Source organism: Rhinopithecus roxellana, chromosome 19 (genome assembly GCF_007565055.1).
Source record: "Rhinopithecus roxellana isolate Shanxi Qingling chromosome 19, ASM756505v1, whole genome shotgun sequence".
Classification (NCBI taxonomy): domain Eukaryota; kingdom Metazoa; phylum Chordata; class Mammalia; order Primates; family Cercopithecidae; genus Rhinopithecus; species Rhinopithecus roxellana.
This window is the reverse complement of record NC_044567.1, coordinates 53,525,452-53,805,337: the sequence shown is the minus strand read 5'-3', so window position 1 is coordinate 53,805,337 and position 279,886 is coordinate 53,525,452. Positions and strand designations below refer to the sequence as shown.

General features: G+C 51.5%; 8 protein-coding genes and 2 long non-coding RNA genes across 23 annotated transcripts in view; 2 read left to right on the top strand and 8 right to left on the bottom strand.

The window, feature by feature from the left end:
- Positions 1–22,710, bottom strand: part of TRPV1 (transient receptor potential cation channel subfamily V member 1) — a 32,937-nt gene extending 10,227 nt beyond the window's left edge. Inside the window, exons 1-12 of one of the 2 annotated variants that reach the window (XM_010382203.2) lie at positions 22,002–22,710; positions 16,773–17,089; positions 15,893–16,059; positions 15,670–15,822; positions 14,911–15,051; positions 14,467–14,765; positions 12,906–13,085; positions 10,157–10,315; positions 7,856–7,948; positions 4,938–5,008; positions 2,012–2,177; positions 1,545–1,611 (exon numbers count right to left, since the gene is read on the bottom strand). In XM_010382203.2, the coding sequence (XP_010380505.1) occupies positions 1,545–1,611; positions 2,012–2,177; positions 4,938–5,008; positions 7,856–7,948; positions 10,157–10,315; positions 12,906–13,085; positions 14,467–14,765; positions 14,911–15,051; positions 15,670–15,822; positions 15,893–16,059; positions 16,773–17,056 (1,780 nt within the window). In that variant the 5' untranslated portion in view covers positions 17,057–17,089; positions 22,002–22,710. Of the gene's footprint in view, positions 1–1,544; positions 1,612–2,011; positions 2,178–4,937; positions 5,009–7,855; positions 7,949–10,123; positions 10,316–12,905; positions 13,086–14,466; positions 14,766–14,910; positions 15,052–15,669; positions 15,823–15,892; positions 16,060–16,772; positions 17,090–22,001 lie in introns of both variants that reach the window. The other variant, XM_030922615.1, reaches the window with a different exon arrangement.
- Positions 22,711–34,290: 11,580 nt separating this feature from the next.
- SHPK (sedoheptulokinase) lies at positions 34,291–65,560 on the bottom strand. 3 transcript variants are annotated; one of them, XM_010382208.2, is made up of 7 exons: positions 65,153–65,560; positions 57,511–57,652; positions 50,741–50,924; positions 50,037–50,189; positions 47,256–47,431; positions 40,311–40,511; positions 34,291–36,002 (listed from the first exon to the last, which is right to left on the bottom strand). In XM_010382208.2, exons 2-7 carry the CDS (start codon positions 57,542–57,544, stop codon positions 35,590–35,592), a joined length of 1,161 nt encoding a protein of 386 aa, XP_010380510.1. In that variant the 5' UTR covers positions 57,545–57,652; positions 65,153–65,560; the 3' UTR covers positions 34,291–35,589. The 3 variants fall into 3 exon arrangements, with proteins under 3 accessions (XP_010380510.1, XP_010380509.1, XP_030778477.1); XM_010382207.1 differs by lacking the exon at positions 65,153–65,560 and adding an exon at positions 62,594–62,837; XM_030922617.1 differs by lacking the exon at positions 65,153–65,560 and adding an exon at positions 62,594–62,830 and having other exon boundaries at positions 57,511–57,673.
- Positions 63,084–88,350, top strand: CTNS (cystinosin, lysosomal cystine transporter). Of its 2 annotated transcripts, XM_030922618.1 has the most exons (13): positions 63,084–63,393; positions 63,673–63,885; positions 66,782–66,861; positions 74,384–74,462; positions 76,097–76,181; positions 81,941–82,044; positions 82,164–82,295; positions 83,279–83,378; positions 83,468–83,587; positions 84,777–84,947; positions 86,665–86,782; positions 87,042–87,156; positions 87,423–88,350. In XM_030922618.1, exons 3-13 carry the CDS (start codon positions 66,801–66,803, stop codon positions 87,538–87,540), a joined length of 1,203 nt encoding a protein of 400 aa, XP_030778478.1. In that variant the 5' UTR covers positions 63,084–63,393; positions 63,673–63,885; positions 66,782–66,800; the 3' UTR covers positions 87,541–88,350. The 2 variants fall into 2 exon arrangements, with proteins under 2 accessions (XP_030778478.1, XP_010380512.2); XM_010382210.2 differs by having other exon boundaries at positions 87,042–88,350.
- Positions 72,194–78,241, bottom strand: LOC115894737. The gene is made up of 4 exons (XR_004054883.1): positions 78,187–78,241; positions 77,994–78,091; positions 74,403–74,558; positions 72,194–72,517 (listed from the first exon to the last, which is right to left on the bottom strand). It is a non-coding gene; the product is annotated as an uncharacterized LOC115894737 (long non-coding RNA).
- Positions 78,266–80,389, bottom strand: LOC115894738. Its single transcript, XR_004054884.1, has 3 exons — positions 80,348–80,389; positions 80,001–80,146; positions 78,266–78,310 (listed from the first exon to the last, which is right to left on the bottom strand). It is a non-coding gene; the product is annotated as an uncharacterized LOC115894738 (long non-coding RNA).
- A 1,357-nt stretch (positions 88,351–89,707) lies between the features above and the next one.
- On the bottom strand, positions 89,708–95,473 carry TAX1BP3 (Tax1 binding protein 3). Its single transcript, XM_010382201.2, has 4 exons — positions 95,283–95,473; positions 91,467–91,586; positions 90,997–91,074; positions 89,708–90,696 (listed from the first exon to the last, which is right to left on the bottom strand). The coding sequence occupies exons 1-4, from the start codon at positions 95,319–95,321 to the stop codon at positions 90,559–90,561; spliced, it is 375 nt and encodes a 124-aa protein (XP_010380503.1). The 5' UTR covers positions 95,322–95,473; the 3' UTR covers positions 89,708–90,558.
- Positions 95,474–95,522: 49 nt separating this feature from the next.
- EMC6 (ER membrane protein complex subunit 6) lies at positions 95,523–96,469 on the top strand. Of its 2 annotated transcripts, none has more exons than XM_010382200.2 (2): positions 95,523–95,694; positions 95,893–96,469. In XM_010382200.2, the coding sequence occupies exon 2, from the start codon at positions 95,942–95,944 to the stop codon at positions 96,272–96,274; it is 333 nt and encodes a 110-aa protein (XP_010380502.1). In that variant the 5' UTR covers positions 95,523–95,694; positions 95,893–95,941; the 3' UTR covers positions 96,275–96,469. The 2 variants fall into 2 exon arrangements, with proteins under 2 accessions (XP_010380502.1, XP_030778474.1); XM_030922614.1 differs by having other exon boundaries at positions 95,523–95,782.
- A 7,828-nt stretch (positions 96,470–104,297) lies between these two features.
- P2RX5 (purinergic receptor P2X 5) lies at positions 104,298–123,023 on the bottom strand. 4 transcript variants are annotated; one of them, XM_030923928.1, is made up of 12 exons: positions 122,520–123,023; positions 118,266–118,416; positions 117,553–117,624; positions 117,195–117,270; positions 117,017–117,113; positions 116,660–116,740; positions 116,155–116,293; positions 115,439–115,572; positions 114,836–114,929; positions 114,519–114,584; positions 110,493–110,575; positions 104,298–105,363 (listed from the first exon to the last, which is right to left on the bottom strand). In XM_030923928.1, the coding sequence occupies exons 1-12, from the start codon at positions 122,654–122,656 to the stop codon at positions 105,303–105,305; spliced, it is 1,191 nt and encodes a 396-aa protein (XP_030779788.1). In that variant the 5' UTR covers positions 122,657–123,023; the 3' UTR covers positions 104,298–105,302. The 4 variants fall into 4 exon arrangements, with proteins under 4 accessions (XP_030779788.1, XP_030779790.1, XP_030779787.1 ...); XM_030923930.1 differs by having other exon boundaries at positions 118,193–118,416; positions 122,520–122,931; XM_030923927.1 differs by having other exon boundaries at positions 117,195–117,291; positions 122,520–122,931.
- A 16,689-nt stretch (positions 123,024–139,712) lies between these two features.
- ITGAE (integrin subunit alpha E) lies at positions 139,713–220,055 on the bottom strand. Of its 4 annotated transcripts, XM_030923668.1 has the most exons (31): positions 219,929–220,055; positions 203,416–203,539; positions 189,977–190,068; positions 188,346–188,413; positions 187,832–187,949; positions 187,439–187,606; positions 186,624–186,739; positions 185,857–186,008; positions 183,860–184,013; positions 182,962–183,112; positions 181,835–181,902; positions 180,845–180,986; positions 179,241–179,383; positions 178,750–178,890; positions 177,243–177,467; positions 175,988–176,118; positions 173,862–173,992; positions 172,141–172,304; positions 169,446–169,574; positions 164,188–164,261; positions 159,453–159,585; positions 158,042–158,140; positions 157,145–157,224; positions 155,996–156,073; positions 154,332–154,395; positions 154,148–154,255; positions 149,898–149,954; positions 149,498–149,593; positions 146,085–146,180; positions 142,429–142,539; positions 139,717–140,027 (listed from the first exon to the last, which is right to left on the bottom strand). In XM_030923668.1, the coding sequence occupies exons 1-31, from the start codon at positions 220,011–220,013 to the stop codon at positions 139,932–139,934; spliced, it is 3,594 nt and encodes a 1,197-aa protein (XP_030779528.1). In that variant the 5' UTR covers positions 220,014–220,055; the 3' UTR covers positions 139,717–139,931. The 4 variants fall into 4 exon arrangements, with proteins under 4 accessions (XP_030779529.1, XP_030779528.1, XP_030779530.1 ...); XM_030923669.1 differs by lacking the exon at positions 142,429–142,539 and having other exon boundaries at positions 139,713–140,027; positions 219,929–220,033; XM_030923670.1 differs by lacking the exons at positions 139,717–140,027; positions 142,429–142,539; positions 146,085–146,180; positions 149,498–149,593; positions 149,898–149,954 and adding an exon at positions 151,175–151,422 and having other exon boundaries at positions 219,929–220,033.
- Positions 220,056–220,946: 891 nt separating this feature from the next.
- Positions 220,947–268,063, bottom strand: NCBP3 (nuclear cap binding subunit 3). Of its 3 annotated transcripts, XR_750020.2 has the most exons (15): positions 267,842–268,063; positions 264,843–264,908; positions 260,730–260,835; positions 249,112–249,237; positions 245,867–245,995; positions 245,530–245,606; positions 244,383–244,491; positions 240,447–240,546; positions 239,740–239,843; positions 237,059–237,365; positions 235,534–235,688; positions 233,104–233,265; positions 231,575–231,737; positions 230,950–231,110; positions 220,947–221,264 (listed from the first exon to the last, which is right to left on the bottom strand). XR_750020.2 is itself a non-coding variant. In XM_010382196.2 (14 exons), exons 1-14 carry the CDS (start codon positions 268,022–268,024, stop codon positions 231,002–231,004), a joined length of 1,896 nt encoding a protein of 631 aa, XP_010380498.2. In that variant the 5' UTR covers positions 268,025–268,063; the 3' UTR covers positions 229,976–231,001. The 3 variants fall into 3 exon arrangements, 2 of the variants coding, with proteins under 2 accessions (XP_010380498.2, XP_010380499.2); XM_010382196.2 differs by lacking the exon at positions 220,947–221,264 and having other exon boundaries at positions 229,976–231,110; XM_010382197.2 differs by lacking the exon at positions 220,947–221,264 and having other exon boundaries at positions 229,976–231,737.
- Positions 268,064–279,886: the final 11,823 nt, after the last annotated feature.

The following is a 279,886-nucleotide window of genomic DNA, read 5'->3' as shown; positions in this document are numbered from 1 at the left end:
GGCGGGCAGATCACTTGAGGTCAGGAGCTCAAGACCAACATGGCGAAATCCCGTCTCTACTAAAAATACAAAAAAAAAAAAAAAAAAAAAATAGCCAGGTGTGGTGGCAGGCACCTGTAATCCCAGCTACTCGGGAGGCTGAGGCACAAGAATCACTTGAACCCTGGAAGTGGAGGTTGTAGTGAGCCAAGATGGTGCCACTGTACTCCAGCCTGGGCAACAGCATGAGACTCTGTCTCAAAAAACAATTAATGGCCAGGCGCAGTGGCTCACGCCTGTAATTCCAGCACTTTGGGAGGCCGAGGTGGGTGGATCACCTGAGGTCAGGAGTTTGAGACCAGCCTGGCCAATATGGTAAAACTCCGTCTCTATTAAAAATACAAAAACTAGCCAGGCATGGTGGTGGGCGCCTGTAATCCCCACTACTTGGGAGGCTGAGGCAGGAGAATTGCTTGAACCCAGGAGACGGAGGTTGCAGTGAGCCAACACAGTGCCACTGCATTCCAGCCTCGGCAACAGAGACTCCGTCTTAAATAATAATAATAATAAATTAATTATTAAAGGAGACCAAAGAAGCATGACAATGGAAGGTAATACATGATCTCGGATTCTCATTTTCTGATAAAGACATTATTAGGACAATTGGTGAAATTCAAATAAGGGCTATGGGTTAGCTAATAGTGTGGGTCGATGTTACCTTCTTGATTGTGATCATTGAACTGTGTTTATGTAAAATAACTTTCTTTTAGAAATACACACTGAAGTATTTCATGGTAAAGGGCTGATCATATCTGCAACTTACTCTCAGTTTTTTTCACACATGGCATACGTGTTCATGTTTGTGCGTGAGCATGTGTATGGGGTAGAGAAAGTGGTAATATAAAATGTGGTAATTTGGAGGGAATCTGGGTCAAGAGTGTAGAGAAGTTATTGGTTCTATTCTTGCAACTTGTCTGAAGTCTGAAATAATGTCAAAATTAAAAGTCGAAGGGCCGGGCATGGTGGCTCACACCTGTAATCCCAGCACTTTGGGAGGCCGAGGCGGGTGGATCACAAGGTCAGGAGTTCGCAACCAGCCTCAGCAACATGGTGGAAACCCCGTCTCTACTAAAATACAAAAAATTAGCCAGGCATGGCATTGTGCACCTGTAGTCCCAGCTACTCGGGAGGCTGAAGTAGGAGAATTGCTTGAACCTGGGAGACAGAGGTTGCAGTGAGCCGAGTTTGCGCCACTGCACTCCAGCCTTGGTGACATAGTGAGACTCCGTCTCAAAAAAAAAAAAAAAAAAGTTGAAAAACCAACTGAGTCAAAATGCTATGCCACAGCCACAGCACTTCCAGCCTGGAAAATTCTTAAAGCATTTTATATATCATGTGGCCAAGTTCTGGGGCTCATTTCAGTGTGTCCTCTGTCCACCCTCTCTGTCACTTGCAGACATGCATCTGCCTACCAGGTGCCTTCTCATTCAGCTCCTGGCAGAGTCTTCAGGGGGTTCAGGCAAGCAGGACACCTGCCCTTCCCCATCCCTGACCAAGCTCATTACCTGTGGAAAACCCGAACAAGAAGACGACATAGACGAACATGAAACGACACAGGTCTCTCAGGATCATCTGTAGGAGACAGCAGGCTCATTAGAGCCGAGGCCAGGTCCGGGAGGAGCTGAGGGAAGGACCGGGCCGCACCGGCCTGGGGGTGCATCTTGAGAACAGCAGGAGGGTTTGCTTTGCTGGTTCTCAGCTCCGGGGTCATGAGGGAGTCACCCACCCTCCCCCCAAAGCCTTTGTTCTGGTCGGGACGCCTGGTGTGCAGAGGGGTCAGGTTTCAGGGGATCCCCCCTACACATACCTGGGTCAGGGCTAGATTGCTTGATTCTTGGAAAATGGTCTAGGAGCTAAACCAGCCCCTTCCCAGGCAAGACAGAGAGGATGGGCGGAGTTCCTGGGACAGCATCTCACCCGCCCACGAGGTGAGCGGGCTCTGAGGAGACCCACTGGGGCCCAGGGCACCCACCTTCTCTATCATGACAGCGTAGATGCCCATCTGCTGGAAGCCACGTGTGTAGTAGAGCATGTTGGTCCAGCCCAAGGCCAGGGAGAACACCATGGAGGCCACGTACTCCTTGAGGTGGCTGAAGTACAGCACCACGGTGGCCAGCATGAACAGTGACTGCAGAAAGCTGAGGGCGGAGGGGCAGAAAGCTCCGTCTACAGGAACCCGGGAAGCCTGGCGCCCCCCGAACAAAAGGCCGCAGGCTGCTCAGAGGACCAGACTGCAGGCCACGATAGGAACTAGGGCTGGGCTGTCCTGCTTCCTTCAGCCCAGGCGTTCTCCATGCAAGCAGCATCATCCCCAAGGAGCAGAAACTGGCTTGGTGAGGAGCTGTGCAAAGTCTCACTCTTTTTATGTATGAAGCACAGATATAAATATAGTACATAAAGGCCAGGCGCAGTAGCTCATGCCTGTAATCCCAGCACTTTGGGAGGCTGAGGCATGGGGAGCATGAGGTCAAGAGTTTGAGGCCAGCCTGACCAACATAGTGAAACCCCACCTCTACTAAAAATGCAAAAAAAAAAAAATTAGCCAGGCATGGTGGCGTGTGCCTGTAATCCCAGCTACTCAGGAGGCTGAGCCAAGATCGTGCCACTGCACTCCAGCCTGGGAGACAGAGTGAGACTCTGTCAAGAAAGAAAGAAGAGAGAAAGAGAGAGAGAGAGAGAAAGAGATAAAGGAGGGAAGGAGGGAAGGAGGGAGGGAGGGAAGGAGGGACGGAAGGAAGGAAGGAAGGAAGGAAGGAAGGAAGGAAGGAAGGAAGGAAGGAAGGAAGGAAGGAAGGAAGGAAGGAAGGAAGGAAGGAAGGACATAAAAGGATATATAGTGGCCAGGCGTGGTGGCTTACACCTGTAATCCCAGCACTTTGAGAGGTTGAGACGGGCAGATCACTTGAGGTCAGGAACTCGAGACCAGCCTGGCTAACACAGTGAAACCCCGTCTCTACTAAAAATACAAAAATTAGCTGGGCAAGGTGCACACCTCTAATCCCAGCTACTGGGGACGCTGAGATAGGAGAATCGCAATACTATGTAGAACACTGTTTCTATTAGGCAGGTAAATCAGTGTGTGCTAAACCTACAGACCTTGCCTCTTGAGTTTGCCTTTCAGGCTAAAGTATAGGTATCTCAAGATTAGGGGGAAAACAGAGGAAAATAACCCATTCTACCAAAAAGGTGCCTGCACTCCTATGTTTATCAAAGCACTATTCACACAATAGCAAAGCATGGAATCAATCCAGGTGCCCATCCATGGTAGACTGGATAATCAAAATGTGGTACGTATATACCGTGGAATACTATGCAGCCATAAAAAAGAATGAGATCATGTCCTTTGCAGCAACATGGATGCAGCTGGAGGCCATTATCCTAAGCAAATTAACACAGAAACAGAAAACCAAACCCCACGTGTCCTCACTTATATGTGGAGCAAAACACTGGGTGCCCACAGGCACAAAGACGGGAACAGTAAACACTGAGGATTCCAAAAGCGGGGCAGCCGGGAGGGGGACCAGGGTTGAAGAACTACCCATCAGGTACTATGTTCACTACTTGGGTGACCAGATCATTAAACCCCCAGACCTCAGCATCATACACTATACCTACCTAATAAACCTGCACATGTACCCCCAAATCTAAATTCTTTTAAAAAATTAAAATACAAAAGTGTACCTTTCATGATCATGTAAAATAAAGCTGATTCTAGTTTTACTTGCCCAAAAAAAAAAAAAAAAAAAGATGGGGTGAAAGGGTGGGGTTTGTGAGTCCTACGGACAAGCTAGCTGCAAGAGATTCAAAATCATTCCTTGCTCTTCCAGGAAGGAAGAGATCAGGACGGGGCTGTGAGCGGAGATCCCATTCCGGAAGGTCCTCGGCACATACTGGGGCTTGAGGCTCTGGCTTACTTTCTGAAGGAAGGAGGTTCCCTGCCACTTCCGCACTGTTCCATTAATTTATTTAGAGATGGTATCTTGCTCTGTTACCTAGGCCGGAGTGCAATGGCACGATCTTGGCTCACTGCAACCTCTGTCTCCCGAGTTCAAACAATTCTCCCACCTCAGCCTCCTGAGTAGCTGGGATTACAGGTGCGTACCACCACGCCCAGCTCATTTTTGTATTTTTAGTAGAGACGGGCTTTCACCATGTTGGCCAGGCTGGTCTTGAACTCCTGACCTCAAATGATCTGCCCTCCTCAGCCTCCCAAAGTGCAGGGATGACAGGCATGAGCCGCCGTGCCCGGCTATCCACACTGTTCTATAACTGTGCTTTCACTCATCTGCCTCCTCCTAAAGCAGTGGTTCTCAACCAGGAGTGATTCTGGCACCACCCCCGAAACAAGTGAGGGGCCTTTGGCTGTATCTGGAGATGTTCTTGATTGTCAAGACTGGGGGTTGGGGAAGAGCTCCAGGCATCTGCGAGTAGAGACCAGTGATGCTGCTAAATATTCTACAATGCACGGGGCAGTCCCACCCCCCACCACAACTAAACACTATCCAGTCCAAAGAAGCAACAGTGCCAAGGTTGCAGAACCCCCCGTTAAAGACAGGAAACTCCCTAAAGGCGGGCACCATGTCTGTTTCATCCAGTATTCCAGGGCCAACCCCGTGAACGGCCGATGGATGGACAATGAGTGGGAAGGTGAACCAGGGCACATGTCACTTGGACTGTAAGCCACGGCACGGTTGCTCCATCCCTGGCCCCTGGCACAGAGCAGGCCCTCAGTATTCATTCATGCCCCAAGTATGTATTGAGTGTCTTCCGTCCCTCCCTCAGCATGTTCACTGAGGTCCCACTATGTGGTCCCAGGCCCGGCGTGAGTGAGAGCTCAAGTGAGAACTGATTGCTGTCACCTGGGGCCTGGACTGGGAATGAGTCAAAGTGTCACTTACAAAAGCATCTCACTGTAGCTGTCCACAAACAGGGTCTTCATCGACGGCCGCCTCTGCAGGAAATACTGAATCTGCAGGTAAACAGAGAGAGTAAGATCCCAGGCAATGCTCGATGTGGCTAAATGGTGAGCGTTCAGATGCTTCCTAAACGGCACCACGATGAGGTGGCCGAATGTGTGAAAGCAGAGATTGTGAAAAGAGCAGAACAGCATGGGTCAGGCCAATGGGGTAACACTAGGTGGCCCAGTCAGTAGAGATTGTTAAAAATACATGGTGGAAGCTAGGTGCGATGGCTCATGCCTGTCATCCCAGCACTTTGGGATGCCAAGGCGGGTGGATCACCTAATGTCAGGAGTTCGAAACCAGCCTGGCCAACATGGTGAAACCCCGTCTCTACTAAAAATACAAAACAATCAGCTGGGTGCAGTGGCACATGCCTGTAATCCCAGCTACTCATGGGGCTGAGGCAGGAAAATTGCTTGAACCCGGGAGGCAGAGGTTGCAGTGAGCCAAGCTGGTGCCACTGCACTCCAGCCTGGGTGACAGCGAGACTCTGTCTCAAAAAAAAAAAAAATTACACAGTGGATTTACAACTATACTCAGAAGTACAGACAGGAAGGAAAATCATCAAAATGTTATCAGTTGCCGTATTGAATTTGACAAATTGTTTTCTTCCTTCTAATTGGCGCTTTTTCCTAATTTTTTTTTTAAGAGATCAGTCTCACTACATTGCCCAAGCTGGTCTCAAACTCCTGGCCTCAGCCTCCCAAGTAGCTGGGATTACAAGCATGAGCCACTTTTTTCTTAATTTTTCACATGCCGAGCATACTTTTTTCTTAAATTTAAGTAAGCGTTAAAATAAAAATTCTTGTAACAAGCCGCCACTGTCAGCCAGGAGTCCTGTGCAAGACACCCCCACACTTCTGCTCCCTCCCACAGGCCAATCTTGCTTTTGCCACTCCAGCCACACTTGCTACTGTGGCATTGTACTTTACTGTAATGTAAACCATGAGTGTGAAAAGAAAGACAGTTGTCTCTGTGAAGACAAAGTTCAATGACAGAACAATTCCATAAAGGTGAGTAACTTAAAAAAAAATTGGGTAGAGCTTACACCAAAAAAGCCTGGGTGATAAAACTCACAATCGATGGCCGGCCGCGGTGGCCCAAGCCTGTAATCCCAGCACTTTGGGAGGCCAAGGCAGGCAGATCACGAGGTCAGGAGATCAAGACCATCCTGGCTAACATGGTGAAACCCAGTCTCTACTAAAAATACAAAAATTAGCTGGGTGCCGTGGCACACACCTGTAGTTCCAGCTACTTGGGAGGCTGAGGCAGGAGAATCACTTGAACCCAGGAAGCAGAGGTTGCAGTGAGCCAAGATCGTGCCACTGCACTCCTGCCTGGGCAACAGATCAAGACTTCATCTCAGAAAAAAAAAAAAAAAAAAAAATCATAATGGGGCCGGGCACAGTGGCTCACGCCTGCAATCCCAGCACTTTGGGAGGCCGAGGCAAGCAGATCACGAGGTCAGGAGATCGAGACCATTCTGGCTAACATGGTGAAACTCCGTCTCTACTAAAAATACAAAAAATTAGCCGGGTGTGGTGGTGGGCGCCTGTAATCCCAGCTACTCGGGAGGCTGAGGCAGGAGAATGGCGTGAACCTGGGAGGCGGAGCTTGCAGTGAGCCAAGATTGCACCACTGCACTCCAGCCTGAGCGACAGAGCGAGACTCCGTCTCAAAAAAAAAAAAAAAATCACAGTGGAACCTGGGCATAGTGACGACTTCCTGTAGTTCCTGCTACTCCAGAGGCTGAGGCGGGAGGATCACTTGAGCCCAGGAGACAGAGGTTGCAGTTAGCCATGATCACACCACTGCACTCCAGCCTGGGTAACACAGCAAGACCCCATCTTATAAAATTAAATTTAAAATACTACAAGAGTTTTTGGGGTCAAAATAAAAAAACCCCCAACAATCATCTGAAATTCTACATTCAGACTTTTTTGTATGCATATAAGTTCTCACTCTTCTTTAAAGAAGCTGAAACTCAAAATCTTAGATGATAGAAATATGGTTTTTCCAAGAAAGGTGACATAAAATCTGAAACAGTGAGTCCCACATTCAAAGAAAAGATTACTCCTGCATTAAAAAAAAAAAAAAAAAAAAAAGGCCAAGGATTGCACATATTTGAGTTTCCAGTAAAAAATAAGACAATTCCTTGCTGGTGCAGTGGCTCACACCTGTAATCCCAGCACTTTGGGAAGCTGAGACAGGCAGATCACCTGAGGTCAGGAGTTCGAGACCAGCCTGGCCAACATGGTGAAATCCCGTCTCTACTAAAAATACAAAAAAATTAGCCAGGCATGGTGGCAGGTGCCTGTAATCCCAGCTACTTGGGAGACTGAGGCAGGAGAATTGCTTGAACTCAAGAGGCAGGGGTTGCAGTGAGCCAACATCGCACCACTGGCCTCCAGTCTGGACAACAAAGTGAAACTCCATCTCAAAAAACCAACCAACCAAACAAACAAAGATTCCAGTATGCATGGAGATTTCCTTCATTGCTCAGAGCTTTAACAGACTGGTTTCATTAATTAGACAACTACCAGTCATGATCCTATCACTTAAGAGGCCTCCACTCTACCCCTGTAATTAAATATTCCATCCCGTGGAGTGGCTGGAGTGTCTATTTTTAGGCTTGCCAGCCTTGGGCCCGTGGAGATGCCCTGAGCACCCTCCTGCCCCCTCAGGGACTGACTGAGAGGCTCTCAGCCTCACCTCTGCATCTCTCAGCTCCCCAAGCGGGGCCATTATGTGTCTGATGAATAAAAAAGTGAGTGAGTGAGTGAATGAGTGAGGGATTCGCTTGGCTTTTTGTTTTGGTGATAATGGAAACTCACAACGTGGGAAGGAATGCTTACCCCTCGGAAAAAGAAGTAGACTCCTCCTAACACAGACAGGATCTCTCCAGTAACTCGGAAATAGTCTTCAGTTTTTTCCATCTTAAAGGGAGGCTGTGAGATGCAGAGAAGTTGGTAACTCTGTTTACTCATTCATTCATTCAACCAACATTGACCAGGTACCAAGTCCTGTGATGAAGACATAGCCCCTGCCCAGGAGGCACAGCCTCCATCAGGGGAAGGACACACAAAGACAGTGTGTTATTAGGGGAGCGCCCGCAAGGAGGCCCCTCTGTAGGCCTGATTCCCCAAAGTGGCAGCCTGCAGGTGCCAAGCGGAGCATCTTACAATGCTGTGCTGCCTCCCAGGCAATGTCCTGGCAGGCCCGGAGCTCCTCCTGGCTGGGAGCCGAGTGACGGACAGCAGGGTGATGGACAGGTGGAGGCAGTCTCATGGACCCCAAGCCATACACATCCCACTGTCACCCCAGACCAAGGCCAGTCTCCCACGAGTGTCAGGGACTCCTACTGACCATGGAGTGAGAGACTGTGCCACACATACTTAAGGGTGCCACTCTTGTGTTTCAGTTGCCATTTCTTGGAGTGGTTCACCATCCATATTTCCTAAGCACTAGTTCATTAGCTTGCCTTACTAGCACATCTTTCTCTTAAAAGGAAGTCACTGGCTGGGTGCAGTGGCTCCCTCCTATAATCCCAGCACTTTGGGAGGCTGAGGCAGGCGGATCACCTGAGGTCAGGAGTTCGAGACCAGCCTGACCAACATGGAGAAACCCCATCTCTACTAAAAATATAAAATTAGCCAGGCGTGGCGGCGCATGGCTCTAATCCCAGCTACTTGGGAGACTGAGACAGGAGAATCATTTGAACCCCGGAGTCAGAGGTTGCTGTGAGCTGAGATGGTGCCACTGCACTCCAGCCTGGGCAACAGAGCGAGACTCCGTCTCAAAAAAAAAAAAAGGAAGTCCTTATGTGGCCTTACTAGGTGGACAGAAATAGGGTTTCATGCAATGATGAAGTTGAGTTTTTAAAGTAAATGTACAGCCAGCCAGACATTGTGGCTCATACCTGTAATCCCAGTACTTTGGGAGGCCAAGGCAGGCAGATCACTTGAGGTCAGGAGTTCAAAACTAGCCTGGCCAATATGGTGAAACTCCATCTCTACTAAAAATATAAACATTAGCTGGGCATGTTGGTGGGCACCTGTGGTCCCAGCCACTCAGGAGGCTGAGGCAGGAGAATTGCTTGAACCCAGGAGGTGGAGGTTGCAGTGAGCTGAGATTACGCCACTGCATTCCAGCCTGGGCGACAGAGCAAGACTCTGTTTCAAAAAAAAAAAAAACAACTTAAATAAATAAGTAAATTTGTAAGGTGCCCTGGAAACAAAGGCAGCAAATTCAGTGCCCTGGGTATCGGATGTGAAGGACTAAGTCCAGAAGTTCAATGAAGTCTTGGTCTCGGCAGAGGAAAAAGTCTGGTCTTAGGCTGATTTGATGGATGGCCCAGGGCCTGGCACAGAGGTGCTCAAAAGTCTAAATCCAGGGAACAAATAATGAGCAAGTGAGTGAAAAAAAGAGGGCAGGCAAGCAGGATGACGGTGGGCTCTGGGCTTACACTAGCCCACATCCCTAGGGACCCCCAGGCCAGGGGTGGGTCCTGTCCCAAGCCCAAATTCCTGCATAATTTCTTTCTTTTCTTTTTTTTTGAGACAGAGTTTCACTCTTGTTGACCAGGCTGGACTGCAGTGGTACCATCTCAGCTCACCACAACCTCCGCCTCCCGGGTTCAAGCAATTCTCCTGCCTCAGCCTCCTGAGTAGCTGGGATTACAGGCATGCTCCACCACGTCCGGCTAATTTTGTATTTTCAGTAGAGACGGGGTTTCACCATGTTGGTCAGGCTGGTCTCGAACTCCCAACCTCAGGTGATCCACCCACCTCAGCCTCCCAAAGTGCTGGGATTACAGGCATGAGCCACCGCGCCCGGCCCCTGCATGCTTTCTAACCAAGTACACCCAGTCTGTGATCAGGGACCTGAGTCACCACACACTCAGTCCCACAGGACCTCAAGGCTAAAGGAGAGGGACTAAGAAGCAGGAAGGGGGTGGGTCTCCCGTACAGCCTGAGGCAGGGAAGATGGGCGCAAGGATACAAGGTTCTCCAGATTCTCCATCCATCGCTCCAGCAAGCCAGGAAGGAGTCTGGGGCAGAGCTTGGGCCTGGGGTGGGGGAGGTCTCCCCGGAATGTCCACACCCCTTCCCCACCAGCCGCACCCCTGCCCACGAGGCCTGAGCCTCTGGCCGCACCAAGCCATCCACGGGCCTGTAGTAGGCAGCCATGGTGAAGATGATCATGTACAAGCAGTAGACCAAGAAGTTGAAGTAGAAGGTGCGCTTGACGAATCTGTCCCACTTGTCCTGCAGAAGTCGGTTCAGCGGCTCCACCAAGAGCATGTCGTGGCGATTCTAGGGGGAGCAGAGAGAAGTGAGGCTCCTTCCTGCAGCAAGAACTCCTTGCACACCCACACCAGCCCCTGGCGCTCCTCACAACCACATGGCCGCACAATCCTCAGCTCAGGGAGCAGGTGAGACTCACGCGAGGTCTGCCCCTAGCCGGCAGCCAGAGCCTGGGGCTGGTCCCAGCACTGCTACGGAGGGACCCGCCTTCTTGGCCTTGGTGTTCCCAAAGGTGCAGTGAATGGGGTGAGACTGGACAAGCTCTGAGAACTCACTTAATGGCCCACAGCACCGCCCAACAGTCTATGCCCATTGTGTCTAATAACTCACTCCCGAGAGCCCACAGGAATGGGAAGTAGTTGGCTTGGGCAGAGCCTGGGCACGAGGGGCTGAGGGCAGGCAGGAAAGAGCTTCTGGGTCCTGACTTCTCACGTTTCCAGCCCTGGGTCAGGCAGGGAACTGGGAGGCCCTTCCTGCAGCAGGAGGGCCCAGGGCCTCATGCCATCTTTACAAGTATGCTTCGGGGCAAATGTCTCCTATCCAAAGATTTTGATAAAGTTTAAATAGGCCGGGAGTGGTGGCTCACGCCTGTAATCCCAACCCTTTGGGAGGCCAAGGCAGGTAGATCACCTGAGGTCAGGAGTTCAAGACCAGCTTGGCCAACATGGTGAAACCCCCTCTCTACAAAAATACAAGAATTAGCCGGGCGTGGTGGCGGGTGCCTGTAATCCCAGCTACTTGGGAGGCTGAGGCGGGAGAACTGCTTGAACCCCAGGAGGCAGAGGTTGCAGTGAGCTGAGCTCACGCCACTGCACTCCAGCCTGGGTGACAGAGCAAGACTTTGTCTCAAAATATAAAATAAAATAAAATAAAAATAAGTTCAAGTATCCCTGAGACGGATGAGTCAAAATGAGATCATCCCAGCCTCCCTCAGGCCAACGAGTACAATCCCCAGCCCAAGCTTAAGCTCCCTCAAAGAGGTTCCCGATCAGTGTCTTCTTGAATACCTTTGGGGATGGGAAACTCCTTACTGCCTCAAGAGGCCTGTGGAAAGTCACTGACTGTAGGGAATACCTCTTCTTTGGTCTTCTCTACTTTCTACTGGTGGTCCTGGTTCTGCCTTAGGGTCCCCAGAACAAGTCCATACTCCTTGTCCCCGAAGCCTTCAGAGACATGAAGATGTCAGTGGTGGTCCCAGAGCCTCTCTCCCAGGTCAAATACTGCAGTCCTTTTTGAGGTCACCTCCTATCTGGACCACTCCTCTGGGAACACTTGTATCCAGCACTCTGAGTTGGAGGCTCAGGTTCAGCATGGCAGGCCAGGTGGGGCAGAGCAGACCAGGCCTCTTCCAGCCCCAGACTCTGCTCCTATAAATGCAACGTCTGGCCTGTGAGACATCATGGAAGCCCTTCACTGCTGATGGCACGGACTCCAGCCCCCGAGTCTGCCTTGGGAGCTCAGAGCATCACCTTAGAAAGAAGGGACCGGTAAGGTGGCCTTTCCAAACAGCATGGCAGGATGGATTACCCAAAAGTAACACTGAGACAGTCATCTGGAGCCAAAATATTTAAGTGAGATGCCTACTTCACACCTACACAAAAATCAATTCTTGGCCTGGCGCAGTGGTTCACACCAGTAATCCCAGCACTTTGGGAAGCCAGGGAGGTTGGATCACCTGAGATCAGGAGTTCGAGACCAGCCTGACCAACATGGAGAAACCCTGTCTCTACTAAATACAAAAAATTAGCCAGGCATGGTGGCACATGCCTGGAATCCCAGCTACTTGGGATTCAAGGAGAATCGCTTGAACCAGAGAGACGGAGGTTGCAGTGACTCGGGATGACACCATTGCACTCCAGCCTGGTCAACAACAGCGAAACTTCGTCTCAAAAAAAAAAAAAAAAAGAAAGAAAAGGAAAATCTACAAGCCCTGCCATCAAGTGAGAAAAAAAAAAATGGTTGTTGTACATTGCATATACTCTGATCCCGTTTATGTAAACAAAATGAAACTGTACATTTTAGGCTGGGTGCAGTGGCTCATGCCTGTAATCCCAGAACTTTGGGAGGCCGAGGCGGGCGGATCACCAGAGGTCGGGAGTTCGAGACCAGCTTGACCAACATGGAGAAACCCCATCTCTGCTAAAAATACAAAATTAGCCAGGTGTGGTGGCGCATGCCTATAGTTCTGGCTACTCGGGAGGCTGAGGCAGGAGAATCGCTTGAAAACCCAGGAGGCGGAGGTTGCGGTAAACTGAGATCGCGCCATTGCACTCCAGCCTGGGCAACAAGAGCGAAACTCTGTCTCAAAAAAAAAAAGAAAAAGAAAAAGAAACTGTATATTTTTACACAGTATAAAAGGAGGGACTTTTGTCTATGTACCTCTGAAATGTTTCTGTTTTTACAGGATGATAATCGTGTATGGTTGCTATGCTTAGGGAAAATTCAGTGGGCATGAATGGGGACATGAGGCTGCAGGGCCTGGGCCCCGGGCAGCAGGCTTTCCCTCATGAGAAGCCAGGTGGAGCTGGACCAGGGACTGGGATTGGGGCTGGGGTGCAGAGGCCCTGAGGCCCTCCCTGGCTGTGCCCCAGCCACTCACAGGGGTCTCGCTGCTGCTATAGGCGATCACCTCCAGCACCGAGTTCTTCTCGCAGGTGTCGATGCAGGACAGGTCGTACAGCGAGGAGTGCACCGGCCCATAGGCCCACTCAGTGAACTTCCTGGACAGGTGCCTGCACTCGGGCTCCTGGATCTCCCTCTGGAGAATATAGGCCAAGACCTGCCACCAGGGATCAAGAGCCCATCAGAGGCCAGCCCCAGGCTCAGCCTCAGACAGCACCCCAACAACCAGCTCTGCTTCCCCGTCCAGCTAATGGCCTCACCCAAGCCCCAGGCGAGTCCCCACCCACTCCTGACCACCATCAAGATTAACCAGTCAGCCAGGCGCAGGTGGCTCACGCCACCTGTAATCGTAGCACTTTGGGAGGCTGAGGCAGGTGGATCACCTGAGGTCAGGAGTTCGAGACCAGCCTGGCCAACATGGCAAAATCCTGTTTCTACTGAAAATACAAAAAAAATTAGCCAGGTATGGTGGCGTGTGCCTGTAATTCCAGCTACTTGGGAGGCTGAGGCAGGAGAATCACTTGAACCCGGGAGGCAGAGGTTGCAGTGAGCCAAGATTGTGCCACTGCACTCCAGCCTGGGCAACAAGAGCAAAACCCCATCTCTGAAACAACAAAAAAAAAAAGGTCAACCAGCCAGCTGCCTCAGATACTACCTGTACCATATCAGGTCCACCATCACCTCACAGCGAGGTCCCAACTCTATCATCTCACCATGAAAGACAGTGGTGGTCCATTCTCAATAACTTCAAGCCAGAAAGAAATAAAGAGAATGCAAGAAATGAGTGCCAGATGGGGTGACTCATGCCTGGAATCCCAGCTACTTGGGAGACTGAGGTGGGAGGATCATTTGAGGCCAGGAGCTGGAGGCCTGTCACCAGGAGCCACCAGCCTTGTCACCTAAAGCTCCTGCCTGCCATAGAAAAACACCAACAGCTGTTTTCTTCTTTGTCTTTTTTTTGAGACAGAGTCTTGCTCTGTCACACAGGCTAGAGTGCAGTGGCGAAATCTCGGTTCACAGCAGCCTCCGCCTCCCAGGTTCAAGCGATTCTCATGCCTCAGCCTCCTGAGTAGCTGGGATTATAGGCACCTGCCACTATGCCTGGCTAATTTTTGTGTATTTAGTAGAGATGACGTTTCACCAGCTTGGTCAGGCTGGTCTCGAACTCCTAGCCTCAGGTGATCCACCCACGTTGGCCTTCCAAAGTGCTGGGATTACAAGCATGAGTCACCGTGCCCGGCCCAACAGTTTTTCTTCTGTTGCACCCTAGGCGGTCCCACCTCATGGCCCAGCACCCCACCCCGTGTCTTGATGATACTCAGAGCTAGAAATCCAAAATGGCCACACTGGCCATGCAGCATTCTGCCCTGCGGCTCCCAATTTCTCAGACTTATTCTAACAGCCCTGCAAGCTGGTGTGGCAGAATCAGAGTCCCGCACACACAGATGGTGACGCCAGGCTCCCGCAGTGAGTCAGGCAGTCTTCCCCGACGCCCCTGTCCCCGCACGGCACCAGCTTGAGCCGAAGCCCCCTCCTACCCCGATCTTCCCGGTCCCAGCGGCCAGAGCCAGCGGCGTCATTCCCTTCTTGTTGGTGAGCTCCTCCAGCTTCAGCGTGGGGTGCAGTTTGGCCCCCAGGATCAGAATCTCATTGTACATGCTCGTCACAAACTTGGTGTTGTCGGCCGTGTTGTCGGCCACCTCCACCAGGGCATGCAACACCGTGTTGCCCACCGAGTCCCTGGCGCTGATGTCAGCCGGCTGCCAGGAGTTCTGCAGCAGGAACTTCACGATGCCCAGCTGGTTGGTGCACGCGGCCAGGGACAGGGGCAGTTCACCTGCACGAACACAGGTCCCAGGCGGGCCTCAGGAGTGAGATCCAGCTGGTCCCTGAACCACCAGCCTCCAACTCCCTCTGTCTCTGCCCAAACCTCCCCTTAGCCAAAGCCGAAAAGATCGGGGTCAGCCACATTGTCTCCCTACCGAAGTAGAATCCAGGCCGCCCTTTGGCTTTCTTAAAGAAGTCCCCATTGGCCGCCGCCTGGACGTCTGCTCCGTTCTCCACCAGGAGGGTCACCAGGGCCATGTTGCGCCTCTCAATGGCGATGTGCAGCGCTGTCTGGCCTACAGAGGACGTGCACTGTTAGCTTCGTGACCACAGTCCTATGGGGCTGCCGGGACAGGTGCTGGGGAAGGGCTCTGGGCAGGCAGCAGCTGCTGCAGGAGGAACTGGGCAGAAAGTGCCTGGAGGACCCCCTGACTGCAGGAGGCCAGGCCAGGGTCCCCCAAGGGGTCCCAGCAAGGTCCTGAGACAGGAGACCCCTGGAAACAGGAAATAACAGGTTGGAACCCAGAGGAGTCGAAATTGCCCCAGGGGCAAGGAACAGTAGCAGAGAGAAAGGCCGGAGGCTGTGACTTCCAGGGACAGGGACCATCCAGTCAGCAGCGGGAGGCAGGGACATCCCAGGGTCAAGAGAGGAAACATCAGATGGGGGAGGCAGAGACCCCCAGGACCAGGAAAAATCAAGCCAGCAGAAGGGGGAGGCAGAGACCCCCAGGACCAGGAGAAATCAAGCCAGCAGATGGGAAAGGCAGGGACTCCCTAGGATTAGGAGCCACCAAAGCAGTGGCTGGGACAGGGAGTAAGGATCCCAGAGGAGCAAGGAGGCCCAGGGACAACCATGCCCTCCTGGTTCCCAGTGCTGCGGGCTGAGCCATGCCTGGTCCCGCCGCCCTCCTCACCCTTGTAGTAGCTGTCCGTGTAGCTGGCGTTGACAAACTCCTTTAGGCTGCCCGTCTGCCGTGCGATCTCCAGGAGCAGGGGAATGGTGTCGTTCTGCCCGTCATGCAGGTTGAGCATGGCTTTCAGCAGACAGGTCTTCCCTGTCTCAGGGTCTGCAAGACAAAGGGAGGGTCAGGGCAGGCCAGGGCTGGGGCCCTCCCCGGAGCCCAGCGCTGGGGCCACCTTTGAACTCGTTGTCCGTGAGGTGTTTCTTGCTCTTCTGCAGGAAGACCAGCAGGCTCTCCAGATCCTGGCAGTTATTCTGAGCAACGGCTTCAAAGATACTCCTGCGATCATAGAGCCTGAGGGTCTTCTCGGTGCTGGCGGCAACAGAGTCCTGGGACAGCAGCCTGCAGGCCAGAAAACACCCTCGTCTCACACCCTGGCCTCCCCTCGGCCCTGAGGCCTTGGGAGCTTGTCAAGGGAACACGACTAAACTCCAAGGCAAACCAAAAGGGGGAAAAATGATGTAAAAGCTGCCCCTCGGTCTAGGTGACTGTCCAGAAAACCAATATAACAGGGACAGTGGGGAGCCTATGTCCCCATTCTGTCCCCACCCTGTCTATAGACACCATCTAGAAAGTCACCCGCCTACTCCCAGACCACTGGCTTCTCTGCCTGCTCAGGAGCTCGGGAGGCAGGAGGCTGGTGGGGACAGAGGAAGCTGGAGGCAGGGGTGTAGACGGCCCCTCTAAAGGAAAAGCTGGCCTCACACTCCCCAGAAGTCAGCCAGCCTGTGGCCCTCCCTGCCCTGCCTTGCAGCTCACTGGAGCCGTGCTGTGCTCTCTGAAAGCCTCCTGCCCTTGAGCTTCTAGACTTCAAGTCCACGTGTCTGTGGCTGGCAGGCACTGCAGGCGTGGACACCCAGACCCAGCACAGACACCAGCCCCCCTGACTGCGCATCCCACGAGGTCACATGAGGAAGGACGCTGGACCAGACCGCCCCTAAGGCTCTCCAGCCTCCCGGCTTTGTGACATTTAGTCCAGAAGCCAGACCATCCTGTGGCATCTCCATGGCCAGCTGGGCTCCTAGCAGGGAGGGGGTCTCCAGACGCGGACTTACCTGGCACCAGTGGGGCCGTCTCCTGGCCTCTGGATGGTGATAACAGGGCTGACTGTGATGGTCGGGTAGGAGGCCAGCTCACCTTCCTCGTGAGGACAATCTACCAGGAAAGCCTCCTCCGAGTCACCCTTCCCAAACAGCCGGGTGCGGCTCTTGGCCGCGGAGAGCTGGGGCTTGGCTGGAGGTGGCCTGGAGTTAGGGTCTCCATCTAGGGGGTCTGGGCAGGTGTCCTGTTGGATTGGGTCCGCAGCCGCCCCCGAGTCTGTGCTGCTCCATTTCTTCATCCTTGCTGGATCCTCTGCGGCCCGGTGTAAAGCCTGCAGCAGCCACCACGCCGGGGTTGACTCCCAACGTAAGGACTGCTTGTCCTTAGACCCCACCTGCCCTCCTCGCCAAGGGCCCTGTGAAGCAGGGTACCCCAAAACCCCAACTGGCTGCTGCCCCCAGCCCCTAGAACTGAAGTGTTTCCAGGACTGAACCTCTCACCCCAGAAGCCCCAGAGGTGAGCAGGCCTAGCAGCGCCCGGGCAGTCCTGCTGCCACTGACGTCGGCCTGGGAGGGTGGACAGGCCCCCGGCTCAGAGCCACCTGTGGTTCTGGGTTAGACCCATCCCTCCTCCTCTCTGGGCCTCAGGTGCCTCTTCTGCAGAGTGAGGTTGATAACCACCGTGCTGCCTCCCTCCCCACACAGAATAAGGGAAACGGCCGGGGTGGCTGTCATGGACTAAATTCAGGGAGGATCTGTGATGAGGATGGCTCAGCCCAGAAGAGCCAAGCAGACTGTCCCTGGAATAGGGTGAGCAGTAGAGACTGGCACACCCACACTGCACTGCGGGGCCCTGCTGTGCCACGGGTCCACACGCCATCAGCCAGGTGCCTGGCCTGCCTTTGCTCTTCAATTTTGCTGCCACAGCCACTGAGCTTATACGAGATTTTGGATTTTGTGCTTTTTGTCATTTTTATGAATCAGTATCTGTCAAGCATCCCGGCCTTGAACATTTTGGCTTTTTTTTTTTTTGACAGTATCTCACCCTGTCACCCAGGCTGGAGTGCAATGGGACAATCTCAGCTCAATGCAACCTCCACCTCCCAGGTTCAAGCGATTCTCCTGCCTCAGCCTCCCGAGTAGCTGGGATTACAGGCGTCCACCACCACGCCTGGCTAATGTTTGTATTTTTAGTAGAGACGGGGAATGTTTAGGCAGTAAGTGATTTGGAGCTGGTGGGTCTTCTAGGCCTAAACACCTAGAGATCCGCTGACCACTGGCAGCAGCACGTGTAGTTGGACACATGAGCTGATGCTATTTTCCACTCCCATCCTGCCCCATCCCCAGGCTTCCCTCCCTCTGGCTGAGCATCCCCACTCCCTGGCACCCAGGGCTGGCCCATACATCCCTCCCATGGCCTCTACTCCCATCGGTTCTCCACCTAAGGGCTTTTTCCTCCTTCTACCCTTGCACAAATCCTACCACCTCTCAGATGCTACTTCCCCTCAGGATCCAGCACTGATGCCGCCTCCTCCATGAAGCCCCCAGATCCCTGCCCTGGTCGTGCTCCCCGCCATCCTCCACACAGTGGCCCAGCCCATTGACTGTCCATTCCACACAGCCCGCCAGGTGGTCTAGCAATTGCGATCTGTCGCTGATTTCTCTCTCCCGCGCCCTATGACCTCCTCCTGTGCAGGGACCTTGCCTGATCCGTCTCCTTACGAAGAAGCTGTACTGGGCTGTGCACGGTGGCTCACGTCTGTAATCCCAGCACTTTGGGAGGCTGAGGCCAGTGGATCACCTGAGGTCAGGAGTTCGAGACCAGCCTGGCCAACATGGTGAAATCCTATGTCTACTAAAAAAATACAAAAATTAGGCCGGGCGCGGTGGCTCAAGCCTGTAATCCCAGCACTTTGGGAGGCCGAGACGGGCGGATCACGAGGTCAGGAGATCAAGACCATCCTGGCTAACACGGTGAAACCCCGTCTCTACTAAAAATACAAAAACTAGCCGGGCGAGGTGGCGGGCACCTGTAGTCCCAGCTACTCGGGAGGCTGAGGCAGGAGAATGGCGTAAACCTGGGAGGCAGAGCTTGCAGTGAGCTGAGATCCGGCCACTGCACTCCAGTCTGGGCGACAGAGTGAGACTCCGCCTCAAAAAAAAAAAAAAAAAAAAAAAATTAGCCAGGCGTGGTGGCACACACCTATAATTCCAGCTACTCAGGAGGCTTGAGGCATGAGAATCGCTTGAACCCAGGAGGTGGAGGTTGCAGCGAGCCGAGACCATGCCACTCCACTCCAGCCTGGGCAACAGAGTGAAACTCTGTCTCAAAAAAAAAAGAAGCAGCTGCACCGGTCACCTGGTCACGAGTGGGAAAGTAAGAGCAATCAGACCCTTCTAATTCCCATTTCCACAGGAAGTTAGGGAGATTCCTGTCCCAGCAGTGGCTCCATTCTGGAAAACAGCCACAGAAGGAATGAGAGGCTTCTCAAGTCCTGCATTTTCTTTTTCTAAAATATAGAATCAGGCAATCTCCCAAGCCAGAATAGCTCAGGGAGACTCCCAAGTACCTCAAGTGAAAATTCAGGCAGTGAAACTCCAGAGCACACGGCTGGGCTGTGGCCGTAAACCAACTATGTTCTGAAGCCCAGATCCGTGAAAACGTGGAGGAAACCTCACCATACCAGAGGCTGTGAACAGGACAGACGGCCAGCTGCTGGCCATCTCCCTGCCTGCCTGTTGATCCACTTTCAACAGACCAGAGCCCATCTCTGACTCACCCATCAGACAGATCCCCTGCAGCAGGAGTGTTCCCAGCCACAGAAAGCTGATTCCCTCATCTGATCACTCAATACCCATCTACTGAGTCCTCCTCCTCAGACTCCAGCCCTGCGCTGGGGGCGCAGAGAGGAGTCAGCCCCCCGCTGACACAGAAACCAGGTACTGGCTGGGCTGAGGGACTGCAGGAGGGGGCAGGGTGCTGAAGAGGGCTCCATGGAGTTGGTGATGGATGAGCTGAGCCTGGAAAGGGAACAGAGGTGGGCTGGGGCTGGGAGACAGACAGGGAAGCCTAGAGCCACTGAAGAAGAAGTCAGTGGGACGGGAAGACAGGCGGCCGGGTCAGAACCAGATGGCCGTCAGCTTTAACTCCAAGGCACTGAAAGCCGGTATGGTTGCATGGACGGTGGGAAAGCCACGCGTAGCATTGGAAGCCTGGGGCCAGGTGCTAGTCTGTGCTTTCTGAAGATAACACCCCATCAAGGACGGTTCACAGTACGGAGAGCCTGGCAGCGCTTAAAAGGCACCAGAAGCGAATGAGAATCAGAATCTAAGCATGTGCACAGAGCAAACACGGTTCTCAGGACTCGCCTTTCTTCACCCACTTAATTCCCACAACATCCCTAAGAGGGAAGTAGTTCACTGATGAGGAGACTGAGGCACAGAGCAGTTACGGCACGTCCCTGAAGTCACCCAGTCAGAGGCAGAACCTGGGCTTGACCCCAGGCAGGCTGGCTCCAGAGCATCTCCAGTACTCCACCACCACGCTGGAGGTCTGGGGCTGTTTCTCAGCTGTTCAGCTCAGACCCAGACTCCACCGCAGGGCCTGGGGGCCAATCAGAATGGGACCTCTCACCCTCGGGGCATAGGCATAAGAAAATGCAGGGGCTAGACATGAACCCGAAGCACCCTCCCACTCAATCAGGCAGCTCAGGAACCCCAAAGTGCAGTGTGAATAAGACCGAGGCCATACCCACGCCTGGCTGTCCCAGGGATAACTGTGGTCTCCAAGAATAAGCTAAGAATAAGAACAGGGGCTGCCTTTAGGAGATGTACCTAATGTAAATGACGAGTTAATGGGTGCAGCACACCAACGTGGCACATGTGTACATATGTAACAGGCCTGTACGTCGTGCACATGTACCCTAGAACTTAAAGTATAATAAAAAAAAAAAAAAGAATAGGGGGCTGCTTGTTAGGCAGCCTTGTAAGAGAGCACCTGTTAGCTGGAACCTTTCAGCAACGTTCTTTGTTAATGGCGTTGCCTCTTCCTCTGACCAGTCCCAGTCCAGTCAAACCCAGCCAACAGGAAGCAGCCTGGATTGTGCTATCATTCAGTCAGTCGACGAACGCTGAGTCTATACTGCACACTTTGCACCTGATTCCCTACTGAAAACCAAGCTTCTTTCAGGGAACGGGGTGGGACAGGAACCGAGGGGCCATGTGCACTGGGTTGGGCCAGGGAATAGGGTCAGGACAGTCCTCCACGGCCAGGTCTGGAGTATACTACTCTGCACCTGAGCCTGTGGTGATGCACCTGTCACCACAAAACATTCTACAGTGATCGGCGGAACTTCTACCGTGATTTAGGCCAACGAGTGTTGACTGTGTGATGGAGATGGTGATTCTGGTTTACACAAGATTCACAAACTCACCCCTCTGGACTAAAGGACAATCCTAAAACAACTGATTCTGCCCACAGAGACCTGGTTTGATCTCTGAGTCTTTCTCAACTCCAAAGCCAGAAAGGACACTGCCCACCATCTGGAGGAAGGATCCCTTCTCTCCCCAGTGCAGGTGAGACAACCTGGGGTGTGGCTTCCCTGCTCCCCTCTCTGCCCAAAGCATCCATCCATCCATCCATCCATCCAAGTTCTTGGGAGCACCTCTGCTCGCCACTGGGGACTTTCTGGAAGCTGGGAGAACGCTGGCCCAGGACCCAGCCAGATTATTCTCAATAGTCTCTTCTCTCAAAGAGAGGCAGTAGGCTGCGGGCTTCCCAACCCAGCGTGAAGAACAAAGAGATAGGACAGCAACACAAGCACCCAGCGCGCCTGCTTCCCAGCCCTGCGCTCGTCCAACTCCACAGAGAGGGCGACGTGCTGAAAACCTCTCGCCACACACCAGCAACCTCAGCAGCAGCTGCAGCCTCCTCCCCCGAGGACGGCTGGTGCAGGAGCAAAAATAACAAACCCCGGTAACAACAACCTCCACTCTCACCTCCCAGGTGCTTCCGAGGAGCCAGGCTGAGGGCACCACACGTTCACTTCAGCCTCACGACCACCTTTGAGGTAGCCACTGTCACTACCCCCCATTTTCAGACGAGGTAACTGGGGCACAGAGAGGCGAGGGGAACTGCCCACAGTGGCACAGCTGGAAAGTGGCAGGGCCCAGCTTCTGGCCACCCACTATGCCATCCTGAAAGCTAACGTCTGCGTTGGCCATCAGACAAAGAAAGGGACTCACCAGCTAGACGCAGGCACACCCCAGGCCCATGGGTGCTCGCGAGCTCGAAGGCGGTTGCTACTCGAAGGGAGAGCTGGGCTGGTGTGGGAGAAGAGTGGCCTCCCTGCCTCCGGGGGATCCCGGGCCCGGCCCTGGCAGCAGCTGCCCTGCACTGGCAGGAGTGGGCTGTGGGCACCCTTCAGCACTCAAGGAAAAAACGCTTCCAGCGATGCAAGCAGCTGCCTTTGCTGCGGCTCTGATTCCCAGAGGATCCCAAAGCTTTTCCCATCATTTTTGCCCTTTTTCAGAAACCACTTAGCCGCCGCCCCTCCTCCAGCCATGCCAGGGCTGCAGAGCACTTAACAGAGCCAGCCAGAGCTGCAGCCTCCACTCTCAGGGAAGGAGAAGGAGGGCGCTGCTCGGCCTCCCAAACCGGTGGCTCCTGAGCCCGGAGGTCTGGGACACGGCTCCACAAATGCACATTCACAGCCAGCGATGTCAAAACCAGCGTCCTGCAACTGTTCCGCTTTCAAAATAAAGAAGGAATGGACGGTCGTGCCACCCGCCACACAGTCCTGGCTTGTTTGAGAGTCCAAGCAACCTTGAACCAGTCCCCGACTCCCTTAGGACTCTCATTCCTGGATCCCCAAGCCTGGAGTAGGGGCTGGGGTCGAGGAGGGCTTCTAGGTCAGCCAGAGCCAGGTCCCAGCCTTTCTTCTCAACAGGGATTCTTTGGGGAACCACAAAGCACAAAAACACAAATAACTATGAGTGTCTAGTTCCTTTTTTTTTTTTTTTTTTTTTTTTTTTTTTTTGAGACAGAGTCTCGCTCTGTTGCCCAGGCTGGAGTGCAGTGGCCGGATCTCAGCTCACTGCAACCTCTGCCTCCCAGGTTCAAGCAATTCTCCTGCCTCAGCCTCCCAAATAGCTGGGATTACAGGCACCTGCCATTGCGCCCAACTAATTGTATTTTTAGTAGAGACGGGGTTTCGCCATGTTGGCCAGGCTGGTCTTGAACTCCTGACCTCATCCACCTGCCTCGGCCTCCCAAAGTGCTGGGATTCCAGGCGTGAGCCACCGCACCTGGCCACAAATGTCTATTTTCTCACTTCACTTCGTACCACCTAAATGCACAGGAAAGAAGAGGCACACGAGAGAAACGCACAGGAGAGACTCACATACAGCAGATAACTAGAACAACAGGTTTCATTCTCTCCCAGACCCTGGCTGAGAAAAGCAGCGAGGTCTAGGTATGCATCCAGGCTGAGGCCCAAATGCCCTGCAAAAACTGTCACAGCAGCTGCCCATGGGACGTCAACAAGCCATGGGGCAGGCCCAGCCTGGAATGAGCAGCCACTGCCAGAGACGCCCTTGCAGCCCTGCCTGGGGTCACTGGAAAGTTCTGAGCCCTGAGTCAAGGCACTGAAGTATGGCCACCCCATCAATTCTGCACAACGGATGACAAAGAGCTTTTCCCAAACCCGCTCTCGCAGGCCGCCCAGCAAGCCTGGGCAGTGGGAGGGCAGAGACCGTCATACCCACTTTACAGGTGAGAAATGTGTGACGCTGGGCAATCAGACAACTGATAATTAGATAATCGCCCAGGCCGCACTGTTGGTCAAGGCCTACAAACCAGGCCCGTCCCAACATGCCACACTCCACCATACCCCTTGCTTAGTCACCTTTTTTTATTTTTATTTTTTTGAGACGGAGTCTCACTCTGTCTCCCAGGCTGGAGTGCAGTGGCGCGATCTCAGATCACTGCAACCCCCGCCTCCCGGGTTCAAGCGACTCTCCTGCCTCGGCCTCCCAAGTAGCTGGGATTACAAGCATACGCCACCACACCTGGCTAATTTTGTAGTTTTAGTAGTGACAGGGTTTCTCCATGATGGTCAGGCTGGTCTCGAACTCCTGACCTCAAGTGATCCACCTGCCTCAGCCTCCCAAAGTGCTGGGATTATAGGCGTGAGCCACCATGCCCGGCCGCTTAGACACCTGTTTATGCTATGTGTGTCATGTTAGCTTCAATTAATATGAACCTTAGAATTAATTCGTTTATAAATTGTGGCAAAAAAAAAAAAAAAAAAAAAAGGCCGGGCGCGGTGGCTCAAGCCTGTAATCCCAGCACTTTGGGAGGCCGAGACGGGCGGATCACGAGGTCAGGAGATCGAGACCATCCTGGCTAACACCGTGAAACCCCGTCTCTACTAAAAAATACAAAAAACTAGCCGGGCGAGGTGGCAGCGCCTGTAGTCCCAGCTACTCGGAGGCTGAGGCAGAAGAATGGCGTGAACCCGGGAGGCGGAGCTTGCAGTGAGCTGAGATCCGGCCACTGCACTCCAGCCTGGGCGACAGAGCGAGACTCCGTCTCAAAAAAAAAAAATAAAAACCAAATTGTGGCAAAAGGCCAGGCGCGGTGGCTCATGCCTGTAATCCCAGGACTTTGGGAGGCCCAGGTGGGCGGATCAGCCAGGTGTGGTGGCGTATGCTTGTAATCCCAGCTACTCGGGAGGCCGAGGCAGGAGAGTCGCTTGAACCCGGGAGGCAGAAGTTGCAATGAGCCGAGATTGCACCATTGCACTCCAGCCTGGGCAACAAGAGCGAAACTCTGTCTCAAATATATATATATAAAATAAATTGTGGCAAAATCTATATATCACAAAATTTACCACATTAACCATTTTTAATGGTACAGTTCAGTGCCATTGAGTGCATTCCCATTGTTGTACACCCATCAGCATCATCCATGCACAGAACTTTTTCATCATCCCAAACTGAAACCCTGCACCCATTAAACACTAACTCCCCTGCCTGACCCCAACCCCCTAACGACCGCCATTCAACTTCCTGTCTTTATTATTTTCTTTTCTTTTATTTTTTTAGACAGAGTCTTGCTCTGTCGCCCAAGCTAGAGTGCAGTGGTACAATCTCGACTTACTGCAGCCTCTGCCTCTGGGATCAAGCGATCCTCCTGCCTCAGCCTCCTGAGTAGCTGGGATTACAGGTGCACGCCACCAGGCCCGGCTAATTTTTGTGTTTTTAGTAGAGAAGGGGTTTCACCATGTTGGTTAGGCTGGTCTTGAACTCCTGACCTCAGATGATCTGCCGGCCTTGACTTCCCAAACTCTGGGATTACAAGCGTGAGCCACCGCGCCCCACCTCATATTAACCTTTTTTTTTTTTTTTTGGAGACAGAGGCTCGCTCTGTTGCCCAGGCTGGAGTGCAGTGGCGTGATCTCAGCTCACTGCAGCCTCTGCCTCCCAGGTTCAAGCAATTCTCTGCCTCAGCCTCCCGAGTAGCTGGGACTACAGGTGCCCACCACCAATTCTGGCTAATTTTTTGTATTTTTAGTAGAGATGGGGTTTCACCATCTTGGCCAGGCTGGTCTTGAACTCCTAACCTCATGATCCACCCGCCTAGGCCTCCCAAAGTCCTGGGATTACAGGCATGAGCCACCCCGCCTGGCCTTCCTTCCCTTTTAAGGCTGAATAATATTCCACTGGGGTGTGGGGCGGATGGACCACATTCTGCTCAGCCCTTCACCAGCTGATGAATGCTTGGCTTGCTTCCACCTTTGGCCATTGTGACTAGTGCTGCTATAAACATGGGCGAGCAAGTATCTGGTCCTGTCCCTGCTTTCTATTCTTTTGGGCACATATAGACCCAGAAGTGGCATCTGTCATGCATCAAAGACTCAGCAGTGGTGACCTCTCAACTCTCTAGTCCTCTGGGATCATTTCCTTCTAACAATGTGGGACAGAGCAATGGCCGGGAAAGGGGAGGGTCGCACTTCTCCAGAACCATTGCCTTAGCTTCCGAAGTGATTTCTGCTCCAATAAAGACAGCACAGAGCCGGGCGCGGTGGCTCAAGCCTGTAATCCTAGCACTTTGGGAGGCAGATGTGGGCAGATTGCCTGAGCTCAGGAGTTCGAGACCAGCCTGGCCAACATAGTGGAACCCTGTCTCTACTAAAAATGCAAAAAAAAAAAAAAAAAAAAATAGCTGGGTGTGGTGGTGGGTGCCTGTAGTCCCAGCTACTTAGAAGACTGAGGCACAAGAATCACTTGAACTGGAGAGGCAGAGGTTGCAGTGAGCTGAGATCATACCATTGCACTCCAACCTAGGCTACAGAGTAAGACTCCATCTCAAAAAAACAAAAAAAAGACAGCACCATCTCCAGTGAACACAGCACACGTCACTAAATGTGTCCCTTGTTAACAGAGCCCTTGGTGCTAACAGTGTCACCGGAGTCTACAGGGCACCGTGCCTGCTCGGAGGCCTGCAGGGGAAGTCCCAGCCCGCCTCCTGCCCTGGCCACTCCTGCCGGGACTCCTTGGCTGCTCTCCTCCTCTTGCTGTTCCCCACACACGGGGGTCCCAGGACCCCGTCCGCAGCCTTATCTTCTCCCGCTCCACCACTGTCCTTGGAGACCTTCGCCCGACCCCTTCCAATCACCTGTCTCATGTGTCCAAGTCAGCGACTGCTTCATCCAGAGTCCACCCAGCCCTCTCCCCTGAGCTCCATCCCTGCCTCCCTGAGTCTGCAGGTGAAGCCCACGAGCCCCTCCCCCTGGCATATCCCACGATGGGCTCCTCTTCCTTCCACATCCACTCCCCACCCCCCGCAGCAGTCCCTGCCGGGAAAGCCACCAACTTCCTTCTGGCCACCAAACCCGGTGCCCTTTGTGACCTCCAACCTCCCCTTCTTGGCCCCCTCTGGGTTGTTTCTGTGGCTTCCATCCATCCCTCCTCTACCTGGAAACCCCTTCTCACCTGAACGGCCAGAAGTGCCTCATTTCCTGGTCCAGCCTCCCATAACCCCTCACCTCCAGATCAACAGTCCTGGAAGCTTATCCGGATCAGGCCCCCTGGCCTCTCAGACGTCCCCGCTGCAGAGTAAAGCCCCACCCCTGCACCCTAAGCCTGCAGACCCAGTCTCCTCTCCCACCGTGACCCACCTTCTATCACCTGGGCACACCCCTTCCCAGCCACACTAAATGTGCTGACTCTACCCTTTCCCCCACCCTCCTCCATCCCAGTACCCCATTTAACCCGTCTTCAGGTGCACGGTGAGCCCTAGGGATGCTCAAATCCCACCTCCTCCCAAAGTCCTCCCTCCTCACGGGCCCCAGCATAAAGAGCTCATTTTTCACTTTTTAAAAAAATTTTTTAAGAGGTGGGATCTTGCATTGTCACCCAGGCTGAAGTGCAGGGATGCACAATCATAGTTCACTGCAGCCCCAACCTCCTGGACTCAAGGGATCCTCCTGCCTCAGCCTCCCAAGTAGCTGGGACTACAGGTGTGCACCACCGCGCCTGGCTAATTTTTTTTTCTTTTTTTTTTTTTTTTTGTAGCAACAGAGTCTCGCCGTCTTGCCCAGGCTGGTCTCAAACTCCTGAGTTCACGTGATTCCCCCACCTCAGTCTCCCAACATGCTGGGATTATAGACGTGAGCTACCGCACCCGTCTCCAGAAGTGCTCACTTCTAAACGCCTACAGAAACTTCAACCAATGCACTTCCTATGGCAATGGGCACAGTAGGTACCTGTGACCACACTGACGACAACGGTGATGGCTGTGAATATGTGCTGAGTGCGTATCACATCCTGGGTGTTGGCATGAGCACTTGATCTGCACTCTCTCATCAGGCCCTCACTAAGAGTTCATGAGCTGAGTACAATTTTGTCCCCGTTTTACTGATACGGAAAGAAGCACAGACAGGCTACAAACTTGCCAAAGGACACTGACAGCTCTACTCGTCTCATCTGGAGCTTTCTAAATCTTGTATTGACATTCAACGTCATGATTTTCTTGTGTCTTGCTTTGCAGATTTAAGCGGCTCCAGGGTGAGATAAATAAGGTTCTCGTGCCTGCGCTCCCTTCTCTGAACCTAGCCTGCGCCTTGCTCAAAGCAGCACTCAGGAAATGTTTGTTGGTGTGGCTTTTGGCTTTATCTGAACAGCACATTCACTGAGTGGTTCTACTAAAACTGTCGACACGGTGGCGGGGACAAGACCTCAAGGCTGGCCATCACTGCCATCAGTGTGGTTTTCTGGGTCATCATTTGAAACAGGATGTTCTTGCATTTATGTAATGATGTACTCATTAAAACTCCTTGTGAGTAGAGAAGTTTTAATGACTTCTGGGAGGACGGGTGTTTTTCTTTTCTTTTTTTTTTTTTTGAGACGGAGTCTCGCTTTGTCGCCCAGGCTGGAGTGCAGTGGCCGGATCTCAGCTCACTGCAAGCTCAGGCGGGTGTTTTTCTAAGTTCAGGTTTGATGGGAGCGAAAGGCAGCTCAGGAAAGCTTCTGCGGACATACCAGCAGGTGCTGGGCCGAGTCTGGAATGACAGATGCTAAACACGGCCAACCTCGCTAATGGCAGCAGTTTTCTTAGTGTTACCACCAGGGGGCACATTGACTTAAGCTGAGCTCTTGACACTGGCCACATCAGAAACGCATTTCTTTTCTTCACCCACCTGGGTTCCTCTCAAGATTTGAGCCCCCGCCGGGCTCGGTGGCTCACACCTGTAATCCCAGCACTTTGGGAGGCCGAGGCAGGTGGATCACTTGAGGTCGGGAGTTCGTGACCAGCCTGGCCAACATGGAGAAACCCCATCTCTACTAAAAATACAAAATTAGCCATGTGGTGGCACATGCCTGGAATCCCAGCTACTCGGGAGGCTGAGGCAGGAGAATCACTGGAACCCAGGAGACAGAGGTTGCGGTGAGCCGAGATCATGCCATTGCACTCCAGCCTGGGCAACAACAGCAAAACTCCATCTCAAAAAATAAAAATTTAAATTTAAACAAAAAGAAAAATACCCTCCGTTCTGCATTTGTTCTCTGTGTTCGTGTCACCGGGCGCCCACATGAGTCTAAAAGACCAGCTCCTGTGGAGGGCAGGGGTCTGTGAGAGGGTCAGCACCCTCCAGAAATGGCTGGAGCTTGAAGTCTGAGCCGGGGAGGGGTCAGACACCCAGTCAGCACAGAATGCTGGAGCCACAGGGCTGTGTCCCAGGGCAGGGACTGGGAACAAGAGGGATGAGGGCCAATGGAGGGTCAGCAGCTGGGCAGAACCTGGACCTGGGATGGAAGAGGCCCGCGTGTGCTAGATGCCGGCTGTATGGACCCGCGTGTGCTACAGGCCGGCTGTATGGACTTGGGCTGGTAGCTGAACCTCTGGGTCTGCTTCTTCCTCCTCAAAATTACAGCCAAGAACACCTGCCCTACCTGCTTTACGGGGCTTTTGTGGGATTAGTCAGGATAGTGGGTGTAAATGGGCTCTGAGCCTGGTAAAGCTCCAGGCAGGCCTGAGAGATGATGGCTCTCATCTTCATTTTGGCCTGAGGACCACATCTGCAGACCGCTGAGCTGTATCCGGCCATTAGCTTGAAGTAATGACTAATTGTTTTTTAATGAAAAAAACAAGGTTTGCTTCATGTTTGATGAGTCACCCAAGTGAGCATCTCTGTATCAGGACTATCTCACTTTCAAAGACGTGGCCTGTCCATCTACCCGTGGCTGAGGGGACAGCCCAGGTGGGACCCTCTCTCCCGAGGGCCCACCATGTGCTATGCAAATCCCCTAGCAGAGCAGTAGGGTCACCAGAGTGGTCTCTGCGCTCAAGGAGCCCGGGATGGACAGGAAAGGAAGATCTGCACAGGCGCTCTCTGACACTAGGCAGGGCGGGGCACCCTGTAACAGGCACAGGCCAGGGGCTGTGGGGCCAACAGGCCGTGCTAACAACAGATGCCGAGCCGGGTCCGGCCTCCCTGCAGTTGTAATCCGATGGCGTGTGTGTCACCAGGGAGGCCCTGTGCAGCGGGCAGATGGCATTTGGGCTGGGACTTGGACAAGGAGAAGGATTCTGCCCCGCAAGGACATTCCAAACATGGGCCTTGGCATGAGCTAAGGTGCAGGAGGACGGGGCAGAGGACACCTAGACACCTGCTCTCAAGGAGCTTTCCGTCCACTTCAGAAGAAGAGAAAAATAGCCGGGCTTGGTGGCTCACGCCTGTAATCCCAGTGCTTTGGGAGGCTGAGGCGGGCAGATCACCTGAGGTCAGGAGTTTGAGACCAGCCTGACCAACATGGAGAAACCCTGTCTCTATTAAAAATACAAAAATTAGCTGGGTGTGGTGGCGCAAACCTGTAATCCCAGCTATTCAGGAGGCTGACGCAGGAGAATTGCTTGAACCCAGGAGGCAGAGGTTGCAGTAAGCCAAGGTCGCACCATTGCACTCCAGCCTGGGCAACAGAGAGACTCTCAAAAAGTCTCAAAAAAAAAAAAAAAGGAGAAGAAGAAGAAGAGAAAAACAGAGAACATGAAAGTCACATACACATGATGTGAACAGGATCAAGGGCCAGAGGCAGGGAGTGTATGGCGGGGGAAAAGCAGCGCCTGGCGGGCTGGAGTCCCCTCCCCTGCCCTGAGCCGGGTCTGGCCCACCATCTCTCCGGACTGTTTTACAGCCTCCTGCCTCCTGGAATGCCTCTCCTCCAATCCGGCATCCACACTGTCAGCTACACTCCAAAGACCCCAGTCCTCCGAATCCCACTGTCTACAGGAGACAGTCCAAAGCCTTCAGCCTGGCATGCAAGACCCCCCCCCCCCCCCCCAGTCTGCTCAGTTCCTATAAACATCCTTTCATTCACCCTATGACCAAGTTACGCCAATTTGTCACACCCTGGACATGACCATCATTTTAATGTAAATACATTTACCCAGCCTGACCCCTCTGCCTAGATGCTAAAGAGAGTGGGGCTCACTCTGGGGTTTGCATCTTAGCACTGTGATCTCCGGTAAGTTACTTAACTTTTTTGTGTATCTGTTTCTCCATCTGTGAAATGGGGATAATGCTATCCACCTTCTAGATTAACTGAGGCCGGGCGCGCTGCCTCACGCCTATAATCCCAGCACGTTGGGAGGCCGAGGTGGGTGGATCACTTGAGGCCAGAAGTTCAAGACCAGCCTAGGCAACACTGGCAAAACCCCTTCTCTACTAAAAATACAAAAAATTAGCTGGGTGAGGTGGTGTACACCTGTAATCCCAGCTACTCGGAAGGATGAGGCGCGAGAATCGCTGGAACCCAGGAGGCGGAGGTTGCAGTGAGCAGAGATCACACCGCTGCACTCCAGCCTGGGTGACAGAGTGAGACCTCCATCTCAAAAAAAAAAAAAGATTAAATGAATTCAAACAAGCAGAGCTTAGATCAGATCCCAGTACTGGAAGGTACTCAAAAAAATGTCAACTGTCGTTAGTAACAATGGATGGAAACCCTTGGAGGTTTAGCTCAATGTCACTGGTATCAAGAATGAATTTCTCCTCCCTCAGGGCACAGAGGTGCTGTCATTGCCTGTCTTTGTTTGTTCCTAGGGTCTGTTTATGTAACCAACCGCGGGTCTTTTTCCATGGCCTCACAATGGAAATTCAACAGGGGGCAGTCCCTGAGAGAACACCCGGCTACTACTGGGCGCTCAGAAAATGCAGCTGCCTGGGTCTGTGCTGGGTACATGGGAGACCTCCCAGGTGCAGGCTACTGAGGCTGCTCTGCTGTGGTGACAATCCCCAAATCTCAGTGGCTTCAAACATCAAAGGTTTATTTATTCATATTGATTGACTGATTTTAGAGACAAGAGTCTCACTCTGTTGCCCAGGCTGGAGGACAGTGGCGCGATCTCTGCTCACTGCAACCTCTGCCTTCCAGGCTCAAGCAATTCCCCCTGCCTCAGCCTCCCGAGTAACTGGGATTACAGGTGCCCATCACCACACCCGGCTAATTTTTTTGTATTTTTAGTAGAGACGGGGTTTCACCGTGTTGACCAGGCCGGTCTCGGAACTCCTGACCTCAAGTGATCCACCCGCTTCAGCCTCCCAAAGCGCTGGGTTTACAGGCGTGAGCTGCCGCGCCCAGCCCAAAGGTTTCTTTCTCTGTCCCACTGTGTGTCCCTTGCTGGTTGGCGAGGGCCCGACATCATGCTGTCCTCACTCAGGGACCCAGGCTGACAGAGCTGCCACTCTGGGGCACTGCCAGTCGCTTATGGCAAAGAGAAGAGAGTGTGGGAAATAGCTCACTGGCTCCTAAAGACTTCTGCCCAGGAGTGACAGGCATTCCCTGTGCACGTCCCACTGGCCGAAGCGGATCAGGAGGGAAGGCGCAGCCCTGCCGTGGGCTCATAGCATCGGGAGACTGACGGCCAGCACAGGAGGCCGGCTCACCACTTCAGAAGACTGCTGGCCTCAAACCACTTACTGGCACCTCCTGGGAAGGAGGGCGAGTTGTGCACGTGGTTGCGACTTTAGGCAGCTGCAGTCATCCCCCACTCAGAGGCTCCAGGCCTCAGGCAACGGAAGCAGCAGGAGCAGCCCTGTTCATTGACAAACTGGGACCCTCCAAGGCTCAGTCCTCAGAGGCAGAGTGGACGCGCAGTCTGGGAAGGGGACAGAGAGTTCCGGGGCCACGCCAAGCACAAGGCTGGACTGCCTGAGCCTGTCAGATGTCCATCCAGTTGCTAACCTTACATTCGCAGACTCCATCCACTGCATGGTGGGCAGGTGAAAAAGGCTGCCGCCCTGAGATCAGAGGGCCTGGCTCCTCCCAACAGACAGAGGACTCTGGTATACTCAGCCTACCCTTCTCTCTCATGCGGCCTTCCTCAGGGCTCCAGTGATGACGTCTTAAACTCATTCAGCTGAAAGAAAAATTACAGTAGCAGGCCAGGCGCGGTGGCTCATGCCTGTAATTCCAGCACTTTGGGAGGCCGAGGTGGATATATCACCTGAGGTCAGGAGTTCAAGACCAGCCTGGCCAACATGGTGAAACCCCGTCTCTACTAAAAATAGAAAAATTAGATGGGTGTGGTGGTGCATGCCTGTAATCCCAGCTACTTGGGAGGCTGAGGCACAAGAATTGCTTGAACCCGGGAGGCACAGATTGCAGTGAGCAGAGATCGCGCCACTGCACTCCAGCCTGGGCGACAGAGTGAGACTCTGTCTAAAAGAAAAAAAAAAATGACAGTAACCCCTTGTCATTCACATGGGGTATGTCCCAAGAACCCCCATGGATGCCTGAAACCAAAGCTAGTATTGGATCCTGTATATGCCATGTTTTTTCTACATATACATATCTGTAATGTAATCCAGTTTATAAATTAGGCACAGTAAGAGATTAACTACAACAATAAGGTACAACAATTTTTTTTTTTTTTTTGAGAGAGTCTCGCTCTGTCACCCAGGCTGGAGTGCAGTGGTGCGATCTCAGCTCACCGCAACCTCTGCCTCCCGAGCTCAAGCGATTCTCCTGCCTCAGGCTCATAAGTAGCTGGGATTACAGCACCCACCACCACGCCCAGCTAATTTTTGTATTTCCAGTAGAGACAGGGTTTCACCACTTTGGCCAGGTTGGTTTCAAACTCCTGACGTCAGGTGACCCACCTGCCTCAGCCTCCCAACGTGCTAGGATTACAGGCATGAGCCATCGCACCCAGCCAAAGTAGAACAGTTTTAACAATATACTGTAATAAAAGTTATCACACACTGTGATCGTAACTTTTGCAGTTCCAGATGTGACAGCAAAACTGGCATGAGGCCGGGGTCAGTGGCTCCCGCCTGAAATCCTAGTGCTTTGGGAGGCCGATATGGACGGATCACCTGAGGTCAGGAGTTCGAGACCAGCCTGGCCAACATGGTGAAACCCCATCTCTACTAAAACTACAAAAAAATTAGCCAGGTGTGGTGGCAGGAGCCTGTAGTCTCAGCTACTCAGAAGGGTGAGGCCAGGGAATCGCTTGAACACAGGAGGCAGTTCAGTGAGCCGAGATTGCGCCACTGCACTCCAGCCTGGGCAACAGAGTGTGAGACTGTGTCTCAAAAAAAAAAAAAGCAAAAAAAACTAGCATGAATTTTTCTTTACAATTTCACAGACAGAAGATTCAGCGTATGACTGTTTTGTTCCCATCTTTTCACTTAAAGAAAGCACCTTAGGGTTTCTCTTTGGCATATCCGAATAACCAACATCACTACTCTGGTGCTTTGGGGCCCTTACGAAGTAAGAGTGACCAGAACACAAGCACTGTGATACCGGGACGGGCCATTTGATGACCAAGTGACTGACTGGAGAGGGGAGCGTCTACAGCGTGGACATGGGGAAACAGGGACAGTTCGGATCCCGGACGGCACGGCAGAGACCATCACACTGCTCAGAACCACGCACAGTGGAAAACTTGGGAACTGTTTCAGGAATTTTCCATTTAATATGGGCTTTAGTATCTTGACATTTGGCCAGCATGATCAGGCATTTGCTCTCAGAGCTTCCAGATCATCGCATAATTTGTAAAATGACATTTATAAAGAGACAATATGTTTCATACCTGTCGTGGATACTGAGAGAGAGACGACGACTGCCTCCCAAACTCGTGGTTGCCTGGGTGCCTCTGGATCAGGCCTGCCTGAGCCTGGGCTCCTTTGGGGGTCTGGGAGTAGATGCAGCGATGGTGGCCCCCTTCTGGAAACCACCCCATAGCCATCCCTACCAATCACAGGAAGGCTTACGATGCTCTGGGGTCCCTGCAGGGATGCTGACTCATACAGATGTTTCTGCTGAGCCAGGAACAGACAGTGGGCCAGTGAAACCCACGCCAAGCGAAAGGAGAGCCTAGGCCTATGGGATACAGAGTTCCCTTTGAATGAACTACCTGTCCCATCTGGCAGGCATCGGCCTGGCTGCATCCCCTCCCATGAAGGCTTCTGGAATGTGCAGGGGCAAAAACACTGCTGCACAGACATGCCCCTGGCAAGGGGTCCTGCGGGTGGCTTGTCAGGTTCTGGAGTGGTGTGAGCCGCACAGCATCGGTCCCCCTTGCTGCTCATGCCATCTGCCTCTCCTTCTCTGCAACCTGCCTTCCAGGCAGTTGTGCCGTGAAGATCTGGGCAGCCCGGGTGCAGCAAGCCCTCCTGGGGCTGAGTACATGCAGCAAGAAGGCCGGCACGCAGCCCCGCATCGTCCTCTGAGCCAGCCTGCCGCATCGTGCTTGGGTTACTCCCTGGCCCAGCTAAGCACCTGCGGCCAGGGGAGGATGAGACTAGGAAAGGGGCCTCTGGTCACATGGTTCAGTCCAGGAGGGAAGAACTTTTCCAGAAGTCCATATGACCCAAGTCTGAGCTTCAGGTCTCCAAAAACAATAATCAAAAGCTGGGCATGGGGCAGATCTTCTTTTCTTACTTGGGGCCACAGTCACCAGACTTTCTGGTGTCTGAAGTACACACTGCTCTGCTCTCTGTCTACAAGTGAACCACAGATGAGTCTGCTGACCAGGAGCCTGGGTTACTGTGCTCTCACGCTCTCTCTCTCCCACACTGACATTTGGAAAGAGCTCCCAGGTGGGTCTCTTCCAGAAGGCACTCATTTGGGATCTGGCTGACGGCTCCTGGCTGCCTTATTAGAGTATGTTCTGAAGGGAAGTTCTTGGCTGAGATGGAACCTCACAACAAGCACGGCTTAAAAGCTGTCCACTGAACTGTCCAGGGAAAGGATGACCCACAGATGGTGTCAGGAATGTTAACCAGGTAAAATTCGCAGCAGTCCTTTGGCGAAAGAGTTTGCTGTCTTAAGATTCCTTCTGGTTGAGGTGTCTCCGGAGCATGACCAGAGCTGCCCCAACAGCTGCGTCTACATCCTGCCCAAAGGACACGGGCAAAGGGAAAGCCCTCTGCACCTCCTGCTTCAGCACCTCATTCCTGGACAGCGCACTCCCACTGCCCATCACCCGCTCCACGCCCCACTCCTGGAGCTGCTGAATCGGAAGCATGGAGTGCAAGTTCTGAACAATGCCTCGGCACAGAGCCCGGGTCACGTGCCCCAGGGAGAGGTCAGAGGAGGAGATTCTGGTCACAGAGGCCAGCTGGTCTGGCAGGTGCCTCTCCCCCAGCACTGTTGGGGTGATAGTCAGGTGGGTATCTCTCTGCTGCACAGCTGCCTGGATCATGCATGAATAGACAGTGGATTCTTCAACCTCCAGGCCTGCCAGAGACAGAGAAGATCTGTGTGAGCTCATGCAGCCTCCTCGATGCAGGCTGAGATGGTACAGAATTCCCACAGGGCGGGAACAGCACTACTTGCTGCTTCTCCTTCCGCTGCAGCTGGTGGTTCTGGGCTCAGGGACTTCGATAGCCAGGCTAGCTGTACTCTGCCCTGGATCCCCGCCCACTGTCTCAGTGCAGACCCCAGCCAGACATCAGGGTGAGGTCTCGTAAGTACTGCTGTGACCCCTAACCCTAACCCAGGCTTCTTAACCAAGGGGACCAAGCACATATACTGATTAATAACTATCATTGGCCGGGCACAGGGGCTCACTTCTGTCATCCCAGCACTTTGGGAGGACGAGGTGGGCGGATCACCTGACCTCAGGAGTTCGAGACCAGCCTGGCCAACATGGTGGAACTCCGACTCTACTAAAAGTACAAAAATTAGCTGGGCGTGGTGGCAGGCACCTGTCATCCCAGCTACTCAGGAGGCTGAGGCAGGAGAATCGCTTGAACCTGGGAGGCAGAGGTTGCAGTGAGTGGAGCTTGTGCCACTGCACTCCAGCCTAGGCAACAAGAGCAAGACTCCGTCTAAAAAAAAAAACAAAAAGCTATCATCATGGATGTTATTAGAGTCATTAGCAGCATCAGAAATCCCAGGATCCAGGACCAATCACTGTCTGGGCCACCCTTGTTATGTGCACAGGACACCTGAAAGCCAAGAAGGAAGGATGAGTTGACCATCCTACAACTTGCTTTTCTGTGTCAAGCCAGAATCCCGGTCGGACTTTTCTCCCTGACACCATGTTAGCTCTGCGTTCGTTTTTGTTTTGTTTTGTTTTGTTTTTTTCTGAGACTCACTCTGTCGCCCAGGCTGGAGTGCAGTGGCACGTATCCTATCGGCTCACTATAACCTCTGCCTCCCTGGTTCAAGCGATTCTCCAGCCTCAGTCTCCCAGGTAGCTGGGATTACAGGCCCACACCGCCACACCCAGCTAATTTTGGTATTTTTAGTACAGATGAAGTTTGTACTAAAGCTCTTGATCTCAAGTGATCTACTTGCCTCAGCCTCCCAAAGTACTGGGGTTACAGGCATGAGCCACCACGCCCGGCCAGCTCTGCATTCTTAAAACAAACAAATGAAAAAAAGAAAAGGGACCAAGCATGGTGGCTCACGCCTGTAATCCCAGCACTTTGGGAGGTCAAGACAGGCAGATCACTTGAAGTCAGGGATTCCAGACCAGCCTGGACAACATGGTAAAACCCCGTCTCTACTAAAAATACAAAAATTAGCCAGGTATGGCAGTGTGTGCCTGTAGTCCCAGCTACTTGGGATACTGAGGCATAAGAATCGCTTAAACCCAGATGGCAGAGCTTGCAGTGAGCTGAGATGGTGACACTGCACTCCAATCTGGGTGACAGTGCAAGACTTGGTCAAAAAAAAAAAGCCTTTGCTTTCAATACACTTTGACCTTAGAATTACTTTTGATCTCTAACCTAGCATTACCTGAGGGAAAGCAAACATTGCCTTGATAAGAAGAAAGTTACCAACATTGGGGTTTCCTGAGAGCACTGTGGGCCCATCTCCAGACTTTCTGATTCAACTGGTGTGGGTTGCAGGCTGAGGGCTGGAATTGGTAAACACTTGCGGGTGATTCTTATACACAGCCAGGCTGAGGAGCCCCCGACCTAGACATAGGGCTTCTCCAGCCTGAACGTACAGATGAGTCACTCAGGGATCTTATTTTTTTTTTTTTTTTTTTTTTTTTTTTGAGATGGAGTCTCGCTCTGTCACCCAGGCTGGAGTGCAGTGGCATGATCTCAGCTCATTGCAACCTCTGCCTTCCGGGTTCAAGGGATTCTTCTGCATCAGCCTCCCGAGTAGGTGAGACTACAGGCGCCATGCCACCATGCCAGGCTAATTTTTGTATTTTTAGTAGAGACAGGGTTTCACCATATTGGCCAGGCTGGTCTTGAACTCCTGACCTCATGATCCGCCCTCCTTGGCCTTCCAAAGTGTTGGGATTACAGGTGTGAGCCACTGCGCCCGGCCAGGGATCTTTTTAACACATAGCTTGGACTCAGATTGCCTAGGGCTGACCCTAAGGTTCTGCATATGTTAAAAGCTCCCAGGGGAAGCTGTACTGCAGGCCCTGTACTGTGGACCAGGCTTTCTGAGGAAAAATTTCTAGAGCAATGCTTATGAACACTCCAGGCCTCAGAATCACCTGAGGAACTTTTATAAAACATCACGCTCAAGGCCCACACCCAGTCCAATAAATCAGAATTTATGGGTGTGGGACCAGGACGCAATGCTATTTTTAAACTCTACAATACTTCCCTGGTGTGGTCACTGCTGAGACCCACCAATCTAGAGAGTCACCAAGGAGCCACCATGGGAACACTGAACCTCTGCAAATGCAGGGACACAGGGGCACAATCTCAGCCCCACTGCAACCTCCGCATCCCGGGTTCAAGCGACTCTCCTGCCTCAGCCTCCCAAGTAGCTGGAATTACAGATGTGTGCCACCACACCTGGCTAACTTTTGTATTTTTAGTAGAGACAGGGTTTCACTATGTTGGCCAGGCTGGTCTTGAACTCCTGACCTCAGGTGATCTGCCTGCCTCAGCCTCCCAAAGTGCTGGGATTACAGGCGTGAGCCACCGCGCCTGGCTGTTTTATTTTTTAAATCATGTTCTTGTCTTTCTTTAGTAAAAGTTCAGGAAAAAAGGTTGTTTTTTTTTTTTACAGACAGGGTCTTGCTGTGTTGCCCAGGCTAGACTTCAACAACTCCGAGCTCAAGCAATCCTTCCACCTTGGCCTCCTGAGTAGCTGGGATTACAGCCACGTGTCACCATGCACAGCACCAAAAACGGTTGTAAGGGAAGGTTAAAACATACTCAAGGTCTTCTTCCTTTCTGGGAAATACTTGGGCCATGACCCAAGCTCTGGGGTACCTGAAGGAAGGTGAATCCCAGCTGGAGGCCTGGAAGAGAGGCCTGGCCTCTAGCAGAGTGTCTGCCTCCTCAGCTCCCCCTAATCTGTTAGTGAGGACTAATGGAGGCCAAAGCTGCTATGAGCTGTTGAGTTAATTTTAACCCACGGACTTAAGACCACAAGACACTGGAGCTGGGGGAATGGACTTGCCAAGGCCGAGACTCAGGGACACAGCTGGGAACCAAGGCCCCTCTCCTGGGTTCCACCCCGCACTGTGCTTCTCTGAGAAATGTCTACATCGGACCGGGTGCGGTGGCTTACACCTGTAATCCCAGCACTTTGGGAGGCTGAGGTGGGCGGATCACGAGGTCAGGAGATCGAGACCATTCTGGCTAACACGGTGAAACCCCATCTCTACTAAAAATACAAAAAATTAGCTGGATGTGGCAGCAGGTGCCTGTAGTATCTGCTACTTGGGAGGCTAAGGCAGGAGAATGGCGTGAACTCGGGAGGTGGAGCTTGCAGTAAGCCAAGATCGCACTACTGCCCTCCAGCAAGACTCCATGTCAAAAAAAAAGAAAAAAAGAAAAGAAAAAGAAACGCCTACATCAGGCCGGGCACAGTGGCTCATGCCTGTAATCCCAGCACTTTGGGAGGCCGAGGCGGGTGGATCACTTGAGGTCAGGAGTTCGTGATCAGCCTGGCCAACGTGGTGAAACCTCATCTTACTAAAAATACAAAAACTTGCCAGGCATGGTGGTGGGCACCTACTTGGAAGGCTGAGGCAGGAGAATCCCTTGAACCCGGGCAGCAGAGCTTGCAGTGAGCCAAGATCGCACCATTGCACTCCAGCCTGGGTGACAGAGTGAGACTCCGTCTCAAAAAAAAAAAGAAAAAAAAGAAGAAAAGAAGAAGAAGAAACATTTGCATCGCACTTCCTATGGGCCAGTCTTCTCAGGATATAAGTGCATTGTAAGTGAAATACGCACCATTGTAAGTCGAGGAGCATCTGTCTATGGAGAGCAGAGAAAACCTCATAAATTCTACCCTAGGAATAAGAGAAGGGAGCAGGAGGGGAAAAAGGGGACCAGGGAGGGTGGGGGATAGCTGGGGAGACTGTTAGGAAGGTTCACAGTCAAGGTTGAGGGAAGGGTGCTTGACCCAAAGAAAAAAAGTAGGTGATGGCAGCTCAGAGGACAAGAAGAAAAGAGGCTGCAAGCTCAGATCCCGAAGGATGGGAGAAATATGCCAGGACCTGGTGGAGTCTGAGACCTGAATGTGGACACTGAAACTGCACATGAAGCTCCAAGACCCTGCCGGGTAGAAAGGACAGGCAGAGAACACAGCGCCGTGTGGACCACATCTTACCTAGATCTGCCATCCACTGAACCAGCATGTGGACGAACGTGGCCAGCACATTGCCCCCGTTGAGTGACGCGGCCACCCCCAGGTAGGTCCTGCCAAAGTATGGGAAGTAGGCGACTGGGGCCGTAGGGTCTGGAGTCTCTCCAGGCTGGAATCCCGAAGGCATGGAGGCTGCCAGCTGAACCGAGGTGCTGATGTTGAGAACTGGGGTCCAGAGAAAGCAGAACTTAGGCCTGTCGGGATAACTCAGAGGTCACGAGTCACAGTTCGGCAGTGAGAGAGGGTGGGGTTTTAAAAATTATGTCCAGGGTAGTTAGAAGGGTAAGGTGTTGAAGAGATGTTGATCAAAGGATTTTTTTTTTCTTTTTTTTTTTTTTTTTTGAGACAGGGTCTCGCTCTGTCACCCAGGCTAGAGTGCAATGGTGCGATCTTGGCTCACCGCCTCACAGGTTCAAGCAATTCTCTGCCTCAGCCTCCCGAGTAGCTGGGACTACAGGTGTGAGCCACCACACCTGGCTAATTTTTGTATTTTTAGTAGAGATGGGGTTTCACCATTTTGGCCAGATTGGTCTCGAACTCCTGGCCTCATGATCCATTTACCTTGGCCTCCCAAAGTGCTGGGATTACAGGTGAGCCACCGCACCCAGCCAATACTCCTCCTTTCTTTTTCTTTTTTTTTGAGACAGAGTCTTGCTCTGTCACCCAGGCTGGAGTGCAGTGGCCAGATCTCAGCTCACTGCAAGCTCCTCCTCTCGGGTTCACACCATTCTCCTGCATCAGCCTCCGGAGTAGCTGGGACTACAGGCGCCTGCCACCTCGCCCGGCTAGTTTTTTGTATTTTTTAGTAGAGACGGGGTTTCACCGTGTTAGCCAGGATGGTCTTGATCTCCTGACCTCGTGATCCGCCCGTCTTGGCCTCCCAAAGTGCTGGGATTACAGGCTTGAGCCACCGCGCCCGGCGATACTCCTTTCAAGAGGTAGAACCTGATTCCCCTCCTCGTGAAAAGGGGGCTGGACTTAGTGACTCACTTCTAGTGAACGAAATAAAGGCCAAGAGACAGTGTGTGACTTCAGAGGCTAAGTCATAAAAGGCACTGCGGCTCCTGTCTCGGTCACGCTGTCTTGTGGATCACTTGCTCTCGGGGAAGGCAGGTGCCACGTCGTGAGCAGCCCTGTGGAGAGCCTCACGTGCCAGGGAACTGAGGCCTTCTGCTGACAGCATCACACATGGGCTCGGGGGCAGATCCTCCAGGCTCAATCAAGCCTTTGGAAGACTGCAGCTCCAGTGTGAATGCAACTTCACAAGAGACTTTGAGCCAGTCCATCCCGCCCCACTCAGAATCCTGACCCTCAGAAACTGTCCAAAATAATAAACGCCTGTTGTTTGAGGCTACTATGTATCAGGGTAATTTGTTACACAGCAAAAGAAAACTATGACAGGGTAAGACCTCAGACAAAGGGCTTTATCCTCTGGAGAGGTTTCATTCATTGACAGGGAGTACCACTCTTGCTCATTTCCAAAGTATTCTCTCTTTTATGTTGTGGCTTTTGTTTTTGTTTTTGTTTTTGAGACAGAGTTTCATTCTGTCGCCCAGGCTGGAGTGCAATGGTGCAATCTCAGCTCACTGCAACCTCTGTCTCCAGGTTCAAGTGACTCTCCGGCCTCAGCCTCCCGAGTCGCTGGGATTACAGGCACATCCCACCATGCCCAGCTAATTTTTTGTATTTTTAGTAGAGACAGGGTTTCACCATGTTGGCCAGGCTGGTCTTGAACTCCTGACCTCAGGTGATATACCCGCCTTGGCCTCCCAAAGTGCTGGGATTACAGGCCTGAGCCACCGCGCCCAGCCCCAAAGTATTCTCTTAACACCTTCCCTGTCACCAGCAGGGGGAAATCCCCTGGACCCAGCACAGAGTGGATGTTTTCTCCTCTAATTCCAGGCCACAGCTTGGGGACTGTTCCAGCAGCGCCTTCTCCACTTCTCATGAGACCTAGCTAAAAAGCCTGCTTGTCCCAATCTGTTTACGGGCCAGAGTTCAGCATCCAATTTTCCCACCCACTCAGGGGGTCAAAAGCAAAGAGAGCAAAAAAAAAAAGCCTCAGGAAGCCAATACTGTTTGCTTTCTGCCACGTCAAGCTTCCCACCGTGACTACAAACTGGAAGCAACACGCCCTCTACCATCCTCTCGGGTGGAGGCAACAACACTTTTGTTTCTTTCACTCTCACTTACATTTTGTAGCATTTATCAGTGCTGTTTGAAAAATTCCAGCGGCTGGGCACAGCGGCTCACGCCTGTCATCCCAGCACTTTGGGAGGACGAGGTGGGTGGATCGCCTGAGGTCAGGAGTTCAAGACCAGCCTGACCAATATGGTGAAACCCCGTGTCTACTAAAAATACAAAAATTAGCTGGGCATGGTGGTGCGCACCTGGAATCCCAGCTACTTGGGAGGCTGAGGCAGGAGAATTGCCTGAACCCGGGAGGCAGAGGTTACAGTGAGCCGAGATCGCATCACTGCACTCCAGCCTGGGTGACGGAAAGGAAAGGAAAAAGGAAAGGAAGAGGAAAAGAAAGGAAAGGAAAAGGAAAAAGGAAAGGAAAAGGAAAAAGGAAAGGAAAAGGAAAGGAAAAAGGAAAAAGGAAAGGAAAGGAAAAAGGAAAAGGAAAAGGAAAGGAAAGGAGGGGAAAAAGAAAAGAAAAGAAGGGGAAAAAGAAAAAACTCTAATCAGGAGGCCATTAGACAAAGGTGGCTCTAGTACTGTGAATTCCTATGTGAACAAACGAAACCCCAATGTAAACAGTAAAATGAAACTGGAAACTACACCAATCAGAAACCACCAACGAACCTCTAACTCGGAATTGTCCACTCTCACCAGTCAGAACTATTTTCTGTGTCTGGCTTCTCCAAACACCTTATGAAAGTCTTCCCTCATGCCCCTCTCAGTGGTGTACTAGCCACCTGCTCTCTAGTGCTACCCTGATTCATGGATCACTGAATGCTCAAATAAACTTCTTAAAATTTAAAGGTACTTAAGTTTTTCTTTTCCTTTTTTTTTTTTGAGACAGAGTCTCACTCTGTCACCCAGGCTGGAATGCGGTGGTGTGATCTCAGCTCACTGCAACTTCTGCCTTCCAGGTTCAAGCAATTCTCCTGTCTCAGCCTCCTGAGTATCTGGGATTACAGGCGTGCGCCACTACACCCGGCTAATTTTTGTATTTTTGGTAGAGATGAGGTTTCATCATGTTGGCCAGTCTGGTCTCGAACTCCTTGCCTCAAGTGATCTGCCTGCCTCGGCCTACCAAAGTGCTGGGATTACAGGCGTGAGCCACCATGTCCAGACAAGTTTTGCTTTAATCAGATCTGGTGGCGTAAGTGGGATCTGAAGTCACCCACCTCGTGATGACCTCTGGGAGCAACAAGCAAACGGGCACAAGTACCCACTGAGCTTCTGCACTCACTGCTTCTTACTGCACATTTGCAGGCCGTCACCAGTAAGCCCTCTTGGACGTATGAACTCCACAAGTTGTGTTAAGTTCACCTAGTTACTTGGACTTTTTATTTTTATTTTTTTTTTTGAGACAGAGTCTCGCCCTGTCGCCCAGGCTGGAGTGCAGTGTCCGGATCTCAGCTCACTGCAAGTTCCGCCTCCCAGGTTTACGCCATTCTCCTGCCTCAGCCTCCCGAGTAGCTGGGACTACAGGCGCCCACCACCTCGCCCGGCTAGTTTTTTTGTATTTTTTAGTAGAGACAGGGTTTCACCAGGTTAGCCAGGATAGTCTCGATCTCCTGACTTCGTGATCCGCCCATCTTAGCCTCCCAAAGTGCTGGGATTACAGGCTTGAGCCACCGCGCCCGGCCGCAGCTCTGCTTTTTAAGCATTCTTATGCCTTGGTCAAAATCTTGAGCTCAGAGCAAAAATGAAAGGTATCCCTGTTTGGCATAGAAAATGCTTTGTCTGCCCTATTGAAATTATTTTCTTTGTCTTGCTTCTGCAAATACTTTATGAAAATTTCCCCTCTTGCCTCTTCTGACAGAGTGCTAACAGTCTGGTGATACCCTGATTCACAAATCACTGAATCTTCAAATAAACTGTTTGTTTGTTTGTTTGTTGTTTTTGAGACACAGTCCCACTCTGTTGCCCAGGCTGGAGTGCATTGGCACAATCTCAGCTCACAGCAACCTCTGCCTCCTAGATTCAAGCAATTCTCTGCCTCAGCCTCCCGAGTAGCTGGGATTACAGGTGCCCACCACCAATCCTGGCTAATTTTTTGTATTTTTAGTAGAGATGGGGTTTCACCATGTTGGCCAGGCTGGTCTTGAACTCCTGACCTCGTGACCACCTGCCTCAGTCTCCCAAAGTGCTGGGATTACAGGCGTCAGCCACTGCAACCAGCCAAATAAGCTTTTTAAAATTTAAATGTACTTAAGTTTTTCTTCTATCCAACATTCAATCCTTTTTCAGCTATGTGTATATGCCACATTTTAAAAATTCATTCACGGCCAGGCATGGTGCTCACACCTGTAATCCCAGCACTTTGGGAGGCTGAGGCAGGTGGATCACGAGGTCAAGAGATCAAGACCATCCTGGTCAACATGGTGAAACCCCATCTCTACTAAAAATACAAAAATTAGCAGGGCATGGTGGCGCATGCCTGCAGTCCCAGCTACTTGGGAGACTGAGGCAGGAGAATCACTTGAATTCGGGATGCAGAGGTTGCATCGAGCCAAGATTGTGCCACTGTACTCCAGCCAAGTGACAGAGCAAGACTCTGTCTCAAAAAACAAAACAAAACAAAACAATTCATTCATTAGTTGATGGACATTTAGGTGGTTTCTACTTTTTGGCTATTATAAATAATGCTGCTGTGAACGTCTGTGTACGAGTTTCTGTGTGGACATCATTTGTTTTCAGTTCTCCTGGGTGTATTTCTAGGAGCGGAATTGCTGGGTCCTGTGGTAACTCCATGTTTAACACTTGAGGAACTACCAGCTGTTTTCCAAAGAGGCTGTACCTTTTTACAATCCCACTAGCATGTTCTCACCCTTTTTTTCAAGTTTAAATCATTTTGCATTTAAGCACTGATTTTGCAAAACATAGTATATAAAGGCAAACTAAATTTACATAATTTAAATTGTTATTTTTCTTTTTTTTTCCTCTAGAGATAATGCCTTAAGAACAACTCAATTTGTTTACGTAAATTGCCTTCAGCCTACATTGCAGTAATATGTTAGAAGATTTTACATGTATTTTGGAAGAATTCACACAGAAAAAGCTGCTTTTTCAATAAATGTGGCCAGCTTCACATCTCTTTTGGTCAGTCCACCACAGTCATGTGGGGCGAGAGTTATCTGGACCTTGTTTTATACATTGAACCATCATCTTCTCTGCTTGTAGGGCAACTCAGGACCTAAAGCCAAATGCCTGATTAAAAATTTGGAAGGAGAGGCTGGGCACGATGGCTCACATCTATAATCCCAGCACTTTGGGAGGCTGAGGCAGGCAGATCACAAGGTGAAGAGATTGAGACCAACCTGGCCAACATGGTGAAACCCCATCTCTACTAAAAATACAAACATTAGCCGGGCGTGGTGGCACATGCCTGTAGTCCCGTCTACTCGGGAGGATGAGGCAGGAGAATCACTTGAACCCAGGAGGTGGAGCTTGCAGTGAGCCGAGATCCGGCCACTGTACTCCAGCCTGGGCGACAGAGCGAGACTCCGTCTCAACAAAAAAACAAAACAAAAAAAAAAGTTGGAAGGATTGGAAGGAGAATGCTTTGTAGATGGCATCTCTCTCTCACTCAATTCCTGCCATCCTGCTGCTTTCAGATTGAGCATAGCTTGGTTCCTCTCCTCTGCTGTCAACCTGTGAGTACCTGACAACACAGCCACCAGCCCTGGGCTCTGGCCTCGCAGCACCGCCAAGCGCCATGTCGCCCCACGTTCTCACGTTTTTAAATGGTTGAAAAGAAATTAAAAGAAGAATTTTTCATGACACATGAAAATTATATGGCATTCCTATTTCAGTGTCTATGAACAATGTTTTACTGGAACACAGCGACACCCGTTCATTCACATATCGTCTAGGGCTGGTTTCGAACTCCTACAGCAGAGCTGAGCAGTTACAACAGACTGCATGATCCACAAAGCCGAAAATATTTACAGAAAATATGTTCTGCCCTTTAGAGAAAAGGAGACAATCCCTGCCCTAGACACGGCTGCCTCTACCCTTACCATGAATACAGAAAATATCCTGCACTTTCTTGTTTCGTTTTGTTTTGAGACGGAGTCTCGCTCTGTTGTCCAGGCTGGAGTACAGTGGCGCGATCTCGGCTCACTGCAAGCTCCGCCTCCCAGGTTCCAGCAATTCTCTGCCTCAGCCTCCCGAGTAGCTGGGACTACAGGCGCCCGCCACCATGCCTGGCTAATTTTTGTATTTTTAGTAGAGACGGGGTTTCACCATCTTGGCCAGGCTGATCTTGAACTCCTGACCTTGTGATCCGCCCAGCCTCGGCCTCCCAAAGTGCTGGGATGACAGGCGTGAACCACCGCGCCCGGCCAATTCTACACTTCTAATCAGATCTGACATCACTTCCATCGACAAACACACAGTAACCAAAACCCTCATCAGCTCATCTGTTTTCTTGGGCCCGTAGTCACATAGAAACCAGACAGCTAGAAAGAGCCATTTCCCTCACCCGACCCCACAGGGGGTCAGCACAGATGGCCGGTGCTCAGGGACAGAATTTGCCCTGCTGGCCTGTAAGCTCCCTCCATAGAGGATTTTACCTGCAAGGAAGAGGGTGCTTTTCACCTTTACAGAATAATGATCTCCAGCAGGATGCCGAGACTGCTAAGCTCCGCGTGCCTGCAGACTCGCACAGCGTTGGTGCTTACGAGGCAGGCAACAGTGTAAGTCTGAGGACAGGACAAAAGAAACACTTACCTGCATCTGTCCTCTGGGCCATGCAGGAATAGACAGAGGCCTGTAAATCACCCAAGGCCACTCCCACCTCCGTCCCCTCCGGGATTTCAAACCACATGTGGGAAGTTCTGCCTGCCACACTGCCAGGCTCGGCAATGTCCGGGAGCAGGTGGACGGGAAAACCTGAGCTCCTCAGTCTGGAAAACAAAAGTGGACGCCTACGTGGATCCACACTTAGGTTTCTGGAGTTTAAGGGATCCTTCCTTCCTTTCCCCCTCCCTCCCTCCCTCCCACCCACCCTCCCTTTCCTCTCTCCATCCCTCCCTTCCCTTCCCTCCCTCCCTCCCTCCCTTCTCTCCCTCCCTCCCTCCCTTCTTTCCATCCCTCCCTCCCTCCCTCCCTTCTCTCCATCCCTCCCTCCTTCCCTCCCTTCTCTCCATCCCTCCCTCCCTCCCTCCCTTCTCTCCATCCCTCCCTCCTTCCCTCCCTTCTCTCCATCCCTCCCTCCCTCCCTCCCTCCCTTCTTTCCATCCCTCCCTCCCTCCCTCCCTTCTCTCCATCCCTCCCTCCTTCCCTCCCTTCTCTCCATCCCTCCCTCCCTCCCTCCCTTCTCTCCATCCCTCCCTCCCTCCCTCCCTTCTGTCCATCCCTCCCTCCCCCCCTTCTGTCCATCCCTCCCTCCCTCCCTCCCTTCTCTCCATCCCTCCCTCCCTCCCTTCTCTCCATCCCTCCCTCCCTCCCTTCTCTCCATTCCTCCCTCCCTTCCTCCTCTCCATCCCTCCCTCCCTCCCTTCTCTCCATCCCTCCCTCCCTCCCTCCCTCCCTCCCTTCTCTCCATCCCTCCCTCCCTCCCTTCTCTTCATCCCTCCCTCCCTTCTCTTCCTTCCCTCCGTCTCTCCACTCCTTTCCTCCCTCCCTCCCTCCCTTCCCTTCCCTCCTTCTCTCTTTCCCTCCCTTCGTTCCCTCCCTCTCTCCATTCCTTCCCTCCCTCCCTTCCCTTCCCTCCTTCCCTGTCTTCCTCCCTTCCTTCCTCCCTCCCCCGCCTCCCTCCTCCCTTTCCCCTTCCTTCCTTCCTTCCTTCCTCCCTCCCTCCCTCCTTTCCTTTCTTCCTTCCTTCCTTTTCTTTCCTTCTTTCTTTCTTTTTTACTTATTTACTTTTTTGAGACAGAGTCTTGCTCTGTTGCCCAGACTGGAGTGCAGTGGCACCATCTCAGCTCACTGCAACCTCCGCCTCCCAGGTTCAAGCAATTCTCCTGCCTCAGCCTCCCTAGTAGCTGGGATCACAGGTGCACACAGCCATGCCCGGCTACTTTTTGTATTTTTAGCAGAGAAGGGGTTTCGCCATGTTGGCCAGGCTGGTCTTGAACTCCTGACCTCACATGATTCACCCGCTTCAGCCTCCCAAAGTGCTGGGATTACAGGTGTGAACCACTGCACCCGGCTCCTTCTTTCTTTTTTTCAGACAGGGTCTCACTCTGTTACCCAGGCTGGAGTGGAGTGGTGTGATCACTGCTCACTGTAACCTCAACTTCCCAGGCTCAAGCAATTCTCCCGCCTCAGCCTCCCAAGCAGGCGTACTCCCCCACACCCAGCTGCTTTCTTTTTTGTTGTTGTTTGTTTCCAGGAAACTCTGCACAGGAAAGTGTTATAGGACACACGTGGCCGAAGAGGGGATAGAATTCAGAGCCGTCACAGGCAGCTTCTCTGGCTTTTTTAAAACCATGAGCTTAGGCTTTGTCAGTAGAGTACACTGGCTTTCATAAGCTTAGGATTCACCGTCCGGGAAAGAAAACAAACAACACAAGCAGCCGTGATCAAGTCCAGCCTCCCCTGTTTGAAGGGAGCTCAAAAACTCTGCGAAGGGAGGCAGCCGGAGGTCCAGCGCCTTTACGGTTGGTTAGCACAGTCCAAACCAAAGTCAAACACAGCAGACTCCTGAATATCAAATGCGTTCGTCACTCAGCGTTAGTGAATGGGGGGCTGTCCATTGCACACAACATGCTGGAAAGTCCTTTACCTGAACTACCAGGTGCTTTTTGTTTTATTTCAGAGCTCAGAATTTGGGCCCTGAAGGAAGTGAACTTACAGGGCACTGGATTTCTGTACCTGAAAAGGCAAATGATTGTTGAAAAGAACTTAAAAGGCATCCTTCAAGCCTACTATCCCTAGTTCTTTTTCCTTTTTTTGGAGACAGAGTCTCGCTCTGTCCCCCAGGCGGGAGTGCAGTGGTGCAATCTCGGCTCAATGCAACATCCGCCTCCTGGGTTCAAGCGATTCTCCTGCCTCAGCCTCTGGAGTAGCTGGGACTACAGGCACCTGCCACCATGCCCAGTTCATTTTTGTATTTTTAGTAGAGATGGGGTTTCACCATGTTGCCCAGGCTGGTCTCGAACTCCTGACCTCAGGTGATCCACATGCCTCAGCCTCCCAAAGTGCTGGGATTACAGGCATGAGCCACTGTGCCTGGCCCTCTAAGTTTAAGTATTAAAGAGTGAAAGCTGTACTCTGAAACCTACAGACTGGGCCCACGGTCACAGAGAAGGGACAGCCCAGCCGGGGTCTGGGGGGTTGGGGAAGAGGACAGCATGGCTGAAGCCCCTATCCCAGGGCTCAGGGTTACACTTACACTTGGCCCACCCATGCCCTGTGACTGGGACAGGCTGGGGGCACTGGACCCTGATCCTGGCCTCCGGGAACCCTCCACCACTCCCAGATGGGAAAGCTCCCACTGAAGCAGTGGCTCTGGGGTTGCCCTTCGGATTGGAGCAGGAGGAACAGCCTGTAAGGATGTGTGATACTCACATCTCCACGTTCCAGCTTTGGCTCTGCGTGTTGAAATAGCCCCAGCTAGCAGCATTCTGGTCGGACATCAGGGGTCTTGGCAAGCCACACAGCATGGCAACCACATAGTCATGGATGGTACCGGCTGCGTCGTAGGACTTCAGGGACTCCGGGCTGTTTTTCATACCAGAAACAACTCAACATGGTATAACATGAACTCAGAAGCATGTGCCGCATCTAGCAGCAGGCAGCGGGGACCAGCTGTGCCATGGCCAGGTGGCAGCCACAACCCCACATGCTATGGCTCAAGTCCAGCTGGGTCCCTGGGATCAGGACCTTCCAGCTGCCCCAAGCAAAGCCAGCCTAAGTCAGCCCCAGGGGAAGGGCCTCAGAGGAGGAAGTGTCAAGCCTGGGAAAGCAGACGTCGGCCTCCGCAGCAGCCTCGCAGGCCTGAGCACACTGCAAACTCTCTCCGTGACCCCCAGCAAGTCACTTGCCCTCTCTGTCCCTTCCTTTTCCCATCTGGATGGGAACTGGATAACCAATAGAGAGCCCTCTGCAAAAGGATGCGGTTCTGGACCCCATCTAGGTCCAGGCCATGCTCCCTCTTGTCCTGCCAAGACACATTCACTGCAGCACAGCCCAGCAGGCAGGGTGATGCTGACGCAGCCCATTCTCATTCTCCCAGAAACCCAGCCCCCAAGTCAAAGTGCAGTTGCCCATACCAATATTTCAAAAGCCAGAAGATAGTTGCACAGCCAAAGCCCGTGGCCACACTGAGATGAGACTTCGGCTGGGGTAGAGACGCCAGGAATTCGCTGCTACATCGGCCATCCTGCCACGTGACCAGGTGGCTAACAGCTCGGGGCTCAAACACAGGGGTAATCCCTCCCTCTATCCATTCACAGCCTGGAACAAAAGAGATGGCCAAAAATGAAGAAAAGAGCAATTGACTAGGCATGGCACGGCCTTGATACTACTCTGCTGGTGAGTGACAAAGTATGTGCGAATGGTCCCATGATAAAGCCTGGCGCACCTGTGGGTCCTGATGGCACTGGCTTTAGTGCTTGCCTCTACCACATAATGACTGTGGGACCCTGGGCACATCACATACTCCCTCCGTTTGCAACACTTCTCTGTTTCTTTTTACTCTTTTTCGAAGTTGATATCGCATCTCCCCACATCCCGTAAGAGAAGATGTTTGGCACAATCTCAAGTTCCCCGGCCTCTGTCCCTCCAACCCTCATCATGACAACATTATCTAGGCTTCCTGCTACTTGATTACCAGTAAATTTTCTCTTTTCCTTAGGTCTTAGCTGATTGATTTTTATTTTATTTTATTTTATTTTTGAGACAGAGTCTCACTGTGTCCCCCAGGCTGGAATGCAGTGGCACGATCTCGGCTCACTGCAACCTCCATCTCCCAGGTTCAAGGAATTCTCGTGCCTCAGCCTCCCGAGTAGCTGAGACTACAGGCCCACGCCACCACGCCCAGCTAATTTTTTGGATTTTTAGTAGAGACAGGGTTTCATCATGCTGCCCAGGCTGGTCTCCAACTCGTAAGCTCAGGTAATCCACCCGCCTCAGCCTTCCAAACTGCTAGGATTACAGGCATGAGCCACCACGCCTGGCCCTGATTGATTTTTAGATGTCCAAATTTACTTAAAAAAAATCTGACCATGAGATTTTTTTCATTTGTGCCTTGTGACATCCTCTGGATTTCTCTCTGCTCTTATTCAGTGATTTCGCCCAAGGCCAATTTCAGTGACAGTCTTTCCAGGCAGTGTCTGAAGACCCAGATGCCTCCAGATATTTTTCATGTTCCCATCTTTGAATGCCAGTTTGATCAGTTATAACAGTCTGGTTCTGAGTTCCTTCCCTTCCATGCTTAAAAGCACTTTTTGTGGCCGACTGTCGCAAATTATTCACTACTCCTCCCACTAAGAGGTGGCATCTGAATCCTCTTCCCTTGAATATAGAATCACCTTGGTGACGTGCTTGACCAGGAGAATGTGGAGGCAGTGACATCTTGGGACTCCCAAGACTAGGTCATAAGAAGTATTGCAGCTCCCACCCAAGCCTCTTACCTAACTCTCTCTGGAGCAATCAGCCTCCAGATAAGAAGTGTAACTACATCGAGGCCGCCATGCTGAGGAGAGCACGGGCAAAGAGCAGCCGGCATACCGTTTCCAGGTGAGCCCGGCCTCCAAGGTACCAGGCATTGAGTAAAGCCACTATGACTCCCCTGACCAGTCTGTCCACCAGATGAACACTGACAAGCAACCTCCACCATCTCCATGTACGAGCAGCAGTGGGCTAAGCCTTGCCCAATCCCTGACCCAAAAAATCATAAAATCATGAGATGATAAATGCTTGTTGCTTTCAGTCACTAGGTTGGAGGTAGTTTGTTATGCCGCAATAGGTCATCAAAATACTACTCCTGGTCAGGCGCAGTGGCTCACGCCTATAATCCCAGCACTTTGGGAGGCCGAGGCAGGCGGATCATCTGAGGTCAGAAGTTCAAGACCAGCCTGGGTAACATGGCGAAACCTCATCTCTACAAAAAATACAAAAATTAGCCAGGCATGATGGCGCATGCCTGTAATCTCAGCTACTCGGGAGACGGAGGCAGAAGAATCGCTCGAACCCAGGAGGCAGAGGTTGCAGTGAGCTGAGATCACGCCACTGCACTCCAACTTGGGCGACAGAGTGAGATTTCACCTCAGAAAAACAAAACAAACAAAAAAATACTACTCCATTGTCTTTTCACATGGAGTGTTGCTGTTGAAAAAAATCTAATGTCAATCTCACCCTTATTCTTTCATATGGGATCTGATCTTTTGCTCTGCAAGCTTTTAGAATTCTGTCTTTGAAATCCTTAAACGTTCACTAGAATATATCTAGCTGGGCATTGTCTTTATCTCCTCTTTGACATTCTATGGGCCCTTTCAGGCTGGGGTGTTCCATCTTATTTTGCCAGTTATAGGAAATTTTTCTCCATTATTTCTTCAAAGATTTCCTCCTCTCCATTTTTATTTTTCCCTTTCTGGTCTCCTATTATTTAGATGCTAGTGCTTCTATTTGTATCCTCAATATCTGTTACCTCGTCAGACGCGGTGGCTCACATCTGTAATTCCAGCACTTTGGGAGGCTGAAGCAGGTGGATCACTTGAGGTCAGGAGTTCAAGACCAGCCTGGCCAACATGGTGAAACTCCTTCTCTACTAAAAATACCAAAAAAAAATAGCTGGGCTTGGTGGCGGCACCTGTAGTCATAACTACTCGGGAGGCTGAGGCAGGAGAATGGCGTGAACCTGGGAGGCAGAGCTTGCAGTGAGCTGAGACCACACCACTGCACTCCAGCCTGGGCAACACAGCAAGACCCCATCTCAAAAAAAAAAAAATAGCCAGGCATGGTGGCAGGTGCCTGTAATAACAGTTACTCGGGAGGGGAGATTTAGCCAGGAGAATCACTTGAATCCGGGAGGCAGAGGTTGCAGTGAACCCAGATCGCACCATTGTACTCCAGCCTGGGTGACAAGAGCAAGACTCCATCTCAAAAAAAATATAAATAAATACCAGTTTTCCACTCCCTTTGCCAACTCTCGACATTACTGAACATTTTGATTTCTTACCATCCAATGGGTGGAGAGTGTTGCGTTGTTGTTTTCACCTGCACTGCTCTAATTACTGACAATGCTGAACATCTTTCCAGATGTTTACTAACCATTTGTATTTCCTCTTCTAGGAATAACCTGTTGATATCCTTCCCCCGTTTTTCCACAGGGCTGCTTGTTCTTAGTTACTGGTTCTCTGCATGTCCTGACCTGTCCTTTGTCCACTATTCACTACCAGATATTTTCTCCCTGTCTGCTGCTCGCCTTTTAGCTTTCTTTTATGATCCTGGTTTCTCTTCTGCTTTTACTGAGCCTGAAAATGGAGTCTGGAAACCGGCGTAACCACAGGCCTTTCAGAAGACACTAATCGCTCCCTCTCCTCCCCTCCAGCTCGCTCCGGGTGCCCTCACTGAAGCACTTAGCTCTCTGCTCAGGTTACTCCTGCCCGTCTGTGTTGGCTGTTTTGGAAGGTAGAGGCTTTGTTCCTTCATTTCTATCTCTCCCCCAGGGCCTAGCAAAGGGCTTTATATGCTGTAGGTAGGGAAACCAAACCGAATTAAGGCTGCCATTAAAATCGGCAAGACTGGATCCCAAATGTGATTTCACTTAACTCCACGAAGCAGGTTCACCGTCACCGAACTGTGGCTTTCCTCCTTCCCAGAAACAGAAAACAAACCCAGAAGGCATGTGGGCTGGCTCAATAAAATATGAAGCAGCTCTTTCCAACGATGTGGCTGATGGTTTGTGTGGTTGTTAGAGAGCCCAGGAGACAGGCAGAAAGGAAGGCATGTGACCGGCCACCATCATCGGCTCTCTGCTGTCCTCTTTGGGAAGGGTTTTCGTATTAAAAGGACATTTATTCTCCTTAATGCAAAATTAAGGAGTTTTAAAAGCTTTTACAATCTAGACTCCCTCTGAGAGGTTAGCCTTGACACCCTAATCGCCTTCTGCTCCCGCCACTGCTTGGTGCCAAGCAGCTCCCACGGCCCGGCGGGCCCGACGATAGGTGGACAGGAGGGAGGAAGGGGAGGAGGAAGAGCCTGCATCGGCTCCTACGATTGCCCGGCCCCATCCTGGGGGTGATTAAAGGGTGCATCACTAAGTGCCAGTCCCACTGACAGGCGAGTCACCATGCACTTCGGGGCACTCTAAATTGCCGTCTCTCCATGCAGAAAGGGATGAATCCAACGTTCAAATCCTCGTAACTACAGCCCCCCAAAGTAGCCATCCATCTTCTGCTTAAAATGTTCATCTGCAGTAAAATGTTGATTTTGTTGAAGCTGAGTGATGGGTGTATGTTGGTTCATAGCACGATTCTTCCTATTTTTGTTTGTCTCAATTAAATCTTTTATAATGTCTTTTCTTTCTTTTGAGACAGAGCCTTGCTCTGTCGCCCAGGTTGGAGGGCAGTGGCGCGATCTCGGCTCGCTGCAACCTCCGCCTCCCGGGTTCAAGTGATTCTCCTGCCTCAGTCTCTCGAGTAGCTGGGATTATAGGCACCCGCCACCACACCCAGCTAATTTTTAGTAGAGATGGGGTTTCACCATGTTGGCCAGGTTGGTCTCTAGTTCCTGACCTCGTGATCTGCCCGCCTCAGCCTCCCAAGGTGCTAGGATTACAGGCGTGCCTGGCCAATATAATTTCTTTTAAAGTTTGATTTGTTGTTGTTTTCTGAGACAGGGTCTTGCTCTGTAGCCCAAGCTGGAGTGCAGTGGAGCAATCACAGCTCACGGCAGCCTCAACCTCAAGGGCTCCAGTGATCCTCTCACCTCAGCCTCCCAAGTAGCTGGGACTACAAACGTGTTGCACCACACCCAACTTATTTTCACATCTTTTGTAGAGATGGGGTCCCACTATGTTGCCCAGGCTAGTCTTGAACTCCTGGCCTCAAGCAATACTCCTCCTACCTTGGCCTCCCCAAGTGTTGGGATTTACAGGCATGAGCCACCACACCTGGCCTTAAAAAGTTTTTTTAATGCCTGCCATAACAGGGAGCTCCCAACTTCCTACAGGAGTCTCATCCTTCCTTGGACATTCTGCTGGGAAGTCTCTCACTAAGCCACTGTGTCCCCCGGCAGCTCTGGTCCTTCACCAAAAACAACCCCGCCAGGCCTTTAGAAGCTCCTTGAGGCCGGGCGCGGTGGCTCACACCTGTAATCCCACCACTCTGGGAGGCTGAGGCGGGAGGATCACGAGGTCAGGAGATCGGGACCATCCTGGCTAACACGGTGAAACCCCGTCTCTACTAAAAAATACAAAAAAACTAGCCGGGCAAGATGGCGGGCGCCTGTAGTCCCAGCCAGTCGGGAGGCTGAGGCAGGAGAATGGCGTGAATCCGGGAGGCGGAGCTTGCAGCGAGCGGAGATCGTGCCACTGCACTCCAGCCTGGGCCACAGAGCAAGACTCCGTTCAAAATAAATAAATAAATAAATAAATAATAAATAAAAGCTCCTTGAACAGACTTGGATTCAAAAGTGGGGTTCACTTGCTGAAATATGACCCTGAGCATATTATTCTAACCTCTCTGAACCTCAACCTCTCATCTGCACAATGGGGACAACAGTGTAACCTATGTGACCAGGTTGTTGGGAATATCCAATGGGATCATGCAACTGATGTCCTCAGCCAGGCACCAGGCATGTGAAGTGCTCATTGTGGTTTTACTGTCTTAGTTCTCCTCCTCAAGGCCAAATAGAACAGGTTACCCACCTCTGTACTGTGGCAAACCTTCAAAAGACAACCAACTAGAAATGCTTAGCAACTGAACCCATAAAAAGGATATGTCGGCGGGGCGCGGTGGCTCACACCTGTCATCCCAGCACTTTGGGAGGCTGAGGTGGGTGGATCATTTGAGGTCAGGAGTTCGAGTCCAGCCTGACCAACATGGTGAAACCCTGTCTCTACTAAAAGTACAAAAATTAGCTGGGCGCAGTGGTGGGCGCCTGTAGTCCCAGCTACTCTGGAGGCTGAGGCAGGAGGATCACTTGAACCCGGGAGGCAGAGGTTGCAGTGAGCTGAGTTTGCGCCACTGCACTCCAGCCTGGGCAACAAGAGTGAAACTCCATCTTAAAAAGATATATATATATGGCCAGGCACGGTGGCTCACGCCTGTAATCGCAGCACTTTTGGAGGCCGAGGCAGGTGGATCACAAGGTCAAAGGATCAGGACCATCCTGGCCAACATGGTGAAACCTCATGTCTACTAAAAATACAAAATTAGCCGGGCGTGGTGGCGGGTGCCTGTAGTCCCAGCTACTCGGGAGGCTGAGGCAGGAGAATCTCTTGAAACCGGGAGGCAGAGGTTGCAGTGAGCCGAGATCACACCACTGCTCTCCAGCCTGGGCAACAAGAGTGAGATTCCATTTCAAAAAAAACAAAAAGCAAAAAAGATATGCCCTGGAATTTTCAAAATCACAAATATGTAAACAACGACAAATGTGCCCCAATTCAAAAGCGTGCCCTCTGTGTCCTGGCACCTCCTGCGGCCACAGCCAATCTCTTGGTTGTCTGCACTAACGTTCTGAGATACTGACATGGTAAAGAGAACGCTGTGGAAAAGGCACTCTGCTGGATCCTTCAGGAGAATCCAAGAAAACGCTCTCTTCCCTCTTCGTGGATCCCTCTTCGTGGATAACGTGCTGATGACGTGGGAGTGGGCAGTCCCCTTGTTCACCTCACATTGGTACAAACAGAATGCTCACCCACGCAGGAGGCAGCCGTGTTCGTCCATTCCAAGAAACAACACCCTATTCCCAGTGCAGGATAACCCGACCCTTCTCAGAAAGCCCTGCGGCTCGCGCGGCCCTGCTCTCGCGCGGCCCTGCTCTCGTTCTAGAAGTGACTGCTACCAGCCTGAGACCATCCCTGAGCCCAGCATACCTTGGCCTGTTTTCCAGAACACGACTCCATGCATCTGGCCCGACACCCCGATGCCCACGACGCTCCGGAGCTGCTGCCGGGGAAGGGCAGCAAGGCACTCGTGCAGGGCCTGGAGGATTCTGCTCACATCCTGCTCTCGCCCCTGGAAGCAGAAGAGAACACACTGGGCAGGGGGAGGCGCAGGCCTCCCAGGATGTCCTGGAGCAGGACTGTGGTGGGCAGCGTCCATTCCCCAACTTCACAGTTGAGGTGCTGCTGCCGGGGTGTTGCAGCAAACTGCCCGGGCCTGCCCTCCACTGGGGTCAGACTCAGCTGAGAACAGCATTCTCTGTGCTTTAAACAGAAGAAACAAGGCCAGGCACAGTGGCTCAAGCCTATAATCCCAGCACTTTGGGAGGCCGAGATGGGCGGATTACCTGAGATCAGGAGTTCAAGACCAGCCTGGCCAACCAACATAATGAAATCCTGTCTCTACTAAAAATACAAAAAATTAGCCGGGTGTGGTAGCGCACACCTGTAGTCCCAGCTACTCAGGAGACTGAGGCAAGAGAATCGGTTGAATCAGGGAGGCGGAGGTTGCAGTGAGCTGAGATCGTGCCATGGCACTCCAGCCTGGGCGACAAAGCGAGACTCCATCTCAAAAATAAAATAAAATAAAATTAAAAACAACCACAGAGGAATCCACAGAAAGTTCAGAAGAGAAAAAGGGGAAGAGAGTTGTGGCTCACTCCCCAGTAAATGTCAGCTCTTTGAGGAACTAGAAAAGCTAAGATCTTAGAAAGGCATTCGAGGGCTGAGTTCTCAGACATCTTGCTTCCCTCCAGGGAGAGCTGTCTTCCCCTCCTCGGAAACCTTTCACCTGCCCCTGTCAGTCTGCGGCCTTGGTCAGGGGCAGCTCTTGGCTCCTAACAAGCAGGAACAAAGGAAGAGAAAGAAGGGAGGAGAGGAGGGGTAGGATGGGGCAAGGAGTTCAGAGGAAGCACAGCCTTTTCCTAGGGAACAGCCCCACAGCCCAGCAAGGATTCTACAGGCAAGAGAGACCACAGCCAAGAGGAAGTGGAAGGCAAGAGGCACAGAGAAGCCAGGTGGCTACGCAGGATCCCCAGAAGGAGGAAAGAAAAGCAGGGTGGGGACATGGGGGTGGTGGGCAGGAAGAAGGGTTCTGGGAAGAGACATTTGGTTATACCCTCACTGTCCAATACCAAAATCGTTAGCCACATGTGGCTAGTCTGAATTGAGATGTAAATAGAAAAACGCATCAGACTACAATCTAGTATGACAAAAAATATACACTATCTCATTTAATCCTTTTTTTAAAACCCATGGCCACGTGGAATCTCACTATGTTGCCCTGGCTGGTCTCAAATTTCTAGGATCAAGTGATCCTCCTGCCTCAACCTTCCCCGTAGCTGAGATTATAGACGTGAGCTGCATATAGCTGCATAGGCTAGAGTGCAGTGGCGTAATCTTGGCTCACTGCAACCTCCGCCTCCCAGGTTCAAGTGATTCTCCTGCTTTAGCCTCCTGAGTAGCTGGGATTACAGGCTCAAACCACCATGCCCAGCTAATTTTTGTATTTTTAGTAGAGAGGCAGTTTCGCCATGTTGGCCAGGCTGGTCTCCAACCCCTGACCTCAGGGACTTGCCTGCCTTGGCCTCCCAAAATGCTGGGATTACAGGTGTGAGCCACCACACCCAGCCTTGATTATCATACATCAAAATGATAATGTGTTGGATACACTGGGTTAAATAAAATACGCAATTAAAATTAATTTCATTTGTTTCCTTTTATTCCTTTTAACAGGGCAGCTAGAAAATTGAAAAGGCCACGCCTGGCTCCATTTGTAGGAGTTACATTTCTTTTTTTTGTGAGACAGAGTCTTACTCTGTCACCAGGCTGGAGTGCAATGGCACGATCTTAGCTCACTGCAACCTCCACCTCCCGAGTTCATGCAATTCTCCTGCCTCAGCCTCCCGAGTAGCTGGGATTACAGGCACGCATCGCCATGCCCAGCTAATTTCTGTATTTTTAGTAGAGACGGGGTTTCACCATATTGGCCAGGCTGGTCTTGAACTCCTGACCTCAAGTGATCCGCCCACCTCGGCCTCCCAAAGTGCTGGGGTTACAGGCGTCAGCCACCGCACCCGGCTGCAGATATGACTATAGATCACTGGTTCCTACTTGGGGTGGTTTTATCACCCACAGAACACTTGGCAACATGGAGACATTTTTGGTTGTCACATCTGGGGAAGAGGGGCAAGTGTGGCCAGCATCTAGTAGGCCAGAGATGCTGCTAAACATTCTACAACGCGCAGGACACCCCTCACCACAACAAAAACTCTGCAGCCCAAAATGTCAGCGGTGCCAAGGTTGAGAAACTCTCTACTACACAGACTAAATCACAGTAGCGCTGTTTGTCCCACAGCATGATTCATACGTGGTGTGGGGGGTCATGACTGGTCTCCGCTAAGCACTTCATTAGACAGGTGTGGCACAGCGGGTGGGACTGAAAGCACAGAACAGCCTGCTGAAAGCTGGGGAGGGAGTGCAGAAAAGTTTTCAAGAAGTAGCCATGCCGGGCAGGGTGGCTCATACCTGTAATCCCAGCACTTTGGGAAACCCAGGCGGGTGGATCGGTTGAGGTCAGGAGTTTGAGACCAGCCTTGCCAACATGGTGAAACCCCCTCTCTACTAAAGCTACAAAAAACTTCGCCAAGCATGGTGGCGCGCACCTGTAATCCTAGCTACTCGGGAGGCTGAGGCACGAGAATCACTTGAACCCGGGAGGCAGAGGTCACAGTGAGCAGAGATCGCACCACTGCACTCCAGCCTGGGTGACACAGAGAGACCCTATCAAAAAAAAAAAAAAAAAAAAAAAATTGCCCTATTTCAAGAGAAAGGGGCACTTTCTGAGCCTACTCTCCCCTAACCCCAGCTCTCCTGCTCACCCCACCAGGGTCAGAGCCAACTTTGCCTCCAATTCATAGTCCTTTAAGTAAGAATCCTTTTAATATGCCCTAATGCCCCAAGCAAACTCATCTTGAAAGCTTCCATACAGATACAAAGTGCTCCTGAAATCCCTATCCTCAGAAATGCTTCTGAGCCAAATGGACCCTGAACGCTAAACAACCGTGTCCATGCATGTGGCTAGAGCTTGTGAAAAACAAAGCTGGGCCGGGCGCAGTGGCTCACACCTGCAGTCCTAGCACTTTGGGAGGCTCAAGTGGGCAGATCACTTGAGGTCAGGAGTTCGAGACCAGCCTGGCCAACATGGCGAAACCCTGTCTCTACTAAAATTATAAAAATTAGCCAGGTGTGATGACTCACACCTGTAGTCCCAGCTACCCAGGAGGCTGAAGCTGGAGAATCGCTTGAACCGGGAGGCGGAGTTTGCGGTGAGCCAAGATCACGCCACTACACGCCAGCCTGGGCAACAGAGTGAGACTCGGTCTCAAAAAAAAAAAAAAAGAAAAGAAAAGAAAAAGAAAGCTCTTGGGAGTGGATATTGGCTCAGAAAAGCAAGGTTTGTGGCTGAAAAGGGCCTCAGAGGCTGCCTATTCCAACTCAGAGAACAAACTGAGGCCCAGGAAAAAGTCATATGAGGTTACACAGAAAGTCCCTTGCTATTAATTTCTATTGTCAATTAGCTGAACACAGTTCACTTTTCCTTTTTAGGGAATTAACGGGGTCCAGCTCTGAAGATTAACATCTTTTCTTAACCCACCTACACCTCCAACAGAGCCCATGATCCTGAAATTGTCCATTTCTACCTTGTAGCTTTCACAAGCCAGTAGCTGTAGTGTATAATTATCAACCTCACCCTTTTTAAAAACAAATTTTTAAGACTTTTTAAAAAATGTCTATATGCTCTCAAGATGTGTTTCCTGCAGGATGTCTCAGCCTTTGAGGCTGGGGGTCTTTGGCTGACCAGGGTTTTTCTTTTCTTTTCTTTTTTTTTTTTTTTTTCTTTAGAGACAAGAGTTTTTTGCTCTTACTGCCCAGGCTGGAGAGTAATGGCACGATCTCGGCTCACCACAACCTCTGCCTCCGGGGTTCAAGCGACTCTCTTGCCTCAGCCTGCTGAGTAGCTGGCATCACAGGCACACGCCACCGGCTAATTCTTTTGTTTGTTTGTTTTTGTTTTTGAGACGGAGTCTCTCGCTCTGTCCCCCAGGCTGGAGTGCAGTGGCCGGATCTCAGCTCACTGCAAGCTCCGCCTCCCGGGTTCACGCCATTCTCCTGCCTCAGCCTCCCCAGTAGCTGGGACTACAGGCGCCCGCCACCTCGCCCGGTCTAATATTTTGTATTTTTAGTAGAGACAGGGTTTCACTGTGTTAGCCAGGGCGGTCTCGATCTCCTGACCTCGTGATCCGCCCGCCTCGGCCTCCCAAAGTGCTGGGATTACAGGTGTGAGCCACCGCGCCCCGCCCAATTTTTGTATTTTTAGTAGAGACGGGTATTCTCCCATGTTGGTCGGGCTGGTCTCGAACTCCCGACCTCATGTGATCCGCCACCTTGGCCTCCCAAAGTGCTGGGATTACAGGAGTGAGCCAGCGCGCCCGGCTGACCAAGGGTTTCTTGGTCCGCATTCTGCTTCTGTGGAGTGAGCCAAGAGCCAGTTAGGCCTGATCTGGCATCTGGTTTCCGGAGGAAAAACCCGGACTCTGCCCTGGGCAACAAACTGAATCCTGAACTTGAGGTCACAGGGCAGGTGTGAGCAGCGGAGAGCAGCAAGACTGAGACAGAGGCGAGCAGCAAGAGCGGTCATTCCATACACACAGGAGGGCAGTTCCTCCAAGGTCAGGAGACACAGGGCACAGGGATCCAGGGCCAAGTGCAAGGCCCCCAGAGGACGCCAGAGAGTCGGGGGGCGGGGATCGGTCCCAGCAGGTGGGAAGGATTCTGGGACCAGACCTAAGAGATCATGAGCACAACTGCTGCAGGCAGAGGGGCCCCGGAGAAGCTGGGGACAAGCTGCAACAGACACTTCCTTGCGGAAAGGGCTGTCAGGGAGGCCTCCTGGGGTGGAAGAAGGTGGTCAGGAGGCTCCTGCAGGCGGCGCGGCCCGGGGGCGCTACCTCACCTGGGGCCCGGCCCCCGCGCTCTCGACCGCCGCCTCTGCCCGCGCAGCGCGGGCACAACTCGCCAGCACAGCGAACCCGGATGGTTCGTCTGGCGCGGCCCTCAGCAGAGCTGCCTTCACAGATGTGGTGCCCAGGTCAATGCCGAGGGTGATCGGCCGCGCAGCCATTATCTCCCCGACCCGCACAGCTCCGGTCTGCAGCCGGCGGCCGCACAAGTCCGCGGCTTTCACTCGGGAGGGCGGGGCAGGGGCGGGGAGTTGCCTGCCAATCTTTCAGCCACATGGAGGTTTCTCGTCTTCCCATTGGCCGGGAAAGGCGAGCCAATCTTTCAGCTACATGGAGGTTTCGCGTCTCCCCATTGGCCGGGGTAGGCGGGTTTCCACGCAACCCTCTCGGCGGGCCCCAACTATAGGCGGAGAGGCGGAAGAAGGCGGGACCTGCTCTGGTTTCCGCCCATTGGAGGGCTGTCTGAGCTCCGCTCACCAAAGGAGCCGGGAAACGCTGGCGGCCCCAAGAGCTTCTGGGTCGCTGGCAGCGGCCTCATCCTCCCTCACGCCGAAGCCCCGATCCCTGCGCCCCGACCCAACTGCGCTTTCTCCGGCCAAGACGCGTGGAAACTACAACTCCCAGAGCGCATCTCGCCGAGATCGGGCCCCACGAGTCAGGTGGCAGAGGTCAGGTGACAGCGGACCCGCCTCTCCCAAAGTCTAGCCGGGCCGGGGAACACGGTGCATTCCAGACCGGCACTTGGCGAGGCTCCTGCGTCCCCTGAGTGCGGTTCCCCGAGCTGGGGGCCCAGGTGAGAGCGGGCGCAGCCTCCCGTTTCCCAGGCGGGCCCCTTGAGGCACAGCAGGTCAGCGGGGCAGCCTGCCCTGCCGGGGGGTCCAGCGCCCTCAGCCGCGCCGGGCTCCTTTCCCCGTCACCATTGCTGGCCTCGCGACACCGGACAACCCCGGGGTGGAAGGGCCCGAGCGCTGGTCAGCAGAGCCAGGGACAGCGGGCTGCCGGGGTAGGTGCTGTTCCCAGCCCGTTCCCTTCTGCTCAGTTGCCGCCTGGGTCTGGGTTGGGGAATTTGCAGATTGCTTTGGAGACGGTGAGAGGACCTTTGCGAGAGCGCCAGTTGACGTGCAGAGTGCGGGGCTCCGGGGGACTGAGCAGCACGAGACCCCATCCTCCCCTCCGGGTTTTCACTCAGGGCGAAGGGAGGACTCCTGAGCCCTGCCTCTTCCAGTAACATTGAGGAGGATAACCGTGCTTTGTGAGAGCTCGCTACACGCCCTAAGCAACAGAGGTAACCACTTCATATCCTTGTTTCTCAACCTCCTTATTCCTACCCACCCCTCTCCTATAAAATTTAATACCACTAGTACACTGGGTATTTGTTTACGTGACCACAAACCATTGTAATAGCTAGATTTTTTTTCACCACCACCTCCCCCCACCACCCCAAGTCTTTTTTTTTTTTTTTTTTTTTTTTGAGATGGAGTCTGTTGCCCAGGACTGGAGTGTGGTGGTGCCATCTCAGCTCACTGCAACCTCCGCCTTCCGGGTTCAAGTGATTCTCCTACCTCAGCCTCTCAAGTAGCTAGGACTACAGGCCCGAGCCACCACACCCAGCTAATTTTTGTATTTTTAGTAGAGATGGGATTTCACCATGTTGGCCAGGCTGGTCTCAAACTCCTGACCTCAGGTGATCTGCCCACCTCGGCCTCCCAAAGTGCTGGGATGACAGGCGTGAGCCACCACGCCCGGCCTACCCCCAGCCAATTTTAGTCCCACTTGACAATGCACGCTTTATATCTCCTCATTTAAGTCCTATGAGGTAGTTACCACCATCCCTGTTTAGCACCACATGGTCACACAAGTAATAAACACGAACCCAGGTTCAAACCTGTCTCCAGTGTACACAGCCCTTACCACTATTTGTATACCCTCTCCAAAAGCAGGAGACCCAGGGAGTTCCAGGTCGTAGAACGAGGACAGGACTAACTCATACCTGGCAGAGAGGAGCTGCCACAGGAGACCCATAGCCCCAGGTTGCTCCTGAGAAGGGACTGAATGGGTGAAACATGTGACATCTGAATGAGGCCTGGACAATTGTTAGAACTTACATAGGAAGGGCATACCAGACAGAGCCCATTGCCAGGAGATACTTCATTTCTATCTTGTAGCTTTCACAAGCCACTAGTTTTATGTAATTATCAATCTGTGTTGTTTTTTTGTTTGTTTGTTTTTAATTTGAGACGGACTTTCACTCTTATCACCCAGGCTGGAGTATAATGGTGCAACCTCGGCTCACTGCAACCTCCGCCTCCCAGGTTTAAGCGATTCTCCTGCCTCAGCCTCCCAAGTAGCTGGGACTACAGGCACCTGCCACCACACCCAGCTAATTTTCAGATTTTTAGTAGAGACGTGGTTTTGCCATGTTGGCCAGGCTGGTCTCGAACTCCTGACCTCAAGTGATCCAACTGCCTCTGCCTTCCAAAGTGCTAGGATTATAGGCATGAGCCACTGCACTCAGCCTAATCTGATGTTTTTTAACATTTTAATTGACTTACCTCTCAATGTCGTTTTTGTCTCTGCTGGCATCGTTCCTCCAGGTGTCTCAGCCTTTGAGGCTTGGGGATATTTGCTGACCAAGTCTGTGAGTTTGAGAAGCTGGTTAGGCCTGATTCTGCATCTAATTTCTGGAGAAAAACCAGACTCTGCCCGGGGCAACAAACTGAATCCCGAACTTGAGGTCACAGGGCAGGTATGAGGAGCGGAGAGCAGCAAGAGTGAGAGGGAGGCCTGTGGTCATCCCATACACACAGGAGGGCAATTCCTCCAAGGTCAGAGCACAGGAATCCAGCACCAAGGGCAAGGCCCCCAGGGGAGGCCAGAGAATGGGTGGGGCGTCATTCCTGGCCAGTGGGAAGGATCTCAGACGAGGCAGAGCTGCAGCCGCCGAAGAGAGAACCCTGGAGGAGACGGGCCAACAGAGGTCAGACAGCTGGAGCAGCCAGGGAGACTTCTTGAAGAGTATGTAAGGGAGTTGTCAGGAGATGCTGGAAGCCTTGGGGAAACTGAAATCAGAGTAGGAACAGGGATCTCTCCATACAGACCTTACCCAGAGCTCCCCACAGTTTGCAGGAGCCCCAGGAGGCTGTCAGCGTGGGAGGACCTGAGCACTGTGTACTGAGGCAGCGTAGAGACCAAGCTACAGAAATCCATGCCAGCCTGCTTGCTCTTGACCTACGGTTCACCTGCTGTGTGTTGGGGTTACAGGAATGCAGCTCCCCATCGTCCACACTAAACCAAGGAGTTGCTCTGGGGCTCATCCCTCCCCAAGTCCTTGTGAATGACCCCAGCCAGTCCTGAAATAATGACACTTGTCAAATAAAGTCTTGACAGGCGCGGTGGCTCACACCTGTAACCCCAGCACTTTGGGAGGCTGAGGCGGGCAGATCGCTTGAGGTCAGCAGTTCAAGACCAGCCTGGCCAACGTGGCAAAACCCCATCTCTACTAAAAATACAAAAGTTAGCTGGGCATGGTGGCGGGCACCTGTAATCCCAGCTACCCAGGAGGCTGAGGCAGGAGAATTGCTTGAACCCAGCAGGGGAGGTTTCAGTGAACTGAGTTCATACCACTGCACTCCAGCCTGGGCAACAGAGCAAGACTCTGTCTCAAAAAAAAAAAAAAAATTTAATATGTATATTTAAAAAAAATTTTTTTTTTAAGTCTTAAGGGTCAGATGGTGTCATCAACCCTTAGACTCTTATCCCAGGACAGGAAAGGAAACTAATTTCCTTGAGGTTTGTAGGTTCACAATGTCAAATATCTGACCACAGTTTTAACAACTTTTGGAGAAAAAGAATCTCAAGCCAGTAAAATTGCATCCTTTCTTTCTGCTAACTTAAGTTTTTGCTAAAAGCAGTTGAGGAGGGAAAAATTCTGGTCTTTGTTCACTTCCACAGGGGGGCACTTTACAGAACCCATTTGGCTCCCCGAGCCCGTTTCCCCGTATATCAAAGAAAGATAAGTCCTCTCTGGGTGGCCTTCTGAGGCTGTGATGCAAAGCCCTGAGGTCAGAGCTGCCAAGTGGGAGTCCTTTATGAGCCATCCATGCTCCAGAGGGCAGATGGTCTACAGGGAGCTGAGCTGATTCGACATTCACCTGAACTTCTCTCGCTATTTTTCTTCCTAGTTCTGAGAAATCGGGAAACATGATAAGGAATTGGCTGGCTATTTTTATCCTTTTTACCCTGAAGCTCGTAGAGAAATGTGGTAAGTTTAGAAATGACATGTCAACTTTGTAAAGAGGGAAATGGTGGCTAGAGGAAGCAGTCGTCTGATCTGTTTTTTGCCAAGGGTTTAGTACCAGTCAGACCACGTGTCTCTGTTTGCCCCTCAGCCATGTGACCCCTGGGGTGGTGGAGCGGACCCAGGTCTGGGATCCAGGTGTTTGGCAAAGAGCCAGAGAGTTCCACAAATAATTGGCCTTCTGCCCTGGTTATCTCTGTACCTTTCCTGTATCATCAAAGTGAACAGTCGGTTCTTAAAGTCAGACTATGCAGCTGATTCTCAAAGTCAAACTGTAGAGCCCCAACAACATGGGATAATATCTTAAAAACTGGCTCAGGCTGGAGCAGTGGCTCTTCACGCCTGTAATCCCAGAGCTTTGGGAGGCCGAAGCAGGAAGATCTGCTGAGGCCAGGAGTTTGATACCAACCTGGGCAACATTGTGAAACCCCATCTCTATTAAAAAATAATTTTTAAAACTTAGCTGTGTGCAGTGGCTCGTGCCTATAGTCCTAGCTACTTGGGAAGCTGAGGCAGGAAGATCACCTGAGCCCAGGAGGTCAAGGCTACAATGAGTTATGATCACTCCACTTCACTCCGGCCTGGGCAACAGAGTGAGACCCTGACTTCAAAAAAAAAGAAGGCCACGTGCAGTGGCTCATACCTGTAATCCCAGCACTTTGGGAGGCCAAGGCGGGCGGATCACAAGGTCAGGAGATTGAGACCATGCTGGCCAACATGGTGAAACCCCATCTCTACTAAAAAAAAAAAAAAAAAAAAAAAAAAACAAAATTTAGCTGGGCATGATGGCGGGTGCCTGTAGTCCCAGCTACTCAGGAGGCCGAGGCAGGAGAGTTGCTTGAAGCCAGAGGTTGCAGTGAGCTAAGACTGCGCCACTGCACTGCAGCCTGGCGACAGAGCAAGACTCTGTCCCACCCCTGAAGAAAAAGAATAATGGCTTACGTCTCTGCCTGTGGACCTCACAGAGAGAGTCCTGGGTCCTGGGAAATAGCGGGAAAGCAGAAGAGGTGGCCACCCTGTTGTACCTGGTTCTGCCAGGCACAGATCATCTGAGGAGTCTGCCCAGCATCCCCTTGTAAGACAAGAAAACCTGTCCCTTAGAGAGGGGCTGAGGAACAAGGTGCAACAGCCCCGCAGGGCTAGGGGTCACTTGGAACACAGGCTGGGATGGAGTTTACACATCCCTGTAGGAGGACTGACCTTCAGCACAGGCCTCTTTGAGACCCGTGCCCTTCTAGCAATTCTCCTACTGCCCAAAACATCTCTGGAATTCCTTCCATAAAGAGCCGTGTTTAGCACTTCCAGGATGCCAGGCCCATTCATTTCATCCTCAGCTTGCCTGTTGGGTCAAATACAAAAATCAGATACTTTTTTTTGTTTGTTTTTTGTTTTGAGACAGAGTCTCACTCTGTCGCTGGGGCTGGGGTGCAGTGGCACGATCTCAGCCCACCACAACCTCCACCTCCCTGGTTCAAGCAATTCTCCTGCCTCAGCCTCCCAAGTAGCTGGGATTACAGGTGCCCGCAACTACGCCCAGCTATTTTTTTGTATTTTTAGTAGAGACGGGGTTTCACCATGTTGGCCAGCCTGGTTTCGAACTCCTGACCTCGTGGTTCACCTGCCCCGGCCTCCCAAAGTGCTGGGATTATAGGCGTGAGCCGCCGTGCCTGGCCCAGATACATCTCAAATTCCCATTTCAAGTGAACCTTGACAAACCACACAAATCCTGCAGAGGTCTCCCCAGAGCCTAGCACCACTGCAGTTATCTGGCCTCTTGCATCTCAGAGGAAACAGTGGTCACGTGATCATCTCTTCCAGGTTTGTTAAACAATCAGCAATGTTTGTTTGTAGCCACACCTTGTGGATGAGCAATTTCGGGGAAAGGCAGGTCTTTCAGACCCTGGAGCCTGGTGTTTCGGAACCCCTTCCCCGCCCTCCAGGATCAGGCTTTGTGAGACTGAGGCTGGAGCGAGTGTGTGTGCGCGTGAGTACGTGTGGCCAGGCGTGTGCATGGTCCCGGGCGTGTGTGTGTGCGCGCGTGAGTACGTGTGGCCAGGCGTGTGCATGTGCCCGGGCGTGTGTTTGTGCACGCGCATGTGTGTGTGCCCAGGTGTGTGTGTGCGTGCGCGAGTACGTGTGGCCAGGCGTGTGCATGGTCCCAGGCGTGTGTGTGTGTGCGCGCGTGAGTACGTGTGGCCAGGCGTGTGCATGTGCCCGGGCGTGTGTGTGTGCGCGCGTGAGTACGTGTGGCCAGGCGTGTGCATGGTCCCGGGCGTGTGTGTGTGTGCACGCGTGAGTACGTGTGGCCAGGCGTGTGCATGTGCCCGGGCGTGTGTTTGTGCGCACACGTGTGTGTGGCCAGGCGTGTGCATGGTCCCAGGCGTGTGTGTGTGCGCGCACGTATGTGTGGCCAGGAGTGTGCATGTGCCCGGGCGTGTGTGTGTGCGCGCGCACGCGAGTACGTGTGGCCAGGCGTGTGCATGGTCCCGGGCGTGTGTGTGTGCGCGCGAGTACGTGTGGCCAGGCGTGTGCATGTGCCCGGGCGTGCGTGTGCCCAGGTGTGTGTGCCCAGGTGTGTGTGTGCGTGCGCGAGTACGTGTGGCCAGGCGTGTGCGTGGGCCCGGGTGTGTGTGTGTGTGCGTGAGTACGTGTGGCCAGGCGTGTGCATGTGCCCAGGCGTGTGTGTGCGCTCGCGCGCCCAGTTGTTCACACATACACTTTAAAGCCCCATTAGGAAAGCTAATACGCTCCCCTAAGAGAAAAACAGAAAATCCAGCTACCACCACTCCAGTTACCCACAGGGGAAATAGGCCCAGAGAACGTAGAAGGCTTCCCCAAAGTCACACAGCTAGAAGGTAACAAAGCTGGGACCTGCATAGGATTCCCCGCTGCATGAGATCACTTTGCCTCCTTTCCTGAATGCCATTAGAAAAGAAGAATGGGCCAGGCGCTGTAGCTCGTACCTGTAATCCCAGCACTTTGGGAGGCCAAGGTGGGTGGATCTCTTGAGGTCAGGAGTTCGAGACCAGCCTGGCCAACATGGTGAAACCCCGTCTCTACTAAAAATACAAAAGTAGCTGGACATGGTGGCGTGCGCCTGTAAGCCCAGCTACTCAGGAGGCTGAGGTAGGAGAATCGCTTGAACCCGGGAGGCAGAGGTTGCAGTGAGCTGAGATCACACCATTGCACTCCAGCCTGGATAACACAGCAATTCCCCATCTCAAAAAGAAAAAAGGAAAGAAGAATGGAAGCCACCATAAAATCAAGTCACTGGAATTGAATCTCCAGCCTCATTCTGCCCTTGCTGTTTCTCTCTTTCTTTCTTTTTTTTTTTTTTTTTTTTGAGACGGAGTCTCGCTCTGTGGCCCAGGCTGGAGTGCAGTGGCCGGATCTCAGCTCACTGCAAGCTCCGCCTCCCGGGTTTATGCCATTCTCCTGCCTCAGCCTCCCGAGTAGCTGGGACTACAGGCGCCCGCCACCTCGCCCGGCTAGTTTTTTTTTGTATTTTTTTTTTAGTAGAGACGGGGTTTCCCCGTGTTAGCCAGGATGGTCTCCATCTCCTGACCTCGTGATCCACCCGTCGGCCTCCCAAAGTGCTGGGATTACAGGCGTGAGCCACCGCGCCCGGCCGCTGTTTCTTTCTTCTCTTTGCTTTGGGTAGTAATTATTAAGGACCACGGAGGAGATGATTGGCCTTCAGAGTTGTCTGTCTCTGACTTCTCTGGGTGGAATCTTGAGGCAGTGCAGCCTCGTGGCAAGAACCTGGGCTTTGGACTAGACAGGCCTAAGTGTGAATCCTGCCCTCACCATTTTCAAGCTCTGTGGGCAAGAAACCTGTCCTCTTAGAATGCTCAGTTTCCTGAAATGTAAAATACGAATACTAATGCCTACCTCTCACTTCTGTAATAATTCGAAAATGGGTGCTAGGAGTATAGCAGAGTACCTTGTATTGGGTAGGCGCAGAGTGGGAGAGAGGCCTATAAGAATTAATTTTAAAAACCTGGCCGAGCATGGTGGCTCATACCTGTAATGCCAACACTGGGAGGCCAAAGAGGGAGGATCACTTGAGCACAGGAGTTTGACACCAGCACGAGCACCATAGTGAGACACCGTCTCTACAAAAAAAAAAAAAAAAAATTTTTTTTTGAAATGGATTCTCACTCAGTCGCACAGACTGGAGTGCAATGTGGCATGATCTCAGTTCACTGCAACCTCTGCCTCCCGGGTTCAAGCGATTTTAGTGCCTCAGCCTCCCAAGTAGCTGGGATTACAGGCGTGCGCCACCACACCCGGCTAATTTTTGTATTTTTAGTAGCGACAGAGTTTCACCACATTGGCCAGGCTGATCTCGAACTCCTGACCTCAAGTGATCTGCCCGCCTCGGCCTCCCAAAATGCTGGGATTACAGGCGTGAGCCACCTCACCCGGCCAAAAAAAAATTTTTTAAGTAGCTGGGCATGGGGGCGCATGTCTATGGTCCTAGCTACTGAGGTAAGAGGCGGCAGCAGTGAGAGGATCACTTGAGCCTGTTCTGGTCAAGGCTGCAGTGAGCCATGATCACTCTCTTTAGGAGGAACTCAGGATGGTGTCATGACTCATTTTGTAATTTTGATACAATGTAAAGATTTTAGCCTTATGGGGCCAGCTTCCTAACTGCCTCCCACCTTGGGCTAAAAATGTCCTGCAGTTAGCACCCCATAATAATAATAATAGTAACAATTACTAACATCTGGGCTTTGTGGAAAACATGTTACAAGCGTTGCTACATTTCACCTTCACAATGACTTGGTTAGATAGGTCTTGGTATTCTCCCCATTGTACAGATAAGGAAATGGAGGCTCAGAGAGGGTAAGCACCTTACCCATGGTCACACAGCTAGGAAGTTTCAGAGCCAGAATGGAACTGTGACTTTGAAGCCCAATATCTGAGTTGCTGAGCACCTCAGTTTTCTGTGGTGCTAAAGAAGGAGGAAATAAACATTCTCTGGTCTGGTTCTTGGAGAGTTCACAAACTCCTATTTTATTTTATTTTATTTTTATTTTATTTTTATTTTGTTGAGATGGAGTCTCACTCTGTCACCCAGGCTGGAGTGCAGTGGCACAATCTCAGCTCATTTCAACCTCCGCCTCCTGGGTTCAAGTGATTCTCCTGCCTCAGCCTCCCGAGTAGCTGGGACTACAGGCGCCTGCCATCACGCCCAGCTAATTTTTTGTATTTTTAGTAGAGGTGGGGTTTCACTGTGTTAGCCAGGATGGTCTCGATCTCCTGACTTCAGGTGATCCACCCGCCTCGGCCTCCCAAAGTGCTGGGATTACAGATGTGAGCCACTGTGCCCGCCCCTCAACCTCCTATGTTATAATGCAAAGATCGTAGGAGCTCTGTGGCCATGTAGATCTCCCACTCACCTTGACCTCCACTACCTCCGGCAGAGCCCTAGGGATCCAGAGTCTGGCTGGCCACCTGGCATCACTTTCAGCATCCTGTCCTGAGCAGTGGCTGCTTCTGGGACTTGCTTATCTGGCATGGTCCTCAGCTCTAGGCAGAATTAAACTGGCGGTACAGGAAGTCCCAGCTGCACAAGCCTAGAAGAAAGCCTCGGAATGTTCTCAGAACAATAAGCCTGAAAAAGAAGGGCAGAGTCACCACAGCAGCTGGGCTTCTGCAAGGGCCCAGGGACATCCTGTTCTGAGGAGCCCAGCCAGCCAGCAGGGGACTGGAGATTGTGGACTGTGGGGACCTGCAGACTTGGGACAGAGCTTCCATCTGCATTCACATGTGCTGAGTATGGAGAAGGCAGCTCTCAGGGTCTGAGAGGCTCCAGGTAGCAGAGCCTGGCCTGGGAGGACAAGCTTCAGGCTGTGATCTCCTTAGAGGAGATGAGGTTACAGAGGAAGAGAAACTACCAGGGAGGAGTATCGAGGCGGAGAATCAGAGGTCGAATTGGGTAACTTTAAGTTTCCTTCCGGGCCAGAGCTGCTGGTTGGCTCGCGCCTGTAATCCCAGCACTTTGGGAGGCCAAAGCAGGCAGATCACCTGAGGTCAGGAGTTCAAGACCAGCCTGGCCAACATGGTGAAACCTCGTCTCTACTAAAAATACAAACATTAGCCAGATGTGGTGCCGCATGCCTGTAATTCCAGCTACTTGGAAGGCTGAGACAGGAGAATCACGAACCCAGGAGGTGGAGGTTGCAGTGAGGAAAGATCATGCCACTGCACTTCAGCCTGGGCAACAGAGCGAGACTCTGTCTCAAAAAAAAAAAGTTTCCTTCCAACCCAGGCATCTAAATTCATCTCCCTTTGAGGGGTCTGAGTGATGGGGTCAGGGTGGGGGAACCGGGGCTGCTGGAAGCCTTTGAGGGGTCTGAGTGACAGGGTCTGAGTGACGGGGTCTGGGTGACGGGGTCTGGGTGACGGGGTCTGGGTGGGGGAACCGGGGCTATTTTTAGTAGAGACAGTTTCACCATGTTGGCCAGGCTGGTCTTGATCTCCTGAACTTGTGGTCCACCCACCTCATCAGCGTCCCAAAGTGCTAGGATTACAGGCGTGAGCCACCGCGCCTGACCAGTTTTCTTTCTTTTTTTAAGAAAATATTTTGTAGAGACAGAATCTCTCTGTGTTGCCCAGGCTGGTCTCCAACTCCTGGGCTCAAGCGATCCTCCCACCTTGGCCTCCCAAAGTGCTGGGTTTACAAGTGTGAACCACTGAGCCTGGCCCCAAGATGGTTTTCTGAGACCCTAAGACCCAGACCTGCTTCCTCCCTCATCCAGGGGGCCTGTTTGTCAACTCGATTCTGAGTTTACAGCATAATGCCAAGAAGAAATGAGAGTAAAACAACTATTCACCCTTCTTCCTCCAGTCCCCGCAGGTAGCCCCAGGAAGGGGACCAGTACCAGGGTGAGCTGGGTTAGGAAGGAACCGACCAGTGCCGGAGTGAGCTGGGTTAGGAAGGAACCGACCAGTACCAGGGTGAGCTGGGTTAGGAAGGAACCCCCGTGGGCTCTTTAGAAAGCCGTTAGCTGGGCCCATGTGTCTCTCAGAGCGCAAGAAAGGGGCTGGCCCAGTTCTTCAGGGCCATTTTGACTTCATGAACATAAGAGACAGACCCCTGTCCTTTCCATCTGAAGAGGAGGTTCAGGGCTGCCTATTGTGCTCCCATATCATGCTTGAATTCCCCTGTAATGATTTTTGGGCTCCATGGTTCTCTAACGATCTCTAGGTAACTCAGCCACAGACTCTCAGAGCCTGTCATCGCAGGGGGATGAGGACGCTCCGGCGTTTCCTGCTCAGGCCTGTTTTCCTCCATCTCTGTCTCTGGCAGCAGGTGGGGAAGCAACCTAACCAGGGCCTGTGTGTGGAGTCCCATCACAGAACAGGGCTCATCAGAGTCAGAACTCAGGAGCTCAGATGTCAGGGTTTCGGCCCAGTTTCCTGTCGCAGGCCCAAGCTCTGACCCAGTGCCTCATGTCATTGATTTGGGTCCTTCCAGAGTCAACCGTCAGCCTTACCGTTCCTCCCGTTGTAAAGCTGGAAAACGTCAGCTCGACCAACGTCAGCATTGCCCTGTGGTAAGTTCCCAGGCCTGGTGCTGTGCTCAGCTCCGCTCAGGCCCTGCAGCTGGGTCAGTCTGTTCAGATTTCTGATGTGCTGCTCCTGCCTCTTACCTGTAAGACAAGCCATAGAAAAAGGGGTGGTGCTAGCCCTGGGCTGCAGGGTGGGATCGCAAAGGCTGACCCCCACTCTGAATCCTCACTTGCCCTGGGAGGAGAAGGAAGGGGTGCTTCTCCCAGAGACGGGGGTCTTTTACCCGCATGGGAAGAGTCCTGCGTGACCGGCAGCGGAGGCCAGATTTCAAAGCGATTCTAAGACTAAATATTTGAAGAGAGCCCCGAAGGTCAAGCGACAGGGGCCTGAGCTGCTGGTTGGCGCTTCGGAGGTTGCTCTCAGAAGCAGAATTGGCCAGGGCCGGGCGCGGTGGCTCAAGCCTGTAATCCCAGCACTTTGGGAGGCCGAGACGGGCGGATCACGAGGTCAGGAGATCAAGACCATCCTGGCGAACACGGTGAAACCCCGTCTCTACTAAAAAATACAAAAAACTAGCCGGGCGCGGTGGCGGGCGCCTGTAGTCCCAGCTACTCGGGAGGCTGAGGCAGGAGAATGGCGTGAACCTGGGAGGCGGAGCTTGCAGTGAGCTGAGATCCGGCCACTGCACTCCAGCCTGGGCGACAGAGCGAGACTCCGTCTCAAAAAATAAAAAAATTTAAAAAATAAAAAAAAAAGAAGCAGAATTGGCCGCGTCGGGTGAATGCCACTCACGCTGGGCCTTGTCTCGGAGTCTTACTTGCTGCCATCTGCTGGCTTAGACACAAGCGTTGCGACCTAGTCCAGTCCGTGCCAGGGAGGCTCCCTCCGCCTTCTCTGCTCTTAGCTGCTTTGTCCTGCCCTTGCCTCCCGGCCATGAGGATTCCCTGATGAAGACCTAGAGCCCTCTCCTTCTCTCTATGCCTCTCCCGCTTCCTCGCCTCTCCTGCGAGATCTGGCCTGAAACCAAAGCTTCGGTTCCGAGGCCCCTAGCAGGCCTGCCATTCCACTCCCAGCTCCTTCTGTCTCTGCACACCCTCCTCCTGCAAATCCTACAAGTCATGTCTTACCACAACTCTCCAGGCCCCTGCAGTGGCCTCCCACTGCCTTTCAAATTAACTCCAGGCCTCTAAACCCAGAGCCAGGGCCCAGGACGTGGCTTCCAGCCAGCACGTCTGCCTTCTCCTGTCAGATGCCTCTCCCAGCTTTCCAGGCCCAGACTGCTCCCTCCTTGTTCCCTGCCTGAGCCCTCTCCTCCTTCAGTCAAATTCTGGCCCTCACAGAAGGCGGTGCTCAGACCCGACAACCTCGGGAAAGCCTTTCCTACCGGAGCAGGCAGCCATGGTCCTGGGCCTCCAGATGCCTCATTTGTCATCCACACCCAGTTTGCTTTCTTCTCTGTTCTCACCCTACCCCAAAGGGATGGACACCTGGTCTCCTGATTAAGACAGGAAAGCCTAAGGAGCAGGGTTTCCACCTGGCTACCCATCAAGGTGGAGCACATAACATTTCCTAAGCCTAATTGCTTGAGAGTTGAAGGCCAGATGTGAGATCCAGAGGGGTGGTTGAGATCTCACTATGTCCAGCTTCGCAGCAGTAATTAGACTCTTGTCCTCCACAGGCCACCATTAAATGCAACCCTGGTGATCACTTTTGAAATCACATTTCGTTCCAAAAATATTACTATCCTTGAGCTCCCCGAAGAAGTAAGTAACCAATCTTAACGGATGGGTAGGGAAACGCTAGCTAGGTAACAGAACACATTTGAATTAAGAACTGGTGGAAACAGGTCTCCTAGGCGGCCCCTGTTCCATCAACCTAGAAATCTGTGATTATTGCTTTCTTGTTCTCTTTGGGGATGAGTATCGTATGCCATTAGATGGAATTAAGAAGGTGATAGTGAGGAACCTGAGGCAAAAATCGTTCCGGGAATGTAAAAGTTCTTAGGATTTTCAGCTGGGAGTGGTGACGCACGCCTGTAATCCCAGCACTTTAGGAGGCCGAGGTGGGCGGATTACATGAGGTAGGAAGTTCGAGACCAGCCTGGTCAACATGGTGAAACCCCATCTCTACTAAAGTAAACAGGTGTGGTGGTACGCGCCTGTAAGCCAAGACACTCAGGAGGCTGAGGCAGGAGGATCACTTGAACCCAGGAGGCGGAGGTTGGAGTGAGCCGAGATGACCCCACTGCACTCCAGTCTGGGCGACAGAGCGAGACTCCGTCTCAAAAAAAAAAGTTCTGGCCGGGCGCGGTGGCTCAAGCCTGTAATCCCAGCACTTTGGGAGGCCGAGACGGGTGGATCACGAGGTCAGGAGATCGAGACCATCCTGGCTAACACTGTGAAACCCCGTCTCTACTAAAAAATACAAAAACTAGCCGGGCGAGGTGGCAGGCGCCTGTAGTCCCAGCTACTCAGGAGGCTGAGGCAGGAGAATGGCGTGAACCCGGGACACGGAGCTTGCAGTGAGCTGAGATCCAGCCACTGCACTCCAGCCTGGGCAACAGAGCGAGACTCCGTCTCAAAAAAAAAGTTCTTACAATTTTCTAAGGCCTGGCTACTCCAAGGGCATTCCAGGACCTGCAGAACTGGGCTTCCTTAGGAACACAGCATCTCAGGCCCCATCCCAAACCTACTGATTGAAAGTCAGCACACTAGCAAGATCCCAGATGGTTTGAGTCCACATTAAAGTTTGTGAAGCCTCATTCTGAGACACCATTGGTTGGGTGTCATTTCCAAACACCAGTGCCAAAGGCTGTGGGATCTAACAGCGATCATCACCCATAGCTTTATGCAGGTATCTATTTGTGTGTACCCTGCTTCCACCTTCCTGAGAATTTGAGCCAGCTGCTATTCAATTAGATAAAAAGCATCCATACAGGAGGTGGTAAATAAGGGTTTAAAAAACAAGATGGGCCGGGCGCGGCGGCTCAAGCCTGTAATCCCAGCACTTTGGGAGGCCGAGACGGGCGGGTCACGAGGTCAGGAGATCGAGACCATCCTGGCTAACACGGTGAAACCCCATCTCCATTAAAAAATATAAAAAACTAGCCGGGCAAGGTGGCGGCGCCTGTAGTCCCAGCTACTCGGGAGGCTGAGGCAGGAGAATGGCGTAAACCCGGGAGGCGGAGCTTGCAGCGAGCTGAGATCCGGCCACTGCACTCCAGCCTGGGCAACAGAGTGAGACTCCGTCTCAAAAAAGAAAAGATGAATGCACGTCACTCAGGGTGAGTAACTTCTGGAGAGCTATTGTACAACACGGCGATACAGTTAATAATCATGTATTATTGCATGCCTGAGAACTGCTAAGAGATTAGATCCTAAATATTCCCACCACAGCTGGGTGCAGTGGCTTGCACTTAGAGTCCTAGCTACTCATGTTCTTAAAAAAAAAGAAAAAAAAAGTATATGAGATGATGGATATATTAATTAGCTTGATTTAATCATTTCACAATGTATGCATGTATCAAAGCACGTTGTATCCTGCAAATCTATATACTTTTTATTTGTCAATGATACCTTAATAAAGCTGGTGGAAGCGGGAGGAGAAGAATGCAGGGATGAGATCAGTAGCCATGAGGCACATCGAGATGGGCTGCAAATCAGCTCTGAGCCCCCTAGGAAGCAAACAGGAATGAAACACGATCAGTCTTAAGCATGTGGGAATCTGTGATCCGAAAAATGTAGCATCGCTGGCTGCAGAGACGTGTACCTGTAGTCCCAGCTACTTGGGAGGCTGAGGCAGGAGAATCACTTGAGCCCAGGAGTTCAAGGCTGCAGTAAGCCACGATTGTACCACTGCCCTCCAGCCTGGGTGTTGGAGCAAGACTCTGTCTCTAAAAAATTAAAAATAAAAGTAAAATGTTGAAAAATAACAGCATTGCTGAGAGAGAGGTCTCGGAGTGTCCAGCTAAGGGGACCCTGCCTGAGAGGGAGATCCCCCTGCTGGTGAGCACCTCGATAGGCAGTGCCATTTTCCACACCTTCTCTCTTGCCCTGGGTGTGAGCCCAGCATGCAGAGCCGGTGGGTTCTGACAGCACAGCCCTCTGAGCCACAGATTAAATTCAGACTCTGGGAGGAACAGATGCTGATTGCTTCGTTTAGGGCCAAACATCTAAGTCCAAGTGTCATCTTTTTATTTTTATGTATTCATTTATTTTTTATTTATTTATTTATTTAGAGACAGAGCTTCACTCTTTTGCTCAGGTTGGAGTAAAGTGGCGCAGTCTCAGCTCACTGCACCCTCCGCCTCCTGGGTTCAAGCGATTCTCCTGCCTCAGCCTTCCAAGTACCTGGGATGATAGGCGCCCACCACCAGGCCCGGCTAATTTTTGTATTTTTAGTAGAGCGGGGTTTCACCATGTTGACTAGGCTGGTCTTGAACTCCTGACCCCAGGTGATCCACCCACCACGGCCTCCTAAAGTGCTGGGATTACAGGCGTGAGCCACTGCACCCGGCCATTGATTGATGGATTGATTGAGACAGAGTCTCGCTTTGTAACCCAGGCTGGAGTGCAATGGCGTGATCTCAGCTCACTGCAACCTCTGCCTCCTGGGTTCAAGCGATTCTCCTGCCTCAGCCTCCCAAGTACCTGGGATTACAGGCACACACCACCACGCCCGGCTAATTTTTGTATTTTTAGTAGAGATAGGGTTTCACCATGTTCGCCAAGCTGGTCTTGAACTCCTGGCCTCAGGCGATCCGCCCACCTCGGCCTCCCAAAGTGCTGGGATTACAGGCGTGAGCCACTGTGCCCGGCCCAAAGTGTCCTCTTTTTAAAATCAGGGAGTCTCAAGCAAAGGAAACCTGACATCAAACAAACAAGCCTGGGCTGTAGGAGTCCTTGAACCTGGAGCACAAACAGATCCAGCAAATCCATGTGTCAGTCAGGGTAGCGGTGACCCTTGGGGCCAGGGGCGGTTGGAGGAAGCAAGCGGGGCTTCCGAGGACTTGGGAATGTTTCATTTCTTCATCTGGAAGCTGGATGCGTTCAGTCTGTAGACATTTCATCAGGCTGTGATTTGATGTGTGTACTTTTCTACCTGTATGTCACAGTTCAGTTTTTTAAAAAGTCTTCAACAGTGAGAGCCTGGGCGCGGTGGCTCACATCTGTCATCCCAGCACTTTGGGAGGCTGAGGCAGGTGGATCGCTTGAGGTCAGGAGTTCAAGACCAGCCTGGCCAACATGGTGAAACCCCATCTCTGCTAAAAATACAAAAATTAGCCGAGTGGTAGTGGTATGCACCTATAATCCCAGCTACTCAGGAGGCTGAGGCAGGAGAATCACTTGAGCCTGGGAGGCAGAGGTTGCAGAGAGCTGAGATCACACCGCTGCACTCTAGTATGGGTGACAGAGTGAGACCTTGTCTCAAAAAAAAAAAAAAGAAAGAAAAGAAAAGAAAAGTCTTTCACAATGAGAGTCAAACCATTAGTGTAAGATGGCATTTATGGGCACCCACCTACATTTCAGGCTCCTGCCGCACTGGGCCTTCCCCACCCACCTCTCACCACTCCCCTCCACTACCTGTGATACTGGAAGCCTCTGGTTAGAACATGGGAGTTGGGTGGTCTAGGAGCCAGGCCTGCGAGCCTTGGGTAAGTCACTTCACCCCGACATAGCACCGTTTCCTTATTCGCAGCCGTACGGTGAATAATGTCTACTTCACAACCCTGTGAAGATCAAAAGCACTAGCAAGTATAAAATGTCTAGGATTGGCCAGATGCGGTGGCTCACGCCTGTCATCCCAGCACTTCGGGAGGCCGAGACAGGCAGATCACCCGAGGTAGGGAGTTCAAGACCAGCCTGGCCAGCATGATGAAACCCGGTCTCTACTAAAAATACAAAAATTAGCCAAGAGTGGTGGTGGGTACCTGTAATCCCAGCTACTTGGGAGGCTGAGGCAGGAAAATCACTTGAACCTGGGAGGCAGACGTTGCAGTGAGCCGAGATCACACCATTGCACTCCAGCCTGGGTGACATGAGCGAAACTCCACCTAAAAAAATAAAAATAAAAAAATGTCTAAGATCGTCCCTGACACACAGAAAGCACTCAGTGAAAAGCAGCGATTATCATTTCATTGTCTTGTATCAGTCGATCGACCGATTTTCTCCCTTCCTAGTTCCAGAAGGGATTTAGTGGCCACTTAACAAATCTCCAGGCAACATTGGAAGGAATATCTGTTAAAAATAAGAAAAAGTGGCCAGGCACAGTGGCTCATGCCTGTAATCCCAGCACTTTGGGAGGCCGAGGCGGGAGGATCAGGAGGTCAGGAGATCGAGACCATCCTGGCTAACACGGTGAAATCCCGTCTCTACTAAAAATACAAAAAATTAGCTGGGTGTGGTGGCGGGAGTCTGTAGTCCCAGCTACTCGGGAGGCTGAGGCAGGAGAATGGCGTGAACTGGGGAGGTGGAGCTTGCAGTGAACAGAGATCGCGCCACTGCACTCCCAGCCTGGGGGACAGAGCAAGACTCCATCTCAAAAATAAATAAATAAATAAGAAAGAGTGGCAGGAAAATAAAAGAGCCAGGAGTGGCATGTGTTACGAAGATGTAGCTTGTGAGACGTGGACCATAAGTTGGATTCGAGGCTTTGCTGCAGCCGCTATACCATTTCCATTGTTCTGCCAAAGTCCCTGATTTCTGGTGCTAAGAACAAGAAGGCAGTGCTTCAAGGGTCCTCATTAAGAAGCCACTGCAGGGTGCAGTAGAGTGCCTGCAGTTCCAGCTACTCAGGAGGCTGAGGCAGGAGGATCGCTTGAGCCTAGGAGTTGGAGTGATCAGTGAGCTACAGACACACCACTGCACTCCAGCATGAGCTACAGAGCAAGACCTGCCTCTTAAAAATAAGAAGGCCAGGCCGGGCGCGGTGGCTCAAGCCTGTAATCCCAGCACTTTGGGAGGCCGAGACGGGCGGATCACGAGGTCAAGAGATCAAGACCATCCTGGCTAACACGGTGAAACCCCGTCTCTACTAAAAAATACAAAAAACTAGCCGGGTGATGAGGCGGATGCCTGTAGTCCCAGCTACTCGGGAGGCTGAGGCAGGAGAATGGCGTAAACCCGGGAGGCGGAGCTTGCAGTGAGCTGAGATCCGGCCACTGTACTCCAGCCTGGGCGACAGAGCAAGACTCCGTCTCAAAAAAAATAAAAATAATAAATAATAAAAAATAAGAAGGCCAGGCACGGTGGCTCACACCTGTAATCCCAGCACTTTGGGAGGCTGAAGCGGGTAGACTGCTTGAGCCCGGGAGTTTGAGACCAGCCTGGGCAGCATGGCGAACAGAAGGTTCAAGTTGGCTGTGGGCGCTACAGCGTCTCTCCTTTTGCTTAGTAAGCTCACGGAAGGTGGGGCTGTGGGTGATGCGTCCCTCCATTCCCTAGCGTGTAGCATGGAGCTAGATGCCGGCGGTGCCCTCAGTAACGGTACATGGCATCGGATTGAACCTCAGTCTTCCTAACAGGTGGTGGTGCCTCCCGGAGTGACAAATTCCTCTTTTCAAGTGACATCTCAAAATGTTGGACAAGTTACTGTTTATCTCCATGGAAATCACTCCAATCAGACCGGGTAGGCTGGCCTCAGCGCGTGTGGGCCTCACGTGACAAGAAGGGGGCCGTGCTGGGCGCGTGGAAGTCTCCTTCGGAAGCCCCGCCTCAGCTCATCCCGGTCCCCAAACTCCTTTCCAGCCCAAGGATACGCTTTCTTGTGATCCGCAGCAACGCCATTAGCATCGTAAACCAGGTGATTGGCTGGATCTACTTTGTGGCCTGGTCTGTCTCCTTCTACCCTCAGGTGATCATGAATTGGAGACGGAAAAGGTAACCCCCCGGGCCATACGTGCTGTCTTGGGGCCACTAGAAGCAGGGCGTTCCAGCAAGGCCGCCGATGGCGCAGCCTCCGACGTCCCCTCTACCCTTCTGTCTGCCTGCCCTTTCCAGAAAGTTGTCCCAATGCGAAGTTGTCCCAATGCAAAGGCTCGGGGAGCCTGGGTCGGACTCCCGTGCTGGGCATTTCATCCTTTGCCCAGCTCAGCCCCTCCCTGAGAAAGCAACAAAATGGGGCTCATTAGTTTAGTGGAGAATGGTCGGGGAGGGAGGGAAGTCCACCGTGAATCTGCTCTGCACTGGGTCCACCTGGCCCTGGAGGATTGCAGTGTCAAGTCCTGTAGACTCAGCCTTCGGGATGAAGCAGTCCCACCTCGACTTGCAAGGACCCAAGCTGTCCTGCAGTCACCCTGGCCACGTGGGCCTCCTGGGGGGATGGCAAGCAGATAGCCAGGAGGGAGACTCTCTTCCGGAGGCCTCCCCGACTCCCCTCTGGAGCCAGGACTTGAGGAGCAGAGAGATCTTGGGCAGGGGAGGAAGGGAGGAGTGAAGTAGCTCTCGAGAGGGCAGGGATTGGGTGGCATCCATGGTGGGAGCAGGAGGGACCTAAGGACAGTGCCCTGCTTGAGATGGGCCGAGTCCTCCTTCCCTGTGGCCTGGGAGCCCTGTCCCTCCCATTCCCTACAGTGGTGCCAGTCCTCACCCCCGGCCCTGCCCTGCCCCTCCATCCCTGCCAGTCCTCACCCCCTGGGGTCCTCACCCCCTGCCCTGCCCCTCCACCCCTGCCAGTCCTCACCCCTGCCCTGTCTTGCCCCTCCACCCCCGCCAGTCCTCACTCCCTGCCCTGCCCCTCCACCCCCGCCAGTCCTCACTCCCTGCCCTGCCCCTCCACCCCTGCCAGTCCTCACCCCCTGCCCTGCCCATCCACCCCCGCCAGTCCTCACCCCTGCCCTGTCTTGCCCCTCCACCTCCTGCAGCGTCATTGGTCTGAGCTTCGACTTTGTGGCTCTGAACCTGACGGGCTTCGTGGCCTACAGTGTATTCAACATCGGCCTCCTATGGGTGCCCTACATCAAGGTACAGCCTTGCCTGTCCCACATCTCTGCCCACGTGGCGTGGTGGCCTGGCTGCCCCTCACCACCCAGCTTCTCCCACCCACCAAACAGGAGCAGTTTCTCCTCAAATACCCCAATGGCGTGAACCCCGTGAACAGCAACGACGTCTTCTTCAGCCTGCACGCGGTCGTCCTCACTCTGATCGTCATCGTGCAGTGCTGCCTGTATGAGGTGAGACCAGGCCTGGCCCCCCACAGCCCGCCCCAGCCAACACCCACCACCCTGCCTCACCTTTGACAGAAGACGCGGCAGAGCCTGGGAAAGGAAGTGGGTGTGTTCATTCAGCCCGGTCCTGTGCTGGGCAGAGAAGATGCCCGTGAGTCCAGGCCCTTAGAGCCCGCCAAGTCTGGGGTGAGGGACTCAGGGAGAGGCAGTGGCTGGACTCAGGCTGAGAGCTGTGTGCAGAGGAGCACAGACAGCTCACAGAGGAGCACAAGGCCCTGAGCCCCGCCAGGGAGGAGGGAGGAGGGTGGCAGAAGACGCTTGGTTGTGTTCCAAGGATGAGTGAAGTCCCTATGGAGGAGAGGAGGAGCCAGGGTGGGCTCCCAGAGGGGTCAGGTCACAGAGGCCAAGGGGCATTTGAGAGGGACCCAGAGCAGGTGGGTGCAGCTGGGCTTAGGGTGCCAGGAGGGGCAGGTTCCTGAGCAGTCAGGAGAGGGCCCACGTGCAGGCAGAGGCACCGGTAATTCAGCCTTGTTGCTGGAGACCATGGGTGTCAGCAGGGCAGGGCCCCGCCAGGGCTGGGTCTGGAGACCCCTGACGTGACAGCTTTGGTTTCCCTTGTCTCAGGGTGTTCCCTTCACACTGTAAGGCCAGCCGGGGGCTGTCTGGCCACCCGTATGAACCTTCTAGGCTTTCTTAGCTTTTGGTGTGAAGCGAGAGTGAAGGAGGCCCACGTTGGGCCCGTGTTCAGGGAAAGGCAAGGCAAGGGGACAGATTCCTGAGATCCTCAGGCTGCCGCGGGGTTGTGGGACGAGTCAGTACCTGGCTGGGAGAGGCACCAGGCCACCAGAGGTCGGAGCGCACGTCTCCAAGTGAGTGCTGAGAGGCGCCCAATTCTGCCAAGTAGGAACGAAGCAGACGGAGCTTGAGAGTCCCAGCGCCCTGAACAGGAGGCCCTGGCGATGAGAAGGTGTGGCTGGTGCTGGGGATGTCACCCCAGCCCAGGTGTGATGCTTTCTGTGGCCCGGATGTTCCCCTGTCATGACCCCAGTGCAGTCCCCACCTCGCAGGGGCTCCTTCAAGGCCAGGGTCCAGCCTCCGTGCCCTTCTCCAAGCCCGCCCTATCCGGGGCCACCCGTGCTGAGCCCCGGCGTGGCCTCTGTGTGGGTCCACATCTCTGCCCTCCTGTCGCCCCCAGCGCGGTGGCCAGCGTGTGTCCTGGCCTGCCATCGGCTTCCTGGTGCTTGCGTGGCTCTTCGCACTTGTCACCATGATCGTGGCTGCAGTGGGGGTGACCACATGGCTGCAGTTTCTCTTCTGCTTCTCCTACATCAAGCTCGCGGTCACGCTGGTCAAGTATTTTCCACAGGTACTTCCGGGGCCCTGTTCACATGGCTGGTGGCAGGAGAGGTGAGAGGTACAGGGCCCAGGCCCTGCTCCTGTGGGGCAGCTCCGGCCGGGGTGAGGAAACAGGACAGAAAGCCACAGGGAGCCCGGGAGCCCAGGAGGAGCAGGGCGGTGGGGAAGCCAGCCTACCACTACCGCTCTTCCCCCGGGCTGGAATCACACGAGATCGTTAGCGGAGGCCCTGGGACCCCATGCTCCTCTGAGCATCAGGCGTTGTGCAGGTGGTTCCCCTTCTCCACACCCCAGCCTTTCCTGATGCTTTTGGCTCTGCCCCCACCACTGCCTCCATTTCCACAGCAAGGGGCAGCCCCGAGGGGCCACAGCAGGAGACTCTGGAGAGGTGAGGTGGGAGGAGGGAGCTCCTTCCTGCGCAGAGCTCAGCCCCTCCTACGAGCGAGCGCAGCAGGTCCTCTTCAGATCCGGGGACTCAGGGTCCAGCACATCTTGCCCTATGGCCTGGGACAGGGTTGGGGCTGAAGTTGCTGCACCCGGGGATCTAGGGCCTCATTTAACTCACCCCATTCCCAAAGGGAGGAGCCCTGTCCCAGTGTCCCCAGCCCTGGGAGCCTTGTGTTCTGTGAGCTCAGGAGGGCCTGCGTTCTGACTGGGAGGCAGGGCTGGACTCAGGCTGAGCAGGACTGAGTTCTGTGGACAAGGAGCCCGGGTGTTCCGGGCCAGACCAGCCTGCACAAAGGCTGGGGTGGGACACAGGGAGGTAGTGAGGGGACATGGCTGGTTGAACAGTATTGAGCATGTTGAAGCTGGGAAGCTGGGGTCAGGTCCCAGGAGCTGGGGAGGGCTTCCAAGGAGGGGAAGGTTTGGGGAAGTGAGCCCCAGTCCCTGAGGGTGGGAGGGCTTGGGGCCAAGAAACCAGGCAGGCAGGAGCCCAGGTTGGAGATGTTTGGAACTGTCCCGGACTGGAGAGGCAGCAGCAAGTACGGAAGAGGGTGAGCCAGGAGACAAGACAGGGACCGACCGGAGGCTGACTAGGAGACCACCAGAGAGGCCAGGACCTCCCTCACGGCGGGAAGGAAAGGTCACAGCAGTCAGAGGACCCACAGGGCTCTGCGGCGTGGGAGGACGTGGGGCACAGGCAGTCAGACTGGAGCGCCCCCCCGCAGACCCACCCCCCAGACCCCGGAAGCCTCGGCCAGGCCTGTGAGGGGAGTTAACCCCCTCTACAGACGGGGAAACCAAGGCTAGGAGAACGGTCACTTGCCCAAGACAGCAAGCTCTGGTGACGGAGCCGGGATTCCAAACCAGAAGTCCCACTCCCACCCAGACCCTAAGCACATGAAGTCCCGGCTGAGTTTGGGGACAGCCTTCCCGGGAGGCGAGAAGAATCACAGCTGCAGGGAAACTAGCTTAGGGCCTTAGCCCCAGGGATGTGGAAGACACAGGAAGGGAGCACCGGCCCCGCCTCCCTGGAACTGTGAGGTGCGGGGGCCTGGGGGGCCTTTGCTTGCTGTACATGCAGATGAGACGCCCACCCCCAGGACCACCCAAACTGTTCCTTGGCTGAGGCCTGTCATAGCCCAAAGGTCACTGTGTTCCTTGGAGCCCAGGCCCCAGTGGGAGGAATGAGAACCGCTTTTGTTTGGAGGGGCAGTCACGAGGCACGTGAGGCAGCCGCCCAGTCCTCACCGCCCTCCATCTGTCTGTCCGTCTGTCTGGCCCAGGCCTACATGAACTTTTACTACAAAAGCACCGAGGGTTGGAGCATTGGCAACGTGCTCCTGGACTTCACCGGGGGCAGCTTCAGCCTCCTGCAGATGTTTCTTCAGTCCTACAACAACGGTGAGTCAGCCAGCGGGCTGCTGGCCACCCTGTGGCTGGAGCATCGGGCGGGGCCAGCCTTCCCGGGACCCTCCAACCAGGGCTCCACCCCCAGCTGGGATCCAAGCCAATCCAGCCCCCAAGGAGAGACCCACCTAGGGGCCTTCGTAGCTGCAGGATTTGTGGTTTTTTGGGACCCCCACTTCCCACCACCCCACATGCTCCAGCTGCCTCAGGAGCTGCAATCTAATACCAGCTTCCATCCCCCGGCTGCTAACAGACCAGTGGACGCTCATCTTCGGAGACCCAACCAAGTTTGGACTCGGGGTCTTCTCCATTTTCTTCGACATCGTCTTCTTCATCCAGCACTTCTGTTTGTACAGAAAGAGACCGGGGTATGACCAGCTGAACTAGCACCCAGGGACCCAGTGTGCACAGCCCCCAGCCTCGTGCCCTGCTGGGGAAGGCCTCACCCAGCGAAGGCCGGAGAAGCGGTTGGGCCCTGGCACGCAGGGCTGGCTCAGTGTGCGGACAGAGGAGAGCACTCTGCTCCTGGAGCCAGAGGCCGTTCAACAGCCTGCCTTCATCCGGGCCCCTCCTGGGCCTCCCCGGCCAGGCACGTGGCACCGCCGCCTTGACACCGCCATCTCTTTTCTTTAAGGCTTCAAGCAGCGCACACAGGCTCTGGCAGCCGTCTCAGGCAGGACTGGGCACCGAACTTGCAGCTAAAGGCCTTGCCCCAAACTACCAGCGTTTCTGCGAGCAGCTTGAAGGGCTGACCTTGCAGCCGGGAGAGCCCTGGGCACTTTGCTGCCACTGCTGCGTTCCCAGAGACCAAGCAGCCAGGTGCCGTGGCCAGTGGACTCAGAGGTGCTGGTGGAGGGACTAGCACTTTGGGGTTAGGCCGCGGGATTCTTTCTGTGAAGGCCACTTTCCTGACACGCTCTCTCTACATAACTCGGCGTCCGCGACTGCTGCCAACAGCTGGCCCTGCCCAGAGTATTTCTGAGCCCTGAGGGGCCCGCCAGATTGGTTCTGAATTGGACTCATGCCCAGATTAGCATACTAACTCCTTTCAGATTTTGTGGAGGGACGTTTGGAAGTGGCTTACTCTCTTCCGCCCTCTCTGCTACCTCCACCTTTCCAGTCAGATGGGCCCCACCTGAGCACACCCAGCCCCTCCTTACCCAGCATCTGGGGTACAGGACACATCCCTCTTCCGCAACCAGTCTGTGCCTTAGACGTCTGTTAGGCCTGCCAAACGGCGACCAGCTGCCCTGGAGGGAGGGCAGGCCCCCTTCTCTCTCTTTCTCCAGATCCCTACCTGAGACTCACCAGTTTCTGGCCTGTTCAGGAGCCTCAGATAAGTATTTGTACTTGAGACCACCTCACACAATTCGTATGGGCCCAGCCCTGATCTCAACCTCCTTCCCTCCACCCGAAGCTGTCGTCCTTCCTGTGGCAGGAGCGGGGGTCCCAGGACGTGCCTCGTACATGCCTTGAGCTTGTCAGTCCACTGAGTTTTCTTCCATGAGAACAACGCGAGGGGCCTACATCTTGAATTAAAACCTACTCGCTTCCTTTCTGCACTCTTAAGTGTGTGCTCAATACAGAAGGCAGGTGTGCTGGCCTTCAGAGCCAGGTGCCCCTGCTCCCCACCTTGTGTAAGGAAGCGCGTAAGGTTGTGAAGTTCACTGACCCGCGGGGACTGCGTGCTGACCCCGCACTTCCCTGGGGAGGCCTCTTGGGTCGTGTGAGACGCCTGCCCGCCCAGGGACAGGTCACTCTCCCAGGCTCCATGTCTTTACCATGACCAGGGCCCGCCACTCAATCTGGATGTGCGTGGGGGTAGATGAGGTTCTGAAGGGCACGCCAGCACTGGGTGTGGGGGCGGGGGGCAGTGGGGGCCTATTCTCCAGACGCTTCCTCCATCTAGTTGTAACAGACATCAAAGAATGTCACGTCTTGTTTCTGTAGAGCAGAGACTTTGGCCTGAGCGGGTCCACAGACCTGTTTCACTTGCGTCACCCAATCAATGTGTTACTGGGTGCCATACTTTAAAATGAGAGATTTCAAATGACTGACTTTTCCGGCCGGGCACCGTGGCTCACGCCTGTAATCCCAGCACTTTGGGAGGCCAAGGCAGGTAGGTCACCTGACGTCCGGAGTTCGAGATCAGCCTGGCCAACATTGCAAAACACCATCTCTACTAAAAATACAAAAATTAGCTGGGCATGGTGGTGGGCGCCTATAATCCCAGCTACTTGATTGGCTGAGGCAGGAGAATCACTTTGAACCCGGGAGGCGGAGGTTGCAGTGAGCCCACATCGCGCCATTGCATTCCAGCCTGGGCAATGAGAACAAAACTCTGTCTCAAAAAAAAAAAAAAAAAAATTATGGACTTTTCTTTAAAATCTGATTTGGCAGTGCTAGGTAGGTCCAGGAGTGCTAACACCTTGCCAGAGCTGGTACGCAGGTGATCAGGTGCTCTCTGGCTCACCCCCATCTGGCCAGATCACGGCCCCCAGCAACGTGGGGGGTTGCATCCCTCGCTGTGACACAGGGAGTGCCCTCAGTGTCTTACAGGCAGGGGTCTCTCGCAGGCACCTCTGGGTGTCCCTATGGCCCCTCCCAGGTGGGAGCTGAGGCTAGGTTGCAAAAAGGAAGGTGGGAGCAAGTAGGGGCTTCACAATAACACCCAAGGAAGCACACGCACCCCAGGGTCCCACCCCAGTGCTACCAGATGCTCCCACAGATGTGGTTCCAGTCAGGCGCAGTGCAGCTGCTACGGCTCCACCATCCCCAGGCTTTCCAGGCAGGTGGGCCTGGGAGTAGTTAAGCTTTGTCCCAGAACAGTGGGGGATGGGCCATCGTTAAAACCACAGCTCTGGCCCCAATATCCCACCCCCCAGGATATCCCAGCCCATGCCTCAGCAGAGCCCCCTGTGAATTCCAGCACTGTTTATTGAGCACACCACATCGGGGAGGGGCGGCAGTGGTTTCCACGGTCACCAAAGTAAGGCTTGTGCACTTGCTGAGCTTCCAGATGCGAGTTAGTAAGCTAAATTCAAAAGTAGAACGGGCATCTCCAAAGAGTACGATAAAAACATTTTGTATCAAACGTGATTAAAAAAATACAAAAGTTAAACCCACAGGCAAAGAGGAAAAGGACAATCCTGAGAGCTGCCCTGAAATGTGAGCCTCGAACCTCGTATCAATCCTGTAAGAAGGCAAACCCTGGGGAGGCCAGCACCCCTCGGGAGAGTGGGAGTGAACGGGGAGCCCACCTAGCTTCTATCTGGGCAAACCTTCATAGCGCCCCTGGCAGGATGTGTGCCCAGTCCCCCGATGGGCAGAGGCACTGCAGGGTGGACACACGAGGGCTGGGGGGCGGTGGCGGAGCCGAACCCTGCAACCAGGGCCAAGCGGGAAAGGCCCGGCCTCTCCAGCATTTCACAGCTTTGGTGGCTCCCAAGAGATGGTGGTTCCCACTTGCCCAGCCACAGCTGTGGCCAGGCAGCAGGGTCGGACCTGAGCCTGTGGTCACAGCAGACCGGCTACCACTCAGCTCCAGGCCCTTGTTTCCAATCCTCGGTGTCCAGGGGAGAAAGCTGGTCCCAGAGGCCCCAGGCCAGGGGTGGGAGAAGAGAAGGAAGGCCAGGCCAGGCCTCTGGGACCAGCTGTAGCCCTTCTGAGCTGGGGCCCAGCACTCAGCAGAAGCCAGGTGGGGACAGAGTGTGGAAGGGGCGTTACTGTACAGAGAGTAGGCAGGCAGGAGTTGCAGATGGTGGCAGCTGCTAGGACAGCATGGACTGCTGCACAGCCTTCTGCAGTGACTGCCGTGTCACCAGCAGGCGTACCACCTCCTCCGAGCGCTTGGTGAGCCGCTTCCGGGCCTGGTCGTGTGTGACCATGGTCATGTCCCAGCCGTTCACCTGGCCCAGGGAGAGAACACAGGCCCACCTCAGCTCCCTGCCCTCTGGGATCTGGAAGCAGAGGGCTTTGGAGGCCCGGGTCATTCAAGTAAGCCCCCAGCCTAACATCCCAGGCCAAGCACTGTGGCTGAGACACACACAGGAGAGAAAGCCAGCGTCCTCTGGGGCAATACCAGCATGGGTTCCCAATTGGCTATGGTGAGTTCCTCCCAGCTGGGAGGCTGGGGCAGGTCCCCAACCCCATGTGCTTCAGACCTGCTAGCCCAAACCTTGTTTTTCCTCCTTTGGGACACGTGTTACCTGCATGATCTTGTCTCCAATCTGCAGCCCAGCGATTTCAGCAGGGCCTCCTTCGGACACCCGTGTGACATAAATACCCTGGAAAGGGGTAGCCCAAGTCAAGCCCTGTGGTCCCCGGACTGGCCCCTTATCCACAGAGCGGAAGCCAGCATGGCACATTGTCAGCCGTCCCTCTGTCCCCACACCCAGCCTGTCCCAGCACACACGGTCAGTGAGGACTATTCCGAGAGAGCCGGGGCAGAGTGTCACTGCCCTGCTGTGCGCCGGCCGTGCTCCCCTGGGCTTTGTCTGGGCAGCCCTTCCTCACCCCTACCCATCCTTATTCTCACTAGGTCCCTTCCAATGCCTTCTTAGAGAACATGGTTTGAGAGATGAGGTGTGCTCCTTCCATGGGGCCCAGGAAACAAAGACCCACCATCTCAGTCCCCTGTGCCCCATGGAGCGGTCCCAGGACCCCAGAACCCCCTCACCTTGTCCGTCTTGTCTTCGGAAAAGGGATTCTGGGAAGGATCCTGGTCGATTCCACCTCCAATGCTAAAACCCAGGATTAAGTTCTCACCTTGACGCAGCTTGTGAATTTCAACTCTTTGCTGGCAAAGAAGAAAAGCCAGTTGAGGGAAGTGGGTGGTTGGAGAATGAGGCTGGTGTGTGTCCCCAGCAGCCGCCTCAGAGCCATGCCAAGGGGGTGGGGCCCAGGCCCCTGCAGGAATCCAGCTGCTCACCAGCCTGGGAGGCTGAGGAGCTGGCACTCAGAACTTGGCCACATTGATCCACCCACACAGCCCTCTGTCCTCAACCTGTCCCCACTTCCCCTATTAGTCTTAGGCACTGGTCTTGGTCAACACGTGGTCAAAGCCCCTGCTGGCCCAAGAGTCCAGGTGCTATGGGTTTTGTGGGTGGGAAGCCCATCTCACAGGAGGTGCTCTGGAAAAACAGAGATCAAACTTCCATAGAAAGGAGAGGAAGGGCTTGCCCGGCCAAGGGGACCAGAGCACAGCACAGGCTTCAAGGTGCTGTGGATACATGTTTGTGAGACTGGAGTGTCCAGTGCAGGACACAGAACTGGGAGGCAAGATGAGGCTGAAAGTGTAAGGCTGGGGCCAGATCCCGTCCTGAAGGGGAGTAGGGGTGTCTCCCTAAGCCCCGGGCCCTGCTCTTGTGCAGAAACAAGAGTGTTCTGGGGCGCTCCCACCATGCTCTGGGTTTATGGTCCCCAACTGTGCCAAGTTCCTTTCAAAGCCCTTGGCAAGCACTGTCCAGTAAGCAGATGCTGGGAGCCAGACCAGATCACTCCCAAGGTCGAGTTTTAACAGGAAGGAGAAAAGAAGCAAAAGATGACAATCCAGACTAGACCTAAAGAAGTTTCCCAAAGCGGGGATTATTTGCATCAGGCTTTGACGGGGTGATGGGTAGCCTGACCTTGATCCTGAACCCACTGGAGTTCTCAGGAATGGAGTAGGGCAGGGCATGGTCAGGTTCGCTGCTAGAATGACCACTCAGGTAATCAGTAGAGGAACGGACATCTCACAAAAGCAGGATGCAGAGGCTAGGGGATATGGCAGGATGCAGAGGCTAGGGGATATGGCAGGATGCAGAGGCTAGGGGATATGGCAGGATGCAGAGGCTAGGGGATATGGCAGGATGCAGAGGCTAGGGGATATGGCAGGATGCAGAGGCTAGGGGATATGGCAGGATGCAGAGGCTAGGGGATATGGCAGGATGCAGAGGCTAGGGGATATGGCAGGATGCAGAGGCTAGGGGATATGGCAGGATGCAGAGGCTAGGGGATATGGCAGGATGCAGAGGCTAGGGGATATGGCAGGATGCAGAGGCTAGGGGATATGGCAGGATGCAGAGGCTAGGGGATATGGCAGGATGCAGAGGCTAGGGGATATGGCAGGATGCAGAGGCTAGGGGATATGGCAGGATGCAGAGGCTAGGGGATATGGCAGGATGCAGAGGCTAGGGGATATGGCAGGATGCAGAGGCTAGGGGATATGGCAGGATGCAGAGGCTAGGGGATATGGCAGGATGCAGAGGCTAGGGGATATGGCAGGATGCAGAGGCTAGGGGATATGGCAGGATGCAGAGGCTAGGGGATATGGCAGGATGCAGAGGCTAGGGGATATGGCAGGATGCAGAGGCTAGGGGATATGGCAGGATGCAGAGGCTAGGGGATATGGAGCTACCTGAAAATGGAGATCTACAGACTTAGGGACGACTCATGGAGGAGAGGAGTCAAGAAGAGCACCCAGCCACCTTGCCTGGCTGAACACACATTACTCAGATGAGGACCCAGGAGGAGGAGGAACAGGTTGGATTGGAGTGCCAGGAGCTGCGGGGCAGGTGTCCAGAAGGCAGATGGATCAACGGAGCCAGAGTTCAGAGGAATGGCCTAAATGGCTTTAACATTCTGAAAATTCTACATGGGAGAGGGTGGGGACTGGCGAGTGAGCCTGCCCAACCCCATCCCCAATCCAAGACTCAAGGGAGAGGCCAGACCATACACACCATGTTCAAGCACGTTCCTGGTGTTACTTGAATTGGGAGGCGTGGGCCTGCAATTTTGGGGAAGGCCCTGGGACCAGTTATGGCATGAGGGAGTGGGGCAGGAAGCATGAGACCCACTGCGCCTGGGTCCTCATGCCCCAAACTGAGCTCCTCCAGGCCTGCTTCGCTGGCATAGTCAGAAGAGTACAGGCCCTTGGGTTGGGAGACAGGGCTGTCACTGATTTGCTGGGTGAGGTCACGCAGAAGGTGGCTTGCTCTGGCTCCTCACCTGCCCCTGCCCCCACCCCCCTTCTAGCTAAAGAGTAAACTTGGTGCTCTCTCTCTGAGGCAGCTAGGGATCTAAAGAAGCCAGGCTGGGCCAGGCGCAGTGCCTCACACCTGTTATCCCAGCACTTTGGGAGGCTGAGGCGGGTGGATCACCTGAGGTCAGGAGTTCAAGACAAGCCTGGCCAACACAGTGAAACCCTGTCTCTACTAAACATACAAAAATTAGGTGGGCGTGCTGGTGCACGTCTGTAATCCCAGCTACTCAGGAGGCTGAGGCAGGAGAATCGCTTGAACCCAGGAGGCGGAGGTTGCAGTGAGCCGAGATCACGCCACCGTACTCCAGCCTGGGCAACAGAGCAAAACTGTCTCAAAAAAAAAAAAAAAAAAGTCAGGCTGGTGCAGGGAGGGTGAAGCTTAGGACAGCTGTCAGCTGGCCCAGCAATGTTTCCTCCTGGCCCAGGCCTGAGCTGGTGCTCTAAGCTCAGCCTCACATGTCGCCTTTATCAGTGGCTTCTCTGCCTCCACCCACCTGATTGCTGGAGCTTCTCCAGCACACCCATCTGAGATAACACACCCAGTCCCTAAGGCTCCAGGGCGGGGACTTGACCTACTGCCCATTGGGCAGGCATTTCTTCTCATCCTCTAAACACTGTCGGGAGGTAGACAGGAGACCTGAGTCTATCCTGAGGTCTTCTCTGGCTGAGCACTTCTTTCTAGGACTCCCCACCTCTGTCATAGGGTTGCTCTCCAGGCCCCGTCCCACCGTGACACCGGCGTCTGAGTCTAACGTCCCAGCCTCCCTCTGCCTACTCTAATACCACCCAGCACCTAAAACAAGCCAGAGGGCGGCCAGGGGCCTAGGCTAGCCCCCAGAGGGTCTACTCAGGACTCAAGTGCCAGGAGGGAGGCCTGGACTTTTCTGCCTTAAGGGCTGGAGAACCAAGAAAAGTTCGAAGACGCAACGCTCATCGCAGCTATAGGAGCGTCCACCCTGGACCAGGCGGCGAGTGGGTCGGAGGAGCAAGGCTGGACAGGAAGGGGGAAGGGGCTGCCACGGCAGGCTCGGGACAGCTCCTCCCCCAGATCTCCATTCGGGCGGCGGCGCAAGCTGCAGTGGAGGAAGCATTTCCTCATTCCAGAGGCTGCGACTCATGGACGTCGGGATCGGCGCCCGCCCCCCGCAGCTCCCCGGCTGGGGACACGGAGGCCCGGGAAGGGGGCGCTTTCCCAGGCTCCCGCAGCCGGGCCTTTCCCCGTGGCCTTCCCCGCCCCGCGCGCGCAGTCTGGGCTCCGTCCAGGGTCTCGGGAGGCTCTCGGGTCCCGGCCGTCCCTGTTACGTGGCTGGGGGAACTGCGGCCCGCTCCGGCAAAGCGGGGACCCGAGCCCTTGCCGCCGGTTCGCAGGAGCCCCCGGTTCGATGCTCTGTCAACCTGCTTGGGGTGTCCGTTTCCCGCTCTGCGAGGTGGGGTCAGGCCAAGACTAGGAGGAGCCAGCGCAAGCGCACTCACCACCACGGCGGTGACCGGCTGGCCCGGGATGTAGGACATCTCGACCCCACTCTGGTCGCCCAGCGCCGCTCCGAGAAGCCGGCAGCAGAGTCTCCGCGGCCGCGCCCTCGCTGCTTAACAAAGGCCGCCCCGCTCGGTCCGCCCCCTCATGAATAGTTAACAAACCTCCAGCCAATCACTGGCCGGAGCGCTACTCCGCTTTCCGAAGTCCCGGCGCGCGCGCAGAAAAGCAGGCAGAGGCCGGAGCCTGTCCGGGGCGCCCACGGCGCAGGCGCGCAGGGCGGGGCGGGATCTGGGCGCGTGCGCAGCCCGGGACCTCCCGGCAGCCTTCAGAGCAAGATGGCGCCGTGGGCATCTCTTCCCCTCCCCGTCTGAGGGAACGCTAAGTACTGTGTCCGGCGCCGTGTTCCAGGTAACTGGGCCAGCGTGGCCGGGGAACGCAGACGCGCCACCACCTCCTGGCCGGCTCGGACCCTCAATCTCCTCGGCGTTTTTGGAAGGTCCGAGGCCCAGGATTGGTGCCAGGTCTCGGAAGCTCCAGGGGGAGGGGGCGGCGTGAACCCAACTCACCGAGCTCCGGGCGCTACTTGTAACTTGGTTTTCTCCGCAGCTCCGCGTTGTTCCGCGAGAAAGCGAGAGGCCGAGCCCCGGCGGGTGCGATGGCCGCGGTGGTGGCCAAGCGGGAAGGGCCGCCGTTCATCAGCGAGGCGGCCGTGCGGGGCAACGCCGCCGTCCTGGATTATTGCCGGACCTCGGTGTCAGCGCTGTCGGGGGCCACGGCCGGCATCCTCGGCCTCACCGGCCTCTACGGCTTTATCTTCTACCTGCTCGCCTCTGTCCTGCTCTCCCTGCTCCTCATTCTCAAGGCGGGAAGGAGGTGGAACAAATATTTCAAATCACGGAGACCTCTCTTTACAGGAGGCCTCATCGGGGGCCTCTTCACCTACGTCCTGTTCTGGACGTTCCTCTACGGCATGGTGCACGTCTACTGAAATGGGGGCCCGGGGGACTTTTTTTAAAAAAAAAAAACAGATCGGGAGGACTGTGGCCAGCAATTAACACCGTGTAGACTTCCTTAGTTCTTAAGTGGTTGAATTCGCTGCTTGTTCTGTAACCTTATAAATAATTTATATCTGAAAACGGAGAGCCTGTAATATTCTTCAGATTAAATGAAGCGTGAGACACTTGGTATAGTTCTTTCCTGCCATAAAGCTTAGTCTGCCACTGATGCAAAATCGCCGAGATTTGACTCCTGGAGAGCAGGGACTGGGCCATAGCCTTGTGTTAAGTCCTTGCATTTACACATAGGCCATCCAGAAACAGACCCTAAGGGCCTATATAAGGCAATAACTTCTTATTAACATCCTAAGAAGCAGTAACAGTTAATATGTACTAAGACCTCCCTGGGCCGGGCGCGGTGGCTCGTGTCTGTAATCCCAGCATTTTGGGAGGCCGAGGTGGGCGGATAACCTGAGGTCAGGAGTTCAAGACCAGCCTGGCCAACATGGCAAAACTCCGTGTCTACTGAAAATACAAATATTAGCCGGGTGTGGTGGCGCGCACCTGCAATGCCAGGTACTGGAGAGGCCGAGGCAGGAGAATCGCTTGAACCCTAGAGGCAAAAGTTGCAGTGAGCCAAGATTGCACCACCGCATTCCAGCCTGGGTGATGGAGCGAGACTCTGTCCGTCTCTCATGAAAAAAAACAGTTCCCTGTATGCTGGCACCGATCCTCATTTAATTTTAGCAATAACCTTACAGGGTAGATGTTATTGTTAGCTCCCTGGTAAGGAACCTGAGGCTCAGAGAGGTTAAATACTTCTGCCAGAGGAGATACAGCTAGGAAGAGACAGAGCCAGGATTCAAACGCAGGTCTCTTAATTTGCTTTTGATAGGCTGGGTATACCTTTCCCAGGCCAGCGTTCCCTCCCACTAACCACTATTTCCAGGTATAAATGGTGTCATTTTAGTTTCGTTTCATTTAGTGACAGTCTTTTCCATAAGAAAAAATAAAGTCAAGATTATATATATTATATATATATATATATATATACAGGTGCCCGCCACCACGCGCAGCTAATGTTTTGTATTTTTAGTAGAGATGAGGTTTCACCGTGTTAGCCAGGATGGTCTCGATCTCCTGACCTCGTGATCCACCTACCTCGGCCTCCGGAAGTGCTGAGATTACAGGAGTGAGCCACCGCGCCCGGCCAGTCAAGCTGTATTTTTTAGAATATGTCTAGGGAAGATTAAATATTGTTTGGACATTTAGGCCAGGCACAGTGGCTCACGCCTATAATCCCAGCACTTTGGGAGGCTGAGGCGGGCGGATCACCCAAGGTCAGGAGTTTGAGACAAGCCTGGCCAACGTGGTGAAACCCCATCCCTACTAAAAATAAGATGCAAAAATTAGTCAGGCGTGGCGGTGGGCACCTGTAATCCCAGCTACTTGGGAGGCTGAGGCAGGAGAATCACTTGAGCCCAGAAGGCAGTGAGCCAAGATCGTGCCACTGCACTCCAGTCTGGGTGACAGTAAGATTCCATCTCAAAAAAAAAATTGTGTGGACATTTAAACTGAACTTTGGGTTGGTTTAGGGTGTAAACACCTCCATGTGTTAATCCCTGATCCTTTCTTGTCAAGTGGGTTATCTTGAAACGCATTTGTGGCCGGGCGCCTGTAATCCCAGCCCTTTGGGAGGCTAAGGTGGGTGGATCACCTGAGGTGGGAAGTTCGAGACCAACCTGACCAATATGGAGAAACCCCGTCTCTACCAAAAATACAAAAGTAGCCGGGCGTGGTGGCATATGCCTGTAATCCCAGCTACTAGGGAGGCTGAGGCAGGAGAACTGCTTGAACCTGGGAGGCGGAGGTTTCAGTGAGCCGAGATGGCGCCATTGCACTCCAGCCTGGGCAACAAGAGCGAAACTCCATCTCAAAAATAAATAAATAAATAAAACACATGTGTTTATTTGAGAAATAAATATTGCAATAGAATTATAGTAGTTGCCTGAGTGCAGTGGCTCATGCTGTTATACCAGCACTTTGGGAGGCCAAGGCTTGAGCCCAGGAGATCAAGACCAGCCTGGGCAACATAGTGAGATTCCCATCTCTACAAAAAAACATTTAATTAGCCAGGTGTGGTGGCATGTGCCTGTAGTCCCAGCTACTCAGGAGGCTGAGGTGGGAGGATCAGGATCACCTGGGCCCAGGAGGTTGAGGCCACAGTGAGCCATGATTTGCCACTACACTCCAACCTGGTCAACAGCGAGACCCTGTCTAAAAAAAGAAATTACAGTAGTGAACATGATGGTGCTCACTGGATTTATAGTTAACTGGGGACACCAGCATCACCTAATTTCACAAATACTTAAATTATGGTTAAGTACTGTGAAGCGAGGACACAGCAAACCTAGCCCAAGTTGGGGGATGGAGGTCAAGGAAGTCTTCTGAGGAAATAACATTACATCTGAAACCCAAAGGTCGAATAACATAGCCAAGTAAAGTGTGGGGAAGGGGTTACCTTCAGGAAAGCGCATGTTTCCAGGCCATTGGGCAGGAAGGAATGTGACTGTATTTAGAGAGTGAGAGGAGAGGCCACAGGGTAGACCCAAACCATATCATGGAGGGCAGTAATGGGTACGGGGGCATGTACCTGCAGGATGCTGGAATGGGAAGATCAAGAGCACTTGAGCCCAGGAGGTTGAGGCTGCACTGAGCTCCCATTTGCCCTGGCCTTGATCCTCAGAGCAAATGGGGGAAGCCTTTGGAAATTTTTAGTCTGAAGTGATGTCATCACATTGGATTTTTTTTTTTTTTTTTTTTTTAATAATCTGTTTTAGTTTGGAAGGGGATCTGAGAGCTTGAATCCAAGACCCCTTCTGACAGATCATAGCCCATGGCCAGTCATGGAAATGGATCTGGGACCCAGACCTGTTCAATTCCGTTTCAGCTTCAGGACCACACGCACACGACGCCAAGGAGAAGCCGAGGCCATAGCGTTGCCTCCCTATCCCAGTGAGCCCGTTCTCCGCCCCCACTGAAGATCCTCAGTGGTTCGCCCACCTCAGTCCTCTCAGAACCTCCTCTGAGTGGGAAGGAAAGGTTCATTCCTGGTGTAAGAGAGAAGCAGAGGGAGTCCTCAGCCTGGTGGGAGAGGAGGAAGAAGGAAGAGGGATAAGTGAGCTGATGTACTTAATTTCTCTATTGTTGGGCAGTAAGTTTGAAATGTTCACTACTATAAAAAATTCTCCAATGAATGTCTGCATTTATATTGTCTTGAGAAATTTAGTAAGTTCCTACAGCAAAGATAAAAATTTGATTCCCAGTGATTTCAAGTTGTGTTAGATTACACTAATTGAATTAAAAGTACCAGTTTTATCAGTGCCTTCCTAGTCTATAATTTTAATAGTTGTTCATTTAAAGCATTTCCATAATTTGAATTTCTTTGCAAGATAATGAGGATATAATATATGGCTTACTAATTGTGTCTTGTGTCTGCCTCTTTTGATCTCGCCTTCCTACATTTTCCTTCAAAATACGGGTAAAAGGCCGGGTGCGGTGGCTCACACCTGGAATCCCAGCACTTTGGGAGGCTGAGGTGGGCAGATCACCTGAGGTCGGGAGTTCGAGATCAGCCTGACTAACATGGAGAGACCCCGTCTCTATTAAAAATGCAAAATTAGCTGGGCGTGGTTGTACATGCCTGTAATCCCAGCTACTCAGGAGGCTGAGGCAGGAGAATTGCTTGAACCCAGGAGGCAGAGGTTGCAGTGAGCCATTGCACTCCAGCCTTGGCAACAAGAGCAGAACTCCATCTCAAAAAAAAAAAAAAATTAGAATACGGGTAAAAATGGGCCGGGCACAGTGGCTCTTGCCTGTAATCCCAGCACTTTGGGAGGCCAAGGTGGGTGGATCACAGGGTCAGGAGTTTGAGAGACCAGCCTGACCAACATGATGAAACCCCGTCTCTATTAAAAATAAAAAATTAGCCAGGCCTGGTGGCACACACCTGTAATCCCAGCTACTCAGGAGGCTGAGGCAGGAGAATTGCTTGAACCCGGGAGGCAGAGGTTGCAGTGAGCCATTGCACTCCAGCCTTGGCAACAAGAGCAGAACTCCATCTCAAAAAAAAAAAAAAAAAAAATTAGAATACGGGTAAAAATGGGCCAGGCACGGTGGCTCTTGCCTGTAATCCCAGCACTTTGGGAGGCCAAGGTGGGTGGATCACAGGGTCAGGAGTTTGAGAGACCAGCCTGACCAACATAATGAAACCCCGTCTCTATTAAAAATAAAAAATTAGCCAGGCCTGGTGGCACACACCTGTAATCCCAGCTACTCAGGAGGCTGAGGCAGAAGAATCGCTTGAGCCTCGGAGGCGGAGGCTGCAGTGAGCCGAGATCGTGCCACTGCACTCCAGCCTGGGCTACAGAGCGAGATTCCATCTCAGAAAAAAAATATATATATATATATACACACACACAGGTAAACATGAAGCCATGAGGGGAAAAAAGTCAGACACATTTGAAATTGATACCATTTATTGTTTTATGACCAAATAAGAGTGTCAGAGAATACATATACTGGGCAGGTGCCAGAAAGTGTCTGCCATCTCCCCCACTCTCATTCTGTGTACTGGCCTAAGGGCAAACAGCTGACAGGAAGGTGGTGTCTTTAGGAGAGTTGGTTCTTGGATCCACTGGAGAGTATGCTCTGAGGGAAGTTGCGGCACTTGGAGAGGGGAGTGGGGCGGAACCAAATGGAGCCCTTCTCCAGACATGCACGATGCTGTTCCAAGTGAGGTAATCTAGGAGCTCTACAGGGCACTGCGGTCCTTAGCTGAGGTGCTCAAGGACTCTGGAAGGAAGTCATGTTCCCCATTTACAACCCGATCCCTAGTGCAGGAAGCCAGCCACAGAGACAGGAAGAACTGACAGCAGGGGGTGGGGAAAAAGCCAGCCACGATGGGTCTGTCCTGATGACCCCAGCATCAGACGTGGAGGTCACTTTGCTGTTTCATGGCTGGTCCCTGTGATGTGACATTGATAGCACCCAATGTACAGATTTCCCGTTGGGCAGCATCCTGGCATTCCCAAAGGCCTGGGATCGCTCGGTGCTAGACGGCTGGGTTTAGGATGGGGCCTGAACAGAAGCAGAGGCAATTCACGTGCTCCTGGAATATCAGAATGAAAGGAGCTCCAGAGGCTGGCACGCTTAGCTTCCCAGTGAGGCAACCAGTACCCAGGGAGAAGGGCTTTCCCAAGTCTGAAAGGAGCTCCGGTTCCTGCTTTACTTCTCCCCATTTAAAAGCCAGTTTCCATCAGATTCATGAGCCTCCCACTCTTACACCAAGATGATGCAGAAAAACGGTGGGAGCTGGGGGCTGCGCAAAAAGCAAGGAAACTGGAAGAGTGTGACACTGTCTGGAAGCTGTCATGGGATCTCTGGCTTTTCTGAGCACGGGGCCCTGATGGGCAGTCAGGAGGTCACTGGAAGGCTTGGCCGGCCTTGAAGAAACAATGAGGATAAGTCCTCTAAGGAAGCAAAGCGTAAAGGGGCAACTTCACACCTAAAGACAGTCAACTTGATTAAACAAAAGCCTCGCCAAACCTGGCTCCTGTCTGCCGCCTTCACCCAGGTTCTCCATTGCTCCTTCCTGTGTCAAAGCGTCTCTTCACACCTGCGCTTCCCTTACCTGGACTGCTTCACCCGTCACCTAGTTAGGTTGCTAGAACCTTTCAGATTTCAACTCACAGGTCGCTTCCCTGGGGAAACTTGATCTGGCTACTCCTCGTTGACCTCTCCGACACCCCATTCCGCCTGCAATGACAGGCGTGATCATTTGATAACGCCCATTAGACTGGACACCCTCACGGGCAGGGTCATGTCTGTGTTGCTCATCCTGTCTCAGCAGCGTCTGGTCCAACACCTGACACGTCACGGGGACGCCATAAACATTTCCTAGCTGAGGGAATGACTAACTGTAGGAAGACATTTTCTTTCTTCTTTTTTTTTTGGAGACAGAGTCTTGCTCTGTCGCCCAGGCTGGAGTGCAGTGGCACGATCTTGGCTCACTACAACCTCCGCCTCCCAGGTTCAAGCCATTCTCCTGCTCAGCCTCCCGAGTAGCTGAGACTACAGGTGCATGCCACCACACCCAGCTAATTTTTTGTATTTTAGTAGAGACAGGTTTTCACCATGTTGCCCAGGCTGTTCTCGAACTCCTGAACTCAGGCAGTCCACCCACCTCAATCGACCTCCCACAGTGCTAGGATTATAGGCGTGAGCCACCACGCCCGGCTAGGAAGACATTTTCGTTGCAATATGAAACAAATAGTACAACTATCCTCAGGTTCTGTGGCTTCTGCCAAGCTATTTCGAAGTCTGGTTAAAATCAGCAGCCATGACCCCTGCCTTTTTTGCTTCCTCCCAAACCTAAAAGTCACCAAGTTATAAAATGCAAGGCTTTGCTTCAGTGAGGAAGTGACACACCTGAGTGGATCACCTGGATCTTCACTTTTTTTTTTTTTCGAGACAAGAGTCTCACTCTGTCACCCCAGGCTGGAGGGCAGTGGCAGGATCTCAGCTCACTGCAACCTCTGCCTCCCAGGTTCAAGTGATTCTCCTGCCTCAGCCTCCTGAGTAGCTGGGATTACAGGCACCTGCCACCACACCCAGCTAATTTTTGTATTTTTAGTAGAGACGGGGTATCACCATGTTGGCCAGGCTGGTCTCGAACTCCTGACCTCAGGAGTTCGGAGGCCCGCCTCGGCCTTCCAAAGCGCTGGGATTCCAGGCGTGAGCCACCGGGCCCAGCCTGGATCTTTACTTTCTAATCAGAGAGCAGTATAGGCTTGTTGCAGGTTCCCTTCCCAGACAACCCAAAGTGAGGAAGTTCCTTGCTCTAGGAGAGTTCCTGTTCTGGAGACCATGTCCCTGGATCCCAGGAACAGCGTCGCTGACACCTGCCAGGCCCCTTCTCTCCAAAGCCTCAGCGGAGGGGTGCTCTCACCGCCCCCGCTTTCTGTGTGCAGAGAGAACCCCTCCAAAGAGGATGCTTCCAGGGAGCCGCCCAGACAGCATTGGGTCTGGTTGAGTCAGGGCAGCGCTGGGGGACTTTTCCGCCAGGAGGCTCCGGCAGTGACGAGGGTTGAGCTCCAGGTTTCTCACTTTGGGGTTATAAGGAGACAACTCACAGACAACGGGGCAGGAGAAGAGGTCTAGTCAGCTCCCAAGCCCAACACTGAAACGTACTTCATGTCTGCTTTTGACAGGGGAGACTCGGTCTTAAGCGCCAGCATCAGGAGAAGTTCATTACCTGAGTGAATGTGTAAGAAACCAAGCAAGTTCTCAGCAAAATCAGGGAGCCTCTTGCAGTAGCAACACTGGCTGCCTGTGGGGAACGGGGAGGACGGAGGGTTGCTTCTCACTGACTCTTCTTTTGCACCTTTTAAACTTTGAATCATATAAGTGTTACCTAAATATTTTAACTTAAATCAGCTGAGCATACTGCTACGTTCAGGGTGGGGGAGGAGGTCTCTTGGTAGCATGCATGTAAGTCTGACCTAGAAACTGGCTCCATCCACCAAAGCTGGCCTTTTTTCCCTCAGAACCAGGGCTTCTCAAATGTCACTGTGCACACAAATCACCTTGCAATCTTGTTGAAACGCAGGTTCCGATTTGGGTGCGGGGGTTGCTGGGACCGGCATTTCTAGCAGGCTCCAGTCCCTGGACCCCACTTTAAATAGTAAGGCTTGGCCGGGCGCGGTGGCTCACGCCTGTAATCCCAGCACTTTGGGAGGCCAAGGCTGGCGGATCACCTGAGGTTAGGAGTTTGAGATCAGCCTGGCCAATGTGGTGAAACCCCATCTCTACTAAAACTACAAAAATTAGCCGGGCGTGGTGGTGGGCACCTGTAATCCCAGCTACTTGGGAGGCTGAAACAGGAGAATTGATTGAACCTGGGAGGCAGAGGTTGCAGTGAGCCAAGATCACGCCACTGCACTCCAGCCTGGGCGAGAGAGTGAGACTGTCTCTCAAATAAATAAAAAGCAAGGCTCTACAGCGATGGAGGGAGAGAGCAGCAGGTGGGTGTGGCACGGGACAGGTGGGGATGGAGGGAGGGGAATGAGGGGCCTCCCTAACTCAGCCCGTTTACACCTGCTGAGTGGCGCCATCCTTGATCTCGTTAGCAGTTCAGGCCCAGCCTCTGGGGAGGGCTGGGGAGAGGGCAGGAGCTCGTCAGGGCCAAGGCACTTGCATCTCCCATCTGGGCAAGTCCATATTCCCCGAGCTTCCCAAGGCTGGCGGAGTCAGGTGGAGCAGAGGCCTCCCTGCCTCCCCTTCCCCATCTTACCTAGACTGCCCCGGCGCTGGCTTCTCCCCCTAAGAGCCAGCTGCCTCCTGACTGCTCCAGTCCTTTCCTGGTTGCCTCCATGGCCACCTTTAAATTTTATCCTTGGGGCAAGCCCAAATGTCCCCTTGGGTGTTGTCCAAGAGCTTTCTCCGAGCGACCACCGTTCCCGGCAGGGATTTCTGAAACTGCTATAGGCGAGTGGAGGGCCAGCTGGAGTGGCTGGGCCTGGCTGTGATGTCTCTGTTGGCTTTGGAGGAATTACACGCGTGCCCCTCTCCCTGACGGCAGGTCAGTGTCTCGTTTAAGCACCTCTTGGGCGGAGCCCAGCACACAGCATGCGTCAAGACGTGTTTACTGCACGTATGAATGAGTGAAGGTGCAGCCAGGTTCAGGGACAATCCAAACATTCCACTTCCACTCAGGGCCCTGGCCTGCCCCTTTCCCTGGACTCCAGGGACTCCTCTTCTAGGTCTGAACCCCTCTGACCATCGGGCGGGTCCCCTCCTCACTCAACGAAAAGCTTGCAGCAAGATCCCAAAGTGCAGGAGAGATGGCTGCGCCTGGAAGCCCTGTCTCATGCAGGCACAGACTCCTCTTCCCAGTTCAGAGCTGCGGGTGGTTCCGGCCCCAATGTCTTCAGCCACACTGCTGGTAGCCAACAGCCCTGGCTATGTCTCCATTGTCTGTAGCTGCTCCAAATTCGCCTGTGCATTCTGCAAATGGCCAGACCTGTGTGTGGGCGGGAGGGGGCGCACAGGGCAGAGAGGACTGTCAGGAACCGGTGGGTAGGCCAGCCTCACCAGAGGCAGCACCACTCCGCTCCGGGCAGCACCGCGGGCAGGCAGAGCATTCAGAGAGAGCGCAGTCCGCCAGGGTTCCTGCGGAAGCCCAGCATGCACAGATGCTCGGGCAGAAGCCTCTGGAGTTGCCCCCGCAAGAAGCAGCAGCAATTGCAGTGGCAGCTGGAGCGTGGGCCTATGAGTCCAGAGCCTCCCACAGCCACAGCAAGGCTCAGCCAAGACAAGCCAGGCAGTCGGGCTTCCCGCTTGCTCAGAATAGGAGCTCAAGTGAGCGCCCAGAAAGTAAGAGTCAACTCAGGGAGCAAAGGAGGGCTGCCAGGCTCTGGGCCTACCCCATACCCCTAACCTCCAGCCTCCTTGCCCCACTGCTGCAGCCCCTGCCTCTCTCTCTCCTCACTCTTCTCCAACCCAGTCTATTTCTTGCTCCTTCCCTGCCTGGGCCCAGCTTCCAGCTGAACGCTGCCAATTCCTGAACCAGCAAGGAACAAAAGCTGGGCCAGGGGAAAGGCCACCCAGGTCAGTGAGTACCTGGGGTGTGGTTTACAAGAGAGTGACAGAACCCCAGCCTGACTGAGCAGGAGGTGTCCAGCCCCCAATGGTAGGGGGAAAAAAAGAAAACAAGGCACAGAAAGGGCCAGGCACCTGCTCACTGCACAGGCACTCCGCAAGGCAGACGCAGAGGAGGCCCGAGACAGGCCCCCCACCCAGCCAGATGCCCTCCCCACGCAGGCTGAGCCTCGTCTGCAGAGAAGCCAGCACCCCCAGGAGTCGCAGCCCAAGGACCCCCCTGGCAGTGCGGCCGGCACCCCCCCGAGGCCGGGGCAGCGCCAGAATTGCACACAGAAGAGGGACTGGGGGAGTCATCTGAGCACAGAGACGTTCAGTGAAGACAGAGTCACTCAGGAGAACCGCATCCTACAGACACTGCTGGGATTCAAATCCCAGCGCTGCCATTCGCCAGCTGTGTGCCTTGAGCAAATTACTGAGACTTTCTGTGCCTCAGTTTCCTCATTTGTAAAATGGGGAAGTTCGGTGTCTACCTCATTCAGTTGCTTAAATGACTTAAATACGGAGAGTACAGAGGGGCTCTGGGTAGTGAGTGAGTGCTGTGTGACAGTGCACTGTTATCATCTGTGTGTGGCATGGCACAGCCGGCACCCCGGCCAGCCAGGGACTCAGGAGCTAAGGGGCACCTTGGGGGCTAAAGCACCAGCAGCCCCTCCCACAGCCTCACCCTGCGTCCTCCACCCTGCCTCCTCCACCCTGCAAGCTGTCACCCTGCATCCTCCACCCCGCTTCCTCCACCCTGCATCCCCCACTCCGCTTCCTCCACCCTGCATCCCCCACTCCGCTTCCTCCACCCTGCATCCCCCACTCCGCTTCCTCCACCCCACTTCTTCCACCCCTCATCCTCCTCCCTGCGTCCTCCACCCTGCGTCCTCCACCCCACGTCCTCCACCCTGCATCCTCCACTCTGTGTCCTCCACCCCACTTCCTCCACCCCACTTCCTCCACCCTGCATCCTCCACCCGGCTTCTTCCACCCTGCATCCCCCACTCCGCTTCCTCCACCCCACTTCTTCCACCCCTCATCCTCCTCCCTGCGTCCTCCACCCTGCGTCCTCCACCCCGCTTCCTCCACCCCACGTCCTCCACCCTGCATCCTCCACCCTGTGTCCTCCAGCCCACTTCCTCCACCCCACTTCCTCCACCCTGCATCCTCCACCCGGCTTCTTCCACCCTGCGCCCTCCTCCCTGCGCCGTCCTCCGCCCTGCGTCCTCCACCCGGCGTCCTCCACCTGGCTTCCTCCTCCCTGCGTCCTCCACCCCACTTCCTCCACCCCGCGTCCTCCACCCCACTTCCTCCACCCTGCATCCTCCACCCTACATCCTCCACCCCGCTTCTTCCACCTTGCGTCCTCCTTCCTGCTTCCTCCACCCCGCGTCCTCCACCCGGCGTCCTCCACCCGGCTTTCTCCTCCCTGAGTCCTCCACCCTGCGTCCTCCACCCGGCATCCTCCACCCGGCTTCCTCCACCTGGCTTCCTCCACCTGGCTTCCTCCTCCCTGCGTCCTCCACCCCACTTCCTCCACCCTGCTTCTTCCACCGCTCGTCCTCCTCCCTGCGTCCTCCACCCCGCGTCCTCCACCCCGCGTCCTCCACCCAGCGTCCTCCACCCTGCTTCCTCCTCCCTGCGTCCTCCACCCCGCTTCCTCCACCCTGCTTCTTCCACACCTTGTCCTCCTCCCTGCGTCCTCCACCCGGTGTCCTCCACCCGGCTTCCTCCACCCTGCGTCCTCCACCCGGCATCCTCCACCCAGCGTCCTCCACCCTGCTTCCTCCTCCCTGCGTCCTCCACCCCGCTTCCTCCACCCCGCTTCTTCCACCCCTTCTCCTCCTCCCTGCGTCCTCCCCCCTGCGTCCTCCACCCCGCGTCCTCCACCCTGCTTCCTCCACCCTGCTTTCTCTACCCAGCTTCCTCCACCCCGCGTCCTCTACCCAGCGTCCTCCACCCGGCTTCCTCCTCCCTGTGTCCTCCACCCCGCTTCCTCCACCCCGCTTCTTCCACCCCTTGTCCTCCTCCCTGCGTCCTCCACCCCGCGTCCTCTACCCGGCTTCCTCCACCCGGCTTCCTCCTCCCTGTGTCCTCCACCCCGCTTCCTCCACCCTGCTTCTTCCACCCCTTGTCCTCCTCCCTGCGTCCTCCACCCTGCGTCCTCCACCCTGCTTCCTCCACCCCGCGTCCTCCTCCCTGCTTCTTCCACCCCTTGTCCTCCTCCCTGCGTCCTCCACCCCGCGTCCTCCACCCTGCTTCCTCCACCCTGCGTCCTCCACCCTGCTTCCTCCTCCCTGCGTCCTCCACCCTGCTTCCTCCACCCTGCTTCTTCCACCCCTCGTCCTCCTCCCTGCGTCCTCCACCCCGCGTCCTCCACCCTGCTTCCTCCGCCCTGCGTCCTCCACCCGGCATCCTCCACCCAGCGTCCTCCTCCCTGCGTCCTCCACCCCGCTTCCTCCACCCCGCTTCTTCCACCCCTTGTCCTCCACCCTGCGTCCTCCACCCTGCTTCCTCCTCCCTGCGTCCTCCACCCCGCTTCCTCCACCCCGCTTCTTCCACCCCTTGTCCTCCTCCCTGCGTCCTCCACCCCGCGTCCTCCACCCTGCTTCCTCCACCCCGCGTCCTCTACCCAGCTTCCTCCACCCGGCTTCCTCCTCCCTGTGTCCTCCACCCCGCTTCCTCCACCCTGCTTCTTCCACACCTTGTCCTCCTCCCTGCGTCCTCCACCCTGCGTCCTCCACCCTGCTTCCTCCACCCCGCGTCCTCTACCCAGCTTCCTCCACCCGGCTTCCTCCTCCCTGTGTCCTCCACCCCGCTTCCTCCACCCTGCTTCTTCCACACCTTGTCCTCCTCCCTGCGTCCTCCACCCCGCGTCCTCTACCCAGCTTCCTCCACCCGGCTTCCTCCTCCCTGTGTCCTCCACCCCGCTTCCTCCACCCTGCTTCTTCCACACCTTGTCCTCCTCCCTGCGTCCTCCACCCGGTGTCCTCCACCCGGCTTCCTCCTCCCTGCGTCCCCCACTCTGCTTCCTCCACCCCACTTCTTCCACCCTGCGTCCTCCTCCCTGCGTCCTCCACCCCGCTTCCTCCACCCTGCTTCTTCCACACCTTGTCCTCCTCCCTGCGTCCTCCACCCGGTGTCCTCCACCCGGCTTCCTCCTCCCTGCGTCCCCACTCTGCTTCCTCCACCCCGCTTCTTCCACCCTGCGTCCTCCTCCCTGCGTCCTCCACCCTGCGTCCTCCACCCTGCGTCCTCCACCCGGCTTCCTCCTCCCTGCGTCCCCCACTCTGCTTCCTCCACCCCGCTTCTTCCACCCTGCGTCCTCCTCCCTGCGTCCTCCACCCTGCTTCCTCCACCCGGCTTCCTCCTCCCTGCGTCCTCCACCCTGCCTCCTCTACCCTGTTTCCTCCAGTAGCAGTCAGGACTGTGGTTGGGGTTCAGCCTGCAGCCTGGGTCAGGGCACACCCTATAACCCAGGGCTGGGGTTCAGGCCACAGCTGGAGTGCAGCAAGGTGAATGACACAGGGAGACTCAACACCCACGGTCCCAGGCTGTGGGGGCACTGAGGGAGCACTAAGGTGTCTGTCCCAACTCCCAATCCAATCCCCACTTCTCCAGAAAGCCTTCTCCAAAGGCCGAAGCCACAGCCCCTTCCCCTTCCCACCCACCCACAGTCATTAGGGTTCCCCACCCATGCTGTGCTCTGCCACTCTGAACACACACACCCCACCAAACCCAGGGCCCAGGAAACTCTGGAAACAGCCTCTGCATGGAAGAAAATATCTGCTTTCCAGCTGGGCACAGTGGCTCACACCTGTAATCCCGGTACTTTGGGAGGCCGAGGCAGGTGGATCATCTGAAGTCAGGAGTTCAAGACCAGCCTGACCAACATGGTGAAACCCCATCTCTACTAAGAATACAAAATTAGCCTGGCGTGGTGGTGCATGTCTCATCCCAGCTACTCAGGAGGTGGAGGCAGGAGAATCGCTTGAACCCGGGAGGCGGCAGTTGCAGTGAGCCGAGATGCTGCCATTGCATTCCAGCCTGGGCGACTGAGCAAAACTTGGTCTCAAAAAAAAAAAAGAAAAGAAAATATCCGCTTTCCTTTCCTTTACTACTCCAGCTTCCCTCAGCCCCGGCCCACCAGGATCACCAAGTCCAAGAATCACAAAAGTGCTGCGGACACCCATTCGATTCGTAAACCAGCTCTCTCATCTCCCAGATAGAGAAACCAAGGCCCAAGGAGGCCTGGGACTTGTCCGGAGTCAGGCGGAGCCTGTGAACTCCATCTCCCACCCAGTGGCCCACAGCGCCCTCTCCTTCCACTGCTGCTGAGGCCGAATCCGGTTCTGTACAGCATGTACTCAGGACACTCCTCCTCCCCGGCCCTCCAGCCCCTGCCTCCCACCCCAGCTGTCAATATGCATATCAGGGTAAAGGTGCAAAGCCAGGGGGGTGCCCCACAGGGCTGCACTTCGACCGCGGCCTGAAAGCAGAACTGACCTTACTTCCTCGTATTTCCTGTCGCGGTAAAACTCTCTCTTTTTGATGAGGTAGATGAGTACCAGGTCGCAGAAGAAAGCCCCCTGCAAAAGAGGGGTGTCTGATTCAGAATCCTAGACCTCCGAGAGCACTGCTCATTGGGGGCCCCTTGTTGTTCGATCCTGCAACAGCCCCTAAGGGAGGCCTCACTGTCCCCATTTAACAGATGAGGAAACTGGGCTCAGGAAGAGGCACCCTCGTCCGAGACCACCGAGCCGGTCCATGGTGGAGCCCAAGCCGGACTGGAGCTTTCCCGGATCCCACACCACCCAGACCCCTGTCCAGTCGTTCCTTCAACACGTTTGCTGGGCACCCAGCAGATGCCAGGGCCTGCACCGAGGTGCAGGGAGGATCTGGACAAGAGAGACTTCCTGGCGACTCTCCCTCTGGTGCTGGAGACAGGCGTGTCGATGACGACCCAGACAGGCCTTGACTCAGCCTGGGGAGGGTCCCTATTCAGTCCTTAAGGACTAAAGAGGAGTTGATACTAGACACAGAGGCGGAAGGATATTCGAGGGGGGAGGAACAAGGCTGTCGCCGCGGGGCCTGTGTGGGAAGAGGGAGAGGCACGTCTGGAGAGGTGAATGGGGACCGGCCTGCTAGGCTTCTTAGAATGTTTCCGAGGCATTGATCCTCATCCTTTAGGTGAGGCGGAGGCACCACAGCCCGAATTTTGGCATTTAGAAAGATCCCTGTGGTAGTGTGAGATGGGCTGGAAGGGTTCTAACCAGCAAGGACGCTACGGTGCTGGTCAAAGATGACCGGTACCAGGTGCAGTGGGTCACGCCTGTGATCCCAGCGCTTTGGGAAGCCAAGGCAGGCGGATCACCTGAGGCCAGGAGTTTGAGACCAGCCTGGCCAACACGGTGAAACCCCGTCTTGACTAAAAATACAAAAATTAGCCAGGCATGGTGGCAGGTGCCTGTGATCCCAGCTACTCGGGAGGCTGAGGCAGGAGAATCACTTGAACTCAGGAGGTGGAGGTTGCAGTGAACCGAGATCGCACCACTGCACTCCAGCCTGGGCAACAAGAGCGAAACTCCATCTCAAAAAAGACAAAAACAAACAAACAAAAAGGAAGATGATGAGGTGGACCACCCCAGCTCAGCCCCTCACACCCAAAATGTGCTCTTAGGACCAGAGCGGGTCATGCAATTGCCGCTGTCTTCCAGCAGAGGGCGACTCCACCCACAGCACAGGGAGGGGTTAGGGTCTGAATGAGCGGGGAAGGTGAAGGTGGGAAGGGTTGGTGGAGGGGCCAGCAAGGAATCCTGGCCCCCGGACCCTGGATGCTGCACATCCATCCCCCAGATGCCAAAAATGTTGCTTACTCATTCCCTGCTCCCCAGAGACCAACCCCAAACCTAACCTTGACCACCACCTCTTTCTGCACCATTACCTCCAGTTCACAGGTCTGTCCCCAGAGGATGCTCCGACTTAACTCACATCACCAGAAAGTGATGACTGGGCTGGGCGTGGTGACTTTCGCCTGTAAGCCCAGCACTGGGAGGCCGAGGTGAGCAGATCACCTGAGGTCAGGAGTTCGAGACCAGCCTGGCCAGCATGGTGAAACCCCGTCTCTACAAAAATCCAAAAATTAGCCGGGCGTGGTGGCACGTGCCTGTAATCCCAGCTACTCAGGAGGCTGAAGCAGAAGAATTGCTTAAGCCTGGGAGACAGAGGCTACAGTGAGTCAAGATCATGCCACTGCACTCCAGCCTGGGCAACAGAGCGAGACTCCATCTCAAAAAAAAAAAAAAACAAAAAAGCGATGGCTGAAGGTGGGCCTTCTCTAAGAAAGCAACAGGCGCAAACATCTGGGACCCTCCCAGCGACTGTCTGCAGCTAGGGAATCATGTGGAGCTCACTTTTCTTGACCCCTCCCAGGAGCGTGGTCTCTTTTGAGTCCTGGTGTAGGACACGATTTTCCCAGCCTCAACAAAAGTCACCCCTGGGTCCTGACGGACTCCTCCAGTGGGGCTGTCTTGCGTGCACGGGCAGAGGAACAAGGGAAGAGGCCGCTGGAAACCTGGGAAAGGGACCTGCTGGGATAGGCACCAGCCACCCGCTGACCATTCCCATGGCTTTCAAAAGGTCCAGAAGGACCAAGGGGCAGTGTGGACTCAGGACGCCTTTCCCTGCCCTCAGGACCAAGGGGCAGTGCGGACTCAGGACGCCTTTCCCTGCCCTCAGGACCAAGGGGCAGTGCGGACTCAGGACGCCTTTCCCTGCCCTCAGGACCAAGGGGCAGTGCGGACTCAGGACGCCTTTCCCTGCCCTCAGCCCCTGTGCCTCCTCCCCTGCGAGCCCCTCTCAGCCCCACTGAAGGGCCACCTCCAAGGAAGAGTCACAGGGCCGTCTTCCCTGCCTCTCAGCCTTTCAGTCGGGTGGTTCTCAGCCAGCTGGTATTTTGCCCCATCACAACTGCAGGGGTGGGTGCCCCTGACATTTAGTGGGTGGAAACCGGGAATGCTCTTAAACATCCTACAATGGGCTGGGCGCGGTGGCTCACGCCTGCAATCCCAGCACTTTGGGAGGCCAAGGCCGGAGGATTGCCTGAGCCCAGGGGTTCAAGATCAGCCTGGCCAACATAGTGAGACCCCATTTCTACAAAAATTTTTTTTTTTTTTTTTTTTTTTTTTTTTTTTGAGACGGAGTCTCGCTCTGTCGCCCGGGCTGGAGTGCAGTGGCCAGATCTCAGCTCACTGCAAGCTCCGCCTCCCGGGTTTACGCCATTCTCCTGCCTCAGCCTCCCGAGTAGCTGGGACTACAGGCGCCCGCCACCTCGCCCGGCTAGTTTTTTGTATTTTTTAGTAGAGACGGGGTTTCACCGTGTTAGCCAGGATGGTCTCGATCTCCTGACCTCGTGATCCGCCCGTCTCGGCCTCCCAAAGTGCTGGGATTATAGGCTTGAGCCACCGCGCCCGGCCTACAAAAAATTTAAAAATTAGCCACGCGTGGTGGTGCACCTGCAGCCCTGGCTACTGGGGAGGCTGAGGCGGGAGGATCGCGTGAGCCCAGGAATTCAAGACTGCAGTGAGCCATGATCACGCCACTGCACTCCAGCCTGGGTAACAGAGCAAGACCCTGTCTCTGAAATCAACATCCTCAGGGTCTGGGAAAATAAATATTATCAGACTGGAAAAGTGTGAAATATGAAATAGAAAACAAAACAAACCATCCTACAACACCCAGGACAGCCCTCTGTGCATTGTAGAATGTTTAAAGGCATGTCAAAGGATGTGTGTAAGACCACGACAAAGAATTATCCGACCCGAAAAGTCAGCAGCACTCAGGCTAAGAAACTGTCTGCAGCCTAATCCTGCCTTTTTTTTTTTTTTTTTTTTTTTTTTTTTTTGAGATGGAGTTTTGCTCTTGTTGTCCAGGCTGGAGTGCAGTGGTGCGATCTGAGCTGACTGCAACCTCTGCCTCCCGGGTTCAAGCGATTCTCCTGCCTCAGCCTCCTGATTAGCTGGGATTAAAGGCGCCTGCCACCACGCCTGGCTAATTTTTGTATTTTTAGTAGAGATGGGGTTTCTCCATGTTGGTCAGGCTGGTCTTGAACTCCCAACCTCAGGTGATCCGCCCGCCTCAGCCTCCCAAAGTGTTGAGATTACAGGTGTGAGCCACTGCGCCCGGCCTAATCCTTCCCTCTTTTAGCAGAAGTAGAGATGGAGACTTTAGAAGTTCAGGGACTCACCTGGGATCCCAGGAATATCTCAGCCACGCCTTGGCTGGGGACTGACTCAAACCCACCCACAGCTGCAGAGCTGCCGGCACGTGCCTCCCTGGCTCTGGAAAGAGGCTCGAGCTGTCACTGCTATGGGGACAGCCGGCGGAGCGCAAAATCCCAGAAAGCCCTCTTTTCCCACGCCCATTCTGATCTTGCCAGCTCTGGTTCTTTCTGAGGGCACTGGGACATGTTCCTCCTGAAGCGCAGCTGCCAGGGGAGAGGGTGGGAAGCGGGTAGGGAGGGGAGGTACTCACAGCACCCATGAGTGCCACCCCAGAGCCCACGTTGATGATGGTGGGGATGATACTGAACTTCCCTGCCTGGAAGACAGAGACAAGGAGAGTGAGCGAGGCAGGGTGGACAGTGGGGCCTCCAGGGACCCTCCCAACGTACCCCGTCCCCCCTGCCCCCTCCTGCCCAGCCTCAGAACAGAGGAGCCCCCAGAGACCCTCCCAACATCCCCCACCCCCCACCACCCAGCCTCAGAACAGGAGAATGCACAGCGGGGCACCCAGGGACTCTCCCAACGTCCCCCATCCCCCAGCCTCAGAGCAGGAGAAGGCACACACACCTTGCCATTCACCATCACGTCGAAGCGGATGCCGTAGGCTTTCATCAGGGTGCGGAACTCCACCCCGGCCGCATCTCGGTAATATCTGGCAAATCTGAGGGAGGCAGGAGCCCGGGGAGGCCTCAACCTGCCTGGCCTTCCCTCTTTTGGCAGCACCGATGTGGCTGCTCTGGGGACTTAGAAGGACTCCCGGGACCCTGACTCTGAGCAGCCCCGGGAGCGGCTTGCAGAGCCTCTCACCGAGCCAAAAACAAAGACATATCCAACTCTTTGAAATCCCTGCCAGACATTCCCTGAGGAGCAAGGGCTCCCCCGCCCACTCTGAGCAACCCCTGGGTCACGAAAGCGCGGATGGAATGGATGCAGCAGAGGCAGTAAGACTCGGCTGCACCAAGATAACAGGCAAAGGGGTGCTCTCCTCTCCCAGAGGCACCCCCAGCTTTGGTCGCTGGCCGCTCTGCTGGGGTCCACACCTCTCCTCGGCCATCTGTCCCAGCACCTCCCGCTCTGACGCCCACCCCAGGAAGGGGTCTCAGGGTGCTGGCACCCAGAGAAGTGCCACTGATCATGGCCAGGTCACAAGAGGGCACAGGCAGCGGTTACCTGAAGTTGTACCCGGAGGAGGCAGACTTTGAAAGCTTATTGTCCAGACGGCTAAAAGAATAGTGAGGGTGGCACTCAGAGGCAGCCTTGTCGAGATCACAGTTCCATTCAATATTAATTCCTATCACACCACCCTTGATAAAAGAGAGACGAGGCTCAGCACACAGAGCTTTCCGGAGACCGACAGCATCCCAGGTCAGCCCTTCACCGGCACTGGACAACAGGAGGAGGTGCTCAGGCACGAGGTCAGCCCCTCGAGACCACCCTTCGGGAGGCTTAGTCCCCCCGTGGAGTGGCTGAGAACACTGTATCGCCCCAGCCCAAGGGCTGCCTCCCTCATTCTTCAGGGAGAAGGGAGCCACCCAGGGTGGGCATCTCCTCTGGACAGGCACCTCACACTCCAGCCAGGGTGTGCCAAAGGGGCTCCTTCTGCCTCACCTTCAGCTGGTTCCCCAAGGACTCAGAACTGCCCAGCAGGTGCCAGGGCTGGCTCTCACTGAGTGCCCGTGGTCTGAGTGCTGCGACAGCCTACCTGTGTGCCACAGCCAATTCTGAAAACAATGAATCCCTCAGGGCAGGTGACTTTGCAGAGCCGCCCTCGCCCCACCAGTCCCTGTCCACACGTCCACACCCTCCATCCACACCCTCCTCCTCGCAGAGCCAGTCCCAGCGCCCCCAGGCCCTCAGAGAGGGCTCCCTTCGTGCACCCCACCCACCTCCAGGGCTATATCCTGGAAGTCGCTCCCAGCCCAGCGGATCACGGAGCCCAGTCGGAAGATGGGGCAGTAGTGGTTCTTGGGGCCAAAGTGGCAGGATTTCAGGAAAGATCTGTCCTTGACGTCCATCACATTGCTCCTGGGTGGAGGCCACGGGCAGCCGAGAAATGAGGTAAGACTTAATATTCCCGGGCCTGGCCAGGAGTCACTCCGTCCCTCACCAACCTGAGTCCTGACAACTCCCTGCAGCAGCACGCTACTTAACAGCGGGGGGAAGGGGCGCCCCGGTGTCACCCACCGTTTATTCACATGCAGACATCACACACACACACACATGCACACACACGCACACACACACGCACACACGCACACGCACACACATGCACACACACATGCGCGTGCACACACACATGCACACACACACACCCCCAGGCACAGACCCAAGGAGGGCCAGCCTAGGCCCCTCATGGACCACCCCTGGCCCCCAGTAGCCAAGCCCACATACTTGGAGAAGTTGAATTTGGGAAAACGGATGTGGTTCTTTATGAAAATGGTGAAGTCTTCGGCCTCCTTCAGGACTGGCTCCCTGAAAACCAACCCAGAACAGCCTGTCCAGGAGGCCCCACCCCTGTGCCCCTTCCCCAGGCCTGGGCCAGTGTGAGGCCTGTTCCTTGGGTCCCCTGGAGCCTCTGCCGAGAACAGTTAATTTGCTCATGCTGGGGAGGTCGTTGGGCCTTGTTCGGACAGCCTGACTTCTCCCTCAGCATGAGGCTCCCAGAGTGGGCAGGACTCCACCCTCAGGCTGGGACCCAGTGTGCGGGGCCGGGAAACCCCTCAGGGTCCTGAGGCTGCAGCCACTCACACCGGCCTGGAGCTTGTCTCCACCGGGCACCAGGCAAAGATCTCACAGGTGCCTCTGGCCGAGTTCTCTTTCAGCAGGCAGCGGCCAGTCTTCACTCCTGCAGGGGTGGGACAGGATCAATGCCAGGAGCCTCCCACTCCAAGTCCTCCTTCAGCCCCTGGCTGCTTCAGGCCCTCACCATTTCCAGCTATAACCGCCTCCCCAGGGTGGCAGTCACTGTCCTTGGAGCACGCGCCATCAGGGATGCCTTCATTCTGCCGGGAGAGAAGGAGCACCTGGATGGGGGTGGGGGGGTTCCCCCCAGCTCAGATCCGAGTCCCACTCTGGGAGTTAGAATAGGGGTTCTTCTCTGACCCGGGCCACACACACTTTGAGAACCTGCTTCTTCCCCACACAATTCAGGAACCACACAGGGGTGCACACAGCCTCCCGAGACCCTCGGAGTGGACAGACACCCTTGCTTCAGAAGACAGTAGACCCCAACCACGGCCGGTGGCTCTCCCACCCCCACGCCTGGGCCCCTCGCCAAATCAAACCTCAGCACAGACGTTCTGCTGCTGGTTGGAGGTCACAATCAGGTTGGTGACCACAAAAAAGACGTTCTCTCCCTAAGGAACCAGAGAGGCACTAAGGAACCTCCTCCTGCCCTCTAAGGACCACCCCTACCTTCCCAGCACTACCCGGAAGAGGGTGGCCCCTCGGCCTCGGTATTGGGGATAATTGGGTCACAAAATTGGTAGACTCTGCCCACCTGTTCATGGAACCCACAGTCCCCAAGTAGATGCCTATTGATATATCTCCTCCAGACTCACAAACCCCCACTGCCCTGGGATCCGGGAGAAGTGGGGGCAGGGCTCAGGCTGCCCTGGCCCTGGCCAACTGTGAACAGGCTGGAGAGCTATTCCCAGAGGCAGTGACTTAGAAGGGGGGTTCTCTGTGCCAGCCCACCTGACTCACAAGGACCTGAAAGTTCTCTGGATCCCATTTGTTCTCAACAGACTCAGATAGAATAGAGCAGTCGCCCGTGGCACAGTCAAAGAGGGGTTTGGCTTGGGAGGTAGGATCTGGACAGGGTCGCTCTCTGCAAGCCCCGGCAACTGTCTTGGGCCAAGGGAGATGATGGGTGGGGGTCCCTGGGGGTCCCTGGGTATCCAAGAAGCTTGCGGTGTGACCCACCCGAAGCAGGCAGGCCCTGCCAGCCCTCGCCACAGTGCTCAGACATGGGCCGGAACTCAGTGGGAACTCAGACCTGGGCCGGAATGACGTAGTCGGCGACATCCCAGACCCGCTCCCCAAGATCCGAGGTGTTGGTGAAGGCCACGCCCTTGACTTTGGTGATGACAGCACTCTGCAGGGAGGTGTCGATGTCTTGGTAACCCTTCTTTACCAGGAACACCCATCTGTGGGAAGGAGCCGGTACGTAGGCATCAGCCACACTGCTGCCTTCAGGGAGCTCTCCCAGGCCTGGGGTCGGGTACGAGTCACAGCAACTCTTACTTGAGGTGGGGCCGGCTCAGAGCTCCACCTGTCCCACCAGCTTCTGGGCAGGGACCAGCTCCCACTGCTGACTAAAACCCAGTCCTGCGAGCAGCAGAGGTGACAAGCAACCCCAGAGATGGGGGCTCTAAAGAGGCAAAGATCCACAGTCCACTCAGAGGCCCCAAGTGCACAAGCCTGGGCTGAAACCAGCTCAACCACATACCGGTTTGGTGACCCCAGGCAAGCCGGTTTCAAATACATAACATGGGGCGACAGTGCCTCCCTCTGGGGTTGTGATGATGGTTAGATGAAATGATGCCTAACCTGAAACCAATCACGATGAGACCTCAAACAAACACAGACTGAGGGGCGCTCTACAAAATAAGAGTACAAGCCAGTCACGGTGGTTCACACCTGTACTCCCAGCACTTTGGGAGACCAAGGAAGGAGGATCACTTGAGCCCAGGAGTTTGAGACCAGCCTGGGCAACATAGTAAGACCCCGTCTCTATGAAAAATAAAAAAGTAATCTAGGCATGGTGGCACCAGCCTGTTGTCCCAGCTACTCGGGAGGCTGAGGCGGGAGGATCCCTTGAGCCTGGGAGGTCAAGGCTGCAGTGAGCCGTGATTGTGCCACTGCACTCCAGCCTGGGTGACAGAGTGAGACCTAGCCTCAAAAACAACAAAATAATGAAATAAGAATACAAATCCCATACTTTTTGACACCAAAAACACAAGCAATAAATGAAAAAGTAGGTAAGTTGGACTTCATCAAAATTTAAAACTTTCTTCTTTTTTTCTTTTTTTTTTTTGAGACGGAGTCTTGCTCTGTCGCCCGAGCTGGAGTGCAGTGGCCGGATCTCAGCTCACTGCAAGCTCCGCCTCCCGGGTTTACGCCATTCTCCTGCCTCAGCCTCCCAAGTAGCTGGGACTACAGGCGCCCGCCACCTCGCCCGGCTAGTTTTTTGTATTTTTAGTAGAGATGGGGTTTCACTGTGTTAGCCAGGATGGTCTCGATCTCCTGACCTCGTGATCCGCCCGTCTCGGCCTCCCAAAGTGCTGGGATTACAGGCTTGAGCCACCACGCCCGGCAAAAATTTTAAACTTTCATGCATCAAAAAACACTCAAGAAAGTGAAAAGACAACCCACAGAATATGAGAGAAAACATCTGAAATAATGCATCTGATAAGGGTTTAGTATCCAGAATATACTTTAAAACTCTTATAATTTCACAATAAAAAGGCAAACAATCCAATTTAAAAATGAGCAAAGGATTTGAATAGACATTTCTCAAAAAAAAAAAAAAAAGATACACAAATGCCCAATTAAGCATATGAAAAGATGCTGAACACCATTGGTCATTAGGGAAATGCAAATCAAAACCACGATAAAACACCACTTCACTTCCACTAGGATGGCTGTCATTTTTTTTAAAACCCTACAGATAACAGGTATTGATAAGGTTGTGAAGAAATTAGAACCCCCATACATCACTGATAGGGATGTAAAATGAGGTAGCTATCATAGAAAGCAGTTTAGCAGTTCCTCAAAAGGTTAAGGATCGAGTTACCACATGAGCCAGAAAATTCCCAAGAGATTGAGAACACGTGCCAGGCACGGTGGCTCACGCCTGTCATCCCAGCACTTTGGGAGGCTTAAGCGGGTGGATCACCTGAGGTCAGGAGTTCGAGACCAGCCTGACCAACATGGTGAAACTCTGTGTCTACTAAAAAAATACAAAACTTAGTCAGGCATGGTGGCGCATGCCTGTAATCCCAGTTAATCCGGAAGCTGAGGCAAGAGAATCTCTTGAACCCGGGAGGCAGAGGTTACAGTGAGCCGAGATCACGCCATTGCACTCCAGCCTGGGCAACAAGAGCAAAATTCCATCTCAAAATACTACTACTACTACTAATAATAATTTAAAAATTGAAAACATGTCCACACAAAAAACTTGTACATGAATGTTCTTAGAAGCATGCTTTTTTTTTTTTTTTTTTTTTTGAGACAGCATGTCGCTCTGCCACCCAGGCTGTAGTGCACTGGCATAAGTAGCTGAGATTACAGGCGCTTGCTACCACATCCAGCTAATTTTTGAATTTTTAGTAGAGATGGGGTTTTACCATGTTGGTCAGGCTAGTCTTGAACTCCTGACCTCAAGTGATCCACCCACCATAGTCTCTCAAAGGGTTGGGTACAGGGATAAGCCACCACACTCAGCGGTGTGAAAACCACCCAAATGTCCATCAACTAATGAACACATGACCACAATGTGGCAGCCCCACACAGCGGGATAGTATTCAGCCACAAAGAGAAATGGAGGGCTGATAGATGCCACAACATGCGTGAGCCTTGAAAACATCACACTAAGTGAAAGAAGCAGGAAAAAAAAAAAAAAAAAAAAAAAAAAGGCCACATACTATACAAGATCATTTATACGAAATATCCAGAATAGGCAAATCTGTAGAGACAGACTCCCCTGCGTCAGCCTCCCGAGTAGCTGGGATTACAGGCGCCACTCCCACGCCCGACTAATTTTTTTGTATGTCTAGTAGAGACAGGTTTCTCCATGTTGGCCAGGCTGGTCTCAAACTCCTGACCTCAGGTGATCCACACGCCTCAGCCTCCCAAAGGGCTGGGATTACAGGCATGAGCCACAGCGCCCGGCCGCCAATTTCCTAATTTTCATACTTGTACGTAGTTAAATAATTCCTGCTTTCCCTGCCATGAGGACAGTGACAGGGTGGCCATCTGCAAGCCAAGGAGAGAGCCCCCGAGACCCCAGACGGTGCTACCACCCTCATCTCAGATTTCCACACCCAGGACTGCGAGAATTAAGTTTCTGTTGTTTAAGCCAAAGCAACTCCATTTATTCATTCACGCGTTCATTTCACATCTATTCCCTAAGCAGTTAAGTGCTGCTGGGCCCTACCCTCAGGGCACTCCCGGACTGACAGCGACTTTAGGCAAATGATCTCCCAAATAAGCCTAATAATCACACTGCGGGAACAGGAGGGAGGAAGGGAGAAGGAGTTACTGGAGAGCCCAGATCTGCGGGCTGAGTGGATGCTAAGGCAGTGGAAGAGGACAGGCAGGCCTGGCTGAGGAACAGCACAGCGCCTAGGAGGCCGCTCAGGTGGGAGGCGGCCGGGGGCCTGGGAATGCGGCTCAGGGAATGCGACTGCTCGATCTCCAGCGGAGAGCCAGGCTTCAGGGCTGCGCTCCCGGGAGGAAGCAGGAGAGACTCCACACAGCACTTACTGAATGAATGGGACGAGGTGCATCCCCATGGTCGCGCGCTGCTGCCCCCCTCCACCTGCTCACTCCCCACCCCCACTGGGGGCAGGGCTCTGAAGGCACCTGGCAGAGCAGCCTCCACAAGTTGCCCCTTTGGCTCTGTGGCGCCAGCTCTTGTCAGGTGGCATGAGGATGGGGGAAGGGGACGGCCAAGCTGGGTCCAGAGATAGAGGCCTCTGGACAGGACCCCCAGCTGGACACCAGTGAGGCTGGCGTGGGTGGGGCAACTTGACCGGAAGGGAGCTCAGGAACATGCCGGGCTGATGAGTTGCTCCAGCCCTGAGTAGGCAGTGACACCCTGTGATTATAAATAACCTGCCGGCGCCTGGGTCAGCTGCCAGGCCAAGGGCCAGGGAGGCTCCTGGGACGACAGCTGCCACCCAGCCCCCTGGCATCCCTGGCCCCTTCCCATGGCCCTAAAACGTGGGGACCCGACTCTGAGAGAAGCAGCTGCATGGAAAGCCTGATAAATCAAGGAACCCAGAAGGCCCCTGCCCACCTCTCATCACCTCTGGCGCCAGTGGGGGAGTGGAGAGCCCCCTGTCTACACCCTACTCCTACACCCAAGGACCCAGAGAGGACCCCCACCCCAAGCAGGCTCACAGACCCCCAGCTACTGGGAAAACCACGTGCACGCCCGTGAATTCCAGGACCCTGGAGAAGGACGCTGCTGCTGGCACCCGCCCTGCCCCTCCCCCGCCTTCCCGAAAGTCCGCGGAGAACTCACACGACCAGGTACGCCAGGATGGAGGCCTGCAGCAACCGGTACAGCAGGCCCACCTTCTTGTTCTTGGCGATGACATACTTCTCGGTCTTGTAGTCGAACAGCGACAGGCAGATCCCCTTGCAGCCCGCCTGCCCCATGGCGCGCTCTCAGCCGGGCCTGCAGACCGCCCGGCCCACGTGCCCTCATGGGGAGCCCTCGGTCCCTCGGTCCCTGCGCCCGCCTCGGCCCGTCTGCGCCCGCCCAGCTGCAGCCCGGGGTGTCCCGCAGAGCTGAGGGGCGCGGGGACGGGTCGGGCCGGCCTTTTATTGGCGCGGCTGAGAAAGCCTCGGCTGGGGGCTGGGCGGCGGCGAGCACCGGAGCCTCGGACCGCGACCTTGCCGCCTCCTCCTCCTCCTCCTCCTCCTCTTCCTCCTCTTCCTCCTCCCTCCCGCCCCCGACACAGTGACACACCTGCCACCTCCTCCCCAGCCACCGGCCTGGGAGCGCAGCCCGGGATGCGCAGGAGAGCGCTGCGCTCTTGCCCGGCTGAAAGCAGCGATCGCGGAGGAGAGGAAGTGAAAGGGGGAAGGGCTCCTCTTTATTTCATTTTACATTTATTTATTTATTTATTTATTTATTTATTTATTTATTTATTCATTCATTCATTCATTCATTCATTCATTTATTTATTTTTGAGACGGAGCGTCGCTCTGTCGCCCAGGCTGAAGTGCAGTGGTGCCATCTCACCTCACTGCTACCTCCGCCTCCCGGGTTCAAGCGATTCTCCTGCCTCAGCGTCCTGAGTAGCTGGGACTACAGGCGTGATCATTTTTGTATTTTTTAGTAGAGACGGGGTTTCACCATGTTGACCAGGCTGGTCTTGAACTCCTGACCTCAGGTGATCTGCCCGCCTCGGCCTCCCAAAGTGCTGGGGTTACAGGCGAGAGCCACCGCGCACAGCCGGGAAGGACTCCTTTTAAAGCAAATCCCCCTTTCTCTCTTCCCAAGGAAATCCCAAAGGGTTATCCCTATTGAATAGATGGGGAACTGAGGCCAGGAGAGGAAGGAAGGGGACACAAGAAGTTTCTTGATTCACCTGACACCCGGTCTCCTGCCCGGGAGATACTTTCTTGCTCTGTGCAGGGGAGCCGTGCCCCACCCCCACCCCTACAGGCTGGAAGAGACAAGACTTGTCCCACCCGAGGCTACCTGTGTCTGCTGTGACTAATGCGCCTTTCTACTGCGGCAGCTGCCGCAGGTTTAAAAGCCCACACTCCGGCGGAGTCGGTGGTCAGGGTCAGGCAGGTCCCGAGTGCTGGCAGCATGAGGGTGGGGGTGGGGGGCATGTGGGGTGGGGGCGGGGTGACACAGGCAGCCCACCCTGGGATCTTAAAAATATGCCTGGAGAGTGCGCATGTACCAACTGCTTGGAATGGTTCCCAACGCGCAAGAAACAGAGCTGATCCACGCAGCTGTGACTGCAGCCCTCTCAGTATGTGGAATTCAACAGGAGTAGGAGTGGGAGTGGGAGTGGGAGGAGGGAGGGCCTCCTGCGGGGGCAGGTTTAGAAGAACTGACAGCCATAGAGGCAGGACCCTGGATGAGCTCTGTCTGGTGAGAAGCTGTGCACACTTATTTTCTGCATCCTGCAATCTGACCACAAGCAGTCCTGCTCCTCTACCTACCCCTGGCTTTCACACCCAAAGAGGCTCCCTTCCCTAAGCCACAGACTCCGGGAATTGGAAGGAACCCTGAAATTCACCAGTGTGATTCTAAAGTAAAGCCCCAAGGAAGGTCTCCAGTTTCAGTGTGCATGGGAATCATTTGGAAGAAAAAAAGGCAAATTCCTAGGCCCTGCCCCTAAAATTTTCATTCACGAAATCTGAGATGGGGCTGGGAACCTGTATTTTGCTCTCAAACTGTCATTTGGGGAAGCGTGGATCTTTGCATCTTTTCATCCATTTCAACTCAACTGCCATTTCTTCAAAAAGGCCTGTTCTTACTATCGCTCACCCAAAGTGAGCTAGACTCACCCCCAGCCCCAGTCCAGCCACTTTCTATCCCATTACCCCATCTTAGTCCCTTAGAGCCGCACCTGTCACTATGCAATAGGATCTCGTTGACTTAGTGACTGTGTGCCCCGCTAAGACCAGAAGCTCCCAGAGAGCAGGGACCCTGCCTTTGGACCTCTCCATATGTCCCTGTGCCTGCCACATAATAGTTTGAGACATCTTATTGAATGAGTGGACAAACCTGGCCCTGATTTTTTTTTTTTTTTTTAAACAGGGAGGGCATTTGGATTCCACCCTGCCCCAGTCATGACTGAGAATTTTAGGGGCTGAAGTCATCTTCACTCTCCTGCCAGTCCCCTCCTCAGCCCCCTGCTAACACAGCACTCCAACACTCACCAAAGCGGCCGCCACCGAATGACATCATGCCTAGGAAGATGCCCATCACCCTGACAGTGCTGCTCCAGGGTAAGATATAGAGGGAAGGTGGACTTTCAGAGTCTCGCAGGAGTCGACTGAATTGCATCTGCCCTGGAGAAGAGCTCCCCGGTCAACCCTGGCACGGGACAACATGAGCATCACACAGATGGTGCCACATTGAGTCTCTCCACTCCCCAGGGGAGTTCCAGGTTTTGTTCCAGGGCCTGTTTGTTCTTTGGAGGGGTCTTGAGAGACCAGGACCTTCATTTTTCAGGGGAGATTAGGGAAGGGGTGAGTAAGTGAGGTCCCAGAGCAAAGCCTACCACTAGCCCCAGTCCAAGGCACTCTGCTGTTCTCGATTCATCAATGTGGAAAATACTTACAAGCCGTGCCCCCAGTATCTGCATTCTATCTCCCCACAGCTGAGGCCAGCTCACCACCCTCACTAGCACATGCCAGACACCCATTGTGCCCAACAAGGAGATGAGGACTTTGCTTTTTACATCTGCTTTATTAAAAGTCCATGTCAGGGCCGGGCACGGTGGCTCACGCCTGTAATCCCAGCACTTTGGAAGGCCAAGGCAGGCGGATCACAAGGTCAAAAGTTTGAGGACCAGCCTGACCAACATAGTGAAACCCTGTCTCTACTAAAATACAAAACTTAGCTGGACGTGGTAGCAGGTGTCTCTAATCCCAGCTACTTGGGAGGCTGAGAATCGCTTGAACTCGGGAGGCGGAGGTTGCAGTGAGCCGAGACTGTGCCACTGCACTGCAGCCTGGGTGACAGAGCAAGACTCCGGCTCAAAAGAAAAATAAAGTCCAAGTCAGGGACATTTCCAAAACCAAGATAAAGTCTCCACTGGAGACAAAAATGCCTGCTGCTTTCGAGTGATACAGTTTGGATGTGTGTTCCTCCACATCTCATGTGGAAATGTGACCTCCCATGTTAGAGGGGCCTAGTGGACAGTGTTGGGTCATAGGTGTGGCTTCCTTATGAACGGCTTGGCGCTCTCTCCAGGATAATGAGTGAGTTCTCGCTCTGGTAGTTCACGCAAGAGCCAGCTATTTAAAAGAGACTGGTACCTCCTCCTCTCTCTCCTGCTGCCTCTCACCCTGTGACATGCCAGGCCTGCCTTTGCCTCCCACCAAGATTGGAAGCCTCCTGACACCTCCCCAGAAACTCCTCTCACCCCAGCCAGGGGCCTGGGGTGAATGGCTGGTTTTCAGAGCAGTCACAACCCCCTCACTGCCTCACTACGGCACTCCTTCTGCTCTCTCACAGGAGTCCACATCATGCTTCCCTATAATGATTAGAATCCCTTCCTGTTCACCTGAAATAAAGGACGGGATGAGTAGTGACTGTTGTTCCGTTGTTGTCTGATTCACAAGCCTTTGTCTAGTTCAAGCTTATCCAGCCCTTGGCCCGGGACGGCTTTGAATGCAGCCCAACACAAATTCACAAACTTTCTTTAAACATTGTGAGTTTTTTTTGGCAATTTTTTGGTTTTTTAGCTCATCAGCTATTGTCAGTGTGAGTGTATTTTACATGTGGCTCAAGACAATTCTTTTTCCAATGTGGCCCAGGGAAGCCAAAAGATTGGACACCCCTGGTCTAGCTGGATGATTTACGGTACCTGCAGTGAAGTGGTGAGGACTATAAAATGAACTTCTAAAGGGACATTTTCTCTTTTTTTTGTTGAGACAGAGTCTTGCTCTGTCTCCCAGGCTGGAGTACAGTGGTACAATCTCAGCTCACTGCAACCTCTGTCTCCCTGGCTCAAGCAATTCCCCTGCCTCAGCCTCCCAAATATCTGGGACTACACACCACCGTGCCCAGCTAATTTTTTTGTATTTTTAGTAGAGATGGGGTTTCACCATGTTGGTCAGGCTGGTCTCGAACTCCTGGCCTCAAGTGATCCACCCACCTCGGCCTCCCAAAGTGCTGGGAGAGACGAAGCCAGCTGGACTTCCTGGGTGGAGTGGGGACTTGGAGAACTTTTCTGTCTAGCTAAAGGATTGTAAACGCACCAATCAGCACGCTGTAAAAGTGCATCAATCAGCACTCTGTGTCAAGCTAAAGGATTGTAAATGCACCAATCAGCACTCTGTAAAATGGACCAATCAGCACTCTGTAAAATGGATCAATCAGCAGGATGTGGGCGGGGCCGAATAAAGGAATAAAAGCTGGCCACCTGAGACAGCAGTGGCAACCCGCTCGGGTCCCCTTCCACGATGTGGAAGCTCTAGTTCTTTCGCTCTTCATAATAAATGTTGCTGCTGCTCACTCTTGGGGTCCGCACTACCTTTATAAGCTGTAACACCCACTGCAAAGGTCTGCAGCTTCACTCCTGAAGTCAGCAAGACCACAAACCCACTGGAAGGAAGAAACTCTGGACACATCTGAACATCTGAAGGAAGAAACTCTGGACGCACCATCTTTAAGAACTGTAGCACTCACCGCGAGGGTCCGTGGCTTCATGCTTGAAGTCAGCAAGACCAAGAACCTACCGGAAGAAACCGATTCTGGACACACTGGGAATATATGCGTGAGCCACTGTACCCAGCCTGCCATTTTCTTTTTACATCATCTCACTTGCTCCTAAGACTTGCCAGCATTTTAAAGTCTATTATTGTGGTCTGGACCCACTCTGGGACATCCTGGTCTGCTCTGAGACCTGGGACAGTCTCTGATAAAATCCTGGTGGACCCCCAAATGTATCCAGTAAAAGCCATGAGAGAGCCTCAGACAGGGCCCTCCCCTCCTCCAAAAAATGTACTGGGGGCCCCACTTGGGGAAAGCAGACCCTCCTGCCTCTGATCCCAAACTTTCCCCACACCAGTCTCTGTTCCTTCCACACATTTTATAGATGAAAAGGGAGAATGTACCGTGCAATGGGCTGAGCCTTTAGAGACAGGGGAATTACTCCTCAATTAAGAAAAACTCAGCAACAAACGAGGCCAGGCCCAGTGGCTCACACCTACAATCCCAACACTTTGCGAGGCTGAGGCGGGAGGATCACCTGACCCCAGGAGTTAGAGACCAGCGTGGACAACAAAGTGAGACTCTTGTTTCTACCTAAAAAAAAAAAAAAAAATTAAAAATGAGCTGGGCATGGTGGCAAGTGCCTGTGGTCCCAGCTCCTCGGGAGGCTGAGGTGGGAGGATTGCTTGAGCCCAGGAGATTGAGGCTGCAGTGAGCTGAGACCATGCCACTGCACTTCAGCCTGGGTGACACAGAAAGATACTTAAAAAACGAAAAAGAAAAAGAAAACTTCTCATTTCCCTATGGGATGAGGTGCTTCCAAGAGGAAAAATGTCAGCTGCAGGAGAGTTGCCAACAGCATCACTGTTCCCAGCAGCAGCTTGGAGATGTCCCTTGGTCACCCCTGCAGCCTCCAAAGACATGTGGGTTCCCTCTTCCCCTCCAGCCCTGGTGAGAGTGAAATAACACCTCCCCCTTAGCCTGAGATTCCAACAAACCCAAAAAAACATTCCCCACAAAATTAAAGGAAACAAAACAGAAAATAAACAACATTTTAAAACCCCAAATCCCATAAAATCATATGGTTCTTGGAGTAGAGGTTCAGATGTTACTTCCTTATGGTGAATTCTATTTTCCTACCTCAAAGGAGCAGGAAGGCCTGGAAGGAGGAGATTTGAGTCTCTCCTGGGGCACACAAGGAGGTCATTCTGAGATAAGGGTGCCAGGTGCAGACCCAGCCTTCCTGCAGAGTCCTGAGGAGCTGGGTGACCCAGAGAGACAAGAGTGGGCAGGGGTGGTACTGGTAGAATTTCATCAACTGCCTCCCAAGGCAACCTGCCCTTTTCCTTTTGCTGAGGTCCTGCCATGACGAACATATCCCATTAATAGACATTACTGATCCACTTAAATGGCAGATGCATTATTAATGCCATTTAAATACAGCCAACAGGAGGCAGGACACTCCTCTCCGTGGGAGGCACTTCCGTGTCCATCAGCACCTTGCGGGACCCACCGTAACTGATGGGTTGGTACTCAGTACCCAGCGCCCAGTATTTGAACTGAGGAAAATTCCACTGAGACAGTAAACACTTGAAAGAGTAAACAGGCCAGGCGCGATGGCTCAAGCCTGTAATCCCAGCACTTTGGGAGGCCGAGATAGGCGGATCACGAGGTCAGGAGATCGAGACCATCCTGGCTAACACGGTGAAACCCCGTCTCTACTAAAAATACAAAAAGCTAGCCGGGCGAGGTGGCGGGTGCCTGTAGTCCCAGCTACTCGGGAGGCTGAGGCAGGAGAATAGGCGTGAACCCGGGAGGCGGAGCTTGCAGTGAGCTGAGATCCGGCCACTGCACTCCAGCCTGAGCGACAGAGCGAGACTCCGTCTCAAAAAAAAAAGAAGAAGAAAAAGGAAAAAAAGAAAGAGTAAACAGCCAAATGCTAGTCCACTGGGCACTAAAAAGGATCAAGATTCAGGCCAAGCGCGGTGGCTCAAGCCTGGAATCCCGGTACTTTGGGACGCTGCGGCAGGCAGATCATCGGAGGTCAGGAGTTTGAGACCAGCCTCATCATCATGGAGAAAACCCATCTCTACTAAAAATGCAAAATTAGCTGAGTGTGATGGTGCGTGCCTGTCATCCCAGCTACTCGGGAAGCTGAGGCAGGAGAGTCGCTTGAACCTGGGAGGCGGAGGTTGCGGTGAGCCGAGATGGCGCCACTGCGCTCCAGCCTGGGCAGCAAGAGCGAAACTCTGTCTCCAAACAAACAAACAAACAAAAGAGGATAGAGAGTCAAACTCAAGTCAACCAAATCCACAAAGCAGGGACGACTCTACCACGGTCCCTCTTAGAGCTCCGCGCATCTTGTTCTAACTGCGGTTCCCGGCGCTGGCTTCCCCCACAGCATGTGTGAACTTTCTCACACGCATCCGTTCCTCTCCACTCCCAACTTCCAGGACTGTAACTGGTAATGAACTGGTAATGCAATGAGGATGAGTGTGAAACCCACGTATCAAATACCACAAGTGCCCGTGTCTTCCCATAGTTCCCTGTACACAATTCGGATCCAACGCACGGTCCTACCTGCCTTTCCAGCCGCAGAGTCCCCACTGCACACTCTGCCCCAGCCAGGTTGGCTCGTGGACTTCACCACAGTTTTCAGTGTCCAGCCTCCCTGCCTCCGCCCAGGCGGATCTTTCCTCTGTCCTTCGTGGCTTCAAGGCTCAGCTTACAGGTGTCTGTCTCCTTCATGAAGGCCTCCTGGGTTGCTCTCCTCCTCCAAATGCCCACACGATAGGAGCTGTACAATGTAGAGAATTCATTGCTTTCTCCCTTGCTGTCATAGTTGGGTACGTATCTGTCAAGCAGGGGCTAAGCGGGCAGGAAAGGCCTTTACCAGTCTGACCACAGGACCTGCATGAAGTAGGTTAGTCTTGTAGAATGATGTAGAATGATGAACAAAGAATGAATGAATGAAATTTCTAATCACCCATTAGCCTGTATACTGGAGATGTCTGGGGTAGAGTGACTAAGTGACTTTTATTTTTGTGTGTATATTAATAGAAGATTTCTTTTTTCTTTTTTGAGACGGTGTCTCACTCTGTCACCCAGGCTGGAGTGCAGTGGCACAATGATGGCTCACTGTAGCCTTGACCTTCCTGGGCTCAGGTGATCCTCCCACCTCAGCCTCCTGAGTAGCTGGGACTACAGGTATGTACCATACCTGGCTAATTTTTTTTTTTTTTTTTTTAGATGGAGTCTCGCTCTGTCGGCAGACTGGCATGCAGTGGCACGATCTCAGCTCACTGCGACCTCTGTCTCCCAGATTCAAGCAATTCCCCTGCCTCAGCTTCTTGAGTAGCTGGGACTACAGACACACACCACCACACCTGGCTAATTTGTTGTATTTTAGTAGAGACAGGGTTTCATCATGTTGGCCAGGACAGTCTCGATCTCCTGACCGCGTGATCTACCTGCCTCAGCCTCCCGAAGTGCTGGGATTACAGGCGTGAGTCATCACACCTGGCCCCTGGGTAATTTTTGTATTTCTTGTACCAGCGGGGTCTCACCATGTCGCCCAGGCTGGTCTCAAACTCCTGGGTTCAAGCAATCCGCCCGCCTCGTGCTCTCAAAGTGCTGGGGTTACAGCTGTGAGCCATTGTGCCTGGCCCATAGAAGATTTCAACAGAGGTAATTCTACCAGAGCATTAAGTGAAAATTCGCCTCCTGAAGACTGCAAGTCTGTCCTGAGTGCGGCCCATTGACAAAGTGTAACCAGATGAGCACACACTGATCTCATCAGTGGCATCTCACGGGGTGTGGCTCCCACATCACCACCGCCTGGAGCACGTGCTGAAAACTGCGGAAGCCCAGATCCAAGCCCAGCTAGAGCATCAGCGCCTTCGGGGGTCGGGGCAAAGAGCCAGAAGGGCTGAGTTCACAAGTCACTCTTCTACCCGCCAAAGTCTAAAACACCAACTCCACTCTGAGGCTGTCACCTAGGCCCTACCGAGTCTGCGTGAAGCTTCTGTGGAGAAGCGTTAGACATGACCCAAAAGCCTTCCTTTAGAACAGCGGCTCTGCCGTATGCTAGCCCTGGGGGCCTGGCCGAGTTGTTCCCTCCTCTGTAAAACAAACAACATCATATCCACTCCATAGAACATAGTAACATCTGTAAAACAAACAACATCATATCCACTCCATAAAACATAGTATCGCCTGGAGTGATCATGAGGGTTAGCTGCAAAAGTACAAAGCCCATGTAGGACACGTGCTTTTGCAGATGGGACTGGAGTAGGAAGTCTGTGAAGTTCACACGTCTATTTTTACTACCCTTCCACTGAAATGTAGCATTCTCTTCAATTATGAAGCAGGCAACAACCCTAGTAGTATCAGCAGTACCTGTAATTTTTTTTTTTTTTTTTTTTTTTTTTTTTTGAGATGGAGTTTCCCTCTTGCCGCCCAGGCTGCAGTGCAGTGGCGTGAACTTGGCTCACTGCAACCTCTGACTCCTGGGTTCAAGTGATTCTCCTGCCTCAGCTTCCCAAGTAGCTGGGATTACAGGCACCTGCCACCACGCCTGGCTAATTTTTGTATTTTTAGTAGAGATGGGGTTTCACCGTGTTGGCCAGGCTGGTCTTGAACTCCTGACCTCAGGTGATCCGCCCACCTGAGCCTCCCAAAGTGCTGGGATTACAGGCATGAGCCACCGCACCCACCAGTAATCTTGATACCAACAGAAATTATATATTCCTGTTACATTACAGCTACCGCAGGTATCTGAAAATACAATGTAAGCTCATCACCACTTTGGAAGTAGAGTAGTTATTAGACCTGCTACTCTAAGGCATTAATAAAGATATACATACATCCCTATATAAATTTTTAAAAACATTCTGATTGTCAGATTTCAATATAATGGATTTTTGTAAACTTTTATTGTTTAAAAATAAGCTGATAGACGGGTGGGAACGTGGTAAAGCAAGCACAGGAAAATGCTAACAGCAGAAACTAGGAGGTGGGCAGACCAGTGTTCACTGTCAAATTCAACTTTTCTGTATGTGTGAACGTTTTCGTAATGCAGTATTTGGGAAAATGCCTGAGAAGGGGTCGCTGGACCACCAAAAGGATCTACAGCCCACCAAACGGTCAGAAACCCTAACCTAGAGGTACCGGTGTCCTTAACCAGCTAGCCAATCCAGTCAGTTCTTCATCCGGGAGCCAAAAGATCCCCAGGCCCTGGTATCCCAATTCCACCTAGGCTGGTAGCCTTTTGCCAGACTAAGAAATCAAAAAGGTTTGCAGAACCAAAGCGGGCCAGTGGTGGTTTCTCTCACTCACCCCAGCACTCCAACCTCAGCCTCAGATCTCACAGCTCTAAAGACAGGAAAGATCACTCCGAGAAACCAAAGCCAAGAGCTTGAAAACGTCTGCCAGTGCTCTGGGCAGGACTAGTCCAGGCTCACCTCCCAGCCCTGGACAGAAGATCAGGCGTCCACAGAGACCACACCTTCAGTCCCCCGACTACTCTGCCCCAAGGACTGCAATTGGCTGCAGGGTCCTGGGAGATGATTAACCAGGAATCACAGCCGGGCGCGGTGGCTCACGCCGGTAATCCAGCACTTTGGGAGGCCAAGGCAGGTGGATCACAAGGTCAGGAGATTGAGACCATCCTGGCTAACACGGTGAAACCCCGTCTCTACTAAAAAATACAAAAAATTAGCCGGGTGTGGTGGCGGCGCCTGTAATCCCAGCTACTAGGGAGGTTGAGGCAGGAGAATGGCGTGAACCTGGGAGGCGGAGCTTTCAGTGAGCAGAGATCGCACCACTGCACTCCAGCCTGGGCGGCAGAGGGGGCTCCATCTCAGAAAAACAAACAAAAAAAACAAACAGGAATCTCCACCTCATCAGGGACAGAGGGAGGGCAAGGGCAGGGCCTCTCCCGGAAGCGGACGGGCACCGTGGTCCTGTCTTCCCCCTTGTGATACTTAGGAGGAGCGCCTTTCAGATAGACCACCAATGATGACGGCTGCTTCCCAATGCCACCGCCTCATCTATAAGACTTAGTTCCCCCACTTTGGAGAGCACATGGCTCTCTAATCCTATTAAAGTCAAATCACCCTCACTTGCCCAAAGGCTCAGAAGTTCAGAGGTAGAAATGCACCTCTTCTACCCCAGAAGCAGGGAGCAGTTCAGAAAAAGCTAATGAGAAAATACTAGGGTCATGTTGTTTGAACTGGACAAGAAAGAAAAACTAAAGCATAGAGAAAAAAAAAGTCATCTTAATTCACGGAAAAATACATGGCCTTGCCAACAATCGAAGAAAAGTAAAACTGAAACTATAATTATATACCCATTAAGCAAACAAATTAAGTAAAAATGGAGATTCCAGAACAAGTTCACACTGCTGATAACCACATAAAGTGATCCGGTCTTTCTGGAAAGCACTTTGGCACCACACAGCAATTACAAAAAGTTTTTAATTCCACTCTTGGAAAAAGCTAAAAGGGCTTCTTTACAAATTGTAAAGAGCTACATCAACGTATGTGATTAATTCCCCAAAGATTATGTGAGACCAAGATGATAGCCCTCCCTCTATTCCGCCACCTGACCCCCAACATTTAGCAGCAGCATTTAGCTTCTGACATGGATTCCCTGAACATGTTCACAAATGATCACAAATGGCAGAAGATACAATCCTATTTATGCAACCCCCCTCACAAAAAACCTTTGTACTTATATATATATAAATACTTAGAGATGCACAGAATATGAATTTTTTTTTTTTTTTTTGAGACAGAGTCTTGCTCTGTTGCCCAGGCTGAAGTGCAGTGGCGTGATCTCGGCTCACTGCAACCTCCCCTCGCGTGTTCAAGCAATTCTCCTGCCTCAGCCTCCCAAGTAGCTGGGATTACAGGCACCCGCCACCACACCCGGCTAATTTTTGTATTTTTAGTAGAGACAGGGTTTCACCATGTTGGCCAGGCTGGTCTCGAACTCCTGACCTCAGGTGATCCACCCTCCTCGGCCTCCCAAAGTGCCCGGCTCAGAATACGGTTTGGAAAGCTACACCTTAAACCAGGTCATCTCAGCTTCTAAGGAACAGCATTGAATGAAGCAAGGCTGCGACAAAGGCGAATTTTCACTTTTTACTGATTTCACTTTGAGAAATGTACCTATCACTCATGTACTTTGCAAAATTTGCTTCCACTCATAAAAAGCCAAAGCAAGTCATCCGAAGTTGGAATTGTCCATTTAGGTGCATCCTGCTGAACTCTGCCATTAGGATGACAATGCTTCCTGAAGTGATTAAAAGTTTCCCTAAGTCAGGCACAGTGGCATATGCCCTTAGTCCCAGCTACTCCAGATCACTTGAGCTCAGGAGTTCAACTCCAGCCTGGGTAACAGGGTGAGACCCCAGTCTCCAAAAATAAAAATTAAAAAATGTTAATAGCCGGGCATGATGGAGGCTCACGCTTGTAATCCCAGCATTTTGGGAGGCCGAGGTGGGTGGATCACAAGGTCAGCAGTTCGAGACCAGCCTAATATGGTGAAACCCTGTCTCTACTAAAAATGCAAAAATTAGCCAGGCATGGTGGCGCATGCCTGTAGTCCCAGCTACTCGGGAGGCTGAGGCAGGAGAATCGCTTGAACCCAGGAAGCGGAGGTTGCAGTGAGCAGAGATCACGCCACTGCACTCCAGCCTGGGCGAAAGAGCGAGACTCCATCTCAAAAAATAAAAAAAATTAATTAAATGAAAGTTTTCCTTGATTCCATGTACTCAATCTGTTCCTAGTTCAAGTAATGGTAAAATTCTGGTGCCATTACAATATAATTATGACTAGAAGACCCAGAAAATCTTAACCAAATTCCCCTCCTTGAAAATGTATTGGAGCCGTGCACCGAATAATGCAGTAGTGCAGGTCATTTAAGACTGCGGAAGGCCGGAAGCAGCAGCTCACACCTGAGATCCCAGCACTTTGGGAGGCCGAGGTGAGCAGATCACCTGAGGTCGGGAATTCAAGACCAGCCTGGCCAATGTGGTGAAACGGCGCCTCTACTAAAAACATAAAAATTAGCTGGGCATGGTGGCAGGCACCTGCAGTCCCAGCTACTCAGGAAGCTGAGGCAGGAGAATCGATTGAACCCAGAAGGCGGAGATTGCAGTGAGCTGAGATCCCGCCATTGCATTCCAGCCTGAGCGAGAGAATGAGACCCTGTCTCAAAAAAAAACAAAAACAAAAACAAAAAAACTGCTGAGCTCAGCCCTGTGGAGTAACATTTCCTCATAATCGAATGAGGCCTAAATAACGTGACCAGTTTAGGTTTTCACACCTGCTTGGTTTCATCCCTCCAATAACCGCATCCAAAGTTTGGCGGGTCCCAGTTCAGTCCTGTTCTCGGATCTATGCAAGCTCTACCATTTCCTGTCCCTGGCAGAGGGTGAAAAGGAAATGAGAAAGGCCTAGCACCAAAAAGGCAGCTTTTAGAAGAAAGACCAGCTGGGGAAGTACCCCGTGTGCTTTCTGTTCTCATTTCCCCTGGTACAGGATAGTGAGTGCAGATTCAAATAACCTGTTTCTCTCAAGACACTATCTGAACTTTAGAGGGATGAAACCGAGCAGGTGTGAAAACCTAAATTGGTCATGTTCTCGTAATCTCATTCGATTACGAGAAAACGTTACTCCACAGGGCTGAGCCCAGCACTCATTCTTTTCTTTTTTGAGAGGGAGTCTCACTCTGTCACTCAGGCTGGGGTGCAGTGGTGCAATCTTGGCTCATTGCAACTTCTGCCTCCTGGGTTCAAGCGATTCTCCTGCCTCAGCCTCCCGAGTAGCTGGAATTCCAGGCATGCGCCACCACGCCCGGCTAATTTTGTATTTTTAGTAGAGATGATGTTTCTCCATGTTGGTCAGTATGGTCTCGAACTCCCGACCTCAGGTGATGTGCCCACCTCGGTGGGATAGTGCTGGGATTACAGGCATAAGCCACCACGCCTGGCCTCGTTTATTTATGTATTTATTTATTTTTGAGACAGGGTCTGGTCTTGCCTCACTGCAACCTCTGCCTTCCGGGTTCAAGCGATTCTCATGCCTCAGCCTCCTGAGTAGCTGGGACTACAGGTGTATGCCACAGACCTTGGCCCAAGCCATAGCATATGAATTTGTAAAATCTAACTGTCATGCACCTCCATGTGAAGAGACCACCAAACAGGCTTTGTGTGAGCAACATGGCTGTTTATTTCACCTGAGTGCAGGCAGGCTGAGTCCGAAAAAGAGTCAGCGAAGGGAGATAAGGGTAGGGCCGTTTTATAGGATTTGGGTAGGTAAAGGAAAATTACAGTCAAAGGTTGTTTTCTGGCGGGCAGGAGTGGAGGTCACAAGGTGCTCAGTGGGGGAGCTTTTTGATCCAGGATGAGCCAGGAAAAGGAATTTCACAAGATAATGTCATCGCTTAAGGCAAGGACCAGCCATTTTCACTTCTTTTGTGGTGGAATGTCATCAGTTAAGGCGAGGCAGGGGATTTGCACTTCTTTTGTGATTCCTCAGTTACTTCAGGCCATCTGGGCATATATGTCCAAGTCACAGGGGATGCGATGGCTTGGCTTGGGCTCAGAGGCCTGACACTAACCATGTCTACACTTAAAAGTGTCTTCCTCCTCACTGAGTAGTTCCTGATGTAGTCCCCTGATTACAACTGCCAATCAGATCAGCACAGCTCAGTAAGTCAATAGAAGGCTTCCCTGTGACAATGGGAACGGGTGTCTTCTTTGCAATTTTGAGGAAGTATAAAAGTAGGGGCTTTTATACAATATTGAAAACTTGGACACAACTCCTGAGCACAACAGGAAAATAACTAAGCAAACTTACCTGTGGGTCTTCCCTCAAAGGCAAATCCCACTGAAACACCCAAGAGTTACAAGGAAGGGGAAAAGCCTGTGGCAGCACTGGAAAACAGAGAATATAATCAAGGGACCAATAACACAGAGGGATTTCTGAATTAAATGAAGATGATGGAATCAGATCAACAGGGAAGCAGATCGTGCCTAACGGCCTAGCGATGTAACACTGGCAAGGTACGGGGCTCAGTGACAGGGGAATGGGCTGCAGGAGCCAAGCCCCAGAAACTACCCAAAGGCAGAGGAGCCGGGGCTGGGATGACAGGCGGGTGTGAGGCAGGCAGAGGATGGCAGGAAAAGCCCTCTCATTACAGCCAGGCACACGGTTTACTTCCCAGAGCTCTCCAAGTCCTAGTCAAAGAAGTAAGGGTAGCCAAAAGTAAAAATATCAGAAAGACTCCAAATTGCCATTATTTGCAAACAGAATGATCTCCTTAGAAAAAATCCAAAAGCAGCAACTAAAGAGTCATTAAAAAACAGTTTGGCCGGGCGCGGTGGCTCACACCTGTAATCCCAGCACTTTGGGAGGCTGAGGCGGGTGGATCATCTGAGGTCAGGAGTTCAAGACTAGCCTAACATGGTGAAACCCTGTCTCTACTAAAAGTACAAAAATTAGCCAGGCGTGGTGGGGTGTGCCTGTAGTCCCAGCTACTCGGGAGTGTGAGGCAGAAGAATCGCTTGAACCCGGGAGGCGGAGGTTGCAGTGAGCAGAGATCACACCACTGCACTCCAGCCTGGGTGACAGAATGAGACTACGTCTCCAAAAAAAAAAAAAAAACCACAGTTCAGTAAGATGGTCAGATAAGATAAACATTCAAAACCACCAACTGCTCTAAATGCAAACTCTAAACAGTCAGGGGGAAAAAAGGGTATTTTCTCACAGTAGCAACAAAAGCACAGTACAGGCCAGGCACTTTCAGAGGCTAAGGCAGGAGGATCACTTGAAGCCAGGAGTTTGAAATCAGCTTGGTCAACATACCTAGATCCCATTTCTACAAAAGAAAAATTCAAAAACGAGCCAGGCATGGTGGCCTGCACCTGTAGTCCCAGCTATCCAGGAGGCTGAGGCAGAGGACCGCTTGAACCCAAAAGTTCAAGGCTGCAGTGACCTATGACTGCCATTACTGCCCTCCAGCCTGGGCGACAGAGTGAGACGCTGTCCCCAAAATAAACAAATAAAAATACAGCTGGAAATAAGTCTTTATAAATTAAGACCCCTTTGAAGAAAATTATAAAACCTTGCTGCAAAGGGTTTTTTTTGTTTTTGTTTTTTGAGACGGAGTCTTGCTCTGTCGCCCAGGCTGAAGTGCAGTGGCCAGATCTCAGCTCACTGCAAGCTCCGCCTCCCGGGTTTATGCCATTCTCCTGCCTCAGCCTCCCGAGTAGTTGGGACTACAGGCGCCCACCACCTCACCCGGCTAGTTTTTTGTATTTTTTAGTTGAGATGGGGGTTTCACTGTGTTAGCCAGGATGGTCTCGATCTCCTGACCTCATGATCCGCCCGTCTCGGCCTCCCAAAGTGCTGCAAAGTGTTTTTAAAAATCTCAGCATGGCCAGGTGCGGTGGCTCATGCCTATAATCCCAGCACTTTGGGAGGCTGAGGCGGGTGGATCGCCTGAGGTCGGGAGTTTGAGACCAGCCTGACCAACATGGAGAAACCCTGTCTCTACTAAAAATACAAAATTAGCTGGGCGTGGTGGCGCACGCCTGTAATCCCAGCTACTTAGGAGGCTGAGACAGGAGAATCGCTTGAACCCAGGAGGCAGGGGTTGCAGTGAGCTGAGATTGCACCATTGCACTCCAGGCTGGGCAATGAGAGAGAAACTCTGTCTCAAAAAACAAATAAACAAACAAAATCTCAGCAAGTGGAGTAGAAAGGCAATTCTATAAAGATATCAATGCTCCCAAACTTAACCTGTATGTTTAAATTAAAACCTCAAAGGGTTTCTTTTGGAAATCTGAAAAATTGATACTTAAGAATTATCTGAAAGGATACAATCGATGATTTTTTTGTTCTGTTGTTTTTGAGACCGAGTCTCACTCTGTTGCCCAGGCTGTAGTGCAGTGGCACGATCTTGGCTCACTGCAACCTCTGCCTCCTGGGTTCAAATGATTCTCCTGCCTCAGTCTCCCTAGTAGCTGGGACTACAGGCGCCCACCACCACACCCAGCTAATTTTTGTATTTTTAGTAGAGACGGGGTTTCACCACGTTGGCCAGGATGGTCTCAATCTCTTGACCTCGTGATCCGCCCGCCTCGGCCTCCCAAAATGCTGAGATTACAGGTGTGAGCCATCGTGCCCAGCCACAATCTATCATTTTTTAAAAATAAGAATGAAAACTTGCCCTATCAGGCAAAATGTACTGCAAATCGTAAGTAATACTGTGTTTCCAGATTAAAGGCACTACTGTGAAGAAAAGTGTAACTTTATTTAATACCAAATGTTTCCCAAGTTTACTTTTTGCACAATGCACAGACACTTTGCGGACAATGCGTGGTTAAAAACTAATATTCTACAAACAGCTTGATGCTGCTGTCCATCATCCTGAAGGAAAAAGTATTCCGAAGGATGCTGGGTCTCCAAGTCCCAGCACTGGCTGACAGCCTCTCCCAGTGGATAGCAGGTCCTAATTCTCTTCTTCTAGCAGAGTCTCTGATTTCAGCTGGGCCTTCCTGATGTTCTCCAAGTTCAGTTGTTGATATTTTCTTTTAAAAAAGCCACACTGAAACAACGGAAGGAAAAGTCCAGTGACAGGCCGAAGATTCCCATCTGTTTCAGAAAACCAACATTCTGGCTGTTGCCTAAATAGTCCCTATATTCCTCTGTTTCTCATAATCACTATTCCTTTCTCCTACCTTCCTCTGACTCTCTCCCAGACAGTCCAATCCTTCAGGACTTCTGGTGCTCATCCCTCAATCAGAACTCACTCCACCTTCTCTGAACCCTGCCCTCCCGAGCAGCTGAACCTTTTTAACTTATTTTGCAAAGCGTGATAATTTCGGCTGTACTGGATCTAATCTCATTTATGCAAATATACTCAGTAGAGCCTATGATGCTGAAGACAGAAGGAGATCAAGTACAGCTTCCTACGTCAAGCTCATCATCTAGTAGAAACAGAGATCATTACAATACAGTGTGATGACTGCCATTTGGAAGGGTTTCCAGAAGGGAGCTCACAGCAAATGCACAGAAGCCAGCACCGAGGACTCAGGAGTCTCTAGACCGCTTTCAGGGAAGAGAGTGAGCGAAGTAAAAAGTCACGGAGGTCATTCCTGACAACAGCAGCAGCCTATGCGTACGCAGAGGCATGAACCTATTTAGGGAACAGTTTGACTTGTTGGGAGAAAACAGCAGGGTCAGTTGCTCATGTCTGTAACCCCAGCACTTCAGGAGGCTAAGATGAGAAGATCGCTTGAGCCCTGGAGTTTGAGACCAGCCTGGGCAATATAGGGAGACCTCATCTCCACAATATTAAAATTAAAAAACTAGTTGGGTGTGGTGGCATGCGCCTAAGTAACAGTCTCAACTACTCAGGAGACTAAGGCGGGAGGATGGCCTGAGCCTAGGAGTGTGAGGCTGCGGTGAGCCATTGTTGTGCCACTGAGCTCCAGCTTGGGGGACAAAGCAAGACCCTGTCTTTTATTTAAAAAAAAAGAAAGGCTGGGCACGGTGGTCATGCCTGTAATCCCAGCACTTTGGGAGGCTGAAGTGGGTGGATCACTTGAGGTCAGGTGTTCGAGACCAGCCTGGCCAACACGGTGAAACCCTGTCTCTACTAAAAATACAAAAATTAGCTGGGCATGGTGGCGTGTGCCTGTAATCCCAGCTACTGGGGAGACTCAGGCAGGAGAACTGCTTGAACCTGGCAGGCAGAGGATGCAGTAAGCCAAGATCGCGCCACTGCACTCCAGCCTGGGTGAAGAAACAAGACTCCGTCTCAAAAAAAATAATAATAAAAAAGAAAGGCTGGGCGCGGTGGCTCACGCCTGTAATCCTAACACTTTGGGAGGCCGATGCGGGTGGATCACCTGAGGTCGGGTGTTCGAGACCAGCCTGGTCAACACGGTGAAACCCCATCTCTACTAAAAATACAAAAATTAGCTGGGCGTGGTGGCGCACACCTGTAATCCCAGCTACTCGGGAGGTTGAGGCAGGAGAATCACTTGAACCTGGAGTGGGGATCGGAGGGGTGGGCGGAGGTTGCAGTGAGCTGAGATCACGCCACTGCACTCCAGCCTGGGCGAAAAGAGCGAAACTCCATCTCAAAAAAAAAAAAAGAAGAAGAAAAGGAATACTTAAGGGCAGAGAGGGGTAGAGGACAGAGAGGAGAGGATCTTAAATAGCAGTAGAAGAGTTTGCACATTAAGACAAGGGAAGGCAAGGAAAAGATTTCACTAGGGGAACAGCAATCACATCTGTTTTAAGGCCTTTTTTACCGTGAAGGCCTCTTCCAATCAAGTTACAAATGCTGGCCTAGGGTTGACCTTCCAGGCCCCATTTAACTCACAGGTAGCCGAACGTAACAGGAATAAGTTCTGGGCCTTGAGAATAGGGAGGTGGCGGCCGGGCGCGGTGGCTCAAGCCTGTAATCCCAGCACTTTGGGAGGCCGAGATGGGCGGATCACGAGGTCAGGAGATCGAGACCATCCTGGCTAATACGGTGAAACCTCGTCTCCACTAAAAAATACAAAAAAAAAAAAAAACTAGCCAGGCGACGAGGCGGGCGCCTGTAGTCCCAGCTACTCGGGAGGCTGAGACAGGAGAATGGCGTGAACCCGGGAGGCGGAGCTTGCAGTGAGCTGAGAGCCGGCCACTGCACTCCAGCCTGGGCGGCAGAGCAAGACTCCATCTCAAAAAAAAAAAAAAAAAAGAGAATAGGGAGGTGGCAAAGAAATATATATAAAATCACTCTTTATTATTCAATTAGAGTTTTCTCTTTTCAGACGGATACTAATTTACTCATTTTTCTAAATGGGGGTGTGTAGTTGAAGGAGGAGAAAAAAGTGGCCACGCGGCCAGGGCAGTTGCTCTAAGTCAGAGGTTGGCTGTCCTGTCCTAAGGAGTTCTGTGCCCAAAACCAGAGCCCAGTCTTCCCTCACCGTTATGCCATGAGTAGAACTGACCTTGAACAGGATGACCAGAATCACAATCAACACCAGAAGTCCACCAATGCTGCCTTTAATGATGACAGGCAAAGAATGGTACTTCTCATCTTTCAGGAAGACGACAGTGATCTAGACAAGACAAAGAGATGGCCCAATACATCAGGTGAAGGAAATGAGGAAAAAAATCCTACATGTTATTTTAAGGAGCAAAATACGAGGACTTGGCAACATCCTGTGTATTGATTAAAACTGATGACACGAAAGCGAAAAGCTAATATTCCCTGATACAGCATTTTCGATCATCTAAAATTATCCAATCATCCAAAGACTTTGTAAGAAACTATTCTGGCCCCTTATCTAGAAGGGCTAGGTCTGTCAGGAGACTGTGACCTTCTGTTAAAGATGCTCTGACAGCTTGAAAGAGGGTCCCGCGGAATGCAGTCTCAACACGGGACTGCGAGGCTGTCACACCGCTACACTGCTCTATGTCCCTGAACCCCATGCCTGTTCTCTTTAAAATGATGACTTCCTTTCAATGATCTCCAAGTCCTTTCCGACTCCGTTCTGACAGCTCTTTTTGATCTTGCACAGATCCCTAAAGGCTTTGGTAATACATTTTCCCCACACAAAATACGACAAAAGTACTGGTCTTCTCCTCACCAGACTAAAAAGTGTGTATTACCTAAGAGACATAATAAATGCAAAATTCTATCCATGTGTACTACTTGCAGAGCTCAGCTATTAGAAGTCATCCTCAGGTTTTGTTTTCCAAAGGCTCTCCCAGGGTCGGGAGTCTAATCTCTCTTCTGGCAGGGCTCAGCTAGAAAGTTCAGGGGGTGTGCTTCCTGAGACCCAGGGATGGCCCTTCCAAGCTGTGGCCAGAGCAAGTTCCCAGGACTTAGGTGGGGCAGAGAGCCAACAAGACTTCCCTGCCTGCTCAGAGCACTGAGTTCCCTTCACGTGTATGTTTAAGCGCCAAGGTCAGGGATGCTTTGGAGAGGTTTCTGTACGGGGTGAAGAGCTGGGCAAACTTACCTTTAAGGCCTCTTCCAATTAAGTTATAAATGCTGGTCGACCTAAAGTTGACCTTGCAGGTCCTACTTAGATCATAGGTAGCGAACTTAATAGGAGTGAAGTCCTAGGCCTTGAGAATAAGGAGATACCACAGCAACAAAGACGGAGGAAGAACAGAAACAGGGCTGGAATATTCTTCTATAGGAGAAGGAGGGGGACTCGAGAACCTGGGTTTGGGGAGTGAAAGGAAGTCCCAGGGTGACTCAGGAAACAGGCCAGATTTGAGTAGAAGACATATCCCCATTTCTCAAAGCCACCTCCCTTTATCCTCTTCTAAACCCACAGATTCCCAAAAGTGCCCTGAAGATGCCCAGGTAGAGGTTAAGGGAGAAGCAGGGCACCAGGTACTACTGCTTGCAGCAAACACTGATGCTGGCCTGCCCAGCGGCCACTCTCTCCTTTTGGATTTTATTCAGGAATCATGGTTGGTCTAAGGTGATCATGACACACAGCTATTCTCCTTTGCCAGTGACTACGTGAGATTCAGATCTCACTAATAAGATGTAAGAGGATGTCTCCTGGGAGCTTTGGGAAAATGTTTCATCCCTGAAAAGGGAAGGCGCTTGAAGAAAAATCCAAAATCCTTTTGCTACTGACTTCTTGCTTCCTGTTCTGTATCCTGCCATGTGAAAATATAGCATTTGGAGACGTGACAACTTTGTGCTGGCCGTGAGGGAACGCAGCGCCAACACGGCAGACTGCAAGGACAAAAGCAGCCAGCCCATCGCCCCAGGTCGGTCTCTCTCGCTGGATAAACAGCATATGGCCTTACGCTGCGTGAGCTGGATTTCCCCTTTCTTGTGGCTAAAATGCATTTGGATAGTTTGTTTATATTCACAGAGTCACTGTCAGTCAGGTGCTTATTGTCAGGAACTACTTAATACTTTGCTTAGGATATTGGATTTAAAGAAAGGAATTTTGTGGAATCCATGCTATAGAAATAAAAGTATCAGTTAAGTAAGAGGGGGAAATATATAAATTTAAAACGTGCACATAAGAAACTTAATAGTAACTCCTCTCTGCTAGGGGCATGGGAAGGGAGAAGTGAAGGAACCATTATTTTTCATTTGGTACCGTTCTCTGTATGGCTTGGATTTTCTTGCTATTACTTTTATTTGTTAAAATCTGGGCAGTGCGATAATGGGGCACTTCTATTTCTTCCACATTGTTTTCTGTATTAGAAATACACTACTTAGTTGGGCATGGCGGCTCACGCCTGTAATCCCAGCACTTTGGGAGGTCAAGGCGGGCAGATCACCTGAGGTCAGGAGTTGGAGACCAGCCTGGCCTACATGGTGAAACCCTGTCTCTATTTAAAAAAATAAATAAATTAGCCAGGCATGGTGGTGGGCGCCTGTAATCCCAGCTACTCGGGAGGCTGAGGAAGGAGAATCGCTTGAACCGGGGAGGCGAAGGTTGCAGTGAGCCGAGATGGCACCACTGGACTCCAGCCTGGGCGACAGAGCAAGATTCTGCCTCAAAAAAAAAAAGAAAAGAAAGAAAGAAAAGAAAAAAAAAAGAAAAAGAAATACACTACTTAAAAATAAAAGGAAATGTTATATTGGCATGTCTAGACAATTGCTCCTTTCTCCTCCTCCAGGGAGGAAAACAGAGGACCTTATATTTAGCAATCCAGCATCACTCTTCTGACATTCCCTCTAGTAGACAATCATGCCTAACTAAAGAGCTCAGAGCTCACAGATAGATCACCTCTGCAGCCACGTCCAGGCAAGTGTCAACAAGAATGAACACATAGGGTAACACACAAAGCATTCAGTCCATAAATCACAGGCATCAGTCTGAATTCTAGTCATATGTTTGCAAAAAGAATTCCAAGAGTTCCAGTATCTAGTCTAAACCTTATAAAAGATTTATGCATTCCTGAGTACTGTTTAATACTATAACCAAACACTGATACAGCACACTAAGACAGTTAATGTATACGAAAAACAATTTCTTACTTAGGAAATTTTTATTTTTATTTTTATTTATTTATTTATTTATTTATTTATTTATTTGAGACTGAGTCTCGCTCTATCATTGAGACTGGAGTGCAGTGGCACAATCTCGGCTCACTGCAACCTCTACCTCCCAGGTTCAGGCGATTCTCGTGCCTCAACCTCCCAAGAAGGTGGGATTACAGGCACCCACCATCATGCCCGGCTAATTTTTGTATTTTTAGTACAGACAGGGTCTCACCATGTTTCACCATGTTGGCCAGGCCGGTCTTGGCCTGATCTCAAGTGATCCACCCGCCTCGGCCTCCCAAACTGCTGGGATTACAGTGTGAGCCACCGATGCCTGGCTGGAAATTTTTCTTTTAAATCAATACGTTTTCAAATCAAAGGATATAATGCAGATTCCAGCCTAGTTATTTCAATTCAAAACTTCTCAGCTTACGCCTCTTAATTGCCTTATTTCATAGGCAAAAAACTGGCAGAAGCTGACTCACTCAAGGTCACAAAGGCAGTGATGGCAGAGCAAGATCAGAAGTGTGTTAAGGCTGAAAACAGGAAGAGGGCAACAGAACGTCTGTGGAGGCACTTAAAGGTTAGGCACGATTTTCCTTGGGCACTACTCAGAAGTCAGCCAGGAATTACCTTAGTTCTGTGGTTCTCGGCATTCAGTCCCTCATATAGAGATGTGTTGAAAGATATTTCACCAAGGATCTGCAGTTCAGTCACATCTTTTAGTAACTAGAAGATGGGGAAAGAAAAGAGAGAGAGAAAACGTATTTAGACATGAACTCACTGTGTTTGAATGGCCCGCACCACCTTTCCCTTTAAAGGCATTCCTGGGCTTAGTTAACGGCCCCAACGTACACAACACTACACAAAGTTACCCAAACAAGACATCTGCAGTTATTCTCCAACTTCCTTTTTTTTTTTTTTTTTTTTTTGAGACGGAGTCTTGCTCTTTTGCCCAGGCTAGAGTGCAGTGAAGTGCCGCGGTCTCGGCTCACTGCAAGCTCCGACCCCCCAGGTTCAAGGAATTCTCCTGCCTTAGCCTCCGAGTAGCTGGGATGATAGGCGTGAGTCACCACGCCCGGCTAGTTTTTGTATTTTTAGCAGAGATGGGGTTTTGCCATGTTGGCCAGGCTGGTCTCGAACTCCTGACCTCAGATGATCTACCCACCTCGGCCTCCCAAAGTGCTGGGATTACAGGCGTGAGCCACCACGCCCGGCCTTTTCTTCTTTTCCCTTGTGCCATCCAAAGTCAGCTCTTGACTGACTGACTTGTTTTTGAGACAGGATCTCGCTCTATCACCCAGGCTGGAGTGCAAAGGTATGATCGAGGGTCACCATAGGCTCAACCTTCCAGGCTCAAGTGATCCTCCCACCTCAGTCTCCCAAGCAGCTAGGACCACAGGCACACCCCACCACACTGGGGTAATTTTTGTATTTTTTGTAGAGATGTTAAATGTTTATTTATTTATTTATTTATTTGAGACTGAGTCTCGCGCTATCATTGAGACTGGAGTGCAGAGGCACGATCTCGGCTCACCGCAACCTCTACCTCCCAGGTTCAGGCGATTCTTGTGCCTCAACCTCCCAAGTAGGTGGAATTACAAGCACCCACCATCATGCCCGGCTAATTTTTGTATTTTTAGTAGAGACAGGGTTTCACCTGTCTCTACCATGTTGCCCAGGCTGGTCTCAAACACCTGGGCTCACGCAATCCACCCACATTAGCCTCCCACAGTGCTAAGATTACAGGCATGAGTCACCACACTCAGCTTACTCATTTTATTTAATGTAAGCGTTTCTTCCTTTTTTTTTTTTTTTTGAGACAAGGTCTCACTCTGTTATCTGGACTGGAATGCAGTGGCTCAATCATAGCCCACTGAGGCTTCAAATTCCGGGGCTCAAACGATCCTCCTGCCTCAGCCTCTCAAGTAGCTGGGACTACAGGCATGAGCCACCATGCCTGGCTAATTATTTTTTTTTTTTTTTTTAAGAGATGGGGTTTCACTTTGCTGCCCAGATTGATCTTGAACTCCTGGCCTCAAGCAATCCTCCCGCCTCAGCCTGCCAAAGTGTTGGGATTACAGATGTGAGCCACCACACTCACAATTCTTTTTTTAATTTTATCTTGTACCTGTCCCTTTCTTTCCCACCCCCGTTGCTACTTCTTCAGTTGAGACCTCACGAATGTCACCTGGATCACTGCAAGACATTACACTTGATCACTTGATCACTAATTCCCACTTTAGGATAAGTGATCAGGGAAGGTCTCTCTAAGAAAATAACACCTGAGGCTGGGCATGGTGGCTCACGCCTGTAATCCCAGCACTTTGGGAGGCCGAGGTGGCGGATCACCTGAGGTCGGGAGTTCAAGACCAGCCTGACCAACATGATGAAACCCCATCTCTACTAAAAATACAAAATTAGCCGGGCGTGGTGGTGCACGCCTGTAATCCCAGCTACTCGGGAGACTGAGGCAGGAGAATCACTTGATCCTGGGAGGCGGAGGTTGCAGTGAGCCAAGACAGCGCCATCGCACAATAAGAGCGAAACTCCGTCTCAAAAAAAGAAAGAAAGAAAGAAAAGAGGGCAGGGCAGGGCAGGGCAAAGAAAAAAGAAAAGAACACCTGAGCTAAATTTAAGAAAAAACCACCTCCATGAGGACCTAGGGGAGGAGCAGTGTTAAGCAAAGGAACAGCAAGTACAAAGTCTTATGGCCAGAATAATACTGTACTGGCAAGCTAGAAGAATAGGACAGAATAACCCGATTATAAAAGGGGCAGTGGGCCAGGCACAGTGGCTCACGCCTGTAATCCCAGCACTTCGGGAGGCCGAGGTGGGCGGATCGCCTGAGCTCAGGAGATCCTGGCTAACACGGTGAAACCCCGTCTCTACTAAAAAAAAAAATACAAAAAATTAGCCAGGCGTAGTGGTGGGCGCCTGTAGTCCCAGCTACTCAGGAGGCTGTGGCAGGAGAATGGCGTGAACCCGGGAGGCAGAGCTTGCACTGAGTCGAGATCGTGCCACTGCACTGCAGCCTGGGTGACAGAACAAGACTTCGTCTCAAAAAAAAAAAAAAAAAAAAAATATATATATATATATATATATATAAAATAATAAAAGGGGCAGTGGGAGAGAAAGGTGAGTACTAGGAGATGAAGTTGAAGAATTAAGCAGAGACTAGATCAAGTAGTGCCTTGTTCTGGCCATGAAAAAAGTATGGATTTTAGTCTAAGTGTGCTCAAGCACCAGTTTTCTTCTTTTTTTTTTTTTTTTTTGAGACGGAGTCTCGCTTTGTCGCCTGGGCTGGAGTGCAGTGACCGGATCTCAGCTCACTGCAAGCTCCGCCTCCCGGGTTTACGCTATTCTCCTGCCTCAGCCTCCCAAGTAGCTGGGACTACAGGCGCCCGCCACCTCGCCCGGCTAGTTTTTTCTATTTTTTAGTAGAGACGGGGTTTCACCGTGTTAGCCAGGATGGTCTCGATCTCCTGACCTCGTGATCCGCCCGTCTCGGCCTCCCAAAGTGCTGGGATTACAGGCTTGAGCCACGCGCCCGGCCCCAAGCACCAGTTTTCTTTTGTTTTGTTTTGTTTTGTTTTTTAAATAAGCATGGGAGTGGCACAATCTAATGTCTGCTCTTAGAAGATGGATAGCTGTTACGTGGGGATTATCTGTAGAGAATGTGGGGAAAGCAGAGGCAAGAAAAGCAGGCTGAAGGTTATTGCAACAGCCCTGGCAGGAAAGGGTAGTTTGAATTACAACGGCAGTGGAAATGGAGAGAAGTGAATGGATTTAGGATATATTTTGGCACTGAAATGGCAGGGCTTCCTGCTGGAATAGACGTGGGGATGTAGGAAAGGGGAGTCACAGGTAATCCCTAGAGTTCCTTGCACTGTGACTGGAGTAAATCACCCTCCTGAGGGCAGCTAAGGAACGGGTTGGAACAGCGGGTTGGTTTTTCGCACCAAAAGACCTGTTTTGGACATGTTACACAAAGATGCTATTATCTCTTCTAGGGGTTAAATCTGGAGCATTTCAGTCTCAAATACCTCCTCAGAGTGATCCACGGAGATCTCTGCAGCCACGGTTATATTTTCTTTATCGGAAGCGATGACACAGCTCACTGAATGCCATTCTTCCACATGCTGGAAAAGCAAGGTCTAGTTCACATAACTCCTTTCCGTGCGGAAAGACTGACACGTTTAACACTTTGGACACAGAGCATCGTAAGGTCCCAGAAGAGAGGGTGTGAGCAATTTCAGCGCTCACCTCGGCCCAAGCAAAGCTCCAGCGGGAGCAAATGAGACCCAGGGACGAAGCTAGGGAGGGCCTGGGAGCCCCCGGCACTGGCATGCAGGGGTAACCCTGGAAAAACAGTCTCCCGGCCTCTCGTGTCACCCGCTTCAGGCTCTCCGCCCTCCCCTGGCCTGTCGGGACGGCCGCACTTACCTGATCCGGAATGAACCCACAAGCGCGCTCCTGACTCCAGGTGCACACCGTGAAGGCCTGAAACGAGACCCATGACCGCGACGCGCTGAACAAACCGAGACGCCAGTTTTCTGCCCCGGCCCCGGCCCGTGCCCCGGCGAGGTGCGCATGCGCAGAGCCGGGAGCTCGGACCCCGCGGCAGGCCGGCGCGTCTGCGTCACGCGGAAGTCTCGCGATGTTTGCGTTTGAACATCTTGGCGGGTGCTGGCCATGGCGGCTTCGCCCCCGGGATTTGGGAGCCGGCTTTTCCGCACTTATGGGGCTGCGGACGGCAGGAGACGGCGGCGGCCGGGCCGAGAAGCCGCGCAGTGGTTCCCGCCGCAGGACCGGAGGCGTTTCTTCAACAGCAGCGGCAGCAGCGACGCCAGCATCGGCGACCCCTCGCAGTCCGACGATCCGGACGATCCCGACGATCCGGACGACCCCGACTTCCCCGGCAGCCCGGTGAGGCGGCGGCGGAGGCGTTCCGGCGGCCGAGTCCCCAAGGACCGGCCCAGCCTGACCGTGTCCCCAAAGCGCCGGAAGCTGCGAGCTCGCCCGAGCCTCACCGTGACCCCAAGACGCCTGGGGCTGCGAACTCGGCCCCCGCAAAAGTGCAGCACCCCCTGCGGCCCGCTCCGACTCCCGCCCTTCCCCAGCCGCGACCCCGGCCGCCTCAGCCCGGACCTGAGCGTGTGCGGCCAGCCCAGGGACGGCGACGAGGTGGGCACCAGTGCTTCCCTGTTCAGCTCTCTGGCCTCGCCCGGCCCCGGGTCCCCAACGCCAAGGGACAGGGTCATCTCGATCGGCCCCTCCGCCTCTCTGGTTGCAGCCTCAGCCGTCCCGAGCGGCCTCTACCTCCCGGAAGTCTCCCTGGACCAAGCGTCTCTCCCCTGCTCCCAGGAGGAAGCGACAGGAGGAGCCAGGCTCACCAGGATGGTCCGCCAAACCCGTGCCAGCCTCAGGTCAGCAATCTTTGGCCTTATGAACTCAGGAACCCCTGAGGATTCTGAGTTTGGAGCAGATGGGAAGAATATGAGGGAATCCTGCAGTAAAAGGAAACTGGTGGGAAGTGGACCAGAGTGTCCAGGTCTGTCAAACACAGGCAAGAGGAGGGCCACAGGCCAAGACTCTTGTCAAGAGAGAGGGCTTCAAGAGGCCGTCCGGAGAAAGCATCAGGAAGCCAGCGTTTCCAAGGGCCGCATTGTGCCGGGGGGAATCGACAGGCTGGAGAGAACTAGACCAAGCCGGAAGAGCAAACATCAGGAGGCAAGGGAAACCTCTCTCCTCCATTCCCACCACTTTAAAAAGGGCCAAAAGATGAGGAAAGATTCGTTCCCCACCCAGGACCTGACTCCTTTACAGAATGCCAGCTTTTGGACCAAAACCAGGGCTTCCTTCAGTTTCCACAAGAAGAAAATTGTGACTGATGTGTCAGAGGTCTGCAGCGTCTATACCACTGGCACTTCTCTCTCTGGATCCCTCCTATCAGAATGTTCAAACCGGCCTGTCATGAACAAAACAAGTGGTGCTCTGTCCTCTTGGCACTCCTCCTCAATGTATTTGCTAAGCCCCTTAAACACTCTAAGTATTTCAAACAAAAAGGCATCTGATGCTGAAAAGGTTTATGGGGAATGCAATCAGAAGGGTCCTGTCCCCTTCAGCCATTGCCTTCCCACAGAAAAACTGCAATGCTGTGAGAAGATTGGGGAAGGGGTGTTTGGCGAAGTGTTTCGAACAATTGCTGATCACGCACCTGTAGCCATAAAAATCATTGCTATTGAAGGACCCGACTTAGTCAATGGATCCCATCAGAAAACCTTTGAGGAAATCCTGCCAGAGATCATCATCTCCAAAGAGTTGAGCCTCTTATCCGGTGAAGTGTGCAACCGCACAGAAGGCTTTATCGGGCTGAACTCAGTGCACTGTGTCCAGGGATCTTACCCTCCCTTGCTCCTCAAAGCCTGGGATCACTATCATTCAACCAAAGGCTCTGCAAATGACCGGCCTGATATTTTTAAAGACGACCAGCTCTTCATTGTGCTGGAATTTGAGTTTGGAGGGACTGACCTAGAGCAAATGAAAACCAAGTTGTCTTCCTTGGCTACTGCAAAGAGCATTCTACACCAGCTCACAGCCTCCCTCGCAGTGGCGGAGGCATCACTGCGCTTTGAGCACCGAGACTTACACTGGGGGAATGTGCTCTTAAAGAAAACCAGCCTCAAAGAACTCCACTACACCCTCAATGGGCAGAGCAGCACCATCCCCACCCGTGGGCTGCAAGTCAGCATCATTGACTACACCCTGTCACGCTTGGAACGGGACGGGATTGTGGTTTTCTGTGACGTTTCCATGGATGAGGACCTGTTTACCGGTGACGGTGACTACCAGTTTGACATCTACAGGCTCATGAAGAAGGAGAATAACAACTGCTGGGGAGAATATCACCCTTATAGTAATGTGCTGTGGCTACATTACCTGACAGACAAGATTCTGAAACAAATGACCTTCAAGAGTAAATGTAACACTCCCGCCATGAAGCAAATCAGGAAGCAGATCCGGGAGTTCCACAGGACAATGCTGAACTTCAGCTCTGCCACTGACTTGCTCTGCCAGCACAGTCTATTTAAGTAAGCTCACTGTGTCTTACTGCCCCCAGGTGAGAGGAGGCTGGTCTTAAAGCCTCTGGTGCTGTTTCAACCTCCATCCTCAGAGCAGGGTGGAACTCCCATTCTCACAGGCTTCCAGTCAGCTTTTCAAACAAGAATTTTGTTTCCAAATGGAAACTGAAATATTTGTTGAAATGTTTAAATGTGCTGATAACAAACGTTCTTTAAAAAGTAAACTAGCTGGGTGCAGTGGCGTGCGCCTGTAGTCCCAGCTACTCGGGAAGCTGAGGCAGGAGGATCACTTGAGCCCAGGAATTCAAATCTAGCCTGGTCAACATAGCAAGATCCCTGCCTCTATTTTTAAAAATAAATAAACTACATATGAATGCAAATGTTTATATTTGTAAGCCCTCTTTATTTTATTTTATTGAGACAGTCTTGCTCTGTCACCCAGGCTGGAGTGCAGTGGCACATCTCAGCTCACTGCAACCTCCGCCTCCCAGGTTCAAGCAATTCTCCCACCTCAGCCTCCCGAGTAGCTGGGACTACAGGCATACGCCACCATGCCTGGGTAATTTTCTGTATTTTTTTTAGTAGGGACGGGATTTCACCACGTTGGCCAGGCTGGTCTCGAACTCCTGACCTTGTGATCCACCCACCTCGGCATCCCGAGTGCTGGGATTACAGGCGTGAACCATGGTCCCTGACCTGTAAGCCCTCTTTCTAATTGTCAGCAGAGTCATTTCTGTAAATTCCTTTCCATTTTGTTGAGCCTTGACACTGATGTAGTCTGAGAAAAAAAAAACAAAAAAGCCCAGGCTTCAGCCGTCATACTGAGCAGAGCTTGCTGCTTCCGGTATCAAGGCTAGCTTTGGGAACCAGACTACAGATGAGACAACTGAAAGTAAGGAGGCTGAGGCAAAGCAGAGACCAAAAAAAGAGTCTCAGGGGAGAAGAAGGGAAGCTAGTAAGCAACTTACAGGGGGCAGTGTCAGAAATGTCACGTTATATCAGTCAAACAGAGAAGCAGAATTTATCAATTTTCAAAAAGGAGATGTCTCTGTCTACTGACAAGGTTTTAATTTTTGCTTCTTTTTCCTCAACGGGAGGAAAACTGACAGGTTGCTTTAAGATCTGAGTGACTAAGGTTCCTTCTGAACAGGACTTCGGGAATTTACTCCTAATCTTTTCCCATGGTTAACTTGTCTTTCCTCCGTTTCTAGAACTCTGGCTTTTTTGTTTTGTTTTGTTTTGTTTTGAGACGGAGTCTCGCTCTGTCGTCCAAGCTACAGTGCAGTGGCCGGATCTCAGCTCACTGCAAGCTCCGCCTCCCTGGTTCAGGCCATTCTCCTGCCTCAGCCTCCCAAGTAGCTGGGACTACAGGCGCCCACCACCTCGCCCGGCTAGTTTTTTTGTACTTTTTAGTAGAGACGGGGTTTCACCATGTTAGCCAGGATGGTCTCGATCTCCTGACCTTGTGATCTGCCCACCTCGGCCTCCCAAAGTGCTGGGATTACAGGCTTGAGCCACCGCGCCCAGCCAGAACTCTGGTTTTTTATACTTGAGACTCTATAGTCACTCTGGAAAGAGATGCGATTGTGATAAAGAACTGCCTTTAAATACCTGAGTCCTCGTCAGGTTCTTCACTGTTACAATCTGGAGACCTTGTAATTTGGTTGGGACACAAATTTGCAACTGGTATTCTGCTCCAAAGAGGTTTTCCCCATGTATCTGCAAGTTAAAACCAGAGCAGGAAATCAAAGCGGGTGTTGCTTTGGCACCTATAGCTTTACAACAAAGTACTTACATGGAAGAGGAATTCCTTGTGGTGAGAAAGCCCCTGGCCTGTGTTCACGTACATTATGGATGGTCTGCAATTGAGAGGACATGCATCAGCCCTTGAGGACTCTTTCTCCCTTGGAGACAGAGTCTCACTCTGTTGCCCAGGCTAGAGCGCAGTGGAACAGTCATGGCTCAGTGTAGCCTCAACCTCCCGGGCTCAAGTGATCCTCCACCTCAGCCTGCCAAAGTGTTGGGATGACAGGCATGAGCCACCGCACCCATCCTCCTTTTTTTTTTTTTTGAGATGGAGTCTTGCTCTGTCGCCCAGGCTGGAGTGCAGTGGTGCAATCTCGGCTCACTGAAACCTCTGCCTCCCGGGTTCAAGTGATTCTCCTGCCTCAGCCCCCCGAGTAGCTGAGATTACAGGCGCCTGCCACCACACCTGGCTAATTTTCATATGTTTAGTAGAGACAGGGTTTTGCCATGTTAGCCAGGCTGGTCTCGAACTCCTGACCTCAGGTGATCCACCCACCTCAGCCTCCCAAAGTGCTGGGATGACAGGCATGAGCCACCGCGCCCGGCCTTCTCTTTTTGAATGAACTTGAGTACTTTCAACTGAATACACTAGGACAGAGGGCACCAGACCTTTACGAGGAATGAGGCCAGGTGTGGTGGCTCACGCCTGTCATCCCAGCACTTTGGGAGGATGAGGCGGCCGGATCACCTGAGGCCAGGAGTTCAAGACCAGCCTGGCCAAAATGGTGAAATCCCCATCTCTACTAAAAATTTTTAAAAAATTAGTTGGGCCTGGTGGTGTCCACCTGTAGTCTCAACTACTCGGGAGGCTGAGGCAGGAGAATCGCTTGAACCTGGGCAGCAGAGGTTGCAGTGAGCTGAGATCGCACCAAATGCTCCAGCCTGGGCAACAGAGTGAGGCTTCATCTCAGTTAAAGAAAAAAAAAAGAGGCCGGGCGCAGTGGCTCACGCCTGTAATCCCAGCACTTTGGGAGGCCGAGACGGGCGGATCACGAGGTCAGGAGATCGAGACCATCCCGGCTAACATGGTGAAACCCCGTCTCTACTAAAAAATAGAAAAAACTAGCCAGGCAAGGTGGCGGGCGCCTGTAGTCTCAGCTACTCAGGAGGCTGAGGCAGGAGAATGGCGTGAACCCGGGAGGCGGAGCTTGCAGTGAGCTGAGATCTGGCCACTGCACTCCAGCCTGGGCGACAGAGCCAGACTCTGTCTCAAAAAAAAGAAAAAAAAAAGGAATAAAAGCTGAATGTCAAAATGTAAAGTGGTCGTAGCGCAGTTGGGGTGAAGTGGAATATTTGAATTCTGTATAGTTGGGCTGGTTCATTTACTCATTATCCCTGAAATGGCCTTACTCATCCCCTCCTTACTTCCCAGTCCCACAGCTGCCTTATTCCCTCCACAGCATCATATTAACTCCCTTTTGTAGCAAGACTAGTTGGCAACACACCTCCTTTGATGACCACAATGAGGTTTCTGTGACCCAAATGTTAGTACCCTAGAGATCAATATCAGAGCCTGGGTTCTAAGCAGGCTCCTCTCAGAAGGACAGTGTCCACATTCATCCTGACCACCAGCTCCATCTACAAGAGAGAGAGCCCAAAGCTGTCCCCTGGGCAACGGAGTCACACTGGTGCTGGCCCCTCGGGAGTACTTACTTGGAGAGAACTGCAACGAAGCCATGCCTGAATTGAAGGGTGTGGGTCTCCTCGGCCACAGACCGTCTTTCATTGGAACTAGGAATAAGAGTGTTAGTTTACAGCACACCTGCTTTGTACATAGCAAGTGCTTCTTTTTTTTTTTTTTTTTTTTTTTTTTGAGACAGAGTCTTGCTCTGTTGCCCAGCCTGGAGTGCAGTGGTGCGATCTCGGCTCACTGCAAGCTCCGCCACCCGGGTTCACACCATTCTCCTGCCTCAACCTCCCGAGTAGCTGGGACCACAGGTGCCCGCTACCACGCCCGGCTAATTTTTTCCATTTTTTAGTAGAGACGGGGTTTTACCGTGTTAGCCAGGATGGGCAAGTGCTTCTTAAAAAGGGCCTCGCTCTGTTGCCCAGGCTGGAGTGCAGTAGTGCGATCTCAGCTCACTGCAACCTCCCCCCTGCCGGGTTCAAGCAATTCTCATGCCTCAGCCTCCTCAGTAGCTGGAATTACAGGCGTGTGCCACCACGCCCAGTTAATTTTTGTATTTTTAGTAGAGACGGGGTTTCACCATGTTGGCCAGGCTGGTCTCAAACTCCTGACCTCAAGTGATCTGCCTGCCTCGGCCTCCCAAAGTGCTGGGATTACAGACTTGAGCCACCGCGCCCGGCTGTCCTGTACTACTCTGTGTGATGTTTAGCAGTATTCCTGGCCTCTACCCACCAGATGTGCTACTGAACACCCCCCCTCCCCAAGTCATGGCAGTCAAAACGGGCACAGCCTCTGGTGGGCAGAATCACCTCCATTTGAGAACTCTTCCCAACAGCGCTCCCCACCTTACCCCCAAACATAGAGCTCTTGCAGATAACAGAGCTACCCCAAGCTATTCCAAAGCTGAGTGAACCAGAACCAGAACTCCAAGACTCATTCCACCAGACTGTACCACCGTTTTACTGTGTGTGTGAATAAAAGAACATTTTAATTGTCTCTGGTGACAAGAAGAGAAAGTCGAGTCCCTGCAGGGACACAGATGCCTTCTGTGGGCTCACTGGGATTTCCTTTCTTCCTGGGCAGCAAGGGGGCCATTCCTCTCACAGCGTGCATGTGGTGGGGAGATGTCTTCCAGGGTCAAAGCCTGACTCTGCTGTGACCCAGGCAGTACTTACTTGGTGACGGTCACAGTGATGTCTGCTGTCCTGTTTGGAAAGGCATTCTCCTCTAGCTGCCAAACGACTGAAACATGAGCCTATTTTAAAGGAGAAAAAAACGGTCACTTGATTGCTCTCTATGCCACTCACAATTCAGACCACTAGCTACTCCTGGAACAGACCTAGGAGACGATTCCTCCGATTTTCACATTCCTCACATTTTTGTAACAGCATGTTTCCATTCTTTCTCTCTTTTTTTTTTTTTTTTGAGACAGAGTCTCACTCTGTCACCCAGGATGGAGTGCAGTGACGTGATCTTGGCTCACTGCAACCTCCACCTCCCGGGTTCAAGCAATTCTCCTGCCTCAGCCTCCTGAGTAGCTGGGATTACAGGCATGCGCCACCATGCCTGGCTAATTTTGTATTTTTAGTAGAGACAGGGTTTCTCCATGTTGGCCAGGCTGGTCTCAAACTCCTGACCTCAAGCGATCCACCCACCTCGGCCTCCCAAAGTGCTGGGATTAGAGGTGTGCGCCACCGCGCCCAGCCCCATTATTTCATTTAAGCCTCAAATACAAATATGCAGTAAGCAGGGCAGGCGGCCTCATTCTCCTTTTACAGTTGAAGAAGCCACTTCAGAAATTTCCCACAGCAGAGATGATCAGTGACAGCTCAGGGTTAATAACTTTTGGTCTTGGCCGGGCATGGTGGCTCACACGTCTAGTACTGGAAAGCTCTCATCCCCATCACCCCCTCCTTTCAGAGCCAACTCAGCCACTGTAGGCACCGCTGAGGACAGACTGACTGCAGTCAAGGGAAGCGCAAAGCTGGAACCGAGGGATTCAGATGAGACTGAGATGCAGAAGATGCCAACTGCAGGTGGTGGGAGGAGCGGATCAGTCCAAACCGACTCACAGATGACCTCCTGAGGACGGGGTGACCAATCCTGCAGGTCATGACCAGGACAGAAGCAACCGGCTGAGGGTCATCACACTGAATGTTTGGAGAGGGAGGCTGTTAACAGAGCAGACTGACATTCTCTTAAAGAGTGAAAAAAAAAAAAAAAAAAACTCAATTTCCTCACACCAATTCAGCAGACATTCATTAATTTTTCTGCCTGCCAGACACCCTGCCAGGAGCTGAGGAAATAAAGTCCGCTTGGTCCCTGTCTTCCTCACAAGACAGACAGGCGGGCTCAGCGGTAGATCCCCGAGGAATTTAAATACGAGGCCTAAGGGGTGCTTGCGTGAGGGAGCTGCAGAGAACTGCGATGGAGAAAGGTGAATTCCAACTCAGGGGAATCCATAAGGTCTTCCTGAGGAAGGAGGCGTTTGAGTTGGGCCTTGGCCTGATGCAAACGTAACCCACAGCCTGGCTGGAAGGCCGGCACACACCAGCACTGCCACGAAGCCACCAGGGCTCCCCACCCGGACCCCCGAGGGGCAGGTGATGACTGCAGTGAATTTTCTTTTTTTTTTTTTTTTGAGACGGAGTCTCGCTCTGTCGCCCAGGGCTGGACTGCAGTGGCTGGATCTCAGCTCACTGCAAGCTCTGCCTCCTGGGTTTATGCCATTCTCCTGCCTCAGCCTCCCAAGTAGCTGGGACTACAGGCGCCCGCCACCTCGCCCAGCTAGCTTTTTGTAGTTTTTAGTAGAGACGGGGTTTCACCATGTTAGCCAGGATGGTCTCCATCTCCTGACCTCTTGATCTGCCCGTCTCGGCCTCCCAAAGTGCTGGGATTACAGGCGTGAGTCACCGTGCCCAGCTGCAGTGAGTTTTCTTAATTCTCCCAAGGACGGTCCATCCCTAGTTCCCCTCTAGATGCCTAGGAGATTGTTTTTTTGTTTTTGTTTTTTGAGATGGAGTTTCGCTCTTTCGCCCAGGCTGGAGTGAAGTAGGCGTGATCTCGGCTCACTGCAACCTCCACCTCCCGGGTTCAAGCAATTCTCCTGCCTCAGTCTCCCGAGTAGCCGGGATTATAGGTGCCTGCCACCACGCCCGGCTAATTTTTTGTATTTTTAATAGAAACAGGGTTTCACCGTGTTAGCCAGGCTGGTCTCAAACTCCTGACCTCATGATCCATTCGCTTCAGCCTCCCAAAGTGCTGGGATTACAGGTGTGAGCCACCGCGCCCAGCCTAGGAGAATGGTGCCTCAGGAGGCGTGTTAGCCGGACTGGTGGGGATTTACCTAGTTATTAACCATTTATTGGATGGACCAGGAGGAGGCTGGAGGCAGGGGTGCCAGTGAGGGGGTCACCACAGAAAAGCAGGCATGCAGCGAGGGAGGGGCGTGAGGGACCTGTTTCCACAGCCACTGTCAGTTACCTTTTGCATCCTCTTAAACTGCAAGTTTCTGGGGTAATTCAAGGCCATGCTTGTCAGGTAGGAGTCTTCCCCGGAGTTAGTTAGGCTGATGTTCAGGGTCAGCTCCTTTGTGAGGCCCACCACCAATTCCTGCCTGCACAGGGCACAGATAACAATGGTACTATTTAATTGTAAAAACTTCGATGCAATAGAATAGCATGTTTTGTTTTTGTTTTTGTTTTTTGAGACAGGGTCTTGCTCTGTCACCGAGGCTAGAGTGTGGCTGCTGTAGCACAACGATCATGGCTCACTGCAGCCTCCACTTCCTGGGCTCAAGTGATCCTCCCACCTCAGCCTCCCGAGTAGCTGGGACTACAGGTGTTTACCACCACGCCCAGCTAATTTTTTTTTGAGACGGAGTTTCGCTCTTGTTGCCCAGGCTGGAGTGCAGTGGCGCGATCTCGGCTCACCGCAACCTCTGCTTCCCAGGTTCAAGCAATTCTCCTGTCTCAGCCTCCTGAGCAGCTGGGATTACAGGCATGCGCCATCATGCCTGGCTAATTTGGTATCTTTATTAGAGACGAGGTTTCTCCATGTTGGTTGGGCTGGTCTTGAACTCCTGACCTCAGGTGATCCTCCTAATGTTGGTCGGGCTGGTCTCGAACTCCTGACCTCAGGTGATCCTCCTGCCTTGGCCTCCCAAAGTGCTGGGATTACAGGCCTGAGCCACCCAGCCCGGCCGATGCCCAGCTAATTTTTGTATTTTTTGTAGAGACAGTGTCTCGCCATGTGGAGGCGTGTCTTGAACTCCTGGGCTCAGGTGATCCACCTGCCTTGGCCTCCCACAGTGCTAGGACTACAGGTATAAGCCACCGCACACAACCCAGAATAGCATCTTCTTAACTTTTTAGATTAAGTTGCCTAGGGAATACATTTAGCTTAGACATTTTTCCTCTCAACATAAGCAAACAGCTGGACTGCCATGCCCATCTCAGTTGCTGCATGAGACGATGATAATACCTGCCGTTTATTTAGTGCTTACCATGTGCCAAGGACTGTGTCTCACATGCTCAACTCTCATAGTGATCCTGTGAAATAGTACAGCGACCCTCCATTTCATAGAAGAGGAAACAGAAGCCAAGACAGGTTAATTACCTGTCATCCCAGCACTTTGGGAGGCCGAGGCAGGTGGATCACCTGAGGTCAGGAGTTCAAGACCAGCCTGGCCAACATGGCAAAACCCCATCTCTACTAAAAATACAAAAACTAGCTGGGGACAGTGGCTCACGCCTGTAATCCCAGCACTTTCGGTAGGCCAACGTGGGTGGATTATGAGGTAAGGAGTTCAAAACCAGCCTGACCAAGATGGTGAAACCCTGTCTCTACTAAAAATACAAAAATTAGCCGGGTGTGGTGGCACGCACCTGTAGTCTCAGCTACTCAGGAGGCTGAGGCAGGGAATTGCTTGAACCCGGGAGGCGGAGGTTGCAGTGAACCGAGATCGTACCACTATACTCCAGCCCGGGTGACATCTCAAAAAAAAAAAAAGTATATATATATATATAGAGAGAGAGAGAAAGAGAGAGAGCCAGGTGTGGTACAGGCACCTGTAATCCCAGCTATTCGGGAGGCTGAGGCAGGAGAATCACTTGAACCCAGGAGGTGGAGGTTGCACTGAGCAGTGAGCGCACCATTACACTCCAGCCTGGGCAACAAGAGTGAAACTCCATCTCATAAAAAAAAAAAAAGGCTATTTAATGCCTGGAGTCTAGCAGCCTCCAAAGAGTTGAGAGAATTGTACCCAAATCCTTTCTACCACCAATTCACTGTGACCCTAGGTGAGGTACTCTATGACACAAATTCTTCCACGCCACAATATTTATGGGGCACTGCTTTGCACTGGAGACCGGTGTGCATAAGGCATACTGTCCCACCCCCTTTCTTGGCCTCAGCTTCCTACCCACAAAATCATTTAGACCCTTCCCATTAAAAGGCTGTGGTTTAAGACATGAGTCCATGCGGCCTGGAAAAGAGGGACCTGGGGATGTGTGCAAGCCTCCTCCAGAATGCTGAGGTATCACGGAGACCCAGAGTGCAGAACCACTCTCAGTAGCTGAGGTCTACAGAAAAACTTATTAGCAATACCAAGAAAACTGTTTTCCGTCAGAAATGTCCAAAGATGGAATGTGCAGATCTAGGAAGTAATGTGATGTGTGTTTTGTTGTCATCATTTGGTTTTGGTTTGGTTTTGATACCAGCTGAGAAGAGGATGGGTTGATTGGAGGGAGAGACAGGAAGCAAAGACAGAGCCTGCTGTCTCCACCCGAGAGATGATACATGCCTGAAATAAGGAAACAGTAGTGGATGGCTGGACACGGTGGCTCACGCCTGTAATCTCAGCACTTTGGGAGGCGAGCAGGTGGAACACTTGAGGCCAGGAGTTCAAGACCAGCCTGGCTAACCCCGTCTCTACTACAAATACAAAAATTAGCTGAGTGTGGTGGCGGGTGCCTGTAATCCCAGCTACGCAGGAGGCTGAGGCAGGAGAAGCACTTGAAGCCGGGAGGCGGAGGCTGCAGTGAGCCGAGATTGCGCCCACTGCACTGCTGCCTGGGTGACAGAGTGAGACCCTGTCTCAAAAAAAGAAAGAAAAAGACAAGAGTAGTGGCCTAGTGTTGTTGAAAGAGAAGCGTTTGCCTGCTGTGTACACTAGGGGGCGATGTAGGGCAAGCCGTGCGAGCTGTATCTGTACTACCCAAGCAGCTGGCTGGGAGGTTGGTTCTTGACTGTAATTAATTCCCTGCTGGAAACAGCGGCGCCTGCTTGTTAGGCGGGATTCCAGAGCATTTGAAAGTCTTCAGTTGGTCCTGCAAATGTCTATGAAAGGGCTGACCAGGACTTGGGGAACCGTGTTCTTCCCATATGGCAACTCCGGCCAGCTGGCCATCAGAATCACAATACACACACAGCACTAGCTCCAGGGACGGCTTGTTTTGTTTTTCCCCCGATCGGAGTCTTGCTCTGTCGCCCAGGCTGGAGTGCAGTGGCGCAATCTCAGTTCACTGCACCCTCTGCCTCCCGACTTTGAGCGATTCTCCTGCCTCAGCCTCCCCAGTAGCTGGGATTACAGGCACGCACCACAACGCCCAGCTAGCTTTTGTATGTTTAGTAGAGACAGGGTTTCACCATGTTGGCCAGGCTGGTCTCGAACTCCTGTCCTCGTGATCCGCCCACCTCAGCCTCCCAAAGTGCTGGGATGACAGGCGTGAGCTGCCGCACCTGGCCTGGGAGGGCATTTTGAGACCACTGCATGTCCAAACCCAAACGCAGGTGCTTGGCAACACCGTCCTTCTGGCATTCAGTGTGGTCCAATAGAACGTCTGCAGCGATGGAGACAGGCGGCATCTGGGCTGCCCAACACCACCAGCCACAGGCGGCCTCTGAGTCTTTGAAGTGTGACTGTGTGACTGAGGGACAAAATGTTTCATTGTGTTTCACTGTAACTCATGTACATGCAAACAGTGACGTGCGGCCGGTGTGCTGGACAGTGCAGTGCCGCACGCTTGGGCTGTGGGCCTCTTTCCTCCCTCTGCCTCCACACTGTCAGCACATGCTATGGGTTGTCACTTCAAACCGTTACCCCCGTCATGGCTGGGACCTGGGTCTCAGCCCCCATCGCCTCTCACCTGAGTGGTTACAAAGGGAGCAGGTGCAGTCCCCACGTCCACCTTTGCTCCTACAGTCTCTTCTCAGCTTGGCAGCAAGAAGGATCCTGCCCAGCTGCATGAGCGTGTCACTCCTCTGCCTTCCCATCTCACAGCAAAAGCCTTTCTGAGGGCTTAAGAAGCCCCATTGCCTCTTCCCCTCCCTCCCCCTCCGTCATTACTCCCCCGCCTCACTCCACTGCAGCCACTAGGTCCTCACCCTGCCCCCCACCCACCAGGCAGGCTCCCAACCCAGGGTACCTGCAGCTGCTCTTCCCTCATCCCCCGCCCCACTCCACTGCAGCCTAGTACTAGGTCCTCGTCCTGCCTCCTACCCACCAGGCAGGCTCTCAACCCAGGGTATCTGCAGCTGCCCTTCCCTCAGACACCCACCCACATAGCTCATTCCCCTACTTCCTCCAGTGTGTGCCAAAGTGTCACCCTCCCTGACCACCCCATTGAAAACTTCAGCATCAGCCCCCACCCAGCACTCCCTCCCACCTTCCCTGTTTCTTCAACGTTCATCTCATCCACATAGAATTTACCTGCTTACCATCTTCTCCCCCTGAGAGCACCAGGAGGGCAGGGATTTTTGTCTGTGTTGTCCACAGAGGTATCCCCAGCACCTAGAGTGCTTGGCACAAAGTGGGTGGTCCAGAAATATTTGATGGATTAATTGATTTGGCCAAGAGGTGGGCCAGGAAAGAGGTGACCTCTAACTGAGTTAGAGGTTATCCTTGCTGTGAAGAACACTGGGTTCTGAATATAGCATTGTCCAGGATGTCAAGAGACCCAGGTTCAAGTCCACCCAATGGCCTATGCAGGGCCCTTGGCGACTGAGTATGCTTCCTAATCTAGAAAGTGGGAAGACAGAGCTCTGTCTTGCCTCCCTCCTCGGGTAGCTGAGGACATCATGACATAATAAGTGCAGAAGCCGTTTGTGGGCCTCGGGGAGAGGGGGAAGGGGTGTACCGGGCATCTTGATGAGGATTCCCCAGGCAAGCGTTTGGGAGGAGGTTAATTGAGGAAACTGACAGCTGCATCCAACTCACTGAGAGACGGTGGTGGCCAACTGTAATTCTGCGACACAAAACAGCTTATTCTTGCAGGCCTTCTCATAGGGCAGCTGTAACCAGACAGAGAGAGTCCCGATCAGCCCAGGCCCTGCCTTCCCCAGCAGCCCTGCCTCTGGCTCTTCTCCCTAGGATGCTTAGGGCTGTGCCTCCTGCTCCCCCTGAGAAGTGCAGTTCCAGGGAGGTGAGGGTGCAGGCTGGGAGTGTCCCCGAAGAACAGGGACTGTGACATTCCTGGGTGACATTCCTGGATCTGTCCTATAACATGGGCACACTGTGACCCAGTCCTCTGGCCAAGGTGAAAACTGGGGTGACCTTCACGGAATGTTAGCTGTGCCCATTCCACTGACATCATGCGAATTAAGCAGCAACACACAACTCACGCCTTTGAACGTTTAGGGAGTAGACACCCTATGCGAAGAGAAACTTCCTTAGTCTTTTCGGGTGTAGGCAGGAATGGGGATACCTAGCCAAATATTGTCAAGGTCCAGGCCTTGGAGGTTCTCTTCCTCATGGCTAGTCATCTGGTTTTTGTTTTTGTTTGTTTGTTTTCAGATGAGTCTCCTCCTTGTCAGGCTGGAGTCAGTTGGCGTGATCTTGGCTCACTGCAACCTCCGCCTCCCGGATTCAAGCAATTCCCCTGCCTCAGCCTCCCAAGTAGCTGGGATTACAGGCATGTGCCACCACGCCTGGCTAATTGATTTCTTTTTTTTTTTTTTTTTTTTTTTTTTTTTTTTTTTGAACGGAAGTCTCGCTCTGTGCCAGCTGAGTGCAGTGGCATTCAGTCATGCAAGCTCGCTCCCGGTTTACGCCATCTCTGCTCAGCCCCCAAGTAGCGGGACTGGCACCCGTCGCCGGTCTCGTTTTTTGTTTTTTTTAGAGACGGGTTTCGCCGTGTTAGCAGTGTCTGATCTCATGACTACCACGTCTGGCTCCAAGTCTGGATACAGCTTGAGCACGGCCGGCCATTTGTATTCATTAGAGAAAGGGTTTGAGGGGGTGGTCCGAATATTTGATATTAATCGCAAAGGTGGGCCCGGGAGGGACTCTAAAGGTAGAGACATCCTCACTGTGAAGAATACTGGGTTCTGAATATAGCATTGTCCAGGATGTCAAGAGACCCAGGCTCAAGTCCACCAAGGTTCAAGTCCACCCACCACCAGGTTGGTCTCAAACTCTTGACCTCAGGTGATCCACCTGCCTCGGCCTTCCAAAGTGTTGGGATCACAGGCGTGAGCCACCGTGCCCGGCCTGGCTAGTCATCTCTCTAAGCTAACTATTTCCCTTGCAATCTTGCCTACGCATAACCAACTAATTCTGAAAGCCACATTTCATTTTTTTTTTTTTTTTTTTTGAGATGGAGACTTGCTCTGTCACCCAGGCTGGAGTGCAATGGCGCGATCTCGGCTCACTGCAAGCTCTGCCTCCCGGGTTCACACCATTCTCCTGCCACAGCCTCCCGAGTAGCTGGGACTACAGGCGCCCGCCACCTCGCCCGGCTAGTTTTTGGTATTTTTTAGTAGAGGCGGGGTTTCACCATGTTAGCCAGGATGGTCTCGATCTCCTGACCTCGTGATCCGCCCGTCTTGGCCTCCTAAAGTGCTGGGATTACAGGCATGAGCCACCGCACCCGGCCTGAAAGTCACATTTCAAAAGGCCCCATGGAGGTTGAAAAGCTCCAGTGTGTGTTTTTAAAAATTCCAGTATTCTAACGTGGCTGGGTCTGTTTTTGTATTATGAAGGAAGGCAGCCAGTTCCTCGGCTGGAGGGCCCCTGCACTTCGCGCTTCTCTCCCGACAGCCACCTCAGCAGCTTTCTGCAGTCTGTTCCCATGGCCTAGGGTGGGAATGAGAGCCCAGAGCTTGAAAGGAAACTTTCTACTTCCTGCGGAAGGGGGATGCCATTTGCAGAGGTCACAGCGTGGAGCTCTCTCTAAGTGGGTCAACAGTCTCATGCAGGGTTTTTTGTTGAATTTTTAATATAGCTGAGTAGCCCGATCTCTTCCACGCAGCCCCAGAGAAAGAGAATGGGGTTAAGCCAGCTAAACTCCCAGCTAGAACGCATTCTCTGGTAACATCGGTGTGCCTAACACCACGTAATTTTTCCTCACCCGTTTTATACAGGGAATAAATTTTTAAAAATCTCTTTGCCAGCCCGGGTGCGGTGGCTCACGCCTGTCATCCCAGCACTTTGGGAGGCCGAGACGGGCGGATCACGAGATCAGGAGATCGAGACCATCCTGGCTAACACGGTGAAACCCCGTCTCTACTAAAATACAAAAAACATTAGCTGGGCCTGGTGGCGGGCGCCTGTAGTCCCAGCTACTCAGGAGGCTGAGGCAGGAGAATGGCGTGAACCCGGGAGGCGGAGCTTGCAGTGAGCTGAGATCGCGCCACCACACTCCAGCCTGGGCGACTAAGCGAGACTCCGTCTCAAAAAAAAAAAAAAATCTCTTTGCCATAGCATAATAATCAACGCTGGTTAAGGAAAGACACATAAAGAGATGTTAAGCAGGATACAACCTCAAGGCATCTCACCATAAAATGAGATGTGCTTATTGATGCCACAGGCAAACAGCACTAGGCATAGGACACATCCACAGTGGGTGCCTCCTGAGATGGTGTACGGAGAAGAACACACTTTCCTTCCGTGATATTCCAAACAGAAAGCAGAGACAAGTTTCTGCTTTTGTGGGAAAGCAGACAACAAGCAAATACATGAGAGAAACAGGGAAATACTATGTATCAGCAAAGCTGTACTAAAAATTAAAATACTGTGGGCCAAGCGCGGTGGCTCACGTCTGTAATCCCAGCACTTTGGGAGGCCAAGGCGGGTAGATCACTTGAGATCAGGAGTTCGAGACCAGCCTGGCCAACATGGGGAAGCTCCGTCTCTACTAAACTTACAAAAATTAGCCGAGCGTGGTGACACACGCCGGTAGTCCCAGCTACTCGGGAGGCTGAGGCAGGAGAATTGCTTGAACCTGGGAGGCGGAGGTTGCAGTGAGCTGAGATCACACCACTGCACTCCAGCCTGGGCAACAAGAGCAGAATTCTGTCTCAAAAACAAAACAAAACAAAACAAGAATGCATAACCTGAATCTAATTATGAAGAAACATCAAATTGAGGAACATTCTACAAAAGGACTGGCTTGTACCCTTCAAAAATGTTTTTTTTTTTTTTTTTTGAGACGGAGTCTTGCTCTGTCGCCCGGGCTGGAGTGCAGTGGCCGGATCTCAGCTCACTGCAAGCTCCGCCTCCAGGGTTTACGCCATTCTCCTGCCTCAGCCTCCCGAGTAGCTGGGACTACAGGCGCCGGCCACCGCGCCCGGCTAGTTTTTTGTATTTTTTAGTAGAGACGGGATTTCATCATGTTAGCCAGGATGGTCTCGATCTCCTGACCTCGTGATCCGCCCGTCTCAGCCTCCCAAAGTGCTGGGATTACAGGCTTGAGCCACCGCGCCCGGCCTCAAAAATGTTAATGTCAGTAAAAGACAAGGAAAGACTGAGAAACTCTTCCAGATTAAAGGAGACTAAAGATAAATAACTATAGAACGCTATGAATGATCCTGGACTAGAACCTTTTTTTTTTCTTTTACTATAAAGGATATTAATAGGACAACTGGCAAGATTTGAATAAAGTTTGTAGATTAGATAATAGTATTTTATCAATGTGAATTTCCTGGTTTTGATTATTGTACTATGTTAAGACAATACCTTAGTATTGAGGAAATATATATTGAAGGTTTTTTTGTTTGTTTTGTTTTGTGTTTTTTTTTTTTGAGACGGAGTGTTGCTCTGTCACCCTGGCTAGAGTGCAGTGGCACGATCTTGGCTCACGACAACCACTGCCTCCCGGATTCAAGCAATTCTCCTGCCTCCGCCTCCTGAGTAGCTGGGACTACAGGCATGCACCACCACACTGGACTAATCTTTGCATTTTTAAAATTTTTATTTATTTTTATTTTTTTGAGATGGAGTCTTACTCTGTTGCCTAGGCTGGAGTGCAATGGCACGGTCTTGGCTCACTGCAACCTCTGCCTCCTGGGTTCAAATGATTTTCCTGCCTCAGCCTCCCTAGTAGCTGGGATTACAGGTGCCTGCCACAACACCCGGCCAATTTTTGTATTTTTAGTAGAGACAGGGTTTCACCATGTTGGTCAGGCTGGTCTCAAACTCCTGACCTCAGGTGATCCACTCGCCTCAGCCTCCCAAAGTGCTGGGATTACAGGTGTCAGCCAGGGTGTCTGGCCGACAAAAGTTTCTTATGACACTACCCGCCTATCTAAGCCGCACTGATGGGCACCAGGAGGAGAGGCCAGGGTACAGGTTTGGTGGGGCCATTCAGCCTGAAGGCCCCCGCAGGGCGTGAACAGGCAGGTGCACCAAAGGGCATCCTCTCTGCAGTGCAAGACAGGACAGCTCCGATCTAGCTCCCACAAGGGACCCCCACCACAGCGCCATCAGAGCCGCTTGCCAAGTGAAGTCCCCAGGATGCACGTGCTTTATTAAATATGTAGCAAGCAGTGGCCAGGCGCGGTGGCTCACGCCCGTAATCCCAGCACTTTGGGAGGCCGAGGCGGGTGGATCACGAGGTCAGCAGATCGAGACCATCCTGGCTAACACGGTGAAACCCCATCTCTACTGAAAATACAAAAAAATTAGCTGGGCATGGTGGCGGGCACCTGTAGTCCCAGCTACTCGGGAGGCTGAGGCAGGAGAATGGCGTGAACCCAAGAGACGGAGCTTGCAGTGAGCTGAGATCATGCCACTGCACTCCAGCCTGGGTGACAGAGCGAGACTCCGTCTCAAAAAAAAAAAAAATATATATATATATATATATACATATATATATACATACGTATATATATATATATATACATACGTATATATATATATATATACATACGTATATATATATATATATACATACGTATATATATATATATATATATATGTATATACACATACACATGCATACATATGTCAAGCACTTTTGTAAACATAAAGGAACAAGCACTGGAGCAGAAGGAGACCTGCGTTGCCCATGAGTCCTCCCTCATGGGTACACATTAACACCACTGCAGGGAGTCAGTTTCACCATGTGTGCAGTGAGGGGCCCAAATGCTGTCTGAAGACATTCCCTCCCAACTCCAACATTCTTGGAAGTTAGGGGAGCAGGTGGTTTCTGTGGGATGGGCTCTCAAGAGGACTGGGTACTGGCTGTGGGTAGTCACCTGGAAGATGGCAAAGGTCTCAGCGTAGTGGTCCAGGATGGGCTGGGGATGGTCTGTCTGTCCCTCAGGGTTCTGGAGCTGATAGCTGACCTTGACACTGGCATTGGAGAAGCAGTCCTCCTCATGGAGCTGTGGGGTCACATGAAAGGCAGGGTTAGAGTTCGATGTGGGGGAGAAGATGACAACAAGAATGCTTTTTTTTCTTTTTTTTTTTTTTGAGACGGAGTCTTGCTGTGTCACCCAGGCTGGAGTGCAGTGGCGCGATCTTGGCTCACTGCAACCTCCACCTCCCAGGTTCAAGCGATTCTCCTGTCTCAGCCTCTCGAGTAGCTGGGATTACAGGCGCCCGCCACCACACTCAGATAATTTTTGTATTTTTAGTAGAGACGGGGTTTCACCATGTTGGCCAGGCTGGTCTCGAACTCCTGACCTCAGGTGACCTGCCGGCCTCAGCCTCCCATAGTGCTGGGATTACAGGCATGAGCCACCATGCCCGTCCATCCTTTTTTTTTTTTTTTTTTTCTTTCTTTTTTTTAGATAAGGTCTCACTCACTCTGTCACCCAGTCTGGAGTGCAGTAGCATCATCATGGCTCACTGCAGCCTCAACCACCTGGGCTCAAGAAATCCACCCACCTCTGCCTCCCAAAGCGCTGGGATTCCAAATGTGAGCCACCGCACCTGGCAAGAATACTTTCTACTTTGATGTTGTCATAAGAAGAAATAAACAGGCCGGGCGCGGTGGCTCAAGCCTGTAATCCCAGCACTTTGGGAGGCCGAGACGGGCGGATCACGAGGTCAGGAGATCGAGACCATCCTGGCTAATACGGTGAAACCCCGTCTCTACTTAAAAATACAAAAAACTAGCCGGGCAACGAGGCGGGCGCCTGTAGTCCCAGCTACTCGGGAGGCTGAGGCAGGAGAATGGCGTAAAAAACCCGGGAGGCAGAGCTTGCAGTGAGCTGAGATCCGGCCACTGCACTCCAGCCTGGGTGGCAGAGCAAGACTCCGTCTCAAAAAAAAAAAAAAAAAAAAAAAGAAGAAGAAATAAACAATAAAAGTGGTGAGTCAGAGGTCCTAAGCATCTTCCAAATAAGCCAGGCTGAAAGGACATGTCCTTCAAGCAAGCTGCCAAGTGCTTTGGGAAAATCTCCTTTGTTCTACTATGGTTTTGTGTCTCATAGCTCCTATGGTTCTCACCCCAGTCACAAAGGGGTAAAGAACTGGCTCACAAAAATAAAATTAAAAAAAAAAAAAAGAACTGGCTCAGACAGAAGGGAAGAGTCACAGCCACACTGTGTTTATCAAGATCTTTCTCCTTTTTTTTTTTTTTTTTTTTTAAGACAGAGTCTTGCTGTGTCACCCAGGCTGGAGTGCAGTGGCTTGATCTCAGCTCACTGCAGCCTCTGCCTCTTAGGTTCAAGGTTCCCCTGCATCAGTCTCCCAAGTAGCTGGGACTACAGGTGCATGCCACCATACCTGGCTAATTTTTGTTTGTTTGTTTTTTTTTTTTTTAGTAGACACAGGGTTTTACCACATTGGTCAGGCTGGTCTCAAACTCCTGACTTCAGGTGATCCGTGCACCTCAGCCTCCCAAAGTGCTGGGATTAGAGGTGTGGGCCACTGTGCCCAGCCGACCAAAATCTTTCTCAAAGCAACATGGAGGACATATTAGAGAGGTAAGAGAGAAGATAAGGAGATTGCTTAGCCTACCATTTGCCACTGTCTTTGTTTAAATGAGCCTTTCTGCCACCATAAGAGCCTTGAGCCCATGGGAATAAGTAAGCATGATTCTCTCGTAGAGAATGTGATTAAGCCTTTATTTAAGGAAGGCTGTAGATTTGCTAGAAACTTTCTTAATCCAATTAATAATCACTTTGGGGGTAAATGTGTATTCAGAAGAATAATTCATGCATTTGTTTATTGGAATACATGATCCAGACAGATCCAAAGTTCTAGATCTTGTCAGGGTTTGAATCCCGACATGCTATTTTTTTTTTTTTCCACGTCTCTGGGCACCTTTGCCAGGAGTAAACCTTCTTAGATGGTCATTTCTATCTTTTTGTTTCTTCCTTTTAGTTGTTCACTTTTTCTGATGCCAGTTGACATTCAGGCCCTCTGTCCTAGTTATTATCAGGTGAGGTCGGATAATGGATGCCAAGAACACCTGGCATTCTTGAGTTATTACCAAGAAAAACGTCAGCAATGACAGCATCTCCATCTTCCATGCCATTATGTGGTTCTTGATTTATTATTATTATTATTATTATTATTATTATTATTTTGAGATGGAGTTTTGTTCTTGTTGCCCAGGCTGGAGTGCAGTGGCATGATTTTTGGCTCACTGCAACCTCCACCTCCCGGATTCAAGCGATTCTCCTGCCTCAGCCTCCCAAGTAGCTGGGATTACAGGCACGTGCCACCACGCCTGGCTAATTTTTGTGTTTTTAGTGGAGACTGGGTTTCACGGTGTTGGCTGGGATGGTCTGGAACTCCCTACCTCAAGGGATCTGCCCGCTTCGGCCTCCCAAAGTGCTGGGATTACAGGCGTGAGCCACCGCGCCTGGCCTGGTATGATTATTTCAATCACCTCATTTGTAGGGATGGGTATGTGCCCTTCACTGCATTACCTCAAATCCTTTCTCAATGACACAGACCCCTCCGGACTCCCATCCAACCCCGCCCCCCCCCACTTACCTCTCCCTCTGTGGGCATGAGCAGGAGGTTCTCACAAAGACGGGACCCGCTGCTCCACTTCCTCAGGCAGCCCAGACAGCTTCTCTCATCTGAACACTGCAGCCTTTTCCTCTCCTTCCCCACATCTACGTCCAGCGTGAAGTTGAGAAATGCCCCGCGGAGACCTGGGAATGAAGACCAGACCTTCCCGGTGAGGTGGGGATGAGCCGGCCGCAGACAAAAGGCCCCCAGCCTGCCTGAGGATCCTTGTAGCCCCTCCTGAACAGTGTCCCCATGCAGGTACTTCCCTGGGGCTGGACTCCTGCGTCGCTTTTTCAAAGATATTTTCTCACTGTCTGCTGACACCTGACCAGGGCCTCTGAGTGCTCCAGCCCCAAACCTGGAGCAGCACATTCCCAGGACTGAGTCAGCCTTCCTTAGGGAAGGAGGGCTCGGGAAGTGGGTCGAGATTGACGAAGAAAATAAGGAGGAAGACAGACAACGAAGAGAATGTAGAGGGAAAGAGGGAAACTATGGAGGAGAACCCCAGGACGGCAGAGCTGGAAGCACCGTGGAGATTCTGGGGCCGCCTCTCTTACTGTTCAGAACAGAACTGGCTCAGCTAAGGAAAGACACTTGCCCAGCATCGCACAGCCCAGCGAGCTCTTTGTCCTGGAAGGGGCAGGTCTGTTATTTTCAACCCCCAGCTGGGATAATAGCCCTCTGCTTTGGGAAAGCCACCTCACCCCAGGAGACTGCTCTCCGCCCAGTGGGAGGCAGAGACCATCTCAGAGATTGCTCCTGGGAGATTAAACCTCGGGGACTGTTGCTGAAGAATCGTTCTGGGGGAAGCTTGGGTAGACCGTAAAAACTGGGCTGTGAAAGCCATACCCGCCACCTCCTTTCTGGAAACAGTCTCCTAATGAGTTTCAGGTAAGGAAAGAGAAACCGGACCTCCAACAGGTGATCCCATCCCACCTGGGCCAGAGGCACACAGTGAGGAGGGAAGGGGAGAAGTCACAAGTCAAAGAGAAAGAGGAGGGTGCGTCTCAGGAGCCCCTGCACACAGCACACACGTGGGCATGGAGAACTGGCTGCCTTTTTCTGAGTCCTCTTTTCAGAAACTCAACCCTTCAACCCTGAGGAAGGGCTCCAATGTCCCTCTTCCCAACAGTGTCAGCTCTAAACCCCGTCCGAGTGTGGACATAACCTCAGACCACCCTTTCTTTTTTTTTTTTTTTTTTTTTTTTTTTTTTTTGAGGAGGAGGAGTCTCACTCTGTCGCCCAGACTGGAGTGCAGTGGCGTGATCTCGGCTCACTGCAAGCTTCGCCTCCCAGGTTCCCGCCATTCTCCCGTCTCAGCCTCCGAGTAGCTGGGACTACAGGCGCCCGCCACCTCGCCCGGCTAGTTTTTTGTATTTTTAGTAGAGACGGGGTTTCACCGTGTTAGCCAGGAGGGTCTCGATCTCCTGACCTCGTGATCCACCCGCCTCGGCCTCCCAAAGTGCTGGGATTACAGGCTTGAGCCACCGCGCCCGGCCGACCACCCTTTCTTAAGGCAGTTTGCATTTAACAGAACCTGGAAACAAAGGAGCTAAGCTCTAATCGAGGGATTTCAAGCACCAGGACCTCAAACCAACACCCCCCACGCCCCCCACCCCAGTACTCCTTCCCTTCCCCTTACAGAAGCCAAAAAGTAAGGACCATTACGCCAGGCAGGAGTCAGCTGGACCACGTTTTACCTGACACAGAGACTGTGGTCACAGAGCTGATTTCAAAACATAAACGGGCATTCACGACGCTGTTGAAGCCGACGGGCAGTGCGCTGGGGGTGAAGGCCATGGAGACCTTCAGGCGAACCACAGGCCGGGAGCTAAACAAGACAGCAAAGAGGATGGGAGAAGTGACTACCCGGCTTCTGGGTCAGGGCCTGGCTGATTGGTTCATGCATTCAGTGGGTCTCTATCAAACATGCCCACATCCAGGTGCTGCCCTGAGTCTCAGGGTACAAGGGAAAGAGACGAGTTTCTGCTTTCGTGGGAAAGCAGACAACAAGCAAATAAATGAGGGTAACAAGGAAATACTATGTATTGGCAAGGCTATGATAAAAATTAAAATACTGTTGGCCGAGCACAGTGGCTCACGCCTGTCATCCCAGCACTTTGGGAGGCTGAGGCGGACGGATCACCTGAGGTCAGGAGTTCGAGACCAGCCTGGCCAACATGGCGAAACTCCGTCTCTACTAAAAATTCAAAAATGAACTGGGCGTGGTGGCGGGCACCTGTAATCCCAGCTACTCAGGAAGGTGAGGCAGGAGAATCGCTTGAACCTGGGAGGCAGAAGTTGCAGTGAGCCGAGATCATGCCATGGCACTCCAGCCTGGGCGACAGAGTGAGACTCCGTCTCAAAAAAAAAAAAAAAACTGTTATAAGGACTGAGGGCTACTGAGACTGGGTGATCCGAGATGGCGTGGCTGATGCGGAGGCATTTCAGTTGAGATTTGTTAATAAGAAAGATCTGGGGAAGGGCACTCCAGGAAGAAAGCACAGCCAGTGCCAAGGGCCTGTGGCAGGAACACTTTTGGTTTGTTTGAGGAGCACAAAGGTCAGCGTGCCTGGAGCCTAATGAGTGAGACAGAGGATGCGAGGAGATGGGAATGGAGGGGCGGGGAGGGCCAGGCCACAAAGAACCCTGTAAAGCCATGGTAAGGAATTGGGATTTTACTCTAAATAGGAGCTGTGGAGGGGTTTCAGGCAGCAGAGTGAAGGGATCGGGCTGCCGCTGTGTGGAGAATGGAGTGCAGGGGCTGGAAGCAGGAAGGCTGTCGTGGCAGTGTCCAGGAAGTGAAGACAGTGCCTGTGCTGGGAGGCGGTTTGGAGGCAGAGCCAACTAAGACGTGTTGATGTTGTGGAGAGGAAGGAAAAAGGGGCACCAAGGATGACGCCTAGGTTTTCATCCTGAATTTCTGGGTGGATGATGGTGCCATTTGCTGAGACAGAAAGCCGGAGGGCAGGACAGATTTGGGGGAACGAAGGGTGGGGGGAAACAAGAGCTTTGTGTTTAGACGTGTTCACTTCGGGATGACCATGAGCGGCAGCCCAGAGAGGTGCTGTGTAGAGAGCAAGTCTGCGGCTTGGTGGAGAGCACGGGACAGACGGGTACTCCATGAGCTCATTTACAGCCATAGGACTTGATCATTTACTGAGGGATGGGGCACAAAAACTGCAATTCTTGGCCAGGTCCAGTGGCTCCTGCCTGTAAATCCAGCACTTTGGGAGGCAGAGGCGGGTGGATCATGAAGTCAGAGTTCAAGACCAGCCTAGCCAACATGGTGAAACCCCGTCTCTACTAAAAATACAAAAATTAGCCAGGCGTGGTGGCAGATGCCTGTAATCCCAGCTACTCGGGAGGCTGAGGCAGAGAATTGCTTGAACCCAGGAGGCAAAGGTTGCAGCAAGCCGAGATTATACCACTGCACTTCAGCCTGGGCAACACAGCAAGACTCCCTCTCAAGAAAACTAAAACAAAACAAACAAAAAAAACTCCACAATTCCAAATAATCATAGCCATCGCTGAGCACTGTGCTAAAGACTTTGCATATATTCACTTGCATGATCCTCTTAGCTCTGGGAGGCAGGTGCTCTTATAATTCCTATGTAAGGTCTTAGAATTAAATAACCTGCCCAAGCGCACACTGAGAGGGCTGAGAGCTGAGGTTCAAACCCAGACGAGCAGACTCCAGAGCCTGTGCCCACAGCCACAGTGCTGGCTCCCTCCCTCGGTGCCTAATGTCTGCATCGAGCTATTTAGAGCAGGACAAATGGGTGAGGCTGGGCCTGGGACCCCAGAAAGCAGGACAGAGCCCTACCGGAACACAACCGCCCGGCCCAGAGTGCCCACGGTGATGTCGGCAAGGCCGTCGCCACTGATATCAAACCCACCAGCCACGGACATGCCAAAGTACTGGAGTCCTGGGGCCACCGCGGAGGCTCTGATCCGCTGTGGAGGCAGAAACACAAGGCATGGGGTGAGGGAAGGGAGGGAAATGGAGCAGGGAGTTCTTTCATGTTCTATACCAATCAGCATTGCAGGCGCCATCCAGCCCCAGGGAGCCCCCAGTCTAGAGAGCCAGGAAAGAGGGGGCAAGCTTTCCCAGAGGAAGTGGCATTTGGATGGAGCCTCAAAGGGCAGGTGGGACTTGACAGGGGAGCCTAAGGGAAAGAGTGAGGCATGTGGAAGGAGCAGGGCCCTCTGAGAAGCAGCCAGGGCCAGGGATGGGGTGGACCGCAGGGGATTGGGGTACAAGGAGGCTTGATGCGGGGCTTGGGGGTGGGGTTGTCAACAAAGGTTCTGTTTTTTTGAAGCGACATAATCAGGATAATACTTTAGAAATGGCACTGAAGATACGGGTTGGAAGATGGAGGGGAGGAGGAAGCTGGGTGGGCTGGGAGAGGGATGGCAAGGCCTGAACTGGGACTACAGTGATGGGGATGGAGAGAAGGGGCTGGACTTGGGAGACAGCTAGAATCACGAGGACGTGGGGACTGACGGGCTGTGCAGGGTGTGAGCATGCTGGGGACCATCTGAGGTTTCTGGTGTGGGGGGTGGAGGGGGATGAGGACTCAGAGGAGCATCAGGTCTGGGGGAGCAGGTGCTCTCAGGTGGGCCACACGGGAGTGAGATGCCTAGGGGCAATCCAGGTGGAGGTTCTCAGGAGGAGCTGCAGGTGGGTGAAAGTGCTCGTAACACGTGCAGTGTGAGAGGCTGGCGAGGGAGTCCTGGGGAATGAGAGATAAGGCATGGAGGTGGCTGAATGGGAGAGAGGAGCGAGGGACAGAAAGAGAGGAAGCAGGGACCCGAAGCAGGTGGGTGGAAGGAGAGGGTATAGGCCAGGGAAGGAAACAGGTACCACCACAACCTCCCCTCAACCTGAAGGGGCTGAGGTGAGGCCCTGGTCTGGAACCTCCCACCAGCCTGAGGATTACTTATTTCTTTCACTGGACACTCCCAACCCCCTGAGACCTGCCCAGCATTTAGGACTGAAGTCGACTTGGGGCTTGGTCATCATATCTGGGAGAGGTCAGAGCCCCAGAGGAGAGGAAGGAGAGGGCCCCATGGGTCACCTGCGAGGGGCTGGCGGAGAGGCCGTCCCAGTGTCCATTGTAGATATACACACTGCCGAAGCTGGCGCCATCACCTGCCCCGAAACCTTCCAGGGGGGCCCCGATGGCCACATCTGTGAACTTATCCTGACTGATATCCCCCATAGCCGCCATGGCAAAGCCAAAGCGGGCACTGGCGAACCCGGGGTGCCCACTCAGTATGCGTGCCAAGGAGAAGGAACCATCCTATAAAGCAAGCAAACAGCTCAGCCCCCAAGAAGGGGCGCTAGGTGCCCACTCCATTGCCACCCAGGATGCACGCTCACTGGGCTGGTGGATTCTGATTCTCCAGCAGGGAGCCTGAGCCCCAGAAAAGGCCAGGGACCTTCCCAAGATCACACAGCACAAGGGGAAAGCTGGGGTCCTCCCACCTTGAAGTTCAGGACTCAGAGCCTGCCCCCTTCTACTTCCATGGGCAGGGGTGCATTGCTGCAAATGGGAGGCCTGGGTTTCACTCGTGGCTCTGCCACATACATGCTAGGTACACTTGAGCAGGTCTCGGCACTACTGAGGCTCACCGAGCCCCAGCTTCCTCATCCGTAAGATAAGAGTGGCAGCTACCTCCCATAGTTGCTGTGAGAAACAAATGAGATCCTGGACTAAATGGGCTTTGCCACCCATGCAGCTGTAAGAAATGTTATCGGCTGGACATAGTGACTCAGGTCTGTAATCCCATCACTTTGGGAGGCCAAGGTAGGTGGATCACCTGAGGTCAGGAGTTCGAGACCAGCCTGGCTAACATGGCAAAACCCTATCTCTACTAAAAATACAAAAATTAGCTGGATGTGGTGGTGGGCGCCTGTATTCCTAGCTACTTGGGAGGCTGAGGCAGGAGAATCACTTGAACCCAGGAGGTGGAGGTTGCAGTGAGCTGAGATTGCACCATTGCACTCCAGCCTAGACAACAGGGTGAGACTCAGTCTCAGAAAAAAAATTTAAAAAATGCCGGGCGCAGTGGCTCATGCCTGTAATCCCAACACTTTGGGAGGCCGAGGCGGGTGGATCACCTGAGGTCAAGAGTTCAAGACCAGCCTGACCAACATGGAGAAACCCTGTTTCTACTAAAAATACAAAATTAGCCAGCCAGACGTGGTGGTGCATGCCTGTAATCCCAGCTACTCGGGAGGCTGAGGCAGGAGAATCGCTTGAACCCCAGAGGCAGAGGTTGTGGTGAGCCGAGATTATGCCATTGCATTCCAGCCTGGGCAACAAGAGCGAAACTCTGTCTCAAAAACAACAACAACGAAAAAAGATATTAGAGATATTATCATCAACGACTGCCCTACGGTCAGAAAGTGGGTGCGGAGAGTGATGCTGCTGCCCTGCCCAGCTGCCATCCAGCCTGAGCACCTCCCCATCACTGCCCACTGGTGCCAGGCAGAGCCAGGGCACTCCCAGCCTCCATCACCTCTGTGCCAGGCTGAGTGCCACAGCCTCATCAAGCTCATGAAGATGGAGACTCTCCCACCTGCTCACTGAGACGGTACACGTAGACTCTGCCTTCTTCTCCATGAACATGGTAAAATGGAGCAGCCACCAGCAAGAAGTCCGTGGTTCCATCCATGTCAATGTCCACAGGGCACAGCTCAGAGCCAAAATAGGACCCCATCTACAGCCCGGGAGGAACTCAGCTCACCAGGAGCCCCGCTCCTCCACCCCTCAGCAAGGCTACACCCTGCCCACGTGCTTCCTGGACCACCCAGTTTGGGTCGTTACATATCAGTTTGCTCACTGAGAGCACCAGGAGAGCGGAGGAGCAGCCCAGGCCCCACAGCAGAGGAAACTGCCTAGCAATTAGACATGCTGAGCTGAGGCACAGCCCTTGAGCTCCACTCAGGAGCCTGAGTTTTACCCGGCCTGGGCCCTGGCCCACTGTGCACCCTGAGACCCACCCCTTTCCCTTGGGGCCTCCAGATTCCCCATCCGTCAAAAGGGGTGGAGGCTTTCCCCAGCAGGTACCTGCTCTCCCTCTAGCACTGGCAGGAAGCTGGTCTCTGTGCCCTCCTTCTGGAGCTCAAACACGGCCCCGTGATGTTTGTACCGTGGAGCCCCCGCGACGTAGGAGAGGCTGCAGGTCTTGTGCAGCACAGCCACAGCGTAACCTGGGGCAAGGGTGGTATGGCTGTGAACACACCGTGTGCTCCCACCTGGCCTCTCTTTTGGCCCCGGCACCTTCCCAGTCAGGCCTTCAAAGTGGCCTGGGGAGGGGGGCAAACTAGGAGAGACTGTCTTTCTCACTATATTAAAAATCTGCATCAGCAAACACTCTCACTTTGCCAGTCACACACATCCCCATCAACAGATGTGATGCACACACTGTCACGTATGCAGCCTTGCCCAAAATACTCGTTCGCACACATCTACTACCCATGCTCACACACACGCCCTAGGAGGACCGGGAAGAGGGGTGAGAGGATTGTCCACCACTATTATTACTTTTGTGTATTGATTTATTTTTGAGACAGAGTCTCGGTCTATAACCCATGCTAGAGTGCAGTGGCACAATCTTAGCTCACTGCAACCTCCACCTCCCAGGTTCAAGAGATTCTTATGCCTCGGACTTCTGAGTACGTGGGACTACAGGCGTCCGCCACCACGCCCAGCTAATTTTTGTATTTTTAGTAGAGAGGGGGTTTTGCCATGTTGGCCAGGCTGGTCTCGAACTCCAGACCTCAGGTGATCCGCCCGCCTCGGGCTCCTGGGATTACAGGCGTGAGCTTGTGCACCACTATTATTAATGGAGAGGCCCCGCCTTCCTGTGGGCAGCTGCTCTGCCTGGTGTACCCGACAGGCCCTGTCCCTATCCAGGAGGCGGTAATTCTCAGCCTGAGGGTCCCTAACCAGGGCCCACCCCTCGGCCCATGTGACCGACCAGGTCTCGCCCCCATTTGGAAACCTCAAGTACAGCCCAATGCGCAGCCTCGGTGTCCCCATCTGGGCCCCGCCCTCACCCAGATGACCTCCAGGCCCCGTCCTTCCCAGGTAATCTCCAGGCCCCGCCCTCACCCAGGTAGCCCCCCCAGGCCCCGCCCTTGCCCAGGTAGCCCCCAGGCCCCGCCCTCACCCAGGTAGCCCCCCCCCAGGCCCCGCCCTTGCCCAGGTAGCCTCCAGGCCCCGCCCTTGCCCAGGTAGCCTCCAGGCCCCGTCCTCACCCAGGTAGTCTCCTGGCCGCTTGCTCCTCAGGTAGCCCCCAGGCCCCACCCTCGCCCAGGTAGGCCCCACCCTCGCCCAGGTAGGCCCCACCCTTGCCCAGGTAGCCTCCAAGCCCTGCCCGCACCAGGTAGCCTCGTCCCCCCAGGCCCTGCCCTCTCCCAGGTAACCCCCAGGCCCCGCCCTCGCCCAGGTAGCCTCCAGGCCCCGCCCTCGCCCAGGTAGCCTCCAGGCCCCGCCTTCACCCAGGTAGCCTCCAGGCCCCGCCCTCGCCCAGGTAGTCCCCAGGCCCCGCCCTCACCGAGGTAGTCCCCAGGCCCCGCCCTCACCCAGGTAACCCCCAGGCCCCGCCCTCACCCAGGTAGTCCCCAGGCCCCGCCCTCACCCAGGTAGCCTCCAGGCCCCGCCCTCACCCAGGTAGCTGTACTGCGCAGCCTCCGCGTCCGCCGCCGCCGCGGTCTGGTTCAGGAAGCGGCCCCGGCGGCTGCGTGTGTCGTAGAGCAGCGCGCCTCCGGACCAGTCAAAGGCCCCGACGGCGCCGAGCAGCACCTGCCGCTGAAGGGGACGGGGATGGGGCCCGGATGAGTGGGAGGGACCCAGGGCCGGGCCACGGTGGCAGCGGGTCTCCAGGCCCGCGCTGCTAACCTGGCTGGGAGAAGGGGGGCGTTCGGTGGCCTAGTGCCCGTCTGGCCAGAGATGCAGGTGCGAAGGTGAGATGGCCAACACTGGGCTCCTGCCTCGTGCCCTTGCACTCCCGCCTCCGGGAGAAGCAAGCAGCTTGGTTGGTAGGCTGACCCAGGCCGGATCCTATTGACTGGTCTGTATTCAGGGGAGCAACTGGATGTTTGAGCACACAGAAAATAGCCACCTCCTGTCATCAATATGGCCACACTTCTGTCTATCTCAGTGGTCCAGATTAAGATGAGCAGGCAGAAATGTTTCCCTTTATCCTAAAATGGCTCTTTCAGGCCGGGCGCGGTGGCTCAGACCTGTAATCCCAGCACTTTGGGAGGCCAGGGCGGGTGGATTGCCTGAGGTCAGGATTTCGAGACCAGCCTGGCCAACATGGCAAAACCCCGTCTCTACTAAAAATACAAAAATTAGCCGGGTGTGGTGGCACGTGCCTGTAATCCCAGCTACTCGGGAGGCTGAGGCAGGAGAATCACTTGAACCTGGGAGGCAGAGGTTGCAGTGAGCCGAGATTACACCACTGCACTCCAGCCTGGGTAACAGAGCAAGACTCTGTCTCAAAATAAATAAATAAGTAAAATAAAATGGCTCTTTTAGAGGAATCATCACAGGGAGAGCAGAGCCCTGGATGGGAGGCAGGAGTCCCTGAATCCTAGGTGTTCTGGGCCCCTTCCCAGTGGGCGAGCCTGCCTGGTGCTGAGTCAGCCACATACCTCATCCAGGATCTGAGCACTGAAGCCGATCTGTGCCAGCTGGTAGTGAAGGGCGTCTCCAACCATGCCTGCAAGCCAAGAAGCCCAGTGAGACTGCTGTGGGCTGAGGTGAAGGGAGAGACTGAGTCAGGGGACAGTCCAGCTTGGCCTCAGGGAACCATGCTTGGTTGAAGGTAGAGACCCAGGTTCTCCTTGAGCAACTACTGTCTGGGCAGTTCACTCTCTCTTTCTAGGCCTCAGTTTCCTCGTCTGGGAGCTCCTGGGAGAAGGGACTATGCTCCAGTCATTCTTGTTTCTCCAGCTCCAGCTCAGTTCATCAGAACTTCATGGAGATTCTGGGATGCAAGGAGACTGGAGATATTGTTGCCTTCTTTTTTTTTTTTTTTTTTTTTTTTTTTTTTGAGACAGTGTCTCGCTCTGTTGCTCAGGCTGGAGTGCAGTGGCTCAATATCAGCTCACTGCAACCTGCGCCTCCCAAGGTCAAGTGACCTGTTGCCTTAGCTTCCCAAGTAGCTGGGAATACAGGTCATGCACCACCACGCCAGGCTAATTTTTTTTTTTTTGAGATGGAGCCTTGCTGTGTCACCCATCCTGGAGTGCAGTGAAGCGATCTTGGCTCACTGCAACCTCCGCCTCCTAAGTTCAAGCGATTCTTCTGCCTCAGGCTCCTGAGTAGCTGGGATCACAGCCATGCATCACCACGGCCGGCTAAATTTTTTTGTATTTTTAGTAGAAACAGGATTTCACCATGTTGGCCAGGCTCGTCTTGAACTCCAGACCTCAGGTGATCCACCAGCCTTGGCTTCCCAGAGTGTTGGGATTACAGGCATGAGCCACCACACCCGGCCCCAGCTAATTTTTGTTTTAGTAGAGACAGGGTTTCGCCATGTTGCCCAGGCGGGTCTCGAACTCCTGGCCTCAAGCGATCCACCCGCCTCTGTCTCCCAAAGTGTTGGGATTCCAGGCGTGAGCCACCACACCCGGCTATTACCTTTTTAGACATGGAACAGCTGAGGCTCAGAAAGATGATGGGAGTTGCTCAGAGAAACCACATGAAGATGGGACAGAGGCAGGGCTGGAGCACAGGCTGGGGTCTCCTGCGGTGGCGTGGGTCCCCGAGCCCTCACCTTCCATGCTGATGATGTTGTACCGCAGTTTGCTCAGCAGCCCATCCAGCGCCATGTAGTTAGTCACCTTGAAAGCGTGGGTCTCATCCGGGTCTGAGGCGATCAGGTTGAGTTCCCTCTCAGTCCTAGCACTCTTAAATTCTTCTCCCACCTGCACAGGGGGCCTGGGTCAGTGAGTCAGCACCGCGAGGATTCCCCAGGCCCAGGGAGAGAGCTGAGCCCCTCCACCTGGCCTCTGGGGCCCTCCATTACCTGCCTCCTTTCTTCCTTTCTCCTCCTTTCCCTGCTCCCTGTTCTACACACACTCTGGGCAAAATTCCAGTTTTACCAAAGTACACCTGTTCTCCCGAACACACCGAGCCCCTCCTCACCTGTGCACATGCTGTTCCCTCTGCCTGCAGGGCCCCTCTCTGCCTCTCCTGCGCCCTAAGCAGCTACTCCCGTTCCCTCTGCCTGCAGGGCCCCTCTCTGCCTCCCCTGCGCCCTAAGCAGCTACTCCCGTTCCCTCAGCCTGCAGGGCCCCTCTCTGCCTCCCCTGCGCCCTAGGCCAGCTACTCCCGTTCCTTCTGCCTGCAGGGCCCCTCTCTGCCTCCCCTGCGCCCTAGGCCAGCTACTCCCGTGCGTCTGGCAGGACTCAGCTCGGCACCACGGTCCTCCAGCAACCTTCCTTGGTGTGTTTCCTGCGGGCTCTCCCATCACTGTTTGGCCAGTAAGCTGTGACCACCATGGGGAAATGAGCCCTCTCTGGGATGACAGGGCATGGGGAGAAGGGGAGTGTTTGCAAATAGAACAGGGTCTGGATAAGCTGCTTACAGAAAAGCCCCCATTGACAACCCCGGCTCCTCCCCATCCCGGGCTGAACGGGGTCAGGAGGTGCCTCCCGGCTCCTGGCTCTTACCCCAATGGCAAAGCGCTCCACACCATGCATTTTAGGGGAGTTGACGACTGTCGTAAGGTCGAGGGGGTCCTCGAATATGCCACCATCGGTGAGCACCACCATGACCTTGGATGCCTTTCTTCTGGAGCCGTGGCGTGAGGTGAAGATGTTATCTCTAAGCAGGGAGAGTAAAGGAAGAAGAGAGCTTTGCCAGAGGCGTGCCCGACTCCAGGACAGACTTTATTCTCTGACCTGTATTAGAATTGGGAGGGTTCACAGTCCTCCCAAAAGACCCAAAGAAGGGGGTGATGCCCCCTTAAGTCACACAGCGAGGCTAGGCAGAGGGAGGGCTGCAACACAGGTGTTCTTGCTTCTCACCTGCTCCCAGCAGAAAGGTGCTGGCTGGCAGTCTATTCCTTTTGTGTGCGTACAGGAAGAGTAATGACATTAAAATGATAGATAATACTCACATGGCGTTTATCATGTGCCAGGCACTGTTGTGAACACTATATATATATATAAATTTTTTTTTTTTTTTTTTTTTTTTTTGAGACGGAGTCTCGCTTTTTCGCCCAGGCTGGAGTGTGGTGGTGCCATCTCGGCTCACTGCAAGCTCCGCCTCCTGGGTTCACGCCATTCTCCTGCCTCAGCCTCCCGAGTAGCTGGGACTACAGGCGCCGCCACCACGCCCGGCCAATTTTTTGTATTTTCAGTATAGACAGGGTTTCACCGTGTTCGCCAGGATGGTCTCAATCCTGACCTCGTGATCCGCCCGCCTCGGCCTCCCAAAGTGCTGGGATTACAGGCGTGAGCCACCGCACCCGGCAAACACTGTATATTTTAACCCATCCAACTGCCACAAAATCTGTCAGGTAAGTGCTATTATTTTTCTTTCATTTTTAGAGACAGCATCTCACTCTGTCACCCAGACTTGAGTACAGTGGTGTGACCATGACTCACTGCATCCTTAAACTCCTGGGCTCAAGCAGTCCTCCTGCCTCAGCTTCCTGAGTAGCTGGAACTATAAGCACAAGCCACTGCTCCAAGCTGTGAGTACTATTATTATTCTCATTTTATTTATTTAATTATTATTATTATTTTCTTTTTTTTTTTTTTTTTCTTTTGAGACGGAGTCTCGCTCTGTCTCCCGGGCTGGAGTGCAGTGGGAGCTCACTACAAGCTCCGCCTCCCGGGTTTACGCCATTCTCCTGCCTCAGCCTCCCGAGTAGCTGGGACTACAGGCGCCCGCCACCTCGCCCGGCTAGTTTTTTGTATTTTTTAGTAGAGACGGGGTTTCACCGTGTTAGCCAGGATGGTCTCGATCTCCTGACCTCGTGATCCGCCCGTCTCGGCCTCCCAAAGTGCTGGGATTACAGGCTTGAGCCACCGCGCCCGGCCTATTATTATTTTCTTGAGAGAGATGGAGTCTCGCTCTGTCGCCCAGGCTGGAGTACAGTGTCACTATCTCAGCTCACTGCAACCTCCGCCTCCCGAGTTCAAGCGTTTCTCCTGCCTCAGCCTCCCAAGTAGCTGGGATTACAGGCACCCACCACCACACCCGTTGTATTTTAAGTAGAGACAGAGTTTCACCATGTTGGCCAGGCTGGTCTCAAACTCCTGACCTCAGGTGATCCACCTGCCTTGGCCTCCCAAAGTGCTGGGATTACAAGTGTGAGCTACTGTGCTATTTTTTCTCATTTTTAAAGTGAGGAAACTGAAGCCCAGGTCACAAGGTCCTTCAGTTTGCCCGAGGTCACACAGATACAAACCAGAGCTGAGATCTGAACCCAGCCAGCCTGTCCACCGAGCACTCTGCTCTCCTGACTCTCACAAGAGGAAGTCTTTGGAAGACTTTTTGGAAGACAGTCTTGAGGTATCATCCCTCACGTTCTCTCTCAGCCAGGTAAAGGCTGGAACCCTAATTCTCTTCTGCAGTTCTGTCCAGCCACTTCCTCCAAGCATGATGCCACAGAGACTCTGGGCATGGCCAGAATAATTCCTGCGGCCCCCACACTCACAAGACATGTTGCATGGCTGAGGCAGTCTTGGTGACACTCCCCACTTGAGTGATATTCTGGACTTTGGCGAGGGAGGCCATCACATCCTGGCTGTCCCGAAGGTCAAACTCAGTCTGGATCACTCCTCCGTACTGCACCAGGGCAAAGTTGCACTGCAGAGGATGGGGAGGGCAGGAGGTTGGAAGAATTGCCACCTCCGCCCCTGAAATGGCTCCCCCTGGAAGCAGCAGAAAAATCCACTCCTTCTACCTTATCCCTGGGCAAAAAGAGATGCTAAGGCAGAGCAAAATCTCTAAGTGAGTGGAGGTAGAGAAGGGTGCGATAGTAATGGCCCCCAATGAATCACAGACTTCTCCCTAGCTCCCTGGGTAGTCCCCTCCATACTGACAATGCGATTGGCCATGTGACTGGCTTTGGCCAATGAGGCATCAGCAAATGTGATATAATTAGAGACTTGAAAAATACTTGCATGCTTTGGATCTGGCCCTCTTAGAATGTTGCTGCCATGAAAAATTTGGGCTGGCCTGCTAAAGACACATGGTCCAGACAAGTGAGTGAGATCATCTTAGGCCATCCAGCCCCAGTCAAGCAACCAGATGCTTGCAGCTCCAGGGTAACTCCAGGCAAGATGGACAGAAGAACCATCCAGCTGAGCCCAGCCCAAGTATCTGACCCATAGAACTGTGAGCAAATGTGGTGACTGTTGTTCTGAGGTAGGGCAATTCTCAACAATAGATAAGTGATAACCAGCTCTTAGGAAAGCCCACCTCAAAACACTTTTCATAGAAGTTCCTCATCATGTTGGAGATGAAGTCTTTGGCTCTCTGAAAGTCTGGGGGATCAATGCTTCCTGAGCCGTCCAGGATGATGGCAATCTCAGTGCCTGGCCAAGACAAACAGGTCAGGAGTGGGCATGAGATGTGAAGGCAGCATGTGTACGGTACATGCCCCTGTTGTAGGCCTGAGGGCTCAATTCAGGGAAGAAGTTGGAGAACCTCCCAAGAGGGAAGCCTTTTTTTTTTTTTTTTTTTATGGAGCTTCACTCTGTTGCCCAGGCTAGAGGGTAGTGGTGGGATCTTGGCTCACTGCAACCTCTGCCTCCCAGGTTCAAGCAATTCTCCTGCCTCAGCCTCCTAAGTAGCTGGGACTACAGGTGCACACTACCACGCCTGGCTGATTTTTGAATTTTTTAGTAAAGTCGGGGTTTCACCATTTTGGCCAGGGCTGGTCTCGAACTCCTGATCTCAAGTGATCCGCCCACCTTGGCCTCCCAAAGTGCTGGGATTACAGGCGTGAGCCACCATGCCTGGCCCCAAGAGAGAAGCTTTTGTCTCCCCCTTCAAAAAGAGAGCTAGAACCTGGTCAGGTTTTGCTTGCTGTGTGAGCCATTCCCATCACTACCACTCTCTGAGCCTCAGTTTCCCCACTTATAAGATAGAGTGGGTGGAGCTGGTACTGGTCAGGCCTGTAAAGTCCAGCCACTGCTCCCCATCTCTCAGACTGAGGCACCCCTCACCCTTGGAGGCTGCAGCCTAGGGGTGCTCTGAGTCTATCAGAGCCACCCAGATCTGCCTCTTCTCACCAGCTTCCTCCTCCTCCTCGTCTTCCTCCTCCTCCTCATCTTCCTCCTCCTCCTCCTTCTCCAGAGCCCGGCGCCGCCTGGCTGTGTTTGCATCCTCTCCCTTGCTGTCTTCTTTGTTGCTATAGCAGTCTCCAGTGTCCACACGTGCATCTGGATCCAGGAGATTTTCTTTAAAAACATACATGGAAGAGCTGAGAGTCAGAAAGGCTCCGTCCTCACCCGAGCACGCTCACATGTGGTTCTGCCCTGATTCCTTTTATGTGATGCCTCAACCCTGCCTTGCTCCACCGTGGGCCTGTGTCCCGCTACATTTGCCGTGAGCTGGTGCCTTTTCTTGGAGACCAAGGAGATCTCTTTAGAGCTATCCAAGGCCAGTGAATGTCCAGTCCTTACCAAGGTCGAAGAAGTTGGCCTGAGCCTGGGGACGGAGGTCAGGGCCCAGGAGGCCACAGGTGCCTGTGAGTTCTGAGCTGAGGCTGTGAGGCCGCCGGGCCAGCACTTGAATGCATATCTGGGGGAGGGAAGAGAGGGTAGGGAGACACCAGGTCACCCCCGCGTTCCTGAGCTACACCCATATTCTCACCCCCATTCTAGAACTCAGTGGATCAACCAGGCAGGGGGCACAGGAGTGGCTGGCCCACCCCTCACCAGGTGTAGGGGTCTGTGCTGGGGTCAAGGCTGAGGCCGACACCTGCATGAGTGTGCTGGGTCACAGGGAACACCTAGGTCAGCCCTGGTATCAGCATAGGTGGTCAGAGCTACAGTCAGCTGGGGCTGGCACCAGGGAGATGCTAGACTACTCAGCCTCTGAAATAGCGTGCCAGTAGGAACCAGTCTCAACACCAGGGTCAACCACGAGGGTTAGCACCAGCCTCCCTAAGGCCCTCCCTCTTGCCCATGCACTCACCAAAACGCCGTGTTGGCTCCGGACAACGGTCACTCCCCGGTGCCTCCCCTTGGGGATGGGGACATGCTCTGAAAAAGTTAAACCCAGGTAAGGAGGAGGGGACTCTGGGAGGCAGAGACCCAAAGCCAAGGTCAGAGGGCACAGAGCCACCTTGGTCAGGCCCCTATGAGGAACTGTTGGCCACTCAGAGAAGCCTCTAGAAAGCTAGAATGGGGGACTTCAAGGTCAGGACTGGACATGTTCAGGGCCGAGTGCCCATCCCTGGGGCTCATTTGCTGGCCCATTTAACACATGCCCATTGATGTCTGCTCTGTGCCCAGCCTTGTGAGTGTGGTGATGGGCGTCCAGCAATAGCTGATACCTGCTGCTTTTCCTCAGTGAGCTTGGTCGAACAGGTAGGTGGAGAAGCACTGCCTGGTGGGTGTGAAGGTGCCAAGGAATGTGCAAGAAACCGCGGGACTGGCTGTGTGGACCGAGGAACCGCCAGCCCCACAGACCCATCCTGGGGAATCTTACTGCCCCACAGCCTCAGGGGCAGAAATGGTAGCTCGTTCCTCTTCCTCCCCACTGTCAGCCTCAGGATACTGTTTTATTTTTGAGTCATGGAATCACTCAGTCAACCCTGCTGGACTGAGATTGAATCTGTTCAACTCAGTGCCTCTCAGACGAGGATTTTTTTTTTTTAAAACAGAATCTTGCTCTGTTGCCCAGACTGGAATCCAGTGGTGCAATCTCAGCTCACTGTAACCTCCACCTCCTGGGTTCAAGCGATTCTTCTGCCTCAGCCTCCCAAATAGCTGGGATTATAGGTGTGCACCACCACACCTGGCTAATTTTTGTATTTGTAGTAGAGATGGGGTTTTGCCATATTGGCCAGGCTGGTCTCGAGCTCCTGACCTCAAGTGATCCACCCGCCTCAACCTCCCAAAGTGCTGGGATTATAGACGTAAGCCACAGCATCCCCGCCTCAGACAAGGATTCTATTTATATATTTATATAGCGCCAAGAGGTTGTCAGTAAATCTGTGACTTGAGTTTGATTGGATAGGATGGATAGAGTTTAGTTAATGAATGAATCAGGTTCATTCATTCATTCATTCAAATGGCATTTATTGAGTACCTAATATATGCCAGGCCCCATGCTAGTTACTAGGATGGCTACAGTTAGACTGAATAGGTAGGGGGTGAATTCCACTGAGGTGTGACGAGTCAGTTGCATCAGGAAGGGCTAGAGTTTCGAATCAGCTGCCACTAAAAGTGTGACCTTTGTCATACTGGTAACCAGAAGACTTACATTATCTGAACTGTTGCTTCCTCTCTTGTAAATGGTGTGGTTGTAAGGATGAAAACTAAATGACTCAGAGGACTGCCAGGCACACAGTGGACACACAATACATTGTAGGGATCGTTTCTGTTGCTAGGATTGCATCAGGAAAGGTGGCCGGGGGTTAGGATTGGGTTGGGGTGGGACTGGGCATGGGGATGGAATCTTGCTGTGGGTGATGCTAGAGTCGAGGGGTGAACGGGCTGGATTAGGCAGGGCTGGGGTTGGAATGGTTTGAGTTTAGATGAGGGGGATTTTGCAAGAAAGGGGGTCCTGGGGAGCATTCCCTGAAGTTAGGGCTGACTTACCTACAGAATGACAAAGGATTTCATCCTGCACAAGGGAGCATCGATGGAGGGGCCCTGGTGTCCTCTGGGTTCTGGGGCTGGTGACCAGGAGCCTGAGTGGGAGGGGAGATTACAAAGCTGAGCTGACTGATGTTCCTCGTCTTCTCCCTGCCTGCCCAGCGCACTTCCCATTCCGGTTGCCGGGGCTCACAGGTTCCCTGTGTGGCCTGCAGATTCCTAGCCCAGACTCTGAATTATGGGGAAAACATTCCTGCGCCAGGCAGGAAATGGTTAAATGCAACCCCTCTCTGCCTGCTGCCCACCCTGACAAAGAAGGGGTGATACTGATGGTTAATAAAAACTCTGCTCGCTTGTGGGGGTAGGGATGGGGAGGCCAGAAAACCACCAGCGTTGGGGTTGGTTCTATTGGGGGGCACTGCTGGCTTCCTGGTGGGCCACCCAGGGGGCCTTCCCTGCCTGGCCTTAGTTCCTGAGACAGCACGTTGGTGCCCCTATCCTGTGGGTTAGTCAGAACTGGAGGTTTGGAGGCCAGGGTGCAGTGGCTCACACCTGTAATCCCAGCACTTTGGGAGGCTGAGGCAGGTGGATCACCTGAGGTCAGGAGTTTGAGACCAACCTGATCAATATGGTGAAACCCCATCTCTACCAAAAATACAAAAATTAGCTGGGCGTGGTGGCGTGTGCCTGTAGTTCCAGCTACTCAGGAGGCTGAGGCAGGAAAATGGCGTGAACCAGGGAGGCGGAGCTTGCAGTGAGCCGAGATCACGCCACTGCACTCCAGCCTGGGCGACAGAGCGAGACTCTGTCTCAAAAAAAAAAAAAAAAAAAGTCATGATGTGGCTACAGTGGGTTGGGACAGACTAAAGAGCACAGGATGGGGGTAGAAATGAGACACCATCTCCACTTCCTCAACTCCTATCACTCTACATTTTAATACATTATGAAATATATTCACATATCGGCGTGGCTTACAGAATAATAACAAAGTCTGCACCTGTGCATGCATCTGCCCACCCCCAGCTGAACCCACCCCAAGGGGACTTCCCACCCTCTGAGTCAGCTCCTGTGAAGGTCACCAGGGGTCCCTACAATGCCACATCCAACGGGCCCCTCTCTGTCCTTGTCTTCCTCAACCTCTCAGAAACCCTGGGACATAAATAACCATCTCCTTGAAACACTTTCTTCTAGATTTTTCTGCAGACTCTCTCCTCATTCCTCAAGCCTTCGCTAGTGCCTTTGGGGTCTGACCTCTATCTGCCACCAGGATCCAGGGACTGGGTCACTGTCGTCCTTGCCGGCACACTCTCCCTAGTGATCCCTTCCAAGCCCGTGGCTTCAATACACCTATAAAGGCTGAAATTCCCACCTCTCCATCTGCTATTGTAGGCAGAATCATGGCCCCCCAAAGACGGCCACGTCCTAGTCCCCAGAACCTGCAAATATGTTGCCTTTTATGACCAAAAGGACTTTGTAGATATGATTAAATAAATTTACAATCATGAGATGTGGGGTTATCCTGGATTATCTGGGTGGGCTCCGTGAAATCACAAGGGTCCTTCTACGAGGGAGGCCCTGGAAACAAGGCTGCAGGGTAGCGTGGGTAGGCTGCAGGGACTCGGGGCTGTTGAGGCAGAGAGGAGAAGCGGCAAGACCGCAGGGAATGCTGGGAGCCTCCCAAGGAGGCCTCTCCCATCCCAGAAGCCCCCAGGGCTATCCTGGGTGGGCTGTAAAGCCCCCGTGTAATCACAAAGGTCCTTCTGTGAAGGAGGCAGGAGAATCAGAGTCAGAGAAAGACGTGAAGCTTGTTGTGCTGCAGGCTTAAGGAGGAGGAGGAGGAGGCCATGAGCCAAGGAATGCAGGCAGCTTCTAGAAGCCAAAAAAGGCAAGAAAACAGATTCTCCCCCAGAGCTTCTAGAAGGGACCCAGCCCTGATGACACCTTTTCAGACTTCTGACCTCCAAAATTAGAAGATAATAAACTTGCATCTGGGCTCAGTGGCTCACACCTGTCATCCCAGCACTTTGGGAGGCCGAGGCAGGCAGATCACCTGAGGTCAGGAGTTCAAGACCAGCCTGGCTAACATGGTGAAACCCCGTCTCTACTAAAAATACAAAAATTAGCTGGGTGTGGTGGTGCATGCTTGTAATTCCAGCTACTCGGGAGGCTGAGGCAGGAGAATCACTTGAACCTGGGAGGTGGAAGTTGCAGTGAGCCGAGATCTCACCACTGCACTCCAGCCTGTGTAAAAGAGTGCAAAAAAAAAAAAAAGAGATAATAAACTTGTGTTGTTGTAAGCCACTACATTTGTGGTAACTTGTTACAGTGTCAGTAGGAAACAAACAGAACTTGTGGTCTTTCCTGTCAAGCCTGCTTCTTCTCATCTTCCCCGCCACAGCCAATGGCACCAGCAACCACTAAGTCCTAAAGGTGAAGCCCAGGAGGCATCCTCACTTCTGTTGTGTTTTCACTCATGCCCTCCATCCAATCCACCTGCCAACCCCGTTGGTTCTTTCTCCAAATTCTTTCTTTTTTTTGAGACGGAGTTTCACTCTTGTCGCCCAGGCTGGAGTGCAATGGCGCAATCTCAGCTCACTGCAACCTCCGTCTCCTGGGTTCAAGCGATTCTCCTGCCTCGGCCTCCCAAAGTGCTGCGATTACAGGCACCTGCCACCATGCCCAGCTAATTTTTGTGTTTTTAGTACAGACGGGGTTTTCACCCTGTTGGCCAGGCTGGTCTTGAACTCCTGACCTCAGGTGATCCACCCACCTCAGCCTCCCAAAGTGCTGGAATTACAGATGTGAGCCACAATGCCCAGCTCTCCAAATTATTTCTAGAAAGCAGCTCTTCTTCAAATGCTCCTTCCATCATCATCCTGCCTTGTCTATGGTAATAGCCTCCTGTTATTTTGTGGGGTTTGTTTGTTTTTCAGGTAGCATCTTGCTCTGTTGTCCAGGTTGGAGTGCAGTAGTGTGATCACAGCTCACTGCAGCCTTGACCTCCCAGGCTCAGCAATCCTCCTACCTCAGCCTCACAAGTTGCTGGGCCTACAGGAGCGAGTTATCGTGCCCAGCTGATTTTGTTTATATGTTTTATAGAGATGAAGTCTTACTGTGTTGCCCAAGCTGATCCTGGACTCAAGCACTCCCACCTTGACCTTCTAAAGTGTTGGAGAGGGCCGGGCGCGGCGGCTCACGCCTGTAATCCCAGCACTTTGGGAGGCCAAGGCAGGCGGATCATGAGGTCAGAAGATCAAGACCATCCTGGCTAACATGGTGAAACCCCATCTACTAAAAATACAAAAAATTAGCTGGGCGTGGTGGCAGGTGCCTGTAGTCCCAGCTACTAGGGAGGCTGAGGCAGGAGAATGGCATGAACCCAGGAGGCGGAGCTTGCAGTGAGCCGAGATTGTGCCACTGCACTCCAAGCCTGGGCAACAGAGCGAGACTCCATCTCAAAAAAAAAAAAAAAAGCACTGGAGAAAGACGTGAAGCTTGCTATGCTGCAGGCTTAGGAGGAGGAGGAGGCCATGAGCCAAGGAATGCAGGCAGCTTCTAGAAGCCAAAAAAGGCAAGAAAATAGATTCTCCCCCAGAGCTTCTAGAAGGGACCCAGCCCTGCTGACACCTTTTCAGACTTCTGACCTCCAAAACTACAAGAAAACTTCTATATAATAGAAGTGAGCCACCATGCCTTACCCATTTATTTGGTTTTTAATTTATTCATGTAGTTTTTTTTTTTTTTTTTTTTTTTAAGACAGAGTCTCCCTCTGTCGCCTAAGTTGAAGTACAGTGGCGTGATCATGGCTTACTGCAGCCTCAACCTCTCAGGCTCAAGCGGTCCTCCCACCTCAGTCTCCCAAGTAACTGGGACCACAGATGCGTGCCATGACACCTGGCTAAATTTTCTTGTTTTGTAGAGACGGGGTTTTGCCATGTTGCCCAGGCTAGTCTCGAACTCCTGGGCTCAGGCAATCTTCCTGCCTTGGCCTCCCAAAGTGCTGGGAGTGAGCCCTGTGAGTTACAGTGAGTTTCAGGCATGAGCCACAGCACCTGGCCCACTCATGTAGTTTACACCATGTCCCTTCTGTCAGTGGCAGCCCCAGTTCCTCGGTGACCAGTGTCAGCATTTCCTGCCTCAATCCCTCCATCGTGCTGTTCCCTCCACCATGTTGTTCCCTTCACCGTGCTGTTTCCTCCACTGTGCTGTTCCCTCTCCAGCTTTCTGTTCCCTCCACCTGCTGTTCCCTCTCCAGCTTGCTGTTCCCTCCACCACGCTGTTCCCTCCACCACGCTGTTCCCTCTACCACGCTGTTCCCTCCACTGCGCTGTTCCCTCTACCTGCGGTTCCCTCTCCAGCTTGCTGTGCCTCCACTGTGCTGTTCCCTCCACTGCGCTGTTCCCTCCACCGCACTGTTCCCTCCACCTGCTGTTCCCTCTCCACCTTGCTGTTCCCTCCACATGCTGTTTCCTCTCCAGCTTGCTGTTCCCTCCACCACACTATTCCCTCCACTGTGCTGTTCCCTCTACTGCACTGTTCCCTCCACCTGCTGTTCCCTCCACCTGCTGTTTCCTGTGCCCGGAACCATCACCTTCCCCTCTCCCCAAGGTTGGCTTATTCTCCTTCCCCAGCCTCGCCTGTCACCTCCTCATAAATGCTTTCTCTACCCACCCCGCCTCACAACCCAGTTACTCTGCTTCGCATCACCCTGTTTGATTTCCTTCTCAGAACCTGTCATCGTCTGATACTGCCTATTATCTGTCTTCCCCACCAGACACAAGGCTCCCCAAGGATCTTGTCTATCTTCTTCACCATGTTATTCCCAAGGCCTGGAGCAATGCCTGGCACAGAGCAGGGGCTCAGTAAGTATTTGTTGAACAGCAGCCCAGGTGACAGCTGAGGGGGCTCATCTGGGACAGGGCTGAGGGCGGAGAGCTGGGTGCAGCTGAGAGCTGCTCCTCTGTTCGGGCTCTGCAGCTGAGCCCCCAAATTAGGTCGCTCCCTTAGCAACCCTGCCTCTCTCCCCAGCCCTGACCTCAGCCCTAGACCCAGCATCTCCCTCCCTGCTCCCCCATGAAGGGTGGAGTCAAAACCGGGCTCCACCCCAGACCCCGTTTTGGTGCGGTAGGTGCAGGCCTCCAGTCTCTCCTCCTCAGTCCTCTGCCCAGGCTGTTTCCTCTGCCTGCGATGCCTCCTCCTGCAGACCAGTCATCCCAAACCCCAGATCCTCAGGAAGTCTTCCCAAAGGAAGTGCAGCCTGATCCCCTCCAGGCCCTGCAGCAGCCCTGACTATAGCACCCCACCCCAATCCCCACCCTTTCTTCCCACCTGGATGGTGCGTTCCCAGGAAATCATCATGTACAGCTGTGCAGGCTGTGCACTGCAGATCCCAAGACTGCCATTCATGTCGCCGTCATGCGATGACATGGCCTGGGCCGTGTGAGCTGCCCCTGCTCCCCACACCTTTTATCCCCTACTGCCAGGGGTCTGCAGGTTTGCTGAGCACGTGTCTGACAAACCAAGTAAACATTGACCGACCAGCTGGGCGCGGTGGCTCACGCCTGTAATCCCAGCACTTCGGGAGTCCGAGGCGGGTGGATCACGAGGTCAGGAGATTGAGAGCACCCTGGCCAACACGGTGAAACCCCGTCTCTACTAAAAATACAAAAAAAAATTAGCTGGGTGTGGTGGCGGGCACCTGTAGTCCCAGCCACTTGGGAGGCTGAGGCAGGAGCATGGCGTGAACCCAGGAGGCGGAGCTTGCAGTGAGCTGAGATTGTGCCACTGCACTCCAGCCTGGGCAACAGAGTGAGACTCCGTCTCAAAAAAAAAAAAAAAAAAAAATTGACTGACCAGCTCTGACAGACGACTGGCCATTAGCGGACAGTCACAGGGGCCCTATTACATCCTGAACTGGGTACAGCCCAGCAACCCTTGTCCATCTCCTGCTTTTATTTATTTATTTAGTATTTTTTCTTTGTTTGTTTGTTTTTTTGAGATGGAGTCTCACTCTGTCACTCAGGTTGGAGTGCAGTGGTGCGAACCCGCCTCCCGGGTTCAAGTGATTCTCCTGCCTCTGCCTCCCAAGTAGCTGGGATTACAGGCGTGCACACCATCACACTTGGCTAATTTTTGTATTTTTATTAGAGAAGGGGTTTCACCATGTTGGCCAGGCTGCTCTCGAACGCCTGACCTCAGGTGATCTACCCACTTCGGCCTCCCAAAGTGCTGGGACTACAGGCATGAGCCACCATGCCCGACCTTATTTAGTATTTTGTATTTAAATTTTTAATAATCTTTTTAACTTGTCACTGACTTGAAGCTCACATCTTGCCTTCACCCAGCTATAACCTGTCATGTTCTCAGGGTCTATTTCTTTTTTTTTTTTTTGAGACGGAGTCTCACTCTGTCACCCAGACTGGAGTGCAATGGCATGATCTCGGCTCACGGCAACCTCTGCCTCCCGGGTTCAAGCGATTCTCCTGTCTCAGCCTCCCGAGTAGCTGGGATTACAGGTGCCCACCACCATGCCCAGCTAATTTTATTTATTTATTTATTTATTTATTTATTTATTTATTTATTTATTTATATATTGTATCTTTAGTGGAGATGGGGTTTCACTATATGTTGGCCAGGCTGGTCTCGAACTCCTGACCTCAAGTGATCTGCCGGCCTCAGCCTCCCAAAGTGCTGGGATTACAGGTGTGAGCCCCTGCGCCGGCCCTCAGGGTCTATTTCCATGTCTGCTGTCTGTCCCACCCATACCTTCTGTGGCAACCAAAACCCATGATGCTGCCGGCCCTGGTCTCTTACATTTTAGGAGAGGCAATGTGAGTGAGAGGCACACGTCATTCTCAAGCAGGAGCCCAGCCCCTTCCTTTTTCTAGGGCCAAGTTGGCCAGCCAGTGCACTTCCTGCCCCGTGCAACAGGCCCGTGGTCTCAGGCCCCACCATCTGCAGCAGGAACCCAGAAGTGCCTCCCACCACATCCTCCTCCCCAGCACGTTCAAGCCTGGGAGCCCCTCTCTGCTTCAGCAGGTGTTCAGGGAGGTTTGCTGTTCAGGGAGGTTTGCTGTTCAGGGAGCCCCGCTGGGCCCTCCCGCAGCCCCTGGTGGACTCAGAGCCCTCTGCACCAGGGGCTCCAAACTCTCTCCTGTACCCTGGCCTCTAGGCTTCTGAGGGAGGGGCTGTGAACATCAGTGGGACCTGGAGCTGAGGCGTGGGGTCGCTGGGGTATTGGTGGGAGGGAACTAGGCAGGAGATGGTTACAGAAAACACTAACTGAAACCTGGTCATGTACTGCGAACAGTTTGGAAAACTGCGGAACCAACTGCATAACTTCTGACCCAGCAACTCCACTCCTGAGCACATATGCCCTCCCCCAACATGAGTACATTCTTTGGGATCAACTGTGAGGGGTAAAAAAAAAAAAAAAAAAGGAACATTCATCCATCAAAAGGAGGTGCACACCAGTGCTATTCCTCACAGCCCAAGGAAACTGCCCAAATGCCAGTCATCAGTACTGTTGACACAATGGGATACCCCGGCAGCCAGAAGAAGTACTGCCTCGCGCAACACAGTGGATGAAATTCACAGGCTTCACGTGTAGGGAGAGGAGCCCGAAGTAGCGGGGCACACACTGTATGCCTCATTGATATTAAATTCAAAACCAGGCGAGACTAATCCACGGAAATGAAAGGCAGCTGGAAGTTACTTTTGGCAGCAGATGTGCCTGGAAGGGAGTGCGGGGCTTAGAGGAGGCTTAGGCGAGGCAGCTCACGTGCCCTGGATCTGCACACTGCTTACACGGTGCTTCACTCTGTGGACATTCACTGAGCTGCATGCTTATGAGGTGTGCATCTTTCCTTCCTTCCTTCCCTCCTTCCCCTCCCCTCCCCTTCCTTTTCTCTTTCGACAGAGTTTCATTCTTGTTGCCCAGGCTGGAGTACAATGGTGCGGTCTTGGCTCACTGCAAACTCCGCCTCCCAGGTTCAAGCGATTCTTCTGCCCCTCCCAAGTAGCTGGGATTACAGGCACCCACCACCACGCCCAGCTAATTTTTATATTTTTAGTAGAGATGGGGGTTTCACCATGTTGGCCAGGCTGGTCTCGAACTCCTGACCTCAGGTGACCCACCCGCCTCGGCCTCCCAAAGTGCTGGGATTACAGGTGTGAGCCCTTGTCCCTGGCTGGGTGTGCATTCTTCTGTATGGTATATGTTGATAAAAATTTTACCCAAACCAAACACAATCTTGACCTTTAATTCATCTTCCTGCCACACAAAACTCCCTGAAAACATCACCGCGCCTCCCGGCTTCAAACCCTCTGACTCCTCCAAACCCTCAGTGCCTGGGTGACAGGTACCGCCCACCTCTCCCAGCTCCCTCTGACTCCTCCAAATCCTCAGTGCCTGGGTGACGAGGCACCGCCCACCTCTCCCAGCTCCCCTCTCTGACTCCTCCAAATCCTCAGTGCCTGGGTGACAGGCACCGCCCACCTCTCCCAGCTCCCCCCTCTGACTCCTCCAAACCCTCAGTGCCTGGGTGACAGGCACCGCCCACCTCTCCCAGCTCCCCCCTCTGACTCCTCCAAACCCTCAGTGCCTGGGTGACAGGCACCGCCCACCTCTCCCAGCTCCCCCCTCTGACTCCTCCAAATCCTCAGTGCCTGGGTGACAGGCACCGCCCACCTCTCCCAGCTCCCCCCTCTGACTCCTCCAAACCCTCAGTGCCTGGGTGACAGGCACCGCCCACCTCTGCCCGCTTCCTTTTCTGCTCTCAGCTTTAGCCGCAGGTCATTTTCTCAGTTTCCTGACCTTACGCAGCCGGCCCCCAGGCTTCTGACCAAGCTGTTCTCTGTGCCTGCAATCCCCTTCCTGTTCCTTCTCATGCTAATTCCCACTCACCCTGCAAATCCTAGTAGACGCCGATGAACACACCTGCCTCCATGCTCCCCCCGTACCTCGGACGTCCCCCACCAGAGCTGTTATTTTGTGGGGTCCTTGTCTCACTTGTCATTGTCTGGCTTGTGTTTCCCTCATGAGCCCGGGAGCCCCACGAAGGCAGTGACCATGTCTCCCTTACTCTCTTATTCCCGAAATATTGCCTGGTACTGAGTAAATGCTCCATCAATACTGAATGAATGAATGAATGAATGAGCCCCATCCCTAAAACTTTAATCTAATGGTGACCACACTTTTTTTTTTTTTGAGACGCAGTCTTGCTCTGTTGCCCAGGCTGGAGTGCAGTGGCATGATCTCGGCTCACTGCAAGCTCCACCTCCCGGGTTCAAGCGATTCTCCCACCTCAGCCGCCCAAGTAGCTGGGATTACAGGCACCCGCCACCATGTCCAGATAATTTTTGTATTTTTAGTAGAGACGGGGCTTCACCATATTGGCCAGGCTGGTCTCGAACTCCTGACCTCAAGTGATCCGCCCGCCTCGGCCTCCCAAAGTGCTGGGATTACAGGCATGAGCCACCGCGCCTGGCAATGACCAGACTTTTGACTGCACTGGTGAAACGAGGATCCAGAAAGGACTCTCTAATGATGCTGGAAACATTGAGCTCTGTTTCCCCTGCAACTCTCACGACACACAACAGTCCAGAGACCCCAGGTGAGTGGGGTTTTCCCTCCACCCCAGGCAAGCAGCGCTTTGGCAGCCAACCGCAGCTGAGGGTCCTCACGTTCAACTCAATTCCAACATGCTCCATTCGGAGGTAGCATCAGACCTCCCAGGTCGAGGTCTCAGTCCCACAAGACTGTCCCCCACTTCCAAGGCCAATCACAAGACCCTAGTTATTTTACCTGTGCTTGTGACCAACCAAATATATCAGGGTTCCTGTGACCCCCTCCTGACCCCCTCAATTTCTTTGCTAGAGTGGCTCAGAGAACTTAGAGAAGCACTTACTTACATTTACTGGTTTATGATAAAGGACATTACAGGCTGGGTGCCTTGGCTCATGTCTGTAATCTCAGCGCTTTGGGAGGCAGAGGCAGGCGGATCACGAGGTCAGGAGTTCAAGACCAGCCTGGCCAACATTGGTTAAACCCCGTCTCTACGAAAAATACAAAACTCAGCTGGGCGTGGTGGTGCACACCTGTCATCTCAGCTCCTAGGGAGGCTGAGGCAAGAGAATCGCTTGAACCCAGTGGTTGCAGTGAGCCGAGATCACGCCCCTGCACTCCAGCCTGGGTGGCAGAGCCAGACTCTGCCTCAAAAAGAAAAAAAAAAAGGATATTACAAAGGTTACAGATGAGGAGATGCATAAGGCAAAGTGGGGGTGAGGGGCAAAGCTTCCATGCCCTCTCCAGGGCTACCCTCCAGAAACTTCCATGTGTTCCACTACCCAGAAGCTCCCCAAACCCTGTCCTTTTGAGTGTTTATGGAGGCCTCATTACATAGGCATGATTGATTGAATCATTGGCCACTGGTGATCAACTAAACCTTCAGCCCCTCCCCCTCCCGGAAGATGGGGGTGTGGGGCTGAAAGTCCCAACCCTCTGATCCTGCTGGGGTCTCTCCAGTGACCAGCCCCCCTTCTGAAGCTATCTGGGGGCTGCTGGTCACCCGTCAACTCATTAGCAAAGAAAAAGACATTTATTACTTTGGAGATTCCAAAGATTTTAGGAGTATATGCCAGAAAATGGGACCAAATTTTTTTTTTTTTTTTTTTTTTTTTTTTTTTGAGACGGAGTCTCACTCTGTCGCCCAGGCTGGAGTGCAGTGGCTGGATCTCAGCTCACTGCAAGCTCCGCCTCCCGGGTTTACGCCATTCTCCTGCCTCAGCCTCCCGAGGAGCTGGGACTACAGGCGCCCGCCACCTCGCCCGGCTAGTTTTTTTGTATTTTTAGTAGAGACGGGGTTTCACCGTGTTAGCCAGGATGGTCTCGATCTCCTGACCTCGTGATCCGCCCGTCTCGGCCTCCCAAAGTGCTAGGATTACAGGCTGGAGCCACCACGCCCGGCCGGGACCAAATATTTATTTTGAGACCAAATATATTTTTCTTTGTTATATTGTAAAATATGTATTCAGTCTTGGAATACCAAATACACATTTCACAGTGTCAGAGGATCCAAGTCTGCCTGGCTGTCAGGGTCATGGCCCAAGTCCCAGGGCCTATGAGGCTGCCTCAGGAGCCACCACTACCCATCCATCCTCTATCAAGCAAAGCTCCTGCCCTGCCCAGCCAGGAACCCTGAGCTCCTCACCTGGCTCTGCCCCAGTGCCTGTTTGAACCCTGGGCTCACTTGCTCCCATGTGCTGGGTATGAAGGAAACCCTTGACCACTGACCAGAAGCAAAGCAACTGGATGGGCTGGGGTGGGATGAGGAGGTCACCATCCTAGGCTGGGCCTGCTCAGTGGGAGAGTATACACAGGAAAAGCCCTACCACCACCCAGAAAAAAATGGGGGAGAAATCACTGCTTTGGATTGAAATCAATGACAGAGACATAACAGCAATACATAATACATAAATCTTGACCAGATCTGGCTTTAAAACAACACAGCTCTAGAAGTCATTTTGGGACTGGGCACGGTAGCTCACACCTGTAATCCCAACACTTTGGGAGGCAAAAGTGGGCAGATCATTTGAGGTCAGGAGTTCAAGACCATCCTGGCCAACATGGTGAAACCCTGTTTCTACTAAAAATACAAAAAATTAGCCTGGCGTGGTGGCGTGCACCTGTAGTCCCAGCTACTTAGGAGGCTGAGGCAGGAGAATCGCTTGAAACCGGGAGGCAGAGGTTGCAGTGAGCCGAGATCACGCCATTGCATTCCAGCCTGGGCGACAGAGCAAGACTCTGTCTCCAATAAATAAATAAGTCATTTTGGTGACAACATGGGAAACTGAAATGAGCCTCAGATCTCATGACCCTTTATGCCAGAGCTTCTCCTAACTACAGACGTACTCCTACATCAGCACACGGCCACCATCGCCATCTGAGGGAATGCATATTTTACTTACTTCTTTTTTTTTTTTTTTTTTGAGACGGAGTCTCGCTCTGCCGCCCAGGCTGGAGTGCAGTGGCCGGATCTCAGCTCACTGCAAGCTCCGCCTCCCGGGTTCACGCCATTCTCCTGCCTCAGCCTCCCAAGTAGCTGGGACTACAGGCGCCCGCCACGTCGCCCGGCTAGTTTTTTGTATTTTTAGTAGAGACGGGGTTTCACCATGTTAGCCAGGATGGTCTCGATCTCCTGACCTCATGATCCGCCCGTCTCGGCCTCCCAAAGTGCTGGGATTACAGGCTTGAGCCACCGCGCCCGGCCACTTCTTTTTTTTTTTTTTTTTTGAGACAGGGTCTCGCTCTGTCACCCAGGCTGAACTGCAGTGGCACAATCGTGGTTCACTGCAGCCTCGACCCCCCTGGGCTCAGGCATTTCTCTCACTTCAGCCTCCCAAGTAGCTGGGACGGATTACAGGCTTAAGCCACCATGTCCGGCTGAATTTTTAATGTTTTTTGTAGACAGGGTCTCACTATGTTACCCAGGCTGGTCTCGAACTCCTGGGCTCATGTGATCCACCTGCCTTGGCCTCCCAAAGTGCTGGATTACAGGTGAGCCACTGCACCCGCCAACCTTTGTATATTAAACTCTACAACTTGCCTTTTTCAATGCACAGTATGTTTCCAGATGGATCCAGGTAAACAAGCATTGCACTGGCTTCATTCAAGGGGTCTGCTTTTAGTATAGCATTGCATGAGTTATATCAGTATTTTTCCCATTTTCCTAATGAGGAATATTGTCAGTCTTCCATGATGCCAAACAATCCTACCACAAACATTTTTTGTTTGTTTATTTTTCTTTTTCTGAGACAGAGTTCTCGCACCGTCACCCAGGCTGGAATGCAATGGCACGATCACGGCTCACTGCAGTTCCACCTCCCGGGTTCAAGCAATTCTCCTGCCTCAGCCTCCCAAGAATCTGGGATTACAGGTGCCTGCCACCACTCCCAGCTAATTTTTTTTTTTTTTTAGTAGAGACAGGGTTTCGCCAGGTTGGCCAGCCTGGTCTCAAACTCCTGACCTCAGGTGATCCACCGGCCTCAGTCTCTCAAAGTGTTGGGATTACAGGCGTGAGCCACGGTGCCAGGCCCAGTTTTTTCTTTGTTATTTTTTGTTTCCAAATGTTCTATATTGAACATGTATTACTTCCATAAGGAACAAAAGAGCCTTAATATGCATTATTTTAAAATTGTCTTTAAGTCCACCCTGCCCCCTAGCCAATGGAACAGGGAGAGGCCCAGTGAGGCGCGGGGCTGGGGTTCCGTGGACCCCACAGACTGGCCGGATGCCCACAGCCTCTGTCACGCCTTCTCTCTTTCTCCTGCATGCCCTTCTGAAAGAGACAGTTCCTCTCCTGACTGTAGGGTGGGGTGCCATGGCCCATCTCAGGTTCCCCGGTAGCCCCCATTCAGGCCTCCTGCCCACCGGCCCTACTCACCAGGTCTGGTTGGTGCCAGGGTCTTGGTGCAGAAGGGAGCTGAGCACGAAAGGGGCACCTCCCTTGGGCGTGAGCCAGGGCCGGGCCACATCCACATTGAAGGCGGCCAGCAGCGGGGCCAGGCCTGTGGGGAAAAGAGGAGCGTTTAATGAAAGAGGCCTTTTACTCCCATTATTCCAGCAAATCCTGTGGCGTCTTTAACCCCGTTTTACAGCTGAGAAAAGTGAGACTCCCCAAGGATCTTTGTGTGTGTGTGAGAGAGAAAGACTAGACGCAGGTGTATCTGACCCAGAGCCTCTGATTCTCCTACTAAACCAAGCTATACCAGTACCCAAGCCCCCGTCCTCCAAGAAGCCACGCCTAGCTCTCCCCAAAGAAGCACTTCCCACCTCCTCACGCCTTACTGTCATTTCCGCACCTGACACGCAGAACGTACTCACATTACCGCGTCTTGTACCGAAGTTACAGCAGACTGTGAGCCCCAGGAAGAGGGCCTGCGTATGTTCTTTTTTTTTTTTTTTTTTTTTTTTTTTTTTTTTTTTTTTTTTTTGAGACAGAGTCTGGCTCTGTCGCCCGGGCTGGAGTACAGTGGCCGGATCTCAGCTCACTGCAAGCTCTGCCTCCCGGGTTCACGCCATTCTCCTGCCTCAGCCTCCCGAGTAGCTGGGACTACAGGCGCCTGCCACCTCGCCTGGCTAGTTTTTTGTATTTTTAGTAGAGACGAGGTTTCACTGTGTTAGCCAGGATGGTCTCGATCTCCTGACCTCGTGATCCGCCCGTCTCGGCCTCCCAAAGTGCTGGGATTACAGGCTTGAGCCACCGCGCCCGGCCAGCCTGCGTATGTTCTATGTACCCCCTTCAAGCGACCCAAGAGAAAACAGGTGTCCCCAAAACTGCCTGCACAAGAATGTTTTATTCGGAAGAGCCCCAAACTGCAAAGAACCCGAATGTCCATCAACAGGAGAATATGGAAAAACCCACTGTGGTGTATTCCTACGATAGGATCCTACTCAGGAGTAAAGAGGAATGAACAACAGATACAGCAGCGTGATGAATCTCAAAAATCATTATGCTGGCCGGGCGCCAGTGGCTCACGCCTTTAATCCCAGCACTTTGGGAGGCTGAGGCAGCTGGATCGCTTGAGATCAGGAATTTGAGACCAGCCTGGCCAACCTGATGAAACCCCATCTCTACTAAAAACACAAAAATTAGCTGGGCGTGGTGGTACGTGCCTGTAATCCCAGCTACTTGGGAGGCTGAGGTAGGAGAATTGCTTAAACCTGGGAGGCGGAGGTTGCAATGAGCCGAGATTGCACCACTGCACTCCAGCCTGAGCAACAGAACGAGACTCCGTCTCGAACCAACAACAAAAATCATTATGCTGAGTGGCAGAAGCCTTACATCTTTCTTCTTTCTTCTCATTTATTTATTTATTTTTTAATTTATTTACAGCAGAATAGGCTCACGAATTCTATTTTATTCAATGGTTATAATCTGTTATCACTATATTGGTTCTTAAATTGTCCCTTATTTGGACTTTCCATGAAGGAATAATTGGTACTGGGTTAATTCTTTCACCATAAACAACTAGAACACTAGACAAAACCGATAAAACGTTTTCAGACATTTGACAACAGGCAGAGCAGGGCAGTGATCTCTAGAAAACACGAACAAATAACATGAGCCCTGTCATTACCCTCAGCTTTCTTGCTGGAGGAATTTTATGATCCTGATGCAGGGAAAGGGAATTCAAGCAGAGCACAGCAGATTTGCTGAGCTAAGGCAACAAAAATCATATTGTATAACTCCAATTATATGAGGTTCCAGAACCAGCAAAACTTAATCTATAGTAAAAAGAAAAAACATGCCTAAGACGATGAGACTAACTGGGAAGGGACTAGAAGGAACTTTCTGGAATGATGAAAATATTCTGTATCTTGATGGGTATCTGAATTACCAAGGTGTGCATGTGTTAAAGCACACTCAATGAATGGTCCACTTAGAATTTGTGCATGTCACTGTATGTAGATATTACCTTAAAAAAGAAACGCAAACACATTTTGTTGATATGTATGCTGAAATGTTTAGAGTTGAATTATACATAAGTCAGCAATTTATTTTTATTTATTTCTTTTTTTCGAGATGGGGTCTCGCTCTGTCTCCCAGGCTGGAGTGCAGTGGTGCAATCTTGGCTCACTACAACTTCTGTGTCCCAGGTTCAAGCGATTCTCCTGTCTCAGCCTCCCACGTAGCTGAGATTACAGGCGCCTGCCAACACGCCCAGCTAATTTTTGTATTTTTAGTAGAGACAGGGTTTCAGCATGTTGGCCAGGCTGGTCTTGAACTCCTGACCTCAAGTGATCCACCTGCCTTGGGCTCCCAAAGTGCTGGGATTACAGGTGTGAGCCGCCACATCCAGCCTGCAATTTACTTTAAAATGCATCAAAATATAAGATGGGATGCTGGATGGGTAGATAGATATACGTGATAAAACAAATACGCAAAAGTGTTAATGATTGTCATATTTAAGTGTGGTGATGTGCTTGTCCACTGTATAATTTTTCAACTTTTCTATGTATTTGAAATTTTTCATTTAACATTTTTTGGGGAAAAATAGATATTGATAGAGTACCTCCCAAAGAGGTTTTGCCAATTCATACTCCAACCACAGCATGGGAGAAGGTTTGTCTCCCCACAGTGTTGCCTGGACTGACTGTGAAGACATTTTCATCCTTATTTTAAGAGTATCTCGGCCGGGCGCAGTGGCTCAAGCCTGTAATCCCAGCACTTTGGGAGGCCGAGACGGGCGGATCACGAGGTCAGGAGAGCGAGACCATCCTGGCTAACACGGTGAAACCCCATCTCTACTAAAAAATACAAAAACAAACAAACAAACAAAATACAAAAAAACTAGCCGGGCGAGGTGGCGGGTGCCTGTAGTCCCAGCTACTCGGGAGGCTGAGGGAGGAGAATGGCGTAAACCCGGGAGGCGGAGCTTGCAGTGAGCTGAGATCCGGCCACTGCACTCCAGCCTGGGCGACAAAGCGAGACTCTGTCTCAAAAAAAAAAAAAAAAAAAGAGTATCTCACCATATTGTTCCAAAATTATTTTTTATTTTATTTTATTTTTTATTTTTTGAGATGGGAGTTTCACTCTTGTTGCCCAGGCTGGAGTGCAATGACTCAATCTCAGCTCACTGCAACCTCTGCCTCCCAGTTTCAAGCGATTATTCTGCCCCAGCCTCCCGAGTAGCTGGGATTACAGGCATGCACCACCACGCCTGGCTAATTTTGTATTTTTAGTAGAGATGAGGTTTCACCATGTTGGTCAGGCTGGTCTCAAACTCCCGATCTCAGGTGATCCGCCCGCCTTGGCCTCTCAAAGTGCTGGGATTACAGGCATGAGCCACCACGCCCGGCCAATTTTTGTATTTTCAGTAGAGACGGAGTTTCTCCATTTTGGTTAGGATGGTCTCGAACTCCCGACTTCAGATGATCTGCCCCCCGCCTTGGCCTCCCAAATATTTTTTACTTTTTATTTTATTAAGACAAGGTCTCACTCTTTTGCCCAGGCTGGAGTGCAGTGGCGTGATCTTAGCTCACTGCCACCTTTGCCTCCCAGGATCAAGCGTTTCTCCTGCCTCAGCCTCCCAAGTAGCCAGGATTACAGGTGCGCACCACCACACCCAGCTAATTTTTGTATTTTCAGTAGAGACAGGTTTTCACCGTGTTGGCCAGTCTGGTCTCGAACTCCTGACCTCAGGTGATTCAACCTCTCAAAGTGCTGGGATTATAGGTGTGAGCCACTGCTCCCATCTCTATTTACATGGGAAAAAAGCAAGATGAAGTCCAGTTTACAGACTTATCTGTTCAAGTACTGTTCAATTAATGACTTTTGCCATAAACACTCTTAAAAAGCTATACAACTTCTTGGCAACACTCCTTTTTTTGGTTGAGTGACTTTTTCATCTCTAAATACACTGGGTAAACATGATATAAGGAATGACATTTGACATTACACTCTCACATGAAGAGATACTCACTGATTGACTTACTGTGCAACAGTTTCTAGTCCAACAACACCATATGGAACAAATCTGCATTGCATGTCATGCTTGGATAAATCCCAAATGCCTGCTTTTGCTTATGTATGCAGATGGCGAGGGCTGAAGCTTCTATGGTTCTGAAGTCGGATGAGCGCATAGGCTATTTCCACGTGTTTGGAAGAGCTTTTGGGTTCAGCATTTATTTTGCCCTCAAGGTGTTTCTCTGTAACTTTTGCTATGACTTCATTTTTTATTTTTATTTTTTTGAGATGGAGTCTCACTCGGTCGCCCAGGGTGGAGTGCAGTAGCGCGATCTTGGCTCACTGCAACCTCTGGCTCCCGGGTTCGAGCGATTCTCCTGCCTCAGTCTCCGGAGTAGGTGGGATTACAGGCGCACGCCACCACGCCCGGCTAATTTTTGTATTATCAGTAGAGACGAGGTTTCACCATGTTGGCCAGGCTGGTCTCGTACACATCCTGACCTCAAGTGACCCGCCTGCCTTTGCCTCCCAAAGTGCTGGGATTACAGGTGTGAGCCACCACACCTAGCCTCCTGTCCAATCTTGTTCTTTTAATAAGGCCAATGAACCTTCATTACAATAAATTGTATATGGAAACTGTATTTTTATATTCAAAGTATTGTTTTTATTCATCTAAACCGGTTTTATTGGTCAATGAATACATTTTCCTAACAGTAAAAATCATCTGAGTATCTTCAGTTGGGTGGAAAGCATCACAACTTTTTTAATGAAATTGATGCAAATATTTTTTCCAGTTAATGGTTGTTTATTTAGCAGTAGAGGTTTCAGAAAGAAAGTAAAATCATTCCATGAAGGACAAGTATATAAACGACACTAGCTTCTGTATAAGGAAGGGAAGGAGATACATGCACACAAATATGTTGTTTTTAATTCACTAGGAAGATGTGACAATTTTAAATCTGTATGTATCCAATAACATTTCAAAATATAAAAGCAAAAATTGAATTAAAAGGAAAAATCCAAAACACTACAATGAAAGTGGGAGACTTCAACACTTCAACAATCCTTTTATGTTAACTACAAAAGCAGACCCAAAACTGAGCAGGATACAGAAGACAGGAGCAACACAGTCACACCAAAAACTGAGCAGGATACAGAAGACAGGAGCAACACAGTCAGAACAAAAACTGAGCAGGATACAGAAGACAGGAGCAACACAGTCACACCAAAAACTGAGCAGGATACAGAAGACAGGAGCAACACAGTCACACCAAAAACTGAGCAGGATACAGAAGACAGGAGCAACACAGTCACACCAAAAACTGAGCAGGATACAGAAGACAGGAGCAACACAGTCACACCAAAAACTGAGCAGGATACAGAAGACAGGAGCAACACAGTCACACCAAAAACTGAGCAGGATACAGAAGACAGGAGCAACACAGTCACACCAAAAACTGAGCAGGATACAGAAGACAGGAGCAACACAGTCAGAACAAAAACTGAGCAGGATACAGAAGACAGGAGCAACACAGTCACACCAAAAACTGAGCAGGATACAGAAGACAGGAGCAACACAGTCACACCAAAAACTGAGCAGGATACAGAAGACAGGAACAACAATCACACCAAAAACTGAGCAGGATACAGAAGACAGGAGCAACGCAGTCAGACCCAAAACTGAGCAGGATACAGAAGATAGGAATAACACAATTAGCAAACTTGACCTGACAAACAGAACGCTGTACCCAACAATGGAAAAATAAACATTTTTTTTCTATTTTTTTCTTTCCTTTTTTGTTTTGTTTTGTTTTTTGTTTTGAGACAGAGTCTCACTCTGTCAATAGGCTGGAGTGCAGTGGCGCGATCTTGGCTGACTGCAACCTCTGCCTCCCGGGTTCAAGCGATTCTTCTGCCTCAGCCTCTCGAGAAGCTGGGACTACAGGCGCACAACACCATGCCTGCCTAATTTTTCTATTTTTAGTAGAGACAGGGTTTCACCATGTTGGCCAGGATGGTCTCAATCTCTTGACTTTGTGATCCACCTGCCTTGGCTTCCCAAAGTGCTGGGATTACAGGCGTGAGCCACCGCGCCCAGTATTAAATTTAGTTTTCATTTGTTCATCTGGCCTTTATAAAAATGGCAAGAAAAATTTCTTTTTTTATGGATAAATTATTACTAATAAATGTAGGAAGAATAATAGAACCGAATTATTTTGTGAGTCCTAATGAAATACAATAATTAATTCAGGCCAGGATCATTAATAGGTAAAACTTCTAAATGAGAGTCTGATAGACTAACTTTACGATTAGGCGGACACCACCAGGAGCCCACTACTCCATCTCAGCATCCCCAGGAGTGGGCCTCCCAGGCATAAGTCCTTCTTGGTGTGACACCCTGGGATGGATCTAAGGGCCTAAGACTCTGCATCTCCAACAAGCTTGTAAGGAATGCCCACACTGCTGGTCTTCAGACCACATTCTGAGTACTAAGGCTTTAAAATACTTCAGCGAAGAAAAGAAAAAGAAGGGCTACGCGCGGTGGCTCACGCCTGTAATCCCAGCACTTTGGGAGGCCGAGGTGGGTGGATCACCTGAGGTCAGGAGTTCAAGACCAGCCTGGCCAACACGGTGAAACTCCATCTCTACTAAAAATACAAAAATTAGCTGGGCGTGGTGGCACACACCTGTAATCCCAGCTGCTTGGGAGGCTGAGGCAGGAGAGTTGCTTGAACCCAGGAGGTGGAGGTTGCAGTGAGCCGAGATCACACCATTGCACTCCAGCCTGGTGACAGAGCGAGACTCTGTCTCAAACAAACACACATACACACAAAAGAAAAAGAAGTTAAATAACTGTAGGAAGTGGAGCAAAATCCTCACGATTGCTTAGTGTATGATCGCCAGAAAACTGAAACCTGATGTTAAACTTCCAGTTTCTAGGCAATCTGGGGAATAAAAAGACGAATCCCACCAAGAGGAAGCAAACACACGAACCCCGAATGTAGATGTTCCGCAACACCTGTGACCAAACTCCACAATAAATCAAAGACATGAAAGCAGAAAATGGGAACGGGGGTGCACTCTAGACAGAAAGAGCCACAGCAACCACATGTAATGTGTGGACCTTGTTTGGATCTTGCTTTGAACAAACCAACTGTTAAAAAGACATTTTGAGGCTGGGCGCGGTGGCTTACGCCTGTAATCCCAGCACTTCGGGAGGCAGAGGTGGGCGGATCACCTGAGGTCAGGAGTTGAGGACCAGCCTGGCCAACACGGTGAAACCCTGACTCTACTAAAAATACCAAAATTAGCCAGGCATCTTGGTGTACACCTGGAGTCCCAGCTACTCGGGAGGCTGAGGCAGGAGAATTGCTTGAACCTGGGTGGTCGAGGTTGCAGTGAGCTGAGATGGTGCCACTGCACTCCAGCCTGGGATACTGAGTGAGACTCCATCTTAAAAAAAAAAAAAAAAAGACATTTTGAGACAGTGAGATTTGTATATGGACTAAGTATTTGGAATTAGATGATACTAAAGAATTATCATTAATTTAGTTAGGTGGTAAGAACATTGTGGCTATTTAAGAAAATGTCCACGTTCTTTATTTTTATTTTTGAGATGGAGTCTTACTCTGTCGCCAGGCTGGAGTGCTGTGGTGCGATCTCAGCTCACTGCTACCTCTATTTCCTGGGTTCAAGTGATTCTCCTGCCTCAGCCTCCTGAGTAGCTGGGATTACAGGGGTGCACCACCATGCCCAGCTAATTTTTGTATTTTTAGTAGAGACGGGGTTTTGCCATGTTGGCCAGGCTGGTCTTGAACTCCTGACCTCAGGTGATCCGCCTGCCTCGGCCTCCCAAAGTGCTGGGATTACAGGTGTGAGCCACTGCACCTGACCCTTCGTGTTCTTTAGAAATGAAAATGTCCGTGTTTTTTGGGAGTGAAATGACACGATGTTTGGGGTTTGGTTTAAAATCATGTTTCTGAAGCATTAACATGCAAATGAATCATCGGAGATCTTGGTAAAATGCAGATTCTGACTCAGCAGGTAATGAATCAGAGTGGGGCCGAGAGTCTGTTCCAACAAGCTCCCAGACGATGCCAACACTGCTGGTCCTCAGATCACGTTTAGAGCAGCCAGGCTTTAAATACTTCGACAATAAAAATGAAAAAGGGAACACAAAATAAATTCAGGCTGTGTGGCTGGATCTCGATCAATGTGTCATCCGCTTGATGGACATATTGGGTTTACTATAGTTATCTTGTTTACCTGTGTACATGCTTAAAATTTTATTATCCAAAAATTCCAGATTGAGGAGGAGGAGCCTGGGGAGACGGCTCTGAGGCCAGGCCCTGCATCTCTCATCTCTCCATTTCCAGGCCATTTCCCTGAGTCTGGCACAAAGTGGATATCTATATTTAATTTAATTTTATTTATGGATTTATTTTTTGAGATGGAGTCTGGCCTTGTTGCCCAGGCTGGAGTGTAGTGGTGCGTTCTCGGCTCACTGCAGCCTCTGCCTCCCAGGTTCAAGCAATTCTCCTGCCTTGGCCTCCCGAGTAGCTGGCATCACAGGTGTGCGCCACCATGCTCGGCAAATTTTTGTATTTCTAGTAGATTTGGGGTTTCCCCATGTTGGCCAGGCTGGTTTCAAACTCCTGACCTCAGGTGATCCACCACCTTGGCCTCCCAAAGTGCTGGGCTTACAGGCGTGAGTCACCATGCCCAGCCTGATATCTATATTTTATTCGTTTTTCTTTATACCTCTCCTTGCCTGGAATGATTTGTGGTGATTCATAAAAAGATATAATACAGGTAACATAAACGCTTGCTTAAAATAATGGGGCAGGCAAAAAAGACAGAAGGAAAATGATAGTTTAAAAAAAGAGGGGGATACAATAAACCAGGAAGGAGGCCAACAGCTAACATGTAGATCAAGCAGTGGCAGCACTTTCTTTTCTTTTTTTTTTCTTTTTTTTTTTTTTTTTGAGACACAGTCTTGCTCTGTCGCCCAGGCTGGAGTGCAGTGGCACGATCTTGGCTCACTGCAACCTCTGCCTCCCGGGTTCAAGCAATTCTCCTGCCTCAGCCTCCCGAGTAGCTGGGACTACAGGCTCCTGCCACCATGCCCAGCTCATTTTTCAATTTTTAGTAGAGACGGGGTTTCACCATATTGGCCAGGCTGGTCTCGAACTCCTGACCTTGTGATCCACCTGCCTCAGCCTCCCAAAGTGCTGGGATTACAGGTGTGAGCCACTGCACCCGGCCTTTTTTTCTTCGTTTCGAGTTGGAGTCTCACTCTGTCACCCAGGCGGGACTGCAATGGCGCGATCTTGGCTCACCGCAACCCCCGCCTCCCCAGTTTAAGTGATTCTCCTGTCTCAGTCTCCGGAGTAGCTGGGACTACAGGCACATGCCAGCATGCCTGGCTAATTTTTATATTTTTAGTAGAGATGGCATTTCACCGTGTTAGCCGGGATGGTCTCGATCTCCTGACCTCGCAATCCGCCCGCCTCGGCCTCCCGAAGTGCTGGGATTGCAGGAGTTAGGAGCCACTGTGCTCGGCCTTGTTTCCCTATGGCCAGTGACTGCCCCCCGGCCACCAGTGAGTACCATGAGGGCACACACTGCATCTGCCTTGATTGCCACATTATCTCAGGACCTGGCATGCTGGCCCACACTCGGTAGGTGCTGGGAGAGTGGCCACTTGCAGCCTACACAGACTCTCAAAGGTTCCAGATGAAGACCCTCAGGCAGGGAAGAAGGTTGTACGGTTCCCGCTGCTCCCTCAAGAATCCAGGGCTGAGATAAGGGATGCCCAGTAGGGATTTTGGGCTCCAGCCCCTGGGCCCACGTCACGTTGAGCCCTGTGCTTCCTGGTTAGCCAGGCTGGGGGAAAAAGAGGTCAGCAAACTGCCTAGAGGAGAATTAAAAAGTGCAAGCTGCCAACATGTTACGAGGGGTGAGTGTGGGGCCTTCGTCTCCCCATTTCACTATCGGTGTAACTGAAAAGCACGAGTGGAGACTGCAGAGCAAAGTCCAGTCCCCTCTCCTGGGCCTCCGTGGCAACCTCTGCACACTCCTGCCTCCAGGCCTCAACACAGCTGCTCCCTCCACCCAGCAGGCGTGCTCACCGCCCTCCACCTCTGTCTGCAAAGCCCGTCTTTTGTGGCCCTGCTCAGCCAGCCAGGAGCCAGGACCCAATCCAGACTCTCAGTCAGAGTAACTCCCGGGTCCCCGAGCCCCCTCAGCACCCTGTGGTCTGTCTGGCTCTGACCGAACCCTGAACCCCCTCAGCATCCTGTGGTCTGTCTGGCTCTGACCAAATTCTGTCTGGATCAGGGTGATCTGTGATTCAGTCTATCTCCCCCGAACCGTGATGTGATCTGAGTCACACACAACACCCCCAACCACAGAGCCCAGCTCAGCACAGGGCCAGGCCCAAAAGAGGCGCTCTAAAAATGTCAGAGTGAGCCAGATATTCCCTTTCCTCGCGCCACCCCACCCCCGTGTTCACTCTGTTCAACAGAGAGATCTCGTTCAACAGAGGGTTCTGCTCCCCCAGAGCACCTGTTGCCTTCCAGGAACCATGCTAGGTGCTGAGCTCAGAGAGGGGTGTGGTTTGCACACGGCCCATCGGAAGATTGAATATTTGCTTCTGGGGCTCAGATTCTGTGTTTGTGCCCGATTCCAAAGCCTTTAGTAAAAGCTGGAGGCACTGAGGGGTTGCTAAACAGAGAGAGGGCAGGGTCACCAATGGCCTCAAGAAGCTGGGCACTGCTCCTGCTGTGCTGGTGGCTCACTGAGCTGCAGCAGAGCTCTGCTTAGAGGGCTGGTAACTAGGTCATCAAGAGCTTGCTGCAGGGGCACGGTGGCATGCGAAACTGTGTTCGTGTGTGTGTATGAGCACGTGTGCATCCGCGTGTGTGCATCCGCGTGTGTGCATCCGTGTGTGTGTGCATCTGTGTGTGTGCATCCGCGTGCACGTGTGCATCCATGTGTGTATCCATCTGTGTGTGTGGCATCCGTGTGTGTGCATCCGTGTGCGCGTGCATCTGTGTGTGGTCATCCGTGTGTGTGCATGCGTGTGTGTGCATCTGTGTATCTGTGTGTGCGTGTGTGCATCCATGTGTGTGCATCCGTGGGTGTGCGTGTGCATGTGTGCATCTGTGTGTATCTGTGTGCGTGTGTGCATCCGTGTGTGTGCACATGCGTGCGTGTGTGCATCTGTGCGTGTGTGCATCTGTGTGCGTGTGTATCTGTGTGTGTGTAGTGTGCATCCGTGTGTGTGTGCTTGTGTGTGTGTGTATATCCGTGTGTGTCTGTGTGTGTGGTGGGGGAGGTCGGTGTATTTGCTGGGCTTTCCCTGAGGGTCAGCTGGTGCCCAGGTCTGCCAGGCCTGGCTCAGCCTGTTTCCTCGGACTGGATGCGCCTCAGGCCCGACAGTTCGCCTTTGAGCTGCGCCTTCATCAGGAAACCACCTCCTGTTGCATTTCCCACCAGGACTCAGAAAACAGCATCGTCTTGGTAGATGGTCTTGAGTTCAAATCCTCACTGCCTCGGAGTCACTGAAGGACCCTGGCACCTCCCTTCCATCTCCCCTCTGGGACATGGGGTTGTGCAGATCCAATAGGGCAACACCCGGCCCCAGGTCTGACGCAGGAGGCTCAGCACGTGGAGGCTGAGGTTGGAGAGAGTTACAACCACAGGCGAGGGCTGGCCCTCCCTCTCAAGCCCCCCTCGCGTGCTGCAGACTTACAGACACAGCTCCACCAGTGTCTGTCACCACACTACCCACAGGACCACCTCTCTGAGCTGTCCCCAGCCACAGAGGCCTGCTGAGTCAGACCGAGATCCCCCTCCATCCTGTCAGCCACCACTGTCTCCCCTCAACCCTCTGTCTCCCCCAGCACACTGGGCAATTTAAACACACATTCTCACAGTACAATAAGTACCACTGTTCCCAATTTAGGAAACTGAGGCTCATGAGGCATGATTCACCCACATTGATAGCAGGAGCTGCAGAAGTGGGACTAGACGCAGGGGTCCTGACACCCAGCCCAGAACCCCCAGCAGGGCCTCGTGGGAGGGCTGTGCCTCAGAGCCATCTGCAGAGCACCTGCGCAGGACCACCCAGCCACGGTCCCCCCGCCTCGATCTTCCACACGGAGCCTCATCAACTCCACCCCGAACCTCACAGTCAGCTGAGCCCATCTCTCTCCATCACCCTTCATCTCCCTAATAACAAGAACAGCCAATAGGCCTTGAGCACTACTGTGTGCTGGAAACTAAACATTTCTTTTTCTTTTTTTTTTTTTTTTTGAGATGGAGTCTCGCTCTGTCACCCAGGCTGGAGTGCAGTGGCGCCATCTCGGCTCACTGCAACCTCCACCTCCCGGATTCAAGTGACTCTCCTGCCTCAGCCTCCAGAGTAGCTGGGACTACAGGCGCCTGCCACCACACCCAGCTAATTTTTTGTATTTTTAGTAGAGACGGAGTTTCACTGTGTTAGCCAGGATGGTCTCGATCTCCTGACCTTGTGATCTGCCCGCCTCGGCCTCCGAAAGTGCTGGGATTACAGGCGTGAGCCACTGAGCCCGGCCTCTATATTTTTTCTGAAACGTTGTCTCTCTCTGTCTTCTAGGTTGGAGTACAGTGGCACAATCTCAGCTCACTGCAACCTCCGACTCCTGGGTTCAAGCGATTCTCTTGTCTCAGCCTCCCAAGTAGCTGGGATTACAGGTACGCACCACCATGCCTGGCTAATTTTTGTATTTTTAGTAGAGATGGGGTTTCACCACGTTGACTAGGCTGGTCTTGAACTCCTGATCACAAGTGATCTGCCCACCTTGGCCTTCCAAAGTGCTGGGATTACAGGTGTGAGCCACCGCGCCCGGCCAGGAAACTAAACGTTTCTCATGAGTGTCTCCTCCTCCCCACGTCTGCCTTCCCCAGGACCTGTGGATGGGACCAAGGCAGAAGCCTCCTTACGGGCCTCTCTGCCTCCCCTCTCTCCCAGATTCCAACTAACACACAACATACAAGTCTGTCACCCTGCTCAAGACCTGTGGCTCCCCACTGCCCTCAGCAGGAATTCCAAGCTCCCCCAGGCCGGCACTCAGGTCCCCACATTCCTCACCCGCCACTGTGGGCCTCTCGGGCTTGGATGCCCACATTCCTCCACTCACACCACACCTGCCCCACGCAAGGGGACTTCCCAAAGACGGGCAGGGATGCGGGGCTCCCACACAGCCCACACTCCCCCAGCCAGTTCTCCACACACACTGCACTCTGCTGGCATTCCACCTTTGCTTGGGCCACCCCTCGGCCGGGAGTGCCCTTACCCTACCCCCATGTTGAGAGACACTGCTGGGGCTGGAGAGGCTACTGTGTGCACAGCCTGCCTTCTCTTCACACAGGGCGCCAGGACAGGGGTGGCTTTGCCTCTGCCCGCACCCCCAGGCCCCAGTATGTCCCGATTTGGGGCGGGGCTGGAAGGGAAAGCAACACCAGAGACAGCCTTCCGCTCCCACTCACGCTTCGCCTCCCTCTTCCTACCAACTAGACTCCTCACACCCCACGGCTTGGTGCCTCCTATTCCCCCCGCAGAGAAGGCCCCTCTGCTCACCCTCATCCTTCAGATCCCACCTCAGATGCCACAGTCTCCCACTCCCCAGGGACTGAGGTTTTCTATCACGCACAGGCCTAGGGTGATGCCCCAGCAGAGCCCCGGGCCTCAGCCCGAGTGTGTGCCACCAGCAGAGTGGGCTCTGGACTTCCAGTTCCTTCTTCTTCACCCCTGTAAGGCTTTGTAGGCTGACAGGACAGGCCTCGTCACGCAAGGGTGCAACGGTGGAAACCCAACCTCTGAGACCCAGGATGGAGAAGTGAGTTGATGTGATTGCAGAATGAGTCAGGGGTGAAGACGGACTTGGGGACGGCAGGTCACAGGGTAACAGGGCATGATGGGGCTGGTGGTCAGGGTGTGGGCAGTTCCAGGATTTCAGGACCTGCCACAAGTGGGTGCCACGGGGAGAGGGCTTCCGTGGTGGGGGGAGGCTGCCTGGAGAAGGAACCGAGTGGCAGAGCCCTGGAGTCTGAAGCCCCTGGCTGTTAGAACTGTCAACACACAAAGCGTCCGCCGCCCTTCCCAACAAGCCTGGGCACCTGACCCACCCAGCAAGACCACTCTCCTGGAGGAACTCCCACTCTAACCTCTGGCTCTAACTGAGCCCCATCAGACAGACAGACAGTCAAGGCTGTGGTCTGCAGACATCTGGCTGGAGCTGAGGGCACAGCAGCCCCTCAAGGCAGCGGGTGAGAGGACTTACTGGCCATGCAGAGCAGCGTGTGAACGAGCCACATCCTAGCTGGAGCAGAGGCAGCTCCCTTAGACAATTGCTATTATTCCATCTGCTCTCACGAATAACAAGAAGTAGGCATCACCAGAGTGGGTGGCCTGGAGAGGGTGGAAGGTCAGCGCCAGGCCAGTCCTGGATTCTCTCCAGCCTAAGGAGGCCCAGCCCGGCATGGGATTCAGGGTGCTAGGCCTGGGGCCACAGTCTGAGGGACTCTTTCCTCCCAGCAACTCCTGAGCATTTTCTTTCTCAGGCTCTCCTCAGGCCCAAGACTCAACACCACCTCACCTTCTCCAGGAAACTCTCCCGGACTGGTCCGCCCCAGTCTCAGGACCTCACAGCGTGGAGCAGAACTGCAGCAGCTTCGTTTCTGCCACCCACATTGGAGCTGCTGGGGCCCTGCTCTCAACCTCTTCCCATGGCTGAGCTGAGCTGTGGGCTAAGCACACGGTCTCACGGCAAGTCTGCTCCATCATTGCTGTCTGCTGCCCAGCAGCTTGGGAAGAGCCTAGGCCTCCAAAGAGGTTTGATCAATGCCACCTGCTGGAAAAGGCACTGAGGTGATGAGTGGTGGCCCCAGAGGCTGCAGGAGACAGATGAGCCACAGGAGTGTTCTGGAGACATGGGAGTATTCTGGAGCTGGGAGGCAGGACAGAAGCCTGGGCCTGAGCCCCGTGTCTATTGTCAGTTGCTTGCAAGCCTGGGCAGTCACTGTCCCCTCTGTGACCCAGTCACCTCCTCTGTACTGGGAGAAGGTAGACAAGAGTCTAGTCTAAGCATCTGCTCCAGGTATTCTTGGTAATGGGAGATCAAAGCCACAAGCCATAAAAAGAGACTTTCTACACCCCACGTGTAACTAAAAACAGAGAAGTCTAAATTGTAAAATAAAAGGAAGTTCAACAAACTGTTGATCTTTCCATGGTGACTATTCTGATGTTTTTGAAATATAAAATATTAGGCCGGGCATGGTGGCTCATGCCTGTAGTCCCAACACTTTGGGAGGCCGAGGCAGGCCGACCACCTGAGGTCAGGAGTTTGACACGGGCCTGACCAACATGGTGAAACCCCGTCTCTACTAAAAATACAAAAATTAGCCGGGCGTGGTGGCGCGAACCTGTAATCCCAGCTACTCCGGAGGCTGAGACAGGAGAATTGCTTGCACCTGGGAGGCAGAGGTTGCAGTGAGCCAAGATCCAGCCTGGGCTCCAGCTGGGGCAACAGAGCAAGACTCTGTCTCAAAAAATAAAATGAATACAAAATATTAAAATCTGTCCAAAACCGTGTGACTTGCTGGTACCCTACACATTGTGGCCTGCTTCCTGGGTGATCTGGCCCCATGTGGGATGCTAATCCAATTCTCCCGCCAACCTCCTGAGCGGGGGCAGGAGATCCATGGGAAGTCCGCTCAGATCACGAGGCAGGACCACCCTGGCCTCCGGCCTGATCTTAGCAGCCTCCAGGGGCTCACCTGACTGTGCTGTCTCATCCCTGGCGGCCCACGAAAGGATTCGTGGCTTGGCTTTTGCCCAGAGGCTTTCATGGGACAGTTAAAGGCTAAAATGGGACCCCCCCAGGCAGCAGAAGTGCTCCCCCACCCCACATACCAGTTTTCGCCCTGGCCTGACAACACAGGAAGCAGGCTCCCCGCCAACACGCTCGCCCTCTACATACAGACACTTGCCCCCAGTCTCTCGCCAACACCCTCTCTCACAGGGTCCTCACCCTCTCAGCCCAACCCCTGCTCTGTAACAGAAGGCAGCTCTGCCAGGCGGAGCCTCCATACTCAGAGAACAAACTACAGAGGCGAGGACCTGCCACAAGTGGGTGCCACGGGGAGAGGGCTTCCGTGGTGGGGGGAGGCTGCCTGGAGAAGGAACCGAGTGGCAGAGCCCTGGAGTCTGAAGCCCCTGGCTGTTAGAACTGTCAACACACAAAGCGTCCGCCGCCCTTCCCAACAAGCCTGGGCACCTGACCCACCCAGCAAGACCACTCTCCTGGAGGAACTCCCACTCTAACCTCTGGCTCTAACTGAGCCCCATCAGACAGACAGACAGTCAAGGCTGTGGTCTGCAGACATCTGGCTGGAGCTGAGGGCACAGCAGCCCCTCAAGGCAGCGGGTGAGAGGACTTACTGGCCGTGCAGAGCAGCGTGTGAACGAGCCACATCCTAGCTGGAGCAGAGGCAGCTGCGTTGGAGCCGAGGCGAGTGAGACACATGGGCCGTGGCCCACTCAGCTTCCCCTCAGCCAGGAGGCCAGGAGGCGGGGACAGAAGCACACACACCAGCAACGACCCACAGGCAGATAGGCACTTTTAATCAGACAGAGACACTCCGGCTCATACACAACCAGCCGTGTGGCTTCCTCAGTTGTGGGTTGGACCCTAGGAGCTTTGGAACCACTGTCAGTCCCACTCTCCCACCCACACTTTGATGGAATGGGGAGCTGAGGTGTGGCCACGGCCACAGTTCTGGGTTCCTCAGCAGAGCCGGAGGTGCAGGAGCAACATGAATCCAGCCTGCCGTCCATATCCATTTGAGTCGGTCCCTGTCCTGCCTCAGAACCTCCCACCAGACATCTCAGCCCAGCTTCCAGTCCAGGGTCCTTAGTGGTGGTTGCCTCAGCACTGAGACAGGGGTCCTCCTCCCATAGGAAGTGCCCTGAGTCAAAAACGGGGTTCCTGTACCAGCCCATGCACTCAAGACCCTGGGGTTCTGGAGGGCCAGGTGAGTGGAATCACTGCCTCGATTCAATGTTGGCTGCATTCGTCCTCTTTAAAACCAGGAGGACAGCATCCTGATGCGGAAACTGATTGAACAGGACTCTGAGTTACCGAGAGTAACAGAAGTAAAATTCTATCCATCTTCCAACACACCTCTGATCCGTCCCAGCATTCCACTAGAACACGCCATTGACAGTTTGCAGTCGTATTTAACTGCTGTCAAATCTGTACTGTGTGACCAAGTCTGTGAGACGGAAGGAACTGTCTCCTGCACCCCTGTTCCCCAGGCTGCTGGAAGCGCAGGGCGGTGCCGTCAAACAGAACTCTCCGCAGGGATGGAACTGTTCTAGGTTGACACTGTCCAGCATGGTCCTTATGAGCCACATATGGTACTAAACCCTTAAAATGTCACCAGAACAACTGATGAACTGAATTTTATATTTTATTTAATTTTAAATTAAAAAAGGCAGGACATTCCAAGTCTCCCTCACATGAGTGTCTGCAGCCCCAGGGAGGGAACTCTGAAATGTGAATGTGTTAACACAGAGTGGACAATGGTGTTGACTCCATTACTAGATAAAAATCCACGTTATTTTGTTTCTCTCATGGAAAGGTTGCTTGGCTAAGGTTCTGTGAAGATCCGATGACGTTTCCAACCCTTGGCCTTGTCTGCTTTGTTCTGACAGAATGCTTATGACTACCAGATCTTGCTTGGTGATGTGAGATTACAACTCACCGGTTTCCATCCTGCATGAAACAGAAGTTAAACAGCAGAGAAGTTAAACAGCTGTGAAAGCAAAATTCCAGGTCTGGTGGTTTTCCTGCCAGGTCATGAGGAAACCATCCTACTTCTGTTGAACCTTGTCCCAGGCAGGATCGGGACCTGTGGCCTACAGCCTGTCTTCCCAGCGCTCCAGGGCTCGTGACCTTCCTCCTCCCCTCACTTCATTCTAAGCTCCAAGGGCACTGGGGAGAGTCACAGGGGTCTCCTCTCCCCAGCACTGGCCTACAGCAGGAAGAGAGCAGCCCAGTCACTGAGCAGATCCCTGGAAGGGCAGGGCCAGAACCCAGACTGCAGCTCACTCGAGATTCCTGAGAGAAGCCTTTGTGTTTAGAGTGTGAACGGCAGGGTGCCTCGGAGAAGCCAGGAAAAGCTGATGATTGGATGCCGGACAGGGAGCAGGGCCATTTCTGTACCTTTGCAGACTCCTAGAATGCTGACTCATCCTGCATCCATCCAACATGTATTTATCCAAGCGTCAGTGCCTCTAGTCATGAGACACATAGGTGTCCGTAAAGCCCTCCTGACGGTAGCTGCTTTCCCCACAAACCCAAACTACACCCCCAAGGTCAGGGGCCAGGCTGTGTTGAGTAATGCTCCCCGTCATAGCAGCACCTCGCACAAGGCTGGGTGTTCGGCAAATACATACATAACCAAAAGACATGTAATTGTGGTTTCCCAACTCACTTTAAACAAATATGCCGGGACCAACTCGAGGGACACAACGGAAACGGGACTGTACTCTTCACAAACATCAGTGTCATGGAAGACAAAGAAAGGCTGAGGACCTGCTCCAAATGACAGCAGGCTGCAGAGAGGATAACTAAAGGCAGCACCTGATCCTGGATTGGATCCTGGACCAGAAAAACCACGGCTTTCAAAATCGTTATTGGGACGGCTGGCACACCTGAAACTTGAACGACAAATGAGCAACTCTTGGGCAGATCAGAGTATTACACATTTCCCAACTTTGACAGCTGTACCATGGACACGTGAGAGGCGGTCCCTGTTCTTGGGAAACGTTCACTTTCCCAAGTGACATCTTATGGATAAACGAGCATGATGTGTACAAATAACCCTCAAATGGTTCATGGTTCAGAGAGGACAGGAAGAAAAAGGGGTGAGGGAAGAGAAGAGGGAATGAATGAAGAGAAAATGTGGCAAAATGGTCTTTGTTGTACCCTTGAAACTGCTGTGATTTTGAAATGATTTCAAAACAAAGTTTTATATATTTTTTAATGTTTTTCTTTCTCCCCTTGATACCAGGAAGAATAAAGTTTTTAAAATGGCCAGGTGCAGTTAGAGTCACAGTTACTTGAGAGGCTCAAGCTACTAGGGAACGCTTGAGCCCAGGAGTTTGAGTCCAATCTAGACAACGTAATGTGAACCTGTCTCTTTAAAAAAAGTTGCAAAATGTTCATGGATGCAGGAGACGTGCTTGGCGTCAGGGTAAAGTGCTGCCTGTGGGCCGGGCGCCGTGGCTCACACCTGTTATCCCAGCACTTTGGGAGGCCGAGGTGGGTGGATCGCCTGAGCTCAGGAGTTTGAGACCAGCTTGGGCTACATGGTGAAACCTTGTCTTTACTAAAAATACAAAAAATTAGCCGGGTGTGGCCGCGTGCGCCTGCAGTACCAGCTTCGGGAGGCTGTGGCAGGAGAATTGCTTGAATCTAGGAGGTGGAGGCTGCAATGAGCTGAGATTGCGCCACTCCAGCCTGGGCGACAGAGCAAGACTTTGTCTCCAAAAAAAAAAAAAAAAACAAAAAACAGAAAGGGCTGCCTGCTGTCTTCAGAGTGAGTCAAAAGTACTGAGGCACAGCCTTCAGAGGCAGGAAATGGTTCTATTCCCCCACTTGCCTTCTGAGTCTTAGGAAGCCAGAAAGAGTGACGACATTGCTGAGACCAGAGCCTAGGGCTGCAGAGTAGTGGTACTCACGGCCTTTGACTAAGTGCTCAGTAGGAGTGCCCTGCTCAGTGCCAAGGCCTCACACGCGAGCCGTCCTCGGAGCCTCTCAGCCACCTACAAGGTCAACCAGATTCCTCAGATGAGGATGCTGCCTCCGAGAGGCCACAGCAGTAAGGAGCAGAGCTGGGACTCCAAACAGGTCTGTCTCCTCCAGAATCACGATTCGGAGCCACCACAAACTCTCCTGCCTTCAGCTCTATTGGTGTGTCAACTTTCTGTTTTTTGAGATGGAGTCTTGCTTTGTTGCCCAGGCTGGAGTGCAGTGGTGCTTTCTCGGCTCACTGCAACCTCTGCCTCCTGGGTTCAAGTGATTCTCCTGCCACAGCCTCCCCAGTAGCTGGGATTACAGGCACCTACCACCACACTTGGCTAATTTTTGTATTTTCAGTAGAGACGGGTTTCACCAGTTGGCCAGGCTGGTCTCAAACTCCTGACATCAGGTGATCCCCTGCCTTGGCCTCCCAAAGTGCTGAGATTACAGGCCTGAGCCCCCAGCTAGGTGGGTGTGTAAACTTTAAAAAAGCAGAGATTTCTTCCCACAAATGCAGATTGGGATCTCCACATGACCAGGTGCTGTGGAGTGAACTGTAAATGCCCTCCAAATTCATATGTTGAAGCCCTAACCCCCCATGTGGCTCTTCTTGGAGATAAAGCTTTTAGGAAGTAATTCAGGTTAAATGAGGTCATAATCCAGTAAGATTGGTGGCCTGACAGGGGCCGTGTGCAGGCACCAAGAAAAGCCTACGTGAATAAGACAGCAAGAGGGTGCCCATCCTCCGGCCTCAGATCTGTGGGGGACTGAGGGGGTGATGGGACAGGGAGAGAACAAGGAGTGGATTCTCTTGTCTTTTCTTAACTAAGGGTCTGGGAGCGGGAGGGCTGCACTGGGTGCTGGGACGAGGGGTATAGGCGTTTGGATCTCTCGTTTACAAGCCCCTACTTCTTTCCTGCTGTCTAACCCATACTCCTGAAACCCCTGATGCTCCTGGAAAGGAGAGCAAGGGTCCTCAAACACACATTAGCACTAGAAGGAAACTGGAGCTCATCCCAGTTGAGCCCTCCTTTTGACAGACAGGGAAGCTGAGGCCCAGGGAGGTGAGGGGACTTGCTCAGTCTTTCCAATTGAGTATGTGGGGCAGAGGGAGTCCCCAGGGCCCTGGCCCCAGCCGCCGTCCTATTTGACTTTCCCCAACAGGCATTCTACCTGAGCTAAAAGATGCTGCCTGCCTCTCACAGGCCCTCTGAGGAGAAGATGGCCACATCACAAGATTGAAAACTACCACGAAAATCCTAGGAAGGGAAAGGAAGGTGAGAATTCTTTTTTTTTTTTTTTTTTTTTGAGGCGGAGTCTCGCTCTGTCACCCAGGCTGGAGTGTAGTGGCGCAATCTTGGTTCACTGCAACCTCTGCCTCCCGGGATCATGCCATTCTCCTGTCTCAGCCTCCCAAGTAGCTGGGACTACAGGTGCCCGCCACCATGCCCAGCTAAGTTTTGTATTTCTAGTAGAGACGGGGTTTCAGCATGTTAGTCAGGCTGGTCTTGAACTCCTGACCTCAGGTGATCCACCCACCTCGGCCTCCCAAAGTCCTGGGATTACAGGCGTGAGCCACCGCGCCCCGCCTGATAATTCTCTTCTGCCAATGGTGTGGGCCTCTCTACCTCACTAACCTATGCTGGCTCAGAGGTGAGGGTGACAATTTGAGGTAACACAAAGTCTCAACTACTTAAGAATCTGGTCATTCAGAGAGGGCCCCTGGAATTGCTCAAATGAACAGGTAAGAATCCTGAGGCAGGGTACTGACCTTGGTAGGCGAAATACAACCTATACTCTCGAGTTTTATTGACAATACAGCAAAATTCCACTTTGATGCCTCACAACTACTTAAAATAGGCTTTTTGAAGCAGCATTTCCCTCACCACTCCGAGGAACAAAGTTCTGTGAAATGTTCATAGAGTTTCATAGAAAAAAAAGAAAAAAGCTACAATATTTCTTCTTCTAAGATTTATTTTATAAACACGTAAGAAAAGTTCTAGATATTTATTGCGGGTCTGGTTATGCAGTAACAATCTGCCTTGACGCAAGTGTGCCATTCTCAGTATCAAAAGCATTCTCTTCTTTTAGTTCGTAAAAGAAAAACATGGTTTAACTTCTAATTATTAACTTCTTGTTATTATAAGGTTTAAAAGCAATTACTGTACTTAGGTATCAAACTTATTTGTGTAGCAACTAATTCATCCGTGAAGCCACAGTTTGCCATGGCTTCAAAGCAAATTTTGACTTAAATCTAAAGTGCGTGTTAGCATCTCACCATCACTTAATGCTTCGAGTGAGAAGTTTGAGGAATGCTGCTTTAGGCAAAAGAGCCACTGCAGGACTGAGTTCGGTTCTTTTCACCTGCCCTGGACTGCTGTCACTTTCCTCACCAACAGGACCACTGGCTTAAGAACTGGCTCAGCCGTCCTTCTTTGGGGCCTATTGCCTGCCTGCCAGCTTCCTCTACGTCTATCCTGGGACAGATGAATGCTTTTCTAAAAAATATTTTGGACTATCTGCGTGATTCCCTAGCAAACGCTTTAGAGAGCTGGGTAAGCTTCAGCTCCGACATGGCCATATCATTAAAATTTGAAGTTTACTCAGGTCTACTTAATGAGATTTTTTTTTCTTATACAAGCATATGCACCTCTGAATAATTAATCTTCCCTTTTTCCAATCTGGGGCTTTCATCTAGAATTAGACTAACCTGCAGACAATGATGCCAGAACTGGGCTGCGTTACCACAATTCATTCATTTACCAAACACTCTCGCAGCACTGCTTACTCTGGGCTGGCCTGATGAAAGGATACAGAGGCACCACCACAAAGAACCTTGCTCATCAGGAGCTTGCTTACCGGCTAGAAAGGAAAATACAACATGAAAATAAAGCATTGTATGCACATGGCAGAAAATGACTAGCCTATCAGTGCGCCCCAGAGCCTCAGAGGATGGAGCCATTCCTGAGGCTGGAGGGTTTACAAATTCATCCCATCTTTACAGAAGACCTGCTAGATGCCAGGCATGCTGGCAGGCACTGGGGAAAGCCCAGTGAACAAGCAGACATGGTCCCTGCTCTCACGGAGCTTACAGTCTAGCAAGACAAACTAGGAACAAGAAATTACAGTCCAGTGTAGAGGTGTGCAGGGTTATAGGGTACAGTGATTTGGCATCATACACACATTTCACTTAAACACAATGGCATTTGTCTGAAAAACTTTTTGAAAAAGAAAAACAAATCAGTTGTTTGGGCCACTCCGCCGGCCCCTCCTTCACTCCGTGAGCACAGACAGGAGGGCGGGCCCGGGCAAGCTCACGCCTCTGCTGCCACTGTGGCCTGCCTCGGTTCCCAAGCTCCCCAAAAGTGATCTTCTCGCCTACATGTGGTTCTAACACCTAAAAACAAGTGGTTTTTTCACAACGCAGCCCTAACTGCAGGCCAATCACTTCACCTGGTACTCAACCAAACAGTAATCTGTTCCCACATGGGCAAGAAATGACTACCTGGGAACCTCAAGATGTTGGTCTTCAATATGGCACCTTCCTTAGATTTCTAAGAGGAATTTCAGTTACCCTCCATTTTTACCTTAGACACAGACCTTAGAACTGAATCCTGGAGAGAGCCAAGACTCTTCTGTGGTAGCACCATGGGACACAGAGAAGGAGCCTAGATCCTGGCTCTGGAAGCTGGGGATTGCCTCCTAGGAGGGCCCCTAAGACCCTAAGTTGGTGAGGGGAACATTGAAGCGGGAGGGGGAGAAGCCTGGGGGGAAGTATTTCGCTGGAGGTAGAAACAGTTCTGTGCACAGTCTGTAGGGCTAGTGAGATCAAGATGCATTCAGGGAACTGGTGAGCAGAGGGCAGGGGAGATGGGGAGAATAGGCCAGGGATACTGCCAGAGGACTGACCTTGGCGAGCCTTATAAAAAGCTATCAAAAAGGGTGGAATTGATGTGTGTACGTATTTTTTGAGACAGGTCTTGCTCTGCTGCCCAGGCTGGAATGCAGTGGCTTAATCATAGCTCACTGCACCCTTGAGTTCCTGGGCTCATGCGGTCAGGAGTGTGGAATTTATTCTCAGTGCAATAGTGAAGCTTTGGAAAAGTTTCAAGCAGAATAATAACAGAATCAGATTTATATTTAAGAAAGTTCATCCTGAAGCATGTGAAAAAGTGCCCAACATCATCAGTCATTAGGGAAATACAAATCAAAAACCACAATGAGGGCCAGGCGTGGTGGCTCATGCCTGTAATCCCAGCACTTTGGGAGGTCGAAGCAGGAGGATCACTCAAGACCACGAGTGTGAGACCAGCCTAGGCAACATAACGAGACCCCATTTGTACAAAATGTATTTTAAAAATAAAAAACTACAATGAGATACCACTTCACACCAGAAAATAATGAGTGTTGGTGGACATGTGGAGAAACTGGAATCCTCACACATTGCCGGTGGGAATGGAAAACGATACAACTGCTTGGAAAAACCTCCTGGCGGTTCCTCAAAAGGTTAAAGGTAATCATGACCCAGCCATTCCACTCCTAGGTATTAACCCAAGAGTCATGAAAACACTTGTCCATGCAAAAACTTGCATGGGGATGTTCATAGCAACATTATTCATAATAGCCAAAAAGTAGGGCCAGGCGTGGTGGCTCATTTATCTGTAATCCCAGCACTTTGGGAGGATGAGGTAGGCAGATCACCTGAGGTCAGGAGTTCAAGACCAGCCTGACCAACATGGTGAAACCCCGTCTCTACTAAAAGTACAAAAAATTAGCCAGGCGTGGTGGCACGTGCCTGTAATCCCAGCTACTCTGGAGGCTGAGGCAGGAGAATCGCTTGAACCCCGGAGGCGGAGGTTGCAATGAGCCGAGATTGTGCATTACAGCCTGGGCAACAACAGCAAAACTCCGTCTCAAAAATAAATAAAGAAATTAAAATATATATATATATTTTATATATGTCCCAAAAGTAGAAACAACTCAAATGCCCATTAACCAATAAGTGGATTAAAAAGAAATGTGGCACACCTATAAAATGGACTATGATTCGTTAATTTTTGAAAACGAAATACTGATACATGCTATGTGACATGGGTGAACCCCAAAAATATGTGAAGAAGCCAGTCACAAACAGACACACAGTATATGATCCCATTTATACGAACTGTCCAGAACAGGCAAATCCAGAGAAGGAAGATCAGTGGTGGTCAGAGGCTGAGAGGGAAGAGGGAACAGGGAGCGCTGCTAATGGGCTCAGGGTTCCTCTGGGTGAGAAAAATGTTTTGAAATTGACTGCAGTGCTGGTGCACAACTCTGTAAATATACTGAAAGCGACTGAAGTGTACACTTTTAATGGCTGAACTGTCTGCAAATTATATCTAAATTAAGCTGGTAACAACAACAAAGGTTCATCCCGGCTGCAGTGCGCAGAACGGAGAAAGGGCAGAGACCAGTGAAGAGGCTGCTGTACAAATGCAGCTGGAAAGGACAGTGGCTGAAGTACGGGGAGGGGTTCACAGGATCAGACTACAAGGGGGCCAGAGAAGGAGACTCCATTCTGCGGTGGATGCCACAAGTTCTCCTGGGTACCTGGTAACTCTCCAGAGAGGAGAGGGGGAAACAAATGAGGTATCTGCAATTACCATCAAGCAGCAAACATGGATTTAAAATCTCCTACCTATAAGACTAAGAGGAATACACAAAGTGGGTAGCCCTGTGCCCACAAGTGTGGGGAGCGTCCAGGGTAAAAGCACGCCCAGCTGCCTGCCAGAGGCCTGTCCTGACTATCCATTCTCACTCCTAAACTCCAAAGAAAAGGCCTCGTCATTCAGGACACACTCAAGATGTTGCAAGATCTGAGTGACTGAGAGTGGGCTGAAGAGTTAGAGAGGCTAATAAGGCCAGTAACTCCGAGAAGTAAAATCTTTAAAGCTGCCTTTCCGGGTTCTCTCTGTGTGTCTGTGAAAACTGAAGGCTACTCAAGTGTGTATTTTTCTTGGTTAGATCAAAGACACAGTTTTGACTGTACACCACCTCCTTCCAGAACGTCTTTGCTGATCTCCAGCAAGAGACTGGTGAGTGCTGAAAGGCATGGAACAAATGGGCCTGAGCTGCTGGTGGAAAACCAAAAGGAAAGTCTGCGAAGAAGCGTATTCTAAACTCTGCAGAGGCCATGCCAGCTGGGGCCCTGACCACACCTCATGCTCGCTCTCAGTTGTCTCCTTGGTGCTTCCTCCAGCCACCTGCAACAGAAATTCATGCTGTAGCCCACTGCCATCACAGCTTGGGAAGGGTAAACCGCCACTGCGACGCACCAACAAAGCCAGGAATTCTGGTACCAGCTCAATCAACTGCTAGATGGGAAAACTGAGGCCCAGGTCCATGGAGCAGAGCCAGGGGTTAGCATCCAGGTCTCTGATTCTCAGACCCCCGCACTTCTCACTCTACCAACTCCCCAAACCCTGACCCTTCTTAAGAACCTGGCTCTCAGCCGTGTGCTTCACAGGGAAAGGAAAGCTGAGGAATCTCAGATGCCTTAAGTCTCAACTGGCAGAGAAACCAGAACCATCTCTCTCCTAGAATCCTATTAGGAAGCTGAAATATATCACGGTTATATGCTCTAATATCTCTAAAGGGAGGGAGAAAAAGCAGGTTAATCAGCAAAATATGGGACAATACAGTTTTTGTTGCAGCTCTCAAATCTTGCAGCCCTTTACTTCCTTTATTAATAACAGTGTTCTGCATTCATTCGTGCCACAGTGTAATCAACTATCAATGTGACCATTACTAGCTCGGCCACAAGTACAGATCGCCAGGATCCAGGCTGCACTGTGTGCGGAACAGCCCAGGCAGGTGAAGAGTTGTGACATCGCAAAAAGGACCACGGCTTACGACCATCTCTAACTCCCACGTTCCAGCAAACCGAAGCGAAACACTGTTTCTCAAAACTGCAGAGGAATACAAAATTAAATACTACAAAACAAAAATCAGACAGCAAGAAGAAACAATCTACCTCCTCCTAATGGTAAAATAATCTGAAAGGAGTTTAAAAATAAACGAACTAAAATTTTCATAACTATTATCTTTTCTGCCAATTTTTAACATGTCTTCAGGTGCCACAACTTGGGGATAGAAAGAATAAATATCAATGTATTAACTTCTAGAGTGATAATAAACAACAGGACCCATCTCAGATGGATGGATTTTTTTCCTACTAGAGCCAAAAAGCAAGCTGAACTCTATGTACAACGGACAGGCTATACAACTAGAAGCATTTAAAAATAATAAGACTCCTCTCTCTGCCTTCTTCCAAAGAATAGAATATATATTTAACAGCACAAAAGAAGACACCACTCGAGCTTCCCCTTTAGCCAACAGGAAGAATTTCCACATATAAAAATTAAAAATTTAAACTTTCAAATCATTTGTGTTTTCAACATAATACAGACTTAAAAATTCTTTAACATTAACCCATAATCCCACCCCCAGCACAAAAATCAACCCCAAATCCAGACGTCACAGTTTTTTGTTCCTAAAAATCCCACAGCACTGAACTTGATCTTCACATCAAGCTGACAGCAAGTAAGAGGCCCATGACAGGAGCAATCCCCGAGGGAAGAACGGAAGCACAGTCAACGCTGCAGCTCTTATCTACCTGGCGGCACTGGTGCACCTCTGAGGTCAGGTCGGTGAGATTCGCCCCCACACTAGGGTCCCGGAAGGGTGAGCTGGCCGCTTCCCTCCTCTTCCCCCTCGAAGGATGTCCAATAAGCACCTGGGAATTGACTTTTCTTGGGAAAAGGGTGCTGGTAACAGCTGTCAGGGCCAAGGCAATAGTGAGAAGTTCAGTTCTCTGCTCTTTGGATGAACTGTGTAAAACATTTCTTTTAAAAGACACAATGTTAAAAATATTAAGAAAAATGTCTACAAAATCTGGAGGGCTGCCTTTTTCTCAAAGGGTAAAGCCTGTGGGGTGATGGGAAAGGAATCGAGGGCCCAGAACTACAACTCTGCAGCGAAAGATAGAGATGCCCTTGAAAATGTGTCACATTCTTAAGACGTCTTGCCGAAGTAGCAAGAGCTGAGAGGGTGACTGTGTGAGCAGGAGCGAGAGGGCGCCAGCTCCTGCGGGGGAGGTTCCTACTGCGCGCCCCACCCTGTGCAAGAAGGTCAGGTTTTAGGGCAGTTGCCATAGGCCCCAGGGGCATCAGGACTCTGCCTCTGAACCAGAGCTGCTTTCCCGACTAACTTCAATCTGGAGAGATGGTAAGTTATCTAACCGGCTCTTCTTTTGGCGAGACTGCTCTTTCTCCTTAATCAGAGCCCCCCACGCCCTTTGCAGCTCGGAGTCGTCTTCCTCAGCGCCAGGTGCTCTGTGATCCACTTTCTTCGTATTCTTTTCTTTGGTCTTGGGTGCAGATCCTAGGCGAGTCCATAAATTACCTGTTTGGATGAGATGGCATTTCACTTTCGCAGTCAGCGCTAAGAACCAGGGTAGTACTGAGGGGGCAGTGGCACTGCCAACACCTGCTGTGCAGGAAATGCCAGCAGTCTGTGGCGCCTGCCATCACAGTGCAGCCTTGGGTAAGTAAAATCTCATTTCCTGGGCCGCAGCCCCCGGCCTGCAAACAGAAGGGTCTGGACCCGGCAGGGGATTCTCACCGTGGGGGACAGGTCAGGTTCCTCCCTGTCACCAGACACATCAGAATCACCTGAGAGGCTGTTGCTTCCTACTCCTGCCCTTCCCTGCTGAGACACCACCTGGTGTGCCAATCCATTCTGTCAGGAGTAGACCATTCCCAGAGCCTTTCCAGCTCCAACATTCTACAAATTGATGGGCCTAGTATACTGTAACATTTCAGAAATTCTGCCCACTATCCATTAATTTTTGAAATATATTTTATGAAAATTAACAATAGAGAAATACGTGTTTAGAATTTTGTGGAGAGCCACATTATAAGGCAATTAAAAGCTGTTTTTGAGACAAGGTCTTGCTCTGTTGCCCAGCCTGAAGTGCGGTGGTGCTGGCGCCCACCACCACGCCCAGCTAAGTTTTGTGTTTTTAGTAGAGACAGGGTTTCGCCACGTTGGTTTGGCTGGTCTCCACTTCCCAAAGTGCTGGGATTACAGGTGTGAGTCACCGTGCCTGGCCTAAAAGTTTTATTTATAAAGATTATAAAATGTGGCAAACAACTATGATAAAATGCTACGTGAAAAAAGTAGGACTTGTATGTGGACAAAGACCAGAATCGCTCACATGAAACTAAAAAGATGGCCGGGCGCGGTGGCTCACGACTGTAATCCCAGCACTTTGGGAGGCCAAGGCGGGTGGATCACAAGGTCAGGAGATCGAGACCATGGTGAAATCCCGTCTCTACTAAAAATACAAAAAATTAGCCGGCCGTGGTGGCAGGCGCTTGTAGTCCCAGCTACTCAGGAGGCTGAGGCAGGAGAATGGCGTGATCCCGGGAGGCAGAGCTTGCAGGGAGCTGAGATCACGCCACTGCACTCCAGCCAGGGGGATACAGCGAGACTCTGTCTCAAGAAGAAAAAAAAAAAAGGAACTAAAAAGATTTGTGCCAAGCACAAAGAACCAGGAGGGTGCTATTTTTTCTATTTTCTAAGCGTTCCTTACTGTTGGGATGATGCTGATGCTGATACTGATGATAACTATAATGGAAAAGGAATCATCACTTATATCTGGCATGGGCTGTTTCTGGCCTTCTGCTAAGAAAGTATTTCTCCAATACACCCATTGTCCTCTGCTCTCACTGAATCCCCATTCCCATCGGTTTTAAGTGTTACCAACCTGATTTCTTCTCCCGAGTATCGGCGTAGAGGCCTTTAACATCTTGCCTGGGAACACCGAGCCTACTATGCACATCAGAAGAGGGCTCTCTCCGAACGACTGGGTTACTACTAAAAGCCTTTTCCGGAGAATATGGTCTTTTTCCTAATCGCTGGCGTATATCTGAAAAAAGAGAAAAATTGCACCAGTGACCATGTGTGTGCTTTATGCTCGGAACCAGCCGCCTGAGACCTCTAGAGGATCTGGCACTAACCCCTGCCCCGCCTCCCAAGTGAGGACACAGGGCCTGACAATCAGGCTGCTACGTAGTCTTCCTTTGTAGTCAGTATGGATATCCCCAGGAAAATTCGGACATAGGGGCTGTCAGAGGAAAAATCCTCAACTGACTGCTCCAGAACTAAATTTCTGAAGAAACAACCATTTCTTTTTTTTTTTAAAGCAGAATCAAGCAGACTAAATAATTTACAAAAGTTTCAGCAAACAAAAAATCCTGTGAGCTCCCGGAAAGCAGAAGGCACAATCTTTGAACATGTAAGTAGTTTCGGCCGGGCGTGGTGGCTCACGCCTGTCATCCCAGCACTTTGGGAGGCCGAGGCAGGTGGGATCACGAGGTCAGGAGATCGAGACCATCCTGGCTAACACGGTGAAACCCTGTCTCTACTAAAAAATACAAAAAATTAGCCGGGTGAGGTGGCGGGCCCCTGTAGTCCCAGCTACTCGGGAGGGTGAGGCAGGAGAATGGCGTGAACCCGGGAGGCGGAGCTCGCACTGAGCCGAGATGGCGCCACCGCACTCCAGCCTGGGCAGACTCTGTCTCAAAAAAAAAAAAAAAAAAAGTAGTCTCCAATAAACTTATTACATTTAACCAGTAAATACAAAGAGACTGGAAAAAGCAAAGGATCAAAATGTGTTTTTCCCTCAATCCCCCCAGAAATCTGCCTGTCCTCTGGAGTTCCCTGTAACAACGACAGCAACAACAGAAACACGTTCATTGGCGAGGCCCTGTGCTGAGGTCTCCTCACTTGAGCTTCTCTCGGAGAGCAGCACCCTGGTCTCTCCCACTGAGGCCTGAGCTCCTTTCCTCCAACACTTCCTAGCACTGAGTCTTCCCTCACAAGACTTCCTGTTCTTTATCCATTCTGTCTCCACCCACCTAGTTCAGGCTCTTGTTACTTTTTTAACTCTCTACCCTACCCCACTCCACCCTCAAGTTATCTTTCTAAAACAGATATAAGATCAGGTTACTTCCCATGTGAAAAAAAATCAGGTTTGCCAACAGAGATCCTACCCTCTCCAAAGCCTGCCTCTAACGCTACTTTCTCTGAGAAACCTTTCACAATTTCCCTAGTAGATCCATGATGGCTCTACATCTCCTCCAAAGGCTTCTAACATTCCTAGCACCTAGCCCAGGGTCTGGCACATAGCAGATACGGCTAAAGACCTGCGGAACAGGCCAGGTGCGGTGGCTCAAGCCTGTAATCCCAGCACTTTGGGAGGCCGAGACGGGCGGATCATGAGGTCAGGAGATCGAGACCATCCTGCCTAACACGGTGAAACCCTGTCTCTACTAAAAAAAATAAAAAAACTAGCCGGGCGAGGTGGCGGGCGCCTGTAGTCCCAGCTACTCAGGAGGCTGAGGCAGGAGAATGGCGTAAACCCGGGAGGCGGAGCTTGCAGTGAGCTGAGATCCGGCCACTGCACTCCAGCCTGGGCGACAGAGCGAGACTCCGTCTCAAAAAAAAAAAAAAGACCTGCGAAATCAGTGTTTGAACATACCAATGATCTAGTTCAAACTCTTAACCATTCAGACAACCACCCAATTTAATTTCTATTATTCCTGTATATAAAGTATACCAGTGTCATAGAGTCAAATATGGTTGGCCCTCCTCATCAATGGGTTCCACATCTATAGATTCAACCAACTGCTGATTGAATATATTTGGGGGGAAAAAAAAATAAGACATAACAGTACAGCAAAAAATAATACAAATTTTACAAAATACAGGATAAGAATTTATACTGTTAGGTATTATAAATAATCTAGAGGTGACTTAAAGGATATGAGAAGATGTGTGTAGGTTATATGCAGACAATATGTCACTTTACATGAGGGACTTAAGCATCAATGGATTTTGGTATCTGCAGATTTTGGTATCTGTATGGGGGCGGGGAGGGGGTCCTAGAAGCAATCCCCCAGAGATACCAAGGAATAACTAATTATTTGGAATAAAAATATTGAAAGCTAGTTTTTCAGAAGTCTGATTATTTTTCATCTCCTAAATTTCCAACACCTAGCCCACAATTTAGACATGATGAACCAGGACAGCGAAATCAGTTCGCAGATCGCATGTTTTACTCAGGAACCCATCTCTGCCCCAGTCTGCTTTCGAAGCCCAGCATCCAGCCAGGAATCCAAGTGAAGAACAGTACCTGATTTAGCACTGCTGACTGGTGGCCGTGGACGGGAGTGCTGACGCTTCTCATCTAATAAATGTCGGACATCTGCAAATTTCTCAGGTGGTAATTTGTTACCAATTCGGTTTTTGATATTGCTTGAAGATACACTATCTGCCCTCATGGAGTTCCTTTAAAAAGGGGGTAGGATGGGGCACAGTTAACCAACTTCAACTGTGAGACAAGGCCCAAACAACAATCTCCTACTCTGGAGGAAACAATGTAAGAAATCCAGTCTACTATGGCCAACATTCACTTCCAAATCCATACACTTATAATTATTTGCTTATGGAAACCATGATCTGCCCGCTGTAAAGAGACTGGTCCGAGTAAGCAGGTTTTCAAAGGTGGTTTCCACATGTGTATGTGCATCACAGAGCACGTAACTGCAAGTCCCCCTCTTCCGGGACAAATGTGAAGTAGAGGCCTACAAAGGGATTGGGGCTTCCGCTCACACATGCTGTGATTTGGCTGTAGTCAACACACAGTATAGTCTACAGTCTCTCTCTTTAAAGGGCAGACTTCTCTTCTAAAGAGATACGATACCATGCCAGGTGCCAGCACTGTTCCGGCGGCATTCTCTACCAGAAAGTTCTCTGAAAACTAAAAATAAGAATGTGGGGCCGGGCGCGGTGGCTCATGCCTGTAATCCCAGCACTTTGGGAGGCTGAGACAGGCGGATCACGAGGTCAGGAGATCGAGACCATCCTGGCTAACACGGTGAAACCCCGTCTCTACTAAAAATACAAAAAATTAGCCGGGCGTGGTGGCGGGCGCCTGTAGTCCCAGCTACTTGGGAGGCTGAGGCAGGAGAATGGCGTGAATCCAGGAGGCAGAGCTTGCAGTGAGCCGAGATCACACCACTGCACTCCAGCCTGGGTGACAGAACGAGACTCGTTTCAGAAAAAAACAAAACCCTTCTGGAAAAAAATAAAGCAATACTTACCATCTTTTTAAACACGTATATTGTTTGTGTAATAACTAGACTTTGAGGAATTTATTTAGTTAGTGCAATTGTAAGATAATAGAAACCTAAAGTCTGTCAAGAAGTAATTGGTTAAATAAATCATGATACTTTCAAACAACAGACTACATACAGTTGAAAAAAATAATGTCTACCATATGTTAAGTGAAAAATGCACAATGCAAAACTATAAACAGCATAACCTCGTTTTTTTAAAAAATACACTTTTATACAAATACATCTATAGTTTTTCCACGTGCCATACACACACACACAAATAGCTGAACGGTCATTCGCCACATTGCTAACAGTAGTTAAGAGTGGGAACACAGATGACTGTCACTGTCTAGGTTGTCTGTTGTTTTCAAAACAAGACTCACTGCTTGTACAGAGGAAATATTGGATGCGCTTATTAAACTCCTACCAGGGACTGAAATCTGAATAGATAAAAGATATTATAAAATTAGGAGGAATTAAGAAGTTATATTAGTATTTAAAATCAAATTTAAAGCTGGCAATGATAAAACCAAGTTTTACCTAATACTTTTCAACTGAGATTCCACTTCATCAGCATACATCGTCATTTTCATGCTTTTCTTTGGTGAAGGGGTGGAAATCATTTTCAGTTCTAGATCATAGTCCATTTCATCTGAGTCTGAGCTGCTGGCACTGGATCGTCTAGACGCACTCCGCTCCCGCGGCGGCTTGAGAGCCGGGAGCTCCTCGTGGTACTCTACCACCACTCTGTCATCTGCATCCATGTCCTGGTCTTCTTCCTCCTCTTCCTCTTCCTCCTCCTCCTCTTCCTCCTCTTCAATGGGTTCCTCGGGAACATTCACTAGCCCTGAAGAAATTAAACCAGAAAACATTAGGAAAAGCACTAAAATTAGTAAGTATGATTTTCCACTCTACATTGGTGACCTTTTTAAAAAGTGGGGTTCCCACCTCTGACATTTCCTTGGAGCACTATCTATAACAGTGCCGAATGGACATTACTCTGATACTGCAACAGGAGGATGGCTAGGTAAAGTATGATGCAGCAGCCTAATCAAATACCATAAAGTCATTTAAAACACAACTGACCCTTGTTATTTACAGATTTTGTATTTGCAAATTTGCCAAATTTATTTGTAACTCCAAAATGAATACTTGCAATGCTTCCATGGTCATTTGCTGGCACGCACAGTGTGGCAAAAAAATCTGAGTCACCAGGCACACACACTCCCAGCAGAGGTCAAACAAAGCAACACTCTGTCTTCCTGTTTCATCTCATGCTGTATGTAAACAAGCGTCTGTTTCAGTCCGCCGAGTGCCACATTTTTCACACTTGTGTGCCTGCTGCTGATTTCACTGCTTAAAATGGCCCTGAGTGTCGCGCTGAAGTGCTGCCTAGTGTTCCGAGATGCAAGAGGGCACTGATGTGCCTTGTGGAAAAATACCATGTCAGCTAAGGTGGGTTCAGGCATGAGTTATAGGGCTACTGGCCGTGAACTCAACGTTAACGAATCAACAATGTATCTTAAATAAGGTGTCTTTAAAGAGAAACATATGTAAAACAAGGTTACATATTGATCCACTGACAAAAATGATGTGACCAGAGGCTATGTGCATTCAGTATTTGCTAATTCAGCGTCCAAAGTGACTTTAGAGAACATAAGCACCATGAATAACGAAAATGGAAAAACACGATAAACGAAAGTAGAATATAAAGTATATGTTCACAAGAGTTATACTATTTATTATGAAAATAAGACACATGGGAAAAATGTAAGATGAAATTAGTCATCATACAGGGTACTAGAAATAGGGGCAATTTGCTTTTTAATTTCCTTAATATGGAAACAAAAAGTGTATGATGAAAATATTTTAAAGTAACTAAAATTGGAAAAGTGTAACTGTGTAACAGAAAAGTATGTGTATTGTCATTATTATTTTGAGACAAGGTCCTGCTCTGTCGCCCAGGTTGGAATACAGTGGCACAATCTTGGCTCACTGCAGCCTTGACCTCCCAGGCTCAGGCAATCTCAGCCTCCCAGGTAGCTGGGACCACAGGCATGTGCCATCATGCCTGGTCTGGCTAATTTTTTAATTTTTTGTAAAGACAAGGTCTCACTATGTTGCCCAGGCTAGTCTCGAACTCCTGGTTTCAAGTGATCCTCCTGCCTTGGCCTCCCAAAGTGCTGGGATTATAGGTGTGAGCCACTGTTCCCGGACTGTGTATTATTAACATGTAGATCTCAAATACACAATTTTGTATATACACATTAAATAAAATGTCTAGACTTCATCCCTTTCTGTCCCCATTACCATGATCAATGTGTGTGTATGTTATTTTGTATGCTGACTTGGCTAGTTCTATCAGGCATGTAGAAGATTCCATAGATTAGGCTCAAAACAAGAATAATTCTTTATAAAACATAAATAAAATGGTTCTTTTACAATAAGCACCAAAAAAAGGAGAAAGAAACCCAAGCCATGATATCCCACTTTTCTGAGGCATTCACATGCACAAACCAACACACACAAAGTACTCAACACAGCAGCCTATTTTTAATACAGAAAAAGAGCAATACAATCAGTTCATCTGATAAAATAATTTTAAAAATTGTTTTTGGCCGGGCACAGTGGCTCACGCCTGTAATCCCAGCACTGTGGGAGGCTGAAGTGGGTGGAACACAAGGTCAGGAGTTCAAGGCCAGCCTGGCCAACATGGTGAAACGCCCCTCTCTACTAAAAATACAAAAGTTAGCTGGGCATGGTGGCGCGCGCCTGTAGTCCCAGCTATTCGGGAGGCTGAGGCAGGAGAATTGCTTGAATCCAGGAGGTAGAGGTTGCAGTGAGCCGAGATCAAGCCACTGCACTCCAGCCTGGGAGACAGAGCGAGACTCCATCTTAAAAAACAAAAACAAAAAAAATTGTTTTCATGCAGCTGCTGATATTAATAGTAGAAAAATTAGGATCTTAAGGAAAGTTATGTTTTAATTTTTCCTATGTCACATTTTGCCTTTTTTGATAGAACAGCTTTTACAAAATCATTTGACCTCTTTGGGCAACTTAAAATTAATTGTGACTTGACTTACTTTCCTATATGTTGGCAGAGGGTGAGGGCAAGGAAGAGAGGATGATAAAGTTTGGAACCTTAAAAGATTGCATTAAGAATAAAAATATGATTTCAGGAGCCAAACATGTGTCTACCCAAGAGCTGAGCAGGCAACTACCAGAATGCCGATGTTTATACGACGTCAAGCCAACGTCATCCCCAATCAGGGCTCTCTTCTTGATCACGTCCCGCTGAATACGACGGGAATGATATCTTCGCTTCCTGCAAGAATGCCAAAATAAGCACACAATCAAAAACTAATAGGAAGGACCTTGAAATCCACTATTTCTTTTCTTTTTTTTTTTTTTTTGTGATGGAGTCTCGATCTGTCTCACAGGCTGAAGTGCAAAGGCACCGTCTCAGCTCACTGCAACGTTCGCCTCTTGGGTTCAAGCAATTCTCCTGCCTCAGCCCCCAAGTAGGTGGCATTACAGGTGCCCACCACCATGCAAGGCTAATTTTTGTATTTTTAGTAGAGATGGGGTTTCACCATGTTGGCCAGGCTGGTCTCAAACTCCTGACCTCAGGTGATCTGCTCGCCTCGGCCTCCCAAAGTGCTGGGATTACAGGCGTGAGCCACCGCGTCCGGCCTCACTAATTCATTTCAACTACATGTTGACACAATGTTAGGTACTAACACAGATATTTTAAATGTAACTAACTAAAACTCAGCATTCCCCATCATTTACCACATTTAAGAATCTTGAATTCTTCCCTCTTGTCTTCCTCCCAGTCTACACAGGGTTTAGACATTTCACCACAGAATGCCAACTGAAGGACTAAGAAAAACTTAAATACTATTGCATTTGAAGGTTTTGGGCTTACCATGAATTGCTAAGAATTCCTTTCATGCCTCCGTAATTTGGATTCCCATATTTCATGTAATACTGACTTCTTCTGGCTGCTCCAAGTTCCTTTTTGTCATCTACAAATGAATGACAATAATTACCTAGGATTTCCTGAGAGTACAAAGACAATGTTGAATTTTTTTTTTTAATGTTTTCCATAGCTGGAATCAGATCAGCGCAATTTGCCAACAAAAAGTAAAAATCCACTACCGACATCCACACTCTGCCTGCCTGCTACAGCAATGCAGTGTAGAGGGGACAAAGCAAAATACAGAGATGAACAAAGTTGTAACTGCTGTTTTGGAGCCAAATGACTTAATGGAGAAAACAAAAATAAACAATACAAGATACAAGGTTCCAAGAGGCATAAAAGAGCTTTAGGTCATTACAGGTACTCAGGAATCCAAAAGGCTTTCTCAAAATGGTGGCATTTTTGTCACCCCATGAAAGATGATACTCACTTCTGAATAACACGCCAACAATACAGAATCAGGATTAAGGAAACAGACTATATATAATTTCATATATTTGGCAAATCATTTTTTCCAGCTTATTGTGTTCCTCAGAATGGCTTAAAAAAACAGCATAGTACCGTACATGTAGAATGTACTCAAATAGCCAATCAAATGAGTAAATGTGGTAAAGATCACATATGTCAAGTTGAAATGTCAGTTAACAGGAAAGAAAGGTGGTCAGTCATCATAAATTTTTGTCCAAAGCAGTAATACAAAGGTCTTCCACAGTTCTTGGACACTCTGACTGTGAAGAACAAACATCACTGTAAATATATCCAGTGCTGCAGGTAAACGTGACAACACAAACCACTATGCATAGCCCCCAACCCCCAAACCCCTCAAACCATGCCCACCAGCTCCTTGGAGAAATGGCTGATTCCAGATGTGGAGCAGGTAAGATGCAAAATGAGTCTGGAAAAGCAAGATGTTTTGCTGTGCCATAAAGAAAGAAAGGGGTTCTACCGGCCAAATCCAAAACAATTTGTAAATTAAAATACTGATATTAGGCTGGGTGCGGTGGCTCAAGCCTGTAATCCCAGCACTTTGGGAGGCCGAGGTGGGTGGATCACGAGGTCAGGAGATCGAGACCATCCTGGCTAACATGGTGAAACCCCATCTCTACTAAAAATACAAAAAAATTAGCCGGGCGTGGTGGCAGGTGCCTGTAGTCCCAGCTACTCGGGAGGCTGAGGCAGGAGAATGGCGTGAACCCAGGAGGCGGAGCTTGCAGTGAGCCAAGACTGCGCCACTGCACTCCAGCCTGGGCGACAGAGCGAGGATCCGTCTCAAAAAAAAGAACAAGATCACCCTGGCCCACATGGTGAAACCCGTCTCTACTAAAAATACAAAAATTAGCTGGGTGTGGTGGTGTGCACCTGCAGTCCCAGCTACTAGGGAGGCCAAGACAGGAGAATTGCTTGAACCAAGGGAGGCAGAGGTTGCAGTGAGCTGAGATCACGCCACTGCACTCCAGCCTGGCAACAGAGCGAGACTCCATCTTATATATATCATCAAATATATATATATTTATATATATTATAAATATATAATTTATATATTATATATAAAATAAAATACTGGTATTATTGGATGACAACCCACTGAATAAAGAAGCTAGGATTCTAAACTGATGTAAATAAACAAACAAATAGGTAAAAACAGAAAGCTCTTCCATAGAGCACCTGTCTACTAGTAAAGAAATGATACAGTCAGAAAGGCATCAACAGATACTAAAACTACTGCATGAAGCTCTGATGAGCAACAGCTATTTACATGATCTCAAAGTATCTGCCCACCAATTTTTTATTTTATTCATTTTTTAATTTTTTAAAATAGGGATGAGGTCTTGCTATGTTGCCCAGCCTGGTCTCGAACTCCTGGGCTCAAATGATCCTCCTGCCTCAGCCTCCCAAAGTGCTGCAATTACAGGCATGCGCCACTGTATCCGGCCAGCCCACCAATTTTTAAATTACAAATGGAAAAACAGTAACTTTACAGTGGAAAAACCTAGTGACGATTATCTTAACCAAGTGAATAAAGTGAACGCCCCTAGGACTGGGACAAGTAAGTATCCCAGGCCCCCTGACCCAGGCCTCCCGACCCAGGCCTCCCAACCCAGGCCTCCCAACCCAGGCCCCCTGACCCAGGCCTCCCGACCCAGGCCTCCCAACCCAGGCCCCCTGACCCAGGCCTCATGACCCAGGCCCAGGCCTCCCGACCCGGGCCCCCTGACCCGGACCTCCTGACCCGGGCCTCCCGACCCAGGCCTCCTGACCCAGGCCCAGGCCTCCCAACCCGGGCCTCCCGACCCGGGCCTCCTGACCCAGGCCCAGGCCTCCCGACCCAGGCCTCCTGACCCGGGCCTCCTCACCCAGGCCTCCTGACCCAGGCCCAGGCCTCCTGACCCAGGCCTCCCAACCTGGGCCTCCCGACCCGGGCCTCCTCACCCAGGCCTCCTGACCCAGGCCCAGGCCTCCTGACCCAGACCTCCCGACCCAGGCCTCCTGACCCGGGCCTCCTCACCCAGGCCTCCTGACCCAGGCCCAGGCCTCCTGACCCAGACCTCCTGACCCAGGCCTCCCGACCCAGGCCCAGGCCTCCCGACCCAGGCCTCCTGACCCGGGCCTCCCAACCCAGGCCTCCTGACCCAGGCCCAGGCCTCCTGACCCAGGCCTCCCGACCCAGGCCCAGGCCTCCCAACCCAGGCCTCCCGACCCGGGCCTCCCGACCCAGGCCTCCTGACCCAGGCCCAGGCCTCCCGACCCGGGCCTCCCGACCCAGGCCCAGGCCTCCCGACCCAGGCCTCCCGACCCAGGCCCAGGCCTCCCAACCCGGGCCTCCCGACCCGGGCCTCCCGACCCAGGCCCAGGCCTCCCGACCCGGGCCTCCCGACCCGGGCCTCCCGACCCAGGCCCAGGCCTCCCGACCCAGGCCTCCCGACCCAGGCCCAGGCCTCCCGACCCAGGCCTCCCGACCCGGGCCTCCCGACCCAGGCCTCCCTCCTGACGTGATGCCTTGCAATGACACGACATCGCTTCTGTGGCACAACTGTCTCAAATGCACAACCCACATTCAACCACGAGGAATCATCAGACAAACCCAAACTGAGGGACATTCTATACAACAGTAAACCTATACTCTTGGAAAACGTGGGAGGAGAGAAGTTCCAGCTTAAGGGGGACTAAGGAAACATTACATACTTACACACTCAGTCCTGGATGGATCCTAGACCTGGGGGCTGGGCGGGGAATATATAAAGGACATTATTGGAATAACTGACAAAATCTGAATATCGACTACGGATTAGGTAACAGTACTGTATTAATGTTAAATTTCTTGATTCTGATAAGTGTGCTATGTATAAGACAATGTTCTCGTTCTTTGGAATACATTTAGGGGTGATGGGTTTTTATCTTCAATGAACTCTCAAATGATTGAAAAAACCAATATGTGTATATGTGTACACATATATACACATACACACACATTTTAAATGCCCACCAAAAGTCACTGTGTGTAAACAGTCTTATGAGAAGGGAATTAGAACTGAATGGTACATTGGCAATGTTCAGGAGGATGTTGCTGTAATAAATAAAGTTTCATTTTAAAGTTTTCGTAATTCAGATGGTAACTGGCTGAAAACATATGGGGCAAACCAGTTTTAACAGAAAATAACTCACTTTAGCCAGAAGTCACAGAAATATACAAATAGTTAATATTCACTTTTAAAATCAGAAATTCCAACTCAGGTGGCAAACAATTATTTCATAAGCGCAGATCATAGTTCAAAGGGAACTCTGAGATTACTTGATCTAACTTCTATTCAAAAAAGAAGGATGTCATTCCATAATAACTCATTTTGATTTAAAATACAAAACAATACTAAATATCATATTTACCTTTTGTAGCAAATCTCATGAATAATCTGTTTCCTTTAGCAAGTTTGTTAGCTGGACGAAGATCGTTTCTTAACAAAGACTCCTCTTCTACCTGAGACAACGTGTCCAACTTAAGAAAGAAGAGTATTTTTAATATAAAAATTAAAGTCCTTTTGATATTTCTTCAGTAGTAAAGCTACCATTAAGAAAAGCATTCTACCTTTAATACTTGCAAGCATTACAGCACTAGTTCCTCTGTAGAATTTCTAACTCAGAGGTTTCCCCTGCCCACCTTGTCTAAAAGAACAGTCTCCATCATTCTCTATCCCCTACTCTTCACAGTTTTCACAGCACTCATCGCCACCTGACACAGTATAAGGTATCTGTGCATCAGTGTATCCTCTGTACTCCCCACTAGAATGCAGGCTCCAAGAGGGCCAGGACTTTGTTTTGCTTGAAGCTATATCCCTAGCATTTAGAATACGGTATATAACAGGTACTCAGTAAATATTTTTTAAATGAATACACGCTAATATTTTTAACAATAGTACATAATCCATTAGGAAGTATGCCATTACTTGCTGTTTCTTCATTTAACCAATTAGATAACACTTCAAAGTATTTCTCAATAAAACTATTTTCTCTTTTGTAGAAGCATGAGTACTATTCTAAGATTTCAAGGTGAATCGTTATATCCACGTGAACTTAAAGGACAAGAGCCTGGTGTACCCTCAGAAGGTCTTATGGTGAAAGCTAGAGAGCCGGGCGCGGTGGCTCAAGCCTGTAATCCCAGCACTTTGGGAGGCCGAGACGGGCGGATCACGAGGTCAGGAGATAGAGACCATCCTGGCTAATACGGTGAAACCCCATCTCTACTAAAAAATACAAAAAACTAGCCGGGTGAGGTGGCGGGCGCCTGTAGTCCCAGCTACTCGGGAGGCTGAGGCAGGAGAATGGCATAAACCCGGGAGGCAGAGCTTGCAGTGAGCTGAGATCTGGCCACTGCACTCCAGCCTGGGCGACAGAGCGAGACTCTGTCTCAAAAAAAAAAAAAAAAAAAAAAGAAAGCTAGAGAAAAAAACACAACTAAGTCTTTAAGGCTTAAATTAAAAAGACAGTAAGCAATTTTTTACAGTAACTTTCCACCTGTCTTTCCACTGTTACTAACCTCCACATCACTGGAATTCTCATCTTCAACCTCTCCTTCTTCAGCTTCATCATCCTCTGAACTGTCCTCCTGTTTGTCTAAAATGGAATGTGAAGGACAAGACGAAACAAGATAAAATATTTCATATAATGAGATACAAGATGAACTATCTCATATCATTTTAAAAGTCCAGTATTTTCTCCTATTTCCTGATGATCTAAAGCATCATAGCTTAGTTCAGAAACACTTGGTGATGAGATGCTATATAGAGCTCTGCTCAGAAACTCAAAGGCCCACAACAGGACTGTGTAAAGAAGAGGACTTTCAGACCCCAGTTCCCTCCTTTGTGTTCAGTTACCTTTTTTCCTTTTCTCAGCTGACTTGTCCTCACTGGCATCCCTGCTTCTTATCTTATCCTGGGCAGGCAGGGAGCTCATATTGATAAGTGCTCGTGTGGCTGTCATTTCATCCAGCCAAACTACATTACCTAAAATAAAATGTAAAATAAGACATTACATGGCTTTGCAAATGGTAAAAGCTTCTTGAGAGCAGATTCCGCATCACATTCATCACTACAGCCTCATCTAGCAACAGATTATCATCAGTAAATATACAAACCAACTAATGAAGAGAAACACAGGCCAGGCATGGTGACTCACGCCTGTAACCCCAGTAGTTTGGGAAGCCAAGGCAGGAGACTTGCTTGGAGGGAGAGCATCCTGGGCAACATAGTGACACCCTGTCTCTACAAAAAACACAAAAATTAGCTGGGCATGGCGGCATGAGCCTGTAGTCCAGGTACTTGGGAGGCTGAGGTGGGAGGATGGATTTAGCCCAGGATATTGAGGCTGCAATGTGCTGAGGTCATACCACTGTAGTCCAGCCTGGGTAACAGGGTGAGACTTTGTCTCAAAAGAAATGAAAAGTTAAAAATAAATGAAAGAAAGAAAGAAGAGAGAGAGAGAGAGAGAGAGAGAGAGGAAGGGAGGGAGGGAGGGAGGAAGGGAAAGAGAGAGATGAAAGAGAAAGAAAGAGAGAGAGACAGAAAAAGAGAAAGAGAAAGAGAGAGAGAAAGAGAGAGAGAGAGAGAGAGAGAGAGAGAGAGAGAGAGAGAGAGAAAGCACTTTGGGAGGCTGAGCCGGGCAGATCACGAGGTCAGGAGATGGAGACCATCCTAGCTAACATGGTGAAACCCCACCTCTACTAAAAATACAAAAAATTAGCCAGACGTGGTGGCGGGTGCATGTGGTCCCAGCTACTCGGGAGGCTAAAGCAGAATGGCATGAACCTGGGAGGCGGAGCTTGCAGTGAGCCAAGATGATGACACTGCACTCCAGCCTGGGCAACAGAGTGAGACTGTCAAGAAAATAAAAAAAAAGAACAGAGAAGAAAAGGGAAGGAGGAAGGGAAGGGGGAAGGGGGAAGGGGAAAGGGGAAAAGGGGAAGGGGGAAGGGGGAAGGGGAAAGGGAAAAGAGAGAGGAAAGGGAAGGGAAAAGAAAGAAAAAGGTAGCAAAACCTCTCTGATGAAATTAGCCTAGAGCTGCATTTCCAAACTGAGTTCCACAAAATAAGCATTCCATGAAAAAGGGTTGTGTATATTAAAACTACCTGGGACAGAACAGAGGTAGTTAAATACTGAATACGTAAGTATTAGCAGTTCTTGATGATAACTGGCAAATAAGTTTGGATTGTCCTTTACACTACCGCCCCCTACAGGAAGCCCTTTGCTGTTCCTTGTCAGGACATGCTAAGCGATGTTCCCCCTTCATCACTCCCGCTGGAAAACGTGGGTGATGGAGGTATCCCTGGGATATGTAGAATGGAGACATGACAGCCAGTTGGCTTTGTAGTAACTAATTTAACGTGCCCCTTTAAGGAAGATAATTTAGCAAGAAAAGGGTTTTGAGAAGTCTTACAGAAAATCAACCTCTTTAACTTTGTTTAAAAGAGTATTTCTCAAAATTCTGTGTCCCCTGTATCTCAGTTTGGGAAATGAAGGCTGAGGCTCTCACTTCTGTTACTAACGTGCCGTGTGGCCTTAGGCAACATGTTCCTTCCTCTGTTTCTCAGGTTCTGATAAATAACACGAGGTAGGTGAACTATGTAATTCTGAGAGCCCCTCCAATTCTATTATGCCTTAGCCACAGTTTTAATGACTGAGATCAGGGTTAGTAAACTATAACCCTCAAGCAAAAGCTAGCCTACCACCTGTTGCTTATTTATATTTGTACCAGCTTTATTTAAGTATGATTAATATACAATAAACTACACACATCTACCACCTGTTTTTCGTTTTTTTTTTTTTTTTTTGAAATGAAGTCTCGCTCTGTTGCCCAGGCTGGAGTGCAGTGGCACCTTCTCAGCTCACTGCTGCCTCTGCCTCCTGGATTCAAGCAACTCTCCTGCCTCAGCCTCCTGAATAGCTGGGATTATAGGCATGCATCGCCACCTCAGGCTAATTTTTGTATTTTTAGTAGAGACGGGGTTTTGCCAGGTTGGCCAGGCTGGTCTTGACCTCCTGATCTCAAGTGATCCTCCCAAAGTGCTGGGATTACAGGAGTGAGCCACCATGCCCGGCCTACCACCTGTTTGTGTAAATAAAATTCTACCGGAAAACAGCCAGGCTCATAGTTTACGTATTATTTATAGTTGCTTTCACGCTACCACAGCAGAGCTGAGTACGTGTGACAGAGACCGTTAAGCCTACAAAGTCTCAAATATCTGTATTCCAGCCCTTCATAGAAAAGGGTTTGCCGGCTCCTGATTTGGATAGTGTAAGTTAAACAGAAAGAAAAAAGGAGAAAAATGTTTCACTCAGTCATGTTTCTCTTTCAATGAAAACTTCTTCCTAAGAGGGCAGCTAAGAAAACCAGGCTGCTATCTAGGGTGCTAACTAGTAGGTCAGCCAGCTGGCAGCAAGGAAAGCCAGACTAGACGTGAGTCAAGACAAGAAGCCAGCAAAGCGGTAACAAGAGGTCAGGTCAGACTTACAGTAAGCAGACAAGTTAAAATGACAGTTGGCCCACAAGGTGGAAAGCTCATGGGTTAGGGCGAGCAGGTGATATTCTAGAACACACAGTTCAAGGCAAGCAGAAATGAGAGGTCTACTCGAGTGTTTAGCTCTAGGTCATTCTGTCTATTCAGAATGACGTTCTGTCGAGTGTGTATTCTGGTCTCTCTCTAGGTCAGAGACACAGGGAGAGTCAGCCCTCCGAGTAACAGTACAGAAGGCAGCAATGACAAAGTCCAAGGCTCTGAAAATGCAGCCCCAAGTCTATGCAGTTGGACCCTCTCCTTTATTGGGAAAAGGTGACTGTTAAAGAGGCCTCAATCAAGTATGGCAGATTCGGATGCCAGTGACCCACCTCCTAGAGCCCTGGCCACCACCTCTAAGCTGGTTTGGAATACTATGGGGTATGGGCTGGCAGACTGCTAAGGGCATGTTGGGTTTCACGGCTCGACAATTTTTTCTCTCCTGGACTAACAGCAGAAGTTAGGCATAAACGAGTAGTATGAGCCATAATCATTCATCATCTCCGACAGCAGGACCTCTTGAAAAATCATCAACAAAAGCATATTCACAGAAAACTCGGTGTACTTACAGGAGGTATCATCCAACCATTCGATGTGAGCTGGAGGATATTCTTTAAAATAGGAAAAGACATCTTGGGTGCTCATCTCATCTACTCCGCAAATATAGATTGTCTCCAGTCTCACTTTGGGAATTGCTAGAAAGACAAGACACAGAAAAGATGATAGAATTTTCCTGCCCGCAACCGCACATCCCATCCGCACTCCTTCCTAACAGTTCAGACAACACGAGTTTACAAAGAAACATGCTGAGAGAAACTACAATTATTTCAAAAGAGCACGAGACATAACAGTAAGGTAAACTATCTTAATTTTTATCACTGAACAACAGCGTTAATTCGGAACAGGTGTATCAGGCTCAGAAAGATCAAACAAAGGGTGTTGGTAAAATACATGATACCTCTCCCCACATTAATCTGTAGCAATCAGAGCACTATCAAGCTCAACGGGAGTATTTGTTGAAGCTAACTGGCTGATTCTAAAATTTTTAAATGTATATTGAAGAGAAATGTGCAGTAGTGGTGACAATTCTGAAAGATGCTGCCCGTGACTATGTCAAAGCATGAAACTAAAGAGATCCTACAAGTCAATTAAGAAAAAAAAGACAACCCAAAATAAAAATGGGCAAAGGACATGAGTAAGCAATTTACATGAAAGGAAATACAAGGCCGGGCGCGGTGGCTCAAGCCTGTAATCCCAGCACTTTAGGAGGCCGAGATAGGCGGATCACAAGGTCAGGAGATTGAGACCATCCTGGCTAACACGGTGAAACCCCGTCTCTACTAAAAAATACAAAAAAACTAGCCGGGCGAGGTGGCGGACGCCTGTAGTCCCAGCTACTCGGGAGGCTGAGGCAGGAGAACGGTGTGAACCCAGGAGGCGGAGCTTGCAGTGAGCTGAGATCCGGCCACTGCGCTCCAGCCTGGGCGACAGAGCGAGACTCTGTCTCAAAAAAAAAAAGGAAATACAAAAGGCCAATAACCATGTGAGGAGATGGGCTGACCTCACTACTGATCATTAAGATGCACATGAAAACAACAGGATACCAGTTTTCACCGACCAGATTTTACATCTCATTTTTCCCGCGTCTCTGGTACTTGAATCAAGATATCTTACATCTTTTAGTGTGAAATGTTGGCAGTAAGTAGGGGAAAGAGTTACTTCCCCTGCTGGTGGGCATCGTCACTTTGAAGGGCAAACTCGAAGGGTCTATTAAAAACAATTCTGGCCGGGCGCAGTGGCTCAAGCCTGTAATCCCAGCACTTTGGGAGGCCGAGACGGGTGGATCATGAGGTCAGGAGATCGAGACCATCCTGGCTAACATGGTGAAACCCCGTCTCTACCAAAAATACAAAAAAACTAGCCGGGCGAGGTGGCGGGCGCCTGTAGTCCCAGCTACTCGGGAGGCTGAGGCAGGAGAATGGCATGAACCCGGGAGGTGGAGCTTGTAGTGAGCCGAGATCCGGCCACTGCACTCCAGCCTGGGCGACAGAGCGAGACTCCGTCTCAAAAAAAAAAGAAAAACAAAAAACAAAAACGTAATTCTGCACATGCCCTACAGATCTAGGAATTCTATTCCTCAGTATTGACCCCAAATAAATACATGCATGTGGGCTCACAAAGCAGCTCACATGAAGATGTTTGCTAAGGCACTACTTCTAATAACCCAGTAGTTACCAGGGTATAAATTATGCTTTATCCACATTATACAGTATTACGTGGTAAAAAAAAATGAGATAATTATATACCACAAAAAGATTCTAAGATGCATCACTGAGTGAAAAAACAACTTGTAAAAAATTACACGCAAGGTGATGACATCAAACAATACCATACATTTACTGACGGTACATATTTATGTACATAGACACCTAGGAAAGGCCAATATGAGTCACACTGATAACCGTTGTTACTTCTGAGGAGGCAGAAAGGTTGAAAGCTATGGTCAAAAAGAAACTTAGCTTTATCGGGGCTGCATTTTTTTTTTTTTTTTTCACCATGTTGGTCAGCATGGTCTCCAACCCTTGCCCTCGTGATCCACCCCCCCCCCAGCCTCCCAAAGTGCTGGGATTACAGGTGTGAGCCACCGCGCCCAGCCAATTGTGTACTTTTTTTACTACTTTTTTTTCTTTTTTTTTTTTTTTTGAGATGGAGTTTCACGCTTGTTGCCCAGACTGGAGTGCAATGGCGCGATCTCGGCTCACCACAACCTCTGCCTCCTGGGTTCCAGCTATTCTCCTGCCTAAGCCTCCCGACTAGCTGGGATTACAGACATGCGCCACCACGCCAGGCTAATTTTGTATTTTTAGTAGAGACGGGGTTTCTCCATGTTGGTCAGGCTGGTCTCAAACTCCCGACCTCAGGTGATCCGCCCACCTCCGCCTCCCAAAGTGCTGTGATTACAGACATGAGCCACCGCGCCCCCAGCTTTTTTTTACTACATATTTTAAGTGCATTATCTCCTGTAATCTTAATTGCAAAACATGTAAATACATCAATAAAAAACAAACTTAAGGTCAGGCGCAGTGGCTCAGGCCTGTAATCCCAGCATTTTGGGAGGCTGAGGCGGGCAGATCATGAGGTCAGGAGATTGAGACCATCCTGGCCAACATGGTGAAACCCTGTCTCCACTAAAAAATACAAAAATTAGCCGGACATGGTGGCACACGCCTGTAGTCCCAGCTACTTGGGAGGCTGAGGCAGGAGAATCACTTGAACCCAGGAGGCGGGGGTTGCAGTGAGCTGAGATCACGCCATTGCACTCCACCTGGGCGATGGAGCAAGACTCCATCTCAAAAAAAAAAAAAAAAAGGCCAGGCGCAGTGGCTCACACCTGTAATCCCAGCACTTTGGGAGGCCGAGACGGACGGATCACGACGTCAGGAGATCGAGACCATCCTGGCTAACATGGTGAAACTCTGTCTCTACTAAAAATACAAAAAATTTGCCGGGCATGGTGGCAGGCGCCTGTAGTCCCAGCTACTCTGGAGGCTGAGGCAGGAGAATGGCGTGAACCCGGGAGGCAGAACTTGTAATGAGCCGAGATCGGGCCACTGTACTCCAGCCTAGGCGACAGAGCGAGACTCCGTCTCAAAAAAATAATAATAAAATAAAATTTAAAAAAAGAATTTAATGTCCACTACTCCCAAGCATGTTTTTACATGCTAGTAACAAAATTAAAAAATTTTTTCTCCCATTCTTCTTCTGCAGATATATGCTATTACTTCTATTTAAAACAAAAAAATTTTACAAATAAAAAAGTGTGTTTAACAATTTTAAACACATAATAATTTTAAATCTCAAAGAGTTAAGAGATGCGTTTAACAGGAGCCCATGTGAGTGTGGCCAGAGTAACTCAGTTGAGTATTTTCCTGACAGCCCAGATTTAAAAAGATAAAGATACTGTGAAGATTTATGACTCCAGGTGGGCATTGTGGCTCATGCTTATAACCCCAGAACTTTGGGAGGCTGAGGTGGGAGGACTGCTTGAGCCCAGGAGTTGGAGAGGCCAGCCTGGGTAACACAGGGAGACCCTATCTCTACCAAAAATTTTAAAAATTAGCTGAGTGTGGTGGTGTACAGGCTACAGTCCCAGGTACTCAGGAGGCTGAGGTGGGATTGCTTGAGCCCAGGAGGTTGAGGCTGCAATGAGCCATGATCGCACAACCGCACTCCAGCCTGGGCCACAGAGTAAGACCTTTTCCAAAAGAAAAAACCACCATGCTCAGCTAATGTTTTTATTTTTTGCAGAGGTGGGGTTTCACCATGTTGCCCAGGCTGGTCTTGAATTCCTGACCTCCAGTGATCCGTCTGTCTCAGTCTTCCAGAGTGCGGGATCACAGGTGTGCACCACTGCACACAACGCCTGCCTCTCTCTCTTTTTTTTTTACTTTGTATCTTTACCTGCTTCTTTTGAACAGGATTATCCATTGCCCAAGTTTTGATGTGTACGACTTTCTCTAAATTAAAATAGACATGTGAGGCTGGGTGCAGTGGCTCGTGCCCGTAATGTTGGCACCTTGGGAGGCCGAGATGAGAGGATTGCTTGAACCCAAGAGTTTGAGACCAGCGTGGGCAACACAGTGAGACCTTCTCTATTTTTCTTAAAAAAAAAAGACATCTGAGGCCAGAAATTTTGTTCGTTCCACTCTTTCCTGTTTGCTTTTAAGGTATTTCTTCACCTGTAGGTTTTTTTAATGTTGTAATGTTATGATGCCCTTGGCAATTATTTTTGTCATTTTTTTGGTCTTTGTTTTCTATGCTAGTCTCATTTAAAATTAATTTTTTTTTGTCAGATCAACAAGTCTCCCTAATGTTTTCTCCCTAATCCTCGGTCTGTTTCCTTTATCATCACGCGGGGCTCTCCTTGCTTTCTGCTGCCTTCTAGGAAACCATCTCTTTACTTCCCTTAGGCTCTTTCTGTTCCGAAGTCATGGCTTTTAATTCCAATAACCGAGAAGGCCCTTGGACTCAATAAATCTTATCCACATGTAGGCCTCTGTTCACTATTGCACTGCTAGTCACTAATAAGGATTTCCTGGGGTTCCTTGGAAAAGAGAAGGTAGCGAATTTCAGGTGAGCACAACTTGCCAAAGCACACATGTAGGAGAGAGACAGATTACAATGAGAATGGCACGATCTGAACGACTAATGCCAGGCTATACAGTAACATGGAAATGCTGACCATGGACTGTCCAGGGAACGAAAAAAAGCAATGTCACTATAAAGGAGAAAAACAGAAGTTCACACCCATAAGAGATTAGAAGGAAACACAGAGAATATTGACAATGACTGTGTGTGGATGGTAGACTGTGAGCAACTTTTCTTCCTGTTCTATGTTCCAAATTTTCTTTGGTGAGCATGAACTGTTTGTAAAAGAGCTAATGAAGAAAAGATTAGAATCCAGAGTGAACAGGCTCATCCAAAATGCTGACAGCAGGCTGGGCACGGTGGCTCACGCCTGTAATCCCAACACTTTGGAAGGTCGAGGTGGGTGGATCACCTGAGGTCGGAAGTTTAAGACCAGCCTGACCAACATGGAGAAACCTCGTCTCTACTAAAAATACAAAATTAACCAGGCGTTGTGGCTCATGCCTGTCATCCCAGCTACTTGGGAGGCTGAGGCAGGAGAACTGCTTGAACCCGGGAGGCAGAGGTTGCAGTGAGCCTATCACGCCATTGCACTCCAGCCTGGGCAACAAGAGCGAAACTCTGTCTAAAAAAAAAAAAAAAAAAAAAATGCTGACAGCTTTCTTTTTGTAAGTGTTTACAGCAAAATCTGCTTTGGGAAGACGATGCAAAAAAAAAAACAAAGGCAGAACCGTTGACCTATTTTGCTATTCTACTAACAACTATCATTAACGAACAGTCACAACTCAAGTTAGGTGACAAGAGCATAAGAATTTAGATTTAAGGCCGGGCGCGGTGGCTCAAGCCTGTAATCCCAGCACTTTGGGAGGCCGAGATGGGCGGATCATGAGGTCAGGAGATCGAGACCATCCTGGCTAACATGGTGAAACCCCATCTCTACTAAAAAATACAAAAAACTAACCGGGCGAGGTGGCGGGCGCCTGTAGTCCCAGCTACTTGGGAGGCTGAGGCAGGAGAATGGCGTCAACCCGGGAGGTGGAGCTTGCAGTGAGCTGAGATCCGGCCACTGCACTCCAGCCTGGGCGACAGAGCAAGACTCCGTCTCAAAAAAAAAAAAAAAAAAGAATTTAGATTTACATCTTCTAGCCTAGAATATATCCTAAGTACTAACTCACACACACAGCTATGATTTCAGAATTAGGTAGTAATCTCTAAAAAGTAGCAGGGAAGTACCTTAAAACTGTGAGAAGGATTAATCCTGTGCAGGTTCTTATCAAAAAAAAAAAAAAAAAAAAAAAAAAAAAGGAAAAATTCCCAAATCTCAGATTGAAAAGCTCACTGTCAGTCTCTGAAATTATTTTTTAAAAAAAAGCTTATTAGAATCTATGATCCCTTAAAAAAACCAAGTCTTAAGCCAGGTGCGGTAGCTCACACCTGTAATCCCAGTACTTTGGGAAGCTGAGGTGGGAGGATCACTTGAATCCAGAAGTTCAAGACCGCCCTGGGCAACACAGTGAGATCCCATCTCTAAAAAATAAATACATAAATAACCAAATCTTTCCCACAGGAAATGACAGCAGTACCGTAAGGAGCAAGCTCCAAGCCTGTGGATGAAACAAAAAAAGCCACACTAACCTCATTTCTTTTTTGACAGGATTACCAGGTCAAGAAATTCAGAGAATACATAGATGGGGCTCTATTTCAAGTTCATTAAGGCATGTAATCCAGTTCCTCATGACAGTAAAATGAACCGTGGGCCTTATGGTAATAGAATAAGACTTACGATACTGGAAGACACTGCCCACCTTTCAACCACTGGATGAAGAAACGGAAGCCATGTGTACACAATGGAGAGCAAGAAGCTGAGGAGTAGAGCTAGGAGGTGAAAGGTGGAGTTACGATGAAAATTCACTCAACAGACTGAAAGCTGAGGTTTGAAATCAACAGGATGTAATTTAATAGGAATACATTTAAAAGTAATTTTTTTTGGCCAGGGCGTGGTGGCTCAAGCCTGTAATCCCAGCACTTTGGGAGGCCGAGACGGGCGGATCACGAGGTCTGGAGATCGAGACCATCCTGGCTAACACGGTGAAACCCCGTCTCTACTAAAAAATACAAAAAACTAGCCGGGTGAGGTGGCGGCGCCTGTAGTCTCAGCTACTCGGGAGGCTGAGGCAGGAGAATGGCGGGAACCTGGGAGGCGGAGCTTGCAGTGAGCTGAGATCCGGCCACTGCCCTCCAGCCTGGGCGACAGAGCAAGACTCTGTCTCAAAAAAAAAAAAAAAAAAAGTAATTATTTTTAAAAAGTGCCTCAAGTACATGATGAGAAAGCCTGCTCTGATGGGCACAATTCCTGGGGAAAAGACCTAAGTGCTTTGGCTGCGTACAGGGTGAGTGCAACACTGAAATGGCGGAGACAGAGACAACGGTGAGTGACAGTCCTGCCATTCTCTCTGTGAATCCAACCATAACTGGAACCTGTATCTCGTCTCAGGAAGAACAACAGAAACTGCAAAGTGTTTAGAAAAGGCAGACCAGAAAATCACGACACATGAAGCAAAGTTGAGCGAACGGGCAGCAAGCCTGTGCCTCCGCCACCCGCAGGACTACTGGATGAAAGGGCTTCACAGTCACACAATGACTAACAGACAGAAATTACTAGAAGGCAATGCTCAACACAAGTAAGTATCCAAAAATAAAGTTGTCTGCCTCATAAATAGTTCTCACGCCATCACTTAAGAAACATTCAGGCAGAGGCCAAAAGATCATTAGGAAGTTTGCCAAAAGGCCTGCAGGGCTGGGCGGAAGATTAACCTAGATGACCTCCGACGTCTCTTCCAGCCATGAAAGCTTGAATCTTGGGCATAAAGAGACCAAAGCTGTTTGACACTGAATCATTCAAACCTAGCAAGTCACTCTTGATGCAGAAAAGTCCACTGTACCACATCCCAAACTATTTGAATGCTGGCAGAGCAGTTAGGAACACAGGTTTCAGTCCGATCAGCCTTTGAACCTCAGCCTTGCCAGTTACTTAGCTGTGGGACTACAAGCAAGTTTCCCAACCTCTTAGCATCTTAATTTTCTCCTCAGTGAAATGGAAATAATAAACACCTTCTCCTCACAGGGCTGTTGAAAGGGTAAGTTAATCACATAGCAGAGTGACTGGCACATAGTAAGCACTTAACAAATGTTATCTTTTATTGTTGTTGGTATTAATAACAAATAACTTGAACTTGACACCTAGTGTGGATGCAGAAGTCAACATACTTATTCCAATTTCCTCACTCTCCCAAGAAGCTAGGTCACTTCAGTGACGGCTGGGAAGATGGAGAACATCAGATGATGAGAACTAACATTAACTGGGCACCTGCTGTGTGTCAAGCGCCACTCTATGAACTGGAACATTTTGTTACAGTCCCCAGCAGCCCTATAAGAATTCCTCTCATTGGCCGGGTGCGGTGGCTCACGCCTGTAATCCCAGCACTTTGGGAGGCTGGGGCGGGTGGATCACAAAGTCAGGAGTTCAAGACCTGCCTGGTCAATGTGGTGAAATCCCATCTCTACTAAAAATATAAAAATTGGCTGGCTGTGGTGGCAGGCGCCTGTAATCCCAGCTACTGAGGAAGCTGAGGCAGGAGAATCATTTGAACCCAGGAGGCAGAGGTTGCAGTGAGCCGAGATTACACCACTGCACTCCAGTCTGGGCAACAGAGCGAGACTCCTTCTCAAACAAACAAACAAACAAAAAAACAACAACTACCTGAGAAGATACAAAAAGAATAACTATTGGCCGGGTGCGATGGCTCACACCTGTAATCCCAGCACTTTGGGAGGCCAGGGCGAGTGGATCACAAGGTCAGGAGTTCAAGACCAGCCTGGCCAAGATGGTGAAACCCCGTCTCTACTAAAACTACAAAAATTAGCTGGGCACGGTGGTAGGTGCCTGTAATCCTAGCTACTCAGGAGGCTGAAATAGGAGCATTGCTTGAACCTGGGCGGCAGAGGTTGCAGTGAGCCGAGATCGCGCCATCGCACTCCAGCCTGGGCGACAGAAAGAGAGGGAAAAAAAAGGCTGGGCGCAGTGGCTCACACCCGTAATCCCAACACTTTGGGAGGCCAAGGTGGGTGGATCATGAGGTCAGGAGATTGAGACCATCCTGGCTAACACAGTGAAACCCTGTCTCTACTAAAAAATACAAAAAATTAGCTGGTGTGGTGGTACGCGCCTCTAGTCCCAGCTACTCGTTGAGGCTGGGGCAGGAGAATCGCTTGAACCCAGGAGGCGGAGCTTGAAGTGAGCCGAGATCACACCACTGCACTCCAGCTTGGGCGACAGAGCAAGACTCTGTCTCAAAAAAAAAAAAAAAAAGAAAGAAAGAAAAGAAAAGAAAACCAGTAACTATCCCTGGGACCTATCCAACCCCAACTAATGTAAAGTGGTCTGAGATGGGCAGCAGGGTTCCCCAGGGCTCAGGAACACTATCCTAGGCCATGCTGCCTCCTGGACAAAGAATCGATTGAAATAAGCAAGCTTCCCCAGCTGACATCCCACGGCCGGCCTTACTGCCTGTTTTAGGAGTATCTTTAGAACCATGAGATTGGCGTCGTACTTAAAAAAAACTTTTTTTATATTAAAAATTAACCCCAAAAGTGATCCTATTAAGGTAAGTATCATATTTCCATTTTACAGACAAGGAGACTGAAACTAACAAGACTCAAGAACTTGTTCTCAGTCACAAAGGAACTGAGACTAGATTCTAGGAGGCTTTCGCACCCTAAAGAGCTCCAACAAAAGTGAGAAAGCATTTCAAGTGGGTGAGCAGAGATGCTCCATGGGGGAAGTGACACCTGACCAGAGATAAAGCACGGGACAAGGAAGGGCAAACGTGCAGAGTGAAAGGCATGAGCCATATCAGAGGCAAGGCGCCGCAAGGAATGCTCTCAGGACCAGAAGTCGACAAGTGTGATCAAGCTATGATACCCTTGAGGTAGAGCTGTCAGAGAGACTCACAGAGACGCTCGTGCCCGGATGTACAGGCACATGAATGTCGAGCCTCACCACTGTCCCTGGCCTCCACGGGACTTCTCCTCACACAGAAACCCCCGCCCACGAGGCAAGCAAGGTCGTGTTTCTGACTTGAACTGGTCACGCAGGATCAAGAGTGAAGATGCTTCCAGAGCTCAGCTCTGCACCCACACTGCTGCGCCCATGAGGACGGACTGAGGAGGGACACAATTTCAGTCGATAGCACCATATCCTATGTTACACAGCAACAGAGCAAAGGAGTTAAAAGCAAGGCTTTAGAGTCAAAGAAACCGGGTGTGAATCCTGACTCCACCTTTACTAGCTACATGACCCTGTGCAATGTATTAAACTTCTTTGAGGTTGCTTCCTCCTTTATCAAATAGGGATAAAAATATATCCCTCATAAAGTTGTTGTGAGCAACAAAAAAGAAAGAAATACGTAATGTGCTTAACAGAGTCTGGTGAAAAAGCAAGTGCACAACAAATAGCAGCTATTCTTTCATTCATTCAATGTATTTGCAGAGCTTTTGCTTTTATCAACCAAACAAGGCTAGAGAAGCTCATAGAAGACAGCACAGGCCTTTAACATGCCTTCAGAAGGCTGCCTACTAAACCCTTTATGAACACCCAAATTTGCAAATACCACAGAGGGAAGACTTCTGCATTCATGGATTTATATTAGAGTAGAATAATAAATAAGAACATAAACTCACTAAAAAAGTAGTAATTTTTCCTTTTATTTATAAATTGCTTTAGAAAACTGTGGCAGATTACTATATATGATAATTTGGGGTGAGTTCTAGGGAGCAAAATATCCCAACAAAACACAAAGATCAAATCAAATCACAAGTCCAACGGTAAGGACAGGCTTTTTTTTTTGTTTTTTTTGTTTTTTTTTGAGACGGAGTCTCGCTCTGCCGCCCAGGCTGGAGTGCAGTGGCTGGATCTCAGCTCACTGCAAGCTCCGCCTCCTGGGTGTACGCCATTCTCCTGCCTCAGCCTCCCGAGTAGCTGGGACTACAGGCGCCCGCCACCTCGCCCGGCTCGTTTTTTGTATTTTTTAGTAGAGACGGGGTTTCACCGTGTTAGCCAGGATGGTCTCGATCTCCTGACCTCGTGATCCGCCCGTCTCGGCCTCCCAAAGTGCTGGGATTACAGGCTTGAGCCACCGCGCCCGGCCAAGGACAGGCTTAAAACTCAGAGCAGGATTAGTTTAGCTTTCTCTGACAACAGGATGTGATTGAGTGGTTTATATATGTCAGATATTCAGACTATCAACAGATTCAGAATTTTTTTTTTTTTTAAGACAGAGTCTTGCTCTGTTGCCCAGGCTGGAGTGCAGTGGCGCAATCTCGGATCACTGCAATCTCCGGCTCCCGGGTTCAAGCAATTCTTGCGCCTCAGCCTCCCGAGTAGCTGGGATTACAAGCGCCTGCCACCACGCCCGGCTAATTTTTGTTTATTTTTAGTAGAGACGGGGCTTCACCATGTTGGCCAGGTTGGTCTCAAACTCCTGACCTCAAGAGATCCGCCTGCCTCGGCCTCCCAAAGTGCTGGGATTACAGGCCTGAGACACCACGCCTGGCCAACAGATTCAGATTATCGATGAAAGTGTTAATGGCTTTTCCCCACCAATCTCAAAACTGTTCTAACTCCCCTAAAAGAAGGTCTCACTGTGATATACTTTTAACACTTCGATGATAAAAGCAGAAAATAAGTAAGGGTCCTTAGAAGCACAGGTTCAAATCTCAGCTCTGCCACTAACTGGTAACTTTTTCTGGGCCCCCTCAGAAAAGACAATCTCTTTATCCCCCAGCTCTAACATCTGAGCCAGCTGACAGCATCTCAACTTTAAACAGGTGACCTCAGAAATGGAGACTTCACAGGTCCCTTCTCACAGGAGTGTTTGGATAAGGAGTGGACATGCAAGGCAAGGCAGAAGCATGAGGCAATGGCAGGGAAAAGTCGCTCTCTGGGGATATGTGGACAAATTTCCCCCAAAACACCCTGTACCTTTCTTCATCATGTCTCGGTCCAAGGCTACATTTCTTTGGGCAAGATTTACTTCCGATCGAAAATGGAAGCGCTTGGCTCGCTGCTCTTTCTTTTCAATTGCTTCCTAGAAAGTACAGAAAAAGTGAAAGTAGTAAAATATGGAGAAGGCAAATTAAATCGCAAATGCATCATGATGCGTCAGTGACAAATCTGAAATAAACAAGAAGAAATAAGCAACACTACACCTTGAAAAACTGTTGCAGAGACCTGGACAGTCGCACTCAATGACTGGGAGGGAGTATGTTAATATTGCTGCAATTTGCAAGCATCTCCAACCTAATACAGCCTGTCACTGCGCCTGGGACATAGCAGGAACTCAGTAAGCATCTGCTGACTGAATGAATAGTCCTTTACAGTTTATGAAGCTATATGACACTTCATTTGTTATTATCGATGATGCCAACAAATGACAACTAAACAATTTCAACATCCCCGTTTTCCAGGGGCAGAAATGGAGGCACAAAAAAGCAAAAAGGTTTGCTGGAGATACTTCAGCTAGTAAGCGAGCAGATCTGATTCCAGTGCTATTTCTAGGAGCCCACCTACAACCATTTCACATTGTCTGCGGGCAACAGCAGTCACACCTGTCACGCTCTTCCACATCGTATCTGCCTGAGCAGTCCACTCCCTAGAGCTAGTCTGTTTAAAAACAACACTGATGGCCGGGCGTGGTGGCTCAAGCCTGTAATCCCAGCACTTGGGGAGGCCGAGACCGGCGGATCATGAGGTCAGGAGATGGAGACCATCCTGGCTAATACGGTGAAACCCCGTCTCTACTAAAAAAAAAAAAAAAATACAAAAAACTAGCCGGGCGAGGTGGCGGGCGTCTGTAGTCCTAGCTACTCGGGAGGCTGAGGCAGGAGAATGGTGTAAACCCGGGAGGCGGAGCTTGCAGCGAGCTGAGATCCGGCCACTGCACTCCAGTCTGGGGGACAGAGCGAGACTCCGTCTCAAAAAAAATAAAAATAAAAAAAAATAAAAACAACACTGAAGCAGAGAAACTCTCTCTCCTCTTCCAGCCTTGTGGCCATGGAATCACCAGTTTTCATCTTTAAGTGGTAAGAACCATTGACACTTCACTGAAAAAATAATCAGCTTTGTAAGTTTCTTCTAAGAGCTAAAATAAACCCAGGTCCAAAGGTGGGTTACTGATGGCGCTTAGGAACCCTTCCCTAACTGGTTTTGTTTGTTTGATTTTTGTTTTTGAGACGGAGTCTCACTCTGTCGCCAGGCTAGAATGCAGTGGCGCGATCTCGGCTCACTGCAACCTCCACCTCCCGGGTTCAAGAGATTCTCCTGCCTCAGCCTCCTGAGTAGCTGTGAGTACAGGCGCCCGTCACCACACCCAGCTAATTTTTGTATTTTTAGTAGAGACAGGGTTTCGCCACGTTGGCCAGGATAGTCTCGATCTCTTGACCTCATGATCTGCCTACCTCAGCCTCCCAAAGTGTTGGGATAACAGATGTGAGCCACGGTGCCCAGGCCCCTTCATTAATTGTATACTGACTTTACCACACTAATTGAAGGTCTGACTATACAGAGCTTGCGGGGATTGGTAAAATTGTAACACTTCTGTTATTTCCCAATAGCTATGCTCATTTTCTTCACTGCGGTCTTCCCAGTACAAACAACCATTTACCTTCCCATAGAAACAAAGTGCTAATGCTGAGACTACCACCCTTTTCCCATACACCTGTTTCATATAATGCCAAACGGTTTAAGATTAAGAATGGTTTACTTTTTAAATTACAGTAAGAAAATATTTTCACTTTATTCTCTTTTCTTGTCTAAAAGATGACCAATTCTCTTTCTTGTTTTTTGTTTTTGTTTTGTTTTTGGCCTTGAAGTAATTGGAAACACACAGAGACACAGATAAACCATAAAAAGGTTAGCTGGGCATGACGGCATCCACCTGAAGTCCCAACTACCTGGGAGGCTGAGGCAGAAGGATCAATTGAATCCAGGAGGCAGAGGTTGCAGTAAGCCGAGATCGCACCCCTGAACTCCAGCCTGGGTGACAGAGTGAGACTCTGCCTCAAACAAAACAAAACAAAACAAAAACAAACAACAAAAAACAAAAAAAGCATTATAAAAAGGTAGGCATGAAATATATTTTTATTTTTGCTTTTATGTATTCAATACAGCAATATATATTATCAGAAGTGTAATACAAAATTCTGTTCCAAACTTAACGTTACACATTCAAATCAGAAAAAAGGTCTGAAACGGAACATCACTGATTAAAGCAAGTTACATGTATTGACTACATATAAGGAAAATAATAGGCTTGACTCTATGAGGTGTCACAATGAAGGTGGTAATCTGGTAATAGCAATCATTAGATACAAGGCAATCGTCTTAAGCACTGAGAATAATTCACTTGACTTGGGCTTCAGACTTTAGACAGCCAGGCAATCAGGAAGTCCTCTTTTTCTGGGTCTACAGCTAATGAGGAATAAAGACCGTCAAGGGCCTGCTATGCTGGGCGCGGTGGCTCACGCCTGGAATCCCAGCACTTCAGGAGGCTGAGGCAGGTGGATCACCTGAGGTCAGGAATTCGAGACCAGCCTGACCAGTATAGTGAAACCCCATCTCTACTAAAATTACAAAAATTAGCCAGGCGTGGTGGTATGCTCCTGTAGTCCCGTCGACTCAGGAGGCTGAGGCAGGAGAATCGCTGGAACCCAGGAGGTGGAGGTTGCAGTGAGCCTAGATCGTACCACTGTACTCCAGCCTGGGCAACAGAGCGAGACTCCATCTAAAAAAAAAAGAAAAAGAAAAAAAAGCGGGGGTGCCTACTATGTGCCAGGCACCTTTCATATTTTGTTTCATTTCAAGTGGAAACAGTACACAGTTTTTTTAGAAATGGACATACCATTGAAAAAAGCATTCCCAGTCCTGGACATTTTCTTAGAAATGGTTCAACACAGTTATCTACATAGAGTGATTTTATCTTTTCATGGCTGTAAGAACACACAAATGTTGCCTGCACCGTTTCAGGATGCATGAAGACATCGTTGTATAACACAAAATTTTTTTTTTTTTTTTTTTTGAGATGGAGTCTCGCTCTGTCACCCAGGCTGGAGTGCAGTGGCCGGATCTCAGCTCACTGCAAGCTCCACCTCAGGGGTTTACGCCATTCTCCTGCCTCAGCCTCCCGAGTAGCTGAGACTACAGGCGCCCGCCACCGCGCCCGGCTAGTTTTTTGTATTTTTTTTAGTAGAGACGGGGTTTCACCGTGTTAGCCAGGATGGTCTCGATCTCCTGACCTCGTGATCCGCCCGTCTCGGCCTCCCAAAGTGCTGGGATTACAGGCTTGAGCCACCGCGCCCGGCCACAAAATTTTTTTTTGTTGTCCATGCTGGAACGTAGTCGCACGATTTCAGTTCACTGCAGCCTCAACCTGGCAGGCTCAAGCGATCCTCCCATCTCAGCCTCCCGAGCTAACTACAGACCTGCACTACCACACCCAGCTAATTTCTGTATCTTTTGTAGAGACGGGTCTCACTATGTTGCCCAGGCTGGTCTCGAACTCCTGGCCTTAAATAACTTACTTGCGGCCGGGCGTGGTGGCTCAAGCCTGTAATCCCAGCACTTTGGGAGGCCGAGACGGGCAGATCACGAGGTCAGGAGATCGAGACCATCCTGGCTAACACAGTGAAACCTGGTCTCTACTAAAAAACACAAAAAACTAGCCGGGTAAGGTGGCGGGCGCCTGTAGTCCCAGCTACTTGGGAGGCTGAGGCAGGAGAATGGCCTAAACCCGGGAGGCGGAGCTTGCAGTGAGCTGAGATCCGGCCACTGCACTCCAGCCTGGGCGACAAAGCCAGACTCCGTGTCAAAAATAAATAAATAAATAAATAAATAACCTACTTGCTGGGCCTCTCAAAGTGCTAGGATTACAGGCATGAGCCAGTGTGCCCGGGAAATAACATCATTTTTTTTTTTAGAAAGAAAATTTAAATCCAGCAACAAAAGAAAAGAGGAAATATTTACTGTTAAGTCCTAGGGGTCAAGTTCATTAAGTTCACTTGCTTATCAAGCAAATAAATAAATCACAGCCTGTCTTACCTTGGAGGTGACATCAATTCCAGTGATGAAGCTGCCAGCCTTGTTTTCGTATCTTCTGCTCGTGTCCTAACACAAAGGAGAAGGGTGAGAAATTCAGACAGCAATTGAGGAAAAACCTATGATAAAAGTCGGGCTGACAGCTGGTTCTTCTTTTTTATTTTTTATTTTCATTTTTATTTTTTTGTGACAGTGTCTCGCTCTGTTGACCAGGCTGGAGTGCAGCAGAATGATCACAGCTCACTGCAGCCTCGACTCCCCAGGCTCAAGCCATCCTCCCACCTCAGCTTCCCCAGTAGCTGGGCCCTCAGGCATATGCCACCACACCCAGCTGATTTTTTTTCTATTTTTGTAGAGACAAGGTCTCCCTATGTTGCCCAGGCTGGTGTCCAACTCCTGGGCTAAAGCAGTCCTCCTGCCTCAGTCTCCCAAAGTGTTAGGATTACATGCACGAGTCACCACACAGAGTCTGGTTCTTTTTGTTTATCTGCTTGTGTTTTGAGATGGAGTCTTGCTCTATTACCTAGGCTGGAGTGCAGTGGTGCAAACTCGGCTCACTGCAACCGCCACCTCCCGGGTTCAAGCGAATCTCCTGTCTCAGCCTCCTGAGTAGCTGGGATTACAGGCATGTGCCACCATGGCCAGCTAATTTTTGTATTTTTAGTAGAGACGAGGTTTCACCATGTTGGCCGGCTGGTCTCAAACTCCTGACCTCAGGTGATCCGTCTGTCTCAGACTGCCAAAGTGCTGGGATTACAGGCGTAAGCCACCGCACCTGGCCAGTCTGGTTCTTTTTGAAGAGTCATTCTTTTCAAAACCCTTCCCCACCCCTGACAACCTTTTATTAAGAAGCCCCATCCCAGTGATTCCATGGTATCAATCAACCACTCCAATAAGAAGAGCAGAGCTTGTCCAAAACCTGAAGTGATTCCATCAACTGAAAGTATCCATGTAAAGAAAAATCTAAAGGCTTTTGTGGAAAATGTCAAAAGATGAAGCATAGTCACTTAGCTCCCCAACCTAATCTGAACAAATTCCCCATGCCCAGCCACCAGATGGAGCACAACCCTCCACCTCAATGCAGAAGGTCCAGCCTTCACCTAGAATTCCTGAGGCAAATACAGCACAGTGCAATGCAAAGGGGATGGGATTTGGAAACCAAGCGAGGACTGAAGCCTCAGCTCTGACGGTCACTAATTACAGGACACTGTATAGTTTCCTTGACCTCGCTGGGTCCCAGTTTCCTGCGTGGTATCTACCTGCCTTCTTGACCTCTTTTACTGCCCTTCCATTAGTGCTACAGAACCTTGCAACAATCCTGGACCCGTCCCAGACCCTCTGTGCTTGCTATTGCCCCTACTGGGGGAACCCCTTTTCAGTCTTCACAAGGTTGGCTCCTTTTTGTCATTGAGAGTTTATATGGAGCATAAACTCCAGCAGGGAGGTTGATCTTGATCAAGCACCTAGGGATGTGTCTTGGTACATAGTGAGGGATGCAATAAATACATGTTGGCCAGGCATGGTGGTTCATGCCTGTAATCCCAACACTCTGGGAGGCAGAGGCGGGAGGATCACCTCAGGTCAGGAGTTCGAGACCAGCCTGGCCAACATGGAGAAACCCTGTCTCTACTAAAAATACAAGATTAGCCGGACATGGTGGCACATCTCAGCTACTTGGGAGGCTGAGGCAGGAGAATCACTCGAACCCAGGAGGTGGAGGTTGTGGTAAGCCGAGATCGCACCATTGGGCTCAGCTACTCAAGAGGCTGAGGCAGGAGAATCGCTTGAACCCAGGAGGCAGAGGTTGCGGTGAGCTGAGATTGTGCCATTGCGCTCCAGCCTGGGTAACAAGAGCGAAACTCCGTCTCAAAACAAAACAAAAACCACGTTGAACTGAATGACTGAAAGGATGATAACAGCTACTTCACAACTGCAGTGATACTTATTTATTTTGGTTTGGTTTTGTTTTTGAGATGGGGAGAGGGGAAAGGAGGGACCTCGAAGGGGTGTTGCTATATTACTGAGGTTGGTCTGGAACTTAGACTCCTGAATAGCTAGCACTAAAGGTGTCCATGGCCAGTATATTTAAGTGACACAATGTAGTGAATGGTAAATGCTAATATATTAGCTGTTGTTAATCATAATCAATAACGTTTGCCATCTCTAGCGATCATACCTTAACCTTTCTCCATAACTTCAGTCTAAATATGTTGACATGTGGTGAAAAGTAGTTCATATTAGGTTAGAAATTAAGAGGAGTCATCCAGGCTTCAAACCAGCTCTAAGAACTGGATATACAGCCACCAAGTCACAAGCAAAACACCTCACCATCCCCAGCGCGGTACATGAGGGACCAACGGCGTCTATTGATCGTTTGCTAGTTTGCTTTCACTAAGAGTGAGATGCTGGGGCCACGGTGTAGGTGCCAGTGGAGCTGCGGGGGGGGGGGGGGGGGGCGGGGGGAGGTGGCGCGGCGCAAGATGACCCTGAAGTCACGACAGAAACAGTGAGTTTCTGCTGCTGACAAGTGCAGCGCTCCCAAGAGAAAGAGCGAGTGCCATGTTTCACAGATACAAATTCCTCCAGGGCAAGACCCACAGGAGACCGGGTTGCTGGCGCCACCCAACAGCTCCTTCTGGGCTGCTCCCAGTTCTGTTCCCGCCCAGGGCTCCCCCTTTATCTCAGCCCTCCAGACACTCCTCACTCACCCCTTTGCACAGCACGGCTCAGAGGGGGCAGCAGAGGGGGGTCCTCAACTCTCTCCCAGCTCTCCGCCACCCCCTCCAGGCCCCTCAACACCCATTTCCGGCGCACCGGCGTCCTTTCACCCGCTCCGCGTCCCTCCTCCAGCCCGGCGCCCCCGTCCCCAGGACGCTGCCTCCCTTCTCTCCCGCTCCCCTGACTTCCCCGGCTGGGGCTCCAACCACCGCCCCTTCCGGCCCCCTCCGTCTCTGGGCACTAGCCCCGCGACCTCCTCCTTGCCCCCCGACCCCCGCCCGTACCGGGATCAGTTCCTTGAGCGAGCGCCGCACGGGCACGATTTCCAGCTCGCCCTCCTCCACCTCCATGGGCTCCGGCTCGCCACGGTCAACACCCGACTCCGCCTCAGGGGACGGGAGCCCCAGGTCTGGCCCCGCCGGGGCCTCCGCCTTCACCGACACCCGCAGGCCCCGTACGGCCGCCATAGCTGCCTGCCGGCCGCACTACCGAGAGCCCGCCCCTTACGGCTGCCGGCTAGAGCGCCGCTGCCACTGGCCACAGAGGCGCTGCCGCAGCCACCTAGAGCGTCGCCTGCTTCGGCCAGAAGGTCGCCCTCAACGCCGCCGCCCCCTGGTGGCGGGAGGAACCCGGGCGGGCTGCGCGGGCGGGACCTGGGGAGGAGAAGGCGGGACTGAGCGGGAACGGGGGCGGGGCCTGCGGGAGCGACGGAGCATGGAGGAGACCGGGGTAGTCAAGGGTTACAATGTAGCTACGCCTTGAGGCTAAACCTGTACTAAAAGCCAACTTTACTGAGCGATCAACATGGGCCAGACACTTTCAAGCGCTCGAACCCTTAGAACAACTCTATGAAGTAGATCCTATTATGACCCCCATTTCATATATTAGGAAACTGAGGTATAGAAATTGACCCGAGGTGACGCCATTTAAGGGATAAAAACTGGATCTAAGTCTTCCAGAGTTTACGATGAGCCTTGATGTATCACGTCTGGGCAATCTGTAGGTTTATGAAGTTACTTGCCGTGCCTGCCTTTGTCTCTTAAAAGTTGGCCGGGCGCGGTGGCTCAAGCCTGTAATCCCAGCACTTTGGGAGGCCGAGACGGGCGGATCACAAGGTCAGGAGATCGAGACCATCCTGGCGAACACAGTGAAACCCCGTCTCTACTAAAAATACAAAAATCTAGCCGGGCGAGGTGGCGGGCGCCTGTAGTCCCAGCTACTTGGGAGGCTGAGGCAGGAGAATGGCGGGAACCCAGGAGGCGGAGCTTGCAGTGAGCTGAGATCTGGCCACTGCACTCCAGCCTGGGAGACAGAGCAAGACTCCGCCTCAAAAAAAAAAAAAAAAAAAAGTCTCCCCAAAATTGGCCCATGTTACATACACAAAATTTGAGACTCCAAGAGGGAGGGACCTGCCCAAAGGCCAGAACTTGGACACTGATTTCCTGACTCCTGAGGGTGCCATCCACTGCAGACCTGTGAGCGTAGTTTCCTGCGGATACTTCTAAGGAGAGCCTGGTGGGGGAGAGGGGTTGTCTAGGCGTCCGGAGGTGTCACTGATCAGCTGTTAGGTTCTGAGTCCTGATTTTCTTTCTCTCTCTCTCTTTCTTTCTTTCTTTCTTTCTTCCTTCCTGCCTTCCTTCCTTCCTTCTTCTTCCTTCCTTCCTTTCTTTTTTCTTCCTTCCTTCCTTTCTTCTCTTTCTTTTCTTCATTTCTCTTTTTCTTCCTTCCTCCCTCTCCTTCCTTCCTTCCTTCCTTCCTTTCCTTCCTTCCTTCCTTCCTTCTTTCCTTCCTTCCTTCCTTCCTTCCCTCCCTCCCTCCCTCTCTCTCTCTCTCTCTCTTTCTTTCTCTTTCTTCTTTTTTGTAGAGACAGACTTTCACCATGTTAGCTAAGCTGGTCTCAAACTCCTAACCTCAAGCCATCCACCTGCCTCAGCCTCCCAAAGTCCTGGGATTACAGGCGTGAGCCACCGCGCCTGGCCTGAGTCCTGATTTTGCATCTTCCTCCCTGGGTAGCCTTGGACAGGTTTTTGGGTCTGTTTTCGCATCTGAGGAGGGCATGGGTGAAACCCTACAGTCTCTGAGGCCCTATCAGCGCTGACCATGGAGGAGCAAATAATGATAAACCAAGGAAGAGCATGGTCAGCATCGGACACACCTGGGTTTCGAGCTGGCTGGCCCTGCCCCATCCACCATGTGTGACCTTAGGCAAGCTGCTTAGCACTTTGGAGTCTCAGTTCCTTCATCAGTAAAATGGACCATTACCTACCTCCAAAGGAGGTTGTGAGGATTAAATGTGATAATTTATATGTAGATACAGGGTCCAACAGAAGGGGTGGTTTTCTTAATTTGGGGCTACATCATAGTTTTTCTTAAATTTGGGCTAAATCTTAGGATAAACACAAGACACAGCTGTTTAGAAGACTAGTTTTATTTGATGAATGGGACACAAAGTAGTTTTAAAAATTGGGTTGAGGCCGGGCACGGTGGCTCATGCCCGTAATCCCAACACTTTGGGAGGCCAAGGTGGGCAGATCACAAGGTCAGGAGATTGAGACTATCCTGGCTAACATGGTGAAACCCCATCTCTACTAAAAAAAAAACAAACAAAAAAAATAGCTGGGCGTGGTGGCATGCACTACTCGGGAGGCTGAGGCAGGAGAATCACTTGAACCCAGGAGGTGGAGGTTGCAGTGAGCTGACATTGCGCCACTGCACTCCAGCCTGGGCGACAGAGCAAGACCCTGTCTCCAAAATAAATTTTAAAAAATTGGGTTGAATGCATACATAGAATGCATGCGGGTGTGTGTGTGTGTGTGTGTGTAATTTTGAGCAAAATGTGTAGTTGGGGTGGCCAGCTATAGGTGACAGTCACAGCTCCCACCATTACTAGGTCTGTGGGGTTAGGGGATGGGAGAGGAAGGCTGGGCAGGCCCTTCTCCCTGCTGGGGAGGAGCCTTGTTGCTTGAGGACTCAATTCAGTGAGGATTCAGTGTTGCAGTTTGGTGCCATTCAGAAGAGCCCCAGCGCCCTGGCACACCAGCTGGCAGGTACATGAGGAGTCCAGGACAAGCCGGGACATCGGGCAATCATCAAGACTCCTAGCACTTGTCAGGAAAGCCCTCTGTGCCTTGCTCTTTGTGGTCACCTTACTCACTGTCTCCTACCCCCTTTCCTGTTCGCTCGCAGTGCAGCCCTGCTGAGTTGGAGCCACAGAGAATTTAGGAAGGTGGTAAAAGCTAATTTTCAAAAAGTTAAAAAATGTGACTCTCAAACAGATGTCAAATGAACACATGTCAAAGCTGTTATCCAGTCATTAGTAAATGGGGAAACCAGTAGAAACGTTAAGAATAGTTCGAAGGGGAACCTGAATGAATATGTAATTGGTCAGTCAAAGGAATGCTAAGATGAATTTGACAAGGCAAGTTAATGTCCTGTAAGGCAAGAAACTAGAATCTCCAGGATTCCCTTTACCACCAGACAGAAAACATTTGCATTACTACTGGACAGGAATTATTTACTTGTTATGAATTTTCTTTTTTTTTTTTTTTTGAGACAGATTCTCGCTGTGTCGCCCAGGCTGGAGTGCAGTGATGCAACCTCGGCTCACTGTAAGCTCCGCCTCCTGGGTTCACACCATTCTCCTGCCTCAGCCTCCCGAGTAGCTGGGACTACAGGCACCTGCCACCACGCCCGGCTAATTTTTTTTTTTTTTTTTTTTTTTTGTATTTTTAGTAGAGACAGGGTTTCACCATGTTAGCCACGATGGTCTCAATCTCCTGACCTCGTGATCCGCCCGTCTTGGCCTCCCAAAGTGCTGGGATTACAGGCATGAGCCACTGTGCCCAGCCACTTGTTATGAATTTTCTTTTTCTTTTTTTTTTTTTTTTGAAACAGAGTCTCGCTCTGTCCCCCAGGCTGGAGTGCAGTGGCTCGATCTCAGCTCACTTCAAGCTCTGCCTCCCGGGTTCCCGCCATTCTCCTGCCTCAGCCTCCCGAGTAGCTGGGACCACAGGCGCCCGCCACCTCGCCCGGCTAGTTTTTTGTATTTTTTAGTAGAGACGGGGTTTCACCGGGTTAGCCAGGATGGTCTCGATCTCCTGACCTTGTGATCCGCCCATCTTGGCCTCCCAAAGTGCTGGGATTACAGGCTTGAGCCACTGCGCCCGGCAGTTATGAATTTTCTATAAACTGCTACTCTCAGTTGTAAAATACCCTAATCAATAGTGCATAAGAAGTCAGACAAAGCTATACATCTGTAGAGAATCAGATGGTTCCCCAGGCAGATAACACCTGGCACAGTACCAAGAGGGCATTTTCCTTTTTCCTATTTCCAAAGCCTGGATATATATATATTTTTAGCTGGAGTCTCACTTTGTTGCCCAGGCTGGAGTGCAGTGGCACAATCTTGGCTCACTGCAGCCTCCGCCTCCCAGGTTTTAAGCAACTCTCTGCCTCAGCCTCCTGAGTAGCTGGGATTACAGGCACGTGCCACCATGCCAGGCAACTCTGTATTTTTAGTAGAGACGGGTTTTCACCATCTTGGCCAGGCTGGTCTCGAACTGCTGACCTTGTGATCCACCTGCCTCAGCCTCCCAAAGTGCTGGGATTACAGGCCTGAGCCACCACGCCCGGAAATAATTTTTAATTAACAGAGAAAATCAGGAGAACAGGACATTGGGACAGACCAGAAAGAGTTTTAAGAAGGGAGTGAGCAAGTGTCATGTTCAGTCATAAGTTCACGATGGAACTTGGTTTGGGTCTAGAGGTTTGTTGGCCATCGGTGACTTTGAGGAGAGCAGAGTACATGAAGGGGAAGGCGCATTAGTGGGAAGATTTGAGGCAGTGTACACAACTCTCAGGAGAAGTTTATGAAGGGTAGACTAGAGGGCAGGGAGGATATTAACAGGATCTTCTAAAAGGTTCCTTTTCTGTGATTTCTTTCATTGAAATTGGTCACTCTGGCCAGGCGCGGTGGCTCATGCCTGTAATCCCAGCATTTTGGGAGGCCGAGGTGGGAGGATCACGAGGTCAGGAGATGGAGACCACGGTGAAACCCTGTCTGTACTAGAAGTACAAAAAATTAGCCAGGTGTGGTGACACGCACCTGTAGTCCCAGCTACTCGGGAGGCTGAGGCAGGAGAATGGTGTGAACCCAGAAGGCAGAGCTTGCAGTGAGCTGAGATGACGCCACTGCACTCCAGCCTGGGTGACACAGTGAGACTCCATCGAAAGAAAGAAAGAAAGAAAGAAACAAAGAAAGAAAGAACTAAAGAAATAACGAATGCAGGAATTAGTTACGTAATGAAGTAATTACTTAATGCATGCATGATGTCCTGACAGCAAGACGCCGGGTATGTATTGATGTAGGGAGGGCTGAATGAATGAAACACTTCAAAGCACTCAAGACGAAGGCCGCACAAAGGAAGTGTCATTAAGTTACACCCCCACCGCCCTCCCCCTCCCTCCCCACCCCTCCAGCCCGCACGCATCCATAAGTCCCTCCTCCGTCCTTCTCTCCTATACGCTCCTTCTCTTTCTTTCGTTCTGTTCTTCCTTCCTCCCTCTGCTCTCCCTCCCTTGACCGGCCTGACAGTACGGCCTTGCACCACTCCTCCGCCATCAGCCCGCCACTCCCCCCTCCTCCCGCCCGTCACCCGTCCCTCCCTCCCCCTCCCCTCCCTCCCGCCCTCCCTCCCTCCCTTGTTCCCTCGTCCCTCTATTTTTTTTTTTTCTTTATTTGCGCCCCCGTCTCCTCTTGTCACCCAGGCTGGAGTGCATGACGTGATCTCGACTCACTGAAACTTCTGCCTCCCAGGTTCAAGCGAGTCTCCTGCCTCACCCTCCCGAGCAGCCGGGATTACAAGCATGTGCCACCACAGCCCGCTAATTTTTGTATTTTTAGTAGAGATGGGGTTTCACCATGTTGTCCAGGCTGGTCTTGAACTCCTGGGCTCAAGAAGTCTTCCTGCCTTGGCCTCCCAAAGTGCTGGGATTATAGCTGTGAACCACCATGCCTAGCCATCTCCCTCTGCTTATTCCTTTCCTCTCTTACCCAGTAAGGAGGGGAATAAAAATAATGGAATCCTACTTCTCCTGGAGGGGCACAGGGAAAAGCCATGGAAAGGTAATGTGAGCTCCTCAGGTGAAATCAGATGCTCCCTGAGGGCTGGCTGGTAACCTGGTTCACTGGCCTGAGCTGATGCCCCACTGATTGAAGCAGGGATGTTCTTTTTTTTGAGACAGAGTCTTGCTCGTCGCCCAGGCTGGAGTGTTTTTTTTTTTTTTTTTTGAGACAGGGTCTTGCTCGTCGCCCAGGCCGGAGTGCAGCGGCACAATCTCTGCTCACTGCAAGCTCCGCCTCCCAGGTTCACGCCATTCTCCTGCCTCAGCCTCCTGAGTAGCTGGGACTACAGGTGCCCGCCACCACACCCGGCTAGTTTTTTTGTATTTTTAGTGGAGACGGGGTTTCACTGTGTTAACCAGGGTGGCCTCGATCTGACCTTGTGATCCTCCCGCCTCGGCCTCCCAAAGTGCTGGCATTACAGGCACAAGCCACCGTGCCTGGCCTGGGATGTTCTTTAGTGCAGTTTGAGGTTGGGTGCCCCCCATGCCTCACACTCCTCAGTTCACGGCTGTCCTTGGAACATGTGCAGGTCAGTCATTGAGGAAAAGTTTCTGTGGTTGAAGAAAAGATCCTGAGGCAGCTGACCCTGGTGGGGGCACTGTATCTATGTGCCCCATCCACTGCATAGCTAAATTCTTGTTTGTTTGTTTGTTTTTCTTTTGAGGTGGAATCTCTCTCTGCCGCCCAGGATGGAGCGCAGTGGTGCGATCTCAGCTCACTGCAAAGCTCCACCTCCCGTGTTCAAGCAATCTTCCTGCTTCAGCCTCCAGGGTAGCTGGGATTAGAGGCACCTGCCACCACGCTGGGCTAATTTTTTTGTATTTTTAGTAGAGACAGGGTTTCACCATGTTGACCAGGCTGGTCTTGAACTCCTGACCTCAGGTGATCCACTTACCTCAGCCTCTGAAAGTGCTGGGATTATAGGCGTGAGCCACCGCGCCTGGCCGTAGTTAAATTCTTGCAAGGACCGTCTTCCCTCACTTTTCCATTCTCCCTCTCTCCATCTCCCTCACTTTCTTCCCCCCCACCCCCAAGACAGAGTCTTGCTCTTTTGCCCAGGCTGGAGTGCAGTGGTGTGATCTCAGCTTACTACAACCTCCACCTCCCGGGTTCAAGCGATTCTCCTGCCTCAGCCTCCCAAGTAGCTGGGATTATAGGCACCGCCGCCAGGCCTGGCTAATTTTTGTATTTTTAGTAGAGATGGAGTTTCACCATGTTGGCCAGGCTGGTCTCGAACTCCTGACCTCATGATCCACCCGCCTCAGCCTCCCAAAGTGCTGGGATTATAGGCATGATCCACTGTGCCCGGCTATGTCTCTCACTTATGCCTTCCCCCTCACCTCCCTTGAGCACTCGGCATCATGGACGCTGAGGGCCACTCCCAGTTCCTGAAACCACACAGGCTCTGCTGTGATCATGCCACTCTGCTGTGATCATGCCACTCTTGGTTTTCTTTTTTTTCTCCACCGCTCCTGCCCTACGGCCTTTGCGGGTTCTTCCAACTTCTGCAACAGTGGCATTCTGCCAGGGCTCAATTCTGGGCCCCTTTCTTCGCACTGCCTCGGCTAGCTCGTCACACGCATGGCTTCCAACTCCACAGCCGTCCACATGCTGAGGGCCCCCGCGTCTCCATTTCCAGTTCTCGCCTCTCCCTTGAGCTCCAGATCCTCACGTCCAACTGCCTCCTGGACGTCTTCCTTTGAATGTAGCAAGGCGGGTCCATTCCTGTGTTCCCTCGCTCTCTGATCAGCACCACAGTCAATCCAGGTGGGCATGGCTGGAAGCTTGGGGGGCCCCCCAACCCCTTCCTCTCCCACCCGCATGGGCAACCCATGCATGGTCTGGTCACTCTGGCCTCCCGCATATCCCTCATGTCCGTCTGCTTTTTTTCATCCTGGCCACATCCTACTAGCATCCCTTGAGTGGACACTGCCACGGCCTGCTCACTGCTCTGTTTTTCTGGTTCTTCTACTCCCATCCTTCTACACTGTAACCAGAGAAATCTTTATTGTTGTTGTTGTTGTTGTTGTTTGAGACAGGTTCTTGCTCTGTTGCCCAGGTTGGAGTGCAATGGTGCCATCTTGGCTCCCTCAGCCTCGACCTCCTGAGCTCAAGCGATCCTCCTGCCTCAGCCTCCTATGTAGCTGGAACCACAGGCCTGTACCACCACATCCAGCTAGTTTTTGTTTTTTGTAAGATGGGGTCTCAGTTTGTTGCCCAGGCCGGTCTTGAATTCCTGGGCTCACGAGATCCCCCTGTCTTGGCCTCCCAAAGTGCTGGGATGACAAGCATGAGCCACCACATCTGGATTACAAGCGTGAGCCACCGCACCCGGCTGACAAACATGAGCCACGGTGCCTGGCCTGAGTGATGTGTCTTTTCAGCACACATGCTGCAGCCCCTGTCTACTCTCCAGCTTCATCTCTCACGACTCTCTCCTCACTCCTAGCATCACTTCAGTTCTTGGAAAGCACCAAGCTCCCTCCTCCCACAGGCCCTTGCACAAGCCAGGCTCCCTGCTCAGAGCTTTCTTCTCCCTCCTTCACTTGGTCTAGTGAGTTCTGTCTCAACTTCAGGTCACAGCTGGAACCTTCCTTGCTCTGGGAAGCCTTCCTAACTACTCTCAGAGAGCTACTCACCACAAGCCTTTCCTATAAAGTGCCCATCACTTCAAAATCATCCAAGCACCTGCATGGCAACTTGATTCATGTCTGTCTGCTGCAGCAGAATGTGAGAACCATGAAAGGAGCAACAGTGATGGTTTGGCTTAGTGTCTAACTCAGAGCCTGGTTACAGAAGGCCTGGGACAAAGATTGAAGGATGGATGGATGATAGACAGATGGACGTATCAAAAGGAAATGAGACTTTTGCCTGTACTAGATTTAGTAACACAGAGCCCCAGAGCTACCACCTCCCTTTACCAAATTCTAGACCAGGGCTATTCATGTCACCCCTGCTGTCGGTGGCTCATGCCTGTAATCCCAGCGCTTTGGAAGGCCAAGGCAGGCGGATCACAAGGTAAGGAATTCGAGACCAGCCTGGCCAACATGGTGAAACCCCGTCTCTACTAAAAATACAAAAAATTAGCTAGGCGTGGTGATGGGCACCTGTAATCCCAGCTACTTGGGAGCCTGAGGCAGGAGAATCACTTGAACCTGGGAGACAGGTTGCAGTGAGCCAAGACTGCACCACTGCACTCCAGCCTGGGTAACAGAGCGAGACTCCGTCTCAAAAAAAAAAAAAAAAAAAAATCACCTGGGAAGCTGAAAAGGTTACATACTGTATGATTCCAACAATATGACATTCTGGAAAAGGCAAATCTATGGAGACAGTAGACAGTAAAAAGATGAGTCGTTATTAAAGGAAGAAGGGAGGGGGAGAGATGAATAGGTAAAGGACAGGATTTTTAGGGCAGCAAAACTATTTTTTTTTTTTTTTTTTTGAGATGGAGTCTCACACTGTCGCCCAGGCCTGGAGTGCAGTGGTGCGATCTCGTCTCACTGCAACCTCTGCTTCCCGGGTTCAAGTGATTCTCCTGCCTCAGCCTCTGGAGTAGCTGGGAATACAAGCACCCATCACCATGCCCGGCTAATTTTTTATTTATTTATTTATTTATTTATTTATTTATTTATTTTTTGAGACGGAGTCTCGCTCTGTCGCCCAGGCTGGAGTACAGTGGCCGGATCTCAGCTCACTGCAAGCTCCGCCTCCCGGGTTTAAGCCATTCTCCTGCCTCAGCCTCCCGAGTAGCTGGGGCTACAGGCGCCCGCCACCTCGCCCGGCTAGTTTTTTGTATTTTTTAGTAGAGACGGGGTTTCACCGTGTTAGCCAGGAGGGTCTCGATCTCCTGACCTCGTGATCCGCCCGTCTCGGCCTCCCAAAGTGCAGGGATTACAGGCTTGAGCCACCGCGCCCGGCCTTAATTTTTATATTTTTAAGAGCCGGAGTTTCACCATATTGGCCATGCTGGTCTTGAACTCGTGACTTTGTGATCTGCCTGCCTGGGCCTCCCAAAGTGATGGGATTATAGGCGTGAGTCACCACATCTGGCCACAGCAAAGCTATTCTATGTGACACTGTGATGGTGAATACATGTCATTATACATTTGTTAAAACCCATAGAATAGCACAACTCAGTGAGTCCTAATGTAATCTGTGGACTTTGGTTAATAATGTATCAAGATTGGCTCATAAATGGAAGCAAATGTATCCCAATGCAAGATGTTAATAATAAGAGAAATTGGGCAGTGGGAGGTGGCGGTTGAGGGGATATATGGGAACTGTCTCTCCTTCCTTCTTTCTTTTCTTTTATTTCTTTTCTTTTTTTTTTCAAAGGGTCTCACTCTGTTGCCCAGGCTGGAGTGCAATGGCGTGATCTCGGCTCACTGCAACCTCTACCTCCTGGGTTCAAGCAATTCTGCTGCCTCAGCCTCCTGAGTAGCTGGGATTACAGGTACCCGCCACCACACCTGGCTAATGTTTGTATTTTTAGTAGAGACGGAGGTTTCACCATGTTGGCCAGGCTGGTCTCGAACTCCTAACCTCAAGTGATCCACCCGCCTCGGCTTCCCAAAGTGCTGGGATTACAGGCGTGAGCCACCACTCCCAGCCCTGTCTGTATCTTCTGCTCAATTTTTCTAAAAACCTAAAACTGCTAAAACAATTTTTTTTTTTTTTTTTTTTGAGGCGGAGTCTCTCTCTGTCGCCCAGGCTGGAGTGCAGTGGCCGGATCTCAGCTCACTGAAAGCTCCGCCTCCCGGGTTTACGCCATTCTCCTGCCTCAGCCTCCCGAGGAGCTGGGACTACAGGCGCCCGCCACCTCGCCCGGCTAATTTTTTTTTATTTTTTAGTAGAGACGGGGTTCACCAGGTTAGCAGGTGGTCTCGATCTCCTGACCTCGTGATCCGCCCGTCTCGGCCTCCCAGAGTGCTGGGATTACAGGCTTGAGCCACCGCGCCCGGCCTAAAACAATTTTTTAAATATAAAATATATTTTTTAAAAAAATCCTGACACGCAGACTACATCCTTGACCATTTGAACCAGAATCTCTGAAGGTGGGACCTAGGCATGAGGATTTTTAAAAAACTCCCTCAGAGATTCTAGAACTGCCCCTTCGAACTGAATGGGGAGTTGGGGGTTGGGGTGGAGGGAGCAGGCCGACCGCAGTGGGGAGCCCTTTCTTAGCTTTGGGGTGTGTTTCGCAGGGAGGTAGATGGATATTGGCCCAGATGGCCTTAAAGAAGCTGGAGCGCCTAAGGGCACGGAGAATCTCGTCCCTGTGAACGCTCTAGTGCCTTAGGCGGACCGAGTGAGAAGTTTAGCAGGTGCCCTCCTGTGCCGCAATTCTGCATCGATCTGGTGACCATTTCGATGAACCCACCGAGGGATTTTTCCAGCTGCTGAATAGACCTTGGAGGGCGGAGTCAACCTTGACAAGCAGAGGCAGGGATTGAGGGGAGGCAGTGTCCTGCAGGAATGGGCGGGCCTGAAGAGCAATGGGAGCAACGCAAGAGGGTGGGACAGGAGTGGGGAGGGCATCCAGAGGGGCTGGCGGGGCCTTGAGCACCAGGCCGAGCACCATGGGGACCATGGCAGGGTTCTGAGAGGGGCATGGTCAGGTGGGTGCTCAGAAAGATCACTCGGGCAGCCAGGGAGAGCATGGACCAGAGGGCCAAGGACCAAGGCTAGGAGACCAGTAAGGAGGCGAGAGATGGAGAGGGCTGCATTTGAGGGGCTCCAGTGGTGGGGAAGAAATGAGAACAAGATGGGCTTACTGGTCTTGGTGTCTGGGGAGCTTCTGCCTGGGAGCTTGGGAGACCCCCGACCCCTTCCTCTCCCGCCCGCATGGCCAGCCCACGCATGGTCTTGTCACTCTGGCCTCCCGCATATCCCTCATGTCCGTCTGCTTCTTTTCATCCTGGCCACATCCTACTAGCATCCCTTGAGTGGACACTTGAGTTAATCAAACCCAAAGAGAGGGTTGTGGGAACCCCAACTCAAAGCCAGTGGGACAGAAACTCCAGAGGCTGGACTTGTGACTGGTGTCTGACTGAGGGACTGTCTTGTGGGCTTGTGTCAACCTGTGGGATCTGATACTGTTTCCGAGTAGACAGTGTGAGAATTGAGTTAGAAGACACCCAGCTGGTGTTTGCTGCAGAAGGGATATGGGGGAGGGGGCACTCCACACAGTTGGTCTCAGAAGTCT

Coding starts and splice junctions, on each gene's coding strand:
- NCBP3 (XM_010382196.2), bottom strand. CDS start 268,024: ATGGCGGCCGTACGGGGCCTGCGGGTGTCGGTGAAGGCGGAGGCCCCG. Junction 249,238..260,729: donor CCGAGACATGATGAAGAAAG/GTACAGGGTGTT, acceptor TTGTCTTTCTAG/CAATTCCCAAAGTGAGACTG. Junction 233,266..235,533: donor AGTCAGCAGTGCTAAATCAG/GTACTGTTCTTC, acceptor CTCTTTTTTCAG/ATATACGCCAGCGATTAGGA.
- CTNS (XM_030922618.1), top strand. CDS start 66,801: ATGATAAGGAATTGGCTGGCTATTTTTATCCTTTTTACCCTGAAGCTC. Junction 82,045..82,163: donor AATCACTCCAATCAGACCGG/GTAGGCTGGCCT, acceptor ACTCCTTTCCAG/CCCAAGGATACGCTTTCTTG. Junction 87,157..87,422: donor TTGTACAGAAAGAGACCGGG/GTATGACCAGCT, acceptor CTTTTCTTTAAG/GCTTCAAGCAGCGCACACAG.
- EMC6 (XM_010382200.2), top strand. CDS start 95,942: ATGGCCGCGGTGGTGGCCAAGCGGGAAGGGCCGCCGTTCATCAGCGAG.
- TAX1BP3 (XM_010382201.2), bottom strand. CDS start 95,321: ATGTCCTACATCCCGGGCCAGCCGGTCACCGCCGTGGTG. Junction 91,075..91,466: donor CCGAAGACAAGACGGACAAG/GTGAGGGGGTTC, acceptor ACCCCTTTCCAG/GGTATTTATGTCACACGGGT. Junction 90,697..90,996: donor TTGGAGACAAGATCATGCAG/GTAACACGTGTC, acceptor TCCCTGGGCCAG/GTGAACGGCTGGGACATGAC.
- SHPK (XM_030922617.1), bottom strand. CDS start 62,761: ATGGCTGCGCGGCCGATCACCCTCGGCATTGACCTGGGCACCACATCT. Junction 50,925..57,510: donor GTTCTGGAAAACAGGCCAAG/GTATGCTGGGCT, acceptor CTTTTGTTCCAG/GCTGTGAATGGATAGAGGGA. Junction 40,512..47,255: donor GGCCCAGAGGACAGATGCAG/GTAAGTGTTTCT, acceptor TCTGGACCCCAG/TTCTCAACATCAGCACCTCG.
- P2RX5 (XM_030923927.1), bottom strand. CDS start 122,656: ATGGGGCAGGCGGGCTGCAAGGGGATCTGCCTGTCGCTGTTCGACTAC. Junction 117,625..118,265: donor ACTACGTCATTCCGGCCCAG/GTCTGAGTTCCC, acceptor CTGGTTCCTTAG/GGAGAGAACGTCTTTTTTGT. Junction 105,364..110,492: donor AGGAAATACGAGGAAGTAAG/GTCAGTTCTGCT, acceptor GCCCACACACAG/GTCTGGCCATTTGCAGAATG.
- ITGAE (XM_030923668.1), bottom strand. CDS start 220,013: ATGTGTCTCACTCGCCTCGGCTCCAACGCAGCTGCCTCTGCTCCAGCT. Junction 188,414..189,976: donor AATCCTTTGTCATTCTGTAG/GTAAGTCAGCCC, acceptor TAACTTTTTCAG/AGCATGTCCCCATCCCCAAG. Junction 146,181..149,497: donor CCGTGGATCACTCTGAGGAG/GTATTTGAGACT, acceptor CCCATCTTCTAG/TTACTAAAAGATGTGACTGA.